Source organism: Callithrix jacchus, chromosome 19, assembly GCF_049354715.1.
Source record: "Callithrix jacchus isolate 240 chromosome 19, calJac240_pri, whole genome shotgun sequence".
Lineage (NCBI taxonomy): Eukaryota > Metazoa > Chordata > Mammalia > Primates > Cebidae > Callithrix > Callithrix jacchus.
In genome coordinates, this window is record NC_133520.1 from 644,638 (window position 1) to 932,995 (window position 288,358).

At 42.1% G+C, this 288,358-nt stretch overlaps 1 protein-coding gene, 3 non-coding genes and 3 pseudogenes across 4 annotated transcripts; 4 read left to right on the plus strand and 3 right to left on the minus strand.

The window, feature by feature from the left end:
- The first annotated feature begins 16,518 nt into the window (after positions 1-16,518).
- Positions 16,519-16,625, plus strand: LOC128930898 (U6 spliceosomal RNA). The gene has a single exon (XR_013530036.1). It is a non-coding gene; the product is annotated as a U6 spliceosomal RNA (small nuclear RNA).
- Positions 16,626-17,829: 1,204 nt separating this feature from the next.
- Positions 17,830-17,937, plus strand: LOC128930897 (U6 spliceosomal RNA). Its single transcript, XR_008479197.2, has one exon. It is a non-coding gene; the product is annotated as a U6 spliceosomal RNA (small nuclear RNA).
- A 714-nt stretch (positions 17,938-18,651) lies between these two features.
- LOC128930899 (U6 spliceosomal RNA) lies at positions 18,652-18,758 on the plus strand. The gene has a single exon (XR_008479199.1). It is a non-coding gene; the product is annotated as a U6 spliceosomal RNA (small nuclear RNA).
- Positions 18,759-76,272: 57,514 nt separating this feature from the next.
- On the minus strand, positions 76,273-202,606 carry LOC144580306 (uncharacterized). Its single transcript, XM_078356381.1, has 10 exons — positions 202,393-202,606; positions 200,512-200,610; positions 191,661-191,715; positions 107,240-112,114; positions 105,896-106,026; positions 104,759-104,959; positions 94,139-94,291; positions 86,987-87,082; positions 85,578-85,706; positions 76,273-77,485 (listed from the first exon to the last, which is right to left on the minus strand). The coding sequence occupies exons 6-9, from the start codon at positions 104,949-104,951 to the stop codon at positions 85,696-85,698; spliced, it is 453 nt and encodes a 150-aa protein (XP_078212507.1). The 5' UTR covers positions 104,952-104,959; positions 105,896-106,026; positions 107,240-112,114; positions 191,661-191,715; positions 200,512-200,610; positions 202,393-202,606; the 3' UTR covers positions 76,273-77,485; positions 85,578-85,695.
- On the plus strand, positions 100,458-100,555 carry LOC144580479 (small nucleolar RNA U13; annotated as a pseudogene).
- Positions 202,607-223,499: 20,893 nt separating the features above from the next.
- On the minus strand, positions 223,500-224,480 carry LOC128930784 (tubulin beta-8 chain pseudogene; annotated as a pseudogene).
- Positions 224,481-233,963: 9,483 nt separating this feature from the next.
- Positions 233,964-235,367, minus strand: LOC128930794 (tRNA-dihydrouridine(16/17) synthase [NAD(P)(+)]-like pseudogene; annotated as a pseudogene).
- Between the last annotated feature and the right edge of the window lie 52,991 nt (positions 235,368-288,358).

The window sequence follows — 288,358 nt, forward strand, 5'->3', positions numbered from 1 at the left end:
CTATCATTCCTAGGGGCTCTGGTTGAATTGTTTTTGGAACCGTCTGGGAGGATGTCCTGCATTCCGAAACAATGGCCAAGGGAAATCACGAGAAAACGTTCGACTGCCTGTGCCTGTGTCCCCTGCACTTCGTCGCTTACCCTTCCATCAGGGATCCAACTTATTCCAGGATGACATTTGTTTTGGTTGTCGTTGGGTGTCACCTAGCGGCGGCCAATATTGAAAATTTAAGCAGCGCTCATGACCAGCCTGGCCAATATAATGAAAACCCGTGTCTACTAAAAATACAAAAATTAGCCAGGCGTGGGGGCAGGTGCCTGTAATCCCAGCTACTCAGGACGCTAAGGCAGGAGAATTGCTCGAACACTGGAGACAGAAGTTGCAGTGAGCCAACATGTTGCCATTTCCCTCCAGCCTGGGCAACAAAGCCTCTGTCTCAAAAAAATAAAGAATAAAAAATAGAGAAAGAGAAGAAAATTTAAGAAGCACAGAACAGAAAAAGCTCCGGTCGCCTGCACACAGCACACTCACTGCAACAGTGAACTTCTGTGCTTAAGCACTTCTCCTGCCTCAGCTTCCTGCGTTGCTGAGAATATAGGCATGTTCCACAATGCTCGGCAATTTTTTTAAGTAGTGCTAATCTCTCTCGTTGTGTTTCCCAGGTTAGTCTCAGACTCCTGGCCTCTAGCCATTCTTCCACCTTGGTCTGTAGAAGTGTTAGAATTACAGGCATGAGCCACTGTGCCCATTCCTATAATTTGATATTTTCAACAATACTTTTAGTGAAATCCATCACGAAGGCATTTAGCAAAGAAAGTTCACTATTATGATACAAAGTTTTATACATATTGTGTGCTCATGTGAGCGTTCCTCCGTGTCTGTTTTCTAAGAAATGGTATTCTTTTACCTAGGGGCATTTGTTGAAGAGCTCCCAGTGGGGAGTGTCTGGGAGGGTGCTCTTGGCCAGTAACATAATGAAAAGAAATCAGAAGACTGGCGACCCCATGTGCCTTCATATCCTTCCCCTTCATCGCTCACTCCTAAACCAGGGATCCCAATTCCTGGATGACATGTCATTCGCTTGTCATCTGGCGTCACCTACCGGTCACTTTTATTGAAAACGTAGGTGTTAAATTTGTAGGCAAAACTTCTGGCTGCCCGAAAACAATCAGGTAAAGCCGTGTTTTCTCTGGAGCCCCACCCACCCTGAACTCAGAGGCACTCCTTTCCTCCCTTCCCACGAGGCCTTGTTGTCTAGGAAACCTCCACACTGGCTGGGCTCCATTGTTCTATCGTTATTTATCTTTCTTTGTTTTGTTTCTTTTTCATTTTTTTTCTTTTCTTTTCTTTCTTTTTTTTTTTTGAGACTGGGTTTTGCTTTTGTTGCAAAAGGTTGGAGTGCAATGGTGCTGTCTGGGCTCACTATAACACCCACCTCCTGGGTTCAAGCGATTCTCCTACCTTGGCAAAGTAAATTTTCTAAAATAAGTGAGACCTGTCTCAGGTGTTCGAGGTTCACAATGATAAGTGCATTGTAGCTCCATACTTGGAGTTATCATGAACAAGAACGATCCTAAATCTCTACAGATGCAGCGAAGCCGGGTATTTGTAAACTAAATGAAACTAAATGGCACTTCCTGGAAGTAAATGAATGCATGTTGGGAAAAAACAATGAACCTCCCACCTTTTAAAAAAGCGATAACACTGAATTATTTGTCATTTCCAGAGTCAGCTTTTTCCTTGAGTCATCCCCACCCAGGTTGGAAACATTCCAGAGTGAGCTAAGGTGCCTCCAGCCTTTGCTCCTCCCCACTTTGTCCCCTGGGCCCTCCTCTCAACCTTTGCCCCAATCACATTTCAGATCCTGCAAAAGCAGATGGGAGCCCTGGAGAGAGTTCTCTTTTCTTTTTTCTCCAGTACAATGGCGTGACCTTGGCTCACTGCAACCTCCACCTCCTGGGTTCTAGGGATCTCTTACCTCAGCCTTCTGAGTAGCTGGGATTACTGGCCCTCACCATCGCGCCCGGCTTTTTTGTATTTTTAGTAAAGTGGGGTTTTGTCGTGTTTTCCAGGCTCGGATTACAGGCTTGAGCCACCGCGCCCGGTGAGTTATCTTTTTTTTTTGAAGGGCAAGGCAGACTGGAATAGATTCACCCCAGAGCAGTGCATATGCTTGGAAATCATCATGGTTAGACGTGTGAGACAGGTTAGTTTCACTGTATCTGTGCCCCATGTGTTGTTACCTATGTGTTGCCACAGTACACTAGAAACCGCAGATTCAGAGGTTTGGTGTATGTGCTTGGCTGAGTAGTAAATGGGGCAAAGCTACCCTCTGTGAGATTATTATTGATGCCTCTAAGTCAGAATTCCTCCTAGGCAGAACTATAGGGCAGCCGCAGAGCCTCAATTGGTCTCAGATAGAGGGTCTCTTTCATCTCCTCAGCGGGCCGGTCCACCACAGGCATCACTGGGACTGGGGTCCATTTCGGAGAGCCCTCCTCCTGGGAAATGAGGTGTGACCAGGAAGACGGTCATTCCATGGGCCATCACATAATGAGATTGTGGGAAGCCTGATGTTAAACTATTTTTGGATGCCCTGCTTCAGGGGTCAGCGTTTTCTTTTTTCATTTTTCTTTTTTGAGATGAGGTCTTATTCTCACTGAGTGCAGTGGCATGATCTCAGCTCACTACAACCACCACTTCCCGGGTTTAAGCAATTCTCCTGCCTCAGCCTCCTGAGTAGATGGGATTACACGCATGCACTACCATGCCTGGCTAATTTATTTATCTACTTTTCTTTTTATACGGAGTCTTCCTTTGTCACCCAGGCTGAAGTTCAGTAGGGCAAACTTAGTGCACTGTAACCTCCACCTCCCGGGTTCAAGTGATTCTCCTGCCACAGCCCACTAAGTAGCTGAGATTACAGGTGCTCACCACACCAGGCTAATTTTTGTATTGTTAGTTTCCCCATGTTTCCCAGGCTGTTTGGCTTTTGTGACTGCCGGTGATCCGTCTGCCTCGGCCTCGCAAAGTGCTGGTATTACAGGACTGAGTCACCACGATGGGCCCTGAGTCAGAATTTTCTATGGAGCAGAGCAGCTGCCTCACTGCAATCTACTGAAACTCAGCCTGAACCTGGAGATGTGGCATGATCAGTGTAAGTTAGCTGTGCTGCTCTGCCTTTCATTCTCCCTCCTTTTGCCCCGGAGACATCCCTGCAAACCTGTTTACATCCACTGTACCTGGAGCCCTGGAGCATGCAGTCTGTCTCTCTTTTCAGAGCCCATCTGGGGCTATCGGGTCATTGGGAGGCTCCCATCCTCATTCTCCGGCTTTCCAAAGTGCCTTGTCGATGGTTGCTGAAGTAAAGATGGCATCTTTGCTTGGCTTTTGCCTCTTTGATTCTGCCTTATCCCTCCGCCACACTGGAAACTACTGCATGGGCTGAGAACAGATTCATCCAGTCTGGTAACAATGACTGAGGTGCACATATCAGATGGCATACTCTTACTAAAATCTGTAACTGACACCTCCGGAATCGTTGAAAATGGTGGGTGCAAGTTTTTCCTCCTTGTTACATAAAATGTGGTCACTGTTTTTTTATTTTGGTACTCTGTCGACCGTCGAAAGTTGGGGGGGGAACAGAGAAAGAACTCGGACTTTGGTAGGTTTCACGAGAGACATAGGAGACCCAGGAACGTAAGATGAGTGCTTTGCTGAATGTCCCGCTTGTTCTTCCGACTAGGCTCGTAAGAGTACAAACACGGCCGGTGCGTTGGGAGACCTCTATGTGGTCATGACTCTGCTCTTATACTTGGCGATAGTGGCGATGGCTCGGAAACGTGAGCTTTTTTGGTGCCGATTTGGCACGGTGACGACAGATTCCAAAGGGCCTGTGTCTGTTCCTGATGGTACCGTGTATCCGCTCTGGTGTTTAGAAAAAGGTGGAGCTTCCCCATACTGCACCGTTTCCTTGCATTTTTCTTTTGATGTTAATTTATTTACTTATGTGTTTGTTTATTTGAGATGAAGTCTCAGCTGGGGCTGTCAGCGTGGGCCTATAAAATGAATGAATGAATGAATGAATGAATGGACGAACGAGTCGGTTTTCGGAAATACTTACAGGCGAGGTGGGGTGCCTCAGATAACCGCAGGGTTTTGCTCTGAAATCCTCGAGGCCTCCGCTGTGAGTTGGAATGGTGGCCACCTCAAGAGGATGGTCCTGTTTATCTGCTCTGGTCTTTAGGAACGAGCGGAGCCTTCCCGTGCTCCGCCACCTCCTTGTATGTCTTCTACGACCGTCCATGCTTCCATGTACTTTTTTAGAGATGGGGTCTCCCTGTGTCGCCCAGGCCGATCGTAGGTCACTGTGACCTTGAACTGACTGGTGGGCTTAGAGAGATCCTCCCCTGCCTCAGCCTCCTGAGGAGCTGGGCCTACCGGCCCGGGCGGGTGCCAGGACGCAGCACGACACAAAATGGCCGGCTGATGATCTATCTATCTTCCTTCTTTTTAATTGTTTTCTTCTGCGACAGAGGTCCCGCTCACTCGCTCGCTCTGTCGCCCGGGCTGGAGTGCAATTGGTCCCGGACCCAGCAGGAGGGTCGGGTCGGGTCGGGTCGGGCTGCTTATTCTTGCGGCCTGATGATGAGCTGAAGACGAATTGGGAAAGGAGGGAGTTTTCATTTCTGTGACTGCTTACGGGGAAACGGAAGGCCTGGAAAATATCGCCAGACCGACTCAAAACCACAGAGAGGAGGTCAGAGCCTGTGTACCTTCCGAGCTCTCTGTGTACGTGTCACGGTGCGTGGTCACCTAAAGAGGGAAGCGAATCCCCCCCACCACCCCCCCGCCCCCGGAGTCTCGCTCTGTCGCCCAGGCTGAAGTGCGGTCGGTGGTGAGATCTTGGCTCACTGCGACCTCCACCTCCCGAGTTCCAGCGATTCTCCTGCCCCTGCCCGGCCTTTCGAGGGCCTGGAGGCGGGGGTTTCGCCATGTTGACGGGGATGGTTTGGAACTCCTGACCCCGGGTGACCCGCCCGCCTCTGCCTCTGACTACCGGCGTGCTGGGGTGAGGGGCGTGGGCCGCCGGGCCTCGGCCTGCTTTTTCTTTTGTTACTAGAGAAGAAAATGGCGTGGGCCCTCTCGCTATCACGGTATACACTCTGCTATTCTGTGGGATACGCCGTGCGTGTGAGTGCGTGCGTGGGTACGTCCGTGCATGCGTGCGTGCGTGCGTACGTACGTACCTACGCACGTACGTAGGTGCGTGTGTTTCTGCGCGTATTGCCGAGTCACGGTGCTTCCTTCCCCCTCAGGGTCTCCGCTCCATTAGTTGTGGGGGAAATGCCTGGGAGGGTGCTGGGCTGACACTTGCATATGTTGTCATCGGGCGTCACCTAGCGGTCACCGGTTCTCCGAAGTCTAGGCGGCGTGACGGGACGCTCTGGCCGCCCGCCCACCGTCAGGAGAGATTGTGGCTTCTCTCTGCCACCCGCCCCCCACCTCCCCCCACTTAGAGGCCCGCCCTCCCTTAGTCCATTCGTCCCCCACCCCCACCCCCACCCCCGACTCCCTCGTTGCCCAGACGCCCCCTGGAGACCCTGGCCGGGCCCGATTGTTCTTCTCTTTGATCCGTTGTTTCCCTTTCTTTCTTGGTGTCTTTCTTAACCCATATGGACCCTTCTGCCTGGGTTTTGTGGATGACAGCTCCACTTTAGGCCTTGTCGTTAGTGGGGACTTTCCCGATTCTCCCCAGATGTAGTGAAAGCAGGTAGATGTCCAGAGTGTGCTCGTAAATGTCGTTTCCCAGAAATCATCGAATGAGTGTGGAGGAAGAAACATGCGGTGCCCCCCTTTCAAGGCAGCGATGCCAGCAATCATGAATTAGGTGTCATTGCTGGAGTCGGCTTGTTTCCTGAGTTGCCCTCCGTGCCCACCCCCACCCCAGTCTTGAATACATTTTAGAATAACCTACTGTGCCTCCGTCTTTTCTCCTTCCTCTTTCTGTCCCCTCCTGCTCCCCTTGGTTTCTCTCCTTCCACTCAGGCACATTCCCCTCCCCCCTCTTTCTCTCTCTCCCCCCTCCCCCCCACTTACCACCCCTCCTTCCTTCCCTAGGTAAACTCACTCAACCACCCTGGCCCGGGCCCTCATAGTCTTTTTTTTTTTTTTTGAGACAGAGTCTCACTCTGTCACTGAGGCTGGAGTGCAATGGCGAGATCTCGGCTCACCGCAACCTCCGCCTCCCGGGTTCAAGCGATTCTCCTGCCTCAGCCTCCTGAGTGTCCGGGATTACAGGCGCCTGCCACCGCGCCCAGCTAATTTTTGTACCTTTAGTAGAGACAGGGTTTCAACATTTTTGCCAGGCTGGTCTAGAACTCCTGACCCTGAGATCCACACAACTTGGCCTCCCAAAGTGCTGGGATGACAGGCATGAGCCACCTTGCCCGGCCTCTCTCTTTCTTTCTTTTTCTCTCTCTCTTTCTCACTCTTTCTTTTTTTCTTTCTGTCTTTCTTTCTCTTTTGCTCTTTCATTCTCTCTGTCTCTCTGTCTTTCTTTCTAGACGGAGCCTTGTTCTGTTGCCAGGCCAAATTACGTTGAGTACAGAGTTTTATTTTCTCTATTTTCTGTCGTTTTGTTCCTTCCTTTTCTTTTTTTTTCTTTTTACCCGGATACAGGTGGGCTAACACCAAAAAGAACATTAGCCTCTTCTTTCTTTCTTCTCGTATCTTTTTCTTTCCTTCCTTCCTCCCTTCCTTCCTTCTTTCCTTTTTTCTTTCTTTCTTTGTCTTTTATACTATCTTTTTTCCTCTCTTTCGCCCTTCTTTCCTTCATCTCTTTCCTCATTTCTTCTCTTTTTCATCTTTCTTCATTTTCCACCTCTCTTGCATCATATATTTTCTCCAGGTTTTAAAAATTCTGTCTCTCTGTTTTCTCCATCTCCTTCCTCCACCTTCCCTGCTTTCTTTCTTCCCTCCCTCCTTCCTCCATGTGTCTTTTTTCTATCCCCTCCCTCCCTCCATTCCCCTACCTTGTGGATTGTGAAAGTGTCCTCATTCTGTGTCTCTCTGTCACCTGAATGACTCGCGACCGAGTCCTGTGTGTTCTTTCTCCCTCCGAGATGCCTGTCTAAACACCCACACATCATTGGCTTGTCTTTTGAGCCTGTCTCAGTCTACGCAGAGACACGTTTGGAGGACGGTTTCTGTGGAGTTGGGGTGGAGGGCTGCATTTTCGGCCGTGGGAAGACTTTCGGTTTTGCCGTCCGCCAGCTGCCTTGCCATCCGGATCTATCTTTGTGACAGGTTTGGAAATGGTTGTCACCGATTGTTGGTCTCCAACTGGCAGCCACTTTTATATAGTTCTCTTGGCTTCTGGACCTTCGTTGGCAGCTGCCGAGGGAGGGGACCATTCCCGCTGTGAGCTAGGCAGTGCTCCAGAAAGCCTGCGGTCATCAGGAGTGCTGTCCCTCTGGCACCAGAGCTCTGGCGAGTCACTTGAGAGTCAGAGCTTGGGTGTGCAGGCTATTACAGGGGCAGGCTTTTGCTGAGTTTCCAGGCCTGAGAGCTGTGTGAGGGCTGCCCAGGCTGTTCGACCAGCATGCAGTAGCTCCCGAGGCTCCACCCGCGACCCGCGGCGACCCTCTGGGCATGGCGCTAGTAACCGGGGATCCCTTCCCCGGCGCTATCACGGGCCTGTGTGGGCCCTGGCCACCTAAGGCACCCACCAAATTTCTTTTCCAAGTCCCCACGGGGAGTCAGTGGCTATCCTGCTCCATCCTCTCAGGGTTCTGCGCCCGGCAGTGGTCCCTCTGCTGTGACACTTTTCTTCCAAGTCCGCGTTCGTAGTCAGAGAGTGGTCCCTGAGTACCTTGAGCCTCTTGTGTTCCCCTCGCGTGTTAGGGGACGGACGAAAGAGTCTTGCTCTGGAGGCACGGGCTGGTCCCTGCATGGCACCAGTGGCCCGGAGGGCATCCCTGGCACCACGGATGCTCCAGTGTGTCTTGGGGTTGACCAGACACCCCTGGATGCTTCGTGTCTGGCTGCGATGGTGGACTTTTTGGGGACGGATGTCTGGGTCGCACATTTCTGAGTCAGTGATGTGGCAAGTGACTCAAACCCCTGCCCCCTGGGTGGGGTATATCTTTCACTCTGAGTTGGCATTTTGGGCCACCGGGTTATTGCTGACACACTGTCCTCTGGCGACCTGTCGCTGGAGAAGTTGGGCGTCTAAATGCCTGGGGGGGGTCTCTGGTCTACTGGTAACCTGGGTAACCCACCCTGCTCTCGCTTGAGCCGCCAGTTGGGGCCCGTGTGCCTAGCCTCCTGTGCGTCTGCCTGAGTGTTCTGACTCCCTGGGGGCACCCTGGGCTGGGGTCTTCTCTGACCCAACTAGGTGTGGCAGGGAAAGGTCGAGGCTGGCGGGCTCCCCACTGCTTGTGTGTGCGCTCCCTGCTGCGGGCACCCAGGGCAGTGGTGACAACCCCACCCTGTTGGCTCTGTGCCATGTGTGTCAGGCGTTCTCCTCTCCCCTGGGGTTGTTCACCGTCTCTTCCGCAGAGTGGGGCTGGCCAACTGCAGGCTGGTCAGCTCGGTGGTTTTGGTGAGGCTGACCCCCATTGCTCTGCTCTGGGTCTTTTTTCGATCGATGTGGTGATGTCATGCTCTCCTGGGCCGCAAACGATTCATGGTGGGCCAGTGACGGATATTCACAGGGGATGGTACTGTTCTTGTCCTGCCTGTGGGGGCCCCTTGCTTCTTCTCTCCCCTCCTTTGGGGATTGTGTCAGGAGGTGTCGGGGTACGGGATCTGGCCCGACTTCGCTGTGCTATCCCACCCTCTACCTGGTGAAGGCAGCGGAGTTCTCTGATGCAGAAGGCATCCCTCGCTGTCGCTTCCTGTGATTGTTGCCCTGCATCAGTGGCCCCTCTCCACGGCGATGGAGGCTTACCTGCTGGCGTGTCATGTTGCCCTTGTTGGGGTTGTGCGAGTGTTGGCTCCTCTTGGGCTTTTGAGGTTCTCCAGGAGCGCTCTGGGTTGTCCCTCAGGTGTCCCAGGTGGAGCGGTGTTGTCCCCGCAACCGGGGCCTGCTCCTTTGGTTGCTGCATCGGGGTCTGCCTGTGGGTCCTAAGGAAAAGCTCAGCTTATCAGGGGGTGTCATGGAGGTGGTTGAGAGGGGTGCACCCCTCCCACGTGTGGTCAAATTTGCCTCGGGTTTTCCCCCTCTCACCGTAGACTGCACCTCTCCCTTCACCAGGTGTCCCTGAGTGCTTTCGTGGGCGGCCCAATAAGGGGAGACTGATGGGTAGGGGAGTGTGACCCGCACTCGGTGAAAAAGTCTTTTCTAGCAATCCGAGAGGTGTGCCTTGGGATACCAAACTCCCCCTTGCCTGCTGCTTCTGTTGTGGTAGCGCTACCATAGTGATTGGATTCATTTATGTGAAGCAGAGTTCCCTCTTGGTGACTGGGAGTAGAAGGGTGTGCTGGTCCCTGTGCTCAGGACCGAGCGCTGCTCATCTCCTATTGTGGCCCGCACCGTTCCCCTCTGGGTGGGGGGAGGGTCCCAACAGGCCTGGCCCTGCGTCCTAGCTGTTAGGGAGGTCGTCGCTTGAACGCTGGGTGCACGTGGTGCTCCATCTGGCTCGTGACCCACTTCCACTGCGAGCCGGCCCTCTGCTTCCTCCCGTGCCTAGCCGTGGCCAGTGCCAATGACTGTGATGTGTGCAGGGCAACAGGTCGGGCCGCCTGGGCCCAGGGAAATGTCCCCATTGTGGGGTGTGTCAGTCACCCAAAGTGAGACCGAGTCAGGGATAGATAAGATTCTGGGCATGTTGCCCTGGTGTAGGGTTTGTGGCTGGAGTCTCTTCGGGGCCCCCAGTGGTGGGCTCAGGGTCCCATGAGGAAGCTCTGCAGTGTTGCCAAGGGCCGGCCGGCATTCCCGGCAAAAGAACGTGGGACCGCCATTGTGTCTTTGGCAGTGGGATGCTGCGGTCGTATTTTCTAGGTGACCCAGCTGTGCCAGAGATTTCTGCCTGAGCTCTTGGCTGAGATGCGTGCCCCTGCCCTGGTGAGCACTGGCCTTGCATGTGTGCTCCTTCCCCGCTGCCACCTGCAGATCCTTCCCATGTGAAATGCTCTTTGGCCATGCTGGCGAGGCCCAGTATCGAACCCAAGCAGGCTCAGCCTTGTGGGGTGTCAACCCCAGCAACCATAAACTAATGTCCGCATACCAGTAGTGTGTGCCTTGGCTTCGTGACCGGTGGTGGTCGGCCCCGTGCGGGTCTGGTTGATGTCAGAGTGGTCAGGTATGCCTGGCCTGTGTGCAAAAAGACGGTTCTCAAGCGATGGCTGCAGCAGCAGTAGCAATAGGTGGAGCCCTGAGATCCGAAGAGGTGTGAAAGGGTCGCTGAACAACCCAGGAGACAGGTGTTGCACTCCAGCCTAAGTGACGAGAGGGAGACTGACTGTACGTCATAATGAAAGGCGTGGCAGGGGGTGGAGTCACCCGACTCCTCGTTTTCTTACAATTGTACACGCTGCTGTGTTGGACTACTTTTCGTTTTCTGTTTCTCCTTTTTTCAGTGAGGTGGGTTTTCACCGGGCTGCCCAGGCTCACCTCGAACTCGTGACTTCAGGTGACCCACCCACCTCGGCCTCCCAAAGGGCTGGGATAGCTGGCATGAGTCACAGCACCCAGCTCAGTTACTTGGACACCTTTTCTGACCATAAAGTCGGCGGGCCAGGCACAAAGGCTTTTGGGAACCTGTCCTCCAGGCGTTTCAAAGACCAAGGCGGGCGGATCACGTGAGGATGAGGGTTCGAGACCGGCCCGACCATCATGGTGAAATCCCGTCTTTAAAATGTATACGAAGCTTGGGTTGGGCTTGGCGGCAGCTAACGCCTGTGATCTTAGCACTTTGGAATGCCGAGGTGGTCCGATCGTGAGGACACAAGTCCGAGACTGGCCTCAAACAAGATGGCTCAGCCCATGCCCTATAAATAAATGTAAAAAAAAAAAAAAAACGAAAATTAAAACGCTGAGCCGGAAATGGCATGTGCTCGCTTCAGCAGAACCTACACTAAAATTGGGACTCCATGCAGAAGGCCGCCATGGCGACGGCCCTACGATGATACTCAAATATGTGCAGCGGTTTGTACATTTTCCTTTTTTTCTTGCCATTGTGGCCGTTCTGGAGAAATAACATAGAGGGAGATTTTAGGTACAAAAACGAAAGAAAAATAGAAACTTAGCTGGACGTGGTATTGTGAACACCTGCAATCCCAGCTACTGGGGAGGCGTTATCAGGACAATAGCTTTAACCCAGGAGGGAGGTGTTACAAGAAGCCAAGATCGCAGGGTTGCACTCCAGCCAGGGTACAAGAGGGAGACTGTGACTGTACGTCATAAAGAAAGGCGGGGTGGGCGGTGGAGTCACCTGACCCCTTGTTTAGTTACAATTGTACACGCTGCTGTGTCAGACTACATTTCTTTTTCTTTTTCTCCTGTTTTAAGTGAGGTGGGTTTACACCAGGCTGCCCAGGCTCACCACGAACGCGTGACCTCAGGTGACCCGCCCGCCTCGGCCTCCCAAAGGGCTGGGATTGCTGGCATGAGTCACAGCACCCGGCCCAGTTCTTCAGATTTCTTTTCTAACCATAAAGTCCGCAGGCCGGGCACAAAGGCTTTCGGGAGCCCGTCCTCCAGGCACTTCGAAGACCAAGGCGGGTGGATCACACGAGGTTGCAGGTTCAAGACCGGTCCGACCGTCATGGGGAAGCCCCGTCTGTAAAAGGAAAACAAAGCTTGGGTCGGACTCGGCGGAGGCTCACTCCTATGATTCCAGCACTTTGGAATGCCGAGGTGGGTCGATCGTGAGGTCACAGGTTCGAGACTGGCCTCGAACGACACAGCGCAGCCCTCTCTATATAAAATAACGTTTAAAAAAAAACGAACGAAAATTAAAAAGCTTAGCTGGGCATGGCATGCGCTTGCTTTGGCAGCACCTACACTAAAATCGAAATGCCATGCAGAAGGCCGCCGTGGCCGCGGCCCAACGATGACACGGAAAGGTGCAGTGCTCTGTATATTTTCTTTGTTTGCCATGGTGGCAATTCTGTAGAAATAACATAAAGGGAGATTTGAGGTACAAAAACGAAAAAAAGAATAGAAAGTTTGCTGGACGTGGTGGTGTGGACACCTGCAACTCCAGCTACTGGGGAGGCCTTATCAGGACAATAGCTTGAACTTAGGAGGTTGGTGTTGCACTCCAGCCTGGGTGACAAAAGGGAGACTTACGGTACGTCATAAAGAAAGGTGGGGCGGGGGACGGAGTCACCTGACACCTCCTTTTCTTACAATTGTACACGCTGCTGTGTCGGACTATTCGTTTTTTTTTTCCTTTTGTTTAAGTGAGGTGAATTTTCACCAGGCTGCCCAGGCTAAACTCGAACTCGTGACCTCAGGTGGCCCGCCCGCCTCGGCCTCCCAAAGGGCTGGGATTGCTGGCGTGAGTAAAAGCTCCCGGCCGAGTCCCTCGGATTCATTTTCTGACCATAAAGTCGGTGGGCTGGGCACGGAGACTCATGGAAGCCTGTCCTCCAGTCACTTCGAAGACCAAGGTGGGTGGATCACGCGAGGTTGCGGGTTCGAGCCCGGCCTGACCATCATGGTGAAACTGTGTCTTTAAAATGAAAACAAAGCTTGGATCGGGCTTTGCAGCAGCTCACGCCTGTAATCCCAGCACTTTGGAATGCCGAGGCGGACCTATCATTAGGTCACAGGTTCGAGACTTGCCTCGAATGACAGCGCAGCCCACTCCCTATAAAAAAAATGTAAAAAAAAAAAAAAAACAGAACGAAAATTAAAAAGCTCAGTTGGGCATGGCGTGCATTCACTTCGGCAGCACCTACAATAAATTGGGACGCCATGCAGAAGGCCGCCGTGGCCGCAGCCTAACGCTGACACAAAAAGGTGTGCAGCGGTCCGTACATTTTCTTTTTTTTCCTTCTTGCCGTTGTGGACATTCTGTAGAAATAACACAGGGAGATTTGAGGTACAAAAAAGAAAGGGAAATAGAAAGTTAGCTGGACGTGGTGGTGTGGACACCTGCAACCCCAGCTACTTGGGTGGCGTTATCAGGACAATAGCTTGAAACCAGGAAGGAGGTGTTGCAGGAAGCCAAGATCGCACTGTTGCACTCCAGCCTGGGTGACAAGAGGAAAACTGTACGTCATAAAGGAAGGCGGGGCAAGGGGTGAGTCACCCGACACCTCGTTTTGTTACAATTTTACATGTTGCTGTGTCAGACTACTTTTCCTTTTCTTTTTCTCCTTTTTTAAGTGAGGTGGGTTTTCACTGCCCAGGCTGACCTCGAACTCGTGACCTCAGGTGCCCCTCCCGCCTCGGCCTCCCAAAGGGCTGGGATTGCTGGCGTGAGTCACAGCGCCTGGCCCAGTCTCTCGGATTTATTCTTTGACAATTAAGTCGGCGGGCCAAGCACAGAGGCTCACAGGAGCCTGTCATGAGGTGCTTCGAAGACCAAGGTGGGCGAATCATGCGAGGTTGTGTGTTCGAGACCGGCCTGACCAACATGATTAAACCCCGTCTTTAAAACAAAAACAAAACTTTGGTTGGGCTCGGCAGCTCATGCCTGTACTTCAGCACTTTAGTATGCTGAGGCGGGCCTATCATTAGGTCACAGGTTCGAGACTGGCCCGGAACGACACAGTGCAACCCACTCCCTATTAAACATTAAAACAGAAAAAAATTAAAAAGCTGAGCCGGGTATGGCATGTGCTCACTTCGTCAGCACCTACACCAAAATTGGGATGCTACACAGAATGCCGTCGTGGCCACAGCCCAACGATGACACGCAAAGGTGTGCAGCGGTCTGTATTTTTTTTTTTTTTTTTTTTTTTTGCCATTGCGGCTGTTTTATAAAAATAAAATACAGGTAGATTTGAGGTATAAAAAAAAATAGAAAGCTGGGCATGGTGGTGTGGACACCTGCAACACCAACTACTTGGGTGGCAATATCAGGAAAATAGCTTCAACCCAGGAGGGAGGTGTTGCAATAAGCCAAGATCGCACTGTTGCACTCCAGCCTGGGTGACAAGAGGGAAACTGTACGTCATAAAGGAAGACGGGGCAAGGGGTGGAGTCACTCGACACCTCGTTTTGTTGCAATTGTACACACAGATGTGTCAAACTACTTTGTTTTCTTTTTCTTTTTTTTAAGTGAGGTGGGTTATCACTGGGCTACCCAGGCTGACCTCGAACTTGTGACCTCAGCTGACCCGCCCACCTCGGCCTCCCAAAGTGCTGGGATTGCTGGCGTTTGTCACAGCACCCCGCCCAGTCTCTCCGATTCCTTTTTTTACAATAATGTCGGCGGGCCAGGCATGGTGGCTCACAAGAGCCTGTCATTCTGGCGCTTCGAAGACCAGGGCAGGCAGAACACGCAAGGTTGCAGGTTCGAGACCAGCCCGATCGACATGGTGAAACCCTGTCTTTAAAACAAAAACAAAACTTGGGTTGGGCTCAGCAGCTCAAGCCTGTAATCCCAGCACTTTGAAATTCCAAGGGAGGCTGATCGTGAGGTCACAGGTTCAAGACTGGCCTCAAACGACACAGCACAACCTGCTTTCTATAAAAAAAAAAACAAAAAAATTAAAACCTAAGCTGGGCATGCATGTGCTTGTTTCGGCAGCACCTACACTGAAATTGGGACTCTACATAGAAGGCCACCGTGGCCACAGCCCAACGATGACATGCAAAGGTGTGCAAGTGGTTCGTATTTTTTGTTGTTGTTGCCATTGTGGCTGTTTTGTAGAAATAAAATACAGGTAGATTTGAGGTGCAAAAAAAAAAAGAAAAATTGAAATTTAGCTGGACGTGGTGGTGTGGACATCTGCAACCTCAGCTACTTGGGAGGCATTATCAGGACAATAGTTTGAACCCAGGAGGGAGTTGTTGCAATAAGCCAAGATCGTACTGTTGCATTCCAGCCTGGATGACAAAAGGGAAACTGTAGGTCATAAAGAAAGGCGGGGCGGGGCTTGGAGTCACCCGACACCTCGTTTTGTTACAATTGTACACATTGATGTTTCGGACTATAAGTTTTCTTTTTCTCCTTTGTTAAGAGTGGTGGGTTTTCACCAGGCTGCCCAGGCTGACCTCGAACTCGTGTCCTCAGGTGACACATCAACCTCGGCCTCCCAAAGTGCTGGGATTGCTGGCGTCAGTCTCAGTGCCTGGCCCAGTCTCTTATTTTTTCTCTTGACAATAAAGTCGGCAGGCCAGGCACAGAGGCCCACAGGAACCTATCATCCAGGTGCTTCGAAAACCAAGGGGGGTGGATAACGCAAGGTTGCCAGTTCGACACAGGCCCTACTGAAATGGTGAATCCTCCTCTTTAAAAAAATAAAATAAAATTTGGGTTGGGCTCAGCGGCTCACGCCTGTAATTCCAGCACTTTAAAATGCCGAGGCGGGCCGATCGTGAGGTCACAGGGTGGAGACTGGCCTCGAACGACACAGCGCAACCCGCTCCCTATGAAAAAAAACAACATTAAAACAGAAAAAAATAAAAAAGCTGAGTTGGGCATGGCATGTGCTCGCTTCAGCAGCACCTACACAAAAATTGGGATGCTACACAGAAGGAAGCCATGGCTGTAGCCCAACGATGACAGCAAAGGTGTGCAGTGGTGCGTAATTTTTTTTTGCCGTTGTGGCTTGTTTGTAGAAATAAAATACAGGTAGATTTGAGGTACAAAAAAAAGAAGAATATAGAAAGTTAGCTGGACATGGTGGTGAGGACACCTGCAACCCCAGCTACTTGGGAGTAATCATCAGGAAAATAGTTTGAACTCGGGGGGAGGTGTTGCAATAAGCCAAGATCGCACTGTTGCACTCCAGCCTGGGTGACAAGAGGGAAACTATACGTCATAAAGAAAGGCGGGGCAGGGGGTGGAGTCACTCGACCCCTCGTATTGTTACAATCATACACACTGATGTTTTGGACTACTTTAAGTTTTCTTTTTCTCCTTTTTTAAGAGTGGCGGGTTTTCACCGGGCTGCCCAGGCTGACCTCGAACTCGTGACCTCAAGTGACCCGCCCATCTTGGCCTCCCAATGTCTGGGACTGCTAGCGTGAGTCACAGTGCCTGGCACAGTTTCTCAGATTTCTTTTTTTGACAATAAAGTTGGCAGACCGGGCACGGTGGCTCAAGGGAGACAGTCATCCAGGCGCTTCGAAGACCAAGCTGGGCGGATCATGCGAGGTTGCGGGTTCGAGACCAGCCCGACTGACATGGTGAAACCCCGTCTTTAAAATAAAAATAAACTTGGGTTGGGCTCAGCGGCTCACGCCTGCAATCCCAGCACTTTGGAATGCCAAGGCGGGCCGATTGTAAGGTCACAGGTTCGAGACTGGCCTCGAATGACACAGCGCAACCCGCTCCCTATAAAAAAACATAAAAACAGAAAAAAATAAAAAACCTGAGCCTGGCATGGCATGTGCTCACTTTGGCAGCACCCACACTAAAATTGGGACGCTACGCAGAAGGTCACCATGGCCGCAGCACAAGGATGACACATGAAGGAGTGAAGCGTTCTGTATTTTTTTTTTTTTTTTTGCCATTGTGTCTGTTTTGTAGAAATCAAATACAGATAGATTTGAGGTGCAAAAAAAACGAAGTTAGCTGGACGTGGTGCTGCGGACACTTGCAACCCCAGCTACTTGGGAGGCATTGGCAGGACAATTCCTTGAATGCAGGAGGCAGGTGTTGCAATAAGCCAAGATCACACTGTGTCACTCCAGCCGGTGACCAGAGGGGAACAGTACATCTTAAAGAAAGTTGGGGCGGGGGGTGGAGTCACCTGACACCTCCTGTTGTTTTGACTGTGCACACTAATCTGTCTGATTTCTTTTTCTTTTTCTCCTTTTTCAAGTGAGGTTGGTTTTTACCGAAATGCCCAGGCTGACCTCGAACTCTTGACCTCAGGTGACCCATCCACCTTGGCCTCCCAAAGTGCTGGGATTCATTGCATGAGTCACAGTGCCTTACTGTATCAAATACAGATAGATTGGAGGTACAAAGAAAAAACAGAAAGTTAGGTGGATGTGGTGGTGTGGACACTTGCACCCCCAACTACTTGGGAGGCTGCCCCAGGACAATCACTTAAACCCAGGAGGCAGGCATTGCAATAAGCCAACATCACACCATTGTACTCCAGCCTGGGTGACAAAAGGGAAACAATACATCATAAAGAAAGGCGAGGAGTGTGGTGGAGTCACATGGTACCTCGTTTTGTTACAATTGTACACACTGATGAGTCTCATTTTTTTTTCTTTTTCTCCTTTATTAAGTGGGGTGGGTTTTCATTGGGATGTCCAGGCTGACCTCGAACTTGTGACCTCAGGTGAGCCACCCACTTCGGCCTCCCAAAGTGCTAAAATTGCTGGAGTGAGTCACACCGTCCGGCCCAATCTCTCGGATTTTTTTTTAACAGTAAAATCGGCCAGCCAGGCATGGTGGCTCATGGGAGCCTGTCATCAAGGCACTACGAAGACCAAGGTGGGCAGATTATGCCAGGTTGCAGGTTCTAGACTGGCCCGACCAACATGGTGAAACCCCATCTTAAAAAAGAAAAGAAAACTTGGGTTGGGCTCGGTGGCTCACGTCTGTAATTTCAGCACTTTGGAAGGCCAAGATGAGCCAATCCTGGGGTCCCAGGTTCGAGACAGGCCTAGAATGACACAGTGCAACTTGCTTCGTATAAAAAACAGTAAAACAAAAAATAAGAAAGCTGAGCCGGGCATGGCATGTGCTCACTTCGGCAGCACCTACACTGAAATTTGGATGCTACAAAGAATGCCAGCGTGGCCACAGCCCAAGGATGACACGCAAAATGTGCAGCGTTCTGTAATTTTTTTTTTTTTTGCTGTTGTGGCTGTTTTGTAGAAATCAAATATAAATAGATTAGAGGTACAAAAAAAAAAAACCTGCCCGGCAGTCAGGTGTTGCAATAAGCCAAGATCGCAGCATTGCGCTCCAGCCTGGGTGACAAGAGGGAAACAGTATGGCATAAAGAAAGGCAGGGGGTTGAGTCATCCAGCACCTCGTTTTTTTTTTTTACAATTGTACACACTGATGTGTCAGATTTCTTTTTTTTTCTTTTTTTAAATGAGGTGGATTTTCACTGGGATTCGCAGGCTGATCTCGAACTTGTGACATAAGGTGACCCGCTCACCTGGGCTTCCCAAAGTGCTAGGATTGCTGGAGTGAGTCACAGCGCTCAGCCCAGTCTCTCTGACTTCTTTTTTAACAATAAAGTCAGCCGGCTGGCCACGGTGGCTCACGTGAGCCTGTCATCCAGGAGCTGCGAAGACCAAGGCGGGCAGATCACACGAGGTTGTGGGTTCGAGACTGTCCCAACCAATGTGGTGAAACCCTGTCTTTAAAACAAAAACAAAACTTGGGTTGAGCTCGGTGGCTCATGCTTGTAATTTCAGCTCTTTGGAGGGCCAAGATGGGCCAATCCTAAGGTCACAGTTTCGAGACTGGCCTCGAACGACACAGAGCAATTTGCTCCTTACAAAAAACATAAAAATAGAAAAAAATTAAAAAACTGAGCTGGGCATGGCATGTGCTCACTTCGGTAGCACCTACCCTAAAATTGGGATGCTACACAGAAGGCCGGCATGGCCGCAGCGGAAGGATGACATGCAAAGGTGTGCAGTGTTCTGTAATTTTTTTTTTTGCCATTGTGGCTGTTTTCTAGAAATGAAATACAGATAGATTGGATATACAAATAAAAACACAGAAAGTTAACTGGACCTGGTGGTGTGGACACTTGCAATTCCAGCTACTAGAGAGGCTGTGGCAGGACAATCGCTTGTACCCAGGAGGCAGGTGCTACAATAAGCCAAGATAGCACCATTGCACTCCAGCCTAGGTGACAAGATGGAAAGAGTACATCATAAAGAAAGGCGGGGAGAGGGGTGGATTTCTCTGGCACCTTGTTTTTTTTTTTAGAATTGTACATACTGCTCTGTCTGATTTCTTTTCTTTTTCTTTTTTCTTTTTTTAAATGAGACAGGTATTCACCAGGATGCGCAGGCTGATCTCGAACTTGTGACATCAGGTGACCCGCCCACTTTGGCCTCCCAAAGTGCTTGGATTGCTGGCAAGAGTCACAGCACCCAGCACAGTCTCTTGAGACGTATAGTAAAAACAAAATTTCCCAGAATCAAAACTCATAAAATATACGGTGAAAATGCTTTTTGATATGTGGATTCAGCTCACAAAATTGAACATGTGGTTTGACTTGGAATTTTGAAAACACATTCTTTGTAGAATTCAGAAGGGATTTCAGAGCCCATTGAGTCCTATAGCTAAAAACAAAATATACCAGAATGAAAAATAAGAAATGTTCAGTGAAAATGCTTTTTGATGTGTGGATTCAGCTCACAGAACTGAACATGTGCTTTGACTTGAAATTTTGGAAACACTTCATTTATAAAATCCAGCAGAAAGAATTTCAGAGCTCATTCAGTCATATAGTTAAAAACAAAATATCCCAAAATGAAAACTAAAATTGTATGGTTAAAATGCTTTCTGATGTGCGGATTCAGCTCACAGAATTCAAAATGTGGTTTGACTTTGAATTTTGGATACAGGTGCTTTGTAAAATTCAGGAGAAAGAATTTCAGAGCCCATTGAATCTTATAGTTAAGAACAAAATATCCCCTAATGAAAAATAAAAAAATGTACGGTCAAAATGTTTTTGATGTGTGGAATCAGCTCACAGAATTTAACATGTGGTTTGACTTGGAATTTTGGAAACACTTTCTTGTAAAATTCAGGAGAAAGAATTTCAGAGCCCATTGAGTCCTATAGTTAAAAACAAAATGTCCCAGAATGAAAACTAAAAAAATGTATGTTAAAAATGCCTTTTGATGTGCGGATGCACCTCACAGAATTGAACATGTGGTTTGACTTGTAATTTTGGAAACAGTTCCTTTGTAAATTTCAGGAGAAAGAATTTTAGAGCCCATTGAGTCCTATAGTTATATACAAAATATTCCAGAATGAAAAATTTTAAAACTGTACCGTGAAAATGCTTTTTGATGTGCAGATTGAGCTCACAGAATTTTAAATGTGGTTTGACTTGGAATTTTGGAAACACTTTCTTTGAAAAATTCAGGAGAAAGAATTTCAGAGCCCAATGAGTCCTATCTTTAAAAACAAAATATCCCAGAATGAAAACCAAAAAAAAAAAAAAAAAAAAAGCACAGTGAAAATGCTTTTTGATGTGTAGATTCAGCTCACAGAATGGAAAATGTGGTTTGACTTGGAATTTTGGAAACACTTTCTTTGAGAAATTCAGCAGAAAGAATTGTAGAGCACATTGAATCCTATAGTTACAAACAAAATATCCCAGAATGAAAACTAAAAAAATCTATGGTGAAAATGGTTTTTGATGTGTGGATTCAGCTCATAGAATTGAAAATGTGGTTCGACTTGGAATTTTGGAAACACCTTCTTTGAAAAATTCAGGAGAAAGAATTTCAGAGCACTTTGATTCCTATACGTGAAAAAAAAAAAAAAAAAAATCCCAGAATGAAAGCTAAAACACTGTATGGTGAAAATGCTTTTTGATGTGCGGATTCAGCTCACAGAATTTAACATGTGGTTTGACATGGAATTTTGGGAACACTTTTCTGGTAAAATTCAAAAGAAAGAATTTCAGAGCACATTGAAACCTATAGTTAAACAAAATATCACAGAATAAAAACTAAAAAAAAGTACTGTCAAAATGCTTTTTGATGTGCAAATTCAGCTCACAGAATTTTACATGTGGTTTGAGTTGTAATTTTGAAAACACGTTCTTTGTAAATTCAGGAGAAAGAAATTCAGACCCCATTGAGTCCTGTAGTTAAAAACAAAATATCCCAGAATGAAAAATAAAAAATTTACGGTGAAAATGCTTTTTGATGTATGGATTCAGCTCACAAAATTGAACATGTGGTTTGAATTGAAATTTTGGAAACACTTTCTTATAAATTTCAGGAGAAAGAATTTCAGAGCCTATTGAGTCGTATCTTTAAAAGCAAAATGTCCCAGAACTAAAAAAAAAATAAATACCATAAAAATACTTCTTGATGTGTGGATTCAGCTCACAGAATTGAAAATGTGGTTTGACTTAAAATTTTGGAATCACTTTCCTTGTGAAATACAAGAGAAAGAATTTCAGAGAGCATTGAGTCCTATAGTTAGACACCAAATATCCCAGAAAGAAAACGAAAAAAAACGGTATGGTGAAAATGGCTTTTAATGTGTGTATTCACCTCACAGAATTGAACATGTGGTTTGACCGGGAATTATGGAAACACGTTCTTTGTATAATTCAGGAGAAATAATTCCTGAGCCCATTGAGTCCTATAGTGAAAAAAAAAATCCCAGTATGAAACCTAAAAAAAGTAAGAAAAAAATGCTTTTTGATGTGTGGATTCAGCTCACAGAATTGAACGTGTGGTTTGACTTGGAATATTGAAAAGACATTCTTTGTAAAATTTAGGAGAAAGAGTTTCAGAGCCCATTGAGTCCAATAGTTAAAAACAAAATATCCCAGAAAGAAAACGAAAAACATGTATAGTGAAAATGCTTTTTGATGTGTGGATTCAGCTCACAGAATTGAACATGTGGATTGAACTGGAATTTTTGAAACACTTTTTATGTAAAATTCAGGAGAAGGACTTTCAGAGCCCATTGAGTGCTATCATTAAAAAGAAAATATCCCAGAATGTAAACTAAAAAATGTACGGTGAATATACTTCTTCATGTGTGGATTCAGTTCACAGAATTGAACATGTGGTTTGACTTGAAATTTTGGAAACACTTTCTTTGTAAAATTCAGGAGAAAGAATTTTAGAGCCCATTGAGTCCCACAGTTAAGAACAAAATATCCCAGAATGAAAACTAAAAAAATGTACGGTCAAAATGTTCTTGATGTGCAAATTTATCTCACAGAATTGAACATGTGGTTTGACTTGGAATTTTGGAAATACTTTCTTGTAAAAATCAGGAGAAACAATTTCAGAGCCCATTGAGTCATATAATTAAAACAAAATATCGCAGAATGAAAACTAAAAAACTGTACAATGAAAATTTTTGTTGATGCGTGGATTCATCTCACAGAATTGAACATGTAATTTGACTTCACATTTTGAAAACACTTTAGTTGTAAAATGCAGGGAAAAGAATTTCAGAGCCCATTGAGTCCTATATTTAAAAGAATATAAACCAAAATGAAAATTAGAAAAATGTACGGTGAATGTTCTTGTTGATGTGTAGATTCAGCTCACAGAATTTAAAAATGTGGTTTGACGTGAAATTTTGAAAAGACCTTTTTTGTAAAATTTAGAAGAAATAATTTCAGAGGCAAATGAGTCCTATAGTTAAAATAAAATATCCCAGAATGAAAACTAAAGAACTGTACGGTGAAAATTTTTGTTGATCTGTGAATTCAGCTCCCAGAATTGAACATGTCGTTTGACTTGAAATTTTGTAAACACATTCTTTGTAAAATTCAGGAGAAAGAATTTCAGAGCCCATTGAGTTTTATAGTTAAAACAAAATAACCCAGAATTAAAATTTAAAAAATGTACGGTGAAAATACTTGCTGATATGTGGATTCAGCTCACAGAATTGAACATGTGGTTTGACTTGAAATTTTGAAAACAGTTTTATTGTATAATTTATGAACAAAGTATTTCAGAGCCCATTGATTCCTATAGCTAGAACAAAATATTTCAGAATGAATACTAAAAAAATGTACGGTGAAAATACTTGTTGATGTGTAGATTCAGCACACAGAATTGAACATGTGGTTTGACTTATAATTTTGAATACACTTTCTTTGTAAAATTTAGGAGAAAGTATTTCAGATCTCATTGAGTCCTAAAGTTTAAACAAAATATCCCAGAATAAAAACTAAAAAACAGTTTGGTGAAAATTCTTGTTGATATGTGGATTCAGCTCACAAAATTGAAAATGTGGTTTTACTTGAAATTTTGAAAACACTTTTTTTTGTAAAATCCAGGAGAAAGTATTTCAGAGCCCCTTAAGTTCTACAGTTAAAACAAAATATTCCAAAATCAAAACTAAAATAATGTACAGTGAAAATTTCTGTTGATGTGTGCATTCAGCTCTCAAAATTGACCATGTGGTTTTACTCGAAATTTTGAAAACACTTTTTTTGTAAAATTCAGGAGAAAAAATTTCAGAGATCATTGAGTCTTACAGATAAAACAAAATATTTCAGGATGAAAACTAAAAAAAACATATAATAAAAATCCTTGTTGATGTTTGGATTCAGCTCTCAGAATTGAACATGTGGTTTGACTGGAAATTTTGAACAGATTTTCGTGTAAAATTCAGGAGAAATCATGTCAGATCCCATTGAGTTGTATAGTTAAAACAATATATTCCAGAATGAAAACTAAAAATTTTCGGTGAAAATTCTTGTTGATGTGTGGATTCAGCTCATAGAATTGAACATGTGGTTTGACTTCAAATTTTTTTTTTTTAATTTTTTATTGGATTTTAGGTTTTGGGGTACATGAGCAGAGCGTGCAAGACCATACGCACATGGCAGTGTGCTTTGCTTTTCTTCTCCCCTTCACCCACATTTGGCATTTCTCCCCAGGCTATCCCTCCCCACCTCCCCTTCCCACTGGCCCTCCGCTTTTCCCCGCAATAGACCCCAGTGTTTAGTACTCCCCTTTCTGTGTCCATGTGTTCTCATTTTTCATCACCTGCCTATAAGTGAGAATATGTGGTGTTTCATTTTCTGTTCTTGTGTCAGTTTGCTGAGGATGACGTTCTCCAGATTCATCCATGTCCCTACAAACGACACGAACTCGTCATTTCTGATTGCTGCATAATATTCCATGGTGTATATGTGCCACATTTTTCCAATCCAGTCTATTATCAGTGGGCATTTGGGTTGATTCCAGGTCTTTGCTATTGCAAACAGTGCTGCAATGAACATTCGTGTGCATGTGTCCTTATAGTAGAATGATTTATAGTCTTTTGGATATATACCCAGTAATGGGATTGCTGGTCCAATGGAATTTCTATTTCTAAGGCCTTGAGGAATCGCCACACTGTCTTCCACAATGGTTGAACTAATTTACACTCCCACCAACAGTGTAAAAGTGTTCCTTTTTCTCCACATCCTCTCCAGCATCTGTTGTCTCCAGATTTTTTAATGATCGCCATTCTAACTGGCATGAGATGGTATCTCAGTGTGGTTTTGATTTGCATCTCTCTGATGACCAGTGACGATGAGCATTTTTTCATATGATTGTTGGCCTCATATATGTCTTCTTTCATAAAGTATCTGATTATATCCTTTGCCCACTTTTGAATGGGCTTGATTGTTTTTTTTCTGTAAATCTGTTTGAGTTCTTTGTAAATTCTGGATATCAGCCCTTTGTCAGATGGGTAAACTGAAAAAATTTTTTCCCATTCTGTTGGTTGCCGATCCACTCTAGTGACTGTTTCTTTTGCCGTGCAGAAGCTGTGGAGTTTCATTAGGTCCCATTTGTCTATTTTGGCTTTTGTTGCCAATGCTTTTGGTGTTTTGTTCATGAAGTCCTTGCCTACTCCTATGTCCTGGATAGTTTTGCCTAGATTACCTTCTAGGGTTTTTATGGTGCCAGGTCTTATGTTTAAGTCTTTAATCCATCTCGAGTTAATTTTAGTGTAAGGTGTCAGGAAGGGGTCCAGTTTCTCCTTTCTGCACATGGCTAGCCAGTTTTCCCAACACCATTTGTTAAACAGGGAATTCTTTCCCCATTGCTGGTTTTTCTCAGGTTTATCAAAGATTGTATAGTTGTAGATATGTTGTGTTGCCTCCGGTGTCTCCGTTTTATTCCATTGGTCTATTTCTCTGTTTTGGTACCAGTACCATGCTGTTTTGATTACTGTAACCTTGTAGTATAGTTTGAAATCCGGTAGTGTGATGCCCCCCCGCTGTGTTCTTTTTGCTTAGAATTGACTTGGCTATGCGGGCTCTCTTTTGGTTCCATATGAAGTTCATGGTGGTTTTTTCCAGTTCTGTGAAGAAACTCAATGGTAGCTTGATGGGGATAGCGTTGATTCTGTAAATTAATTTGGGCAGTATAGCCATTTTCACGATATTAATTCTTCCTAACCATGAACATGGAATGTTTCTCCATCTGTTTGTGTCCCCTCTGATTTCGTTGAGCATTGGTTTGTAGTTCTCCTTGAAGAGGTCCCTTACGTTCCTTGTGAGTTGTATTCCTAGGTATTTTATTCTTTTTGTAGCAATTGTGAATGGCAGTTCGTTCTTGATTTGGCTTTCTTTAAGTCTGTTATTGGTGTAGACGAATGCTTGTGATTTCTGCACATTGATTTTATATCCTGAGACTTTGCTGAAGCTGCTTATCAGTTTCAGGAGTTTTTGGGCTGAGGCGATGGGGTCTTCTAGGTATACTATCATGTCGTCTGCAAATAGAGACAATTTGGCTTCCACCTTTCCTATTTGAATACACTTTATTTCTTTTTCTTGCCTGATTGCTCTGGCTAGAACTTCCAGTACTATATTGAATAGGAGTGGTGAAAGAGGGCATCCTTGTCTAGTGCCGGATTTCAAAGGGAATGCTTCCAGTTTTTGCCCATTCAGTATGATATTGGCTGTTGGTTTGTCATAAATAGCTTTTATTACTTTGAGATACGTTCCATCGATACCGAGTTTATTGAGGGTTTTTAGCATAAAGGGCTGTGGAATTTTGTCAAATGCCTTCTCTGCGTCAATTGAGATAATCATGTGGTTTTTGTTTTTGGTTCTGTTTATGTGGTGAATTACACTGATAGACTTGCGTATGTTGAACCAGCCTTGCATCCCTGGGATGAATCCTACTTGATCATGATGAATAAGTTTTTTGATTTGCTCTTGCAATCGGCTTGCCAATATTTTATTTAAGACTTTTGCATCTATGTTCATCATGGATATTGGCCTGAAGTTTTCTTTTCTTGTTGGGTCTCTGCCGGGTTTTGGTATCAGAATGATGTTGGTCTCGTAAAATGATTTGGGAAGTCTTCCCTCTTTTTGGATTGTTTGAAATAGTTTTAGAAGGAATGGTACCAGCTCCTCTTTGTGTGACTGGTAGAATTCGGCTGTGAATCCGTCTGGACCTGGGCTTTTTTTGAGTGGTAGGCTCTTAATTGCTGCCTCGACTTCTGACCTTGTTATTGGTCTATTCATAGTTTCAGCTTCCTCCTGGTTTAGGCTTGGAAGGACACAGGAGTCCAGGAATTTATCCATTTATTCCAGGTTTACTAGTTTATGTGCATAGAGTTGTTTGTAATATTCTCTGATGATGGTTTGAATTTCTCTGGAGTCTGTGATGATTTCCCCTTTATCATTTTTTATTGCATCTATTTGGTTGTTCTCTCTTTTCTTTTTAATCAATCTGGCTAGTGGTCTGTCTATTTTGTTGATCTTTTCAAAAAACCAGCTCTTGGATTTATTGATTTTTTGAAGGGTTTTTCGTGTCTCAATCTCCTTCAGTTCAGCTCTGATCTTAGTTATTTCTTGTCTTCTGCTGGGTTTTGAGTTTTTTTGATTTTGCTCCTCTAGCTCTTTCAATTTTGACAATAGGGTGTCAATTTTGGATCTCTCCATTCTCCTCATATGGGCACTTATTGCTATACACTTTCCTCTAGAGACTGCTTTATATGTGTCCCAGAGGTTCTGGCATGTTGTGTCTTCGTTCTCATTGGTTTCGAAGAACTTCTTTATTTCTGCCTTCATTTCGTTGTTTACCCAGTCAACATTCAAGAGCCAGTTGTTCAGTTTCCATGAAGCTGTGCGGTTCTGGGTCGGTTTCTGTATTCTGAGTTCTAACTTGATTGCACTATGATCTGAGAGGCTGTTTGTTATGATTTCAGTTGTTTTGCATTTGTTGAGCAGTGGTTTACTTCCAATTATGTGGTCAATTTTAGAGTAGGTGTGATGTTGTGCTGAGAAGAATGTGTATTCTGTGGATTTGGGGTGGAGAGTTCTGTAAATGTCTATCAGGTTTGCTTGCTCCAGGTCTGAGTTCAAGCCCTGGATATCCTTGTTAATTTTCTGTCTGGTTGATCTGTCTAATATTGACAATGGAGTGTTAAAGTCTCCCACTATTATTGTGTGGGAGTCTGAGTCTCTTTGTAAGTTATTAAGAACTTGCCTTATGTATCTGGGTGCTCCTGTATTGGGTCGATATATGTTTAGGATCGTTAGCTCTTCTTGTTGTATCAATCCTTTTACCATTATGTAATGGCCTTCTTTGTCTCTTTTGATCTTTGTTGCTTTAAAGGCTATTTCATCAGAGATGAGAATTGCAACTTCTGCTTTTTTTTGCTCTCCATTTGCTTGGTAAATATTCCTCCATCCCTTTATTTTGAGCCTTTGTTTATCCTTGCATGTGAGATGGGTTTCCTGGATACAGCACACTGATGGGTTTTGGATTTTTATCCAATTTGCCAGTCTGTGTCTTTTGATTGGTGCATTTAGTCCATTTACATTTAGGGTTAATATTGTTATGTGTGAATTTGATACTGCCATTTTGATGCTAAGTGGCTGTTTTGCCTGTTAGTTGTTGTAGATTCTTCATTATGTTGATGCTCTTTAGCATTCAGTGTGATTTTGGAATGGCTGATACTGGTTGTTTTTTTCTATGTGTAATGCCTCTTTTAGGAGCTCTTTTAGAGCAGGCCTGGTGGTGACAAAATCTCTGAGTACTTGCTTGTTCGCAAAGGATTTTATTCTTCCTTCACTTCTGAAGCTCAGTTTGGCTGGATATGAAATTCTGGGTTGAAAGTTCTTTTCTTTAAGAATGTTGAATATTGGCCCCCACTCTCTTCTGGCTTGTAGTGTTTCTGCCGAGAGATCTGCTGTGAGTCTGATGGGCTTCCCTTTGTGGGTGACCCGACCTTTCTCTCTGGCTGCCCTTAGTATTTTCTTCTTTATTTCAACCTTGTTGAATCTGACGATTATGTGCCTTGGGGTTGCTCTTCTTGTGGAATATCTTTGTGGTGTTCTCTGTATTTTCTGCATTTGAGGGTTGGCCTGTCTTGCATGGTGGGGGAAATTTTCCTGGATGATGTCCTGAAGAGTATTTTCCAGCTTGGTTTCATTCTCTTCGTCCTCTTCTGGTACACCTATCAAACGTAGGTTAGGTCTTTTCACATAGTCCCACATTTCTTGGAGACTTTGTTCATTCCTTTTTGCGCTTTTTTCTCTAATCTTGGTTTCTCGTTTTATTTCATTGAGTTGGTCTTCGACTTCATATATTCTTTCTTCTGCTTGGTCAATTCGGCTATTGAAACTCGTGCATGCTTCCCGAAGTTTTCGTATTGTGCTTTTCAGCTCCTTTAATTCATTCATATTCCTCTCTAAGTTATCCATTCTTGTTATCATTTCCTCATATCTTTTTTCAAGTTCCTTAGTTTCTTTGCATTGATTTAATACATGTTCTTTTAGCTCACAAAAGTTTCTCACTATCCACCTTCTGAAGTCTAATTCCGTCATTTCTTCACAGTCAGTCTCCGTCCAGCTTTGTTCTCTTGCTGGTGAGGAGTTTTGGTCCTTTCTAGGAGGCGAGGTGTTCTGGTTTCGGGTGTTTTCCTTTTTTTTTCGCTGGTTTCTTCCCATCTTTGTGGATTTATCCACTTGTCGTCTGCATAGTTGCTTACTTTTCGATTGGGTCTCTGAGTGGACACCCAGATTGTTGATGATGAGGTCTTTCTGTTACTTGGTTTTCCTTCTACCAGTCTAGCCCCTTCGCTGTATGACTGCTGAGGTCCACTCCAGGCCCTGCTTGTCTGGGGTGCACCTCTAGCAGCTGTGGCACAGTGAGGGATGCTACCAGTTACTTTTTCTGCTATCTTTGTCCCAGGATGATGCCTGCCAAATGTCAGTCTTTTGGATATACAGGGGTCATGGAGCTGCTTGAGGAGACAGTCTGTACTTTATAGGAGCTTAGTTGCTGAGCTGTGATCTCTGTTTTTCATTCAGGGCTGTTAGGCTGCTATGTTTGATTCTGCTGCAACAGAGCTCATTGAAAAAACCTTTTTTCTCAAATGCTCTGTGTTGGGGGGTTTGGGCTTTATTTTTGGATATTCGTTGAGGTGTTTTGCCCAGCTAGGAGGCAGAGTAGCCACTGTTTGCCTGCCGAGGCTCCGCCCTGCTGTTGTGAGGCTTGCCCTGTTGGGGCAGGTTCTGGTGTTCCACTGTGGTCTCCGCCACGCCCTGAGGCAGAGTCTCTCTGTTGTAGCGGGTTGCCTCGGCAATGGCAGGCTGCGTCAGCAGTGGGCGTGTATCTCAGTAGGGACGGGTTGCCTCGGCAACGGCTGGCTGCATCAGCAGTGGGCGTGTATCTCAGTTGGGGCGGGTTGCCTCAGTAGTGGTGGGCGCCCCTTCCCCACAGAGCGTCTCAGACCGACTGCACGGGGATCGCTTGAAATCGTGGTCTTGTTCGTCCCACTCGGCTAGCCCAAACGCTCTGTCCCTGCAATCCCCTGGGCAGGCCCACTGTCCAAGTCTCGCTCAGTCTCAAGTCCAGCCCTCTCAAGTCTCAGGTTGCCAGCTCAACAGGGCACCCGGACAAGCACGCCCTGTGGGGAGTGATTGGCAGGGCTGGCCGCCACCACCCCGGCTTCCAGCTTTGCCAGGCAGAGGCACTGCCAGGCATCCAGCGTCTCCCCTATACTTGGGAATCTCTCCGTTCTTTGGGCAACAAAGATCAGTCTGGAAATGGAGCTCCAACTCACCTCTCCACGGACTCAAAGAGAGCTCCAATCCTGGGTTGTTCTCACAGCGCCATTTTGAGTCCTCCCTCTGACTTCAAATTTTGAAAACGCTTTTTTGTAAAATTCAGGAGAAAAATTTTAAAGCCTATTGAGTCCTAAAATGCAAACAAAATATCCAAAATGAAAACAAAAAAAATGTATGCTGAAAATTCTTGTTGATGTGTGGATTCAGCTCTCAAAATTGACCATGTGGTTTCACTTCAAATCTTGAAAACGCTTTTTATGTAAAATTAAAAAGAAAGAATATCAGAGCCCATTGAATCCTACAGTTAAAAGAAAATATCCCAGAATGAAAACTAAAAAAAATACAGTGAAAATTCTTGTTGATGTGTGGATTCAGCTCACAGAATTAAACACGTGGTTTGACTTGAAAATTTGAAAACACTTTCTTTGAAAAATTTAGAAGAAAAAGTTTCAGAGCCCATTAAGTCCTATAGTTGAAAAAAAATCCCAGAATGAAAACTAGACATATGTACAGTGAAAATGCCTGTTGATGTGTGGATTCAGCTCACAAAATTCAACATGTCATTTGACAAATTGTAACAGCACTTTTTTTGTAATATTCAATAGAATGATTTTCAAAGCCCATTGAGTCTTATATTTACAACAAAATATTCCAGAATGAAAACTAAAAAACTGTACAATAAAAATTCTTGTTGATGTGTGGATTCAGCTCACAAATTTGAACATGTGGTTTGACCTGAAATTTTGAAAACATTTTCTTTGTAAAATTCAGGAGAAAGAATTTCAAAGCTTATTGAGTCCAAAAGATCAAAGTATCCCAGAATGAAAACGAAAAAAATGTACGATGTAAATTTTTGTTGATGTGTGGATTCAACTCTCAAAATTGACCATGTTGTTTGACTTGAAATTTTGAAAAACTGCTTTGTAAAATTCAGGAGGAACAATTTCAGAGCACATTGAATTCTACAGTTAATATAAAATATCCCAGAATGAAAACTAAAAAAATATAAGGTGAAAATTCTTGTTGATATGTGGATTTACCTCACAAAATTGAACATGTGGTTTGACTTGAAATTTTGAAAACCCTTTCTTTGTAAAATTCAGGAGAAAGAATTTAAGAGCCCATTGGGTCCTATAGTTAAAACAAAATATCTCAAAATAATAACTAAAATAATAGATGGTGAAAATTCTTGTTGATGTGTGGATTCAGCTCACGAAATTGAATATGTGGTTTGACTTCAAATTCTGAAAACACTTTCTTTGTAAAATTCAGGAGAACAAATTTCAGAGCCCATTGAGTCATATAGTTTAAACAAAATACCTCAGAATGAAAACTAAAAAGCTGTATAATAAAAACTCTTCTCTTGTTGATGTTTGGATTCAGCTCCCAAAATTGCACATGTTGTTTGACCTAAAATTTTGAAAACACTTTCTTTGTAAAACTCAGGAGAAAGAATTTCAGAGCCCATTGAGTCCTAAATTTGAAACAAAATATCCCAAAATGAAAACAAATAAATTACGTTGAAAATACTTCTTAGGTCGGGCGCGGTGGCTCAAGCATGTAATCCCAGCAGTTTGGGAGGCTGAGGCAGGTGGATCACAAGGTCAACAGATCGAGACCATCCTGGTCAACATGGTAAAACCCCCGTCTCTACTAGAAATACAAAAAATTAGCTGGGCATGGTGGTGCATGCCTGTAATCCCAGCTACTCAGAATGCCGAGGCAGGAGAATTGCCTGAACCCAGGAGGTGGAGGTCGCAGTGAGCTGAGATCACGCCATTGCACTCCAGCATGGGTAACAAGAGAGAAACTTTCAAAAAAAAAAAAGAAAGGAAATACTTCTTAATGTGTGGATTAAGCTTTCAAAATTGACCATGTGGTTTGACTTGAAATTTTGAAAACACTTTGTAAAAATCAGGAGAAAGAATTTTAGAGCCCATTGAGTCCTACAGTTAAAATAAAATATCCCTGAATAAAAACTTTTAAAAAGTATTGTGTAAATTATTTTTGATGTGTGGATTCAGCTCCCAGAACTGAACATGTGGATCGCCTTGAAATTTTGAAGACCCTTTCTTTGTAAAATTCAAAAGAAAGAATTTAAGAGCCCAGTTAGTCCTATAGTTAAAACAAAATATCTCAGAATAAAAATTTAAAAAATGTACGGTGAAAATTTTTGTTGATGTGTGGATTCATCTCACAGAATTGAACATGTGGTTTGACTTGATATTTTGAAAACACTTTCTTTGTAAAATGCAAAAGAAAGAATTTCAGAGCCCATTCTTCAATTCTATAGTTAAAACAAAATATACCATAATGAAAATTTAAAAATGGTGAATGTTCTTTTTCAGTGTGTCGATTCAGCTCACAAAATTTAACATGTAATTTGACTTGCAGTTTTGAAAACACATTTGTCATACCATAATGAAAATTAAAAATTCTTAAAAAAAATTCACGGTTTTTTTTTAGTTTCCATTCTGGGTTATTTTGTTTTATATATAGGACTCAATGGGCTCTGAATTTTTTCCTCCTGCATTTTACAAAGAAAGTGTTTTCTTTGTAAAATTACAAGTGAAACCACATGTTCAATTCTGTGAGCTGAATCCACATATCAACATGAACATTCATTGTATATTTGTTTAATTTTCATCAAAGTATATTTTGTTTTAACTATAGGACTCAATGGGCTCTTAAATTTTTTCTCCTCCATTTTACAACAAAACTGTTTTCAAAATTTCAAGACAAACCACATGTTCAATTCTGTGAGATGAATCCACACATCAACAAGAATTTTCACCATACAGTTCTTTAGTTTTCATTCTGAGATATTTTGTTTTAACTATAGGACTCAATGTGCTCTGAAATTCTTTCTCCTGAATTTTACAAAGAAAGTGTATATAAAATTTCAAGTCTAACCACATGTTCAATTCTGTAAGCTGAGTCCACACATAAACAAGAATTTTCATTGTATATTTCTTTAGTTTTCATTCTGGGATATTTTGTTTAAACTATAGAAATCAATGGGCTCTGAAATACTTTCTCCTTAATTTTACAAAGAATATGTTTTCAAAATTTCAAGTCAAACCACGTGTTCAATTCTGTAAGCTCAATTCAAACATCAGCAAGCATTTTCTCCATAATTTTTAGTTTTCATTCTGGGATATATTGTTTTAACTGTAAAACTCAATGGGCTCTGAAATACTTTCTTCTGAATTTTGCAGAGAAAATGTTTTCAAAATTTCAAGTCAAACCACATGTTAAATTCTCTGAGCTGAATCCACACATCAACAAGAATTTTCATCATAAAGCTTTTTTGTTATCATTCTGGGATATTTTGTTTAAACTATAGGACTCAATGGGCTCTGAAATACTTTCTCCTGAATTTTACAAAGAAAGTGTTTTCAAAATTTCAAGTCAAACCACATGTTCGATTCTGTGAGCTGAATCCACACATAAACTACAATATTTATTATAAATTTTTTTGAGTTTTCATCCTGAGATATTTTGTTTTAACTGTAGGACTCAATGGGCTCTTAAGTTCTTTCTCCTGAATTTTACAAAGAAAGTGTTTTCAAAATTTCAAGTCAAACCGCATGTTCAATTCTGTGAGCTGAATCCACACATCAACAAAAATTTTCACCATATTTTTTTAGTTTTCATTCTGGGATATTTTGTTTTAAATATGGGACTCAATGGGCTCTGATATTCTTTCTCCTGAATTTTACAAAGTTTTTTCAAAATTCGAAGTCAAACCACATGTTCAATTGTGTGAGCTGAATCCACACATCAACAAGAATTTTTACCATACAGTTTTTTTGTTTTCCTTCTGGGATATTTTGTTTTAACTATAGGACTCAATAAGCTCTGAAATTCTTTCTCCTGAATTTGACAAAGAAAGTGTTTTCAAAATTTCAAGTCAAACGACATGGTAAATTTTAAGAGTTGAATCCACACATCAAGACGTATTTTCACCGTACATTTTTTTAGTTTTCATTCTGGGATATATTGTTTTAACTCTAGTACTAAATGGGCTCTGAAATTCTTACTCCTGAATTTCACAAAGAAAGTGTTTTCAAAATTCCAAGTCAAATTAAATTTTAAATTCTCTGAGATGAATCCACACATCACGAAGTATTTTCATTGTAGATTTTTTTAGTTTTTATTCTTGGATATTTTGTTTTAACTTTAGGACTCAATGGGCTCTGAAATTCTTTCTCCTGAATTTTACAAAAAACGTTTCAAAATTTCAAGCCAAACTACATGTTTAATTTCGGAAGCTGAATCCACACATCAACAAGAATTTTTACAATACATTATTTTAGTTTTCATTCTGCGATATTTTGTCAACTTTAGGACTCAATAGGCTTTGAAATTTTTCTCCTGAATTTTACAAAGAAAGTTTTTTCAAAATTTCAACTTAAACCACATGTTCAATTCTGTGAGCTGAATCCCCACATCAAGAATAATTTTCACCGTACAGTTTTTTAGATTTCATTCTGAAATAGTTTGTTTAAACTCTAGGACTCAATGGGCTCTGAAATCCTTTCTCCTGAGTTTTACAAAGCAAGTATTTTCAAAATTTGAAGTCAAACCAAATATTCAATTTTGTGACCTGAATCCACACATCAACAAGAATTTTCACCCTATTTTTTTAGTTTTCCTTCTGGGATATTTTGTTTTAACTACAGGACTCAATGCACACTGAAATTCTTTCTCCTGAATTTTGTAAAGAAAGTGTTTATAAAGTTTCAAGCCAAACTACATGTTCAATTCTGGGAGATGAATACACACATCAACAAGAATTTTCACCATACTTTTTTATAGTTTTCATTCTGGGATATTTTAAGTGTAGGACTCAATGGCCTCTGAAATTCTATCTCCTGAATTGTACAAAGAAAGTGTTTCCAAAATTTCAAGTGAAACAACATAGTCAATTTTGAGAGCTGAATCCACACATCAACAAAAATTTTCAACATACATTTTTTTTAGTTTTCATTCTGGGATATTTCTTTTGAACTTTAGGACTCAGTAGGTTTTGAAATTTTTCTCCTCAATTCCACAAAGTTTTTTCAAAATTTCAAGTTAAACCACATGTTCAATTCTGTGAGCTGAATCCACAGATCAACAAGAATTTTCACCGTACAGTTTTTTAGATTTTATTCTGAAATTTTTTTGTTTTAACTATAGGACTCAATGAGCTCTGAAATTCTTTCTCCTGAATTTTACAAAGAAAGTGTTTTCGAAATTTCAAGGCAAAGCATATGTTTAATTCTGGGAGCTGAATCCACACATCAACAAGAATTATCACCATATATTTTTTTAATTTTCATTCTGGAATATTTTGTTTTAACTGTAGGACTGAATGGGTTCTGAAATTCTATCTTCTGAATTTTACAAAGAAAGTGTTTTCAAAATTTCCAGTCAAACCACATGGTCAATTTTGAGAGCTAAATCCACACATCAACAAGAATGCATACCTAATGTGTGCAATAGGTACTCATGTATTGTGCACATATATAATGATTGGGATAACACCATATGTACACGTGTGCAAATATGTGCCCACTAAACTATGTACACATGTAGATATAGGTGCAAACTATGTACCTATGGAGAGCATGCTATCACCAGAGCCCCCCTTTTAGCAGCCCCCAAGTCCACCCTGGCTGCTTAAGGACAACCTGGCTAGGGGGCTTTACTCACAGCTTTTACCAGAGGGCCTGTAAGAGCTCCTAGGACAACCCTGGCTTTTTACAGATTTGCTGGTTAGAAAGCTGTGCCCACAGCCCCAGCAGAAGTCCTGCAGCGGCCCCCAGGCCCAACCTGGCTGCTTAAAAACACCCTGGCTAGGGAGCTGTGCCCACAGCCCTTGCCAGAAAGCCTGTAAAAGCTCCCAGGCCCACTGTGAATTTTTAAAAACCTCCTGGCTATAAAGCTGTGCCCACAGCCTTGCCAAAGGTCCCATAGCAAGTGCCAGGCCCACCCTGGTGTCTTAGACACCCCCTGGCTAGGGGCTTCGTCCAAGGCCCTGCCAGAGGGCATGTAGCAGCCCCCAGACCCACCCTGCTGCTTAGGGACACCCTGACTAGGTGACTGTGCCCACAGCCACCCCCAGAAAGCCTATAGTAGACCCCAGTCTTACCATGGCTGCTTAGAAACACCCTGGCTATGTGGCAGTACCCACAGCCAGTGCCAGACTGCCTGTAGCAGCTCAAAGGCCCACCATGGCTGCTTAGGGACCCCAAGGCAAGTGCACTGTGCCCACAGACCCCATTAAAGGGCCCGTAGCAGGCACCAGGCATATAGTGGTTGCTTAGGGACCCCCTCACTTGGCCGCTATGCCCACAGCTTCTGGGGACCAGCTATTTTGAAAATGTGGTGCAATATGATACTGGTGACCATATCATACAGAAATGAAAATTTTTTTTTATATATTAGGCAATAGCTCTAGTCACATCTCTGCCATATTGACAAAAATGTCACCCTCACTCCCCTTATATTAGAATTGAGAGCATAGGGGGGTTTCACCCCTTGCAATGTTTAATTCAATATAACTGTTTTCTTGTTTACATTAGTGACCATATCAGAGCATGGTGTACACCTCTTGCCATATTCAGAATATTCCCTATAGGTGGTAACATTTTCCTCTCCTTCTCTGGATATTAGAAACAATATCCCAAGACCAGCGTTCAGCCCCAGTCATGTCGTGAGTAATGTCATCTCTAATCCCCTGGTTATTAGGAACAACATCATGGGGGGTTTGTGCACTTTCTAAGATATTTGGAGTAATATCTTTAAGTTGTTAAATATTAGAAACAATACTACAGTGGTGGTGTACACTTTCTGCAATATTCAGTCTATAGTCATCCTTTGTCCCCAGGATATTAACTGCATCACAGAAGTGTTTTACTTTGACTGTGATATTGAAATAATCTCATAGTGTACACTTGCTATCACAATGACAGTAATACCTACTTAAAATATGATGCATAATATCAAAAAATGGACAAACATGTGGGTATACCAACTTTGATATCGAAAGTCATTTTTATCTAATATATTAGAAATCATATCCCAGAATATACTCGATATGTACACTTATTGGAATATTACAAACAATGCACAGAATACGTACCATATGTACATTGACTGTTGGGCATATGTGTACAGAATACAAATGTACAATAAATGTACATAATCTGTACAATATGTACAATTATATGTACACAATGTATACACAATAGGTATATACATAATGTGTACAATATATTCATTTATTGTAACACTGCAATGATATAATCACAACAGCTTATAACATCACAATACACTAATAATATATAATATAAACATATTGCACACATTATGTACATTTACATTTATTGTGATATTCTGATACATACACATTTACATCATGTACCCATTACATATGGATGTACAATATATGCACATGTATATATGTGTACAAAGTATGTACATATGCACACTATGTCCATATACATACATGTAATATAGATATATACCTTCTGTGCCTAAGTACATACTATGTACACACATGCGTGTACACCCACTTGGGTAATCGAAGTAATTTCTATCTAATATGCTAAAAGAAATATCCCAGAATGTACTCATGTGTACATGTATTGGCATATAGCAATAAATGTATATAAGATACAGTCTGTACATTTAGTCTGCTATATATATGTGCACACAACACAAAAGTTAAAAAAATGTACATAATCTGTAAAATATGTTTTATATTTTTATAATGTGTACACAATTCATAGGTACAAAATGTGTACAATATGCATATTTATTGTAATATCACAATGATATATCACAACAGCATATATAATCACAATAAACATGTAATACATATTAATATAAATGTACATATTGCAAACATTATGTACATTAACATTTACTGTTAAATGATGATGTGTATCCATGTACATCATGTACCCATTATGTACAGATGTAGAATATATGCACGTGTACATGTGTGCACAGTATGTACATATAGACACTATGTACACATATGTACATATAATGTAGACATGTACATTCTGTACACAAATACATAATATGCATAATCTGTACAAGTATAAAACATGTACACACCTGGGTGTACACCCACCTTGGTAGCGAAGTAATTTCTATCTAATATGCAAAACATTTTATCCCAGAATATACTAATAATGTGTACATTTATTGGCATATCACAAGAAATGTATAAAATAGGTACAGTCTGTACATTTGCTCTGGTGTACATATGTGTACACAATAAAAATGTGCAATAAATGTACATAATCTGTACATTATGTATATTATATGTTCATGATGTGTACACAATAGGTATGTACATAATATGTACAATAGGTCCATTTATTTTATATCACAATGATATCATATAATCACAACAGCATATAAAATCACAATGCACATGTAATACATAATATCAATATAAATGTACAGATTGCAAACATTATGTACATTCACTTATTGTAATATTATATGTACACATGAGCATTATGTACACATTTTCACATGAACACCATGTACCCAGTACGTACACATGTACATCATGTACCCATTATGTACACATGTACAATATATGCACACGTATATATGTGTGCACAGTATGTACATATGTACACTATGTAAAAATACCTACATATAATGTAGATATGTACTTTCTGTACACGAGTACATAATATGCACAGTATGTACATGTATAAACTATGTACACACATGCGTGTACACCCACGTTGCTAGCGGAAGTAATTTCTATCTAGTATGCTAAAACAAATATTTCAGAATGTACTCATAATGTTTACATTTACTGGCATATCACAATAAATGTATAAAATAGGTACAGTCTGTACATTTACTCTGCTGTATATATATGCACCCGATATGCAAGTTGAAAAAATGTACATAATCTGTAAAATGTTTCTTTATATTTCTATAATGTGTACACAATGCATAGGTACATAATCTGTACAATATGTACATTTATTCTAATATCATAATATCATCACAACAGCATATATAATCACAATAAACGTGTAACACATATCAATATAAACATACATATTGCAAACATGTACATTTACACTTAGTTAAATGATGATGTGTATGCATGTACATCATGTACTCATTATGTACAGATGTACAATATATGGGCGTGTAAATATGTGTGCACAGTATGTACATATGTACACATAATGTAAATATATAGTAGACATGTACATTGTGTACATGAGTATATTATATGCACAACATGTAAACATATAAACCATGTACACACCTAAGTGTACACCCATTTTGGTCATTGGAGTAATTTCTATCTAATATGCAAAAAATTATATTTCAGAATGGACCCATAATGTGTACTTTTATTGGCATATCGCAAGAAATGTATAAAAGAGGTACAGTCTGTACATTTACTCTGGTGTACATATGTGTACACAATACAGATGTACAATAAATGTACATAATCTGTACAACATGTACATTTATTATAAGTAAATAATGTGTACACAATAGGTATGTACATAATGTGTACAATAGGTCCATTTATTGTAATATCACAATATCATATAATCACAAAAGCATATAAAGTCACAATGAACATGTAATACATAATATCAAAATAAAGGTACAGATGGCAAACATTATGTACATTTACATTTATTGTAATATTACGATATGTACACATGAACATCATGTAACCAGTATGTACACCTGTTCATCATGTACCCAGTACGTACACATGTACATCATGTACCCATTACCTACAAATGTGCATCATGTGCCCATGATGTACAGATGTACAATATATGCACATGTACCTATGTGTGCAGTATGTACATATGTACACTACATACACATATGTACATATAATGTACATGTGTACATTCTGCACGAGTATATAATATTCACAATATGTACACTTACAAAATATGTACACACATGGGTGTAAACCCACTTTGGTAACGAGAAGAATTTCTAATATGCTAAAAATATCCCAGACTGTACTCATAATGTGTACATTTATTTTCATATCACAATAAATATATAAAATAGGTAAATTCTTTACATTTACTCTGCTGTACACATGTGTACACAATGCACATGTACAAAAAATGTACATAATCTGTAAAATATGTACCTATATATTTCTATAATGTATACACAATGCATAGGTACATGTGTGCACTATGCAAATTTACTAGAATATGAGTGATAAAATATAATCACAATAAGATATATAACAGTAATATATACATATCGTGTAGTATCACAAAGAGTACATATTGCACATATTAGGTATGCATTAGGTACACATGTATTGTGCACACATTATGTACATATATAATGATTGTGATAACACCATATGTACACGTGTACAAATATGTGCCCACTATTTAAACTATGTACACATGTAGAAATAGGTGCAAACTATGTGCCTATGCAGAGCACGCTATTACCACAGCCCCCCTCGTAGCAGCCCCCAGGTCCACCCTGGCTGCTTAAAAACACTCTGGCTAAAGGGATTTTCCCACAGCCCTTACCAGAGGGCTTGTAACAGCTCTCAGTCCCACCCTGGCTTATTATGGACCGGCTGGCTATAAAGCTGTGCCCACAGCCCCACCAGAGGTCTTATAGCAGCCTCCAGGCCCACCCTGGCCATGGGGCTATGTCCAAGGCTCTGCAAGAGGGCAAGTAGCTGCCCTTAGGCCCACTCTGCTGCTTAGGGACACCCTGACTAGGTGACTGTGCCCACAGTCACCCCCAGAAAGCCCATAGTATACCCCAGGCCCACCATGGCTGCTTAGGGACACCCTGTCTATGTGGCAGTACCCACAGCCACCACCAGACTGCGTGTAGCAGCCCAAAGGCTCACCATGGTGGCTTAAAGATTTTCTGGCTAGGGTGCTGTGCCCACAGCCCCCACCAAAGTGCCCACAGCAGGACCCAGGAATACAGTGGTTGCTTAGGGATTCCCTCACTTGCCTGCTATGCCTACAGCTGCTGGGGCCCAGATATTTTTAAAATGTGGTTTAATATGATACTGGCGACCATATCATACGGAAATGATAATGTTACTCCATTTTTTTATATATTAGGCAATAGCTCTAGTTACACTTCTGCCATATTGACAAAAATGTCATCCTCATTCCCTTGACATTAGAATTGAAAGCATAGGGGGGTTTCACCCCTTTCAATGTTTAATTCAGTATAATTGTTTTCTTGTTTACATTAGTGACCATATCAGAGCATGGTGTACACCTCTTGCCGTATTCAGAGTATTTCCCTATGGGCAGCAACATTTTCCTCTCCTTCTCCTGATATTAGAAACAATATCCCAGGACCGGCATACAGCCCCAGTCACATCGTGAGTAATGTCATCTGTAATCCCCTGGTTATTAGGAACAATATCACCAGGGGCTTGTGCACTTTCTAAGATTTTTGGAATTCTATCCTTTAAGTTTTTGAATTTTAGAAACAATACTACAGTGGTGGTGTACACTTCCTGCGATATTCAGGCTATGGTCATTCTTTGTCCCCAGGATATTATTAACTGCCATCACAGAAGCATTTTACTTTGCCTGTGATATTAGAACAATCACAGAGTGTACTGTTGCTTTCACAATGAGAGTAATACCTACTTAGGATACGAGGCATAATATCATGAAATGGACACACATTTGTGTATACCCACTTTGATATTGGAAGTCATTTTTATCTAATATACTAAAAATCATATCCCAGAACATAATCATGATGTGTACACTTATTGGGATATTACAAACAATTCACAGAATATGTACCATATGTACATTGACTGAGATGGACATATGTGTACACAATAGAGATGTACAATAAATGTACATAATCTGTACAATATGTACAATTATTCTTCACAGAACTGGAAAAAAACCACCATGAACTTCATATGGAACCAAAAGAGAGCCCGCATAGCCAAGTCAATTCTACGCAAAGAGAACACAGTGGGGGGCATCACACTACCGGATTTCAAACTATACTACAAGGCTACAGTAATTGAAACAGCATGGTACTGGTACCAAAACAGAGATATAGACCAATGGAACAAAACAGAGGCATTGGAGGTAACACAACATATCTGCAACCATACAATCTTTGATAAACCTGACAAAAACCAGCAATGGGGAAATGATTCCCTGTTTAATAAATGGTGTTGGGAAAACTGGCTACCCATGTGCAGAAAGCAGAAACTGGACCCCTTCCTGACACCTTACACTAAAATTAACTCCAGATGGATTAAAGACTTAAACATAAGACCTGGCACCATCAAAATCCTAGAAGAAAATCTAGGCAAAACCATTCAGGACATAGGAGTAGGCAAGGACTTCATGAACAAAACACCAAAAGCATTGGCAACAAAAGCCAAAATAGACAAATGGGACCTAATGAAACTCCACAGCTTCTGCACGGCAAAAGAAACAGTCACTAGAGTGGATCGGCAACCAACAGAATGGGAAAAAATTTTCGCAGTCTACCCATCTGACAAAGGGCTGATATCCAGAATTTACAAAGAACTCAAACAGATTTACAGGAAAAAAACAAACAAGCCCATTCAAAAATGGGCAAAGGATATGAACAGACACTTTATGAAAGAAGACATATGAGGCCAACAATCATATGAAAAAATGCTCATCATCACTGGTCATCAGAGAGATGCAAATCAAAACCACATTGAGATACCATCTCACGCCAGTTAGAATGGCGATCATTAAAAAATCTGGAGACAACAGATGCTGGAGAGTATGTGGAGAAAAAAGAAAACTTTTACACTGTCGGTGGGAGTGTAAATTAGTTCAACCATTGTGGAAGACAGTGTGGCGATTCCTCAAGGCCTTAGAAATAGAAATTCCATTTGACCCAGCAATTCCATTACTGGGTATATATCCAAAGGACTATAAATCGTTCTACTATAAGGACACATGTACACGAATGTTCATTGCAGCACTGTTTACAATAGCAAAGACCTGGAATCAACCCAAATGCCCATTGATGATAGACTGGATTGGAAAAATGTGGCACATATACATCATGGAATATTATGCAGCAATCAGAAATGATGAGTTCGTGTCATTTGTAGGGACATGGATGAATCTGGAGAACATCATCCTCAGCAAACTGACACAAGAACAGAAAATGAAACACCGCATATTCTCACTCATAGGAGGGTGATGAAAAATGAGAACACATGGACACAGGGAGGGGAGTACTGAACACTGGGGTCTATTGGGGGAAATGGGGAGGGCCAGCGGGGGGGGAGGTGGGGAGGAATAGCCTGGGGAAAAATGACAAATGTGGCTGAATGGGAGAAAGGAAGCAAAACACACTGCCATGTGTGTACCTATGCAACTGTCTTGCACGTTCTGCACATGTACCCCAAAACCTAAAATGCAATAAAAAAAATATGTACAATTATATGTAAACAATGTGTACACAGTAGGTATGTACATGTGTACAATATGTACATTTATTGTAATGCCACAATATCATACAATCACAACAGCCTATTAAATCACAATACATAGGCAATACGTAATATTAATGTACATATTGCACACATTTTATACATTTACATTTATTGTGATATTATATGTACACATGTACATCATGTACCCATTATGTACGGATATACAATATATAAACGTGAATATATGTGGGCACAGTATGTACATATGTACACTATGTACACATACGTATATATAATGTAGACATGTATCCTATGTACACAAGTACATAATATGCACAGTATGTACATGTATAAACTATGTACACATGCATGTACCCCCACTTAATTAAAGTAATTTCTATCTAATATGCTAAAATATTTCAGAATGTATTCATGTGTACATTTATTGGCATATCACAATAAATGCATAAAATAGGTACAGTTTGTACGTTTACTCTTCTGTACATAAGTGCACCCAATACGCAAGTAGAAAACATGTACATAATCTGTAAAATATGTTTTATTATATTTCCGTAATATGTACACAATGCATAGGTACATAATGTGTACAATATGTACATTTATTGTAATATCACAATATCTTATCACAACAGCATATATAATCAACAATAAACATGTAATACATAATAACAATATAAATGTATTGCAAAGCTTATGTACATTTACATTTACTGTGATATGATGTGTACACATGTACATCATGTACCCATTATGTACAGATGTACAATATATGCACGTGTACATATGTGTGCACAGTATGTACATCTGTACACATGTACATACAATGTCGACATGTACATTGTGTACATGAGTACATTATATGCACAATATGTTCCCGTATAAACCATTTACTCACCTAAATGTACACCCACTTTGGTCACCGGAGTAATTACTAGCTAATATGCAAAAAATTATATCCCAGAATGTACTCATAATGTGTACATTTATTGGCATATTGAAATAAATGTATAAAATAGGTATAGTCTGTACATTTACTCTGCTGTACATATGTGTACACAATACAGATGTACAATAAATGTACATAATATGTACAATATGTATATTATATGTACATAATATGTAAACAATAGGTATGTACATGTGTACAATATGTCCATTTATTGTAATATCACATTATCATATAACCACAACAGCATATAAAATCACAATGCACATGTAATACATATCAATATAAATGTACAGATTGCAAACATTATGTACATTTACATTTATTGTAACATTACCATATATAAACATGAACACATACACATTATGTTCACATGTACACCATGTATCCAGTACGTACACATGTACCCATGTTGTACAGATGTACAATATATGCACGTGTACATATGCACACACCATGCACACATATGTACATATAATGTAGACATGTACATTCTGTACACGAGTACATAATATGCACAATATGTACATGTATAAACCATGTACACACCTGGGTGTACACCCTCTTTGGTAACCGAAGGAATTTGTAATATGCTAAAAATAATATCCCAGATTTTACTCATAATGTGCACATTTATTGGCATATCACAATAAATGTATTAAATACGTAAGGTCTGAAAATTTACTCTGCTGTACCTATGTGTACACAATGCACATGTACAAAAAAATGTAATCTGTAAAATATGTAACTATTTCTATAATATGTGCACAATGCATAGGTACATAATATGTGCACTATGCACATTTTAAAAAATACCAATGATAAAATATATTTAATCACAATAAGATGTATAATCACAGTAATATATACATGCCATGTAGTATCACAAAGAATACATATTGCACACATTAGGTATGCATTAGGTACATATGTATTGTGCACGTATTATGTACATGTACATTTATCGTGATAACACCATATGTAGATGTGTACAAATATGTGCTCACTATTTAAACTATGTACACATGTAGAAATAGGTGAAAACTATGTACCTATGCACAGCACGCTATTACCACAGCCCCTTTTTAGCAGCCCGCAGGCCCACTTTGGCTGCTAAAGGACACCCTGGCTAGGGGGCTGTGCCCACAGCTCCTGCCAGAGGGCCGGTAACAGCTCCCAGGCCCACCCTGGCTTCTTACGGAGCCCCCGGTTATAAAGCTGTGCCCACAGCTTTGCCAGAGGTTCTGTAGCAGCCCCCAGGCCCACCCTGGTGTCTTTGGGACCCCTGGCTATGGGGCTGTGTCCAAGGCCCTGACAGAGGGCAAGTAGCTGCCCTTAGGTTCACCCTGCTACTTAGGAACACCCTGACTAGGTGACTGTACCCACAGCCACCCCCAGAGGGCTTGTAGTACACCCCAGGCCCACCACAGCTGCTTAGGAACCCCCTGGCTATGGCACTGTGCCCACAGCCCCCACCAAAGGTCCTGTAGCAGGCCACAGGCAGGCAGTGGTTGCCTAGGGACCCCCTCACTTGGCCGCTATGCCCACAGCTGCTGGGGACCAGCTATTTTGAAAATGTGGTGTAATATGATACTGGAGACCATATCATATAGAAATGATAATGTTATTCTGTTTTTTCATATATTAGGCAATAGCTCTAGTTACACCTCTGTCATATTGACAAAAATGTCATCCTCACCCCCTTGACATTAGAAGTGAAAGCACAGGGGGGTTTCACCCCTTGCAATGTTTAATTCAGTATACTTGTTTTTTTGTTTGCATTAGTGACCATATCGGAGCATGGTGTACATGTCTTGCTGTATTCAGAGTATTTCCCCAAGAGCTGCAACAGGGGTCCCCATAGCCAGGGGTCCCAAAGACTCCAGGGTGGGCCTGGGGGCTGCTATGGGACCTCTTGCAGGGCTGTGGGCACAGCTTTCTATCCAGGGGGTTTGTAAGAAGCCAGGGTGGGCCTGGGAGCTGTTATGGGCCCTCTGGCAGGGGCTGTGGGCACAGCCCCCTAGCCAGGATGTCCTTAAGTAGCCAGGGTGGACCTGGGGGCTGCTACGAGAAGGGCTGTGGTAACAGCATGCTCTGCATAGGTACATAGTTTGCACCTATTTCTACATGTGTACATAGTTTAAATAGTGGGCACATATTTGTACACGTGTACATATGGTGTTATCACAATCATTATATATGTACATAGTATGTGCACAATACATGTGTACCTAATGCATACCAAATGTGTGCAACATGTACTCTTTGTGATATAAGATATGTATATATTACTGTGATTATATATCTTACTGTGATTATATTTTATCACAGATATTCTAAGAAATTTGCATAGTGCACACATTATGTACCTATGCATTTTGTACACATAGAAATCTATAGGTACATATTTTACAGATTATGTAGATTTTTTTCTACTTGTGTATTGGGTGCACATATGTACAGTAGAGCAAATATACAGACTATACCTATATTATGCATTTATTGTTATATGCCAATAAATGTACACATTATGAATACATTCTGGGATATTACTTTTAACATATTAGATAGAAATTACTTTGGTTACCCAAGTGGGTGTACACGCATGTGTGTACATTGCTTATACATGTACATACTTTGCATATTATGCACTTGTGTACAGAAGGTACATATGTACGTTATATGTATGTATGTGTACATAGCATACATATATACAAACTGTGCACACATATATACACATGCATATATTGTACATTCGTGCATTATGGGTACATGATGTACATGTGTACATACTGGGTACAGGGTGTACATGTGAACATAATGTATACATGTTCATGTGTACATATCGTAATATTACAATAAATGTAAATGTACATAATGTTTGCAATCTGTACATTTATATTGATATTATGTATTACATGTGCATTGTGATTTTATATGCTGTTGTGATTATATATCATTGTGATATTACAATAAATGGACATATTGTACACATTATGCACATACATATTGTGTACACATTATGTACATATAATATACATATTGTACAGATTATGTACATTTATTGTACATCTGTATTGTGTACACATATGTACATCAGAGTAAATGTACAGACTGTACCTATTATATACATTTCTTGCAATATGCCATTACATGTATATATTATGAGTACATTCTGGGATATATTTTTTGCATATTAGATAGAAATTACTACAGTGACCAAAGTGGATGTACACCCAGGTGTTTACATGGTTTACACGTGTACATACTGTGCATATTATGTACTCTTGTACACAATGTACATGTCTACACTGTATGTACATATCTGTACATATGTACATACCATGCACACATATGTACATGTACATATATTGTACATCTCTACATAATGGGTACATTATGTACATGCATACACATCATCATTTAACAATAAATGTAAATACATAATGTTTGCATATGTACAATTATATTGTTATGTGTTACACATTTATTGTGATTATATATGCTGTTGGGATATGATATTATTGTGATATTGCAGTAGATGTACATATAGCAAACATGTACCTATACATTGTGTACACATGATAGAAATATAAAGGAACATATTTTACAGATTTTGTACATTTTTCAACTTGCATATTGGGTGCACACATGTACAGCAGAATAAATATACAGACTGTACCTATTTCATACATTTATTTTGATATGCCAGTAAATGTACACATTATGAGTATATTCTTTGATATTTCTTTTAGCATATTAGAAATTACTTCAGTTACCCAAGTGGGTGTACACGCATGTGTGTACATAGTTTATACATGAACATACTGTGCATAATATGTACTCATGTACAAAATATACATATCTACATTATATGTACATGTGTGCATAGTGTCCATATGTACATACTGTGCACAATATATACGTGCATATATTATACATCTCTACATAATGGGTACATGATGTACATGTGTACATATCACAATAAATGTAAATGTACATAATGTGTGCAATATGTATATTTATATGTATTACCTGTGTATTGGGATTGTATAAGCTTTTGTGATTATATGATATCATTGTGGTATTATAATAAATGTACATATTGTACACATTATTTACATACCTATTGTGTACATATTGTGTATATATAATTCTACATATTTTACAGATTATGTACATTTAATGTACATCTCTTTTGTGTACACATACGCCCATCACAGTCAATATATATATGGTACATATTCTGTGCATTGTTTGTAATATCCCAATAAGTGCACACATCCTGAGTATATTCTGGGATATGATTTTTAATATATTAGATAAAAATGACTTCTAAAATCAAAGTGGGTATACACACATGTGTGTCCATTTCGTGATATTATGCATCGTATCCTAAGTAGGCATTACTCTCATTGTGAAAGCACGTGTACACTTTGTGATTGTTCCAATATCACAGGCAAATTAAAACACTTCTGTGGTGCAGTTAACAATATCTTGGGGACAAAGGATGACCATAGCCTGAATATCGCAGGAAGCGTACACCACTACTGTAGTGTTGTTGGTAATATTCAAAAAGTTAAAGGATATTACTCCAAATATCTTAGAAATCACACAAGCCCCGGTGATACTGTTCCTAATAACTAGGGGATTACAGATGACATTACTTACGATGTGACTGGGACTGGTCGACCGTCCTGAAATATTGCTCCTAATATCCAGAGAAGGAGAGGAAAATGTTGCGGCCCATAGGGAAATACTCGGAATATGGCAAGAGGTGTACACCATGCTCTGATATGGTCACTAATGTAAACCAGATAACAATTATACTGAATTAAATATTGCAAGGGGTGAAACCCCCTATGCTTTCAATTCTAATGTCAAGGGTGTGAGGATGACATTTTTGTTAATATGGCAGAGGTGTAACTAGAGCTATTGCCTAATGTATAAAAAAACAGAATAACATTATTATTTCCATAGATAAGCTACAGTTTGGGAAAAACTTTTACAAACCAACTATCAGATGAAGGACTCATCTCCAGAGACTCATTTCTAGAATACATAATGAACTCAAAGCTCAAATGTAGGCCACACTTGTATTCCTAGCACTTTGGGAGGCTGAGGAAAGATGGCTTGAATATGGGTGGTCAAGGCTGCAGTGAACCATGACTACACTTCTGGCTGCATGATGGAGTAAGAGCTTGTCTCACAAAACAAAACCTGCAAAGTAAAAATGGGAAATAAACACATCAACCATGTTTGCACTCCCAGCCATAGAGAAACAAGGTAGTGCTACACACCTGAGCTCCAGTGAGTTCTGGCACGGGTTGGTGAGTTGCAGGGACTGTGTCATAAAGCATTAGTTGAACATCCAAATGACCGGGTTGTGGTCTCAGCATCCACCGATGAACGCACTATAAAAAACGCACTGTTCTAGTACCAAAAAGGTGGTGGCTGCTAAGAATAAACCTACGGATAGAAGCAGGAACCAAGGTCACGGTCTGCCAACCAGATCCTCTTGGGAAAGACCACTGGACTCATGAAGTGCCAAGACAGGAGGTGGTGTGACTCCATGGGAAGGTTGGAGAATCTGGGAATCAAACAGAAGCACTCAATGTTCTGACCATGTAAATACAAAACTTTCAGCGACTACAGCCATCAACAGAACATCTGAGACGACAGGCATCTCAGAAGATATATAGCCACAGGGTAACAATGGAGTACTATCTGCAGTTAAGGTCCTCTGTCTTCCTCTTAGGGTGGGTGGGTGGGTTTGATTGATTGATTGATTTCTTTATTTAGATGGAGTCTTGCTCAGTCGCCCAGGCTGAAGTGAAGTGGAGCATTCTCAGCTCACTGCAACCTTCTCCTCCTGGGTTCCAGCAATTCTCCTGCCTCAATCTTCTGAGGAGCTTGGATTATAGGCATGTGCCACCATGCCCCGCTAGTTTTTTTGTGTTTTTAGTGGAGATGGGGGTGCACCATGTTGGCCAGGATGGTCTCAAACATCGGATCTCATGATCTGTCTGCTTCGGCCTCCTACAGTGCTGGGATTACAGGTGTGAGCCACCGTGTCTGGCCGGGTTTATTTATTTTAAATCAAGGGCTAAATTCTTTTTCTCTCTTGAATGCCAGTGAAGTATTTAAGAAAAACAGTCACCAGTTAGAGTTAACACTTGAAGGACAAATTTAAAGGTGATTGTAAGTTACAAAATAAAGGCATCTTATGAACTCTCATAAAAAAAAAAAAGAAATATTAAGACACTTTTTATTATCTTTTTGAGATACGATCTTGCTCTGTCCTTCAGGCTGGAGTACAGTGGTGCAGCCTCCCAAGTAGTTGGGATTACAGGCGTCCACCACCATGTTTTTGTATTTTTAGTAGAGACAGGGTTTCACCATGTTGGCCAGGCTGGTCTCGAACTCCTGACTTCATGTCATCCTTCCCCCTAGCACCTGACCAGAGAAATTAACACATAATTTGTTTCAATTAGTACAAAAAAAGCATTTCATGAAGTTTAATATCCTTTCATTATTAAAAACAAATTGACTAGAAATCAAAACAACCTCAACGTAATAAAGGTCATATGAACAACATCCAGCTAGTATCGTTCTCAATGATGAGACAAAGTTTTCCAAGATGAGTAATAAAACAATGATGCATGCTTTCATAATACTGGAAATCCTAGCCAGAGCTATTAAGAAAGAAAGGAAAAAGAAAAGGCATCGAAATTGGAAAGGAAGAAGTAAAATTTTATCTGTTAACAAACTACATGATCTTCTTTGTAGAAAATCTTGAAGACTGCACAAAATAAACTGTTAGAACTAATAATTTGTCCAAGTTTTAGGATTATGAAATCAATATACAGAAGTCAGTTGCATTTCTACGCACTAACAGTCAACAATCCCAGAAGGAAATTAAGAAAATAGTTTCTTCTGGCTTGGTTGTGGATGCCTATATTCCCAGCTACTTGGGAGGCTGAGGTAGGAGAATCACTTGAGCCTGGCAGGTCAATGCTGTCAGTTTTTATAATAATTATGCCTGTAAATAGCCAGTGTACCCCAGCCTGGGCAACATAGTGAGACACTATCTGGGAAAAAAAAAACTCAGTTTACAATGGCATCAAAAAGAATAAAACAGGAATAAACTCAACCAGGAGGCAGACTCTCACAGGGTTTTCAGTTCCAGAGACCGACTGTGTAACAAATGTAAAGGCATCTCATATTTATGTATTAAAAGGCTTAGTTTCATTAGGATGTCAATACGACTCAAAGTGATCTACAGGTTTAGTTTAATTGCTCTCAAAATCTCAGTGACATTTTTTCTTCAATTACAGAAAAATCTATCCTTATAAATTGTGTAAAGTTTATATGCAATTTCAAGAGATTCCAAATGGCCAAAGCAATCTTGAAAAAGTAACAAAGCTGGAAGTGTTTTACTTCTCAGTTTCAAAATGTATTATTGAAAGCCACAGAGGGCTGGGCATGGTGGCTCAAGCCTGTAATCCCAGCACTTTGGGAGGCTGAGGTGGGCAGATCATGAGGTCAAGAGATCAAGACCATCTTGGCCCACATGATGAAACCTCATCTCTACTAAAAATACAAAAATTAGCCAGGTGTGGTGGCACACGCCTGTGGTCCAAGCTACTCGGGAGGCTGAGGCAGAAGAATCCCTTGAGCCCAGGAGGCAGAGGTTGCAGTGAGCCGAGATTGTGCCACTGCACTCCAGCCAGGTAACAGAGCAAGACTCTATCTTTAAAAAAAAAAAAGCTACAGTGGTCAAAAGTGTGGTATGGCAATAAAGACATATAGAGAGACCAGTGGAATGGAATACAGAGTGCAGAATAAAACTCTTACACATATGGTCAAATGAGTTCAATAAGGATGCCAAGACTTCAATCAGGGAAGGGACAGTCTTTCAACAAATGGCGTTGGAAAACTAGATGTCCACAGGCAAAAGAATAAAGTTAAAGCCTTACCTTATATCATGTTTTTTTTTTTTTTTTAAAAAAAAACCCTCAATAATGAATCAAAGAACCAAGTGTAAGATCTGAAGCCATACAACTCATTTTTTTTTTTTTTGAGACAGACTCTCACTCTGACACTGAGGCTGGAGTGCAGTGACGTGATCTCGACTCACTGCCACCTCCGACTCCCAGGTTCAAGCAACTCTCTGCCTCAGCCTCCCAAGTAGCTGGGATTACAGGAGCCCATCACCACGCCTAGCTAATTTTTGTATGTTTAGTAGAGACAGGGCATCTTGGTCAGGCTGGTCTTGAACTCCTGACCTCATGATTCACCCACTTCGGCCTCCCAATGTGCTGGGATTATAGGTAGGAGCCACTGTTCCCAGCTGACAACTTCTAAAACATAGAAGGATAGCTTCCTTTGGCCATGATTTCTTAGATATGACACCAAAGGCCCAAACAACAAAAGGAAAAGTAGACAGATTGGATTACATCGAAGGATACTATTAACAGACTGAAAAGGAAACCTACGGAATGACAGATGTACAAATTACATGTCAAAGAGTTCCCATCTAGAACAGATAAAGCACTCTCACAATGCAACAACAAAAACCCCACTAACGTGGTTCAGAAATGTGCAAAGGATGTGAATAGACAGTCTACCAAATAAGAGGTGCAAATGGCCAATCAGCACATAAAAAGATGCTCACCATCACTATTAGGGAAACCAAAACCACAGAGAAGCTGGACTTACTGGCTCACGCCTGGAGTCCCAGCACTCTGAAAGGCCGAGATGGGCGGATCACTTGAGGTCAGGAGTTTGAGACCAGCTTGGCTGATGAATTCCCAGATGCTCAGGAGGCTGAGGCAGGAGAATTGCTTGAACCTGGGAGGGGGAGATTGCAGTGAGCCAAGATTGCACCACTGTACAGTAGCCGGGGTGACAGAGTGAGACTCCATCTCAAAAAAAGAAGACCTACATGGAGAGGCCACCTCAGACTCATTAGGATGGCTGTAATCCATACAGAAAATAAAGTCTTAGAGAGAATGCTGAGCAGCTGGAAGCCGTGCGTACTCTTACTGGGAATATAAAATGGAGCTTAACTATGGAAAACAGTGTTTAAACTTTTCATCAAAAAGTGTAAAACAGGCCAGGCATGGTGGCACAAACTGGTAATCCCGGCACTTTGTGAGGCCGTGACAGGTGAATCACTTGAGGCTAGGAGGTCAAGACCAGTCTGGCCAACGTGGTGAAATCCATCTCTACTAAAAACACAAAAACGAGCCACGCGTGGCGGTGCAGGCCTGTAATCCCAGCTACTTGGGAGGCTGAGGGTTAAGAATTGCTTGAACCCAGGAGGCAGAGGTTGCAGTCAGCCAGGATTGCACCACTGCATTCCAGCCTGGGTGACAGAGCGATACTCTGTCTCCACACAAGGATTACCATATAATCCAGCATTTCTGCTTCTGGGTGTGTACTCTCTACAATTCAAAGGGCCTCACACATTTATACACTGATGCTCATAGCAGCGTTGTTGAGTGAGAAATTATATTGTTTGCTGAGAAATCCTATTGAGAGAGGTGGCAAGGGAAACTTAGTCAGCCTCCCAAAGCGGAAAACTGCCCCAAAGCAGCAAACTGCTCAGAGCACTATAAACAGTATTCAATATAATTGTGTCTCACGCCAGATGAATCAGTTCTTTGAGCACAGGATGGGTAACCCTTTCTTTGTTCCCTTGTAAAGAGCGCTTTCTAGTTTGTCTTTAACTTGTAGTAAACACACACTAGCTGCCTGGTAAGTTTACCTTTAACCAATGAAAGAACACAGAGCATCTTCTAGTAAAACTTGTCACTGGAACGTAAAGAATAAATACATAGGTTAGAGTCTGCTCTGGACTCTCAGCTGGAAGTGCTGTGAGACCCCTGGTGCCCCACTCTGAACCCACCTTTTGCTATGTCGGTGTCTGTTTCTTAATTCCTTCACTGCCGCATGAGTTGCGGTCTCTGAGGCTGAGCTGGTCTCGGCACAGCATTGTTCATAGGAGCTGAAAAATAGCTGCAATCCAAGTGCCCGCCGAGAGATAAACAAATGTGGTCTCTCCATACAGTCAAACATAATTCAGCCTTAAAAAGGAAGGAAATTCCGACACATGCTAAGACATGGATCAACCTTTAGGACGTTATGCAAAGTGAAATAAGGCAGTCACAAAAAGAGAAATGCTGTATGATTCCACTGATGGGAAGGACCTAGCATAATCAGATTCACAGAGACAGAAAGTAGAGTGGTGGCAACCAGGAGCTGGGAGAGCCAGTAAGGACTTATTGAATGGGGACAGAGTTTCAGTTTGGCAGGATTTAGTGAGTTCCAGTGTTTGTTTGGCTGCACAAAAATATAATTGTACTTACACTGAAGTGGGTACTTTAAATGGTCGTTGTAAATTTTTTGTGTTTTACCACACTGAATATTTTTGACACTGGAAATGTATATTTATTGAGCACCTCCGTGCTGGGCATGATGATACGATTATCAACACCGTAGTAATAAAAAGCACACTTAGGGAGGTACAATTCTCAGTGTAAAAACTAGCACAGACAGACAATAATAGACAGACCCACAAGACTCAGATAGTAGGCTCATTAGACAGAGATCATAGATTTCAGCAGGAAACCAGAAATTATTTAAATTACTAATCACTAAATTTATAGTTTAGTAATTTAGCCAATCAGCTAATTTACTAATTACTGAAAACTACATACTGAAAAAGAACCAGAATGTAGTAGAGAGAGATGGAAGAAAGGCCACCTAAAGCCCATCTTTTAGACATTGCTCTTAGCAGATGAGGGACAGAAGGGCACTTCCTAGCCAGGCGTGGTGGCTCATGCCTATAGTCCCAGCTCCTCAGGAGGCTGAGGCAGGGGAGTCACATGAACCCAGCAGGCAGAGGTTGCAGTGAGCTGATACTGTGCCACTCCACTTTAGCCTGGGCAACAGAGCAAGACTCCATCTCAAAAAAAATAAATAGCAGGGTGTGGTGGCTCATGCCTGTAATCCCAGCACTTTGGGAGGCTGAGGCAGGTGGATCACTGAGGTCAAGAGTTGAGACCAGCCTGACTATACCCCATATTCTAATAAAAACAGAAAAATTAACTGGGTGTGGTGTCAGGCATCTGTAATCTCAGCTGCTCAGGAGGCTGAGGCAGAATTGCTTGATCCTGGGAGGCAGAGGTTGCAGTGAGCCACTGTACTCCAGCCTGGGTGAGAGGGCTAGACTCCATCTCAAAGACGTTAGATAACGCCCATCTTTTAAACCATTCTCCTAGCAGATGAGGGTTACAAGAGCGCTTCCTTACCCTGGTAGCCCTGAGTGTCCAGTCTGTGCCCTTGACCACCACACTTGATAGGGAAACAGTTGAGCAGCCTCCACTGCAAACTGTACTCAAGATCCTACCCACACAGTGAGAGTTCCCTTTAGCTTGCACTTTGGGTTAGATGCATCCTGAGCTCTCAATGCATTGTGGGCTAAGGTTACGCCCTCCCCTGGGCTGGGAAGTATGTCTTGGTCTTCTGTCTTTAGGGTGCTGGTGGCAGAGCCTGACATGGAGTGAGGGCTCCATAGATGCTTGTTCAATTTTCCAGGAACGCAGCAGGCTGGGCCTAACACCACTGCCTGCAAAGGCCTGGCTGGTGTCAGGACTCATCGACCCATCCCTGATGCTCTTACCGAAAGGGGAGAGGGAGATGGGTGGGAGTGGATGGAGAGCTGTCCTTTCGATAAGGAGGGCCAGGGGCTGTACTAGGGGCCTCGGCATAATTTATTTCAGAAAACAGCTGGGCCCCCTCTCCTCTGGGGCCCATAGTCTGGCCTTACTTCTCTCTTCTCTCTTCTTTTCAGTTTGAGATTTCATCTAAGCTAGCACTAGGCTGCCAAAGACTTCAAACTCCTCCACCTTCTACTCTAATTCCAGCTCCTTGACAAGGGCAAGATTCTTGGCTGCGACAGACTAACCAGCATGGAATGCTGGGAAACTCAGAACCATACATGCTTCAAATGCAGAGAAGATGAGCTGTTTGCCATTGCATTCAAAATACTTGTGAGGACATGAAACTCTCCCACTGGTCTGGTTAATTCTCCCCCTTCCTCCACACCTCCACTGTAAACCAAGAGACAGCGTAGCCAGCGAGTCCTGGCCCTGCAGAGAGAGCTCTACCAGCTCCTATTCATGCCCAAGGTATTTATTAACTTATTCAACAGCCATGTGGGAAGCCACCACTTCAGAACGCTGACTGTGCACAGGAGGACATGAAGTCAGCTTCTCAGCTGCCCAGTCCTGGCTTTCCCTGCCTGATCCGGGGATCTCTTGAGGCAGGAGCTTCTTTGAGGGGAACTGATAGCTCTTCAGAAGCCCAATAGAGAGCTGCTCTCTGGGGTAGACACACGGGGACAGAAGGCTTTCGAAGGCCTCTGTTTTGGTAGGGGCACCTGTGAATTGAGCCTCCCAGGCTAGAGCATTCGAAGTTTTTTTTACTTTCTTTTGGAACATAACATTTTCCTTTGAGTTTTCAACTGAAGAATAAACCTAGCAGAATCCAAGAATGTGTCTCTGGATTGCTGGGGCTGATCATCAGCTCAGGAGATGGGGAGACGTGGGCAGGTATGCATTCTTCTCACTGATAGGGGGCGTCCTCTTTGGGCTGAGCATTTGGTAGTAGATTGTAGGGTCCAGATTCCAGAGCAAAGGGCCAGGTGTCAGCCACAGGGACTGAAGTAAGCTGAAGGCCAGATGCCAGACTTGGCTGTCCCTGTCCTCCTCACCCATGAATTCCTGGTGCACAGCAGGTACTAGATGAAGTTCAAAAGAAACAACTCCAGGGTAAATGGAAATGAGAAGGTTGGTTCTCCACATCCCCACACTGGAGGGAAGAGAAGCGAGGGTGGTGGGGATCTGAGTGTTTGCTATGGTTACAGCCTAAAGACCCAGAGCCCAGCACTGCTCCGAGTGCCTTGAAAGACGTTTGATCTTAAGCCTTAAAATAGTCCAATGAGGAATGGATGATCTCCTTAATGAGGGAAGAAACAAAGACTCAGAGAGTTGAGGGGATTCCCCTAAGGTCATATAACCTACAAATGGCCAGGACGGTGCTGATGCCGGTCTGTCTGCCTCCCAATGCTGCCCAAGCTCAATCACCCCTCACCACTTCTGCTTTTGCAATAGCCTTATGCCACATACTCTACCAGTTACTTTATGAAAGTAAGTCAAGTAAACTTTAGCCCTAGCCCAAGCCATAACAGGTAGCACCTGTTCAAAACACCCTATAAGTCAGGTCATGCAAGATCAGATATGCACCCACAACTGTTACAGGTGCTGTGCTAGCCACTGTTTGGGGAACTCATCCTAGGAATATGAGTGAAGAGATAACTCACAAAGAAAAGCAAGTCACTGGCATGCAGGGGGCCCTCAGCAATTCAGAGTCAGAGGCAACTAGAGTGTGCAGCCACCTGACCTGCTAATTTCCCAATATGCTTAATGGATTCATGATGTCAGGTCCACAAAGGAAATGCAGAAGCCTTCCCTTCCTGCCTCCCAAACTCTGTGGGTCAAGTATTTACCAAAAACACAGCAGTGGACTGAACACCAGCAGAGATACAAAGAGGGAAAAACAGTTCTCCCTTTCCAAGGCAGGTTGGACAACATCAGTATTTTTCAGTTAGGATGTGCAGGTGGAGTGTGTGTGCATGCCCAGAATTTAAAGACAAACAGATGGGAGAGGGAATGATTCCAGCAGAAAGACCAGTAAATGTTCACATCTACAGTGTACACTGAACTGCCGCTCAGACAACATAGCAAGGCTCTGTCTCTAAAAAATTTAAAAATTAAGCCAGGTGTGGTGGCACGTGCCTGTAATATCAGCTACCCAGGAGGCTGAGGCAGGAGGATCACTTTAGCCCAGGAGTTTAAAATTACAGTAAAGTGTGATCACATCACTGCACTCCAGCCTGGGCATCAGAGCAAAGCCATATCTCTAAAACAAACAAGAAAAGACAGTTACATAAAAATCAACGTATGAAAATCCAAAATAATATATTAGCAAATAAACCCCACTGGGGCTGAAAAAAAACTTACCTAAACCAAGGGAGACTTGTACAGTGTGAAAGAATGGCTCGAAATTAGAACATCTTCTCTTTTCATTTATATTAGTATGTTGAAAATTATACTCACCATAGATGTTCAAAAGGCATTTGACTACAAAATTTATAAAAGAAACTTATCAAATTAAGAAAAGGAATACTTCCTTAGATTACACACAATAAAGGAAATTACACCCAGACATACACCCATCAAAGCAAAGCCCAGCATCATTTGTAAGGGATTGAAGCAATAGAAGCTTCCATCAACTTTTGGAACAAAAGAATGCCCTCTGTTACCACTATTATTTTGGAAGCCCTACCTGATGCAACTAGGCAAGGAGCAAAGTAAGATATTAAAGAAAAAGGCAGAAGGTGAAATAGTCATATTTACTCTGAAAAATGAGGCAGACAGATTCTGCTAAAGAGTTAGGTACAAAAGGAACATACTAAACAGCCTTTCTTTTTCTTAGTTGTTAAACTACAGAGATGAGGCTGGGCACAGCTCATGCCTGTAATCCCAGCACTTTGGGAGACCAAGGCAGGCAGATTGCTTGAGGCCAGGAGTTTCATACCAGACTGGCCAACATGGCAAAACCCTGACTCTACTAATAATACAAAAATTAGCCAGGTGTGGTAAAACACTCCTGTCATACCAGGTAGTCAGGAGGCTGAGGCATGAGAATTGCTTGAACCTGGGAGGTGGAGGCTGCAGTGAGCTGGAACTGCACTACTGCACTCCAGCCTGGGTGACAGAGCAAGACCCTGTCTCAGAAAAATAAATAAATAGAGATGGGGTCATCTTAGGTTGCCCAGGCTGGTCTCAAACTCCTTGGCTCAAGCAATCCGTCTGCCTCAGTCTCCTAAAGTGCTAGGATTACAGGCCTCAGCCACCAAGCCTGGCCTCAGACAATCTTCCTATGTACAAACAAGCAGTTAGAAAAAAGAAGAAAACATCCCATTTGCAATAGCACACCCCAAAAAAACAAAACTCTCAGAAATAAACATGCAAAAATATGCACACACAATCCATATCAAGAAATTGTTCAATGAAACACTTTGAATGCAAAGAAAGCCACGCAGCACATGTTATCAAGAAAGGTTCAACCTTAAAAAGATGTCACGGCCAGATGTGGTGGCTCACACCTGTAATCCCAGCACTTTGGAAGCCCAAGGTGGGTGGATCACAAGGTCAGGACTTCGAAACCAGCCTGAACAGCATAGTGAAACCCTGTCTCTACTAAAAATACAAAAAAATTAGCCGGGCATGGTGACCTGCATCTGGAGTTCCAGCTACTCAAGAGCTGAGGAAGGAGAATTGTTTGATCCCGCAAGCAGAGATTGCAGTGAGCTGAGACTGCGTGACTGCACTTCAGCCTGGATGACAGAGTGAGGCTCCATCTCAAAAAACAAACAAAAAGATGTCACTATCAATATCAAGTGGGGGTGTGTGGAAATGGAGCCTTCACACATGCTGGGGGAACATAAGACAACATGGCCACTCCAAAAGACAGTTTGCCAGTTTCTTAAAAGGTAAATATAAATTGACCTTACGGAGTCGGATGTAGTGGCTCAGGCCTGTAATCCCAGCATTTTAGGAGGCCAAGGCAGGTAGATCACCTGAAGTCAGGAGTTTGAGACCAAACTTGGCCAATATGGTGAAGCCCTGTCTTTTCTAAAAAAATACGAAAAAGTAGCCCAATGTGGTGTCAGGCGCCTTTAACCCCAGCTACATGGGAGGCTGAGGCAGAAGAATCGCTTGAAACTGGAAGGCAGAGGTTGCAGTGAGCTGAGATTATGTCACTGCACTGCAGCCTCAATGACAGAGCACAAACTCTGTCTCAAAATAACAAAAAACAGTTAGGTGCAGTGGCACATGCCTGTAATCCCAGCTACTCAGGTGGCTGAGGCAGAAGAATCACTTGAACTTGGGAGGTGTAGGTTGTAGTGAGTCAAGATCATGCCACAGGACTCCACCTTGAGCAACTCAGTGAGACTGTCTTCAAACAAATAAATATAAATAAAGTGTCAATATCAGTGGCTCTTTGCATACTCACAGAATGGTGCATCCATCACCACCATCGATTTTATAACATTTTTATTTCCCCAACAAGGAATCCTGTTATCTTTCTTCATCACCCCTTTCAATTCTTCCTTCCACCCCCAGCACTAGGTAACCAGTTATCTGCTCCCTGTCTCTCTGGGCATTTTATATAAATGGGATGATACAGTATGTGGCCCTTGGTGACTAGCTGCTTGGACTTGGCATAAAGTGTCAGGCTCACCCACATGTGGCCCATGTCTGTGCTTCATTCCTTTTCACTGCCTTATTGCCCAAGTGGTGTCATAAGCTCTGCAGGTAGCCTGTGAAAAGTCAGGGTGTGTGTTGTAATCCCTAGAACAGTTGCTAAAGAAAGCATCTATAGCTAAAAACAGAGCAACAAGACAACCAAGAAGCCACTAGAGATGAAAGGATATGTGAAGAATCACTCCATTTATCCAAAAGAAGGCAGGAAAGGAGGAACAAAAAACAAAAGAGAAATAGGCCAGGCATGCTGGTTCACTACTACAAATACCAAAAAAAATAAATAAATAACGAGGCACAATGGCACACACCCATAATCCCAGCCACTCGGGAGGCCGAGGTGGGAGAATCACTTGAATCTGGGAGGCGGAGATTGTAGTGAGCTGAGACATGTCTCAAATCCCTCCCAAAGTGCTCTTCAGTCTGAGTGACAAAGCAATACTGTCTCAAACACACACACACACACACACACATACATACACAAATGGCATAGGTTAGAAATTCCATTGAACTGTAAGTGAACTAAACACTCCAAATGAAACAGATAGTGAGACTGAATTTTAAGAAACATAAATAAAAACAAGACCCACCTATCTAATGTGTAGAAGAGGCACACTTTAATTACAAAAACACAGCTAAGATGAAAACAACAGGATGAAAAAAGATATCTACAGAGACATTAGTTATAAGAAAGCTCATTAACATTAGATAAATAGATAATATGCGGGCTTCCTATTTCTTTGGTGAAACAATTAATAACTGAGAACATAAGGTTGGTGCAGTGGCTCAGGCCTGCAATCCCAGCACTTTGGGAGGCCAAGGTGGGCAGATCACCTGAGGTCTGGAGTTAGAGACCAGCCTGGTCAACATGGTGAAACCTTGTCTCTACTAAAAATACAAAAATCAGCCAGGCATGATGGAGAGTGCCTTTAACCCCAGCTACTCGAGAGCCTACGTGGGAGAATGCCTTGAATCTGGGAGGCACAGGTTGCAGTGAACCGAGATTACACCATATACTTCAGCCTGGGTGGTAGAGCAAGACGTCATCTCAAAAACAAATAAATACTGGAGAACGGTACACTTTAAATTGCTGCATGTTCTGGTATGTGAATTACATGTCAATTTCTTAAATGACTGGTAGGAAAAGGAAGGCACTGAAAATTATATTTTGTTTTGTAATTAAACAAGAGATTTCTTCCTCTCTCTCCAAAAAAAAAGTCCTCTTTCAGTTTCTGCAAACTTCCTTCTTCCCACCCCTATCCATCCACCCAGAGGAACTTTTATCTGTTCCCACCCAAGAAGATTAGAAATCTTTGTCTTTTAATTTGAGGCCCGGTAGGGAAATTAGAGGTCCAAGAAAGAAAGGCTTCCCAGAGCCCCGTTCCATCTGAGCCTCCCACAACCCATGACTCCCTTTACCCCGTAACACACTTCCTTTTCGGTTTACCATCTAGAAGAAAGAATAAACTTATTTCTCTTATTCACCAATAATTTATATAAACCAAAGATTACAAACAAGCGTGTTTTTAGCAACCTGATCTCATTCTCTTCAAACACCAATTGCTCTCCAGTAAAGGGATTGTCTTTCCAGACAACATCAATTCACTTGGAAATCTCACTTAAAACAGAAAAGTTAAAGTCTTCAAAGGTTTGCCATGGACAAAACATTTGCAGGAATGCATGGGGCTGAAGGTCAAAGAAAACAAGGCATAAATTACTTTGCCCTCATTTCTTTTGTCGTTGTGCGCCCATGGTTAGTGATTAGTGCAGTGACAAAAATCTGCCTTTGAAGGTTTTTTTTTTTTTTTGAAGACAGAGTCTTGTTCTGTAGCCCAGGCAAAAGTGCAGTGGCACAATCTCAGCTCACTGCAATCTCCATCTCATGGGTTCAAGAGATTCTCCTGCTTCAGCCTCCTGAGTAGCTGGGATTAGAAATTACAGACACCCATCACCATGCCTGGCTAATTTGTGTTTTTAGTACAGGCGGGGTTTTGCCATGTTGTCCAAACTACTCTCAGACTCTCACAGGAGACACGCCATGTGGCCCACCCACCTCAACCTCCCAAAGTGCTGAGATTACAGGCATGAGCCACCTCACCAGGCCAGGTTAATTTTCTCTAATAAGAGTAACAAAATAGGTATAATCAAAAAGTCACAGATAGATAAAAAATTTTAAAACAGTGTTGGAGGCCAGGGGCAGTGGCTCATAAGTATAATCCCAACACCTTGGGAAGCCAAGGCAGGAGGATCACTTGAGACCAAGAGTTCAAGACCATCCTGGCCAACACAGCGAAACCTCTTATCTATAAAACATTTTTTAATGATACTGGAAAATGCTAACTTGGGTAGTGACAGCTTCAATGCATCATTGCCTGGTCTTCTGGGTTTCGCTCTGAACCTCGTGAAAGATAATTAAGTCATGTGTCCAAGATCAAGGACTTCCTGTTGCACACAGATGATGCTCCCTGGAGCACCCTGCTCCAATCCCCCTCCCTTCAACTTGTCCCAGTGTATCACATTCAACCCAGACCTGGGCAAGTCCCGCTCATGTCATCAGCCCTGCCCAGGCCAGCAGCCTAGAAAAGGTCCCCATCAACCCCCACAAAGGGGAGGGTGACTCAGTTCACCCACATGGTGCAGGCCAGCTCCATGCCTTGCACTCTCTCCAGACCTGGGCCGTTGTACAAACTACACAGCCAGGGTCCTTTGCTAAGAAGGGTCCCTAATGTTTGCCTGAATGCTCTGCTGCTTGCATCTTTATTTTTTTGAGACATAGTCTTACACTGTCACCCAGGCTGGAGTGCAATGGCATGATCTTGCCTCACTAAAACCTCCACCTCCCGGGTTCAAGTGATTCTCCTGCCTCCGTCTCCTGAGTAGCTGAGATTACAGGTGGCCCCTACCATGCCCAGCTAAGTTTTTTATTTTTAGTAGAGACAGGGTTTCACCATGTTGGCCAGGCTGGTCTCGAACTCCTGACCTCATGATCTGCCTGCCTCGGGCTCCCAAAGTGCTGGGATTACAGGTGTGAGCCACTATGCCCAACCCACTTGAATCTTAATTTCTGAAAATTATTGATTTTTGTTTTGTGCAAATCCATGCAAATTAAGTAGCAGTTCCTACTTCAGAGCCACTTAATAAAGATTCTCGGGTGGCTGGAGTAGGCCGGGATTTAAAGTAAGGGGTTGGCCAGGCACAGAGCCCCACCAACAGGGAGACCTTTCCCTTGTTCTAAAATAAACCTCTCAGAGCCATTTTTTAATAGAGCCTGAAATAGCCTGGTGACCTGCCCTCAACTGTTTTAATCACTTGCTGTCCCCCTCTTCAAGAGCGGGTGCATTCCACATAAGTGCATAATTAATACTAACAAGAGGGGCTGTGCCCATGGGCTGGGGTCCTGTCATGGGCATTCTGTGTTCGGGGTCCCTGGGAGGCACAGGACCAAGATCTGTCCTTATAATATGACAACAGATCACTCTACAGTGCCCTGTCCTGAGCAGGACAAGACATAGCAACCCTTTCACTCAATGCTGAAATGTCTCCTAGGCATGAGCAATGGTGGCATTTACAGGATGGTTGGCAGCACTTGGCAGTGGGCCAGCGGTGCCTCAGTGGCTTTGGCGGTTCAAACCCACAATTCAGCCAACTAACCCTGGGCTCCAACCAGCCTGGCTAACTGGGAACAGCCATTCCCAGCTGCACTCAGGCATCTGAAAGACCCTTCCTTTCCTGCAAAGCCTCTTGCAGAGTTTCAGGGAGGAAGGGGAAACCCCAAACCCATATAACTCTAACAGCATCACCTCTTGGCTCATGGGTGTGGGGGGAGGGTGATTGCTGTGTTGAATTTCAACCTGACGCCAGCCTGGTGGGGGTAGGAGCAATGCCATTTGCTCCATCTCACAAACAACATCGCATCAGCACCCCCAAGAGACAAAGCCAGAAATTGAGACTGGCTAGCAAAACCAGGACTGGAACCGACTGGGCCTTTCTGACTTAAGAGCCTTAGGGCAAGCTGTTGGTGTTAGCAGATCCCACCCTAGTGTAGTCTGTGTCAGCCAGGGCTGAGGTTCTCTCTGCTGACAAAGCTTTCCCTCTTAAGGACACTAGTGGGGCCGTGGCCCCATCAGATCATCTGTCCCTGGGAACACTCTTTTCCAGAGAACTCTCTTCCAATGAGGAAAAGAAAGTGGGTTCACTGACTTCCGTGTCTCTCAAAATAACTTTGTATTAGTACATAAGGACCCAACACTGCACTTATAATCAGACTGTTTGGGATCCTCCGCTCTGAGAGCATCCACATTGGCCATCTCCTTCTCCTGTTTGGGTCTCAAACTCTGCCTCTGGAACCTCCTTTTCAAGGCTAAGTTTCCAGCCAGAACAAGTGCCCACACTCTTCTCTTCCAACACATGCCCCTGCCATAGGCAGGAAGGCTGAGGACAGACAGGGTCTTTGCTCCCCTAGACAGAGCTGACCATGACTGAAGGACCCTCAGATGCAAGCAGAATGCTCTGTCCTTTTTTGTCACTGTGTTGACCACCTTGGGAGCTGATTATGTTCCTTAAACTTTCTAGTAACACTTAAGGCCCCCAGCACTGCAAAAAGGATTAAGTCAACTGAGATGAGACATGTTTTTCCAATTAGTTATAAAGCACCCTTGTTGGAATTTTTATAAAACTGGCTGGTTGCTCATTTCCAAGATTCCTCATTCGTTCTTTCCGCATAAATAATTTCACAAGGTTTTCAAGTAAATTTCGACTAAAGGCCCATGACCATGGAATAAGCAGGACACTCACAGTGAAATTGTAAAGCCAAAGTCTTCTCTTCCATGTGCCATGCTATGAGAAAGGAGTTGGCAAGTAACTTCCACCTATGAAACTTTCCTACCTCAGGCTTAAGACACACATCAACAGGTGCAACGAAGTTTGTGTTAGGATATGCACTTTACTACATACGTGTATCTTTAAGAAGACTTTTCCCGGCAGGGCACAGTGGCTCACACCTGTGATCCCAGCACTTTGGGAGGCCGAGACAGGTGCATCTTTTGAGGTCAGGAATTTCAGATCAGCTTGGCCAACATGGCAAAAACCCTCCTCTACTAAAAACAGAAAAATTAGCTGGGCATGGTGGCGCATGCCTGTAATCCCAGCTACTTGGGAGGCTGAGGCAGAAGAATTGCTTAAAATGGGGAGGTGGAGACTGCAGTGAACCCAAGATTGCACCACTGCACTGCAGCCTAGGGGATCAGGAAGGGGAGTGAACCCGTCTCATAAATAAATAAGCAAGCAAGCAAATAAATAAATTAATTAATTAATAAAATACAGTAGGCTAGACACCGTGGCCTCATGCTTGTAATTCCAGCACTTTGGGAGGCAGAGGCGGGTGAATCAGGAGCTCAGGAGTTCAAGAACAGCCTGGCCAAGATGGTGAAATCCCCATGTCTACTAAAAATATTAAAAATTAGCCAGGTGTGGTGGTGGGTACCTGTAATCCCAGCTACTTGGGAGGCTGCGGGAGAGAATTACTTGAACCCAGGAGACAGAAGTTGCAGTTAGCTAGATTGCACCACTGTACTCCAGCCTGGGCAACAGGGCTAGACTCCATCTCAAAATAAAATTAGATGGAGAGGCTGTGTGTGTGTGGTGGCCCATACCTGTAATCCCAGCACTTTGGGAGGCTTAGGTGGGAGGAGTTTGAGGCCAGCCTGGGCAACATAGGGAGACCCTGTTTCTACCCCTCCCCTGTCACATACACACAAATTAAAAATGTAGCCAAGTGTAGCGATGCCTACCTACTTGGGAGGCTGAGACGGGAGGATTGCTTGAGCCCAGGAACTTAAGACAGACTGAAACCATGTCTCACAAAGGAAAACCTGAAAGGGTACATGGCAAGCAAACTGGGTCAGAGCAGCAGATTCCACTCCAACTGATCTCCACAACCACTGAAGGAGCTGCTTTCCCTCCCACTTTTGATTTCTGTGGATTTTTACACTACAAAACAAAGAGTAATTACTCAGAAGCATTCTAGGACAACATATATGTAGAATTTTATAAAAGTTTTTGCAATAACCTCTTTTCAACATTGTCACCCTTCAGATAAAGAAAATGACTTCAGGCCTCACTCCAGATACCAAATCAAAATTTTGGGAGGAATAGGTCCAAAAGTATATATTAAAAAGTAAAACACAGATTCGCATAACCCTCAATGTGTTAGAACCACTGTGTTGGACAGTAACGGAAAGGGCATTCTAATGAAGGAAGCACTTGGCCATGATAGTGCAAATGAGCACTGTGGGAAGGGATCTTGGAAGATGAGGCTGGAAGGTGCATGGTTCAGAAGTGAGGGGATTTGTATGCCACACTAAAGCATTTGAGTGCATAAGGATGACAAAAGCATTGAAGATTTTTAAAATAAGAAAGTGTTGTGACTGGCCCTCTGCTTCCACAGGGGAAAAAACAGGACACTGAATGTTCAAAGGCAGCAGGTCAGGAGGCTGCTGTTCCAGTCCCCTTGAGAAAAGAAGGCAGCAAACCACATCACCATGTGTGTACCTATGCAGCAATCCTGCATGTTTTGCACATGTACCCCAGAACCTAAAGTGCAATAAAATACTTTTTTAAAAAAGGAGGAGGCCTGGAGCTGCTAGAAAATGGAAGAGAGGACCAATTCAAAGAGTACTTGGAACTGGATCTGTCAGGACTGGTCACCAGATGAGGGGGATTAAGAAATGGAAATGTTCATAGATAATGGCAACACTAATCAAGATTGGGAAGTGCAGGGGGAGAGAGGAGTTCCAGGGGAGGAATGAATTCCCCCTTGGCTATGCCTAGTTTGAGTGCACCCAGGGACACGTGTGCACACTCCACATGCATTTTGGAAAGACTGGTCTGGAGCCACCAAGACAGATGTGAATCTGGAAGTAATGAGCACAGCTGAAGGAGAGCTATGGAAAGACGAGATGTAGGGCGGAATCCTAAAGACCTGCAAAGGACACATCCAAGGCCAAGTACCAAGAGCAACAGAGGATCAATCTTCTAAGAAGTGTAACAAATGAGCAGAACTGGGGGGTGGGAGGTCAAGAAGCAGAGGTTGCTGTCTCATGTCATAGGACCGAAAGTCCAAAGTCAGTCATCTGATTTGGCATCGCAACTTTATTGATGACCTTAGTGACAGCCAAGAGGTATAAAGCAGCATTTTATAGACTGACAGACTAAGTCTCAGTGCTTAAGTGACCCATCTAAAGTCATGAAGCTTAAGACATACATTTATCCAGTAACTACCCAATAACTGTACAGGAGATATGACTATGTGGTTATAAAATAACAAGGGGAGGAAGTCACAGACACAAAACTGGAGTACAACTTATTAAATGTTAGCTAAGGCAAAGACCCAGGAGCAACCCAGAGGAAAAGCAGCTAATTCCCTAACAGGAAGCGAGTTGGTGGTGGGGAGGGGGGGAGGGAGGCCTCCCAAAAGCATACCTGGAAGTGGGCTTTATAACTGAGCTATGAAGGATAAGGACAGTCAGACCATGGCAGAGGCTCTAGGAAGTGGGAGCAGCATCAATCATATCAGCAAAAAATTCTGTAAGTAATTCAAATGGGGAAGTCAAAACTGTGACATCACCAGAAAAGATGGGAAGATATACACACCCAGACATTCAAATAACTGTTCTGAAAGGTCGTCAATGCGAAACCTTCCCAAACAAAAGTATCTTAATAATTGTTTTATGGGTGGGGAACGCCTGGGGAGGCAAATGCACACAGGAGAGAGAGAAACAGTGAGAAAGAACACAGGAGTGTGCCTCTAAAAATTGAAAGGGAAGTTTTTTGCCCTGAAGACTAACACAAAAGTACGGCTTTTGTGTGTGTGTGTGTGTGTGTGTGTGTGTGTGTGTGTGTATGTATGTGTGTGTGTGTGTATGTATAAATTTATAATAAACAACTGTTATTACATTTCACGAAATCTAAGTTACCCTCAATGCTCATGTGAGATCAGCCTCTGGGCTCTCCATCTTACAGAGTTTTCCTTTTAGCTCCAAAGTTTAACCTGACCTAACCATTTTCTTATTTCTACTAAGAGTGCTTACACTTTAAAGTGTGGCTGAGAAAATGTAAAAATGTTACAAATTCACATGCTGTCTCTACAATAAATTGTATATTTTCTCTGCATTTTTATGCTTAATCTCTCTCACAGGAACATGAGAAGGGAATTTCTGGAACATTCAAAATCCCTATCAAACCATACACTTATAGAAAATTGAGCCATTTTTTGACCATATTGAAAGTATATGAATGTTCAATATGATAGCCTCTAGCCACAGGCCCAACAACTGTCACATATGACCAACAAGAGCTTGTAAATTACCTCTACGTCAGAATGAAGCATTCTACAAGAGGCCAAAAATTAATGTAATTTAAACCAGAAAAGCTTTAAGTTTCAAGATAGCTCAAAGTGATTACAGTCTTCAACAAATCAATAAAAGCAGCCAAAAAAAAATCCATTGTTATATCCACATCTCTACCGATGGAATATGAAATATGTTCTAATATTATCTTTTTAATAATATAAATGGATTTTGGATAACCTACTTACACTTTTAACTACTCTCTCCCAAGATGAATTGTGAATGGCCAGTCTTTGTGAGGCCCTGCTTTGATGGGAAGAGAGTGGGGAGGCATGAACCTAATCCCAAAGATCAAATTGCATATCAAAGTTTAAAATGCATACCATACTATACACTCTGATTGTTAAGCAATTTTCTAAACAGATCTGCACTGTTCAATATAAGAGCCACTAGCCATTTGGGGCCATGAGCACTTGTATGTGACTATAACCAATACAGGTGTGTTTTAAATGCTAAATACAAAATAGACTTGGAAAAAATAGTATAGTCACACAGAACAACCTTCAGTTTCAAGGACCCTGTGCTGGAATCTATCTAAGTATAGCTGTGTAATAATCACTCAGACAGCTTGTTAGAAATAGATTCTTGGATACTAGCTCCAAAACTTTTTATTCTCCAAGTTTGAAATGGGAGTTGGGATTCTTTGTAAATTTCCCAGGCAAAACTCTGTGTAGCTATGTTTAGAAAACAAGTGTCCTAATCAACAAAGCTCTTGGCCACAAACCAACCTCAAAGTCAACTAGAGAGGAAAGGGCCCAAAGGCAAAGGAAAGAACCATTTTAAAAATCTTTAAAATACAAATTAAACAGAAATAATAGGCTATTATACACCCACCAGATTGCCAAAATTTTTAAATCTCACAATACCAAGACAGACTATGATGTAGAGCAATGAGATTTCTCACACACAGCCAAACACTACTTTAAAGAAAACCTCAGTATTTTCTTACAGGATTGAAAATAGTCCTATCCATGACCAACCACTCCAATACCCACATGTCTAACATGGGGTATGAGTTACATGTACAAGAATATTCAACACAACGTTGTTCATCATAGCCAAATGAGAAAAAAAAATTAACAGCAAAATGGCTATATGGTTGTATATCCACACAGTAAGAAACTACACAGAAAAATGAAAATGAAAGAACTCTAACTTTTACAAAAATATGAACTGAATTCAACACAATGTTGTGCAGAAGAAACCATACATCTCTTGAATCAATTCAGAAGAATACATTATAAATCTTTTTCACAGAAGTTCCATAAAGCAAGTCATAAACCATTTGTCTAGGAATACCTACAACATTGATAAAATTATAAAGAACATGAAAGTAATTACCATGGAAGTCACTAGAATATTGCCTATGAAAGGAGAGAACGGGTTACAATAGTGACAGACAGAGAACTTTTGTGGGCTGGTAATATTCTACTTTTTTGCCCAGGGTGGTCACACAGATACTGGCTTTTTAGTTTTCATTAAATATTATGTATTAGTTATAGTAACACTAGGTACTACAATAAATGGACTCAAAAAATATTTAATGGCTCTAATAAAAACAGAGGTTTACATAACTGTCCAAAGCAGATACCTCTCTCTCAAAGAGCTTCACTTGAATAAATGGAAAAGCACACCATTCTTGGATAGAAAAACTTAGAATCATACAGATGTTCATTTCTCCTTATTTTAATTATTAAATCCATGCAATAAAAATGTCAATAGGTTTTTTCAAAACAAAATTATTTTAAAAATTAATAGAGAACTATAAACATGTGAGACAGCCAAGAAATTTGCAATGCGGGTGGATTGATTGCCCTTTCAGAGACTAGAACCAATTTTTTTTTAAAAAGCTAGAATGATGAGCAGATAAACAGATCAATAAAATGTAACTGGAATTCCCAAGATAGATCCAAACACATAATGGGTATTCAGAATATGATAAACGTAGTATCTGAAGTGTTTTGAGTGTAACACAAAATTTGAAAGCAATTTTTAAAACTAGATATAATTCCATTACATCAACATAAGAATTCCCTCATGGCAAAACACGATAAGCAAAGTCAAAGGACAAGCAAACTTAAAAGCAACAGTGTAAGTCAAATCGCCAGGGGCTAATTCCCTTAATATATCTAAAGCTCCTACATATCAATAATAAAACAGTAATCATATAGCACAGAAACAGGCAGCATATAGGAACAGTGAACTCTCAGAATAAGAATTACAAATGACTCATTCACATGAAAAGATGCCCAAACTCTGTAAGAGAAATTTAAGTTAAAAATCAGAAGAAAATAACATTTTCACCAATCAGATAAACTCTAGTAGCACTCTGTACTGTTGAGTGTATAAGTTAACAGACACACTAAAACCTTGCTGGTGAAGTCAACACCGATAAAATGTTAATGGAGAACAATTTGGAAATGTGGGAGGTGATGTGTTTACATGTACTTATTATGTACTTCAGCACTGATATAATAGCAAAAGTGGTGGGGACTCTACAGCCATCACAGAGAATGAGGCAGTCCCATAAGTACCAAGATGAAGTGATCTTTTAGATACCCAGAGCAGCAGATCATTTTCCTTGTTGGCTTCTCTACTGGTAGAGTCATCTTTGGTAAAGTAAGGCAGAACATCTAACTGAAGAATATGACCTCCCATAAATACTGAAGAAGAATTCAAAGCTACCAATTGGGGAAAGAGCTTTTTATAAAACAGTGTAAAAAAATCTACAAATTGCCTAGAAAACATAAAATCCTGCAGAAAATTCTAACTGAAACCATCGAAAACTGAATTCTTCACTGCACTTGCATGCTACCCTGTCTCCTGATCATCCTACCAAATCTGCCTTTCCTCCTAGATCTCCTGTTTCACTTAATGCTGTCACTTCCACCCAGGTCCTCAAGCTACAAAGAAGAACCTTCATTCATACTTTCTGGGTTCCCAAAATTTTTCAAATAATTTCTCTAAGTGCTTATATTCAATTGTCACTGGCCTATAAGGTTGACTTTTCTTTTAGATTGTGAGCTTCTTAAGGCTTGAGACCAGCTTCATGCATCTATGCCTTTCTACCAATCCCTGAGTGGAAGACCTGGCTCCACATGTGCTTTTCATTCACTGGAAGAAAAAATGGGGAAGGGGAGAATCATGCCTCAACAGTTTGCTTAAAGTCAAGGAGAGCAGACTAATAAACAGTTTATATTTATCTTCCACCTTTCCTCTATTAATTGCTACAACTAGAAACTCTAACTACAAATGTAAAATAAATACAAGAAGCGTAAGGACATCTTATTCAACATTCAGTAAGTACTTCCTGTGTAAGTACAATGGATGAACACAAACATGGTTGTCCCTGCACTCACAAAACTTACAGGCCAGTAAAAGGACAATTAAATGAAGAATACAAATGACAGATCACTAAGTCTTACACAACACAGAGAGCAAGCATCATGAGAACACCAAGTAGAGAGATTTACATGACATTACACTCTCAGGACTATTACTTGTCCCCTGAATTGTACAGCCAACGGCACATTCTAATCCCACATAAACCAAACACACTTGGCATAGCCAGTGAGAAGCACTGTTCTGCCAGGACAGGGCTATAGCCATCAGACACAACAGCCTCTATTCCTCCACAGGCAACCCCAGAAAACAGCAGAGAAAGCCCAGATGTTCTTAAACTCCATGGTAAACTCATGATGTTGAAAATGGTCAGAGTGTGATCAACTCACAAATCCCCAAGTGTGTTCTCAGATCACCCACAGGAACCAAAAAGCAGTGAACTTTTCCAAATGCACAGAAACAGAAGCAGAAAATAAGTGATTTAATCAAGACACCACAGAGATTAAAGGTAAGCATCTTCTTACCACATGAATGAGTTTGTCTCATCTTGATCTCTGTCTTAACCAACTATACACAATTCCTATGAACTGAGAAAAGATTTATTAGACTCCCTTGTGAAATCAGAGGTACTAGATTAACTGAATCCATAACTGCTAAACTATGAAACACAACTAAAGGCTAAACTATGAAGCTTCAGTTTTATTTCAGGCAACCTCCCGACATAAACACAATCCAGATAAAAAATAAAGCTCAGCAACATACACACGTCCCCCCAAAATCACACAGAACACAGACACATAGAAAGGGTGGGCCTGCTTCCTATGCACAGCACTGTCAAGCTTGCTCTGGTAAATGAAAGCCAGGAAGCTCATCCTTGAACAGGATGAAAAGGATGAATACAAGAACAAGGAAGCCCTTCTATGAAGAGAGTTTGGAGTGTGTCTCTGTGTGTATATGCACTCACATTTTTAGTGTCTTAGGTTTGTCAAAGGAAAATAAATCTTGGGACCCCTAAATCACTAAGCTAAAGGGAAAAGCTGATCTGGGGACTGTCTAAGGACAACCTGCTTGTCACTGAGATAGATGCATAGCCGATTGCCTCCTTTGGAAAGGCTAATCAAAAACTCAAAGAATGCAAGCGCTCCTGTCTCTCACCTATCTGTGACCCAGAAGTTCCTTCCAGCTTCAAGTCTCCTTTCTGCTTTGCTTCAAGTTGTCCTACCTTTCCCAACACAAGCATTATATTTCTTACATATATTGACTAATGTCTCACATCTCCCTAAAATGTATAAAACTAAGCTGTGTCTTGACCACTCTGGGCACATGTCATCAGGACTTGCTGAGGCAGTCTCAGGAGCGTGCATTCTCAAACTTGGCAAAATAAATTTTCTAAATTAACTGAGACCTTTCTCAAATTTTTGGGTCTACAAATAATACCAGTAAATCAGAAGACCTGAAGGGAAAAATAAGGTAGTGTAACTTCATTATGACTGAAAAATGAATCTGGTATACATACAATAGAATATTACTTAGCAAATAAAATGAAATAAACTATTGACACAGAAACACCATGGATGAATCTCAAAATAATCACGTCAAATGAAAAAAGCCAGAAAAATGAGTTCCTACTGTATGATTCTATTTATATAAGTTAGAAAATGAAAACTAATATACAGTTACAAAAAGCGTATCAGTGGTTCCCTGTGGATCAGAGGCAGGAGGGAGACAGTACTGAAGGGTACAAGGAAACTGTTGGGATGACAAGTACAGTGGTGACAGCTCTATGCTAAATACCTATGTGAAAACATCTAACTTTACACTTCTAATATGTGCAGGTTGGGTGTCACTTGACTCCTCAATAAAGCTGTTTAAAATTTTTGATTAAAGTCAGTTCACATTGACCACCAATCGGGTTTAACTGAAACCTCACAAAATGAAGGAGATTATTTTCACTTTCAGAAGGATACCTGATCGCAGTTACATATCATGCTTTGTGGACAAGCAATTTCAGAATAAATACAGATTTCAAATACTTAAATGTCTGTATTTCTTCCCATTCATCCTTTCATGATTTTAAAGGACCTAAAGCATTTTACAAAAAATTCCATCGCTTCAAGTTTTTTAGAGAGACTCTGAAATTCAAGAAACATTTAACTTTTTGGAAAAGACGGGACCTTACACACCATCCTGTCCAAATTTCTTAATTTGAGGAAGTAAACTTAGCCCCTCCCCTTGTAGGGAGTTCATCCAGTCTCATGGCTTTGAAGTCAGTTCTGTGTTGCTGACACCTACCTTTGTCATTTTCATCTTGACCTCCCCACTGAACTACAGCCATTTATGCCACTTCCCACTAAACCACCTCACTTGACTATCTCGTAAGTATGCAAAACCAATCGTGGCCAAAAGGTATCTTCTGATTCCCCTCACCACCAACTTCTCCAATTTCTTTCATCTCTGTAATTGAACGATCACACATTCAGTTCTCAACTAAAACCTAGAAATCAGCTCTTGACTAGTCACCTCCTGCCTTCCACATAGAATCCACACTTAAGTTCTTAGCTCCAGCTACTATGGCTTCTTATGCAGACAACAGCTCTGAAAGGTCCCCATTTTCTCTCCTGCATCTACCAGTCAGTCACTACACAGGAGCCACAGTCATGAGGCCATCAATCCCCAGACCTAGCACACTCTACAGACTTGCTGCCATCATTAAAGTGAAATACTAACTCCTTATTCTGCCCTAAAAGATCAAGGCTCTTTCCACCTCTCCAGCCTCATCTACCACTATTTCTTCTCTGGCTACATTCCAACATTTCATACTGACTGTCTCCAACACACTAAACTCACTTCCACCCCAAAGCCAACGCTTTCCCACCTCCATACCTGAAACACACACAGATACTTTACCATTTATATCTCAACTCAAATAACATCTTCAAAAGCTTCCCACACCTCACTATCTACAGAAGAACCCTTGGTGAGAAGCTGGTGGTGAGGGGAATCAGGAGCCCTTTGGCCACAATAAGTTTAGAAATGTATTAGGTGTTCAAGTCAATATTTAATTCACGTAACATAGACCTAATTTTACTGACTTTACGGTACTTATCACTATATAAATTATCTTGTAAAGTTCTTTACTTATTATATATGCTAATAAAATTCATTCATTCATTTATTCCTGATATGCCTATCAGAAGCATTAGCCCCAATAAGAACTGTGATCCTTTCTTACTTCACTTGAAAGCATTTGTTTCCAGGTACCTTGTACCACTAGGTACAAAGTACCCACGTGCATTTTTTTAAAGTCTATTTTGAGTCTTTAGTAATTTCTAAGTGTGATGATTGGGCTTCCACACCCAAACCTGAGTGAAGCTTTTTAGAACAACACCAGTCTGATGTTTAAAAATAAAGGTCAATTTCAACTGTCCTATTCATTTTAAAAGATTCCAAATCTCCTTCCTCAAATATTTTTATCTCAGCATTTTACCTGACTGATGTTTAAATTTCAATTTCAACTGTCCTGTTAATTTTACAAGTTTTCAAATTATGCTTCTAAAGAATTGAAAATTTTTGACTGCTGACCTGCCTCATTATCATGAGATTTCTATTTGATATAATATCAACTTATCAACATACAGGAATGTTGTTGATTTTGAGATCTGACTGCCTCTCACTAAAATAGTGCCCTTTTCAATAAGAATCAGGTCAATATAAAAAGTGTTTTCTTTTAATGATTACATTGGGATATCTAATATCTTGCCTTTTGGATACTTGGCAAATAGTCACTTACATAATATACTATCTAAAAGCACCAAGTTAAACATTTTTAATTCCTTTATTTTCTTTTTTAGAATTTCAAAGCTTTCAGACACTGCTACCAAAAAAAATCACAATAGATTTTTTACCTCATTGTTACACATTATAAATGATCTCATAGTAAATCATTAATCACTGAAATGTACATTTTATAAGGACAGAGATATTTATCCAGTTGGTTCATTTTATCCCCCAGCACGTATTCCTGGCACATTATCAGCTTAAAAAAATAAATTTTGTTAAATACCTGCAAGCTCCTGTTTTCCCTTATGGAGATCACCATATTACTTCCACATTTAGAGCATACTGCTAGTATGGGTAATCTCTTCTTGCTGTTTCTCCATGCTATGAAAATATTAAGCATTATCTGAACAGCAGTTCTAAATCACAAGTTCTTGACTTTCAAGTTATACAGTGATATGTGGCAAATGGGTAGCAAGTGATCAACATAGATTTTTGCATTAGGTGTGATCAACATAGATTCTCTTACCTTGTGCTGAGGAGGCAAGACTCAATATGGAGTCTGGATACACAGACTGCTCTAGGGCTAGGGAGAAAGCTACCGATAGAAGACCGTCTGTCTGTGCATCTCTGAATATAGACTGCCAGAGTATCAAATTTTATACGGATGCCAAGGTGAATGTTAAATAGCGCTACAGGGCTGCTAATGAACGTTGCCATAAGAAAGTCATCAGAAGCAACCATTGTGAATCCTAGAAAAGCAGCTCAGTTTTTTGTGCTGCAAGTAATTTATACTAATGAAAATTCCAATAGTCAAGTTCAAGAATAATCATTCCTGAATAATCAAGGTTATTCCTAAAACATTACCCTTGCCCTCACATTTCTAAGAAAAAAGCAGCAGAGATACAACTAGTTTGCTGGGAACTACATATAACACAGTGAACAAGAGTGGGAATGTGTGTCATCTGAATGCCACCTATCATGTCAAAGTAGGCTGACACTGCAGATCAGAAGCAAGCAGCTCTCTACCACCTAATACACCCTAAATATGAATCCCTGTTCCATCTTCAACCAAGGAACCTCTGGAATTTATAACCTGTTTCTTAATATGAAAATATGAATAATCCCTGTATAGATTTGTAAATAATAAAATCTATTTTAAAAAAGAAAAGTAAACATATACTTCTAATCCTTTGATCACCATGGTCTGCCTACCTGGCTGGCTGGCTGGACTGAGGAGGAGCAAGTTCAGAACCCACTGGGAAAGCTCCTATAAAAGATAAGATGACAAGTAAACAGGCCATTATTTAACAAACAAAATGGACTTTTATAAAATATGCATTATACCACTTCACACCCACCAACATGGCTATAATCAAAAAAATAGTAACGGTTGACAAGAATGTAAAGAAACTGAAACCTTCACACATTGCTGGTGAAAATGTGAAATCATGCAGTCACTTTGGAGGACAGTTCCTCAAAATGTAAGGTATAGTTATCATATAAGCCAGCAATTCCACTCCTAGGTATTCATACAAAAGAACTAAAAACAGATCGACACAAAAGCTTCTAAGCAAGTGTTCACAGCAGCATTTTTCTTAATTGCAAAAATGTGAAAACAACCCAAATGTCCAACAGACAAATAAAATGTGGCATATATCCACATAATGGAATAATATTTAGCAATAGAAAAATGCATGATGATATGCAAAGATAGATAAACCTTGAAAACATGCTAATGAAAGAAGTCAGACACAAGACCACAAGTCATCTGATTGCACCTACATAAAATGTCTAGAATAGGCAAATCTATAGAGACAGAAAGTAGATGAGTGTTTGCTTAAGGCCGAGAAATTTGGGAAAAATAGGGAGTGACTGAATGGGTGCAAGATTTCTCTTTTTGATGGAAATGTTACAGATTAGACAGTGGTGATAGCTGTACAACTGTGACTATATTAAAACCATTGAACTGTACACTTTAAATGGGTGAGTCCTATGGTATGTGAACTATATCTTGATAATGCTATTAAAATATATTGTGCATTATCTTTAAATAATTATAGCTTTCAACCATCAAATGACATGTCTTATGAAGCATGGACATGTCACCTTAACAGCTACATTCCATGTGGCTCACAGAGTCCTCTCACAGCCCCCAGTCCCCACGACCAAGGGTATTCCCCAGGGCATTTCCACCAGAGCTCCCAGAGAAGATGCTTTCTCTTCCTAGGATCACAGGTGGAGCTGTGTTCAACTGGGGCTGCTCCTGTGACAAGAGAGAATAGGCTAACACTCTAAGAAAAGCAGAATGAGAGAGGGAGTGGGGCAGTGGGATAAAGAAAGAGGGGGAAAGAAGAAGGTGAGATAGGAGGAGACACAGAGAGGAAGAACACAGTAATTATTGTTGGAGCATCTGCATCCAGCCATGCTGGCTAGTTTTAAGTGGGTCTCTGTAATTTGCTTTTAGGAGAGTCTTAATATGTTACTTCACTACAAACTCTTTCCCTACTTAACTGATAACTTTCCAAGGATATATACACAAGTAAAACTAAATTCTGGGCATTTTTTGTTTAATACAAAGATATATGAACATTAGAAACAGCACACATAGCTCAGTGGTTAAATGCAGTCACACAGACTTAGATTCAAATGTGAGTCTGAGGCTTACATAAGTGACCTTGGGTACACACAATTTAACTTACCCCCAAACCTTAGTTGCCACTTCTGTAAAATGGGAGCCCTAGGTTTGGTTTTTTTTACAGAGAGGCCACTGTCCACATTAAATAAAATAACTCATGGCAGGGTCTCAATACAGTACCTGGCATATAAAAACACAACAGTATGATCCACCATTATTATTGGTAAACTCATGATTTATCACATGTATATTTAGAGCTTAGAAAAGTATTGTTTTAAAGCAAAGATAGCATGAATAAGACTAGTAGGTAAGAGCCAGAGAAAACTATACTGTGCTTCACAAAAAAATACTTCTTATTCATTTGGAGAGCATTATTTTTAAGATGTTAGAAACTAAACCAAGTAATGAAAAAGACAGCAGCCAGAAATGAATTTTGGTTCTTAGCTAACCTTGTCTAATACATACTTTGGTCAGAGATTTTTCTTCTTAGCCTTCAGTCTGCAATCACTTTTGGAAACCACTCCCCACTTGCAAATAGACAGCTTTAGCCAACGATTTTTTTTTCTGTTTTGCTTCTTTATTGTATTTGGATAAAGATCCACCTAAAAATTATCTGTTTTTTATTTTTCCAAAGTGTAATGTTTTCACTATTGCTGCTTCTATAGAGGGCATTGTGAGAGATACAGATGAAACATTAAATGCCACAGTGAGTAGAAATAATGACTATAAAAAGTAATAATTATTATTTGGTAATATAACTATTTGGATTGCTAAGCTTTCTGTTTTTCTACAACACTGCATGTTTACTGCATCCACATGAGAGAATTTCCTCCATTTATCTACTACCCATAGATATCACCAACTTGGCTCAGACACAAGTCCTCTCCAAAAGTGACCCTGTGATCACCCAGTTCTGAGTTCATTCATTCATTCAACAAAGACTTAGTGAGAACCTACTATGTGCAAGGTATTGTACTGGATACCAGAGAGGCAGAGAATAAAAGAGATACCTCTTCTTTGTGTTCTCATGAGGAGCTGTTGCCTCCTCATCACAACACTGACCACACTGATTACTGATTTCCTAATTACTACTCTGAAACCCCTAGAGAGACTCTAAGCAACCTGAGGTCAGGGACCATAGCAAAGCTGATTTGCACCGTATCACATTATTTTGAATAAGTCATGGAAAAAAATTGAAACAGAATGAGGTGTCAGCACAATATAGCCACAGCATAGCTATTTGCATGATCAGAGACTCATGCGGAGCAAACTCAAGAGTGTAGACACACAAACTTTACAGGTCACTGAGTCTCCCATCAGTGCTGAATATAGCCTGCCACTGTGATCTTGGCTACATCTAGAGCTCGATCCAAAGCATATGAAACAGATATAAAATTATATGAAACTGATGTAAAATATGTTTTTAATAAATATTTGTAATAGATTGTCTTTTCATTGAAAATATTTCTATATAAGGCAAGGAAGAATAAAACACATATATTAGCCAAATGGAATGTCTTAGATGAAATGCACCAATTACAGAAAAAACACAAACTACAACAACTCATTTAATATGAATTTAAATAGACCTGTAACTGCTAAGAAAACTGACTTTGTAATTTCAAATCTCATACACATCTCTAGGCCAGTGAGGTGCGGTGGCTCACACCTGTAATTCCAGCACTTTGGGAGGCTGAGGCAAGTGGATCACCTGAGGTCAGGAGTTCAAGACCACTCTGGCAAACATGGTGAAACCCATCTCTACTCAAAATACAAAATATTAGCTGGGCCTGGTGTTGGGTACCTGTAATCCCAGCTACTAAGGAGGCTGAGGTAGGAGAATCCCTGAACCCAGGAGGTGGAGGCTGCAATGAGCCAAGGTCTTGCCATTGCACACCAGCCTGGGCAACAAGAGCAAAACTCCATCCCCCAAAGCAAAAACAAACAAACAAACAAACAAACAAACAAACAACAACAACAAAAACTCAGCCCAGATGGTTTTACTAAAGAATTCTATCAAATTCTTTAAAAAGAATTAACATTGGTTTTATATAATTCCTCCCAGAAAATAGAAGAGGAACGAATACATCTCAATTCAATGAAGGGAGTGGTCTAGATGTAAGGAGACTAAAGAGAAATTAGAACCAAATGCAATCTGTAATTCCAAACTAGATCCTGTTGTTAAACAGAATATGATGAGATAACCAGTAAAACTTGAATGAAGTTGAAGATGTGATAATAGAAATGTATTAATTTTCTAATTTTGATGGTCATTTTGAAATTACGCAGAAGAATGTCCTTTTCTTAGGAAATGCCACTAAAATATTTGGAAGCAATGGGCCAACAAGTCAGCAACTTATTAGCAAATGGTTCAGGGAAAAGCAAATTTTCCTGAATTGTACTGATAACCCTCCTGTAAATGTAATCTTGTTTTAAAACAAAGAAAAAATGTTTCTTAAAAATATAAGAGGCTATCTTTATGATCTCAGGATACAGAAGAATTTCCTAAACTAGGTATAAAAACACTGCAAATATGAATGGTATAAATTCAGTCACATAAAATTAAGAAATTTAGAAATGAAACATTATTCAGCTTTTTCAAAGAGAAGAAATTCTGGCTTCTATGAGTCATATAACATATATGTGACAACACGGATGAATCCTGAAGATGTGTTAATTCAGATATGCCACTCACAAAAAGACAAACGCTGTAAGTTTCCACTTATATGAAGTATCTAGAATAGTGAAATTCATAGAAACAAAAGGCCAGCGGCTGGCCCTGGAGGAAATAGAGTCAATTAATTAATATAGAGTTTCGGTTCTGTAAAATGAAAAACTGGAGATCTAGTGCTCAGTGTTGTGAATACACTCATCACTACTGAACTACCCACTTAAAGATGGTTAAGATGGCAAATTTCATGCTTATTACCACATACATATATACACTCGTGGATAACACTTGAAGAAAGGAAACGGTTAACACAATATTGCAGAAGTCTCTCCTCTCTTGGATGTGATCTGAAAAGGGCACACAGGGAACTTAAAAAATGTTTTCTTTAAAGTCAAGTACAAGTGGTTTTTATCATCCTCTAAAAGGATAAGCTCCTGTAAATCTACTTTTTAAAATCAACTCCCCAGGAAAGGGAGGGAAGATGAGCAAGTACAAAAGCTCTAAAAATAAATAACTCAAGGACAGAAAAGGCAAAAGGAAAGAACGATGAATTTTCTCAGTATTATTAACTTTAAAGTCTGTTTTCTAAATAATAAAAGATCAATTTCTGTACAGCAACTTAAAGTTGTAAGTGGTACTGCTCAAACTAGATGTAACTTTATGTAATTACCAATTATCTTTTTAAAATATGGAGCCAAATAATATCAATCCCTCAGCCTCCCTATATTGCTCATCAAAACAGGGGGAGTCATACAGGACAGGGGCAATCTGCAGTGGTCTGAACAAGGGGAAGCAGAAAGAGGCACTGAGGGCCAGCGTTCTGCCTTGAGAAAGCAGATGCGGAGGCTACACTGTATACGGCTTGTGCAGAGGCCTCCCAGTTCTGACTGGTATCCTGCTAAGAAAAAAAAAGTAAGGCTAAAAAATATATCCACAAGGATACCTATAGGGGTGGGGGGAGAAATTAAAATGTCTAATTCTTCTCAAGAGCTTTAAAACATGCAAATCCAATTCTGAATTTTCTACTGTCTACTGGCTATATCAGCTGGGACTCAGGTCAGATACAGACAGGTCACTGATGCTAACTGAAAATCGCCTATATTTTACTCTTATTTTTATTCACAATGCTTTAAATATAAGTTTGATTAAAATTTTTCTCATCATTCTACTCAAAATACCACAGGCTCTTTGTTCTATCAAATGAAATTACTACCCTGAAAAACACAACAGAATGCTTTCAAGATAAACTGTGCAATCTCCAAGGAAAATCTTGAGTCCTGCCCTATACCCTGAACCCCAGATTCACATCTTCAATGTTCTTCACATTTCTACTTCGAAGTCTAGCCAGCATCTGAAACTTAACACAGTCAACAGGAACATCTTTCACATCCACCCTTCTCATATTCCAACAGCCATTTCTCTTCAAGGCTGGTGTCAAAGGCTGTCACACTGACCTTCCACTGAGCTGTTAACACTTACACTGTCCATGAGTGGCGAAGCTAAAAGGGCACCGATTGTAACACTCCTTCTGGGGCCTCAGGGCCTGCGCAGAGGTTTTCTTCTCCTGATGTGTGTGAGGTGGGCATGGTATGTGGGTGGTGTGTGTGCCGCATATGGGTTAAGTGTGTGGGGTGTGAGAGTTGGGCATGGTGTATAATGTAGTGTATGGTGTGTGAGGTGGGTATATGTGTGCTGTGTATGGTGTGTATGGGGTATGGGTGTGGTGTGTGTGAGGTGGGCATGGTTTGTGTGTGGTGTGTGTGTGCTGTATATGGGTTAAGTGTGTGGGGTATGTGAGGTGGGCATGATATATACGTAGTGTGTGGTGTGTGAGGTGGGTAGATATGTTGTGTATGATGTGTGGAATGTGGTGTGTGGTACAGGTGATGTAATATTTTTGTGGAGTGTGGTGTGCTGTGTACATGGTACTTATGAAATGTTTGTTTGCTGTGTATGAAATGTGTGTGGTGTGTGTGCAATGTATACGGTGTATGCATGGTATTATGTATTGAGTGTGGTGTGTGTGTTGTGCATATATAAGGTGTGTGTGGTGTATGTGTGCAGTGTGTGGTACATGTGAAGAGTGCATGATATGTAGTGTGTGTATTATGTTTGTGAAGTGGACATGATATGTGTGTGGTGTATAGGAGGCGTGTGTGGTGTCTGTGATGTGAGTTTAATGTGTGTGGTGTCTGGTGTATATAGGTTAAGTGCATGGTGTGTGTGAAGTGGGCATGGTATATATGTTGTGTGTGTGAGGGTTATATGCAAATGGTGTGTGTGGGGTATGTGTGTGGTGAGGGTGGTGTATATGGGTTCAATGTGTGTGGTGTGTGAGGTGGGCATGGTGTATATGTGGTATGAAGTGTGTGATGTATGTGAAGTGGGCATAATGTGTGTGGTGACTGGTGTATATGAGTTAAGTGCATGGTGTGTATAAGGTGGGCATGGTCTATATGAGGTGTGTGCACGGTGGTTATAATATGCATGTAGTGTGTAGGGGGTATGTGTGGGAGGTGAGTATGATACATGTATGGCCTGTGTGATGTGGGTATGATACGTGTGTGGTGTGTGTGAAGTGAGTATGATGTATGTGTTGTATATGGGTTAAGTGTGTGTTGTATATGGGTTAAGTGTGTAGTGTGTGAGGTGGGCAGGGCATATATATGGTGTGTGTGATTTGTAAAATGAATATATGTGTGTGGTGTCTGTGTGGTGTTTATAGGGTGTGTGGGGTGCGTGAGATATGATAGGTGTGTGGTGTGTATGTAGTGTATATGTGTTAAGTCCAGTGTGTGAGAGGTGGGTACGCCATGTGTGTACTGTGTATGAGTTGAGTAGAACATGGGTGTGGTATGTATAGTGTATATGGGTACGTGTGTGGTGTGTGTGAGGTGGGTATTTGTGTTGTGTGTGGCATGTATTGATATGTGTGTGAGGTGGGAATGATGTGTGTGAGGTGGGAATAATCTGTGTGTGATATATATGCATTAAATGTGTGGGGTGTGTGAGGTGGGCATGGTGTATATGTGGTGTGTGGTGTGAGGTGGTTGTGTTATGTGTATGGTGTGTAGGAGGTAGGTATGATATGCATGTGCTGTGTATGGGATGTGAGTGTGAGCTGGATGTAATATGTGTGGTGTGGATATGACATGTGTGGTGTGTGTTGTAATATGGTTAAGTGTGTGGTGTGTGTGAGGTGGGCATGGTATAGGTGTGGTATGAGGGGGTATAATATGTGTGTGGTGCATATGAGTTAAGTGTGTGCAGTGTGTGAGGTGGGTATGATATGTGTATGGTGTGCATGAGGTGGACATGTTATGCATGCTGTGTGCGGTGTCTATGGGTTAAGCATGTGGTATGTGTGAGGTAGGCATGGTATATATGTGATGTGTGAGGTGGGTATGTTTGTGGTGTGTGGCATGTATGCAGTATGCATATGAAATGGGTATGATACATGTGTGGTGTATGAGGTGGATATGATATGTGTTCTGTGTGTGGTGTCTATGGGTTAAGTGTGGTGTGTGTGTGTGAGGTGAGCATGGTATATATGTGGTATGTAAGGTGGGCATGTGTGTTGTGTGTGGCATGTATGGGGTATGTGAGGTGGGTATGATATGAGCATGTGGTTTGTGTGTGATGTGGGAATGACATGTGTGGTGTATATAGGTTAAGTGTGTGGGGTGTGTGAGTTGGGCATGGTTTATAAGTGTTATATAGTGTGTGAGGTGTCTGTATGTGTGTTATGTGTGTTGTGTGTGGTGTGCATGGTGTATGTGTGTGGTGTGAGGTGGATGTGATATGTTCCTGGTGTGTCAGATAGGTATGATATATGTGTGCTGTGTGTGAGGTGGTTACAGTTTGTGTGTGGTACATGTGGAGTATCCATACAAATTCAGTGTATGGGGTGTGTGAGGTGGAAATAGTGTATAATGTAGTGTATGGTGTGTGAGGTGGCTGTCTATGTGTTCTGTATGGTGTGTATGTGTGTGGTGGGTGTGAGGTGAGCATTGCATGTGTGAGGTACACTTACATATGTGCACACATACATACCTGTGCACTGCAGAGGATAGGCAGGCCAGAAGCCAGGGACATGCAGCAATGACCAGCTCAGCCAAAGCAGGGCTCAGGGTGGGAGTGGCCAGGCCCCTGGCAGCTCAAGATCTTGAATTCACTGAGAACCTAGGAGGAGAGAACAAGCTGTGTCACCATCTCCACCCAAGTTCATCACTAACATGAACGTATATGCTGCACTGAAACCGTTCCACATCTGATTAGAATAAGAAACACAGACGAATCCAAGATGGCTGATTAGGAGTAGCTCAGGATTGCAGCTCCCAGCAAAAGTGTGAAGTGTGAGTTGATGCCACATTTCCAGATGGATTATTATTGCCCACAGACCAGGAGATTCCCAGGCGGAGGAGCCCCATGGGTCACCAGCACAGCTGTTTTGGCCAGTGCCCCAGTGCAGCGGTTCTCCATACAAAATACACAGGTCCAGGCACCATTTAAGCTGATGATTGGAGCTCCAGGGAGACAGATTCACCCATTCATCTGATTAAAAGGGGGACTGAAACAGGGAGCCAGGCCTGGAGATTTCTGGGCAAAAAAGTGCCATGAATCTCAGTGCAGCTCTTTCAGCCAGCGCAGTGGGTCACCGCACAGGAAATCACACGGATCCCAGTGCCTTTTCAACAGTCTACTGGAACACCTGGGAGACAGTCGAATGTTCAACTAAAAAGAAAAAAAAAAAGGCTCTGAGGCAGAGAGCCAGGTGATCAGGCTAGGCTGGTCCCAATCCCCCAAAAAACAGCAACCTGAAAGATTCTGGATTGAGAGTCTCACAGCAAGCACAGCTGAACCTGGGACAGTCCAGCTCTGTGCAGGAGAGGTGTCTGCCATTACCAACACACTCCACCACTACGGAGGTGGTCTGCCATTTCTGAGGAAGCCCGCCATTACAGAGAGAGTCCACAATTACAGAGGTGAACCGCCATTGCTGAGGCAGTTCTAACTATACCTGTATAAACAGGACTGCAGGGAATTTCACATGGCAGCTGGGTGGAGCCCAGAACAGCTTAGCAAACCTCTGCAGGCAGACAGTGACTAGGCTGCCTCCTCACTGGGCTGGGCAGCCCTGAAAAAACACAGCAGCACAAGAGAAACTCATAAATAAAGCCCTAACTCCTCGGACAGAGCACCTGGGGGAAAAAAAGTGGGGCGGGGGGCGGGTTATGAGTTCTGCTGCAACAGACTTAAATGTACCTGCCCAGCAGCTCTGAATGAACAACGAAGCTCACAGCTCAGCACTTGAGCTTCTATGAAGGACACACTGTCTCCTCAAGCAGCTCCCTGACCCCTTTATATCCAAAGAGTAACCTCATAAAGGATAGCTCAGATTGACATCAGGCAGGCATTCTTCAGGGACAAAGATAGCAGAAGAAACTGGCAGCAACCCTTACTGTTCTGCAGCTGCTGCAGTTGATCCCCAGGCAAGCAGGGTCTGGAGTGGACCTCAGCATTCCTACAGCAGATGGGCCGGACTGGTAGAAGGAAAACTAAGAAACAGAAAGAAATAACTTCAACACCAACATACTGAATGTCCAATCAGAGACCCAATCTGAAAGTCAGTGACTACAAAGACAACAGGTAGGTATATCCACAAAGATGGGAAGAAACCAGTGCAAAAAGAATGAAAACACCCAAAAGCAAACACCTCTCCTCCTACAAGGGATCAAAACTCCTCACCAGCAAGGGAACGAGACTGGATGGAGAATGAGTGTGATGAATTGACAGAATCAGGCTTCAGAAGGTGGGTAATAAGAAACTTCTGTGAGCTAAAAGAATATGTTGTGACCCAATGCAAAGAAACTAAGAACCTTGAAAAAAGATTTGATGAAATGCTAATGAAAATAAATAACTTAGAAAGAAATATAAGTGAATTGATGGAGCTAGAAAACACAACATGAGAACTTTGTGAATCATACACAAGTTTCAACAGCCGAATTGACCAAGCAGAAGAAAGGATATCAGAGGTCGAAGATCAACTCTATCAAGTAAAGCGAGAAGGCTAGAATAGAGAAAAAAGGGTAAAAAGAATGAACAAAGTCTCCAAGAAATATGGGACTATGTGAAAAGACCAAATCTACGTTTGATAGGTGTACCTGAATGTGATGGAAAGAATGAAACCAAGCTGGAAAATACTCTTCAGGATATCATCCAGGAAAACTTCCCCAACCTAGCAAGCCAGGCCAATATTCATGTCCAGGAAATATAGAGAACCCCTCAATGATATTCAGCAAGAAGAGCAACCCCAAGGCCCATAATCATCAGATTCACCAGGGTTGAAATTAAGGAGAAAATGCTAAGGGCAGCCAGAGAGAAAGGTCAGGTTACCACAAAGGGAAGCCCATCAGACTCACAGCAGATCTCTCAGCAGAACCCCTACAGGCCAAAAGAGAGTGGGGGCCAATATTCAACATCCTTAAACAAAAGAATTTTCGACCCCAAATTTCATATCCAGCCAAACTAAGCTTCATAAGTCAAGGAAAAATAAATCCTTTGCGAACAAGCAAGTACTCAGAGATTTCATCACCACCAGACCTGCTTTACAAGAACTCCTGAAAGAGGCACTAAACATAGAAAGAAATAACCAGTACCAGCCACTCCAAAAACATACCAAATGCTAAAGAGCATCATCACAGTGAAGAAACTGCATTAACTAGTGGGCAAACAGATGGCTAGCATGAAAATGGCAGGATCAAATTCACACATAACAATATTAACCCTAAATGTAAATGGGCTAAATGCCCCAATCAAAAGACACAGACTAACAAATTAAATAAAAAGCCAAAACCCATCTCACATGCAAGGATACAAAAACCTCAAAATAAAGGGATGGAGGAAGATTTACCAAGCAAATGGAGAGCAAAAAAAAAAAGCAAGAGTTGCAATTCTCATCTCTGATAAGATAGACTTTAAACCAACAAAGATCAAAAAAGACAAAGAAGGACAATATGTAATGGTAAAAGGATCAATGCAACAGGAAGAGCTAAAAATCCTAAATATATATGCACCCAATACAGGAACACCCAGATACATAAGGTAAGTTCTTAATGACTTACAAAGAGACTTAGACTCCCACACAATAATAGTGGGAGAGTTTAACATCCCATTGTCAATATTAGACAGATCAACAAGACAAAAAATTAACAAGCATATCCAGGACTTGAACTCAGACCTGGAACAAGCCAACCTAATAGACATTTACAGAACTCTGCACCCCAAATCCACAGAATAGACATTCTTCTCAGCACCACATCACATCTACTCTAAAATTGATCACATAACTGGAAGTAAATCACTCCTCAGCAAATGCAAAACAACAGAAATCATAACAGACAGTCTCTCAGACCACAGTGCAATCAAATTCGAATTCAGAATTCAGAAACTAAGAACCATACAGCTTCACAGAAACTGAACAACTGGCTCTTAAATATTGACGGGATAAACAATTAAATGAATGCAGAAATAAAGATGTTTTTTGAAACTAACAAGAACGAAATCAAAATATACCAGAATCACTAGGACAAATTTAAAGCAGTCTCTAGAGAAAAATATATAGCAATAAATGCCCACACGAGAAGCAAGGAGAGATCCAAAATTGACACCCTATCATCATAATTGAAAGAGCTAGGGGAGCAAGATCAAAAAAACTCAAAACCTAGCTGAAGACAAGAAATAACTAAGATCAGAGCAGAGCCGAAGGAGATAGAGACACAAAAAACCCTTAAAAAAAAATTAATAAATCCAGGAGCTGGTGTTTAGAAAATATCAACAAAATAGACAGACCACTGGCCAGGTTAATAAAAAAGAAAAAAGTGAATAATCAAATCGATGCAATATACAATGATAAAGGGGATATCACCACAGAAATTCAAGCCATCATCAGAAATTACTACAAACAACTCTATGCACATAAACTAGTAAACCTGGAAAGAATGAATAAATTCCTGGACACCTGCATCCTCCCAGGCCTAAACCAGGAAGAAGTCAAAACCCTGAAAAGACCAACAACAAGGTCTGAAGTTGAGGCAGCAATTAAGACCCTACCACCCAAAAAAAGCCCAGGTCCAGATGGGTTCACAGCCGAATTCTACCAGACATACAAAGAGGAGCTGGTACCATTCCTTCTGAAACTATTCCAGATAATCCAAAAAGAGGGAATCCTTCCCAAATCATTTTATGAGACCAAAGTCATCCTGATACCAAAACACTGCAGAGACTCAGCAAGAAAAGACAACTTCAGGCCAATATTCATGATGAACACAGATGCAAAAATCTTCAATACAATACTGGCAAGCTGATTGCAAGAGCGCATCAAAAAGCTTATCCACCATGATCAAGTAGGATTCATCCCGGGGATGCAAGGCTGGTTCAACATACACAAGTCTATAAATGTAATTTACCACAGAAAGAGAACAAAAGACAAAAACCACATAATTATCTCAATTGATGCAGAGAAGGCCTTTGACAAAATTCAATGACTCTTTATGCTAAAAAAGCCCTCAATAAACTAGGTATTGACTAAACATATCTCAAAACAATAAACCCTATTTATGACAAACCAACAGCTAATATGATACGGAATGGGCAAAAATTAGAAGCATTCCCTTTGAAATCTGGCACTAGACAAGGATGCCCTCTCTCACCACTCGTATTCAACATAGTACTGGAAGTTCTACCCAGAGCAACCAGGCAAGAAAAAAAAAAAAATAAAGTGTAGTCAAATAGAAAAAAACGAAGTCAAATTGTCTCTATTTTCAGATGAAATAATTGTATATCTAAAAGACCCCATCGTCTCAGTCCAAAATCTCCTGAAACTGATAAACAACTTCAGCAAAGTCTCAGGATATAAAATCAATGTACAAAAATCACAAGCATTCCTATACACCAGTAACAGACTTAACAAGAGCCAAATCAAGAACGAACTGCCATTCACAATTGCTACAAAGAAAATAAAATACCTAGGAATACAACTAACAAGGAACGTAAAGGACCTCTTCAAGGAGAACTACAAGCCACTGCTCAACAAAATAAGAGAGGACACAAACAGATGGAGAAACATTCCATGTTTATGGTTAGAAAGAATCAATATCATGAAAATGGCCATACTGCCCAAAGTAATTTACAGATTTAATGCTATCTCTATCAAGCTACCAATGACCTTCTTCACAGAACTGGAAAAAAACACCTTATATAAATAAATTAAAAGGTGTTCATATGGAACAAAAAGAGAGCTCGCATAGCCAAGTCAATTCAAAGCAAAAAGAACAAAGCAGGAGGCATCACACTACTGGAGTTCAAACTATATTACAAGGCTACAGTAATCAAAACAGCATGGTACTGGTACCAAAACAGAGATATAGATCAATGGAGCAGAGCAGAGGCCTTGGAGGCAACACAACATTATCTACAACCATTCAATCTTTGAAAAACCTGACAAAACAAGCAATGGGAAAAGGAGTCTTTGTTTAGTAAATGGTGTTAAGAAAACTGGCTAGCCATGTGCAGAAAGCAGAAACTGGATCCCTTCCTGACACCTTACACTAAAATTAACTCCAGATGGATTAAAGACTTAAACATAAGACCTAACATTATAAAAACCCTTGAAGAAAACCTAGGCAAAACCATTCAGGACATACTTGTAGGCAAGGACTTCATGAACAAAACACCAAAAGCATTGACAACAAAAGCCAAAATAGACAAATGGGACCTAATCAAACTCCACAGCTTCTGCACAGCAAAAGAAACGTCATTAGAGTGAATTGGCAACCAACAGAATGGGAAAAAATTTTTGCAATCTACCCATCTGACAGAGGGCTGATACCAGACGCTACAAAGCACTAAAACAGATTTACAAGAAAAATACGAACAAGCCCATTCAAAAGTGTGCAAAGGATATGAACAGACACTTTACAAAAGAAGACACACATGAGGCCAACAAACATATAAAAAAATGCTCATCATCTCTGGTCATTAGAGAAATGCAAATCAAAGCTACATTGAGATACTGTCTCATGCCAGTTAGAATGGTGATCATTAAAAAACCTGGAGACAACAGATGCTGGAGAGAATGTGGAGAAATAGGAACACTTTTACACTGTTGCTGGGAGTGTCAATTAGTTCAACCATTGTGGAAGACAATGTGGTGATTTCTCAAGGACCTAGAAATAGAAAATCCATTTGACCCAGCAATCCCATTACTGGGTATATATCCAAAGGATTATAAATCATTTTACTATAAGGACACATGCACACGAATGTACACTGCAGCACTGTTTACAATAGCAAAGACCTGGAACCAACACAAATGCCCATCGATGATAGACTGTACAGGGAAAATGTGGCACATATACACCATGGAATACTATGCAGCCATAAAAAACGATGAGTTTATGTCCTTTGTAGGGACATAAATGAACCTAGAAACCATCATTCACAGCAAACTGACACAAGAACAGAAAATCAAACACCACATGTTCTCACTCACAGGTGGGTGTTGAACAATGAGAATACATGGACACAGGGAGGGGAACATCACCCACTGGGGTCTGTAGGGGGGAAATAGGGGAGGGCCGGGGGGGTGGGGAGTTGGGGAGAGATAGCATGGGGAGAAATGCCAGATATCGGTGATGGGGAGGAAGGCAGCACATCACACTTCCAAGTGTATACCTATGCAACAATTTTGCATGTTCTTCACATGTACCCCCAAACATAAAATACAATAAAAAAACTAAAATTATAATTAAAATAAATAAATAAAAAGAAGGTTGGGCCAGGTGCGGTGGCTCACACTTATAATCCCAGCATTTTGGGAGGCTGAGGCCAGTGGATCACGAGGTCAAGAGATCAAGACCATCCTTGCCAAAATGATGAAACCCCGTCTCTACTGAAAATACAAAAATGAGCCAGACATTGTGGTGCATGCCTGTAGTCTCAGCTACTTGGGAGGCTAAGGCAGGAGAATTGCTCAAATATGGAAGGCAGAGGTTGCAGTGAGCCAAGATTGTGCCACTGCGCTCCAGCCTGGTGACACAGCGATGCTCCATCTCAAAAAAAAAAAACACCATTTGCAGGACTGGATATGAAAAGGAAAAAAATGTACAAGATTAAATGCGTGCTGTAGAAGAACCATACCTGTTCATCTGCTGAGCACACCGTGATTCCTAACTCAGCAAAAGGCCCCCCGCTCTGGGAAAACCTGAAAGCGAACTTCTGTTTCCAAAATGCATTTTTACGGTTGGAAATCTGTGTTTCCCAAGCCCTCCTTCCAGTCCTTGGCACTGTGACAAACATTTCTCACCCCTGGGGACGTGGGGCTGGAGATGCAAAAGTGAAAGTCACCAAGGCTGAGTTTCAGCTGCCTGCATCCTTGCAGCCAGGGCCAGAGGGCCGTGAGGGATTTCCTAGCTCCCACCGTCTACGCTGGACTCACAGGGCACGGCTCTGCCGCAGTGGCCCGGCTTACCTCCATGAAGTGATTGCTCAGGGTGGGCCCTGAGTCATTCTCGAATATCTGGCTGACACGGAGATGCCTCTTGTTGCTGCTCTCATCCCAGTGCTTCCTATAGCTCACCTCCAGTTCAAGCGATTCTCCTGCCTCAGCCTCCAGAGAAGCAGGGATTACAAGTAGCCGCCACTACGCCTGGCTAATTTTTGTATTTTAATAGAGATAGGCTTTCACCATGTTGGCCAGGCTGGTCTTTAACTCCTGACCTCGTGATCCACCTGCCTCAGCCTCTGAAAGTGCTGGAATTACAAGCATGAGCCACTGCGACTGGCCTTTTTTTTTTCTTTAACTTATTTATTTTAGAGATAAGATCTCACTCTGCTGCCCAGGCTGGAGTACAGTGGCACATTCTTGGCTCATTGCAACCTCTGCCTCCTGGATGAATAGAAATAAGACTGAGGCTGAAGTGCCAGCCCTGGATTTATTCCTAAATGGCTCTGCTATTGGGAGCAAGTTCATCTCTTTGGGGTTGAGCTTGGGGTATTCAGATCACCACTTGCCAGACTCTGGCGCACTCTGGACATCCCACCTCACCTGGGAACCCACTTTGTAGCTGAAGGCCAAGATCTGTGTGCAGTGGAGCTCGTGGCCCAGCTCCAGCCTGTAGGCACCGTCTAAGCCGTTCTCTGTCTGCAGCCTCTGGCCAGTGCTGCACTGGTGTGTTGGCTGTTTTGCCTGGGCTGTGAGGATCAATCAAGGGACCCCTGCCCTCCTCTGCCAGGCAGCCCCTTTAACAGGGCTCCAAGAGGAGGAGGGCCCAGCCCAGCCTGGCCTCAGTCATGTTTCCCCCACCCTGTGGTCTGCTTCACCTGTCACTCCATTAGAACCTGTTCATAGGGAGGTCTTAAGAGATGGATAAATTCCCCTCAACAGACATTTTTTTTTTAATGAGCAGGTACTAAGTCCTACTCAGAGCCCACAGAATGGCTAATGAAAAATCCTGTGGTGACAGCATATCTTAGCTCGCAGAGCCACAGCCACAGGAACCAGGGCAGGCCCTGCCACCTCAACCTGCCCCACAGCCAGGCACACAGTGCTTTACCCAGGAGGCTGTACTGGATCCTCAGGGAGTTGGTCCACAGCTGGCCCCACTGCTGCAGCAAGCCAAGGGCACACAGCCCCACCAGCCCTGGCACGAAGAGTTTGGCACGCAGGGTGGCCACCCAGCATTCATCCTCCTTCCTTTCCAGCAGTGCTGCAGGGACAGAGAGCAGGCAGGTGAAAGCATTAGCCCCAGGGACCAAAATTCCCAGCCCCAGGCAAAGAGGGAACTCAGGAATACTCCAGGGGCCTTGGGGTTGGGGGCTCCTTGAAGAGTCAACACCTGTGCCCTGCACAACAGCCCACAGACAGGTCTAATCATGGCTCACTGCAGCCTTGACCTCCCAGGCTCAATTGATCTTCCACCTCAGCCTCCCAAGTAGCTAAAACTACAGACATGTGCCACCACATTGGCTAATTTGTGTGTGTGTGTGTGTGTGTGTGTATATATATATGTGTGTGTGTATGTACACACACACACACACACACACACATACATACATACATACATATACACATATTTTTTGTAGAAACAGGAGTCTCACTATGTTTCCCAGGCTGGTCTTGAACTCTGGGCTCAGGAAATCCTCCTGCCTTGTCTTCCCAAAATGCTGGGATTATAGGCATGGGATACCATGCTTGGTCCAAGGATAAAGTAGAATGAGGCCAGGCGCAGTGGTTCATGCCTGTAATCCCAGCACTTTGGGAGGCCAAGGCAGGCAGACTTCCTAAGGTCAGCAGTTCGAGATCAGCCTGGCCAACATAGTGAAACAGCGTCTCTACTAGAAATGCGAAAAAGAAAAGTTAACCATGTATGGCGGCAGGCACCTGTAATCCCAGTTACTCTGGAGGCAGAGGCAGGAGAATCGCTTGAACCCAGGAGGCAGAGGCTGCGGTGAGTCAAGATTGCACCATTGCATTGAGTCCCAACAACACTGTGAGACTGTCTCAAAAAAAAAAAAAAATGTACAATGAAACAAAATCAAATAGGACAGATGACAAAAGAATTAACCACACATCATGGGTCGCTGGGTATATTTCACCTTCTGAAGCTTCTTATTCTGCAACACTGAAGGTCATCCAGAACTCACAGGTGGAAATGGGCCAGCTGTTATGACTTCCAAACACCCACATGAGGTGGTCAACAGCCACCGCTCCAAGTCCCCCCAGCCCCAGCTCCTGTCCTTACCTTGGAATCTTTCAGAACACATAAGTGGCACACCCAGGTGCCACCACCTTGGCTCTGGCACAGTGCCAACATCTGCTCAGCCTGTGTGTGTGTTTTAAATGCCCCATGTATTTTAGGTCAAAATGTTACATGTGCTTCTTATCGTGGGTGAGAATAAAAACTGTCCTAAAGCTGTTATTTTAAGGTTTGTGGGGGAGGTTGGAGGTTGGGGGAGGTTCTGGGGGCTCACACTGAGCCTGCATCTGTCCTTAGATGGGATGTTGATATTAAGAGGCAGGAGTGATGAGAACCATCAGGAGGCATTTGGCCCGCACCCTAGCCTGGCCATGTAGGAGACAGGGCACAAGGGGTCTCATCGCCTACCTGTCAGGTGGGCTTGGTCATTCAGCAGATGGCTCAGCGATGCAGAGAGGCCAGCTTGCTGTGCACCTGCTGCATGAGGTTCCCTGTAAAAATGACAGGGCTGGCCCCATCACCAGTTTCATCTCCAACTGCACCTGGAACTGCTTGGCCTTGTCAACAATGGGTGGCTGCAGGTCACTATAGCCCTGAAAAGGCCTTGGTGTCACCTGGAATGGCAGGCTTGGCCAGCAAGACCAGCCATGATCATACAAGCTGGGACCAGAGAGATGGCAGGAGACAGCCAAGCTAATGGCTTTGTATGCCAATCCTTCCCAGTTTTTTATTTTTCTTAAGATGGAGTCTCATTCTGTTACCCAGGCTGGAGTGCAGTGGTGGGATCCTGGTTCAATGCAACCTTTGTCTCCTGGGTTCAGGTGATTCTCCTGCCTCAGCCTCCCAAGTAGCTGAAATGACAGGCACACACCACAGTGCCCAGCTAATTTTTCTATTTTTAGTAAAGACAGGGTTTTGCCATGTTGGCCAGTCTGGTCTCAAACTCCTGAGCCCAAGTGATTTGCCCGCCTTGGCCCCCAAAGTGCTGGAATTACAGGCGTGAGCCACTGTGCCTAGTCCTTCGTCAATTTTTTAACTGCAGATTTCTCAAATTTAGAAACCTGTGTTACAAACTCAGACATATATACAAAGGACTCCTCTTTTCTCCTTGACAACCCCCCTCATTGGATCTATCAAAAACTCAGTTGACCGTCGCTATGTGACTAGAACCAACCCCATCTCTCACCTCTGCTGCACACCAGCTCCAGCCCTGGTCATTCCAACTATCTCACTGCAACATCCTCCTGGCTCTCCCGGCTCCCATCCTGCCACTGGCAACGGATCTCCACGTGGTGACCAGACACGTCCAACCATGGCACACTAGCATTTCTTACAGTACACCCCAAAGTCCTGAGGCCAGTGAAGCCAGAACTTTGTTGGTCATTGGTGCAGACACTGGCAGGGGGGCCATGGGGACAGTTCACTACACTCCAAGGCCCCACATGGGAGATCCTCTAGAAAAGCCATGAGCAACTACAAATATCATCTTTGATGGCCCCGCCAGACGGTGAACAAACCCCACCCATCCCTCTCATAGCCACTAGCTAGTCAGTTCACCAAAAGTATGTCAAAACAATACTATTACCAGACCCTCACTACTTAACGCTGTGTTTCCCTGATCCCCACCGACATGTGTGCAGACGTGTGTATGAATGTGTGTGCATCTGTGTACAGATGTATCTGTACATGAATGTGTGTAGATGTGTATGTATACAGAAATACCAAAATACACAAATATGTGTGTATGAATGTGTGGATATGAATGTGTATGTACAGTGATGTGTACATGGTAGTGTCTATATTTAGATATGTGTATGAATGTGTGGGTATACAGACATGTGTGTGGATGTATAAAGATGTGTATATATACGGATGTGTGTATATGAATGTATGTGTACAAATATGTCTACATGTGGATGTAGATGCTCACAGATTTTCCTGCTGACAGGCATATCCTAGTGCTGGCTTTCTCCAGTGTGTATCAGAGACTGCGTGGTGGTGTCAGAGCTTCCTCAGGGTGCACGTGAACAAGAGCACAGAATTTCTCTCCCAAACCACTACATTTTGCAGATTAAAGAGAACACTAGTCACAAATGCGTCAGGTCAGCAGGCATAAACTGGGGCTCTGCAGGCAAACCAGGACCCAACCTTGACCCACACGGGGACGGGGTGCCAAACAGAACACTTCCCAGACCAACCCTAAATCCCACAAACTTTAAGGCTGAATTCAAGCCTCGAACCCCTGGGCCCAGAAATTCGAGTTTGAACCCAAGCTCTGGCACTTTGTATTCAAGAACTCATCTGCCTCAGTTTCCTTATCTTATATGGGGTTACAAAGAGGACTTGAAGAAGGGACCTCCTGCCTGCTGGAACATGCCCCAGAAAGTTAGAGTGCCAGCTGTTACTGTAATTTTGATGAGTCTGGGGCAGATGGAAGTAGAATTTCTCCAAATGCAAATAAACATTTCCAGACTTCAGACAGCTCTATAGGGAGTGGAAGGAAGGTCCAAGGGAAGGTACAGGCAATCTGTGCTTGCACATTTAGCAAATAACAAGACATTCAAGGTCCCCTGGGGGTTCTGGAAATGAGGCAGAAGTCTCAGCCATCAGACAGGTGGGGCTTTAGCAGGAAGACGGCTCTCCCCTGACATGAGTCTTCACCCAGGCTGATGGCACAGGTGGAAGTGGAGAGAGTATTTATGCAGCAAGACATCCAGCCTGGCTTCAGACTCTCCACTCCAGGCCTCTGAGAAGACACTGGAAACTGAGGCAGAATTGGGCGATCCACTGCTGAACGTGCCCAGTGGTCATGCCTGGTGGGATCAAGTCTAAAGCTGCTATTTGTACCTGGCTGGAGTACAGTGGCACGATCTCGACTCACTGCAACCTCCACTTTCCAGATTCAAGCAATTAACCTGCCTCACCCTCCTGAGAAGCTTGGCCTACAGTCGTGCACCATGCCCAGTTAAGTTTTGTATTTTTGGTAGAGACAGGGTTTCTCCTTCTTGGTCAGCCTAATCCCAAATTCCTGACTTCATGTGATCCTCCTGCCTCAGCCTCCCAACATTTGTTTACCTTTTGAAGTCACCAATCTGCGTGAAAAGGGGGTAGAAGTTTTAAATCTTCTCCCCAGGATAAAGGAGACAGACACGAAACTTCAACACAATGACAAGGGCTTCAAGTGACTTTCTAAGTTCCATCCAGATACCCTTGGGTACAATCCCTTGAAAAGCACCTACTAAGATAAAAATGAGCCTGGACAACATAGTAAGACCCATCTTCACAAAAAAGAAAATAAATAATAGAAAGGCATGGAGGCACAGGTCTTAGTCCCAGCTACGTGGGAGGCTGAGGCAAGAGGATCACTTGGGCCCAGGGGTTCAAGGCTGCAGTGATTTAGGATCATGCCATTGCATAGAAGACCTTGTAAAAGAAAGAGAAAAGTGGGGGAGAGAGAAAAGGAGGCGAAGAGAGGGGGAAAAGACATGGGGGAAAGGGAGGGAAAGAGGTACGAAGAGAAAAAGAGAGGAATAGAGAGAGGAGGGAAAGGAAAGAAGAGAAAAGGAAAGAAAAAAGAAAGGAAGAAAAGAGAAAAGAAATGAGAAAAACATATAAACTTTGTGGCCAGGGAATTCCACTGTTATGAATTTACTCTGGAGAGAGAATTGTGTTCACCACAGAATAATTATAGCAGAAAACCTGGGAAAAACTCAAGAGTACTTCATTAAGAAACTACATGAATACATTTCATTCCATGGACTGTTACACGATCATTTGCACTACACGGGAGACTCTGATTTTTTTAGGTGGATATATTAACTCCACGTGCTGATTGTGTGCATAGATTATCTTGGAAAGGAATCACCAAAAAACCCTAACAGCGATTGGCTTTGAGGAGGCGTGAGAGAGTGGCTTTAAGGCTGCACCAACACCAACCAATAGAACTTTTTTGCAATAAGGACCATATTTCTGGGCCATCTGCAGCTGTGAAGCACCTGAAATGTGGCCCACGCAAACAAAGAACCAAATCCTTCGTTTTCTTTAATGTTAATTTATTTAGATTTTTTTTCTTTTTTGAGATGGAGTCTCGCTCCGTTGCCCAGGCTGGAGTAAAGTTGCGTGATCTTGGCTAACCGCAACCTCTGTCCCCCAGGTTCAAGCAGTTCTCCTGTCTCAGCTTCCCAAGTAAATGGGATTACAGGGGCTCACCACCACATCCGGCTACTTTTTGTGTTTTTAGTAGAGATGGGGTTTCACTATGTTGGTCAGGCTGCTCTCCAACTCCTGACCTCAGGTGAGCCACCAGACTTGGCCTCCCAAAGCACTGGGATTACAGGCATGAGCCACCATATCTGGCCTCACTTAGATTTCAATAAACACATAAGCCACTGGCTGCCATATGGGAAACTCAGATCTATAGTCTTTCATAGTTTTTGAACTTTGAATCATTTAAATGCATGGCCTATTCTTTTTAGTTATAGAACTTAATAGAATAGTATTTAGATTGTATTAATTTAAATGAAATCTACCATAGAATTTAAATTGAACCAGCGAATGTGGATATATAAAAAGATTGCCAAGGTGTGTGTGTGTGTGTGAGTGTGTGTGTGTATTAAGTGTCTGTGTGTGTGTATATATGTATGTATATTTTGTTTTTTGTTTTTATCTTGAGTGAGAGTCTCGCTCTGCCACTCAGTCCGGAGTGCAGTAGTATGAAGTTGCCTCACTGCAACCTCCGCCTTTAGGGTTCAAGTGGTTCTCCTGCCTAAGCTTCCCGAGTCAACGGGGTTACAGGTACACACCACCACCTCCAGCTCATTTTTGTATTTTCAGTAGAGAAAGCGTTATACCATGTTGGCCAGGCTGGTCTTGAATTCCTGACCTCAAGTGGTCCACCTGCCTCGGGGCCTCTTAACGTGCTGAAGATTACAGGCATGAGCCAGGATGCCCAGCTGCAAAGGTGTGTTTTTGAGTAAAATGAACAACTTACAAACAAAAAAATAGGGAACAGCTGGGAGTGGTGGCTCATTCCTATAATCCTAGCACTTTGGGAGGCTGAGGTGAGAAGATCACTGGAGCCCAGGAGGTTGAGGCTGCAGTGAGCCATGATTGCACCACTGCCCTCCAGCCTGAGTAATGTGGCAAGACCCTGCCTCAAGAAAAACTAAAATTAAAAAACCAAAACCTAAACATGACGATTAAGTTTTCAGGTTGTTTTATGATATGTGCGTTCCTCAAAACTTGTTACGATATCATCACCTCACCCATCTGATGCAAAAAAGAAAAAATAAAACCCAGAGACTCAAACTAAAAATATTTGCAAATCTATAGCGTTAGGTGTTGTCCTGTGTCTCCCTGAAAGACACTGAAGCCCTACGCCGCAGGATCTGTGGATGTGACCTCATTTGGAAACAGTCTCTTCACATGTGATTGAGCTAACCTGAGGTAACGAAGGTGAATCCTAATCCCGTGTGCCTGTGTTCTTATAAAAAGGAGATGTGTGGACAAATAAACCTACAAAGGGAAGACAATGTCAAGACAGAGACAGAAGACCACCTACAAGCCGAGGAACTCTGGATGCTCTGAGAATCCATGAGCGAGACCTGGGACAGACCCTCCCTCACAGCCTTCACAGAAAAAAACAATCAATCAATAATCCCTTGATTTTAGACACCTGGCCTCCAGAACTGTGAGAATAAATCTCTGTGGTTGAAGCCACACAGTTTAGGGTACTTTGTTAAGGCAGCACTGGGAAATGAATGCAGAGTTCTTGGGGCACACATCAACACTTCTGAATAAAATTTGGGACATGGCATGCTTGAACTTACAATTTATACTTTTCTCTACTCTGAATTCTTTTTTATTTTTGAGAGACAGGGTCTCACTCTGTCACCCAGGCTGGAGTGCACTGGCACAAGCATGGCTCACTGCAGCCTCCACCTTCTGGGCTCCAGCAATTTTCTTGCCTCAGCCTCCTGAATAGCTGAGACTACAGGCACATGTCACTGTGCCTAATTTTTTAAAAATGTTTTGTAGAGATGAGGACCTGCTATGTTGCCCAGTTTACCTGGGACTCCTAGCCTCAAGTGATCTTCCCACCTTGGTCTCTCAAAGTTTTATAAGCCATTGTAACTGGCTTGCCTTTTTTTTTTTTTTTTTTTTAAAGACAGAACCTTGCTCTATTGCCCAGGCTGGAGTGCAGGGACAAGGTCTCAGCTCACTGCAACCTCCATCTCCTGAGTTCAAGCAATGCTTTTGCCTCAGCCTCACGAGTAACTCAGCTTATAGGCTTCTACCACCACACTCAGCTAATTTTTGTATTTTTATTACATGTGGGTTTCACCAGTGGGCCAGGCTGGTCCCGAACTGCTGACTTCAGGTGATCCGCCCACTTCAGCCTCTCAAAATGCTACCATTGTGGTTCAGTGCAACCTCTGCTCCTGGGTTCAAGCAATTCTCCTGCCTCAGCCTCCCAAGTAGCTGGGATTACAGGTTCCTGCCACCATTGCCAGTTTTTGTACCTTTAGCAGAGATGGTGTTTCACCATGTTGGCCAGGCTGGTCTTGAACTCTCGACCTCAGGTGATTCACCTGCCTCAGACTTCCAAAGTGCTAGGATAGCTGGCATGAGCCACTGTGCCTGGCCTACTCCTATTATTATTACATTGTAATATATAATAAAATACTTACACAACTCACCATAACGTAGAATTAGTGGGAGCCCTGAGCTTGTTTTCCTGAAACTAGATGGTCCCTTCTGGGGGTGATGGGAGACAGTGACAGATCAACAGGCATTGGATTCTCATAAGAAGCTCACTGTCCAGCTCTCTCGAATGTACTATTTACAGTAGGGTTTGCGCTCCTATGAGACTCTAACAATGCCACCGATCTGACAGGAAGTGGAGCTCAGGTGGTGATGCCAGCAATAAGGAGTGGCTGTGAACACAGATGAAACCTCCCTCGCCCACCCGCTGCTCACCTGCTGTGCTGTCTGCCCAGCTTCTAACAAGGAAGCCAGGCGCGGTGGCTCACACCTGTAATCCCAGCACTTTGGGAGACTGAGGCAGGTGGATTACCTGAGGTCGAGAGTTCGAGACCAACCTGACCAATGTAGAGACACCCTGTCTCTACTAGAAATACAAAAATTTGTATTTCTAGTAGAGAGAAAGGAGCCAGGCATGGTGGCTCATACCTGTAATCCCAGCTACTTGAGAGTCTGAGGCAGGAAAGTCACTTGAATCTGGGAGACAGAGGTTGCAGAGAGCCAAGATTACACCATTGCATTCCAGCCTGGGCAACAAAAGCAAAACTTCGTGTCAAAACAACAACAACAACAAAAAGAAGCCAGGGTGCAATGGCTCACACTTGTAATCCCAGCACTTTGGGAGAATGAGGAGGGCGAATCACCTGAAGTAAGGAGTTTGGGACCAGCCTGGCCAACGTGGTGAAACCTGTCTCTACTAAAAATACAAAAATTAGCCAGGTGTGGTGGTACATGCCTGTAATCCCAGCTACTCAGGAGGCTGAGGCAAGAGAATTGCTTGAACCTCGGAGGTGGAGGTGACATTTACCTGAGATCACACTGCTGCACAGAGTGAGACTCTGTCTCAAAAAAAAAGGAAAAAAAAAAAAGGCTACAGACTGGTACTGATCCATGGCCAGGAGGGTTGGGGACCCCAGCTGTAGACAATATGAAATGATCAAATCAGGGTAACAGACAGTCATCACCTCAAATATTTATCAAATCCTTCTCTTCTGGCTATCTTGAAATAGTCAAATAAATTCTCATTCACTGTAGTTTCCCTTGTGCGCTATGGATTACTGTAACTTATTTCTTCTATCTAGGCCTTCTGGTCTTTCATTCTGTTTTTTAAGATTATTTTCATTTATTTCTGAGACAGTCTCTCTCTTTCTGCCAGGCTACAGTGCAATGACATAATCTTGACTCACTGCAACCTCCACCTCCTGGGTGCAGGCAATTTTCCTGCCTCAGCCTCCTGAGTAGCTGGGAGTACAGGCGTGCATCACCATTCCTAGCTACCTTTTTTTTTTTTTCGTAGTGATGGGGTTTCACCATGTTGTCCAGGCAGGTCTCAAACTCCTGACCTCAGGCAATCCACCCACCTCAGCCTCCCAAAGTGCTAGGATTACAGGCATGAGCCACAGTACCCGGTCACTTATTCATTCTTACATTCATTCATTCTATGAATAACTACTGCCTGGTTATTATATACCTGGCAGAGTTCCGGGCTCTGGGGAAACAGCAATGAGCAAAACAAAGTTGCTGCTGTCTTAATGGATCCATCGTTCTAATGAGGAGGAAAGAGACAGGCAATCCATGAAGAAACCATAAACACAAACAGCACATCAGGTGAGAGCGCTGTGAAGAATAAATACTAAAGTGGGTACGGCCAGGTGCAGTGGCTCACACCTGTAGTCTCAGCACTTTGGGAGGCTGAGGTGGATGGATCCCTTGAAGTTAGGAATTCAAGACCAGCCTGGCCAACATGGTGAAATGCCATCTCTACTAATAGTACAAAAAAAAAAAAAAAAAAAAAAGACCCAAGTGTGGTGGCACCTGCCTGTAATCTTAGCAACTCAGGAGGGTGAGGTGGGAGGATTGCTTGAACTTGGGAAATGGAGGTTGCAGTGAGCCGACATTTCATCACTGCACTCCAGCCTGGGGAACAGAGCAAGACTCTGTCGTCAAAAATAAAACAGTGAAGAGAAATCAGGTGCAGGTTAGAGTGCATTCGCATGAACAAGGGTGCTCTTGTGGTGGAGAAGGTGATAGACATGAGGGCTGAGCCTGGGGACTCCTGGGGAGAGCAGCATGGGAGGGCCCTAGGTATTGGTTCCATTTGTGGTCCTTTTGTTTAGATTTGATTTGTTTTTGACACAAAGTCTTGCTCCATCGCCCAGGCTGAAGTGAAGTGGCACAATCTTGGCTCACTGCAATCTCCACTAACCGGGTTCAAGCCACCTCAGTCTCCCAAAGAGATGGGATGGCAGGTGTGAGTCACGTGCCCGGCCTATGCATCAACATGTTTAAATTCTTCTGAAAACTGTGCTTTAGAAAGAGTGTTCTGAAAGACATAGGAAATAAATGACAGAATGGCAGGGCAAGGATCACATCAGTGACAGGGTGGCTGTGGAGATTTGCTGGCCAGCAGCAGGAAAGCCACTCAGACCCTGGATTCTACCTCTGCAGCCTGTCTGCACCTGAACCCTCCTGCCCACATCAGTGGAAGCCTGGAACTCTCAGAAAAGCAGACCTCACCTGCCGCTGCCACTTTCACCAGAATGATGTGATTCATTCATTCACACAGAAGACAGCAGGAACCCTGAGAAAACAGGATCCAGAATGTGTGGGTTTTGATGGACAGTGTGGTAGGATCTGGGAGGCTCCACCTGCCTCACCTCCTGAGCCCCACACTCCTTCCCCAGTCCTGCTCGGCATAGAGATTAGTGACATTACCAGAAAGGTAGATGCTTGGAAGGACACCAGCAACACGGAGAAGAGGAGGCCAGAGGTCCACAAGGCACCCAGCTCCTGGCCTCGGATGACCAGGACTGTCCAGAAAGGCTCCCTCACAGCCAAGAAACTTGATGATCCTCAAGTTCCTGAGGATGGAGCTGGAGGGCTGGGCCCACAAGTCCTTCTGCCTCATTTGCTCTCCTGGGGTTGGAGGGAAAAGAGCGATGAACACACGGCTGGTCCAGAATTTTCCCCTGCACCCTGACAGTAACCCTGCGGTGAATCCCACTGATCCCACCAACTGCATACCAAAGCTGTCTTCCTCTCTGCATCTCTGACCCTCAGTCCTGATCCATCTACCATCATCCCGTGCCTGAACTCCTGCAGGAACTGACCTGGGACCACTGCCCTCGGGAGGCAGCTTCTGATGCCCAGAGAACAGAGGCTGCCCCTGAGCCCACCTGGGTATGGTGCCATCAGGAAGGCTACCTGGAGGTGGTGTAATGCCTGAGCTACATCTTTCTTTCTTTCTTTCAAATTGTTGGTAAAGTCAGGGGGTCTCACTATGTTTCCCATGTTGGCCTTAAGCTCTTGGGCTGAAGTGATCCTCTGGCCCTGGCCTCCTAATGTGCTGGGATTACAGACTGAGCTACACCTTAAATGACCAGGAGGTAGGTGCTGGGCAGGCAGAGGATGAGGAGATGGGGCCAGGAAGAGGGAGGGAAGGGTTTGAGAAAGGGGGCAGAGAAAACCCAGGCACAGGGAGCAGCATGACTCAGGACACTCCGTGTGGCCAGAGGAGTGCGTGGGCAGGGTCACTCGGCACTTTAGGGTCAGGCAGGAGTCCGGCATCTCCCGTGCTTCACCAGGTAAGGGGGGCATTATCAGAAGGCAGCTGCCAGGAGAAGGTTTATTTTTTGTTTTTTTGAGGGAGTCTTGCTCTGTTACCAGGCTGGAGTGCAGTGGTGCGATCTCAACTCACTGTAACCTCTGCCTCCCGTGTTCAAATGATTCTCCTGCCTGAGATTCTAGAGTACCTAGGATTATAGTTGCCTGCCACCATACTCAGCTAATCTTTGTGTTTTTAATAGAGAGATCATTTTGCCATTTTGGCCAGGCTGGTTTTGAACATCTTACCTCAGGAGATTCGCCTGCCTCGATCTCCCAAAGTGCTGGGATTATAGGTGTGAGCCACCATGCCCGGAGGCAGCCATGCCGGAGGCTGGAGAAACAGTCCAAGTGACAGATGGACATTGGGACAGCTGGGCCTAGAGAGGAAATAAGTTCCTTTCCTCCATCCCCCTTCCCTCCCTCTCCCCCACCTTTCTTTCTTTTCTTCCCTACTTCTTTCTTCTGCTTTCCTGCCTTTCTTTCTGCCCTCTTTTTTCCCCCTCTCCTTCATTCTTCCTTCCTTCCTCATTCCTTCTCTTCCTCTTTCAACTCTTTCCTTCCCTCCATCTGTCCTCCCCTTTCCTATCTTTCCTTCCCTCCATTTCACCCCTCCCCTCCTTCCTTTCTTCCCATCCCTCCCTTCTTCCCTCCTCCCTCTCTTCTTCAGTAGTTCTCGAACACTGGTCCAGCAACTTCTGCATGCCGAGCACTAACTAGATACTGAGTCTGCCACAGGGAGTGGCCCGTGCTGCTGTGGAGCTTGCAGTCTAAGGAGAGCAATGCCATCAGCCCCTGCCAGGAGCTTTTTGCAGGGCCCTTTAGGAAGTGGGAAGTGTTGGGGAAAAGCAAAAACAAACCCAGAATAGGCCAAGGAAGGGAGCTGCTTGGAGGAGAGAGATGGGTGGGCCATGTCCTTGCTGGACGATGGTGAGGGAGGTGGCCCTGACTGCAGGGGGTGCTGGAGGGGTCAAGGTCTTCTGGAGTGAGGGTGGTCCAGGTGGAGGGAACAGCTAAAGCAGATGCCTGGATAGATGTGTGAACATCAGGCAGGTGTGAGGATGGGGAAGGGGGTAGGTGGGAAAGGGAGGGAGATGGATGGAAGGTGAGGCTGGAGGCAATGAGGCAGTTCAGGGCAGGCCAGGTGGGCCACAGTGGGGCCTTTGGCTCAGACTGAGGAAAACAGGGGCATTGTGGGTCTGAGCAGAGGAGGGTACAATGGATTCAGCTCACACAGGTCTCCTGTGGCTGGAAGTAGAGAAAGGCTGGGGCAGAAGTAAGGAGTGAGCCAGGGCCTTGCTGCTGGATGCATTTTCAAGATGACTCCAAGCAAATCTGCTGACTGATGGGGTGCAGGAGAAAAAGGCATTAATCTGACCCAGGGCCTGGGATCTGAACACTGGAGGGTTGAGCCACCATCCAATGTGATGGGGAAGGAGCGGGGCAGGTCTGCACAATGGGAAACTCACAGAGACAAGAACAAAGCCAGACCCGCTGGCTCCCACTCAGCTCTGCCCTCTTCATCACCCACACCAGAGCCTGTGTCTTTCTCCCCACTTCCTGCGTGGTCCGTCTTTTTCCCAAAAGCCAAACCTGACAGTGAATCCTCTTCTTGGTGATGAAGAAACTCAGAGGCAGGCGGCTCAGGAAGAGAGCGATGGTGGAGAGATCCAGGAGCTGGGGACAGAGGGGACAGAACATCAGGAGATCCCGAGGAGCCCAGCTGTTAGAGGCCTGTGAACCACAGCAGCTCCGTCTTGAATAGGAGCTGGGTAAAAGGAGGCTGAGACCTACTGGGCTGCATTTCCAGGCGGTGAAGGCATTCTGAGTCACAGGATGAGACAGCAGGGCAGCACAGAATACAGGTCACAAAGACCTTGCCAGTAAAACAGGCTGCAGTAAAGAAGCCAGCCCAAAACCCACCAAAACAAAGATGGCGACCAGAGTGACCTCTGCTCGTCCTCACTGCTACATTGTCACCAGCACCATGATGGTTTACAAATGCCATGGCAACATCAGAAAATTTTCCTATATGATCTGAAAAGGGGGAGTCATGAATAATCTACCCCTCGTTCAGCATGTCATGAAGAAATGGCCCTAAAGATGGGCACCAGTGTCTTCTGGGCTGCTCTATGGAGTAGCCATTCTATCTTTTCTTTCCTAAAAAACTTTTTTTTTAGGAAATAATAAACTTGCTCTGTGGCTCACACCTGTAATCCCAGCACTTTGGGAGGCTGAGGCAGGTGGATCACCTGAGGTCAAGAGTTTGAGATCAGCCTGGCCAACATGGTGAAACCCCGTCTCTACTAGAAGTATAAAAATTAGCCAGGTGTGATGACATGCACTTGTAATTTCAGCTACTCAGGAGGCTGAAGCAGGAAAATCACTTGAACCCGGGAGGCGTAGGTCGTACTGAGCCAAGATCACACCACTACCCTCTATCTAGCCTAGGCAACAGAGTGAGACTTCATCTCAAAAACAAAACAAAATAGCAAAACAAGCAAACAAATTTTCATTTTACCCTCATGAGGGTTGTCAGACTTAGCAAATCATCATACAGATACCCAGTTACCTTTGAAGACAGAGTGAGGTTTTAGTTTAAGTCTCGTGCATTATTTGAAACATACACTGAGAGTTCGAAACTCTCACTTCACTGGATGTCCTGTTTTCTCTGGCAACCCTGCTCCCTACCAACGTGGTGCTTTTAAGATACTTATCTCTCCCCTCTCAGCTTTGGTTCCTATATTTGGAAAATGTGGAAGTGGGAGGTAGAATAAATAATTTTTTTAAGTTGCTCTGACTTTCTGAGAGTCATTCACAGGTTACTTGAACCCATTCTCTCACCAAGTCCCACCCCAACTCCAGTCTGCATGCCTCAGTTTCCCCTCTCAGTCCTTAGGAACACTATTTTTTTTTTTTTTGAGATGGAGTCTCGCTCTGTTACCCAGGCTGGAGTGCAGAGTCGCAATCTTGGCTCACTGCAACCTCTGCTTCCCAACCAATTCTGCTGTCTCAGCCTCCCGAGTAGCTAGGATGACAGATGTGCATCACTATGCCTGGCTAATTTTTGTATTTTTAGTACAGACAGGGTTTCACCATGTTGCCAGGCTGGTCTCGAACTCCTGGCCTCAAGTGAACTCACTTCAGCCTCCCTAAGTGCTGGGATTACAGGTTTGACTCACTCTACCCAGCTCAAAGCAAGTACAACAATATTTTCTAAGGTTGGATCCGTTTGTTTCATTTATGCAGCAATGGCGTCACCTGGTGGCTTCATGGAGAAGTGCCCTAAGGGTAAACCACCTACAGCAGGGTTTAAAAAAACACTCAAAGGAATCTGACAGAAGATGAGCCTTTTGGCCAGGGCGGTGGCTTGTGCCTGTAATCCCAGCACTTTGGGAGGCTGAGGCGGGTGGATCACGAGGTCAAGATCAAGAGTTCGAGATCATCCTGGTCAACATGGAGAAACTCCGTCTTTACTAAAGATACAAAAATTAGCTGGGAATGGTGGCGTACACCTGTAGTCCCAGCTACTTGGTAGGCTGAGGCAGGAGAATTGCTTGAACCCAGGAGGTGGAGGTTGCGGTGAGCCAAGATCATGCCATTGCACTCCAGCCTGGGCAACAAGAGCGAATCTCCATCTCAAAAAAAAAAATAAATAAAAAAATAAAGAAGATGAGCATCTCTCTCTGGAGGAAAAATGTTCATTAAACTAGCAACCTCAGTATTCACCCCTCCTTCACCAGGATCTCATGGTGATGTTAGAAGCTGTCTACCAAGAGGCAGGAAAAGTGCACAGGGAAAGTGACACAGTGCATTATCTGCAGATATCTTGGTCTTCTCTGAATTTTTTTTGAGGGTGAGTTGCTCTGTCCCTCAGGCTGGGTTACAGTGGTGTAATCTCGTCTAGCATCAACTTATTCCTCTTGCGTTCAAGTGATTCTCCTGCCTCAGCCTCCTTAGTAGCTGGGATTACAGGCACATTCAACCATGCCCGGTTCATTTTTGTATTTTTAGCAGAGACAAGGTTTCATCATGTTAGCCAAGCTTATCTTGAACTCTCGACCTTAATTGATCTGTCCACCTCAGCCTCCCAAAGTGCTGGGATTACAGGCATGCACCCTCATATCTGGCAGAAGGATCAGGTTTTCTCATTTTATTTTTATTTTTTAGACAGTGTCTTACTCTGTCACCCAGGCTGGAGTACAATGGTGTGGTCTTGGCTCACTACAACCTCCACTTCCCAGTATTCTCTGGCCTCAGCCTCTCGAGTTGCTGGGACTACAGGCATATGCCACCACACCTGGCTAATTTTTGTATTTTTGGTAGAGATGGGGTTTTACTATGTGGGTCATGATGGCCTCAAACTCCTGACCTTTGGTGATCCTCCCACCTCGGCCTCCTAAAGTGCTGGGATTAGAGGCGTGAGCCACCATGCCTGGCCATGGGTTTTCATAAACCAAAGCATATTTCTTATCGTGTTTAACGGAATTGTGCCCCAGCCCTGAACTTTCCTTGATTCATCCTCCTTTAAATAGCGAACTTCTCAAAAGGTGTAATGAACATGGAAGAGCCACTGGCTGGGTGGGCTGGGTGGTAGCAGGGGGGCTGGGGTCTCAGCAGTTGGCATCCCCTTTCCCAGGATGTACTCATGGCCTCATGTAGCTATTTTTTTTATCTCCTAGGTCAGCTTGTCGACACCGTCCGGGTGAAAAAAGGAGACCAGATCTTGTTTTCATCTATGTTCGAAGCCAATATCACCACCCACAACATTGCTGTCATTGTGTGCAAAAGCCTAGAAATACTTAGACCTGGTTTATTAACCATACACCTGCCAGACCCAACCCAGCCAAAACATGAAATCCGCCAGGTGCAGTGACCCAAATCTGTAATCCCAGCACTTTGGGAGGCCAAGGTGGGTGGATCTCCTGAGGTCAGGAGTTTGAGACCAGACTGGCTAACATAGTGAAACCCCACCTCTACTAAAAATATAAAAATGAGCTGGGTTTGCTGGTGCACGCCTGTAATCCCAGCTACTCGAGAGGCTGAGGTTGGGGAATCACTTCAATAGAGGAGGTGGAGGTTGCAGTGAGCCGAGATTGAACCACTGTACTCCAGCCTGGGCAGAGCGCGAGACTCCATCTCAAAAAACCACAGTAACAACAACAAAAACACAAAATCAAACCCCCATCCTTTTTTTTTTTTTTTTTTTTTTTTTTTTTAGAGATAGAGAGGGATTTCCTGTGTTGTCCAGGTTACAGTACAGTGGTACAAACATAGCTCACTGCAGCCTCTTACTCCCAGGCTCAAGCAGTCCTCCTACCTCAGCCTCCTGAGTAGCTGGGATTACAGGTGCATGCCACCATGCCCAGCTAATATTTATGTGTGTGTGTGTGTGTGTGTGTGTGGAGATGGGGTCTCACTATGTTGGCCAGGCTGGCCTCAAACTCTGGGCTTCAAGTGATCCTCCCATCTCCACCTTCCAAAGTGCTGGGATTACAGGCATGAGCCTCTGTTCCTGGCCAAAATCCAACTACACATTCATGAACGACCAAAGGCATGAGCTTCTGTGTTTTAACAATGAAATGGATTATTCCTTGGGTATAACTTTGCTGGGGATGCTGTACAAAGTGCCACAAACAAAGTAGCTTAGAACAAGACAAATTTGTTGTTTCAGGCCAGATGCCATGGCTCATGTATGTAATCCCGATAGGATGACACCCTGTCTCTACTGAAAAAAATACAAGGCCGGGAGTGGTGGCTCACACCTATAACACTAGCACTTTTGGAGGCTGAGGTAGGCAAATCATGAGGTCAGGACTTCAAGACCAGCATGACCAACATGGTGAAACCCTGTCTCTACCAAAAGTACAAACATCAGCTGGGTGTGGTGGCACACATCTGTAATCCTAGCTACTCAGGAGGCTGAGGCAGGAGAACTGTTGAACCCAGAAGGTGAAGGTTGCAGTAAGCTGAAATCACACCACTTTATTCCAGACTGGGGGACAGATCAAGAATCTATCTCAGAAAAAAAAATTAGCCAGGCATGGTTGCATGTGTCTGTGTTCCCAAGCTACTCAGGAGACTGAGGTGGAAGGATTTCTTGAGCCAGGGAGAATGAGGCTGCAGTGAGCTGAGATCATGCCACTGCACTCTAGCCTGGGTGGCAGAGCGAGACCCTGTCTCAATAAATTAATAAATAGAATAAAATGTTGTCTCCCAGTTGGGAGGCCGGAAGTGTAAAGTCAGGTGTCTGCAGCCGGGCTCTCCCTGGAAGCTCTAAGGAAAAATCTGTCCCAGCCTCTCTCCTGGCTCAGGCATCCCTTGACTTACAGTGGCCATTGTCCTTCTATGCATGTCTGTCTCTGTGTGCAAACTTACCTTTGGGCAGTCACGGTGGCTCACACCTATAATCCCAGCACTTTGGGAGGCCAAGGCAGGATTGCTTGAGCCCAGAAGTTCAAGTCCAACCTGGGAAACATAGTGAGATACCATCTCTACATAAAATACAGAAAATTAGCTGGGCATGGTGGAACACAACTGTAGTCTCAGCTACTCAGGAAGCGGAGGTGGGAGGATCAGTTGAACCCAGGAGTTTGAGGCTGCATTGAGCTATGATCACACCACTACACTCCAGCCTGGGTGACAGAACAAGACTGTCTCAAGAAAAAATATTTTATTCTTTCTTTTTCTTTTACTGGCAACAAATTTCCCTTTTAGTAAGGACACCAGTTATGTGGAATCAGGGCCCCACCTTCATGACCCATTTTAACTTGATGACCTCTGTAACAACCCGGTCTCCAGATAAGGTCATGCCTGTAATCCCAGCATTTTGGAAGGCTGAGGTGGGAGGATCACTTGAGGCCAGGAGTTCAAGACCAGTCTGAGCAACATAGTGAGATTTCACCTCTACAAAAACCATAGTAAAAATAGCTGAATGTAGGGGTGTGTACTTGTAGTCCCAGCTCCTTGGGAGGCAGGAGCACAGAGCGAGCCCAGGAGGTCGAGGCTGCAGTCATCTGTGATTGTGCCACTGCACACCAGCTGGGCAACAGCAAGACCCAGTCTGTCTCAAGAGAAGAAAAAAGGTTTGCTGATCAAATGTGGGGCAATTTTTTAAAACTTTAACTCTGCATTTTGTCATATTGCTTAGCTTTTCCACATGAACTCTGTGATTATAACAAGAAAATAACAGTCACATTACTTTTTTTTGAGAAGGAGTTCTGATCTTGTTTCCCAGGCTGGAGTGCAGTGGCATGATCTCTGCTCACTGCAACCTCTGCCTCCTGGGTTGAGCAATTCTCCTGCCTCCACCTCCTGAGTAGGCAAAAATTCTCAATAAACTAGGTATTGATGGAACATATCTCAAAATAATAAAATATATTTACGACAAACCCACAGCCAGTATCACAATGAATGGGCAAAAGCTGGAAGGATTCCCTTCAAAATCTGGTGCTAGACAAGGATGGCCTCTCTCCCCACTCCTACTCAACATAGTATAGGTCCCCAACAACTGAGGGATCTGTGGGGATCGCTCGTATAGGAAGTTCTAGCCAGAGCAATCAGGCAAGAGAAAGAAATAAAGGGTATTCAATTAGCAAACGGGGAAGTCAAATTGTCTCTATTTGCAGATGACATGATTGTATATTTAGAAGACCCCATCATCTCAGCCCAAAATCTCCTGAGATCAGGAGTTTGAGGACAGCCAGACCAACAAGCTGAAACACCAGCTATATTAAAAGTACAAAAATTAGCTGGGCATGGTGCCATGTGCCTTTAATCTCAGCTACTTGAAAGGATGAGGTAGAAGAATGGCTTGAACCCAGGAGGTGAAGGTTGCAGTGAGCTGAGATTACACCACTGCACTGAAGCCTGGGTGGAGTTAAAAAAAAAAAAAAAAAGAAAGAAAATTGGGTTTTGTAGAGACAGGACTCTTCCTGTGTTGTCCAGGCTGGCCTCAAACCTCTGAACTGAAATGATCTTACCACATCAAAATTACAGGTGTGAGCACTCACCCAGCCAACAAACTTGGAGATTGAAAGAGGCTTAAAAGACATAACAATGCTGGGGAACAGTTATGGGCTAAAGATGCATACTAGGACGGCTCTACTCTAAAGAAACAGATGGAGGCCAGGTGTGGTGTCTCACATCTGTAATACCAAACACTTTGGGAGGCCGAAAAGAGAAAAACGCTTGTGCCCAGGAGTTTGGGACCAGCCTGGAAACATAGCCAGGGTGGGCCTGGGGGCTGCTACAGGCCCTCCAGCAAGGGCTGTGGACAGAGTCCCCTAGCCGGAGGGGGGGTCCCTAAGCAGCCAGGGTCTGCCTGGGGGCTGCGGCCTAAGCTTCCAAGCCAGGGTGTCCCTAAGCAGCCAGGGCGGGCCTGGGGGCTGCTATGGGTACTCTGACAGGGGCTGTGGGCACAGCCCAATAGCCAAGGGATCCCTAAGCAGCCAGGGTGAGCCTGGGGGCTGCTATGGGCCCTCTGGCTGGGGCTGTGGGCTAGCGCTGTGGGCTAGCACTCTGTGCATAGGTACACAGTTTTTCCCTATTTCTACATGTCTGCATAATTTACATAGTGGGCACATATTTGTATAGGTGTACATATGGTGTTATCACAATAACTATATATGTACATAATATGTACACAACACATATGTATTTTATTTGTACATTATGTACTTTTATTGTGATATTATGTATTATATGTATATTATTGTGATTATATATATATCACTGATATTTCAAGAAATGCATATAGTGTACACATTATGTACCTACGCATTGTGTACACATGTATAGGTACATATTTTACAGATTATGTACATTTTTTCTACATGTGTATTGTATACATATATGTACATCAGAGTAAATGTACATACTGTACCTATTACATACATTTATTGCAATATGCCAATAAATGTACACATTATGAGTACATTCTAGGATATTATTTTTACTATATTAAATAGAAATTACTCCTGCTATCAAAGTGGGTATACACCCATGTGTGTACATATTTTACATGTGTACATTTTGTGCATATTATGTACTCATGTACAGATATATATTTACATATGTAAATATATGTGCACATGTACAGTGTACATATCTACATACTGTGCAGTTATGTGCACATGTATATATTGTACATCTGTACACAATGTGTACATGATGCACATGTGTACATATTGTAATATCACAATCAATGTATATGTACATGTGTACATTTATATTGATATGTATTACATAAGTATTGTGATTATACCTGCTGTTGTGATTATATAATGTGATATTACAATAAATGTACATATTGTACACATTATGTACATACCTATTGTGTACACATTATGTGCATATAAATGTACATATTGTACAGATTATGTACATTTATTGTACATATGTATTGCGTACACATATGTACATCACAGTCAATGTACATATGGTACATATTATATACATTTATTGTGATATCCCAATAAGTGTACACATCATGAATATATTCTGGGATATGATTTTTAGTATTTAGATAAAAATTACTTCCAATATCAAAATGGGTATACATTCATGTGTGTCTATTTTGTGATATTATCCATCATATTTTAAGTAGGTGTTACTCTCATTGTGAAAGCAAGTGTACACTCTGATTGTTCCAATATGACAGGCAAAGTACAACGCTTCTGTGATGTAGTTCCTAATAACCTGGGGACAGAGGATGATTATACCCTGAATGTCACAGAAAGTGTGCACCACCACCGTAGTATTGTTTCTAATATCCAAAAACGGAGAGGATATTACTCCAAATACCTCAGAGAGTGCAATCCCCCCGTGATATTGTTCCTAATAACTAGGGGATTATAGATGACATTACTCACGATGTGACTGGGGCTGTACACCGGTCCTGTGACATTGTTCCTAATATCCAGAGAAGGAAAGGAGAATGTTACTGCCCATAGGGAAATACTCTGAATATAGCAAGAGGTGTACACCATGCTCTGATATGGTCACTAATGTCCACAAGAAAACAATTATGTTGAATTAAACATTGCAAGGAGTGAAACCTCCCTGTGCTTTCAATTCGAATGTCAAGGGGGGTGAGGATGACATTTGTCAATATGGCAGAGGTGTAACTAGAGTAGTGCCTAATATAAAAAAAAAAAACAGAATAACATTATCATCTCGCTATGATATTGTTCCCAGTATCATATTATACCACCTTTTCAAAATAGTCCCTAGCAGCCAGGGTGGTCCTGGGGGCTGCTATGGGCCCTCTGGCGGGGGCTGTGGGCACAGCCCAGTGCACACACCTCACAAGAACACACACCGCTCACCACACATTTCACACCCCAAAGTACACACACGTCAGACACACACCACGCACCACACACATTCCCCACACATTGCACAGTGCACACACCTCAGACACACACCACGCACCACACACATTCCCCACACATTGCACAGTGCACACACCTCAGACACACACCACTCCTCACACACACTCCACAGTGCGCACACCTCACACAGACTCACAATGTTTACCACACACTCTTCAAGCACACACTCCACAGTGCACACACCTCGCAGAGACATGCCACAATCCTCACACCTACTCCACAGTGTACACAAGTCACACAAACACACGCCACTCACTGCACACAAACTTCACAGCGTGCACACCTCAGACACACCACACAACACACACTCCACAGTGCACACACTTCACACAGAAACACATTACGCACCACAAGCATATTCAACAGTTCACACATCTCACACACACTCCAGAGTGCACACACCTCACACACACACCACTCACCACTCACACTCCACAGTGCCCGCACTTCACAGACACATCATTCACCACACACACAATCCAGTTTACACCCCTCAGGTGCACACCATGCACCACACACCCTACACACACACCCCCAACAGTACACACATCTCAGACACAAACCACAAACCACACACATTCTACAATGCATACACCTCAGACACCACTCAACACACACTCCACACACACACCCAACAGTACACAAATCTCAGACACAAACCACACACACTCTATGGTGCACACACCTCACTCAGACACACAACACTCAACACACACACTCCACAGTGCACCCACCTCACATAGACACACACCATTCAACACACACTCATACTCCACTGTGCGCACACCTCACACACACATACACCACTCACCACACACTTTGCAGCTCACACGCCTGACACAAAAACACACAACGCACCACACACATTCAAACACACACTCCACAATACACATTGCTCACACAGACACACAAAACTCACCACACACACTCACCACAGTGCACAAACCTCACAAAGCCAGACACCACGCACCACACACACACTCCACAGTGCACACAGCTGAAACTGACACACATCACACACCACACACACACTTCACAGGGCACACACCTCACACAGACACACACCACTCACCACACAAACTCACTCTGCTGTGCAAGCACCTCAGAGACACACCTGTCACCACACACACACTCCACAGTGCACATACCTCACACAGAAAAACACCATGCACCACACACACACTTCACACACTCAACAATACACACCCCCACACAGACACACCACACTCATCACACACACACCACAGTGCATAACTCACACAGATGATACAACACACACCCTCCAGACACACTCCATAATGCACACACCTCACAAGGAGACACCACTCAACACACACACACTCCACAGTGCACACACCTGAAACTGGCACACATCACTCATCACACACACACTCCACAGGGCACACACCACACACAGACACCACTCACCACACACAAACTGCACACACCTCACGCAGACACATACCACTAATCACACACACACTACACAGAATAGACATTTTATTCAGATACACACCAGTTACCACACACACACCACAGTACATACACCTCACACAGCACCACTCACAACACACCCACTCCACAGTGCACACACCTCAGTCACATACCACTCACCCACCACACACACACTCCCCATGCACACACCTCATACAGAGACATACCACTCCTTACGCACACTCCACAGTGCACACACCTCATATAAAAACACACAACTCACCACATTCACACTGCAGAGTACACACACCTCACACACACGAGTCACATCACAGTCCACAGTGGACACACCTCAGTCACACCACTCACGACATACGCACACTCCCCATGCACACACCTCACACAGACATGCACCACTCCCCACGCACACACTCCACAGTGCACACACCTCACACAGAAACGCATCACTTACCACACACACACTACACAGTGCATACATCTAACACTGACACACACCACTCACCTCATACACACATCCCACACTGAAAAAACCTCAGACACACACCAGGTACCACATGCACTCCACACACACACACTGCATAGTGCACACACCTCAGTCACACACCACTCATTACTCACACACTCCCCATGCACACACCTCACACAGACACAAACCAGTCTCCACACACAAGTACATAGTGCACACACCTCACACAGACACACACCACTCACCACACATACAGTGCACAGTGCACGCACCTCACAGAGACACACCACGCACCCCATACACTCCACACAAACACTGCATAGTGCACACACTGCACACACACCAGTAACCACACACACACTGCAGTGCACAAACCTCACACAGACACACACCACTAACAATACACACTTCACAGGGCACACCCCTCACACAGAAATACATTGCACACCAAAAAACTCCACACACACTTCACAGTGCATACACCTCACACAGACACACACCACTCACCAATCACACACTCCACTATACACAAACCTCACAGAGACACCAATAACCACACACTCCACATGCACACACCTCAAACACACACAACTCATCCGACACACATTTCAGAGTGCACACACCTTACAGACACACACTACACACCACACACTTTCCACGCACACTCCACCATGCAAAACTTTCAGACACACACCACTCACCACACACACACTACAGTGCACACACCTCACAGACACACACCATTCATCACACTCAACAATGCACACGCCTCACACAGACACATTGCTCAACACACAAACACTCCACAGTGCACGCACTTCACACACACACCACTCACAACACACACCCAAAGTGCACACACCTCACCAAGACACATGCCAGTTACCAGATGCACACACTCCAAAAGGCACACACCTCACATTCACATGCCACACAACACACACACACTCCAGAGAGCACATCCCTCACATTCACACATCACACAACACACACACACTCCACAGAGCACACCCCTCACACAGACAACACCACTCACCACAACACATACCCCACAGTGCACACACCTCACAAAGACACAAAACACACACACTCCACAGGGCACACACCTCATAGACTCACACCACGCACCACACACACATTCCACAGTGCACACGTCTCACAGACTACACAAAACACACATTCCATGCACACTCCACAGTGCACACACCTCAAACACCACTTACCAAACACACTTTACAATGCACACACCTCACATTCACCACTTATCACACACTGCAAAGTGCACACACCTCACAGATGCACACCAGTCACACCAACAAACTCCATAGTACACACACTTCACACAGACACACACCATTCACCTCACGCGTGCACTCCACAGTGACAACACCTCAGAAAGACACACACCATGTACCACGCACACTCCACCCACACTGTCCACAGGGCACACAGCTCACACAGACACAATGACTCACAACACACACACAATCTACAGGGCACACACTTCAGACTCACACTGCTCACCACACACACACTCCACAGTGCACACACCTCACACAGACACCACTCACCACACACACTCCACAGTTCACTCACCTCATGAAGAGAAACACCACTTACCGCACATACACTCCAGTGCACAACCTCACACACACATCACTCACCGCAGCTCACAATTCACACCTTTTGAAGACACACACCACTCACCACACACTCCACAGTACACACATCTTAGACACACACCATGCACCACACACTTCACACGCACACACCCAACAGTGCAAACACCTCAGAAACAAACCACAGTTCTCACCCCACTCACACACTACACACACACCCAACAGTGCACACCTCAGAAACAAACCACATACCACACACACTCCACAGTGAACACGCTTCAGACACACATACTCAACACACTCCCAGTGCCTACATCTCACAGACACCACTCACCACACACACAGTGCAGCTCACACACTTGACACAGAAACACACAATGCACCACACACACTTCACTCACACACTCCACACTACACACCCCACACACACAACACTCACATGTACACTCCGACAGTGCACGAACCTCACATAGACACACACCATATACCACACACACTCGAGTGCACACAGCTGAAACTAACACAGATCACTCACCCACACACACTCCAAAATGCACACATCTCACACAGACACACAAAACTCACCTCACACACTCACTCCACAGTGCACACACCTCAGTCACATACCTCTCACCATGAACACTCCTCAGCACACACTTCTCACAGAAACACACCATGCACCACACACACTTTACACACACACTCCACAATACACACCCCTCATACAGACACACCACACTCACCACACACACACCACAGTGCACAAAATTTAGACACACATGATGCTCCACTTGCAGTCCACATACACACTCCATAGTGCACACACCTCACAAAGAGACACCACTCAACACTCACACACTCCACAGTGCACACACCTGAAACTGACACACATCACTCACCACACACACTCCACAGTGCACACACCACAGACACACAACTCACCACACCCACACCACAGTGCACACACCTCATGCAAACACACACCACTAACCATACACACTACACAGTGCACACACCTCCCAGACACACCACTCACCACACACACACTTTACATTAAACACACCTGACACAGCACAGACCACTCACAACACACACCCACTCCACAGTGCACACACCTCACACAAACACCACTCACCACACACACAGACTCCAAAATTGACACATCTTACACACACACCAGTCGTCACCCCCACAAATACAACAGGGCACACACCTCACACAGACACTCACCACTCACCTCACACACACACATCACAGTGCACACACCTCACAGACACACAGCACTCAGCAAACACACTCCACAGAGCACACAAATCACACAGACAAGCACCACATACTACATACTCCACAGTGCACACACCTCACACAGACACATGTCACTCACCACACACACACTCCACAGTACACACACCTCACACGGACACACACCACTCACTCCACACACACACTCCACATGCACACACCTAACACAGACACATGCCACTCCTCACACACACAGTGCACACACCTCACACACACACCACTCACCACACACTCTCCACAGTGCACACACCTCACACAGACACGCATCTCACCACACACTTTACAGTGCATACACCTTACACAGACACACACCATTCACCACTCCAGTGCAGGCACCTCAGACACACCACTCACCACACACACACTTCACAGTGTACACACCTCACAAAGTCACACACCACTCACCACACACACCACAGTGCACACACAACGCAGCCATGCACCACTCACCACACACACTCTACAAAGACATACCACTCAACACACATTCCACAGTGCACAAACCTTACAGTCACACACCTGAAACACACACCACTCAGTGCACACCCACTTCACAGTGCACACACCTCACACACACAACTCACCACACAGACTCCAAAATGGACACACCTTACACAGACACACACCAGTCACCATCCCCAAACAGGGCACACACTTCACACAGACACACACCACTCACCTCACACACACACTTCACAGTACACACACTTCACAGTACACACCTCACACACACAAAGCACCACACATACTCTACAGTGCCCACACCTCACAGAGACCCAGAGCACTCAGCACACACACACTCCACAGTGCACACAAATCACAGACAAGGACTGCATACCACACACACACTCCACAGTGCACACACCTCACACAGACACATGCCACTCACACACACACTCCACAGTGCACACACCTTACACGGACACACCACTCCACACACACTCCACAATGCACACACCTCAGACCACACTTTTCACACACACACTTCACAGTGCACACATTTCACACAGAAACACACCAGTCACCACACACTTCACACACACATTCTGCAGTGCACATATCTTACACAGACACACACCACTTACCGCACACACTCCACAGTGCACACACATCAGAGAACCACACCCCCACTACACATTACACACACCTCACACACTACTCACAACGCACCCCCCACAGTGCACACACCTCACACAAACACCACTCACCACACACAAAGTTCACATGGCTAACACCTTAGACACACATCATGCACCACACACAGTCCACACACATACACAGTGCACACACCTCTGACACCCATTACTCATCAGACACACACACTTCATAGTGCACACACCTCACACAGACACACACCGCTCACCGCACACATTCCACACAGTGCACTCACATCACAGAGACACACAGAACTCACCACACACACATTTCAGGGTCTGGGTGTAGACTCAACAGACGTCAGCACATTGGCAGGTTGCTTACAGTCTGCAAATTTGTAGCTCACACCTTTGTCCAAGTGCCCGCTTCCTCACATTAGATACATCATATGACCTCGGAAAAAATGGGCATCACACCACATATTCTCAGGCCCTGGAGGAGAGAGATCTGTGGTGTGCGGGTGATGCCCTTCAGCTGCAGTGCCTCCCTGGATGTCTCCTGGGGCGGTCATGAGAAACCCCCCTTTTGCCGCCACCCCACAGTTTTCGCCACAGGCCGTCCACCTTGGTGCCCTGCTTTCCCCCTGGGCTTAGGTATAATCATAGCCCTAGGGTGTGGGCAACTGGGATGAAGTAGTGAAGGCAGCTGGCACTCGGGTGAGTTGTCCTGTGCCAAGGAGCAGCAGTTTGCCAGAGTTAACGTGAGCAGTTCCCCTGGGAAGGGAAGGAAAGAGCACCGTCTGCCAAGCTCCTGCTCGCCCCCTCGTGTGTCTGCCTGTGTGTGCTATGCATGTGCACGTGTGCATGCAGACGTGCCAGAGTGTGAGTGCGCGTACATCGAGGCGCTCCTCAGGTTGTGCAGCTGGAAACCGAAGAGTCATAAGAGATGCAAAGGGTGGTAGTGGGGCTTCCCCAACCCTGGGAGGAGCCAGGGTGCAGGAGACCGAGGTGAGCCCGGAAGCCTGGCTCTTGAACTCATTCACCAGCAGAGCTGGGATGGTGCTGCGGATGGCTGCAAGGCCTCCGGGGACTGCCGAAGAGGAGCTGAGAAGGAGGCCGGAACTGAAGGGAGTTTCTAGGGAGCACAACTCCTGGGCGCCTCAGCCACTGTGCTCCAGGGTACAAGGAGACAGCCGGGTACTGGGCCTGAGCCCACCTGGCCAGCTGGAGCCAGAGTGGTAGAGAAGCACGGTGCAAGGGGTGAGAGTCATGTCCCCACATGGAAGCAGAGGACAAGGACAGGGAGGCATGCATCCACGCATCCAGACCATGCTCAGAATCAATGAGGGAGCTCATGCCGGCCCACCCTCCGGGCCTTTGAGATAGCCTCCCACGCGGTGGGGAGGTGACTTGGCTGCGGACCCCGGCCCAGCTGGAGGTGAGTGCCGCCACCCGCTCTCGGTCTCACCTGAAAGCTCCCTCTTTGCTCTTCTTCCCTCAGTCCTTGCCCCTCTCCAGGTGGCCCAAATCCCCTGGCATTCGCGGGTCCCATGTTCGGAGTAGGAGAGTGATCGGCAGACAACGCCTATAGTACCTGTTGGATCCAGCACCGGACACCCACCTGGCGGGCTGGGGGCCGCCCCAGCCACCTTGCCCTCCATGGAGCTGGCTTGTGGCCGGCTGCCTAGTGGGGTGGGGTTAGGGAAGGGCTGAGGCTCACTTGGGTGTCCTGGCACAGTGCGGGCTGGAGACTGGGAGCCTATTTTCCATCCCACAGGTGCCAGCACCTGTTTAAAATGCTTGATTTGAATGAAGAGACCCCCCCCAAACAGGCTTTGTGTGAGCAACATGACTGGATTTACCTGGGTGCAGGTGGTCTAATGCCAAAAAGGGTGTTCGGATAGGAGTTGGTGTAGGAAGCAGTAGCCATTTGGCTATCTTAAAGGTGATGATAAGCAGTCTTGTGGCCTTGTTATCTCTCCACATCCTGCCCCACTTATCTCTTCTCCACTTTCTTCTTAATCACGAGGCCAGTCTGTGCCTCATCTCCATGGTTACTCTCTGACTCGATTACCCCAAGTTTTCCCGCCTTTGCTTGCTTATAAGCTGCTGCTTTGTGCCTAATAAATGAGACTTGATCAGATCCCTTGACTTGTCTCCATTCGACTTGTCTCCATTCTTCACGTCTCCTGTCTGTCCCATAATCCCCACTTCCTCCCTAGGGTCCGCGTTGCTCGTCCCGCGGGTCGGGACAAACTGGCACCCAACGTGAGAGCTCGAGTACGAGGAATACAGTGAGGGACGCCGTCAGGATCGGCCGGCACAGGAGAACTAAGAAACCCGGAGGAAAGAGCGTCGTGGGAGCCTGCCACGGACTCGCGCTCCGGTAGGTGGACGGCGAATATGGGACAGGAAATCAGCCAGCATGAGTTGTTTATAGAGAGTTTAAGCAAGGCTTTAAAGGCGCGAGGAGTAAAGGTGAAAATAAAACAATTGTGTAAATATTTTGACTATATTCAGGATGTCTGCCCTTGGTTCCCTCAGGAAGGAACTATAGACCAAAAACGGTGGAAAAGGGTAGGAGATGCTTTGAAAGATTACTACAGTACTTTTGGGCCCGAAAAGGTGCCGGTCACAGCTTTTTCTTATTGGAATTTGATAGATGAGATTTTAACTCAAAAACACTGTGATCCCCTCATTGCTAATGTAATTTCTCAGGGAGAGTCTCTCCTGAAAGAAGGACTTGATAAGAGCCACTCCGGCAGTACAAAGGATCTTAATGACTCCAAGCCGCTGCCTGTAAATAAAAAGGCACAGTCACCACTAGTTAACAAAGATGAGGATTTGATGTCCTTTGATAGTGACTCCGAGAAAGGACCACCCGGAGGGACTCAGTGCCCCTCCGAGAACCAGAATCCACCTTTAGAAAAAATCAAAAAGGGAACTAGAAAACAGACTCAAAGGCCTGGCAAGCCTGATAAGCCTAAAATTGAACCCTCGAACCAGACTAAGGTAATTGACTGGACTATAGATAAGGAAACTTCTGGGTCAAATATAGACTGGGGTGATTTGGAGGACGAGGCATTCGATATAATAACCAAGACTGGTCCACTTATGGACCGCAGCCTCCACCCTATAGAACGGGACCCTCGGCACCTCCAATAGCGTGTCCCGTTGTTGACCCCCAAAAAGAATTACAAGAAAAAATCAATTCCCTGAAAGAACAAATTAGGCTTGAAGTAGAACATCAGGAGCTAATTGAACAGCTTGAGAAAATAAAGATAGGTAAAGCCAGAAACGAGGCTAAGCCTCAAAACGCCCAAAACACTGCCCCTCCCCGACGAGGAGCAGCACCGAGGCAACCCATCCAAAATAATTCTTTGCTAGACCTTGATGATCCGAAAGCATTTCCCGTAACAGAAACCACCGATGATAGGGGAGTTGCTTGGAGACACCATGCTGGTCTCGATTTCAAAATAATTAAGGAATTGAAAACTGCGGTAGCACAATATGGAGCTACTGCTCCCTATACTACTGCTATCTTAGAGTCTGTGGCTGAAAATTGGCTGACCCCCGGGGATTGGCAGTCGATAGCCCGAGCCACCCTCTCGGGAGGTGATTATTTATTGTGGAAATCTGAGTATTATGAATGCTGTAAGGAAACTGCCCGCCGTAACGCGCAGGCTAATAATAATTGGAATTTTGACATGCTAGCTGGTGAAGGCAATTACGCTACCAGCGACGCACAAATGCAGTATGATGCAGGTCTTTATGCCCAAATTCAAGCTGCAGGTACAAGAGCCTGGCGGAAGTTGCCCACTAAAGGAGACGTCGGTGCTTCCCTCACCGGCATAAAACAAGGACCGGATGAGCCCTTTTCAGAATTTGTGCACCACCTTCTTACAGCTGCTGGCAGAATTTTTGGCAGTGCAGATGCGGGAACAGATTTTGTTAGACAGCTAGCATTTGAAAACGCCAATGCCGCCTGCCAAGCGGCCATCCGCCCTTACAAAAAGAACACAGACCTCTCAGGGTATATACGCCTGTGCTCAGCTTATCAACAGGGACTAGCCATGGCTGCAGCCCTACAGGGCTACACTGTGAAACAGTTTTTATCTAATCAATCAAAGAACAAATGTTTTCAATGCGGTGCTAACGGCCATTTTGCCAAAGATTGCAAGTCTGATAAAAAACCCTCTCTTAATGCTAAGGTTCCCGGCTTGTGCCCACGATGCAAAAGAGGGAAACACTGGGCTAATGAATGTAAATCAAAACGAGATGCCCAAGGACAGCCACTCTCCCCGCACCAGGGAAACGGGGTGAGGGGCCAGCCCCAGGCCCCCAAACAAAGACAGATCTTTGGGGCAGTCAGTTCTGTTCCTCCAGCCAACAATCCGTTTCAAGCCTCTGCCGAACCACAGCAGGAAGCGCAGGATTGGACCTCTGTTCCACCTCCCATACAGTACTAACACCTGAAATGGGGGTTCAGGCATTGCCTACAGGCATCTTTGGACCTCTGCCTGAAGGTTCTTTTGGACTTATTCTAGGGCGAAGCGGCCTCACACTACAAGGTTTGCAAGTTCTCCCTGGAATAATAGATAATGATTACACGGGAGAAATTAAAGTTATGGCAGCTTCTCCTAAAGTCATAAGTACTATCTCCCCTGGACAGAGATTTGCTCAACTTTTACTGTTGCCTCTATGTAAAACTAATAATAAGATTGTCAAAAACAATAGAGGTGACTCAGGCTTTGGTTCCTCTGATGTCTACTGGGCAGAAGTGATATCTCCAAAAAAGCCCATGATGACATTGTGGTTAGATGGAAAGGAGTTCACAGGGTTGGTGGATACCGGAGCCGATGTGACTATAATTAGTATAAAACAATGGCCTGCCACATGGCTGGTGAGCGCTACTATTACTCATCTCACTGGTATTGGACAGAGTAAAAATCCAGAAAAAAGTATAAAAATACTTAAATGGGAGGACAAAAAGGGAAATCAAGGCCAAATCCAACCCTATATTGTTGCAGGCCTGCCTTTTAACCTTTGGGGAAGAGACTTGCTAGCACAAATAGGCATGGTCATAGGCAGCCCCAATGAGATTGTCACCGCCCAGATGCTCAAACATGAATACGTGCCAGGTACTGGGCTGTGAAAAAACCAAACTGGAATTTTGAGTCCTATAGAGGCCAAATTACAAACAGATAGGAAAGGGATAGGGTATTTTCAGTAGGGGCCACGGTCTGTCCTGTAGCCCATGCAGACAAAATTACTTGGTTGTCAGATAACCCCATATGGGTTGACCAATGGCCCCTTTCTTCAGAGAAATTAGCTGCCGCTCAACAACTGATACAGGAACAGTTGCAAGCGGGGCATATAGAACCTAGCAATTCTCCCTGGAACACACCAATTTTTGTCATAAAGAAAAAGTCAGGAAAATGGCGATTATTACAGGACCTTAGGGAAGTCAATAAGTCCATGGTCCTCATGGGGGCCCTACAGCCTGGACTCCCTTCCCCTGTTGCCATCCCTTGAACTATTACAAGATTGTTATTGACCTAAAAGACTGTTTCTTTACTATTCCGTTACATCCAGAGGATCAAAAGCGTTTTGCTTTTAGTGTGCCTTCTACCAATTTTAAAGAGCCTATGAAAAGATATCACTGGAAAGTACTACCTCCATGTTAGGGCATGGCTAACAGTCCAACCTTGTGCCAATCTTTTGTTGCTTTGGCCATTCAACCTGTTAGAGACACCTGGAAAGAAATTTATATTATCCATTATATGGATGATATACTTTTAGCAGGAAGAGTTGGACAAGATGTCTTTTCTTGTTTTAAAGCTTTACAGACATCTCTTACTCAGCATGGTCTGTTAATAGCTCCTGAAAAAGTGCAACTCGCAGACCCTTACACATATTTAGGCTTCCAGCTAAAAGGGAGCCAAATTACCACACAAAAGGTGCAGCTTAGGCTAGATAAACTGAAGACATTTAATGACTTTCAGAAATTGTTAGGAGATATCAATTGGCTACTACCTCATTTAAAACTCTGCAAAGCAGATCTTAAACCGCTCTATGATATTCTAAATGGGGACCCAAACCCCACCTCACCTCGTGAGTTAACCTCTGAAGGCATTCAGGCTATCCAAACTGTAGACATGCCATTAATCGCCAAACCATCACCTTCATGGACTATAGCAAGCCACTTCAATTCATCATTTGCCAGACTTCTTTATCTCCCACCGCTGTGTTCTGGCAGACTGCTCCACTCATGTGGGTACGCCTTCCTAATATGCCAAAAAGGGGTCCTTGAACCATATTACCTTATGGTAACAAGTCTAATTATCCAAGGTCGAACAATGGGCAAGGAATATTTTGGTCAGGAGCCTTCCTTGATTGTTCAGCTGTACAGTAAAGAACAAGTTCAATGGCTTATGCAAATTACTGAAGCTTGGCCTGTGGCGTTAGCTTCCTTTTCAGGACAATTAGACAATCACTATCCTCCTCACAAATTGATTACCTTTGCCAGTAGGCATGAGTTTGTCTTTCCTAAAATTACAAAACTTGAACCTATACCTGATGGACTCATCGTATTTACTGATGGCTCATCTACAGGTATAGCTGCCTATGTCACTCAAGGCCACACTGTACAATTTCAGACTCAATCCTCTTCTGCTCAACTTACTGAGTTGCAAGCAGTAGCAGCAGTATTCTCTGCTTTTCCCAATCAATCTTTAAACGTCTATACTGACAGTGCATACATTGCTCAGTCTATACCTAACTTAGAGACAGCCCCCATTATCAAACATACCTCCTCAGCTGCAAAATTATTCAAACAATTGCAACAGTCCATTATCAGCAGAACTCATCCTTTCTTTATTGGGCACTTGCGGGCTCATTCAGGATTGCCTGGACCACTATCACAAGGCAATCAACAAGCTGACCTGGCCACCCGCAGCCTCCATACTTATGCCATTGAAACTGAAACTCCATTATCTCAAGCTCAACATACGCACAGCCTGCACCACCTTAATGCTCACTCTCTCAGGCTGCTACACCACATTACCAGGGAACAAGCTAGACAAATAGTTAAGGAATGCACACAATGTGCCACCCATTTACCTGTGCCCCATTTAGGTGTCAATCCTAGGGGCCTAGTCCCAAATGCACTCTGGCAGATGGATGTAACCCATAACCCAGAATTTGGTAATCTTAAATATGTTCATGTGTGCGTTGATACCTGTAGTGGATATGTGTTTGCTACACTTCAAACATGAGAAGCCACTAAACAGGTCATTGGACACTTACTGTCTGCTTTTGCCACCCTTGGCTGCCCACAAAAAATCAAGACTGATAACGGGCCAGGATATACTAGTTCAGCCTTTGCCCGATTTTGTTCTAAATTAAACATATAGCATGTAACTGGCATCCCCTATAATCCTCAAGGCCAAGGAATAGTTGAGAGAACTCATCTTACCTTAAAACTGACCCTCCAGAAAATTAAAAAGGGGGAATGGTACCCCATCAAGGGGTCCCCCAGAAACCTCATAGCACATTCACTATTTATACTCAATTTTTTAACTTTAGACAAAGATGGACACTCCGCTGCAGAACGCCATTGGCAATCAGAAACTCAAACGCAATTTGCATCCGTAATGTGGAAGGACCCTATGACAGGCTCCTGGCATGGCCCTGACCCCGTATTAATTTGGGGCAGGGGATCAGTTTGTGTGTATGCTAAAGAAGTAGATTCTGCCAGATGGCTACCTGAAAGACTAGTGAAACAAATAGACTGTAAAGGAATGTCAGAACGGGAAAATAATAACCCATCCCAGGGAATAACCTAGACCCTGAGGATTATCTCTTTCTCCCCTTTCCTTTTCAGACAATCATGTGGCTCTTACTAGTGATAATCCTAACACCTATACCTATGACTGACAGTGGATTTGGACAACAGTATGACTTAGGGATCAGCTTGATTCCTTGGCTGAAGTAGTCCTGCAAAACCGCCGAGGCCTGGATCTACTCACCGCAGAAAAGGGAGGACTGTGTCTAGCACTAGAGGAGAAGTGCTGTTTCTATGCCAACCGCTCTGGCATTGTTAGAGATAAGATAAAAACCCTTCAAGAAGATTTAGCCGCAAGAAGAAAGGCACTCCTCGACAATCCACTGTGGGGAGGGTTGAATGGGTTCCTTCCTTATCTCCTTCCCCTCCTCGGCCCTTTTATTGGATTCCTTCTACTCCTAGCTGTGGGGCCCCTCATATTTAACGAGGTCATGGCTTTTGTTAAACAACAAATTGATGCATTAAAAATGCAACCCCCACAGATCCATTACCATAAGCTGGAAATGGCTGATCGAGAGTTAGAGATGGATTTAGGCTATGGTAGTGCCAACCACCTCTAATATTGCTTGGTGATATGGGCCAGTTAGCCAATGACGGGCAACCTGAGAGCCTAACAGTAAGATGCTCCCACCTAAGACGGGGTCGGAACATGATTCCCGCTCACCCTATGACGGGTAAGGGTAAAAGGCATCACTGTAGGTGTGTCTCTCGACCTAAGACAGGCATGGCCCCCGCAAGTATTCAGCCATTTAAATAAAATTAAAAAGGGGGACCCGTAGGAAGCAGTAGCCATTTGGCTATCTTAAAGGTGATGATAAGCAGTCTTGTGGCCTTGTTATCTCTCCACATCCTGCCCCACTTATCTCTTCTCCACTTTCTTCTTAATCACGAGGCCAGTCTGTGCCTCATCTCCATGGTTACTCTCTGACTCGATTACCCCAAGTTTTCCCGCCTTTGCTTGCTTATAAGCTGTTGCTTTGTGCCTAATAAATGAGACTTGATCAGATCCCTTGACTTGTCTCCATTCTTCGCGTCTCCTGTCTCTCCCATAATCCCCACTTCCTCCCTAGGGTCCGCGTTGCTCGTCCCGCGGGTCGGGACAAGTTGGTTTTATAAGTTGGAGTAAATATTTTGGGGAGGGGGCAGGGGTGTTACAGGATATAATCAGTTACAGTGGTGGGGGTAGGGGAAAGGAGTATATATTACCATAAGTTCAGTTACAATGGCAGGTGGGGTAATACTTGGGCATAGTTAAGATGGCAAAGTGGGGTGAGGAGTATTCACATTATCATAACAACAGTTAAGATGGGAGGGTGGAGTGACGGGAACCCTATCTCCAGGGGAAGCTCCACTGGGCGACCAGGAATAATGGCGAATGCAGGTGGGGGTTGGGGGTGACCAGCTGAGGCAGGCAGGCCTTTAGACTTTCTGGGTTCTAACAGTGGCCAGCAATCTTTGTGCCCCTGGCCACAGTCTCCCGGGTGGTGGGGAGGGAGGTCACAAACCCGAAGCCACACAGCAGCCTCGATGACAGTGCCTGGAGGTCACCAGGTATCTTGGAAAGCCAGAGACCTGGCGATTGGGGGAGGTGGGAGGCAGGGCTTTCTCCACCTCTGGCCTTAGAGCAGAATGCTCCCCTTTCTGGGTGCATGCTCGTCCCTGCCACCCACTGCAGGTCCGGGGGTCCCTGAGCTGCAAGGGGTGACCAGAGGAGCCTCTGCAGTCAGGCTGGGGGCTAGTTCCTGAGCTCCAAGCAGCCGGATGGATCTGGAACCTAGGGAGGTGTAGGCTCTGTCTTCCCCAGTCAGTCTGGGTTTACCGAGGTGCCCAGTCTCCCTGAACTAGCACAATGCAGAGTTAAGGTCCCAAGACTTGTCCGAGGGTGCCTAGGCAGCAGCAGGTAGTTCTGGGCTGGCCTCGGGGAGAGGGCAAGCAGGGGAGAACTGGCTGGGGGCATCCAGGGCATCAGTTTGGGTCCTAGCCTTGGGCCACTTGCATCCGAGCCACCACCCCACCATCGTTTCCCACTGCTCTTTTTCCCTGGATGAAGCTTGTGTGAGGAAGGCAGCTTTCTTCCATTTGTATCGAAGCCCTTAGCTCCTGGGTTTTGGAGCATATAAATATATCAACATACGTAAAGAAAAGTTTAGAAAACAAACAGACAAATATGACAATAGTAGAGGACCTTGTTACTCTACTTAATAGATTATTCAGGCAGAAAGCTAGAAAGAAAATGACATGTTTGCATAGCACTACAGAGTAATTGCACCTATAGGACCATATATAGAATATTTCATGTAACAGTATGAGAAGACACATTCCTACCAAGCACAAATGGAACATTATCCATAATAGATTGTATGTTGGGCCAAAACAAAACAAAGTCTTTTCAAATTTAAAAATATTAAAATGATATCAACTTGTTTCTGTTTTGGTTTAGAGATGGAATCTCACTCTATCACCCAGGCTAGAGTGTAATGGTGAGATCTTAGCTCAGTTCAACCTCCACCTCCCGGGTTGAAGCAATTCTCCTGCCTCAGCCTCCCAAGTAGCTAAAAGTACCACCACACCTAGGTAATTTTGTATTTTTAGTAAAAATGAGGTTTCAACATGTTGGTCAGGCTGGTCTAAGACTCTTGAACACAGGTAATCCACCTGCCTCAGCCTCCCAAAGTACTGGGATTACAGTCATGAGCTACCATGCCCTGATGTTTCACCTTTTAAAATTACAATTTAAGAAAACTACAAATCAATAGCCAAAGAAAAATTTGAAGCTCACAAATATGTGAACAGTAAACAAAATGTTCCTGAACATCCAGTGAGTCAAAGAGAAAAAGCAAAGGAAAATCAGAAAGTATATTGAGAGGGAAAAAATAGAAACACAACATACAGTAACTTCTGGGATTCAAAAAAACCCACAAAACAGTTCTAAAATAGAATTTTATAGTGCTATATTTCTATATTAAAAAAATAAAAATATGTTAAAAATCCTGAGTTTAATCCACAAAGTATTTCAAAAAGGACAACTAAATCATCTCAATGTTTGAATAATAAAGAAAATAATATGCTGGGCACTGTGGCTCAGGCCTGTAATCTCAGCACTTTGGGAGGCCAATGTGGGCGGATCACCTGAAGTTACGAGTTCAAGAACAGACTGGCCAACACTGTGAAACTCGGTCTCTACTAAAAATACAATAATTAGCCGGGTGTGGTGGCAGGGGCCTGCAATTGTAGTTACTGAAGAGTCTGAGAATGAAACATCCCTTGAAACTGAGAAGCGAAGGTTGTAGTGAGTTAATATCGCACCACGGCACTCCATCCTGGGCGATAAAAGTTCAACTGCATCTCAAAAGACAGAGAGAGAGAGAGAGAGAAATATAAAAGAATAAGAAATAAAAATTAGAGCAGAAATAGATTTCATAGATACTTAGACAGAAAGTAGAGAAACAATTTACATACAAAAGGTATATAAATTAACTTTTTTAAGAAGAAGAGTAAATTTGGTTTTTTATTTTTTATTTGATTAAGAGTTTCATTTTTATTTTGTATTTCTGCTTACAATAAGTAGGTCGAAATAATTTACCCATACCTCATGGACATTGGGTTTTCAGTAGGGTTGGTATTTAGGCACCAGACATGTGGCTTTGGGATTGTGAAAGAGCATTTATGGAAAAGAAAAAGAATAAGAGAACATGCTATCAAAAGCCTATAGGGTCGGGCACGGTGGCTCACTCCAGTAATACCAGCACTTTGTGGAGGCCGAGGTGGGTGGATCACCTGAGGCTGAGCTAGAGACCTGCCTGGCTATCATGGTGAAACCCTGTCTCCAGTAAAAATATAAAAATTAGCTGTGAGTGGTGGCATGCGCCTGTAATCTCAGCTAGTCAGGAGGCTGAGGCAAGAGAATATCTTGAACCCGGTAGGCAGAGGTTGCCATGAGTTGAGATCCCACCACTGAATTCCAGCCTGGGTGACAAGAGTGTAAGTTAGTCTCAAAAAAAAAAAAAAAAAATAGAAAGAAAGAAAGAAAAGAAAAGAGAAAAAAGGGAAAAAACCTATGGGTAGGGAACAGTACACAGTTGGTGAAAAGACTGGTTAGTGCTGCAGTTACTGGTCGAGGGAGGTGGGGTAGCTCTGACTTATAAATTCGTGCAATGCAGGCAGATGCAAGGGATGGATGACCTGGAAGCCTACACTAGTGGAGAGAACAGGTCACTGCTGCAGATTCAAGATCTGGGGATAAAAGTAAGCCATGAGTCATCTGGGCACTTACTTATATAGCCTATTGGCAGAAAACTCTAGAAACACAAGTTGTCTCAGCACAATTTCTGAGGGTGAAGCCTTGTCATGGGAGTAGGGAAGCTGCATTACTGTCCAGTGTGCATGAGTATTGAGTGCTCAGGAATCACTTCATAACTGCAGGGTGGGGAGCAGCGACTTACCTCAGGACTTCTTTTCTGTGAGTTATCAGCTTCCTATACACCCAGATGAGACTGGGAATCACAGGACAATTCACAGTGCAACAGCGTGTTTGCAGAATAGTCTCTATTCCCCAAAAGACCCACAGTCTCCCTCCAGCCAAGGCTGCTGTGATGTTTTTGTTCTCACACTAAATACATGATGTTTGCTGAACACCAGCCAACTCTTCAACACCAACTGGGTGTTCAAGAACTCAATTCTCACACAATCCAGAGTCACCATAGACCCGACCACTACAGGACTCAGTTCCTCAATACAGTAACCACCGCACATGCCAGTGAGAAGCACCGGAGGCCCCTCTATTCCTCTCAGACACTGTCTACACATCATGGGCTTTTATAAACTTCTCCCTGAAGTTCAATAATTTGATAAAACTAATTACAGAATATGGCAAAATGCTCCACCTATGTTTCTCAGCTTACTTCCTCCTCCATATGAATAATAGCCCTTTTCAGTCTACCTTTTGAGACATTTTCACATACTACATTTAGTGCTTGCAACACTACTTTACTTTTTTGAGACAGAGTCTCAATCTGTCACCCAGGCTGAAGTGCAGTTGTGTGATCTAAGCTCACTGCAACCTTTGCCTTCTGGCTTCAAGCAGTTCTCCTGTCCCTGCCTCCTAAGTAGCTTGGACCTGCCATCACACCCAGTTACTTTTTGTATTCCTGGTACAGACAGGGTTTCACCATGTTGACCAAGCTGGTCTTAAACTCCTGACCTCAAGTGATCCACCCTCCTTGGCCTCCCAAAGTGCTATGATTACAGGTGTGAGCCACCAGGCCAGGCCACATTACTTGAGAATAAAGTTACATTTTATCACATCTAAATTTATTTTATTTGACACTATGTAAAAACAGCACCCAAACAATAACAATTACATCCTGATAGAGGACATCACAACCCTCCTCCCATCTCAACTCTCACTGCATCTGCCCATGGATCCCCACAGTTGAGATGGTGACACATACTTTGACCCAGGTGTAGACACTACAAAACTTTTTACACATAGGCCAGCCAAAGAGAAAAATTTTGACTCTCCCCTGGAAGTCTCCACTTGTTCCCCTGAATTAAAAACAAAACAAAACAACAAATCAAACAAACAAACAAGGTTTAGAAGTGTTGGTTTCAGAGTTGGTTTTAGAGGAAGACATGTTGCCAAGCAGGAATATCTTGCTTTCTCACTCCCCCTGAAGCAGCTGTGTGGAATTAGATCTATTTCAACATGCCCAGAATAAATAATATGCTCACACATTTTCCTAGTTGACAGTTTTCAACTCTGTCTACAGAAAAAAAAAAGTGTTTTTAATTAGCCAGGAAAGGTGGTGCACGCCTATACTCCTGGCTACTCAGGAGGCTGAGGGGAAATGATCACCTGAGCCCAAGGTCAAGGCTGCAGTGAGCCAGAATCACACCACTGCACTCCACAGCCTTGGTGGCTGAGCAAGAACCTGCCTCCAAAAAAAGAGAGGAACAGAAAGCAGCAATTACTGTGAATGTCAGGGTTGGGAAATACTTCTGGAGAGAAGGGAGGGGCTGGCATTGTGCCCATCTGCAGCCCCTTCTGGAAGTAGAGTCTAGTGGGGAAGACAGCAGCACAACTGGAGATTCAGGCTGTAGCACCAGGAAGTTCCCTTCCACCTTCCGGTCTCCTCACCCTCCCCTTTGGGAAACAGGAGCATGATTTTCTTTCTTCTTTGCCTTTCTAACTAGATAGCGTTTCTGATGGGAGAATTCATATGCAGGATGAATAGCATCAACATGAACAGCCAGCTGGAATTGATGGCTTTGTGGATGCCCCAGCCAGGCACAGCCCGATTCCTCTGCTAAGTAGATCTGGATGTTGCTGCTGTCCAGGACTCTCAGCCGCATGCTCGGTGCCCACTCCAAGATTCTGGAAATCCCCTGAAATTGCCCCCAAAAGGAGCTACACTCACTCACAATTCTGCATAGAAATGGTCTCTATGTGTCTTTTTTTTTTTTTTGAGACAGAGTCACTTTGTTGATCAGACTGTAGTCCGATGGTGTGATCTCAGCTCACTGCAACCTCTACCTCCGAGGCTCAAGCAGTTCTTTTGCCTCAGCCTCCCAAGTAGCTGGAGTTGCAGGCACCTGCAACCACGGTTGGCTAATTTTGTATTTTTAGTGGAGACGGGGTTTTACTATATTGGTCAGGCTGGTCTTGAACTCCTGGTCTCAAGTGATCCGCTCACCTAGGCCTCCTAAAATGCTGGAGTTATAGGCATGAGCCACCATGCCTACCCATTTCTGTGTCACCCCCTAGGCCAGCCTCTGCATGTTTGGGCTTGATGAGGCTATGGCTGTCCAGCTGGCTGCCTGTCATCTTTAGTCTCTGTGTCTCCTCGATCCTTCTCAGCTGCCCCTAAATTTCTTTTTTTTTTCTTTCTTTTGATTTTTTCTTGGGATGAAGTTTTGCTCTGTCACCCAGGCTGGAGTGCAGTGGCATGATCTTGGCTCCTTGCAATCTCTGCCTCCCATATTCGAGCAATATTCCTGTCTCAACCTCCAAAGTAGCTGGGACTACAAACACGTGTCACCATGCCTGGCTAATTTTTGTATTTTTAGGAAGGTAGGGTTTTATCATGTTGGTCAGGCTGGTTAGTCTCAAACCCCTGACCTCAGTTGATCCACCCACCTCGACCTTCCAAAGTGCTGGGATTATAGGCATAAGCCACAGTGCCCGGCCTCAGTTTTTAGCCTCAGCCTGAGTGGGCTTCTCTTGCTAGCAGCTAAGATCTCTGACACCTACGGCCTTCTCCCACCTAGCAGGAAGTGTTTGCATGTTTCTGGATCTAAAATCAAAGTGTCTAAACCTACCAGTAGTTGCAAGTGCAGATGGTCATACAATTTTTTGACTTTACAATGGCACAAAAAAGGTCACATTCAGTAGAAAATGTGCTTCCAGTACCTCTACCACCTTTCTGTTTTAAATTGTTAGTATAGTATTCAAGAAATTGCATGAGGGCCTGGTGCAGTGGCTCATGTCCTCAATCCCAGGACTTCAGGAGGCTGAGGTGGGAAGATTGCTGGAACCCAGGAGTTTGAGACCAGCCTGGAAACAGTGACACCCTCTCTCTATAAAAAAAGTAAAAATTAGCCATGTGCAATTGTGTGCACCTGTAGTCCCATCTACTTGGGAGGCCAAGGCAGGAGGAATCACTTGAGCCCAGGAGATTAAGGCTGCAGTGAGCTATAATCATGTCACTGCACTCCAGCCTGGGTAACAGAGCAGGATCTCATTTTTTAACAAAAAATTTAGGCCGGGCATGGTGGCTTATACCTGTAATCCCAGCACTTTGGGAGGCTGAGGTGGGTGGATCACGACGAGGTCAGGAGTTCAAGACCAGCATGAGCAACACGGTGAAACCCCGTCTCTACTAAAAATACAAAAGTTAGCTGGGTTTGGTGGCATCTGCCTGTAATCCCAACTCAGGAGGCTGAGGCAGGAGAATTGCTTAGAACCTGGGAGGTGGAAGTGGCAGTGAGCTGAGATTGCACTATTGTACTCTAGCCTAAGAGACAGCACAACTCGGTCTCAGGATAAACAAATAAGTAAATAAAAATTTAAAAGTAGCTAAACTATTGCTTCATGAGGACAGCATTTCTGTTTTGGATGATGAGAAATTTAGAAACAGATGGTGGCACTGGTTCCACAATATTGTGAATTGAATTGTACACGTAAGCATGGGTACATTTATCCAAGTTTATTATGTATTTCTACAAACATTCACGAAGGCTGGACCCCTGAAACGTCAAAGTCATGATCCAAGGTGGGGAAGGGTGAGTGGGTTTTGTTCTCCTTTTACTACTGCTTGGTTTGTTCTCTACCTAAAGTCGGCTGGGCTAACCTCCAATGCTTTGTAGGGTAGGTGTATTACATGCATTTGTGGGCCGGGTATGGTGGCTCACACATGTAATTCCTGCACTTTGGGAGGCTGAGGTGGGCAGATTGCCTAAGCTCAGGAGTTCAAGACCAGCCTGGGCAACATGGTGAAACCCTGTCTCTACTAAAAATACAAAAATTGGCTGGGTGTGGTAGGGTGCTTGTAGTTCCAGCTACCCAATAGGCTGAGGCAGGAGAATCGCTCAGACAAAACAGACAGAGGTTGCAGGCAATGAGCCAGGAGGGGATCAAAGCACTGCAGCCTGGGCAACAGATCCAGACTCCACCTCCAAAAATAAAAATAAATAGGCCAGGTATGGTGGCTCACACCTGTAATCCCAGCACTTTAGGAGACTGATTTAGGCAGATTACCTGAGGTTGAGTGTTCTCGACCAGCCTTGCCAACATGGTAAAACCCAATCTCTACTAAAAATACAAAATTTACCCAGTGCTCATGCCTGTAATGCCAGCCACTCCGGAGGCTGAGGCAGGAGAATCACTGGAACCTGATAGGCAGAGGTTGCTGTGAGCCAAGATTGCACCACTGCACTCCAGCCTGGATGACAGCGTGAGACTCCATCTCAAAAAATAAATAAATGCATTTTCAACTTAGTATATTTTCACATTTTTCTTTTTTTTTTTTTCATAGAGACAGGATCTCTCTGTTGCCCAGGCTGGCCTTGAACTCCTGGGATCAAGCAATCTTCCCACATTGACCTCCCAAAGTGCTGGGATTACAGACGTGAGCTACTGCACTTGGCTGCTATTACAAACTTATAATAGATTTATGGGGACATGACCCCATCATGAGTCAAGGAGCATCTGTAATCATTCTGAAAATAGAGGTGGCTTGCGTGAGAATATGGGGGAGTGTCACAAAACACAAGGGGACCAGGGCCTGCAGGGGGATACCACAGGCTGCCTCTGGCTCAAGCCCAGGGCTCCCTCCTCTGTGTCTTCTGCTGCGGGACAGATCCCAGGCTCACAGCTTTGCAAATCCATGCTGTCTGCACTGCAGGACTTTGAATCCACAGCTAGGGGTTGTGGGTGATGTTGGAGCAGGAGCAGGGCAGGAAGAACACATCAGGGGCTGCACCTGCAGCCACACTGGCAGCGCGAGTTCGTTTTCTTTTTGAGATGGAGTTTCACTCTTGTTTTCCAGGTTGGAGTGCAATGGCATGATCTCAGCTTACCACAACCTCAGCGTCCCATATTCAAGCAATTTTCCTGTATCACCCTGCTGAGTAGCCAGGATTACAGGCATACACTAGCATGCCTGCATAATTTTGTATTTTTAGGAGAGACGGGGTTTCACCATGTTGGCCAGCTGGTCTCAAACTCCTGACCTCAAATGGTCCACCTGCCTCAGCCTCTCAGACTGCTGGAATTACAGGCCTTAGCCACCGCACCTGGCCCTGGTTGCCCTGTCCTTCCTGCTGGCTCTGTAAAGCCTCAGCTTCTTTTCCCCCACCCCTAGCTGATAGAGAGAAACTTCCACTCCCTGCAGTTCTAGGCCACCTTCCATGAGAGGGGTTACAAGTTACATGGGAATACCAAGTACAATCTGGTGAGCTATGTCCCCACCAAACATCACCGCATGTCCCCCGAGGGCCCCCTCTTTCTTCTTCCCTTACCAGCATAAAGAGCTGAGAAATTTTTAGACAACATAGCCCCTAGCCCTCCCCTGTGGTGGGGAGATAATCACGCAGCCATCACCTACACACCTGACTTCATTGAAGTGTCACACGAGTCAGGCACAGTGTGAGCTGGTAATCCCAGCACTTTGGGAGGCTGACACAAATGGATCACAAGGTCAAGATTTTGTGACCCAGCTGACCAACATGGAGAAAACCCATCTCTACTAAAAATACAAAAATTAGCAGGCCGTGGTGGCATGTGCCTATAATTCCAGCTACTCAGTAGGCTGAGGTAGGAGAATCACTTGGATCCTGGAGGCAGAGGTTGCAGTAAGCTGAGATTGTATTACTGCACTCCAGCCTGAATGATAGAGGAAGATCCCATCTCAATAAATAAATAAACAAAGTATCACAGAGGAGATTCCCACATGGTATGACAGGGAGGAGCCTAACCGAGCTTGGGGCAGGGTTGGAGGTCCGAGTTAGCTGAGGAATAAAGATGTAGTGGGGGCAATTTCTACAGGGCAGGGGCCTGACCAGCTGCAAGTCAGCAACAGCAAACTTCTTTGACCAGGCTCATCACATCTAGATGCCTGAGGAAAACAATCACTCCTCACTGTGCGTCCCCAGAACTCCGGGAGCAAGGGACTGGGAGCAACCACACTGGGGCCATTGTTTCTGTGAGCTCCCAGAAGCCTTTCACAGGTGGTGGGATTAGAACGGAGCAGGGCTTGGCTGAGCGTGGTGGCTCATGCCTGGAATCCCAGCACTTTGGGAGGGCGAGGTGGGTGGATCGCCCAGGGTCAAAAATTGGAGACCAGCCTGGCCAACATGGTGAAACCCCAGCTCTACTAAAAGTGCAAAAATTAGCCAGGTGTGGTAGCACTCACCTATATTCCCAGCTACTCAGGTGGATGAGGCAGGAGAATCTCTCAAACCTGGGAAGCAGAGGTTGCAGTGAGCAAAGATTGCATCACTGCATTCCAGGCCTGGGTGACAGAACAAGACTCCATCTCAAAAAAATAAAAATAAAAAGTCGAGCCAGGGAACAGAGTGGGGCTAAGCAGCTTCCAGGTTTACCTCTCCTCCAACACCCTATCTCTCCCACAGTCCTGAGTTGGTGGATGCCCATGGTGTTCCATAGGTGCACTTGGGATTTTTTCTCCTCACCCCACAGGATATTTAACAGAAGCAGCACTGAGGCAGGACCAACCCAACTTCACTTCCAAGTATGCTGTCTCCTGGACAGAGGCGGGGACTGGGCTCCCTCGGGAAGTCCCTTAGCAGGAACACAGAGAAGCAGGGCTGAGATCATAAATCTAGCTGAAGAACAGTAAAACAGGATGATTTAAACACTTTACAAGAGCCATGTGAGGTGGCTCACACCTGTAATCCCAGCACTCTGAGAGGCCGAGGTGGATGGATCACCTGAGGCCAGGAGTTCGAGACCACCGTGGCCAACATTGTGAAACTCACTCTCTACTAAAAATACAAAAATGAGCCAGGTGTGGTGGCAGGTGCCTGCAATCTCAGCTACTCAGGAGGCCCAGGCATGAGAATGGCTTGAACCTGGGACGAGAAGGTTGCAGTGAGGCCAGATCATGCCACTGCACTCCAGCCTGGGTGACACAGTGAGACTCCATCTCAACGACAACAACAACAAAACACTTACACACAGCATTACCATTTGCTCTAACAAAACCACTGCCATCCATTCCAAAAGAATAGAAAGCAGGAACTCCGAGAGGTATTTGCATACCTGTGCTCACAGCAGTGCAATTCACAACAGCCAAAAGGCAAAATCAACCAACGGGTCCACCATCAGATGAAAAGATAAGCAGAGTATGATCCATATGCACAGCAGAATATGACTCAGACTTAAGAAGGAAGGGAGGCCGAATGAGGTGGCTCACACCTGTAATCCCAGCACTCTAGGTCATGGTGGGTGGAGACTCTGTCTTGAAAAAATACATACATACAAATAAAGAGAAATAACAAAGGAAGTGAGAATACATCGTGAGTGACTCTAATAAGTAAGGACTGAAAGGGTTCTCAGCTGATGATAGCATTACTACCAACCAGTTCAGTTTTGTTTCTTTTCCCGGCTGAGAAGACCTGCACTTGTCCCCTGGGCTCACCTTTCCATACACCAGGCCAGTGATGGCAGACTACAGCCTTATCTGTAGCACTTTGAGCCGGTACATTTTCTGCTGCTTAAACAGCATTTGCAGGCAGGCCGAGAGGAACATCAGCACTGTGAGGAGGTAGCCCTTCCAGGCCGGAGACTTGGGATCACCAATAAACTCCAGAAAAAGGCTTGCAGGGGAAGGAGGGAGAAGGTACAGCTGGTGAGAGTAGGTGCCCCTGTGTGTTGCCTTTGCGCAAACCAGGCCAGGTGTGGAGGATCAGTTGGCGTGATTGCCTTTTTCGCAATCATGATCTCAGTTATTTTTCCCACTGTCCATGCTTCTTTTCAATCTTACTGCAGCTCCTCGAGATCAAGAGATGCTGTTTTTCTCCCCCCTTGTTGTGGGCTAAATTGTGTCCTCACAAAAGTTGTATGTTGAAGCCCCAACCCCTAGTACCTCTGAATGTGACTGTATTTAGAAACAGGGCCTTAAAAGAGGCAATAAAGTTAAAATGAAGTCATTAGGCTGGGCCCTCACCCAGTCTGGAGTCCTGATAAAAGGAGAAAATGTAGACACACAGGGAGACACCAGAGTGGACACAGAGGAAAGACCATATGAGGACACAGGGAGGAGCTGGCCAACTGCACACCAGAGGCAGAGGTCTCAGATGGAACCAACTTGCAAATACCTGATCTGGAACTTCCAGCCACCAGAAACATGAGGAAAATATATGTCTATTGTTGAAGTTACTTAGTCTGAGATGCTCTGTTATGGCAGCTGAGCAGACTCCATTGGACCTGGACTGGCCACAAAACCACCTTTGACAAACAGAGTAGACTGGAGGTAAAGCTATACCAGCTGTGGCCTCAGGAGAAAATGTGGCTTTTGGCCCATTGCTTAGAACCTTCTTCAGCAGCCACATGAACAAGTCCGAGATAGGTTTTTAGAGGATGGGAACCCACGTGGAAAAAAAAGCCATCCCAGCTTCAGACACACAACTGCAGGCACATGAGAAAACCCAGCCAAGAAAAGAAGAACCACCCAGCTGAGCCCAGCCCACGTTACTGACACACATGACCATAAAATAAATAAATGAATGCTTATAATTTTAAGCCACTCACTTTTGAAGTATTTTACAACAAAAGCTAATTTATACAGTCAGGTAAGAGCTTGCTTATTTGCCCCTGTGGGGGACTGTCACTTTCTCATTAATCATTTCCCTTTTTCAGTATCCTTTTCACCCACCCTCCAGTGTTCTTAGCACCAGATCTATAGGCAGAGGCATGAGAGCTAAAGCCCCCTGGCCCTGGAGGGATGCCATTAAGAGACCACCAGACTTAGCAGAGCTCCTGAAGTCTGGACTCACCTAAGCAGCTTGGGGGCAGTGAAGCTGAAGACATCACTGATGAAGAGGCTGTGAGTCCCATAAGAAAAATAGAATGGAACACCTGCCAGATGGCCCTCAGCAGTGGGCCCCACTGCCTCCCTTTGTGCCATAGGAATGGCTCGGTCTCTGGAGCCTCCATGCCACTGCCTTCTTTCCTTTTAAACACTGTTGCCTTGGTGTGTCTTAGAGGAAGGAAGAGGCTGGCTCTGGGTCCCATTTTATACTCTCAGCCACCAGCAGCAGGGCCAGGCATTAAAAGCTTGTTTTCCTAACAATGAACATGGGTGGGTGTGGATCCAGCCTGGCTCCCTCTCCTGTGCCTCCTTATCAATCTGAGTACCCATTTAAGAGGCAGTCACAGGGGGTGTGGGGAAAGGGCAGGAGGGCAGCCCTGAGGACTCATGGATGGCCATGGGAAAGCACACACGTTGCACCTACTACATGCCAGACACTCCCCAGTCATCCTAAGACCCCCGGCAAGCCAGATGTTGTTCCCATTTCATAGATGAGAAAACTGAAGCTCAGAGAAGTGAACTTGTCCAAGGGCACACAGCTGGGAAGTAAAAGCTGGGCTTCAATTCCATCTCTCTGCCTCCAGAGCCCATGTACTTTTCTTTTCTTTTTTTTTTTTTTTTTCTATTTTTGAGATGAAGTCTCACTCTGTCACCCAGGCTGCAGTCCAGTGGTGATATCTGGGCTTATGGCAACCTCTGTTTCCTGTATTCAAGTGATTCTCTCACCACAGCCTCCTGAGTAGCTGGAATTACAGGCAAATGTCACCACACCCAGCTAACTTTTGTATGTTTAGGAGATGGGGTTTCACCATGTTGGCCAGGCTGATTTTGAACTCCTACCTCAGGTGATCTACTGGCCTCAGCCTCCAAAAGTGCTGAAATTACAGGCCTGATCCACTGCACCCAGACCCCCATGTATTTTTTAATCTATCATGTTGTCAACCTGGAAGAAGAACAGCATGCCCTCTTCCACACACACAACCAGCCAGCCCTTAGGTGGTTTTGAATTGGTGGAGAATCACAGCTGATGTGCATGGGGCCTGGTGCTCTGGCTCTGGGTGAAAGTACAGAGGCTCAGGCTGCCTCAAACTCATAAGATCCCCAGTCTTTGGCCATAAACAGGGGCACAGAGAAGAGCTAAAGTGAGGAAGGGAAGGGAGGTGGTAAGGGCAGGCCCAAGGGCATCACCAGGGAAGGTCAGATGCTCTGAGCCATAATGGAGAGGCTGGGGCTATGCGGCTGCTGACAGCTAGTTGCTGTGTGTCTAGGGTAAGTAGACTGCTCCCCTCTCCATGTGTGAGAGAATAAGTGTGGTCCCCCTTCTAAGTCCCTTGTGTGCCTCCAACAATCTGTAAGGTTATCAGTAATTGCTTGCTTGCTTTTTTGAGACAAAGTTTCACTCTTCTTGCTGAGGCTAAAGTGCAGCAGCATGATCTCAGCTCTCTGCAACCTCCATCTCTTAGGTTCCAGCGATTCTCCCATCTCAACCTCCCCAGAAGCTGGGATACGCACCCATGTCTGACTATCATGCACAAAGTAGGAGCTCAATAAATACATGTCAATTAAATCGGAAAAGCAGACTGAGTAATATGTGTAAAAGGACCTAACAAGAGTGCCCAGCGTATACTTTTATAAACATTTATAGAAGGAAGGATGGAGCCTGGCTGGGTTGACAGAACTTGGCTTTGGAGCCAGGAGACTATGGTTTCAATGCCTGCTCTGTCTCTCTCCTCTGAGCCTTAGTGTTTCAATCTGTAAAATGGGGTTCGAAAAAAGTTGCCTCGGAAGTTTTCTTTTTGGCTGGAGATTTTACTCAGTTCGAATCTAGCTGTTTGCACAAAGAGTGACTGTGTTCAGCCTGCAGGCTCCATAGCAGGCATTTTCCTCTCTGGGGGTCTCACCTTCCACACACAAAGAGGACCAGATTGCTGTCTGATGTCTGGTCTCTGGATTGAATGCCATTTAGTGCAGGACTCACAAATGACTGTGGAATAAGGCAGGGGTATGCATGAGTGGCATGGGCAATGTGTGAGTTGGGAGATACAAAAGGAAGTGATGAGGGCCGGGTGCAGTGGCTCACACCTGTAATCCCAGCACTTTGGGAGGCTTAGGTGGGCAGATAACTTTATATCAGGAGTTCAAGACCAGCCTGATAACCTGAGCAACATGGAGAAACCCAGCCTCTAATAGAAAATACAAAAATTAACCAGATATGGTGGTGGGTGCTTGTGGCCCCACCTACTTGGGAGGCTAAGGAAAGAGAATCATTTGAACCTGGGATGTGGAGCTTGCAATGAGGCAAGATGGTGCCACTGCATTCCAGCTGGGGTGACAGAAGCAGAAAGGAGGGAGGGAGGGAGGGAGGAAAGAGGGAAGGAAGGAAAGATGGGTGGGAGGGAGGAAGAAAGAAAAAAGAAAAAGAGAGAAAGAGAAACAAAGAAAGGAAGAGATTAAGAAAGAGAGAAAGAAAGGAAGAAAGATGAGAGAGAGAAGAAATAAAGAAAAGAAAGAGAAGAGAAAGAAAAAAGAGAGAAAGAAAGAGAAAAAGGAAAAGAGAGAAAAGAGAAAAAAGAGAGGAAGAAAGAAAACAAGGAAAGAAGAAAGATAAAAGATAAAAGAAAAAGATACATGCACGCATATGTTCATTGCGGCATGATTCCCAATAGCAAAGACATGAAACCAACTAAATGCCCATCGATGGTAGACTGATAAAGAAAATGTGGTACATATACACCATGGAATATGATGGAGCCATAACACAAAGAGGTCATGTCTTTCGCAGCAACATCGATAAAGGTAAAAGCCATTATCTTACATTTACGAACAGAGGAACAGAAAACCACATACTACATGTTCTCAGAAGTAGAAGCTCAACATTGAGTACACATGGACACAAGAGACACTGGGGCTTATTTCAAGATGAAGGAGAAAGAATGGTCAGGACTGAAGAACTACCTATGAGGTACAGTTTCTACCACATAGGTGACTAATCCGTACAGCAATCCCCAGTGACACTTATATAATAAACCTGCACAGGTACCTCTGAACCTAAAAGTTTAAAAAAAAAAAAAAACTGATAAACTAAATCAAAAGAAAGCATTAGGAAAGAAAAATGTGAGATAAAAACAGAAAAATAGTATATATAATAAATACTTTGGTATCTTAAAAAAACGGAAATAGACAAATTAATAAGAAGGAAAATAAGCATAAAAGCAAAAAAAAGACAAGAAAAAAATTATAAGTTAACTCAAATTATAAGGGACTATTTTGTACAACACTGTGCAAATACATTTGAAACCTGCAATTATTACTATCTAATCCAATTCTGAATCATAAAAATGTTCTACATCTGCACCGTTCAATATGTAGCCACTAGCTACGTATGTTGAGTGAATACCTGTACAATTAAATGTGGCTCATGTGACTGAGAAACTAGTTTTTTTAATTATTAATTTATTTAATTTCTAATTATAATTATTAGAATTATAATATATAATTATATTCTGCTAGTGGCTATTGTATCAGAAAGCACAGAAGAAGATGAAATTAAAATTTTATTAAGACTGTGTTATTTATCAAAGTTAAATCCAAAGAGAATTTTAAAAACAAAAAGCTTAAAGAGACCAAATCTATAAAAGAAATAAAGTTATTAAAGATTCTCATTCTCTCCCTCTGACACACACACACACACACACACACACACACACACACACACACACACGAAAAGGAAAGCTCTTCTTTGTAACACAGAACAGGTCTTTGACGAACTACTACTCATGGCCCAAATCCTGCTGCAGACCATTTTCCTGCAGTCCATGAGCTAATAATATTTACACAGCTAAAGAAGAAATCGAATATGTAACAGAGACCATATGTGGGCCACAAAGCCTAAAACACTTAGAATGTGGCTCTTTACTGGAAAGATCTAATGGCCCCTGATCTAGAAAAATGCCTGAAATTTAAAATCACAGTTTTGCAAATACCAACAAGGTAATGTGAGATTCTGACATGCAATTACTCCTAACACTATACACTAACATATTGTTAGAAAAAAGACTTTCATACATCTCTATTATCCAGCAAATGTTCATTAAGTACAGAATTTAAAATGAAGAGATGAAACTTAGCTTTACAAATATTGAAATAAAGTGACATAAACTTTCCGATGTGATGCAATGGGAAACCCCTAAACATTTTGTCTAATTCAGAAGAAGAGTTAGATGAATCCAGTTTGCGAAACATTCTATGAGACAATTAGTCTGGACTCTTCAAAAATGTCAAGGTTGTAAAAGATGAGGAAAAAGGGTGGAGGGGAAGTAATATTCTAGAGTGATAAAAATAAGAAACATGACAAAATTCCAATATAAGATCCTGACTAATACAAAGAATATTTGAGAGCAAGTGGAGACATTTAGACTGTATATTACATAATATTGATTATCAGTAGCAAATGTCTTGTGATTGTTACTGTAGTAAGATAAAAGAATGTGCTAATTTTGGAAAAACTCCCTTAAGTATTTTTATATAATATTGATGTCTGCAATTTGCTTTCAAGCAGTTCAGAGCTCCCAATATGTGAGTGTGTGCATGTATATGTATGTGTGTGTAAGAGAGAGAAAATGAGTGTGTATGTGAAGAGGAAAAGAGACATAGAAACACAAAAAGCCAATCCCAGAAAATGTTCATTTGTGAATCTAAATAAAGAGCACATGTGTCTTTACAGGACTTCTTCAACTTTTCTGTTTGAAGTTAAAAGTTGGAAGAATTTTTTTAAAGGCACTTGCTTATTCAGGGTGAACATAATCTTCAAATGTCTTTGCTAGATGTTGGTTTTCTGTAGTTGTTAATACGTTTGTGCCACCTGATTGCCTTATGACAAAATAAACTTAGCTGGGAAAGAAAAAGTGTCTGTGTTGCCATAAAGCCGAACAATTGCTTCACTGAATAGGAAAAGAAAGTGTGATGTTTATTGCAAGTAATATTGTTATGAACTGTTATTCTCCTAGTACAGTATAACCAATTAATACCTTGTAATGTTACTCAGCATGTACCAATAAGGAGAGAGGAACAGGCAGTATTTATACACAACTACACTGGGACCGAATCCTTATAGCCTAAAAAACAATACGGCAAACATTAAGGGTAGGTACAGCAGGTGTTTTTTCATGATTTACAGGACAAGAAATCACACTATCTTCTTCTACTAGATGATTAACTATTCTGGGAAACATATATTTAGGTTTATAGTTATTATAGACAAGGATACAAGGTGCATAAGCAACCCTGTCATCTTTCATTATTACAATCTTGCCAATCTGGAGTGAAGAAAAAATGACACAAGTAGATAGGGGCATTGGCCTAAGAGGAAGAAGACCAGAGTTATGGCTTCAGCTCTGCTTCCAAATAGCCCCAATAGTTTTTGGTAAATCACTTCCCTTCTCTGAGCTTGTTTCCTCATCTAGCAAATGTAGCAGCTGAACTGAGTTAAGATTGTTGGATCTGCAAGATCAAGGGCTATTTATTCTGCAAGGACTGGGAGACAAGATGGCAATTTAGAACAATTTAATAAGAAATAAAAATTTAATGTGTTGTGAATATTATTCATTAGAATTCAACAGGACACAGGGAGAGGAGACCAAGAGATAGCTAACAATTATGATCAGCTTCAGGGAGTCACTCCCTTCTAAGACATAGGGACTGCACTTGGTGGGGAAAGACACTTCACCAGAGGCCCAGAACGTTTTGGATGAAGAATGGCCACAAGAGGAAGGTGGAAATTACACTGGGCCAAGAAGATTTCCATTGACTCCTTGTGTGATACGACTTTTCTTTCCAAACCCACCAAAATCTTTATATTTTTGCTGGATTATACTTTTTAAATGAATTCTAGAAGGAAGTAATATTTGGAAACCAGGTAACAGCAGAAATTGAAAAGTCCCTCAGAACTAGGAGAGGAAACTCTGAGGAAGTAAATCTAGAAATACCCCAAAACTAAGAAATTTGGGTGTATAGAGCAACCCTTCATTAAACTCCATCTTAGAAAAGTACTGCATTTTATATTTCATATGGGACTTTGCCAACAAGGATAGTTTGCTTAACAAACAAATAAAAATGTAAAGATTGCATCCAAGCAGGTAACGACGTAACAAGCACACTCTTCCATACTCTTCCATTGTAGGTTCTCACCAGAGGAATCTGTGACTATGTACATAAATATATATACACACACACACATATGTGTATATATATATGTGTGTGTATATATATATACACACATACATATACATATACATATATAAAGGCAGATATTTACATATATACATATATGTAAAGGCAGACGTTCAGCTTCTCCAAACAGCTGCCTTAATTAACCCAGTCTTGCAGTCAGCCATAATGAGCACCTGGCATGCACCTCTAAAGGCTCTTCCACATCAAAGACTCCTCCGGAGCCCAAGGGACCAGACCAGAATCCTTTCTTCTTCTTCACTCGCACTGAGGCTTGCTCATTTACCCTTTCTCCTATCTCTTTCTCTATTCTTCTATTGAGTTCTTCTTCAATAGAACTTCAATAGAAGTCTGACATGTGGAAAGACACACACATGTGTGAACCAGGATACTTCTAACCTTGCACTGCTGATGACATGGGGCTTTGAGAAAAAATTGCCTAAACTACTGAGGACATAGATGCCACCAAGTGAGGTATGAGTTTAATCAAGCAGAGTAAGACCATAGGTGAGTAGAATGCTTTGGAAATTGATTATTGGATTAACTCTAAGTTCATTTGAAACACTTGTCAGTCTATTCAGTTGTGTGTGTGTGTGATTTTTTAAGTACATAGGCAAATTTTCTTTCCTAAATAGGCAAAGTCTCCAGAACATTACTGAATCTTTGATCATTTTACATTTTATAATGTTTCTGAGTCATTATTTTAAACATCATCACCTCTGCATAGGGATAGTAAATATGGGATGCAAACATTGAATTGAATCTGTATAGCACCCATGCATCCCTGGAAGGTGATTTTTGGAGGGACATAAATCTCAAGTGTGAACTAGTTTCTCCTCTTTGCCTCCTTCTCATGAAATATGAGTATAGCAGCAACAACAAGAAGAATTAAGTTGACAATTCTGGTTAGTTTGGGTTCATAAATTTATCAAATTTTTACCCTATTTTGCTTTAAATCAAAGTGAATGAAATTAAATCTATATCCCCTGGTCTAATTCCCTTTAGTAAGACTGCATTCTTTCTACAGTAATTAGAGAAACTTTTTTTGCCCACACATATTCAAAGAAGGTTTTGGAGCTTACAACACACAGGCCATCACTTAAACTATGAGAATTCAGAAACAGAAATTCTACTCACAATTGAACTTCACTGAGTTGGGTGACATGGTGTTTTAAATTCTAATTCTACTATAGAGCAAACACAGATTGAAAAGCTGAGGACAAGTCATATGTATTATTTGTACTGAGAAGCTGCATTATTAGCAGAGTCTTTGATACACAACGGCAAGTTCTGTTTAAGATGTTTATGCTCCCGGGAGTTTTTCCTAACGTTCTTCCATGAGACGATATGTACACCGAGCAGTGTTCACAAACTCTGAGTGGCATTGACATTAGTTCCTAATAATGTTTAGAAACATTAGTAAAATTTCTGAACATTATTAGAAATTAACAATGGTTCACCATCCTCCAGTATACAATGTGCATGCTAAATCACTGACCATCGTTTGATGTACTATCCCCCAAAGAAAAAATATATGGGCCTCAGAATGAAGGCATGGAAGCCACAATGGCTCCTGTTACTATCATCCCCAGTAACCCACTTTGGGAATGGGTGCTTCCCATTTCCACAATTCTGGGCACCACAGGTGTAGAGAACTCTTCCACCAGCAAATATAAAATACAGCTGCCACTTCAACATTTTGGGCACTTGTGTCCAGGGCCAACAACAAGAACAAACAGAATAGGGATAATTGCCATCCTGGAAAAGGCACATGGCCTAGTCAGGAGAAAAGCTGCTATTACACATTTGAGAAGTGAGCAATCAGCTTAACATCAAGGTGGCTGGTACACATTAGTATTCCATCATCTAATTTTAATCATAAACCCATAATTGCCATAGCCTTAGCCTAAGAAAATTAAACATGAACTTGGTCCCCACAGAAATGAAGTTGTGGGCTACCCACAAAGTTAGCATCCTTCTACCATTGTAAGAACTAAGGTAAAGGGCTCTAGAATGAATCAGAGAGTTTAGCCTAGAGCTGTGCCTCCTCAGTAGCAGCTGGGGTTGCAATTTGTCCTACTAACCTTTTTCTCTTATAACCTTACAAGTTTCTCCAAAGAGAATGTCCCACCAGAGTCCTAAAGGAGCCACCCTGAGAAATTATATCAGACAAACGGCCACAGAAATATGAAGGAATTGTCATGAAAACTGCAGTGCCCAGATCTCTCTGCCCTATTCCCTTCAAGACTCAAAAACATATACCTCGAGCTGGGTATGACTGCACTGAAAGAGATTACCTCTTCTCCAGTGGATCCCTACCCAAGTACTGGGGATAAACAATCAGCTCCTCTACCCAAAGATAAACAACACTGTGAGGCTACCCAAGCTTCAGGATTCCCTTTGGAGTCAGCTGCATCCCTGTTGTGGTGCTTCCCAACCCCAATTCTTCCTATGCCCAACCCTAATTCTTTCCTTTCCCCACACCCCAAGTGCTGAGCCCAAGTCCACTCCCTAAGAAACATCCTTCACACTTATTTCCATCTGAGTCTGTTTTCTGCGGTAGTCAAACTACAATAAAGTTTAAGTATCCCTGGCACACTAACAGCAGAAAGTTAATATTGCTATTTTACTTGTGCCATAATTTTTTTTTATAATTTTGCAGTATTTTTTCTGTTAGTGTCATCTAAGAGCAAAGAAAATTCCTCAAATATCTTTATACCCTAACAAGAGCTGTAGTATACAAAATTATTTTAAATATATATGACATCTTTGATTCCTTCAATGTGATACATGTTTAACATAGACAAACAATGTTAAGACAAACAGAAAAAAAGAAAACTTGATTATGGAATGAAATATTTGGGTATTTGAAGCAAAGAAATGGCTAAAATGTTAATTGAACTTAATTGGCATATAACCTGAGACTGATCCAATATATCAGAAATCAAGTGACTTCTACACGCTGATCAGATTGTAATACCATTTACTAGGCTTTCTTTCTTGTTTTCTTCTCCCTTTTGTGCTCATATCTTTATCTCTGGAATCTGTTTTTAAGCCTGAAATTCCAGTAGCTGCCCACTGTTCTTTGTCTCTGAAACCTGTCTGCCATCCTGGACGTGCCTGCCTCTTTATTAGCTATCTGCTGACACGAGGCATTGACTGCCTAGTCCTGAAGTGTCTAGCAGTGTCCAGTATCTGCCTTAGACCCCTTGACCTGGGTAAATTTTATTTCTTCTTAATGGAGAATGCAATGGAGTCACAGCTTACTCCTGGGTTAGGTACTAACATTAGCCTATTAGGTGAAGAGAAAAATATAGATCACTGATAATACTCTTGCAAATATTATCAGATAAGAAAAAAGAAAACGCCTCTCAAAAATGCCTCATTGCTATTTTTTTCTCTAGCATTTGAATCAATCACTATGATATGTTTGGTTTTCATGTGAGGTAATACATTATTCAAATCAGTGCTGTGTTTAAATACAAAACTTCCACTTAGCTTAGCAAGATGCTGACACTTTAAAAGGCATGAGGGAAAGGCCATTCCTGTTTATTGAAGGAACTCACTGGAAGATTCCCCTGCATGATTTAAAGGATTGCTTTTCCTTGATCTTTTATTGTTGTTGGTTATTATACTTAATTCTTTGTAATTTATTTACCAACAATATTTGTATATTTTTATGGCATACATGTGATAGTTTGACACATTCGTGGAATGTATAATGATCAAATCAGGTTATTGATCAGGTATTTAGGATGTTCTTCACCTCAAATATTTATTATTTATTTGTGTTGGAAACATTTCAAATCTACGTATTTTGAAATACATATTGTTAATTATAGTCACACTACTGTGCTATCGAACACAGGTATTTATCTTTTCTAACTAATGTTTGCAACCATTGACTAACCTCTCTTTATCCCCTCCAACACACAGAAACCCATCCCAGTCTCTAGTAACCATCATTCTACACTCTACCTTCATGAGGTCAGCATTCTTTAGCTCTCACTCAACATGTGAGTGAGAACATGTGTTACTTGTCAGGGTCTGCCTTATTTCTCTTACTTTAATGGCCTCCAGTTTCATCCACGTTGCTGCAAATGAAAATATTTTTATTCTCTCTTATGGCCGAATAGAATTCCCTGTGTATATATACCACGTTTTCTTTACCATTCATCTGTTGATGGACACGCAGGTTGACTCGATACTCTAGCGATTGTGAACAGAGCTGCAGTAAACATGGGGTTACAGGTCTCCCTTTGATATACTGATTCCTTTTTCTTTAAAGAAATACCCAGGAGTGAGATTTCTGGATCATATGGTAGTTCCACTTTTAGTTGTTTGAGAACTCTCTGTACTGTTTACCTTCATGGCTGTACTAAATTACACTCTCATCAACAGTATGTAAGGGTTCCCTTTCCTCAGCATCCTTGCAAGCATTTATTGTCTTTTTCATAATAGCTCTCCTAACTGGGGAATATGACAACCATGATTATTCGTGAAGCTGAGCATTTTTTTCACAGACCTGTTGGCCATTTATACTTTAATTCTTATGAATTAAAAACACACGTACAATATAACCCAGTCAGTTAGGCATGGATATGGTAACTGTGAGATCGACTGACCCTGGGAAGTGGCAGGACATGACCTATGCAAATGCCGCATCTTCCTGAACGCTTCCTCCAGAACTACTTTCATGTGACTAACTCTGTTTCCGCTCTTTCATACTGTTTACATATTTCCCCCACTTTCATGTTCCCAACCACTCCATTTAAATCTCAGTGCACGACTGACTTTCAGCTTTGCTATTCTATGTGAGCACTGACCCCAAAAGGGACTTCCAACCTGTTTAGCTACTAGATGATAATACAGAATAGAGAAATAAATATAACATTAAATTCATATAACTGTATTAGCCTTTTACAAATCAGATCAACCATGGAAATGAGCTCTCACCATCTATCTTTTGGTTCATTAATAGTATCAGCAAATCTATTCCTCTGGGCAGACATTAAACATGAGAGAAATTAACAAAGGTGCACTAATACAATCACAATGCCAATAATTTATAATCTGAGAAAAGGAACTGATAAACCACATTTTAATTATACAGGTTCATCATGACACATGACTTATGTGACATTTTAAAATTTGCTCACGGCCGGGCGCGGTGGCTCACGCCTATAATCCCAGCACTTTAAGAGGCCGAGGTGGGTGGATCATGAGGTCAGGAAATCGAGACCATCCTGGTCAACATGGTGAAACCCTGTCTCTACTAAAAATACAAAAATTAGCTGGGCATGGTGGTGCATGCCTGTAGTCCCAGCTACTCAGGAGGCTGGGGCAAGAGAACTGCTTGAACCCAGGAGGTGGAGGTTGCGGTGAGCTGAGATCATGCCATTGCACTCCAGTCTGGGTAACAACAGTGAGACTCCGTCTCAAAAAAAAATTAAAAAATAAAATGAAATAAAATAAAATTTGTTCACACAGTAATTAATCCAGACAAGAAAGTTGTAATAAATCATAACCAAATAAATTATACCAGCATATTTTTCTGTCACTGTATTTCTTCCTAGCCTACTGGACATTTGTAAGAATATTTCTGGGGTCAGATATATTCATACTCAATCACTTACCAAGCTGTACAAGTATTTTTAAATATATTACTGTAATATGTTACCAATGAGAGAACAAGTTAGTCAGGTAACAAAGAAATAGCTGAAAATATTACTGTGTATTCATGGATTTCATATTTGCTTCCAGGTTGCAATACATGGAAAGGTAGAGAGTAACTTAGAAATTTAAATTTGTTAAATTTAGAAACATGCTGGATAATTTTAAAAGTTGGAACAGCTATAAAGATGTAAAACCATGTTTCATTTGGGAAAAATAAAAGTTCCTAATAAGAACACTTAAAATGTGAAGATGAATTTCTATCACTTGTGTTTTGACAGATCTTAAATTCATTATTGTCAATGTGCTTTTTTTGGCAACAGTTCTAGTGATGAATCTAGTTTAAAATCACATAAGACATGCTCAACCCTTTGACATTCTGGTCATGATGTTTATTTACCAAGTCGGGCATTTGAGAAGAAATGCTATTTAACCAGTTGTCTATGTTTAAAATAAAAAGTAAGCAAATTTTTAAAAATGCCCATTAAAAAGTACTCCCACATGCATTAGCATGCATTAGCATATCTGACCATCTAAAGACAATTTATTTGAGACAGATATTATCCCAATTTATAGTTGAAGATACTAGTATCAGAGAGGTTTGGATTTTGCCATGGTCGCATAGTTTTAATTTTGAAAAGCTTCCAATATTATGTTTAGCATTTATATCACCAAACAACTGCTACAATTGGAGCAAATCCACTTTGTTTACACTGGTATCACTAAGCCATGGAGCAGTGTCTCACACCGAGTAGTTTAATTAATCTTTTGTAAATGGACGACCAGAGAAATGACTGAATGTCTGAGTCACTGTTGGGTTCTGTAAGAGAGATGATTTAGCTACTCTTTGTCAGGAAATGAATCCTTACAGCTCATTACAGTGGCAGTTACAGCTCTAGAGATCTCCTAAATTTTGAAGATTCCTAAAACATAAACACCTGAACTCCCAGTTGTACGCTTCATTTAGAAATTTTCACCTGTTTTATGTGAGTCAAGTTAAGTTGGATATAACTATGAGATGTTTCACATAAGCCTCATGGTAACCCCAAGGCAAACATCTATAGTAAATACAAAATAGAGGAAAAAAATAATCAAAGCACACTACTACAGAAAGTTACATAATTACAAAGAAAGACTGCAAGAAAGAAAGAAAGAAAGGAATAATCAACAAAATATCCAGACAACAATAAATAAAATATCTATAGTAAATCTTTACTGATCGATAATTACTTTAAATGTAAATGATCTAAAATTAATAAAATATACAGAGAAGCTACATAAATTTAAAACAGACCAAACTACATGCTGCCTAAAAGAGACTCATTTCCCTTGTAAAGAAACACCTAGACTGAAAATGAAATGATGAAAATAGATATCCCATACAAATGGAAATCAAAATAGAGGAGTAGCTGTTTGCCAGATAAAATAGGCTTTATATTCAAAACTGTAAAAAAAGAAGGCATAACAATTCCCATACAAATGGAAATCAAAATAGAGCAAGAGTAGCTATTTCTTAGATACAATAGCCTTTATATTCAAAACTGTAAAAAAAAAAAGAAAATATAACAATTATAAATACATATGCACCACCCAACATCAATGCACCTAAATGTATAAAGCAAATATTAACAGATATGAAGGAAGAGATAGACAGCTATACAATAATTAAGGGATATTTCAGTATCACACTTTCAGCAATAGGAAGATGATCCAGAAAATAATGAATAAGAAAATGTTGCACTTCACCTATACTTTTTTGCTCACCTATACCTTCAATCAAATGGACCTAAGAGATATATGTAGAACATTTACAGGATACATATTCTCCTCAAGCCCACATGAAACATTCTCCAGGATAGATCATAAGTTAGATCATAAAACAAGATTAACAAATTTAAGATTTAAAAATATATAAAAATTGAGGCATGGCACGGTGGCTCAAGTCTGTAATCCCAGCAGTTTGGGAGGCCGAGGGCGGTGGATCACGAGGTCAAGAGGTCGAGACCATGCTGGTCAACATGGTGAAACCCCGTCTCTACTAAAAATACAAAAAATTAGCTGGGAATGGTGGTGCGTGCCTGTAATCCCAGCTACTCAGGAGGCTGAGGCAGGAGAATTGCCTGAACCCAGGAGGCGGAGGTTGCGGTGAGCCGAGATCAAACCATTGCACTCCAGCCTGGGTAACAAGGGCGATACTCCATCTCAAAAATAATAATAATATTAATAGCACATATATATATGTATATATATATCAAAATCTTTTCTGACTATAATGGTATAAAAGTAGAAATTAGTAACAGGAAAAAAGACCTGGAATATTCTCAAATATAAGAAATCAGAAACCATGCATCTGAATAGCCAATGTGCAAAAAAAATAAGAAATTATAAAAAACATTTATAAATATATAAAGATAAAAGTGAAAACAAAGCATCTAAAACTTTTAGGACACAGCAGAAGCAGCTGTAAAAGCAAAGTATTGTTTATAGCAATAAACATGCACACCTAAAAGAACAAAGATCGCAAATAAATGCCTCAACATTACACCAAAAGGAACTAGAAAAAAAGAATAAACTAAGCCAAAATGTAGCAGAAGGAAGAAAACAATAAGGATCAGTGCAGAAATATATCAAATGAGAATAGAAAAAGTATGGGGAAAATATCAATAAAACAAAGAGGTGTTTTTGTTTTTTGCAAAAATAAACAAAAGTGGATTTAGGGGAGGAGGACTCAAGATGGCGCTGTGAGAACAACCCAGGATTGGAGCTCTTCTCGTTGAATCCGCAAACGCCAGCCGTTGCTGAGGCAACCCGCCCCAACTGAGATACACGCCCTCTGCTGACGCAGCCAGCCGTTGCCGAGGCAACCCGCCCCAACGGAGATACACGCCCATTGCTGACGCAGCCAGCCATTGTCGAGGCAACCCGTCCCTACTGAGATACACGCCCACTGCTGACGCAGCATGCCGTGGCTGAGGCAACACGCTACAATGAAGAGACTCCGCCGCAGGGCGTGGCGGAGACCACAGCAGAGCCGGCAGGAACAGCGCGAATCACACAACAGCAGGGCGGAGCCTCGACAGCCAAACAGTGGCTAGTCTGCCTTCTAGCTGAGCAGGACACCTGATCGGACATCCAAAAATAAAGCCCAAACCCCTCAACACAGAGCATTTGACAAAAAAAAAAAAAAAAGCGTTTTTTAATGAGCTCTGTTGCAGCAGAATAAAACATAGCAGCCTAACAGCCCTGAATGAACAACAGAGTGCACAGCTCAGCAATTAAACCCCTATAAAGTACAAACTGTCTCCTCAAGCAGCTCCCTGACCCCTCTATATCCAAAAGACTGACATTAGGCAGGCATCATCCTGGGACAAAGAGAGCAGAAAAAGAAACTGGTAGCATCCCTCGCTGTGCCACAGCTACTAGAGGTGCACCCCAGACAAGCAGGGTCTGGAGCGGACCTCAGCAGTCATACAGCGAAGGGGCTAGACTGGTAGAAGGAAAACCAAGCAACAGAAATACTTCATCATCAACATTCTGGGTGTCCACTCAGAGACCCAAATGAAAAGTCAGCAACTACGCAGATGACCAGCGGACAAATCCACAAAGATGGGAAGAAACCAGCGCAAAAAGGAGGAAAACACCCGAAACCAGAACACCTCGCCTCCTAGAAAGGACCAAAACTCCTCACCAGCAAGGGAGCAAAGCTGGACGGAGAATGACTGTGACGAAATGACGGAATTAGACTTCAGAAGATGGATAATGAGAAACTTTTGTGAGCTAAGAGATCATGTATTAAATCAATGCAAAGAAACTAAGAACCTTGAAAAAAGATTTGAAAAAAGATTCGAGGAAATGATAACAAGAATGGATACCTTAGAGAGGAATATGAATGAATTAAAGGAGCTGAAAAACACAATACGAGAACTTCGCGAAGCAAACACAAGTTTCAATAGCCGAATTGAACAAGCAGAAGAAAGAATATCTGAAGTCGAAGACCAACTCAATGAAATAAAACGAGAAACCAAGATCAGAGAAAAAAGCGCAAAAAAGAATGAACAAAGTCTCCAAGAAATGTGGGACTATGTGAAAAGACCTAACCTACGTTTGATAGGTGTACCAGAAGGGGACGAAGAGAATGAATCCAAGCTGGAAAATACTCTTCAGGACATCATCCAGAAAAATTTCCCCCACCTAGCAAGACAAGCCAACACTCAATTGCAGGAAATACAGAGAACACCACAAAGATATTCCGCAAGAAGAGCAACCCCAAGGCACATAATCGTCAGATTCAACAAGGTTGAAATAAAGGAGAGAATACTAAGGGCAGCCAGAGAGAAAGGTCGGGTCACCCACAAAGGGAAGCCCATCAGACTCACAGCAGATCTCTCGGCAGAAACACTACAAGCCAGAAGAGAGTGGGGGCCAATATTCAACATTCTTAAAGAAAAGAACTTTCAACCCAGAATTTCATATCCAGCCAAACTGAGCTTCAGAAGTGAAGGAAGAATAAAATCCTTTGCGAACAAGCAAGTACTCAGAGATTTTGTCACCACCAGGCCTGCTTTACAAGAGCTCCTAAAAGAGGCACTACACATAAAAAGGATCAATCAGTACCAGCCATTCAAAAATTACACTGAATGCTAAAGAGCTTCAACATAATGAAGAATCTACAACAACTAACAGGCAAAACAGCCACTTAGCATCAAAATGGCAGTATCAAATTCACACATAACAATATTAACCCTAAATGTAAATGGACTAAATGCACCAATCAAAAGACACAGACTGGCAAATTGGATAAAAATCCAAAACCCATCAGTGTGCTGTATCCAGGAAACCCATCTCACATGCAAGGATACACAAAGGCTCAAAACAAAGGGATGGAGGAAGATTTACCAAGCTAATGGAAAGCAAAAAAAAGCAGGAGTTGCAATTCTCATCTCTGATAAAATAGACTTTAAAGCAACAAAGATCAAAAGAGACAAACAAGGCCATTACATAATGGTAAAAGGATCGATACAACAAGAAGAGCTAACGATCCTAAACATATATGGACCCAACGCAGGAGCACCCAGATAAATAAGGCAAGTTCTTAATGACTTACAAAAGGGCTTAGACTCCCACACAATAATAGTGGGAGACTTTAACACTCCACTGTCAATACTAGACAGATCAACCAGACAGAAAATCAACAAGGATATCCAGGGCTTGAACTCAGACCTGGAGCAAGCAAACCTGGTGGACATTTACAGAACTCTCCACCCCAAATCCACAGAATACACATTCTTCTCAGCACCACATCACACCTACTCTAAAATTGACCACATAATTGGAAGTAAAGCAGTGCTCAACAAATGCAAAACAACTGAAATCATAACCAACAGCCTCTCAGACCATAGTGCAATCAAGTTACAACTCAGAATTCAGAAACCGACCCAGAACCGCACAGCTTCATGGAAACTGAACAACTGGCTCTTGAATGTTGACTGGGTAAACAACGAAATGAAGGCAGAAATAAAGAACTTCTTCGAAACCAATGAGAACGAAGACACAACGTGCCAGAACCTCTGGGACACATTTAAAGCAGTCTCTAGAGGAAAGTATATAGCAGTAAGTGCCCATATGAGGAGAATGGAGAGATCCAAAATTGACACCCTATCGTCAAAATTGAAAGAGCTAGAGGAGCAAGATCAAAAAAACTCAAAACCCAGCAGAAGACAAGAAATTACTAAGATCAGAGCTGAGCTGAAGGAGATTGAGACACGAAAATCCCTTCAAAAAATCAATAAATCCAAGAGCTTGTTTTTTGAAAAGATCAACAAAATAGACAGACCACTAGCCAGATTGATTAAAAAGAAAAGAGAGAACAACCAAATAGATGCAATAAAAAATGATAAAGGGGAAATCACCACAGATTCCACAGAAATTCAAACCATCATCAGAGAATATTACAAACAACTATATGCGCATAAACTAGTAATCCTGGAAGAAATGGATAAATTCCTGGACTCCTGTGTCCTCCCAAGCCTAAACCAGGAGGAAGCTGAAACTATGAATAGACCAATAACAAGGTCTGAAGTTGAGGCAGCAATTAAGAGCCTACCTCACAAAAAAAGCCCAGGTCCAGACGGGTTCACAGCCGAATTCTACCAGACACACAAGGAGGAGCTGGTACCATTCCTTCTAAAACTATTTCAAACAATCCAAAAAGAAGGAATCCTTCCCAAATCATTTTATGAGACCAACATCATCCTGATACCAAAACCCGGCAGAGACTCAACAAGAAAAGAAAACTTCAGGCCAATATCCATGATGAACATAGATGCAAAAATCTTCAATAAAATATTGGCAAGCCGATTGCAACAGCAAATCAAAAAACTTATTCATCATGATCAAGTAGGATTCATCCCGGGGATGCAAGGCTCGTTCAACATACGCAAGTCTATCAACGTAATTCACCACATAAACAGAACCAAAAACAAAAACCACATGATTATCTCAATTGAGGCAGAGAAGGCATTTGACAAAATTCAACAGCCCTTTATGCTAAAAACCCTCAATAAACTCGGTATCGATGGAACGTATCTCAAAGTAATAAAAGCTATTTATGACAAACCAACAGCCAATATCATACTGAATGGGCAAAAACTGGAAGCATTCCCTTTGAAATCTGGCACTAGACAAGAATGCTCTCTCTCACCACTCCTATTCAATATAGTACTGAAAGTTCTAGCCACAGCAATCAGGCAAGAAAAAGAAATAAAGGGTATTCAAATAGGAAAGGTGGAAGCCAAATTGTCGCTATTTGCAGATGACATGATAGTATACCTAGAAGACCCCATTGCCTCAGCCCAAAAACTCCTGAAACTGATAAACAACTTCAGCGAAGTCTCAGGATATAAAATCAATGTGAAACAATCACAAGCATTCGTCTACACCAATAACAGACTTAAAGAAAGCCAAATCAAGAGCGAACTGCCATTTGCAATTGCTACAAAAAGAATAAAATACCTTGGAATACAACTCACAAGGAACGTAAGGGACCTCTTCAAGGAGAACTACAAACCACTGCTCAACGAAATCAGAGAGGACACAAACAGATGGAGAAACATTCCATGTTCATGGTTAGGAAGAATTAATATCGTGAAAATGGCTATACTGCCCAAAGTAATTTACAGAATCAACGCTATCCCCATCAAGCTACCATTGACTTTCTTCACAGAACTGGAAAAAACCACCATGAACTTCATATGGAACCAAAAGAGAGCCCGCATAGCCAAGTCAATTCTAAGCAAAAAGAACACAGCGGGGGGCATCACACTACCGGAATTCAAACTATACTACAAGGCTACAGTAATCAAAACAGCATGGTACTGGTACCAAAACAGAGATATAGACCAATGGAACAAACAGAGGCACCGGAGGCAACACAACATACATACAACTATACAATCTTTGATAAACCTGACAAAAACAAGCAATGGGGCAAGGATTCCATGTTTAACAAATGGTGTTGGGAAAACTGGCTAGCCATGTGCAGAAAGCAGAAACTGGACCCCTTCCTGACACCTTACACTAAAATTAACTCCAGATGGATTAAAGACTTAAACATAAGACCTGGCACCATAAAAACCCTAGAAGGAAATCTAGGCAAAACTATCCAGGACATAGGAGTAGGCAAGGACTTCATGAACAAAACACCAAAAGCATTGGCAACAAAAGCCAAAATAGACAAATGGGACCTAATGAAACTCCACAGCTTCTGCACGGCAAAAGAAACAGTCACTAGAGTGGATCGGCAACCAACAGAATGGGAAAAAATTTTCGCAGTCTACCCATCTGACAAAGGGCTGATATCCAGAATTTACAAAGAACTCAAGCAGATTTACAGGAAAAAAACAAACAAGCCCATTCAAAAGTGGGCAAAGGATATGAACAGATACTTTACGAAAGAAGACATATATGAGGCCAACAATCATATGAAAAAATGCTCATCGTCACTGGTCATCAGAGAGATGCAAATCAAAACCACATTGAGATACCATCTCACGCCAGTTAGAATGGCGATCATTAAAAAATCTGGAGACAACAGATGCTGGAGAGGATGTGGAGAAAAAGGAACACTTTTACACTGTTGGTGGGAGTGTAAATTAGTTCAACCATTGTGGAAGACAGTGTGGCGATTTCTCAAGGCCTTAGAAATAGAAATTCCATTTGACCCAGCAATCCCATTACTGGGTATATATCCAAAAGACTATAAATCGTTCTACTATAAGGACACATGTACACGAATGTTCATTGCAGCACTGTTTACAATAGCAAAGACCTGGAATCAACCCAAATGCCCATTGATAATAGACTGGATTGGAAAAATGTGGCACATATACACCATGGAATATTATGCAGCAATCAGAAATGATGAGTTCGTGTCGTTTGTAGGGACATGGATGAATCTGGAGAACGTCATCCTCAGCAAACTGACACAAGAACAGAAAATGAAACACCGCATATTCTCACTCATAGGTGGGTGATGAAAAATGAGAACACATGGACACAGAAAGGGGAGTACTAAACACTGGGGTTTATTGGGGGGAAAAGGGGAGGGCCAGTGGGAGGGGGAGGTGGGGAGGGATAGCCTGGGGAGAAATGCCAAATATGGGTGAAGGGGAGAAGAAAAGCAAAGCACACTACCATGTGTGTACCTACGCAACTGTCTTGCATGCTCTGCTCATGGACCCCAAAACCTATAATCCAATAAAAAATTTTTAAAAATAAATAAATAAATAAACAAAAGTGAAAAATCCTTAGCTACACCAACTAAGGCAGACAGAAGATTCAAATAAATGAAATCACAGGCCAGGCACTGTCGCTTACGCCTGTAATCTCAGCACTTTGGGAGGCGGAAGTGAGCGGTAATGAGGTCAGGAGATCAAGACCATTCTGGCTAACATGACAAAACCCCAACTCTACTAAAAACAAAAAAAAAATAGCCAGGTGTAGTGGCGCACTTCTGTAATCCAACTACTCAAGATGGTGAGGCAGAGAATTGCTGAACCTGGGAGGTGGAGGTCGCAGTGAGCCGAGATGGCACCACTGCACTCCAACTTGGGCAACAAAGCGAGACTGTCACAGAAAAAGAAAAGAAAGAAATCACAGATTAGAGATGAGACCTTACAACAGATGCCTCAGAAATGAAAAGGATCATAAGGGACTATTATAAAGAGTCGTATGCCAACATTAAATAACCTAGAGAAAACACGTAAGTTTCTAGCAACACACAACCTAGTAAGATCGAATCAAGAAGTTAACAAAAAGGTTCAACAAACCATTAACAAACAAAGTTGAAGTAGCAACCATTTACTGATTAGGAGATCCTTTTCCCCCTTGCTTGTTTTTGTCAGGGTTGTCAAAGATCAGATAGTCGTAGATGTGTGGTGTTATTTCTGAGGCCTCTCTTCTCCATTAGTCAGTGGGCTTATTCTGGCAAGAGTACCATGCTGTTTTGGTTACTGTAGCCTTGCAGTACAGTGTGAAGTCAGGTAGCATGATGCCTCCAGCTATGTTCTTTTTGCTTAAGATTATCTTGACTATACAGGATCTTCTTTGATTCCATATGAAATTTAAAAGTTTTTTTTTCTAATTCTGTGAAAAATGTCTATGGTAGTTTGATGGGAATAACATTGAATCTAAAAATTACTTTGGGCAGTATGGCATTTCCATGATATTGCTTTCTCCTATCCATGAGGATGGAATGCTTCTTTGTTGGTGTCCTCTCTTATTTCCTTGAGCAGCCATTTGTAGTTGTCCTTGAAGATGTCCTTCACATCCCTAGTGAGCTGTATTCCTAGGTATTCTCTTTGTAGCAATTATGAATGGGCATTCATTCATGATTTGGTTCTCTGTTTGCCTATCATTTGTATAAAGGAAAACTTTTGATTTTTGTACAGATTTGTATCCTGAGACTTTGCTGAAGTTGTTTATCAGATCAAGAAGTTATGCAGTTGAGACAATGGAGTTTTCTAAATATAAAATTATGTCATCTGCAAACAGAGAAAACCTGACTTCCTCTCTTCCTATTTAAATACTCTTTATTTCTTCTTCTTCCATGATTATGTTCCATGCAAAGACACACAAAGATTCTAAATTTTCCTCCAAGGGAGGGAGGAAAATTTACAAAGCAGATAGAAAGCCAAAAAAAAAAAAAAAAAAAAAAAAAGTAGGGGTTGCAATTCCTCGTCTCTGACTAAACAGACTTGACACACAGATCAAAAAGACGAAGAAGGGCATTACATAATGCTAAAGGAAACAATTCAACAAGAATAGCTAAGTATTCTGAATATATATGCACCCAAAACAGAAGCACCTAGTTTCATAAAACAAACTCTTGAGCCTAAGACCTACACAGACACTTAGGCTCCTGTAGAATAAAAATGGGAGACTTCAACACCCCACTGTCAAAATTGGACAGATCAATGAGAGAGAAAATTAACAAGGATATTCAGGACTAAGCTCAGCTCTGGATCACATGGACCTAGTAGATGCCTACAGAACTCTCTACCCCAAATCAACAGAATATACATTCTTTTCAGTGCCACATGACACTTATTCTAAGATCAACCACATATTTGAATTAAACCACTCCTCAGGAAATGCAAAAGAACTGAAATCATAACAGTCTCTCAGACCACAGTGCCATCAAATTAGAACTTAGGATTAAAAAACTCACTTAAAGCCACACAATTTCATGGAAATTGAACAACTTGTTCCAGAACGACTCCTGGGTAAATGATGAAATTAAGGCAGAAATAAAAAAGTTCTTTGAAACCAACAAGAACAAAAAAACAACATACCAGAATCTCTGAGATACAGCTCAAGTAGTGTTAAGAGGGAAATTTATAGCACTAAATGCGCACATAAGAAAGTTAGAAAGATCTCAAATCGACAACCTAACATTACAACTAAAAGAACTAGAGAGGCAAGAGCAAACTAATCCAAAAGCTAGCAGGAGACAAGAAATAACTAAGATCAGAATTGAAGGAGATAGACACATAAAAATGCTCCAAAAAAATTTAATGAATCCAGGAGCTTGTTTTTTTGAAAAAAAAAAAATAAATAAATAACAAAATAGGTAATATAGAAGAAAAGAGAGGAGAAGAATCAAGCAGACACAGTAAAACGTTATTAGAGGAGATATCAACACTGACCCCACAGAAATATAAACTTAGAGAATACTATATTACCTCTATGCCAATAAACTAGAAAGTCTAGAAAAAAATGGATAAATTCCTGGACACGTACACCCTCCCAAGAATAAACCAGGGAAAAAGTCAAATCTCTGAATAGACTAATAACAAGTTCTGAAATGGAGGCAGTAGTTAATAGCCTACCAAACAAAAAAGAAAAACCCAGGACCAGACAGATTCACAGACCAATTCTACCAGAGGTACAAAGAGGAGCCTGTACCATTCCTTCTGAAACTATTCTGAACAACTGAAAAGGAGAGACTTCTTTCTAACTATTTCTATCAGGCCAACATCATCCTGATTCCAAAACGTGGCAGACACACAACAAAAAATACAAAACTTCAGAACAATGAACATCAATGTGAAAATCCTCAATAAAATATTGGCAACCTGAGTCCAGCAGCACATCAAAAAGCTTATCCACCACGATCAAGTTGGTTTCATCCCTGGGATGCAAGGCTGGTTCAACATATGCAAATCAATAAACATACCATATAAACAGAACCGAGGGAAAAAACGACATGATTATCTCAATACATGCAGAAAAAGCCTTTGATAAAATTTAACATCCCTTCATGTTAAAAGCGCACAATGAACTAGATATTCATAAAACATATCTCAAATTCTTCTTAAACTTTTCTAAAGTTTAGAACCAGAGGGAATACCATCAAACCCATTTTTGGGACCAGCATCATTCCTGTGTCAAAGTCAGACACAATAAGAAAACTACAGACCACTATCTAAGATGAATATAGATGGAAAAATCATCACTAGAACACCAGCAAAATGAACTCAAGAACACATAAAAAACATTACATAATGACCAATTTGGATTTATCCCTATCTCAACACTGTTTTTATCATGAAACAATGGTAAAGAGGCTAAAGAGACAACTTAAATACTGAGAATAGATTTAGCAAACATAGTCTCTCCTAAAAGGTTAATACCTAAAATATGTAAGGAATTCAAACAACCCAATAGCAAAACAAACAAACAAACAAACAAACAAAAACCTGATTAAAAAATAGGTAAAGGACCTGAACAAACTTATCTCCAAAGAAGACATAAAAATGGCCAAAAGGTACCTGAAAATGTGCTCAACTTCACTGTTATTAGGGGAAATACACATCAAAACCACAATGATTTATCCCCTACCATCTGTTGGGATGCTTGTTATGAAAAAGTCAAGAGATAAGTAGTGGTGAGGGTGCAGAGAATAGGAAACACTTGTAACCTGTTGATAGGAATGCAGATTTATGTAGCCACTTTGGAAAACTTCACAGAGCTTCCTAAAAGAAATTCAATGTAGAACTACCATATGACCTAGTGATCCCTCTTCTGGATATATCCCCCCAAAAAATGATATCACCACCTTATAAGGGTATCTGCATGTCCATGCTTTTTGTAGAATTATTCTCAATAGTCAAGGTAGGGAAACAACCTAAGTGTCTACTGATAGAGGAATTGATAAAGAAACCACGCTATATATATACAACAGAATACTAGCTGGCCTCACAAAAGGAGATCCTGCCATTTTCAGCAACATGGATGACCCTAGATGACATTATGTTCAATAAAATAAGACAGATATAGAAAGACAAATACAACATGAACTCACTTATATGCAGAATCCTAAAAACATAATAATAAACACAAAGCAGCAGAGTAGAATGGTAGTTGGGAAAGGTACAGAAGAAATGAGAGATGTAGACCAAAGGGTATGAATCTTATTTACACAGGATGAATACATGTAGAGGACTAGCATACAGCGTAAGCACCAGAGTTGATGATATTGCATTGTATACACTGGAAATTTGGTAAAACAATAAATTTTAGGTTCTCTTACCACACATGCACACACACATACATGTCAAAAGGAAAGGTGACTGGAAGATAATGTAGTAATTTATTAAAGTACTTGACTGTTATAAGCACTTCACCATGCAGATGTATATAGAAACATGTTGTACATCTTATGTTTATACAATAGAAATATTACTCATCATTACTGAAAAATAATTTTTCATACAAAATATAAATTAAGATAACTGTATACATAGTTTAAGCATTTCTCAGTATTAATTTTTAACATGGGGAATATTAATAGAACCCACATAAATAATTACTAAAAATAAAAATGTCTGCCCCATTCTACTGAGAGATCTTCAGGGAAAATATTCTAGTAGTCCAGGTTAATTTTTTTAACTCTATATTTTGTGGACCAAATTATGAAATCAAAAAAGAATTTGCCTATGAATCATCGGTTATTTCAGTGTCCTAGGCATCTCTTAAAATAAGCTGCCAGACAACCTGAACCTGGAAAAGAATTGAAAATGTCCCCAGTTGGATGTATTCTTTTTGTTCACTGGTAACTCTAGGAATTTTTAGAAATCAAGTCGCATTCTAGATGTTCACTGCATTCAATAGCATTGATGTCATGAAAACGTTCCCTTATTTATTTGTATGCCTAATCACTAAACTGCAGTATGAAGTAAATACTCAGTAATTCACTTGAGATGCTCCTCTCTAGTTACTGCAGATTTGAGTGTGATTATTTAAATATCACCCAATGAGGCAGAGTAGAATGATTACCAACCAGCTGCCCATCTGATATATTCCTCTTGAAAGGCGTCAAAACTCATGTGCTTGCAGGTAAGAAGCATAATATAATTATTTCATTTTACTTTAATAAATCATACTTCAGTTTACTACTGTGAGCCAGGAAGGATTGAAAAGAAAGTGGAATGGACTAAAAACTCTAAGAAATAAAGCACAGCTAAGGAGAGAGCCAGAGACGTTGTAGTTCTGAAATTGGCTGCTTTCTCTCAAACACTAAGAAACCTTCTTTCTCATAGAAATTAGCTTATTTTTCTCACAAAGGTGGAAGGGGACATTTGGAAATTTTTTTAAACATCACACACTGCCGTATAGAAAGAAAAATTTAACAATACAGTGAGACACCCAGATCTCTAACACTGACATGAACTAAAACATAAGGCATGTCTATCCTGACAAAGACCAAATACACAATTATATAAGCCAATATTCATCATGTTTCTCAACACCATCATCCACTGAATGTTTACTGTGTGCCAACAAGTTAAGTGCTTTCGAGGCAACCTCACAAAACCTTTATGAGCCAGGTACTTTTATAAGCCCTTATTTCAAATGAAATAATTAAAGTCTACAGAAGGTGTAAATAACTGGTCTGAAGTGGCTAAGCTACTAAAGATCCTCTCATTCCAAAGTCCCAGTCTTCAAAGAGAGCAAAGAAGAGATTAACGTGGCTCTAGAATAAAAACACTCTGTAGTATTTGGATAAGACAATGAGCACTACAGGAAGGAGAAAGCACGCAGGATGAGAAGAGAAGAAAACAAGTTATGTTTGTGGTATAACTAAAAGACTGACTGAGTTGGTGGAGGATTTGTACTGAGAAATGGTAGGAAGCAAGCTAGAATAGAACACTGGGGGCCGGGCGCGGTGGCTCATGCCTGTAATCCCAGCACTTTGGAAGGCCGAGGCATGTAGATCACTAGGTCAAGAGATCGAGACCATGCTGGTCAACATAATGAAACCCCGTCTCTACTAAAAATACAAAAATTAGCTGGGCATGGTGGCACACGCCTGTCATCCCAGCTACTCAGGAGGCTGAGGCAGGAGAATTGCCTGAACCCAGGAGGCGGAGGTCGCGGTGAGCCGAAATCGCGCCATTGCACTCCAGCCTGGGTAACAAGAGAGAAACTCCATCTCAAAAAAAAAAAAAAAAAAAAGAACAGAATTAAAAAAAAAGACGACTGGGGGCAAATTAGTCAAATAGATTTAAATGTCAGTCTAAAACCCAGGGAAATTGGAAGCTATTGCACATTTTTTAATCAGAGTCCAATACTTGAATGATCCTGTGCTTGTTTTAGAAAATCACACAAGATCATCAGAATTTACATGTAAAATTAATTTTTTGGCGATCTGATTAAATACCTTTAATTTAGAGATTAGACACTGAGATTTATGTTCAGGATCCCTACTCTTTCCTACTTAAAAGTCAAGGTAAGTGAACATTACATTTAGCTGAGAAAAGAAATATCCAGTAACTGCCTTTTGAATATGAACATTTTAGTCACTGTTATATTGTTTTGTTCCTTGAGAATCTGTGATCTTCTAAAGAAAACAGATTCCTATTTTTATGGTAGAAATTTTATGAATGTAGACAGTTATGAAGAAGTAATATAAGTGGTACCAAACACAGAAAATGGATTTAGGAGAAGTAAGTGACATGAATTGGAGGAAGGTCATAGGCCCATTATAGCCATGTTCCCCAAGATCCCCAGAACGCCCTTCACCCATAACTACTCACTGACATGGTGGCTTTCAGGTGATTGCCAAGGAGATTGCTGAGCAAGGAGCATGGAGAAGACCAATCAGAAAATGCCTTGAGTCACTTGCCTATGTAAAATATCTCCCCTTTCAGGCTCTTTGCATTCTGCACTTTCTCAATATTCAACCACATCAGATCCTCTTCTTGTTTCATTTCATTCATTTTTTTTAAGATAGGGTCTCACTGTATTGTCCAGAATTGGCTGAAATCATCAGGCTTGCCTCAACTTCCAGGGCTAAAGCCATTCTCCCACCTCAAGCCTTCTGAGTAGCTGGGACTACAGGCTCATGACACTGCATCTGGCTCTTTCTCTTAATGCTGACCACTAACTTCTAGAATTTCCTGCTATGTGACACTGTAATGTGAGTTTATATGTGTTTATAGAGGCTGCCAAGAAATAGTCCCAGAAGTGCTGTGTTGGAAATCTGAAAACAGAACTTTGGTTTACTTCATGTATTGTTGAATTTTTAGGCTAGGGTAAATATAGAATTACTACATAAGCAAATAATCCACTCCTTGATACATACCCAACAAAATTATAAACAAGGACTCAAGTAGTTGCTTGCATGCCAGTGTTCCTAATGGCATTATGCACAATAGCCAAAAGTAGAAATATCACATGTTCATCAACAGGTAAATCAATAAGCAAAATGCACTATATATGGAGTATTATTGAGCCATCAAAAAAATTAAGTTCTGACATATGCAGCAATATGGATGAACCCTGAAAACATTATGCCAATGACATTTTGGTTTTGTAATTAAACAATAGATTTCTTCCTCTCTCTCCAAAAACGTCATCTTTCAGTTTCTACAAACTTCCTCCTTCCCACCCCTATCCATCCACCCAGAGGAACTTTTATCTGTTCCCACCCAAGAAGATTAGAAGCCTTTGCCTTTTAATTTGAGGCCCAGTAGGAAAATTAGAGGTCCAATGTCAAGAAAGAAAGGCTTCCCAGAGCCCTGTTCCATCTGAGCCTCCCACAACCCATGACTCCCTTTACCCCGTAACACACTTCCCTTCAGGTTTACCATCTGGAAGAAAGAATAAACTTATTCCTCTTATTCACCAATAAGATCTCATTCTCTTCAAACACCAATTGCTCTCCAGTAAAGGGATTGTCTTTCCAGACAACATCAATTCACTTGGAAATCTCACTTAAAACAGAAAAGTTAAGGTCTTCAAAGGTTTGCCAGGGGCAAAACATTTGCAGGAATGCATGGGGCTGAAGGTCAAAGGCAAAGAAAACAAGGCATAAATTACTTTGCCCTCATTTCCTTTGTCCTTGTACGCCCATGGTTAGTGATTGGTGCAGTGACAAAAATCTGCTTTTGAAGGTTTTTTTTTTTTTTTTTTTTTTTTTTGGAGACAGAGTCTTGTTCTGTAGCCCAGGCAGAAGTGCAGTGGCACAATCTCAGCTCACTGCAATCTCCATCTCATGGGTTCAAGAGATTCTCCTGCTTCAGCCTCCTGAGTAGCTAGGATTAGGGATTACAGACACCCATCACCATGCCTGGCTAATTTGTGTTTTTAGTACAGGCGGGGTTTTGCCATTTGTCCAAACTGGTCTCAAACTCTCACAGGAGAATTGCCATATGACCTGCCCACCTCAACCTCCCAAAGTGCTGGGATTACAGACGTGAGCCACCTCACCAGGCCAGGTCAATTTTCTCCAATGGAAGTAACAAAACAGGTATAATCCAAAATTCACAGATGTATCAAAAATTTTAAAACAGTGTTGGAGGCCAGGGGCAGTGGCTCGTGAGTATAATCTCAACACCTTGGGAGGCCAAGGCAGGAGGATCACTCAAGACCAACAGTTTGAGACCATTCTGACCAACACAGCGAGACCTCTTATCTATAAAACATTTTTTAATGATACTGGAAAATGCTAACTTGGGTAGGGACAGTTTCAATGCATCATTGCCTGGCGTTCTGGGTTTTGCTCTGAACCTCATGAGAAATGATTAAGTCATGTGTCCAAGCTCAGGGACTCCCTGTTGTACACAGATGATGCTCACTGAAGCACCCTGCTCCAGTCTCCCTCTTTTCAACTTGTCCCAGTGTATCATTTTCAGCCCAGACCAGGACAAGCCCCGCTCATGTGTCAGCCCTGCCCAGGCCAGCAGCCTAGAAAAAGATCCCCATCAACTCCTGCAAAGGGAAGGGTGACTCAGTTCACCCACATGGTTCAGGCCAGCTGCATGCCTTGCACTCTCTCCAGACCTGGGCCAGTGTACAAACTCCACCACCAGGGCCCCGTGCTCAGAAGGGTCCCTAACGCTTGCTTGAAGGCTCTGCTGCTTGAATCATTTTTCATTTTATTAAGACATAATTTTGTACTGTCACCCAGGCTGGAGGGCAATGGCATGATCTTGGCTCACTCCAACCTCCACCTCCCAGGTTCAAGCAATTCTCCTGCCTCAGCCTCTCATGTAGCTGGGATTACAGGCACCCACCACCGTGCCCAGCTAAGTTTTTTATTTTTAGTAGAGACAGGGATTGACCATGTTGTCCATGCTGGTCTCGACCTTTTGACCTTGTGATCTGCCTGCCGTGGCCTCCCAAAGTGCTGGTATTACAGGTGTGAGCCACTGCGCCCAGCCCACTTTAATCTTAATTTCTGAAAATTACTGATTTTCATTTTGCACTGATCCCTGCAAATTAAGTAGCAGTTCCTACTTCAGAGCCGTCTTGGATGGCTGAAGCAGGCCAGGATTTAAAGTAAGGGACTGGCCAGGCACAGAGCCCCTCCAACAGGAAGACCTTTCCCTTGCTCTAAAACAACCGTCTCAGAGCCATTTCCTAATGGAGTCTGAAGGAGCCTGGTGACCTGCCCTCAACTGTTTTAATCACTGGCTGTCTCCCTCTTCAAGTGCGGGTGCATTTCACATTAGTGCATAATTAATACTAACAAGAGGGGCTGTGCCGATGGGCTGGGGTTCTGTCAAGGGCTTTCTGTGTTTGGGGTCCCTGGGAGGCAAAGGACCCAGATCTGTCCTTAGAGTATGACAATACATCACTCTTCAGTGCCCTGTCCTGAGCAGGACAAGACATAGCAACCCTTTCAGTCAATGCTGAAACGTCTCCCAGGCATGAGCAATGGATTTACAGGATGGCTGACAGCACTTGGCAGTGGCCAGCTGTGCCTCAGTGGCTCTGGTGGTTCAAACCCACAACCCAGCCAACTCAACCTGGACTCCAACCAGCCTGGCTAACTGGGAACAGCCATTCCCAGCCGCACTCAGGCATCTGAAAGACACTTCCTTTCCCATGAATCCTCTTGCAGGGTTTCAGGAAGGAAATGGAAACAGTAAGAGGAAACCCCAAACCCATATAACTCTAATAGCATCACCTCTTGGTTCATGGGGGTAGGGGGAGGGTGCTTCCTGTGTTTAATTTCCTCCTGATGCCAGCCTGGTGGGGGTAGGAGCAATGCCATTTGCTCCATCTCACAAACAACATCGCATCAGCCCCCCCAAGAGATGAAGCCAGAAACTGAGACTGGCTAGCAATACCAGGACTGGAAATGACTGGGCCTTTCTGATTTGGGAGCCTTAGGGCAGGCTGTTGGTGTCTGCAGATCCTGGCCTACTGTAGCCTATGTGATCAGCCGGGGCTGCTGTTCTCTCTGCTGACAGAGCTTTCCCTCTTAAGGACACTGGTGGGGCTGTGGCCCCGTCAGATCATCTGTCTCTGGGAACACTCTTTTCTAGATAACTCCAATGAGGAAAAGAATGTGGGTCCACTTACTGCCGTGTCTCTCAAAATACCCTTATAAAAGTACATAAGGACCCAACACTGCGCTTATCATCAGACAGTTCGGGATCCTCCGCTCTAAGAGCATCAACATTGGCCATCTCCTTCTCCTGTTTGGTCTCAAACACTGCCTCTGGAACCTTCTTTTCAAGGCTAAGTTTCCAGCCAGAACAAGTGCCCGCGCTCTGCTCTCCCAACCCATGCCCCTTCCATAGCCAGGAAGGCTGAGGACAGACAGGGTCTTTGCTCCCCTAGACAGAGCTGACCATGACTGAAGGACCTCAGGTGCAGGCAGAGCCCTTTGTCCTTTTTTGTTACTGTGCTGGCCACCTTGGGAGCTGATTCTGCTCCTTAAACCTTCTGGGAACACTTAAGGTGCCCAGCACCTCAGAAAGGATGAACTCAACTGAGATGAGACATGTTTTTCCAATTAGTTGTAAACCACCCATGTTGGAGGTTTTCCAAAACTGGCCAGTTGCTTCCCCATTACTCGAGATTCCTCATTCTTTCTGCATAAATAATTTCACAAGGTTTTCAAGTAAATTTGGTATAGTAAGGCCCATGGCCATGGAATAAACATTATGCCCACAGTGAAATGCTAAAGCCAAAATCTTCTCTTCAATGTGCCATGCTATGAGAAAGGAGATGGAAAGTAACTTCCACCTACCAAACTTCCCTACCTTAGGCTTAAGACACACATCAACAGGTGCAACGACGTTTGTGTGGGACATGCATCTTACTATATGCGTACATCTTTAAAAAGAATTTTTCTAGCCAAGGAAATGTCTTTCTAAAGATGCACGTATATAGTAAAATGCCTGTAATCCCAGCACTTTAAGAGGCTGAGTCGGGCAGATTACAAGGTCAATAGATCAATGCCCTCCTGGCCAACATGGTGAAACCCCATCTCTATTAAAAAATACAAAAATTAGCTGGGCGTGGTGGCACATGCCTGTAGTCCCAGCTACTCAGGAAGCTGAGGCAGGAGAATCACTTCAACCTTGAAGGCAGAAGTTGCAGTGAGCTGGGATTGTGTCATTGCACTCCAGCCTGGAAACAGAGCAAGACTCCATCTCAAAAAAAAGGAAAGATTTTCCCACTGACATTTATTTCTCATGCCAAGTCGGGGACCTGCTGCTGCCAACTGGGGAGGCCAAGATCCCACAGCAAATGTGCTCACTCTCCTTAAAGGGGTGTGAAACCAGCCAGAGGTGGACAATGTGGTAAAGGCAGGGAAAACACTGTCTCACACTTAAGAAGACAGAAGAGGTCTCGCAATGGGCAGCACAGCTCTGGGAGTGGGTGACTCATAATAGCAGGAATAAATATTACAGCAAATGCATTAACACATGGGAGGAATTTAACATTCCTTTTGTGTGATGGAGTCTTGCTTTGTCACCCAGGCTGAAAGGCAGTGGTGTGATATTGGCTCACTGCAACCTCTGCCTCCTAGGTTCAAGCGATTTTTTTTCCTCAGCCTCCTAATTAGCTGGGATTATAGGCATGCACCACTGCACCTGGCTAAATTTTTGTAATTTTAGTAAAGACAGGATTTCTCCATGTTGGTCAGGCTGGTCTGGAACTCCCAACCTCAGGTGATCCGCCTGCCTTGGCCTCCCAAAGTGCTGGGATTACAGGTGTGAGCCACTGCATTCAGCCAATACATTTGTTTTTTTAAGCTCCTAAGTTTGTGGAAATTCATTACACAGCATTACCAGCTCTGACCAGAGATCTCAAGCACCAACCCCAGCTGTCACACCTGTGGAAAATGCCAAGTCCTCACATGACTCTCTAGGCCTCCAGGAGACCTCCTGTGGTCCCATCAGGCTCCTAGAGACCCCTTAGGGCACTGTCACTACTCTCTGCAGGAGCCACGTGAGGGCAGTGAGAAGACGAGTGGCTGTGGAATTTGAAGCTTCTAAGTCCTGACCCCCTAGGGCCTCAGGTGTCTTACCCAGGTGTGCTGTTAATGTGGTGTATCACTTGAGGTTAACCCCGGCTGGCTGGCTGGCTGGCTGGCTGGCTGGGGCAGTCTGTCAGGTTTTGCCACTGTAAAGTTACTCTTCTCCCCCTTTCCATTCTGGAAGAAAGTCACTGTGCACAGCCCACACTGATGGAGGAGGCATCCTCAACTTTTATTTACTGAGTTTGGCAAACCTGCCTGTCACACCAGCACATTTCAAGTACTCCATAGATCCATGAGGCTGCTGACAATCACATTAGACAGTGCAACCCTACTCTAGAACATCAAGGAAAAGCAAGTACCCACACATCTGTCTCTTAGGTACCACTGTACTATTGTTTACTTAATAGTTTTCTGTAAAAGGGGTCACTTTTCTTTTTGAGATAAAATCTCACTCTGACACCCAGGCTGGAGTGCAATGGCGTGATCTCAGCTCACTACAACCTATGCCTTCTGGGTTCAAGTGACTTTCCTGCCTCAGCCTCCCGAGTAGCTGGGAATATAGGCATACACGACCACATCTGGTTAATTTTTATATTTTTAGTAGAGACAGGGTTTTGCCATGTTGGCCAAGCTGGTCTCGAACATTTGACCTCAGGTGATCCACCCACTTTGGCCTCCTAAAGTGCTGAGATTACAGGTGTGAGCCACTGCACCCAGTCACAGGGCTTTTTAAAAAGGGAACTTGATATCACTACCTTACAACAGCCCAGTATCAAGGATGGCCCTGGACATCCAGAAGGTAGAGAAGCTCTATTCCTAAACATGGGCTTTTCCAGCCTTCCTTTCTTCTCCTCCTCAGAAGCCTGGGGCAGGCAGGGACCCCTTGGTCCTGGTCCCCTGGGCTCCAGGGTCCCCACACGAGGGAGCCTTCACCAGTTCACAAGAAGTGTCATGGGCAGCTCTGACCCCTCCTGTGCCCCAGGTGTCTCTGGACCAGAAAGCTGTAGATCTGTGTCTGCCAAACCTGGTTGATAATGAGAGTCACTGGAGAGCTTTCTAAAAGCTTAGACTTTCTTGAGCCCAAAGCACGTGGCTCCTAATTGAAGATATGGGTAGGGACCAGGTAAAAACAGCCCAGGTGGAGCTGATAATTAGCGACATGCCAGAGTCCTACAAGCAGGACAACCGGGCTTAGCTGTGCTCTGGGAAAATTTTCACCTGCAAGTAATGCACAGCTGTCCGATGGAAGACCCCAGGGCAGGTTCTGACTCCAACTCTTCTTTCCTTGAGACAGAGTCTCACTCTGTGGCCCAAGCTGGAGTGCAGAGTCATGATCTTGGCTCACTGCAACCTCTGACTCCTAGGTTCAAGCGATTCTCCTGCTTCAGTCTCAGCAGTAGCTGGGACCACAGGAGCATACCACAATGCCTCGCTAATTTTTGTATTTTTAGTAGTGACAGGGTTTTGCCATGTTGGGCAGGCTGGTCATGAACCCTGTCACTACTAAAAATACAAAAATTAGCGAGGCATTGTGGTATGCTCCTGTGGTCCCAGCTACTGCTGAGACTGAAGCAGGAGAATCGCTTGAACCTAGGAGTCAGAGGTTGCAGTGAGCCAAGATCAGGTGCTGTGGCTCACATCTGTCACCCCAACATATCTGCCTGTCTTGGCCACCCAAAATGTTGGGGTGACAGATGTGAGCCACAGCACCTGACTTGACTCACTTTCTAAAATAAGCAGTACCCGCTGAAGGAAAGCTCAGCCTTATCCCAAGCTCACAGGACGTGGAATGAGGTGCTGACAGACACTTTGGAGAAACTCCTTTCCCTGTCCTCTGTGACCAGGAGGAAAGGAGGCTTACTGGTCTGGTATTTCTGGGTGCACAGCCTCTTTGTTTCTTCCTTTTCTTGTCCATATAACATATCAGGTCACTTTGATCAGGGACAGAACTAGATTGTACCCCTCTGGGTGGCTGCTCACTACACTTTAGGGCCAGGTAACTGGTTTACTGAGTTCCGGGAACCTCCCCCATGCCAGATTGAGGTGATTTAGGTGACGAGATTTAGAGCAGATTTTGGACTCCTGAGTAGATGTTATAATGGGATGAGGCCTTGGGGCAGGGTGGATGTACTTTGTATTTGGGATAAACACACATCTTCAGGGTCTAGAGAGCTGACTAGATAGGCAGACTGTCCCTCCCCACACAATGATATCCATGTCCTAATCCCGAGAACCTCTGAATATGTCACTTTATATAGAAAAAAGGGACTTTGCAGGTGGGATTAGTAAGGGGTTTGAGACAGGAAGATTGGCCTGAATACACAGGTGAGCCCAATCTAACCACACACATTCTTAAAAGCACAGTACTTTCTCTGGCTTAAACAGGAATGATAAGGAGGAATGGGAGGACTGAGAAGTCACCATGCTGAACAGGGAGCAACCATGAGTCTCGTTCACCTCGTGTATCCCCAGAGCCTGGAACCCAACCGGTGTTTGGCCACAGAAAGGCCAATAAAGTGAACTTTTGTGGTTTCTTTTTGTTTTTTGAGATGGAGTTTTGCTCTTGTTGCCCAAGCTGCAGTGCAATGGTGCAGTCTTAGCTCACTGCAACCTCTGCCTCCCAGGTTCAGGCAATTCTCCTGTCTCAGCCTCTCGAGTAGCATGTGCCACCACGCCCGGATAATTTTCTGTATTTTTCGTAGAAATGGGGTTTCACCATGTTAGCCAGGCTGGTCTCAAACTCCTGAGCTCAGCTGATCCGCCCGCCTCAGCCTCCCAAAGTGCTGGGATTACAGGCATTAGCCACTAAAGTGAACGTTTAAGCACTGCATTCCAGCTAGCAGCCGTGAATTACTTAACCTCTCTGACCCGCTGTCATCCCGTTTCTATGGATATCAGAAGGGCAGTGAAATAACCCACCCAACGTTATCCAATGAATGAACAGTGGTGCTGGCCCCACTGCAAGCCCTTCAGAACCCTTCTGGTTGACAAATCTGGCAGCCCCCCACCCCCACCTCGGCCTGGCCAAAATGGGCAGAACTCCTGGGTAAACAGGAGTGAAGCTTCTTATGGCCCCATTTTGTTTCTTTGCTTCATTCTGTGCCTTTGCTTTCTGGTGACTGGTTGTCATTCTATTTCTTGAGCACAGACCAGCAGAGGGTGCCAGTGCCGGTACAGAGAACTTCAGCTCCCAGAGCTGCCCTGGGGAAGAGCTGCTGTAGGGAAGGGCCTGCTCCTGACCACCCACAACAAGTGTCCTTAATGATGAGAAGCACCTACAGGTTTATAACCTGGCTCTGTGGCTGGAGAGAGCCCCTGGACAAAGGACTTCATCTCCATGGCTGCAGTTTTCACAGCTGTGAAAGGGGACAGGGTAAATGCACCTCCTAGGGGTACTGAGACAGTAAAATGAAGCAACTTATGAGACGGCTTCTCACACAGTCCCTGGCACTTCATTCTTTGTTGAACTTCCATTCTTTTTGTTTTGTTTTGTTTTGAGACAGAGATTTGCTCTGTTGCACAGGCTGGAGGACAGTGGCGCAGTCTCCGCTCATTGCAACCTCTGCCTCCTGGGTTCAAGGGATTCTTCTGTGTCTGCCTCCTGAGTAGCTGGGAGTACTGGCACACACCCCCACACACACACCACGTCTGGCTAATTTTTGCATTTTTAGTAGAGATGTGTAATCGCCATGTTGGCCAGGCTGGTCTTGAACTCCTGACTCCAGGCGATCTGCCCGCCTTAGCCTCCCAAAGTGCTGGGGTTACAGGTGTGAGCCACTGAGCCCAGCTGAATTTGCATTCTTTATCAAGAGTCAAGCTCGAAGGCCTCTCATTTCAGATTGTGCTCCAACCACATGAATCATTTTTTGGACTCAGCTGGCTATCTCCTTTTCCTCCATGCTTTTATGTCTTTACCAAGTCTTCCCTCTGTACTTAAAGAGCACTCCCCAACGGTGTAGCCATCACCCTCAGGTTCACTATAAACTATACAGGAGGCCCAATTCAAAAGGCCCTTCTAAGCAGGGAGCTCCTTTCATTTGAATACTGCTGCAGGCCACGTGTAAATTCAAGACACTGCCTTTGCTTGTATATTTCCAGTCTTCCAGCCTAAAACCCAGCCAGTCCTAACACTGACTGACTGTCCATGTATATTATGTAAGACCCCATGCTGTGCAGGGATTCTGAGTTAAGTAAGACACAATCACTGTAAGCACCTCCAACAGAGACAGAGATAGCAACAGATGATTTCAGAACAGCATATGTGCCTGTCTACAGAGACCCACTCTTAGGAGGGGAACATTAATTCAGTTCCCAAGAACCTACCAGGTACCACCCTTCAGAGGAAGAGAGGTCTCCACTTCACAGACAGACTTTCAAGGCCAAATTCAAAAAGGAACCAACAGGACCAAGACCGGACCCCAGGTTTGGCTGACATCACTATCTTTCTTTTCACAAGGAGGCAGAGGCCCCTTGAAGACGTCCTTTTGCACAAGCTCCAAAGTATCTACTAAATGGAGATCATTATGGCTGAAAATGCATTTTCTCCTTGTCCTTGCAGCTGCTCTGTAAGTTTGGGCTATAGCCTGATGTTCATCTGCCCCAGCCCTAGCCAACTGCTAGCCAACAGATCACAGGGTTGTGACCCTTGGAATTAGAAGCCATTCTACACACAGTGTCTCTTCTAGGTGCTTTTTTTCATCAATGATTAAACCACAAACAGGCCAAGTGACAAAGCATTCAGTTCCTTCACACGGTCATTCCTTCCCCCTCTCGCTTCACCTGATGCAGAAGCATTTGTCAGTCAAACTTGAGCATTACAAGAATATGCAACAGAAAGAATTAGAGAACTCAGTAATCCAAAAGCTGCTAAATGAGGGTTTTCTGCATTTTTAAGGGTAAATGTAAAGGAGTCCCAAGAAAAGTGAAGTCACAGCCTCTGCAGCTTATTTTCAGTTCTTAGAAAAGAGCCAGTGTCAAAGGGAAAGCAGCTCTGGCCCAGAACACAGACTCCGTTGTCTGGCAGGGGTGTTTGCTGATAAACCAGCTTGGATTTGGCACCAGAAACTAAAAATTCTGACTTCTGTTTTCAGTTGGTGATATCAAGGAGGAAACACAAGCCAAAGCAGTGAAAGTTATTAACATTCAGAGAAACCACACAGCTCAGCTAACGTGCTGGGGTGACACCCTTCTATCACCAAGCCACCAGCAGTTTTGAGGTGACTGTCAGAAAAAACACAGTGGCCTCTTTTTTCTACCCCATGATGCCACACATTCCTGAGATGTGTTATCACTCAGGGCACCATGTAGGCCCAACCAGCATTTTTCAATGGACATTATTTACCAGAAGTTGGGGGAGGACAAATGGAACAGGATAGGGTACAGGGGGTTTTCGGCAGCTTGGGTCTGCTTTCTGGCATACAAGCAGGTTTTGCCACAGACTTTAAGATTTTGGGAGTTGGCTGGGCGCGATGGCTCAAGCCTGTAATCCCAGCACTTTGGGAGGCCGAGGCAGGTGGATCACGAGGTCAAGAAATCAAGACCATCCTGGTCAACATGGTGAAACCCCGTCTCTACTAAAAATACAAAAAAATTAGCTGAGCATGGTGGCACGTGCCTGTAATCACAGCTACTCAGGAAGCTGAGGCAGGAGAATTGCCTGAACCCAGGAGGCAGAGGTTGCGGTGAGCCGAGATTGTGCCACTGCACTCCAGCCTGGGCAACAAGAGTGAAACTCTGTCTCAAAAAAAAAAAAAGATCTCGGGTGTCTACTACACATCCAGCTCAGGGACTACTACCAGGTGCCCTATAATAATTTTGTGAATAAGGTTTGCCTTTTATTATTATTATTATTTTTTTGAGACAGAATCTGGCTTCATCTTCCAGGCTGGGGTACAGTCGCACAATCTCAGCTCACTAAAACCTCCGCCTCCTGAGTTTAAGAAATTCTCGTGCCTCAGCCTCCAGAGTAGCTGAGATTACAGATGTGTGCCACCATGCCTGGCAAACATTTTTCTATTTTTAGTAGAGATAGGGTCTCACTATGTTGCCCAAGCTGGTCTCAAACTCCTGGCCTCCAGTGATCTGTCTGACTCGACCTCCCAAAGTGTTGGGATTACAGACATGAGTCACTGCACCCAGCCATTATGACTAAATTTTAGCCTAAGAATTCTGTAACAGAGATCTCATTGTCTGCACCAAAATTTAATTTAAATGTAATCAAAAGAAACTGATCGAGTGACCTAGCCAGGGAGTGTGCCTAAAGAGAAATGATGATGAGATGGAATGTGGTGTCCTGGATGAGACACTGGAACAGGAAAGGACATTAGGAATAACCCCAAGAAGTCTGAATTAAGTAGAGATGGGTTATTAAAAGCATCTCAATATTTGTTTATTAATTTTAACAAATTCACCATACTAATGTAAGATGTTAATAATAGGGGAAGTTGGGTACAGGTACATGGGAACTCTTTGTATAACCTCTGCAATCTCTCTCTCTCTCTCTCTCTCTCTGTGTGTGTGTGTGTGTGTGTGTGTGTGTAGACAAGCAAGAATATACTGATACTCCCAGCAATTATGATTTGGTGCCTACTAAGTGTCACATACCATGTAAAAGTGAGCTACACATATCTTCATTTATTCCTCACACTAGTGCTATGAGCTGGGCATAATCTGCATTTTACAGATAAAGAAATTGAAGAAGAGATGGTAGGTACCTTACTCATAATCACATGGCAAGGTTAGTGGCAGATAAAGGGCTCAAATACAGGTTGACAGGACAGCTCAGCAATACTGCCTCAAATATCCCCAACTGTGAACATTAAACAGTTCCAAACAAGCTGCATGAGGACCATGAAAACAAGGCACACTTTCCAATCTGCCCCACATTAGAAAGAAAAGAGTTTAGAAGCAGAGCACATGCCAGGCACAGTGGCTCATGCCTGTAATCCCAGCACTTTGGGAGGCCAATGCAGTTTGATCACGAGGTCAAAACATTGACACTATCCTGGCCAACATGGTGAAACCCCATCTCTACTAAAAATACTTTTTTAAAAAATTAGCTGGGAATGGTGGCATGTGCCTGTAGTCCCAGCTACTCAGGAGGTTGAGGCAGGAGAATCTCTTGAACCTGGGATGTGAAGGTTGCAGAGACAAGATCATGCCACTGCACTCCAGCCTGGCAACAGAGTGAGATTCTGTCTCAAAAAAACAAACAAACCAAAAGCACAGCACAGCCAAGACACAACACTCAATGCTGGAGAGGATGTCTGTAAGTCCACCAATATCACCATACATTCTGTGCAATCAAGAAATTTACTTGGATGGGGGTGGGGTGGGCTCCTGTGTGTAATTCCAGCACTTTTGGAGGCCAACGCCAGTGGATAACCTGAGGTCAGGGGTCTGAGATCAGCCTGGTCAACATGGCAAAACCCCATTTCTATCAAAAATACAAACCTAGCCTGGTGTGGTGGCACACTCCTTCAATTCCAGCTACTCAAAAGGCTGAGCTGGAGAAATGCGTTAACCTGGGAGGGGGAGTTTGAAGTGAGCTGAGATTTTGCCACTGCACTCCAGCCTGGGAGTAAAACTCCCTCTCAAAAAATAAAAAAAATGAAAGGAGGAGGGCCATGTTCGGTGACTCATACCTGTAATCTCAGTACTTTGGGAGGCCTAAGTGGGTGGATCACCTGAAGTCAGGAGTTTGAGACCAGCCTAGCCAACATGAAAAAACCTAGTTTCTACTAAAAATACAAATAAATATATGCATATATATAGATATGTACATACATACATATATACATACATACATACATACATACATATATATATATTAGCCAGGCAGTGGCACCGCTACCTCATTCATCACCAATGTTTGTTTATGTCTCTTCCTCTCTCTTTTCCTTGGAGATGGAGTCTCACTCTGTGGAGCCTCCTAGGCTGGAGTGCCATGGTGTGATCTCGGCTCACTGCAACCTCCACCTCCTGGGTTTAAGTGATTCTTCTGCCTCAACCTCCCAAGTATCTGGGACTACAGGCATGCACCACCACACCTGGCTAATTTTTGTATTTTTAGTAGGGATGGGGTTTCACCATGTTGGCCAGGATGGTCTCGAACTCCTGACCTCCACTGATCCACCTGCCTTGGGCTCCCAAAGTGCTAGGATTACAGGCATGAGCCATCATGCCTGGCTTTTTTTTTTTTGAGTTGGGGTATCCCTATGCTTTCTAGGTAGGCCCTCAAGCGATCCTCCCACCTCAACCTCCTGAGTTCCTGAGATTACAGGTGAGTGTCACCTTGCCTGCCATGATATTGTCACCACAGACCCCTCTCATTCCCTTTCATAGGAAGTCACTGAGAACCAGAAAAGCTTGAGCCAAAAACTAGGTAAACTGATAGTTGAACTCATTTCTGCTGGGTGCCAAACTTCTCTGTGCCTCCTTCTGTGAAAAGTGGAGGTGGCAAGATCCAGTGGCTCACACATATAATCCCAGCATTTGGGAGGCCTAGTGGGTGGATCACCTGAGGCCACTGCACACCAGTCTGGACAACAAGAGTGAAACTCTATATTGAAAAAAACAAGAGAGAGTAAGAAAGAAAGAAAGAAGAGAGGAAGAGAGAGAATGAGAAAGAGAGAAGAAAAAGAGAGAGAAAGAAAGAAAGGAAGGAAGGAAGAAAATCAGAGGCTTTGGTCCCTTAATCTGCCACACTCTGGAGTAATTCTGTCCTTGCTTGAATGTGATCTCCTTGAGGCAAAGTCTGGGTCTCCTTTCTCTTGCATGCCCACCCTGGCCTGTCTGTCTCACACTACCTGTTCAATGATGGCTGGCCCATGTAGAGTATGGGTTTGAGGCATCCCAAGACTTGGAGATGTAGAAGATGTGAGTGAGAAGCCTTGGAATGTTCTGCCTATCAGGAAATGTGTCTATCCCAGAGTTCAGCCGAGAAGCTGTTCTCCCTCCGACGCCAGTGCTCAGAGCTCCCTTACACAGGGTGGAACCTTGGATGGCCAAGTATATTGGCTCAATATTTGCCTTGAGTAGCTGGGTGCAGTGGCTCCAGCCACTGCTGGATCTGTAATTCTAGCACTTTGAGAGGCTGAGGCGGGTATTCAGAATATGATAAACGTAATATCTGCAATGTTTTGAGTGTAACACAAAATTTGAAAGAAATTTTTTAAATGAGATGTAATTTCATTACATCAGTATAAAAAATTCCCTCATGGCAAAACACGGTAAGCAAAGTCAAAGGACAAACAACAAACTTAAAAGCAACAATGTAAGTCATATTGCCAGAAGCTAATTCCCTTCATATATCTAAAGCTCCTACATATCAATAATAAAACAGTAACCATATAATAGAAAAACAGGTAGCAATATATAAACAGTGAGCTCTCAGAAAAAGAATTACAAAGGACTCATTCACATGAAAAGATGCCCAAACTCCATTAAAAGAGATATATAAGTTAAAAATTAGAAGAAAATAACATTTTCACCAATCAGATAAACTCTAGTAGCACTCTGTACTGTTGAGTCTATAAAGAAACAGACACACTAAAACCTTGTTGGTGTAAGTATATACCGATAAAATGTTAATGGAGAACAATTTGGAAATGTGGGAGATGATGTATTTACATGTAAGTATTGTGTACTTCAGCATAGATATAACCAGAAAAGTGGCGGGGACAACTAAAGCATGTTACATTCAGTCGATGGAGTGAATGCTCTACAGCCATTACAGAGAATGAGGCAGTCCCGTAAATACCAAGATGAAGTGATCTTTTAGACACCCAGAGCAGCAGATCTTTCTTCTCATTGGCTTCACTACTGGTAGGGTCATCTTTGGTAAGGTGATGCAGAACATCTAATTCAATAATATAACTTCCCATAAATACTTAAGAAGAATTCAAAGCTACCAATTGGGAAAAGAGCTTTTTATAAAGTAGTGCAAAAATCTACAAATTACTTAGAAAACAGAACATCATGCAGAAAACTCTAACTAAAAACATCCAAAATGGAATTCTTTACTACACTTACATGCTAACCTGTCTCATCATTCTACCATATCTGCTTCTTTTCATCCTCAGACAACCCCAGTTAACAGTACAGAGAGCCCAGACATCCTTAAACTCCATGTAAGCTCATGATGTTAAAAACAGCCAGAGGGTGACTAACTCATGAATCCCCAAGTGTGTTCTCGGATTATCCACAGGAACCAGAAAGCAGTGAACTTTTCCAAATGCACAGAAACAGAAGCAGAAAGCAAGTGATTTAATCAAGACACCACAGAGATTAAAGGTAAGCATCTACTTACCACGTGAATGAGTGTTTGTCTCATCTTGATCTCTGACTTAACCAACTATACAAAATTCCTATGAACTGAGAAAAGGTTTATTAGACTCCCTTGTGAAATCAAAGGCTAAACTATGAAGCTTCAGTTTTATTTCAGGCAACCTCCCGACATAAACACAATCTAGATATAAAAAAAAAAAAGCTCAACATACACACATCCCCCAAAAATTACACAGAACACAAACACACAGAAAGGGTGGGCCTGCTTCCTATGCACAGCACTGTCAAGCTTGCTCTGGTAAATGAAAGCCAGGAAGCTCATCCCTGAACAGGATGAAGGGGATGAATACAAGAGCAAGGAAGCCCTTCTATGAAGAGAGTTTGGAGTGTGTCTCTGTGTGTATATGTACTCACATTTTTAGTGTCTTTGGTGTGTGAAAGGAAAATAAATCTTGGGGCCCCTAAATCACTAAGCTAAAGGGAAAAGCCAAGCTGGGAACTGCTTAGGGACAACCTGCCTGTCACTGAGATAGATGCATAGCCTATTGCCTCCTTTGGAAAGGCTAATCAGAAACTCAAAGAATGCAAGCACTCCTGTGTCCCACCTCTCTGTGACCCAGAAGCTCCTTCCAGCTTCAAGTCTCCTTCCTGTCTTTGCTTCAAGTTGTCCTGCCTTTCCGGACACAACCATTGTACTTCTTACATATGTTGGCTGATGTCTCACTTCTCCCTAAAATGTATAAAACTAAGCTGTGTCCCGACCACCCTGGGCACATGTCATCAGGACTTCCTGAGGCTGTCTCAGGAGGGTGCATCCTCAAACTTGGCCAAATAAACTTTCTAAATTAACTGAGACTTGTCTCAAATTTTCAGGGTTACAAATAATACCAGCAAATCCGGAGACCCGCTGAAGGGAAAAAGAAGGTAGTCTAACTTCATTATGACTGCAAAAATGCATCTGGTATATCCATACAATAAGATATTACTTAGCAAATAGAAGGAAAAGGACTACTGACACAAAAAACACGATGTATGAATCTCAAAATAATCACGTTGAATTAAAAAAGCCAGAAAAAAAGAATACCTACTGTATGATTCTATTTATACAATATATAAGTTAGAAAATGGAAACTAATCTACAGTTACAAAAGCTTATCAATCGTTCCCTGTGTATCAGAGGCAGGAGGAAGACAGTACTGAAGGGAACAAGGAAACTGTTGGGATAACAAGTACGTCTATTATCTCTAGTGGTGAAAGCTCTATGGCTGAATACCTATGTGAAAACATCTAACTTTACACTTCTAATATGTGCAGCTTGGGTGTCACTTGACTCCTCAATAAAGCTGTTTAAAATGTTTTGATAAAAATAAGTTCACATTGACCACTAATCGGGTTTAACTGAAACCTTACAAAATGAAGGAGATTATTTTCACTTTCAGAAGGATACCTGATCGCAGTTACATATCATGCTTTGTGGACAAGCAATTTCAGAATAAATACAGATTTCAAATACTTAAATGTCTGTATTTCTTTCCATTCATCCTTTTTATTATTTAAAAGAAGCTAGGCTGGGCACGGTGGCTCACGCCTGTAATCCAAACACTTTGAAGACAAAGGTGGGCAGGTCACCCAAGGTTGTGGGTTTGAGACCAGCTTGACCAATATAGTGAAAACCCCATCTTTAAAAAAAAACGAAAACAAAAATTAGATTGGGCTCAGCGGCTCACGCCTGTAATCCTAAAGAAGCTAAAGCATTTTACAAAAAACCTTTCATCACTTCAAGTTTCTTACAGAGACTCTCTGAAATTCAATAAACATTTAACTTTTTGGAAAAGACAGGACCTTACACACCATCCTGTCCAACTTTCTCAATTTAAGAAAGTAAACTTAGCCCCTCCCCTTGTAGGGAGTTCATCCAGTCTCATAGCTTTGAAGTCAGTTCTGTGTTGCTGACACCTACCATTGTCATTTTCATCTTGACCTCCCCACTGAACTACAGACATTTATGCCACTGCCCACTAAACCACCTCACTTGACTATCTAATAAGTACCTAAAACCAATTGTGGCCAAAAGGTATCTTCTGATTCCCCTCACCACCAACTTCTCCTCCAATTTCTTTCATCTCTGTAATTGAACAATCACATATTCAGTTCTCAACTAAAACCTAGAAATCAGCTCATGACTAGTCATCTCCTGCCTTCCACATAGAATCCACACTTAAGTTCTTAGCTCTGTCTGCAAAGTAGATTGCCAAAGCTGGCCCAGGCTCCATCTACCCAGCTACTATGGCTTCTTATGCAGACAACAGCTATGAAAGGTCCCCATTTTCTCTCCTGCCTCTACCAGTCAGTCACTACACAGGAGCCACAGTTATGAGGCCATCAATCCTCAGACCTAGAATACTCTACATTGCTGCCATCATTAAAGTGACATCCTAACTCCTTATTCTTCCCTAAAGTATCAAGGCCCTTTCCACCTCTCTAGCCTCATCTACCACTATTTCTTCTCTGGATACATTCCAACATTTCATACTGACTGTCTCAAACACAGTAAACTCATTCCCACCCCAAAGCCAATGCTTTTCCACCTCCATACCTGGAATGCACACAGATACTTCACCATTCATATCTCAACTCAAATAACATCTTGAAAAGCTTCCCAGACCTCACAATCTACAGAAGTATCCCCTGGTGAGAAGCAGCTGGTGAGGGGAATCAGGAGCCCTTTGGCCACAATAAGTTTAGAAATGTATTAGGTGTTCAAGTGAATATTTAATTCACTTATCATAGATCCCATTTTACTGATGTTACAGTACTTATCACTATCTAAAATTATTTTGTAAAGTTCTTTACTTATATATTATATATGCTAATAAAATTCATTCATTCATTTATTCATTCATTCATTCCTGCTATGCCTATCAGAAGCACTAGCCCAAATAAGAACTGTGATCTTTTCTTATTTCACTTGAAAGCATTTATTTCTGGGTGCCTGGTACTACTGGTTAAAAAGTGCCCATGTGCATTTTTTTTACACCTATTTTAGTTCTTTTTTAATTCCCAAGTATGACGATTGGGTTTCCACACTCAAACCTGAGTGTGAGCCTTTTGACAACATCAGCATATTACCAGTCTGACGTTTAAAAATAAAGGTCACTTTCAACTGTCCTATTAATTTTACAAGATTCCAAATCTCCTTCCTTAAACCTTTTTACATCATTACCTGCCTGATGTTTAAAAATAAATTTCAATTTCAACTGTCCTATTAATATTACAAGTCTTCAAATTATGCTTCTAAAAACCTGAAAAATTCAACGACTGGCCTGCCTCATTATCATGAGATTTCTATTTGATATAATATCAACGTATCAATTTACATGAATGTTGTTGATTTTGAGACTGCATGGCCTGTCACTATAATAGTACACTTTTTGATTAGGATAAGATCAATATAAAAAGTATTTACTTTTTTTTTTTTTTTTTAATTTTTTATTGGATTATAGGTTTTGGGGTACATGAGCAGAGCATGCAAGACAGTTGAAAAAGTATTTACTTTTAATGATTAAATTGCGATCTCTAATATCTTACCTTTGGGATACTTAGCAAACAGACACTTACAATATATACTATCTAAATGCACCAATTTAAACATTTTTAATTCCTTTATTTTCTTTTTTAGAATTTCAAAGCTTTCAGACACTGCTACCAAAAAATCCACAGTAGATTTTTTTAACTGGTTGTTACACATTATAAATGGTCTCATAGTAAATCATTAATCACTGGGATGTACATTTTATGAGGACAGAGATGTTTATCCAGTTTGTTCATTCTATTCCTCAGCACCTATTCCTGGCATATTATCAGCATAAAATAATATATGTTGTTAAATACCTGCAAGCTCCTGTTTTCCCTTATGGAGATCACCATATTACTTGCACATTTAGAGCATACTGCTAATATGTGTAATCTCTTCTTGCTATTGCTTGATGCCATAAAAATATTAAGCATGATCCGAACAGAAATTCTAAATCACAAGTTCTTGACTTTCAAGTTATACAGTGATATGTGGCAAATGGGTGGCAAGTGATCAACACAGATTTTTGCATAAAGTGTGATCAACATAGATTCTCTTACCTTGTGCTGAGGAGGCAAGACTCAATATGGAGTCTGGATACACAGACTGCTCTAGGGCTAGGGAGAAAGCCACCGATAGAAGACCGTCTGTCTGTGCATCTCTGAATATAGACTGCCAGAGTATCAAGTTTTATACGGATGCCAAGGTGAATGTTAAATAGCGCTACAGGGCTGCTAATGAACGTTGCCATAAGAAAGTCATCAGAAGCAACCATTGTGAATCCTAGAAAAGCAGCTCAGTTTTTTGTGCTGCAAGTAATTTATACTAATGAAAATTCCAATAGTCAAGTTCAAGAATAATCATTCATGAATAATCAAGGTTATTCCTAAAACATTACCCTTGCCCTCACATTTCTAAGAAAAAAGCAGCAGAGATACAACTAGTTTGCTGGGAACTACATATAACACAGTGAACAAGAGTGGGAATGTGTGTCATCTGAATGCCACCTATCATGTCAAAGTAGGCTGACACTGCAGATCAGAAGCAAGCAGCTCTCTGCCACCTAATACACCCTAAATATGAATCCTTGTTCCATCTTCAACCAAGTAACCACTGGCATTTATAACCTGTTTCTTAATATGAAAATATGAATAATCCCTGTATAGATTTGTAAATAATAAAATCTATTTTAAAAAAGAAAAGTAAACATATACTTCTAATCCTTTGATCACCATGGTCTGCCTACCTGGCTGGCTGGCTGGACTGAGGAGGAGCAGGTTCAGAACCCACTGGGAAAGCTCCTATAAAAGATAAGATGACAAGTAAACAGGCCATTATTTAACAAACAAAACGGACTTTTATAAAATATGCATTATACCACTTCACAACCACCAAGATGCCTATAATCAAAAAAATAGCAATGGTTGACAAGAATGTAAAGAAACTGGAACCCTCACACATTGCTGGTGAAAATGTAAAATCATGCAGTCACTTTGGAAGACAGTTCCTCAAAATGTTAGGTATAGTTATCATATGAACCAGTAATTCCACTCTTAGGTATACACGCAGAAGAAGTAAAAACAGATCTACACAAAAGCTTCTACACAAATGTTCATGGCAGCATTATTCATACTTGCAAAAAACATGAAAACAACCCAAATGTCCATCAACAACAGACAGACAAATAAAATGTGCTATATCCATATAATGGAATAATATATGGAAATTAATAAAAAATGCATGATGATATACAAAGATAGATAAACCTTGAAAACATGCTAATGAAAGAAGTCAGACACAAGACCACAAGTCATCTGATTGCACCTACATAAAATGTCTAGAATAGGCAAATCTATAGAGACAGAAAGTAGATGAGTGGTTGCTTAAGGCCGAGAAATTTGGGAAAAATAGGGAGTGACTGAATGGGTGCAAGATTTCTCTTTTTGATGGAAATGTTACAGATTAGACAGTGGTGATAGCTGTACAACTGTGACTATATTAAAACCATTGAATTGTACACTCACTTTAAATGGGTGAGTCCTATGGTATGTGAACTATATCTTGATAATGCTATTAAAATATATTGTGTATTATCTTTAAATAATTATAGCTTTCAACCATCAAATGACATGTCTTATCAAGATAAAGTATGGACATGTTGTCACCCCAACAGCTACATTCCATATGGCTCACAAAGTCCTCTCACAGCCCCCAGTCCCCATGACCAAGAGTATTCCCCAGGGCATTTCTGCCAGAGCTCCCAGAGAAGATGCTTTCTCTTCCTAGAATCACAGGTGGAGCTGGTTTCAACTGGGGTTCCTTCTGTGACAAGAGAGAATAGGCTAACACTCTAAGAAAAGCAGAATGAGAGAGGGAGTGGGGCAGTGGGATAAAGAAAGAGGGGGAAAGAAGAAGGTAAGATAGGAGGAGACACAGAGAGAAAGAGCACAGTAATTATTGTTGAAGCATCTGCATCCAGCCATGCTGGCTAGTTTTAAGTGGGTCTCTGTAATTTGCTTTTAGGAGAGTCTTAATATGTTACTTCACTACAAACTCTTTCCCTACTTAACTGATAACTTTCCAAGGATATATACACAAGTAAAACTAAATCCTGGGCACTTTTTGTTTAACACAAAGATATATGAACATTAGAAACAGCACACATAGCTCAGTGGTTAAATGAAGTCACACAGACTTAGATTCAAATGCGAGTCTGAGGCTTACATAAGTGACCTTGGGAACACCCTAGGTTTGGTTTTCTTACAGACAGGCCACTGTCCACATTAAATGAAATAACTCATGGCAGTGTCTCAATACAGTACCTGGCATATGAGAACACAACGATATGACCCACCATTATTAGTGGTAAACTCATGATTTATCACAGATATATTTAGAGCATAAAAAAGTATTGTTTTAAAGCAAAGATAGTATGAATAAGACTAGTAGGTAAGAGCCAGAGAAAACTGTATCATGCTTTACAAAAAATACTTCTTATTTATCTGTAGAGCATTATTTTTAAGACATGTTAGAAACTAAACCTAGTAATGGTAAAGACAACAGCCAGAACCAAAAATGTTAATTCATAAAAATCAATTCTGGTTCTTAGCTAACCTTGCCCAATACATACTTTGGTCAGAGTTATTTCTTATTAGCCTTCAGTCTGCAATCACTTTTGGAAACCACTCCCCACTTGCAAATAGACAGCTTTAGACAACTATTTAGATTGCTAAGCTTTCTGTCCTTCTACAACACTGCATATTATTGCATCCACATGACAGAATTCCCTCCACTTATCTACTTCCCATAGATATCACTAACTTGGCTCAGACACAAGTTCTCTCCAAAAGTGACATTGTGATTACCCAGTTCTTAGTTCATTCATTCATTCAACAAAGACTTAATGAGAACCTACTATGTGCAAGGTACTGTACTGGATACCAGAGATGCAGAGAATAAAAGAGATACCTCTTCTTTGTGTTCTCATGAGGACCTGTTGCCTCCTCATCACAACACTGACCACACTGATTACTGATTTTCTAACTCCTTCTCTGCAACCCCTACAGAGAATCTAAGCAACCTGAGGTCAGGGACCATAGCAAAGCTGATTTGCACTGTATCACATTATTTTGAATAAGTCATGAAAAAAACTGAAACAGAATGAGGTGTCAGCACAATAGAGCCTCAGCATAGCTATTTGCATGGTCAGAGACTCATGCAGAGCATGAGTAAAGTGAGGTGTGTAGACACACAAACTTTACAGATGAAATGCACCAATTCCAGAAAAAACACAAACTACAACAACTCATCCAATATGAATTTAAATAACTCTATAACTATTAAGAAAACTGGCTTTGCAATTTAAAATCCCATAAACATCTCTAGGCCAGTGAGGTGCGATGGCTCACACCTGTAATTCCAGCACTTTGGGAGGCCCAGGTGGGTGGATCACCTGAGGGCAGGAATTCAAGATTACTCTGGCAAACACGGTGAAACCCTTCTCTACTCAAAATACAAAATATTAGCTGGGCGTGGTAGTGGGTGCCTGTAATCCCAGCTACTCAGGAGTCTGAGGCAGAAGAATCCTTGAACCCAGGAGGTGGAGGCTGCAATGAACCAAGGTCATGCCATTGCACACCAGCCTGGGCAACAAGAGAAAAATTTCATCCCCCACCTTCCCACCAAAAACAACAACAACAACAACAACAAAAAACAGCCCAGATGGCTTTACTAAAGAATTCTATCAAATTTTTTAGAAAGAATTAACACTGGTTTTATACAATCTCTCCCAGAAAATAGAAGAGAAAGGAATATGTCTGAATTCAATAAAGGGAGTGGTCTAAGGAGAGTTTAGAACCAAATGCAATCTGTAGTTCCAAACTAGATCGTGTTGTTAAACAGAATTTGATCGGATAACCAGTAAAGCTTGAATAACGTTGAAGATGTGAAGATAGAAATGTATTAATTTTCTAATTTTGATGGTCATTTTGATACTACACAGAAGAATGGCCTTAGGAAATGCCACTAAAATATTTGGAAGCAATGGGTCATCAAGTCAGCAACTTATTAGCAAATGGTTCAGGGAAAAGCAAATGTTATCTGAATTGTACTGATAACCCTCCTGTAAATGTAATCTTGTTTTAAAACAAAGAAAAAATATTTCTTAAACATATAGGAGGCTATCTTTATGATCTCAGGATACAGAAGAATTTCCTCAACTAGGTATAAAAACACTGCAAATATGAATGTTATAAATTCAGCCACATGAAGATTAAGAACTTTATAAATGGAACATTATTCAGCTTTTCAAAAGAAAAGAAATTCTGGCTTTTATGAGTCATATAACATGTGACAACACGAATGAACCCTGAATACATGCTAACTCAGATATGCCACTCACAAAAAGACAGATGCTGTAAGTTTCCACTTATATAAAGTATCTAGAATAGTGAAATTCATAGAAACAAAAGGCCAGCGGCTGGCCCTGGAGGAAATAGAGTCGATTAATTAATATAGAGTTTCAGTTCTGTAAAATGAAAAACTGGAGATCTAGTGCTCAGTGTTGTGAATACACTCATCACTACTGAACTACCCACTTAAAGATGGTTAAGATGGCAAATTTCATGCTTATTACCACATACATATATACACTTGTGGATAACACTTGAAGAAAGAAAGGAAATGGTTAACACAATATTGCAGAAGTCTCTCCTCTCTGGGATGTGATCTGAAAAGGGCACACAGGGAACTTAAAAAAAAATTTCCTTGAGTTCAAGTACAAGTGGTTTTCATCATCCTCAAAAGGATAAGCTCCTGCAAATCTAATTTTTAAAATAAACTCCCTAGGAAAGGGAAGATGAGCCAGTACAAAAGCTCTGAAAATAAATAAAAAACTACAGGACAGGGAAGGCAAAGGATAGAATCATGAATTCTCTCAGTATTATTAACTTTAAATTATATTCTCTAAATAATAAAGGATCAATTTCTGTACAACAATTTAAAGTTATAAGTGGTACTGCTCAAACTAGATGTACTTTATGTAACTACCAAATATCTTTCTAAAATATGAAGCCAAATAATATCAACCCCTCAGCCTTTCTATATTGCCCACCACAACAGAAGGAGTCAGACAGGACAGGGGCAGTCCTCAGTGGTCTGAACAAGGAGAAGCACAAAGAGGCACTGAGGGCCAGCGTTCTGCCTCGAGAAAGCAGAAGCTGGTGGCTACACAGTATACAATTTGTTCAGAGGCCTCTCACTTCTGACTGGTTTTCCGCTAAGAAAAAAAGGGTAAGGGTCAAAAATATACCCACATGGTTCCTTATGGGGTGGGGGGAGAAATTAAAATGTCTAATTCTTCTTCTCAATAGCTTTAAAACATGCAAATCAAATTCTAAATTTTCTACTGTCAACTGGCTATATCAGCTGGGACTCAGGTCAGATACAGACAGGTCACGGAGGCTGACTGAAAATCACCTATATTTCACTCTTATTTTTATTCACAATGCTTTCAGGAAAAACTTTTTTGATTAAAAATTTTCTCATCATTCTACTCAAAGTACCATAGGTTCTTTATTCTATCAAATGAGATTCTCACTCTGAAAAATACAATGGAATTCTTTAAATATAAAATGTGCAACCTCCAAATAGAATCTTGAGTCCTGCCCTATTCCCTGAACTTCAGATTCACATCTTCAATGTCCTTCACATTTCTACTTCAAAGTCTAGCCAGCATCTGAGACTTAACACTGCCGAAAGGAGTATCATTCAGATCCACCCCTTCTCATATTCCAACAGCCCTTTCTCTTCCAGGCTGGTGTCAAAGGCTGTCACACTGACCTTCCACTGAGCTGTTAACACTTAAACTGTCCATGGGCAGGGAAGCTAAAAGAGCACCGATTGTAACACTCCTTCTGGGGCCTCAGGGCCTGCACAGAGTTTTGCTCCTCCCAGCACCCAAAAGCACTCACCCCAGCTCCTGCACACGCTTACCTGCATGTTCCCTCCCATGATGGGTTGAGCACAGGGTGTTCTAGTGAGTGGAGTCTGCCCCTGCCAGCACCTAAGTGCTACTTTCAGCATCCATGCCCCAGTTCCCACCAGCAAAGCGTTCAGGGAAATTATCCTGCTTCGTTATCTCAGTCAGGTGACCAAATCAACATCAACAGTGAGCAGTCACATTGAAAGTACACATTCTTTCCTTTGTACGGACAGAATCTTTTCGGTCTTCCTCCCAGGCATCCATAAACCCAGATGTATTATGAGAAACACATGTGATAAATCCCATTTGAGGGACATTCTACAAAATATATGAAAAGTAGTTTTCAAACCTGACAAGGTCACCAAAAAGAAAGGAAAGTCTGAGAAACTGCCACAGACTAAAGGAAGCTAAGGAGACACAAAGGCTAAATGTAATATGGTAAACTGCGTAAGATCCAGGAACACAAAAAGGACCTTGTTATAAACTGAATGTTTGTGTCCTGCCCAGAATCCTCATATGCTGAAGCTTTAACCTCAAATGTAATAGTATCTGGAGCTAGGGCGTTTGGGAGGTAATCAGCATTAGATGAAGTCATGAGGGCAGGGCCCTGGTCTAATGGAATTAGTGCTCTTATGAAGAGACACAGAGAGCTTGTTCTTTCTTCTGGTGAAAACACACCTAGGAAAGGGGACTGTGCCATGTGCAAATGAGGAAGACTCCTCACAGGAACCCAACCATCCTGGCACCCAATCTCAGACTTTTCACCTCCAGATCTTTGAAAACAAATTTCTTTTGTTTAATCCTCTCAGTCTATGGAATTTTGTTATGGCTGCTAACTGATACAGACCTTAAGTAAAAACTAAACAAATCAATCATGTATAGAATTTAATCAATAATAATGTATCAATATTACTTCACTAAATGTAACAAATAACCACACTAATGTAACAGTTTAACAATATGAAAACTGGATGAAAGTTATTTGAAAACTCTACTATTTTCACAACTTTCTGTAAATTTAAAACTCTTCTAAAACACATAGTGTATTTCTAAAAATTCGATGGCTTCCTATACTTTTCTTAAACCAAAGGCCTCCCAACCTCTTTTACTCATCATCTAATACTTACACCTTGTTTACTCTGGTGTACCATGTTCACCTTTACAAGAGTTACACAGTATGAGTTACATACATGTACACGTTTGTCAAAATTGATTAAACTGCACACTTAAGATCTATGCATTTCTCTATATATGTTATACTTCAATTACAACTGTTTTGAAATATATGATTGCCTCATCATGAGACAGAGTTTTACTCCTGTTGCCCAGGCTGGAATGCAATTCGCTCACTGCAACCTTTGCCTCCTGGGTTCAGGCAATTCTCCTGCCTCAGCCTCCTGAGTAGCTTGGATTACAGGCATGCACCACCATGCCCGGCTAACTTTTGTATTTCTAGTAAAGATGGGGTTTCACCATTTTGGTCAGGCTGATGTTAAACTCCTGACCTCAGGTAATTCACCTCCCCCAGCCTCCCAAAGTGCTGGGATACAGGCATGAGCCACCTCACCCAGCCCACCTTATTTTTTAGGTTACAGATGAACTGAACATCAGTGCACATCAGAAACTAACAAAGAACACAAATATGCTCAATGATATCTGATGTCTTTTAAATCACACATCTGACCCTTTTCATGGCACAGCTCTCCCTTAGTCCAATTCCTTCCTCAAAACCTTCTCTCCATATTTTTCTTTAATCAAAATCACCTACTAAACTTTAACCTAGACATAAAATCATCTGGAAAGCAAGGCCTACAAAGGCAAACCTCAGATGCTTAGATACTTTCAATCTTACAGCATGGTGTCACCTCACTTGATAATAGATATTCTACTAAGATTTAAGACCTACCGAACAAATACTATGTCTAACTCAAGGTCACTCTGGAATTCTCAGTAATGATTAAACAACACAGGAGGAGTCAATGGCAAGATCTTTTGATCCTTTTCCTTCCCTGGCCTCAGCCTTATTGCAAAACACTCCCTCCCTTCTGCTACCTGGCCCCACAAGGCATGTTCTTACATTCCATGTGGACAAATAATTTCTATCATCTCATAAATTCTATACTTACTCTAATAAAAAGTTAATTGTTCTTGTTACACTAAAGTCCTTTTCTTCATCTGACATTAAACAACTACTTCTATAATTTTCTAATTTTTCAAAACACTGTTAATTTGCACACACCAAATCAACATACTGCTACATTGTATTTTTGCACTTTTCATTTCCTGATTTGCCTTTTTCCTGCCGACTCACACTATTTGATCACAACAAATTTCTAAGCTTTTTCTCAACCTGGACTATTTACATTATAAAATGTCCCATGTTATCTAAAATGCTCAATTTAAAATAATAGCTAAATGATTTTATTCATCCAATTTTACAATATGAGTTTTTAATTATTTCAAGAACTTTATCAACAAGCAAGTTGATTCTTAGGTGCTTCAAAGAAACAACTGTCAGTATGAAAAGTTAAGGCTTATGCGGTATTAATCAAATATTCTCAAGACTTGCTCAAATAGAAAACAACTGTAAATATACTCACGTGTTGCTTAATAATGGGGGTACATTCTTAAAAATGCATCATTATGCAATTCACTGTGGACATCACAGTGGACTTATGCAAACCTAGACAGTCTAGCCTACTACACATGCACCTAGATGATACAGTCTATTACTCCTAGGTTGCAGACCTATATAGCAGCTTACTGTAATGAATACTATAGTATGTGTGTATCTAAACATAGAAAAGGTACTGTGAAAATACAGCATAAAAGATAGAAAATGGAGGCCTGGCGCGATGGCTCATGCCTGTAATCCCAGAACTTTGAGAGGCCGAGGTGGGTGGATCACGAGGTCAAGAGATCGAGACCATCCTGGTCGACATGGTGAAATCCCGTCTCTACTAAACATACAAAAAATTAGCTGGGCAAGGTGGTGCATGCCTGTAATCCCAGCTACTCAGGAGGCTGAGGCAGGAGAATTGCCTGAACCCAGGAGGCGGAGGTTGCGGTGAGCCGAGAGTGTGCCATTGCACTCCAGTCTGGGTAACAAGAGTGAAACTCCGTCTCAAAAAAAAAAAGATAGAAAATGGTATACTTATATATTTATATAGGGCACTCCCCATGAATGGAGACTGCAGGACTAAAAGTTGTTGTGGGGAAGTGGGGGGTGAATGAATGTTAAGGTCTCAGACATTGCTGTACACCACTATTGACTTTATAAAGACTTTACACTTAGGCTACACGGAAAAGTTCTTCTTTCTTCAGTTAACCTTGGCTTACCGTAACTTTTTTATTTTACAAACTTTTAAACTCTTCTATAATTGCACTTAGCTTAAAACACACATTGTACATGTGTACAAAATATTCTTTCCTTATATCCTAATTCTATAAGCTTTGTTCTGTTTTTAATTTTAAAACTTTTTCTTAAAAACTAAGACACAAACACCCACTAGCTTGGGCCTACACTGGGTCCAGATCATGCACATCACTGTCTCCCACCTCGAATCTCGTCGCACTGAAAGGTTTTCAGGGGCAAGAACACACATGTAGCTCTCACCTGCTATTATGACGGTGCCTTCTTCTGGAATATTTCCCGAAAGACCCACCTCAGGCTGTTCTGTAGTTAACTTTTCTTTTTAATCAACAGAAGTACACACTAAAACAATGATAAAATGACAAACCAATAATATATTTAACGTTATCAAATATTATGTACTGTACATAACTGCATATGCTACACTTCTACAGGGACTGGCTGCACAGGAAGTTTGTTTACACCAGCATCACCACAAAAACATGAGCAACTAAGAAATTATGAATACTACAGCTTCACTAGGCAATGGAAATTTCTCAGCTCCCTTGTAATCCGTGGGACCAAAATCATATATGAGCTCCGATGACCTCATTGGCACTATGCAGTACATAACTGTACTACACAAATTAGGGATACACGTGGCTGTACAAATGTATAGCAGTCCCAAGATACAAACTCAAGACCTTCAGCTAAACAAAGAAAGACATGTCAAAAAGTTTTAAGTCCTGTCTCCTTCCCCGGATTCTCCTGATTATTTCAGTACTGAAAAGAACTTTCTCTGGTTGCTGAGATGTTTAAATGAGTTCATTACTATGAAAAAGGTATTATTAGTGTGACATGGTAAAAGCCCCATAAAACTGCATACCTCAACCATACCTCGGCTTTCTATTGAAACTGCTCTCTGCGACTCAAATGTGGCAGTCCACACCCATGCCATCTTGGCCCCTGTGACTTGTAACAAGTAATTAAGGACTGTAATTTCCACCCTACGCAGACAATGTGTAAACAAATGCTAATCTTGGCTTTTGTGAACCACTTAAGTAACAATCAGAATGTCAAAAGTCACCTGGCCCTGGGATTGTCCAGAGCCCCTCACCCTCCTTTTCACCTAGGAACCCACTGGAATGTCCAGAGCCACTCACGCTCATCTCCGCCCAGGAGGTGATTCATAGAATCCACTAGCCCTCAGAACGTCAGAAGCCCCTCACCCTCACTCCCGAGGTGGTTTTATGGTTATAAAAGGTCTTGACACCCTCCTTTTGGGCCACGGGTTGGAGAGACGCGAGTCCTCCGTGGCCGCCGGCAATAAAGACCCTGCAATTTGGCATACTTTTGTCTTGGTGTTGACTTTCTACGCTCAAGCCAGTACAACATTAGCATAAGAAAGGAAATATTTCGGTGTGGGAGGGAGGGGTAAGCCTATGACAGACAGCGGTTCAGAGAAAGGAAAGGGGGAAGAGAAAGAGAATGTAAACACAGGCCAGTCTCCCTAAAAGAAATGTAAATGTATATGGCTATCTCCCTTGCTCCTCATCAGCAATATGTTTTTTTACAGACACCTACCCTGCATTTGCTGATACACTGGCAGCAACCTGTTTAAATCAGGAGTGTGACATGCTACACTGCATGTCAGGGTGGAAAACAGCGATGATGCACCGTTCACACCTAGACCCACGCCTCAGCCTTTCCGGGGGTCCTTCAGAGCCACCCGCTGGGCAGGCACCACCACGCCAGAGCACAGCCTTCCGCTAAGTCTACATCCCAGCCTGTGCATCCGAAGGGACCCAACGGCTGAGTCCCAGCCCCGCTGTGGCAGAGGGAAGGGACCAGCACGCACACCCTCAAGTCTACATGAAGACCCTTTCCGGGGCTGTCGCCGACACCGACGCCCGGACCACGCCGGCCCTGGGCGGCAGATAGGGTTCTGAGGCGCACGCCGCGGAGGCAGGAAGGAGGCCGGCGGGAGCGAAAGGTCACCGGGACAGGCTTGTCTCCCCCTCACTTCCAGCAGCGGCGGGCCCCAGTCCCTCCCCTCACGCAGACCCCCGGTCTGGTGGCACCACAGCCACAAAGGGTGGCGAGGGCGCATGTCCGATGTCTGGGTGCCTCAGTACCTGAACCCACCTGGTCGAGTGGCAGCTGCACCGCATCGCCGAGCGGCCGCGGCAGGGTGGAGTCCGTGGTACTGGCGGTGCCGGAGGGCGACAGAAAGGCTTAAACTAAAGACTGCTCTCTACTTTGCACCCAGCCGCCGCCCGCCTTTGACTTCCAGCAACTCCCAACGCCAGTTTTCCACTTTGCACACGCAGGTGCCGATGGCCGCCCACGGCACAATCGCGGCGTGGAACCGTGACGCGGTCACCAATCAGAGAGCGCCGGCAGCACAGCGCCCCTCCCCCGTGCCGAGGGGCGGGGCGAAGGGAGGAGGCTCGCCGAAGGCTGTAGCCTGAGGGTGCCTCGCGGGCGGGGTGGGATGCCTTTTCGGGGTGAAACTTTAGAATGGCGTATTTGCCTCCTCACTCCTCCCTTTGTTCTCCCTGGAATGTCACGGCCATCCACCTCTCTCTAGGAGGGACAGCAGGCAACCTAGGGGTGGGCAGTTGCCCCCCAAAAAAGGAGCGGAGTGAGGGACGTTCCAAGCATTGCTGGGGACATTGGGGACCAAGCTTGGGCCTGGGAGGAGGGGGACGATGAGCCAAACCTAGCTGAAAAGCCCCTTTGTCTTTGAAACTGCTGTGTAAAAGCCCAAAGTTGAGAACAATCCCGTGGTCTGACCCTTTCAGTCCCCCTCCAGCTGCACCTGGGCCTTCCAGGTGGAGCAAGGTGTTCCTGCGTTGGATGCCTGTGGTCGCAGGGAGACCGACTCACCTTTGTTGCGTTAAAGTTTAGTTCTTTGGTCGCCAGCTGCTCTTATTGAACGTCCTGCCTTCCTCCTCAAAGAGGCGGTTTCTAAGCATCTCTTCACCCCCCGAGCACAGTCACCCTCAGACTTTTGAATTCTGCGTGTCCACATACCTTCTGGGTGTTGACGGAGGGTCATGTATATGTGTAATTCATTTGCCCTGAACTTCATAAAAGTAATCCATTTGAGCTCTTTGAAAATGCAACATCAACTTTTGTTCAGCAGGCTTTTAGAAGAGGAATGCCACAGGCGGGTTCCTAATTCCCCTTGGGAGCTCAAGACTTAAGGGTTTGGCCGTTTGTGATTCGGGTAAAAATAGTGTTTACTGGAAGTTTAATCACATGTTTTAATACTTTTGGTAGAATAGCTCAATAATCCTCACAATTACGCTGTGAGATAGATACTATTATACACCATCTTTCAAATAAATTGAGGCACAGAAAAGTTATGTAATTTGCCCAAGAGCACACAACTAAGTAGATTGGAATCCAAGTAACCTACCTCCAGAGCTGACCTTGCCACTAGACCTTTGTCTTTCTCACACCTAAACCCATTCCAGAAGTTCCCATCAGCTACCATTTGCTTTATGACTAGTTCGGGATCTTGAACAATAGGACAGCACAGATAAGAAGAATACACCCACTTTGGTAAATCGATCCGTGGGCTTTAGTTTCTTTGAAAATGAGGCAGTTGAACTAATCAATGCAGTCCCTTTCTGCCTACAATTGAGTGGTCAATGTAATCTTAGTTTAGTAGATTCTCAACTGAAACTGAATAGAGGATGGAAGGAAGAATAAGAAAAAACCTGGCCCTTCAGTCAACCTGGGGAAGTGTTCCAGTGGGAATTGTAATCAATTAGAGGGCAATCTATTGAGTTAGGTTCTTATTAAAGAATATTAATCCAAAAATACAGATTTCTCTATTACTACAGTATTAGAAAAAAAGATTTTTTCATTTTCTTCACTTTGGAAACATGCAGAGGAAGCATACAGCTGGCAGAGCATACAAACTGGAAAAAAAATTAAAATCCCATTTTAAACCATTAAAGATGTGTGGGGAACGTACTGCAACCTAGAGTAGGCAGCACGGAGACGGTCTGTGCACCACGCCCAGCTAACTTTTGTACTTTTTGTAGTGCCAATAATGTCTGCAACAGGAGTTTCCTTAGGCTGAGTTTTTGTTTTAGTCATACATGACAGAACATAGCCTATATTTAAGCTTACTTCACCTAAAAGCCTTAACAGAGTTTTGTGTTTACAGAAGTAAATAGGGTAACAACTAGTTTTGATCTATTTTGAGCTTTTACAAACTACACAGTAGGAAAGGATTTCAAAAGAACAAGCAGTAATTATATAAAGATTTTCATGGATGAAAGTTAAGCAAATGAATGTATAACCTCTTTGGATTATGGTATTACTTTGTGGCACATTTAAAATTATTACTCTGATTGATGATTTTGAAAATTCCAGGCACCGTTAGACTCCATCCTTCTGTACAGTATTTCTCTAATTCTATACATATTTATCTTTTTTAGGTTAGCGTCCACCTGTTAATCAATTAAACAATACTACACTATTCTAGGACAGGAGCCAGGAACTTTGGTCTTATGGCATAAAACTACTCTATTACTTTTGTGTAGAATATATTTCACTACTGGTTCCTAGATACTTATGTCAGAGAGTACTTAAAATTGTTCTCTGCAGTTGCTTGAGTGTCATTGAAAAACAAAAACAAAAATCAACTCATGTATATCTGATACAACCCAATAAGAAAGAGAGAATGGGTCTCCGTGGGGTTCCAAGACCATCTTTATTGGAATCACTCAGGATGCTTATTGAAAACTCAGATTCCTGGGCAATAGTCAACAAATAAAACAATCAGAATGTGCTATGTCTGAGCCCTACAATCTGCCTTTTATCAGTGTTCATGGGTAATCCCTAAGTACACGGTGAAGTTTAAGAACCATTGCCGTGGGCCTTTAATACCTCTCATTTTGTTAAGAACTTCGTTATAATTTGGCAAATGCAAAAATAATTCGCATATGCTGATTCTTACACCAGGACAAGTAATTTAATTAGGATTTATTCTGTGTTTCTAATTTACAAATAATGAATCCAAACTTTTCCTATGCTAAATGTGAAGTAAATTCACTAACATTAAATCAGCACTAGTAACTATGACAACTAACTAGACTCATTTTATCATTGAAATAAAATAAAAATCAAATGCCCAGGGCCCTTATTGATTGTATATGTATAAGAAAGATATAAATACTCCTGTATATATCTGAGTAACCATAGTTTCTTACAAATTATAATTTGTAAGATCTGTGTCCTAGTCAGCACAGATCTAAGCCAGCAGAAAGTTATTTGCCCCCTCCTTCAGAAAAATCAGGCGGAATGCTTTAAACACCTGGCATTTGAAATTGTGTCATGTATTTGTGTCTGTTTACTAATTTTCTATCTGCATCCTGGCCCACAAAGTGAGAACTGTATGAGTGCAGGGACTCTGTCTACCACTGAAGCACCAGCACCTAAAATAGTACCTAGTGGATACAGGTACTTAACAAATACTTATTAAATAAACAAAAAGAAAGGGAATCGTCCCACATTAAGACAGTGCATAATATGAAAACTTCACCCTAAATCATCAACAAATCTTTGAAACCACAATGTTTATTTTCAGTAGTCATTTAAATGTGTCGGTTTGTTTTATTAGCCAAAGTTCGTAGTATCATACTGCCCTTTTATGCTGTTTGGTGCCTGGAAAATATGCAGTAGAGGCTTTTCTTTCCTTCTTGTTCCCTAACATTTCTGGGGCTTAGGGGGGAGACAGGAAGGGAACAATGTTCATGAGTCTTCACTGCTGTATGGCTCTGATAGCTCAAAGGCTACGTTAGAATCATCACATCCTTCCTGAAATATGTTGCCAGCCTGTCCTTGGAAGCAGAGCTCTGATAACTTTGTCTTAAAGAGTGTCTAATGCACTAGACATTTATTTAAGATCACTAATGTGCTAATAATCAGACATTCAACACAGTGCCAAATTCCCTATATTTAAACTTATCTGTTAGGTCACCTTTACAACAAAACATTTCTTTTTTTTTTTTTCTTTGAGACGGAGTTTCGCTTTTGTCACCCAGGCTGGAGTGCAATGGCGTGATCTTGGCTCACCGCAATCTCTGCCTCCTGGGTTTAAGCAATTCTCCTGCCTCAGCCTCCCGAGTAGCTGGGACTACAGGCGCACGCCACCATGTCCAGCTAAGTTTTTTAGTAGAGACGGGGTTTCACCTTGTTGACCAGGATGGTCTCGATTTCTTGGCCTCGTGATCCACCAACCTCGGCCTCCCAAAGTGCTGGGATTATAGGCATGAGCCACCGCGCCCAGCCACAACAAAATATTTCTATTGTTTTCCTTTAATGCTTATTTTCCTAATAAACTGTGGAAAAACTCAGAAAGAAAATTTAAAACGTTTTAAGACTGCAAAAGTGTAGTTAACCTTTTGAAAATGTTGCAATGTCAAGCAATGCATTAACAAAGCAATGCTGACATTTTTAAAACAGATAACATTCAAGTTAATTTCATTATATTATCTCTAAGATCTTAGTTTTTTATTTTTATTTTATTTTATTTTATTTTGAGATGGTGTTTCACTCTTCTTGCCCAGGCTAGAGGGCAATGGTGCGATCTCAGCTAACCACAACCTCTGCCTCCCAGGTTTAAGTGATTCTCCTGCCTTAGCCTCCCAAGTAGCTGGGATTCCAGGCATGTGCCACCATGCCTGGCTAGTTTCATATTTTCAGTAGAGGCAGGATTTCTTCATGTAGGTCAGGCTAGTCTTGAACTACTGGCCTCAGGTTATCCGCCTTTCTCTGCCCCCACAAAGTGCTGGGGTTATTTATATTGCAAATGTCAAACACATTGGGCCGACTCTTTCAAAGCAGGAACAAAATGAGCTTTCAACGTAATGAGCACCATGGTTACACATTTATTATATCTCTGCACAAATATCAATGCTGCTTATTATTTCTTCAGTTTTGCTCAAATATATAATAAAGTCAGTAGTCTATCACACATGAACAGCATTTTTGCACATGGAAAAATTACACATACTCTACAGATACAAATAAGCTGAATAAGAATGACAAGTGTAGAAAGAGGGAAATATACAGCCTTTTCAATCTTGTATTTGTAAGATACATAGTCGCTGTTTTTCTAAATGATAATTCTTAATGTGTATGACATGGCTAGACATTAGAAGAAAAACAAGAGATGTCAGCAAGTACCTTCCTTTTTACATTGCCATTAACAGCCCGTGCCCCACTTTGAGCTCGCAAGGCCCTACCTGTCCCTGTAACGCACCCTCGTGGTCTCTGCCTTCTCCGACACTACAGAAACTGACCCAGCACCCTTGCCTGTCTCTCCAGAGAAGATGCTTCCACTTATCTGAGCTCACTGATGGAGGCCAGGAGCCTCCACCTCCTCAGTTCACAGAAACATTTTCATCTTGGTTCTATTGCTGCCTATTAATCCCCATTTTGCCCATTACACTGTGCTCCCTTATTTCACTTCAGTTCATCCACCTGGATTTAGCTGTCAGAAAAGATAAGGGCCAAGGCAAGAGTGATGGCTGATAAATATTCCTCAAGGGAGAACACCTGCATGCGCACCGGCATATGTTGGAGGAGTCTATGAAAATATTTTCTTTTCAGCATAATATTTAAATTTAGGCATCACATGGTCTTACTCATACACAGGAACTCACAAAGCAAATCTCATGGGGATGGAGTGAAATGTGTTACCAGAGTCTGGGAAGGGAAGAGGGGGATGAAAAAAAGTTGGTTAAGGGGCGCCGGGAGTGGTGGCTCACACCTATAATCCCAGCACTTTGGGAGGCCGAGGCGGGTGGATCACGAGGTCAAGAGATTGAGACCATCCTGCTCAACATGGTGAAACCCCATCTCTACTAAAAACACAAAAAATTAGCTGGGCATGGTGATGCGTGCCTGTAGTCCCAGCTACTCAGGAGGCTGAGGCAGGAGAATTGCCTGAACCCAGGAGGTGGAGGTTGCGGTGAGCCGAGATCACGCCATTGCACTCGAGCCTCGGTAACAAGAGTGAAACTCCATCTAAAAAAAAAAAAAGAAGTTGGTTAAGAGACACAGAAATACAGAAGGAATAAGTTTTAGTATTTAATAGTATTTAATAGGAAAATTGTAGTGAACAATAATTATTGTGCATTTCAAAATAGCTAGAAAGGAATTGTAATATTAATATTCCACACGAGCATAAAAAGACAAATGTTTGAGATGATGGATATTCCAGTTACCCTGATTGCTTCATTACACCTTCTATACAGCTATCAAAATACCACATGTAGCCATAAAATATGCACAGCCAAAAATCTATATAGCAATGGATTTTTAAAAAATTAAATTTAGGTGTCATAAATAAATTTGAGTCTAACCACGGATTCTTAAGAAACACATAAATTTACTAGCTATAAATATATAGTTAAATAATATTTTACTAAATTTTCTATAACTACCTCTGTTTTAATGGCAGTGATTTAAGAGTTAGAAATAGTAACCAGAACTCTTATCACACATATCTGCGTTCTACCATAGTATCTACCCTAAACAACATATAATGAGAAAGAATACCATCTATCTGGAAGCGTATAACTAGTAAATATTAGTTAAGAATATTTTAGTAAAGTCTTTCTCTATTTTGAGAATAGTTGAGTTTGATCTCTCTTAGACCAATGCCAATTAGTTTTATAACCCAATTTTATTGCCAGAGAAATGGCTCCATCTTCTTGAATATTTAAAGTGAAAAATGATGACCATTGAAACAAACAGATTATGTAAATGTATTCATACCCTGAAAAAGAATTTTCTAAACTCCTCTTATAGCTTTCAAAAAAAATGAAAGTGTGATACTATATGCTAAAGGAACCCCTTTTTTGCCTCCTACTATGTCATATGGTAAAAATATGACTAATTGTATTAATAAGCAACATCTGTTTAAATAAACTTTATACCTGAAGCAACGCTGTTATATGTAAACTGCGTATACTAAGAGAATCTGAGATGTCACTAGCTTTAAAGAGTGCTCTAACTTAGCTGAACTTCAAATGTCTATTTATATATACAAATAAAAGAATAACATAATTATATCAGTAAATTTAGTTACCAGTGTTTGAAAAATACTTACTAGATAATTGACTTTTGCTGAAGACATCTTAATTAAAATTAATTTAAATTTTACCACTAAAAATAAACGACTCACTTGCTGTAATGATTTGCACTTACAGATAATATATATTTTCTTATTTCGATGCCCATTTTGGACCTATTTAAACATAAAGGTATTTGTTCAGGCCGGGCGCGGTGGCTCACACCTGTAATCCCAGCACTTACGGGAGGCCAAGGCGGGTGGATCACGTGGTCAAGAGATCAAGACCATTCTGGCCAACATGGTGAAACCCCTTCTCTACTATAAATACAAAAATTAGCTGGGCATGGTGGCACACGACTGTAGTCTCAGCTACTTAAAAGGCTGAGGCAGGAGAATTACCTGAACCCGGGAGGCAAAGGTTGCAGTGAGCTGAGATGGCTCCACTGCACTCCAGCCTGGCACAACTCTGTCTTAAAAAAAAAAAGTATTTGTTGCCCTTTGAAAGGAACTAGATGATAATGACCACAGGGTCTGCATATGTAGAGAGCATTGAATGTCATACATTTAGGCTCTCATCAGCAGATTTGTATGCACATCCAGAGACAGTGATGTTTGTTCCAAGATCTGCTTATACCAGTTATGCTTTTGATAATAATTATGTAAATTTTAAAATTAGCACACAATCCATAAATTATGAGAATAAAGAGAGAGATGTTTCTAATAAAACTGAATGCATTGGGAAGACTGAATGAATACAAGACTTTAAAAAAATGTTCATTTGTTGTGGATGAGACCATTCTGAAAGTTTGAAAAACCAAAAACACCCTTCCAAACTCAGGTTATTTGAAATCATTTAGCTAGTTATTTATCTTAAAAAAAAATGCAGATTGGAAATCATAGAATTTAGTTGTAGAATAGAGAGCTCTAAGCCACTACAAAAAGATGATGGGGAATGAAAATCTGCTTAATCTAAGTAATGGCTGTGGCTATGCATCCCAGAATTGTAATAACTTTCCATATATAAAATTAAAATAAAATGTTGAAGGTATATGTATGTGTTTATCTTTAATTCTTCACTTTAGCCTGATTTTTCTATTAATTCACTAACTATCCACGCTTAACACACAGTTTCCACCGTAACATAAACATGCATACAGTTTGATAATGAAATACCACATTTATGGGGTTTTTCTCATCACCATACCACAGGAGAATAATAGTACACCATACCATCCCCATACCATCTCATACCACAGGAGAGTAATAGTACAGGTCTTATTCTGCAAAAGAGAGAGAAAAAGGCCTATCAGAGAGATAATATGATGTGCAGAAATAGGATGTGCATGTTGCTCTTAGGTAGCTATGGATTGTGAAATGTGGTTAGAATAAATATGTGAAAAGCTACAGGAGAAGAAATTCTATGAGCGAATAAGAGCTTTATTATATAGAATTTGATTGTTGGCAAAGAGATTTTTTGTAAACAAAATAAGCAACTAATTATTTTTTGAGTATTTGGCTAAGAGGAAGACGGATTGGAGAAAGAGCTGTAAAGCTGTACTACGTACAAATCATGGATTGGGAAGTTGGAATGACAGTGGAAATTAAAATGTAGTGGAACATAGGTATTGAAGTGAAGCAGATCAGTTAAGAAGATATTTCAGTGAATGGTCAGCATGAGGTGAGGTTGGTGGTAGGAGTAACAATGCTGCTGAGAAGGCAAGAAAAAGGAAGACCGAGTAGTACCCATTGACCTTACTGCAGCGATCAGGAAACCAAGAACGGGTACTCATTGACTGAATAGAGATCATTGCAGGGAATGGATAATAACAGAGAGTTAGATTTTGAGAAGGAAAAAAAAGTCAAGCTTTGCTGAATTGCTGGATGTTGAGACTTTGAGGACAAAAATTATTGTCAAATATTTGTGATTAGAGAATCAGGATGCCATGGAAGATCAAGACAGGTTTGGCAAGAAAGCCTAAGCGGTAGGAAAACTGATGTTGGGCTTGGATGCTAAGAGGTCAAATAACATGAGGACTCAAAATCACCCTTTGCTTTGGTAATGTGAAAATATGGATTGAAGAGTGAATGAAATCAGAGGAAATGGAAAAAGCAAGTGTCAACAACCCACTTTAAACGTTTGGCTATAAAGGAAGTAGAGAGATACACCAGTAAGTGGAGAGAAATGTGGGGTCCAGGAAGAATTTTACGTCATATCAGAGCATGTCAGATGATTATAGAAAAACTCAAGTTAAGAACAATAAAGTAAGGTACAAACTAGAAAGAATTACAGATGAATGAAGCCCCTGAGAGTTGATGGAATGGAACTCAGAGCTCATGTGGAACAACTGGCCTTCTATGGAAAAAAGGATATTTTCTGCATTATCAGGAGGGTAGAAGGAGGGAAGATGGATGTAGGTTTGTTGATGTGTCAGCGAAAACTGAGGGGAATGCCATATGAAAGCTTCTGTTCTCTCGAAGTAAAGAATATTGCTATCTCTGAAGAGTAGTGGGAAGTATTGGAGATTTGAAGAAAGTAGGAAGGATTTGCATATACTAAAACCTAGGGCTGTAAGAGTGAGATCCCAGATGGTGCCGGTGAACACAAATTTTTAATACTACCAAGATGACTGGAAGATTTTCTCCAGCAATCCTCTGCTCCTTGAATACAGGTAATAGAATATGTGTTTGAGTGCATTCAAGATTAGAGTTTTATGGGTAGGTGGGGTAAAAGGTAGAGAAAGTCAACAGAGGTGATATTTGCAAAAGGGTGATCACAATAAAGAATTATAGAAAGTAAGCCAGACAATGAATAATAACAAGGGGTAGGGGCTAGAAGATAGAACATTGTGGGGTTAATGGATTAGAATTCATAATGAGGTTGAAAAACTGTTGCTGCAACAGTACCCAACATGTGAACCAAAATGATAGGAAGCCATGATTTTAATCGTTTTGAAATCCTAGTTTCGTTTGTTTGTTTGTTTTGAGACAAAGTTTTTCTCTTGTTATCCAGGCTGGAGTTCAATGGCACAATCTCAGCTCACCGCAACCTCCGCATCCTGGGTTCAAGCAATTCTCCTGCCTCAGCCTCCCGAGTAGCTGGGACTACAGGCCTGCGCCACCATGCCAAGCTAATTTTTTTGTTGTATTTTTGGTAGAGACGTGGTTTCACCATATCGACCAGGATGGTCTCGATCTCTTGACCTCATGATCCACCCGCCTCGGCCTCCCAGAGTGCTAAGATTATAGGCGTGAGCCACCGCGCCCGGCCCAAATCCTGGTTTTTAAATGGTTTTAAGTGAGAATTTTAGAGATCATTTTTTAATGGTTTAATAATAGATTTTTAATGGGTTTAATTCAGGTTTTCAGGCATGGCACCATTTCTAGTGATGACAGCCCAATACTTGACTATTGGAGATGGGTGTTTACAGTACTGTTGTAAAGAGAAAATTGAAAATGAGGTATTCTAGGAATGGAGAGGCTAAAATGTGAAGGCATCTTCATGGTTTTTGTAGTCATATGAGATAATGGAAATAGTTTGGGTGGGAAAAAAAGGCTGCCATCTGAGGGTACCCAGATTGACGTCAAAAGGATCAATGAATAAGGTACGTCCACAGAATTTTGATTGTTAAAAGGGAGAAGAAGCTTATACAAATAAATGTGTAAGTCTCACTAAAGAGGGGCTTATTTTGTTTTTTAAATTCAACTCAGTTTTTTGTTTGTTTGTTTCAAGAAAAATGAAATACCTAGTATCTGACAATGACAGTTGGGAATGAGAACTTGGGGAGGGGGCAACATCGAAGGCAAGTGGGATATGAGAAAAAGAACACAAGCCAATTTTGAGAAGACCTCTGGGGAAATGTTCTTATAAATGAGCTGGCTTTCAGGCAAGTGGATGGTGAGAGGTTTCATTGAAGAAAAAGAAGATGCTGAAGCTTTTAAGATATAGGAACGTTTACTAGTTGAAGAGTGAGAGTTACTTGCTCAAGATGAGAGAGCTAGTCAGGAGATGGATAAATCAGAATTTTAACTCAAGTGTGTGTGACTCCCATGCTGGAGCATGCTGCTTATCAGAGAGAGAAAATTTACCCACATCAGTGAATTGAATATTAAATATGAGAAAACACATTTTCAAAATCATTTCATTCATCTCTTTTATTTTTGACAATTGCAAGAATATTAGGACTATTATATTGGCATTCGATCAGAAAATGTAACAGAGACCTGAGAACAGCTATGCAGTTTTAGAAAATAGTTTTTAGAAGCTGCACTTGGCTCCAAAAATCCAATATAAATATAATTTTTATTGTAGAGCTGTCAGAAACGTTGTATCTTTTGAGACTGCAATGCTATTTTAGGGTTTATGAAGCACTTTTGCCAGCAGATATAAATCCTGTTACCCTCTAATTCATAATCTACTTTTCTTAGTGATCCACATTATCTTTGTTTTTCTAAGATAACATCTAAGAAAAGCATTTCCCCCAGCTTTCCAAGCATGTGGCTGCCTACTGTTTTATCTGCTCCATACCTTATTGGCATTGTCTTGAAACTCCACTGCTCCCTTGCACCTCCTAATCATATAAGGTATGAAGCAGAAAGAGCCACAGGAAAATGCGACCCTGGCCACCTTTTATTGATTCAGGGCTGGACACCTGACCTAAGTCAAACCAGTCAGAGCCCTCCAGGATTTCAGAACTGCTTGGATGCTGGATCTAATATGTAAAGCTTGAACACTGTCACTACCGTATTTTCTGCCATAAGAGACAAAAGAAGTGAAGGAAGGTGATCTGCAGAACAAGAAAGGAGAAAAAGTGAACATAAATGTGTTTCAGTGCTGCTGCTTTTAGAAAGCAAAGATAAACATGTGGAATAAATAGTTATGTCTTCCTATGTCAATTGTTCCTAACATCCATCTGGATTCCAGAGAGTTCTGGGACACACTCCAGTATCTTTGTATCTTTATACAATCCTGTCTTCCTAATTTGCCACAAAAATGCCTTGGAATTTTCTCTCCAAGCAAACAAACAGAATACTAGGTAGTCAAGAAGTTGTTACAGCTGTAAGTTATCTAACGAGCACTAGTGAATAATATTATGCTGAAAGCATCTGTATTTCTGTCTGAACAGATACTGTGAAAGTACCTGTCCCAACTGCTACCTTTTGAGTAATAATCAAAATCATAGTGATTTTTGTGAGTTATTGAAGTTCTAAGCACTAGGCTCTGTGTATTACAGGCATTGCATTCAGTCTTCATACAGTATTTATAAGAAAACTGAAGCTCACAGAAGTCAAGTGGGATGGACAGCTATTTCCCCCCTGGGTCCACTGTGAGAAAAGGACTCACGCGGCTTCAGAGGGAACTTGTCAGTGAGCAATGTTCAGCTGTGGGTCTCTTCAGAAATTAGCCTCATGTGAAGGCCAGGCATGGTGGCTCACACCTGTAATCCCAGCACTGTGGGAGGCCAAGACGGGTGAATCACTTGAGGTCAGGAGTTCAAGGCCAGCCTGACAAACCTGGTGAAGCCCCGTGTCTATTAAAAACACAAAAATTACCAGATGTGGGCACCTGCAATCCCAGCTACTCAAAAGGCTGAGGCATGAGAATCACCTGAACCCAGAAGGTGGAGGTTGCATTGAGCTGAAATTGTATGACTGTACTCCAGACTGGGTGACAGAGGGAGACCCTGTCTCAAAAAGAAAGAAAGAGAGAAAAAAAAAGAGAAGAAAGAGAGGAAGGAATAGAGGGAGGGAGGGAAGGAGGAAGAAATGGAAGAAAGGAAGGAAAGAAAAGGAAGGAAGGAAGAAAGGAAAGGAAGGAAGGAAGGAAAGGAAGGAGGGAGAGAGGAAGGAGGAAAGAAGGAAAGAAACAAAGAAAGAAAGAGAGACAGACAGACTAAGATGCAAATATTTGTCTTCCTGAGGTCACACCCTCCCAGTTTGTATCCTGCACCCAGTGACAGAGTAAGAGGTATAAAGGTCCAACGAAGGAGAAATCTGCAGGAACATTCTCACTCCGGAGCTACAGTGGGGTAGTTGAGGCTATCAGGTACATCTCAGCTCAACTGCTCCTTTGCCCAATCCTCCTTCATTCCTCTCCCTTTCACAGCTGCTCATCCCGAAGTGCTCCCTAAAAAACACCTGAACACCAACATCTGTCTTAGAATCTGTGTCCTGGGAACAATTCCTACAATACCAAGTGAATTATTCAAGTTCCTCCAGCCAACAAGGACAAAATTGAAACATAGATTCATCTTTCTGACCCTAGGCAAATATACATTTTCTACGCTGTGCCAGCCATAGTATATATAACACGTGTAAAAAGTTACTGAGATACTGAGTCATAGCTACTTCAGTCACGATATCGTAATGCTTGATCTGTCAATAAAAATGCCAGCCGGGCACGGTGGCTCAAGCCTGTAATCCCAGCACTTTGGGAGGCCGAGGCGGGTGGATCACGAGGTCAACAGATCGAGACCATCCTGGTCAACATGGTGAAACCCTGTCTCTACTAAAAATACAAAAAATTAGCTGGGCATGGTGGCACGTGCCTGTAATCCCAACTACTCAGGAGGCTGAGGCAGGAGAATTGCCTGAACCCAGGAGGCGGAGGTTGCGGTGAGCCGAGATCGCGCCATTGCACTTCAGCCTGGGTAACAAGAGCGAAACTCCGTCTCAAAAAAAAAAAAAAAAAGAAAGAAAAAGAAAAAAAAATGCCATCTTTTTCTCAGTTATCTCAGAGAGTGAGTTCTTTAAGATTTGTAAAAAGCAAAACTTTTTTTTAACTGAAAATACTCTTCTAAGTATATAAAATCCAAAACTGGAAAATGAAGGGCCTATTCAGCAGTAATTCCCATGGACTGTAAAGACGGAATAATTGATTTGTGAAAAGAAATGGTGTTCCGCATTTTCATTACTGCCACATAATGCAGCTCTATGTGATACAGCACATTTTAGTCTCAACTCCAAAGAAAAATTATACTAACACGTCCACAAATTATTGCTTTACTAAAGCTGAAAAATTCAGCCCCTGAAACTGATAGAAAAGAAGCAGGAAAGCATATGAAATGTCAACATTTTCCACTCAGAATCTTAATTTTGTTCCCCTAGACACTAGTTTGATAGGGAACTAGTGTTCAGCGTTTTCGAGTGAGTAACTCATAAGCCACCTACCCAGAACATCTACAACCCGAGGGCTTACTTAGAAATGACCTCTTTGTGTACAAACATTACAGAAACCCCCTCCCCTTTTTTTTTTGAGATGGAGATTCGCTCTTGTTACCCAGACTGGAGTGCAATGGTGCGATCTCGGCTCACCGCAACCTCCGCCTCCTGGGTTCAGGCAATTCTCCTGCCTCAGCCTCCCGAGTAGCTGGGATTACAGGCACGCGCCACCACGCCCAGCTAATTTTTTGTATTTTTAGTAGAGGCGGGGTTTCACCATGTTGACCAGGATGGTCTTGTTCTCTTGACCTCGTGATCCACTCACCTCGTCCTCTCAAAGTACTTGGATTACAGGCGTGAACCACCGCGTTCAGCCAGAAAACCCTTTACCAAGAATTTCGCCTGGCTAGAAAATGAAATGATGTGAAGAAGTCTTCTGGAACTCTTTCCACAAAGTGATGGACATTAAAGAGTTAATAGATAGGATACTTTTAATAAATCCTTTTTTTAAATTCTCCAATTGACCTGTAGGGAATGGAAGGCTGGTAGAAGAACCAAGGTGAATGAGCCCTGCTCTGAGTAAGGAAGTCATCCCTCACTGTGGAGGTGGCCGGTCAGGGCAGATTTCATCTTAATTAAGAAAAGGTTTTCCTTCTTTCAGTGGATTAGTCCGCACTTTCCGCTGAGAAGCACTGCCTGTCTTTAGATATGGGCGTGTTGTTTAATTGATGTGTACCTCCCGGGTGACCTGAAGAATAAAGAGATGCATCTTCAAAGGAACCTGAACTGGATGGTTAAATCCTCCCAGGAGGTTTGCTCTGACAGAACTGTGTTGCTGAAGCCCACTTGGAAGCATTCTGCTGATAGGCCTTCCCTTCTCACTCCCCACCAAGCACCACTCTAAGCTAGTTTCTCATTTCTTCCTCTCCCCACAGGGGCCCCTGAATTCGATCTTGTCAGAATAGACCCAGACATGGGGAAATGCACAGCTGGATTCTCACCTCCCTTTGCCTGCTGAGGGAGGGGTAGGAGCAGGGGAAATGGGGTCTATGGGAGAAAAGAGAGAGGCTTCAGGGAGCGGGAGTCACATCATCGAGTTCTGGAAGAGGGGACCCACTGACAATACAGCAGGCGAAACCGCAGGGCCATTCCATGGCACATTTCACCATCTCGTATTTGCTCTTTGAACTATGAAGGCATTCATACAAATATTTACTTTATAAAAACATGTATGTAAATATATCGTTCATAAAAATAACAAAATCTTTCTAAATTCTAATCCCTTTAGTCCATCACCTCTCTCCAGTACAATCGGGTGCCTTGTACCTGGGTGGTAACAATGAGGAAAGTCAAGGAAGAGAAGGTGAGGGACGGTGGCCTCACAGAGGCTGCAGCATCCTCTCAAGGTGTCTGATAGCCAGCATTTCTGGACAGTGGTTCCTTGACAAATAAGGATAGAGTTAGAAGATAAACAGCCGGAAACACCTCAAAGCAGGTATGAGAGCATCTTCCTATCACAGATGAGAAGCTGACCCTTCAAGGTGAGGAAGTTGGCTGCTCCTCATGGCTCTCTTTTGGGATGACTGTTCAGCACCTGGGCCAACATGTCAAACGTTGAACTCCTGTTCGATTTTACTTCATGGCTGGGATATTGTGTTTTGTCATCAGTTTGTATGTTTCAAAATTATGATTAGTTGTTGATAGTGGAAAATCATGAGATTTCAATGGAAATAGAGATTTCTAACTTTTATAAACCTATGAATGTAAATACCAAGGCCAATTCTAGAATAACAACACTCAGTCAGACACCAGTAGCCACAGCTGGTGTTGTGAAGGGATCACCCTTCACAGTCCTATCTGGCCCTTCTGACATGTGCATACCCCCAGCCCAGATGAAACATGGGAGGGGGGCCCCCTGCTCTGCACATAGCCCCTGCCCAGATGAAGCATGGGAGGGGGACCCACTGCTCTGTGTATAACCCCTGCCCAGATAAAGCATGGGAGGGGGGCACCCTGCTCTGTGCACACCCCCTGCCCAGATGAAGCATGGGAGTGGGACCTCTTGCTTCGCCACCTGAGGGAAAAGTGTTTCATGCCAACTGTTTCATTTTTGCATTTTGTTTTTTTCTATTTCTGTGATTTCAGGGAAAGGACTTTGCAATGTGACTAAATGAGAACTATGTCTGGCTTTCAGCTAAGACCATAGATTTCAAACACTGACTCCTAAATAAACACCCTCCCCCCCACACACACACACAAACACACACACACACCTCACACACAGTTTACAATGTAATCTAATGCAACTTTTGAGTTGCTATATTGGCAAAAGCAATGAGAAATTGGGAATGCAATTTCTAAAACAATGAACATGGGGGGAGTCCAAGGGCTTTGGGGTCCCTCAAGTCACAAATTACTTATTTATTAACATGGGCAGAGAAAAAGAAAAAAACTATTCCCTGGCATAAGTCTCCTACATATTGCTTTTCTGTTTGAGGCAAGGTATCAGCAAGTTTAGTATGCAATCTAGAACAGATCTGTCTCATCTTGCCGGACTAACTTTTCTTAGTACTTTGGGGATATACGTAGTAACAAATTGAAATAAAATTGTATGACACATGTCCCCATGAACTACAGAACACAAACTGTACAAATCCACTGTTTACATTCCTTGGCTATAACATATTTACAAAAATATGTATGCTTTTTAAAAATCTATAAACAGATTTTTAAAAAGTATCTTCATAGAGTATTTTCTTTTTTTTTTTTAAGACGGAGTTTCGCTCTTGTGACCCAGGCTGGAGTGCAATGGCGCAATCTCGGCTCACCGCAATCTCCGCCTCCTGGGTTCAGGCAATTCTCCTGCCTCAGCCTCCCGAGTAGCTGGTATTACAGGCACGCGCCACCATGCCCAGCTAATTTTTTGTATCTTTAGTGGAGACGGGGTCTCACCATGTTGACCAAGATGGTCTCGATCTCTTGACCTCATGATCCACCCGCCTTGGCCTCCCAAAGTGCTGGGATTACAGGAGTGAGCCACCGCGCCCGGCCCATAGAGTATTTTCTAAACTTTTTGTTTCAAATGGTTTCAAACGGACATTTTTTTCTGTCCCCACTTCTTTTGATAACATGTGTAATGAGTTGCATTTTTATTGTGTTGCTCTTTTCAGTGACATCACGTAGAAGTAAGTACGTAAGTAAATCATTGTTATTTGATGAATACTATATAATAAAAACAAGCACGTATATGCTGATATTTTTATTTTCTAGTCGATTGGGAACTTTCCTTAACTATTTCACTCTCACAATCTAGAAGCTCAGCAAACAAATTCAGAAGGGGGAGTTGGTAGGGTGGATGACCCCAGACTAAGGGGTTAGCCTAGCTCTGTTTTGCAGTCAAGGGTCACCATACATATGCTGCTAGCATATGACATAATTAGAAACAAAAAGCAGCCAGGCCAACCTCTAAAAAAAGTGACTCAAATACATGCTAAAGAGACAACCAGCAAAATCACCTGCCCACTGTGTCATCCCTAGTCCCTGTCCCCCAGCCCAAGCACGGGACCCTTCATTTCACTTTCTGCTTTTCCGGAAACAGCAATTTTCAGAGTCAGAACACTGAATTTTTTTTTTTTTTTGAGACAGAGTTTCGCTCTTGTTACCCAGGCTGGAGTGCAATGGTGTGATCTCGGCTCACTGCAACCTCCGCCTCCTGGGTTTAGGCAATGTTCCTGCCTCAGCCTCCTGAGTAGCTGGGATTATAGGCACATGCCACCATGCCCAGCTAATTTTTTGTATTTTTAGTAGAGACAAGGTTTCACCATGTTGACCAGGATGGTCTCGATCTCTTGACCTCGTGATCCACCCACCTTGGCCTCCCAAAGTGCTGGGATTACAGGCTTGAGCCACCGTGCCCGGCCTAGAACACTGAATTTTAATTCAGATCTACCACCTCTTCTATGACTTGGCCTATTTTTGCAGTCATTGGTTTTGCTGTCTATTCAATGAGGATAAAAATAATAATGCTGAAACTTTTTGTAATAATCTATTTGTTCTCTCCACAGATACTGAATTCTTACTGAGTGCCAAGAACTGTTCCAGGCGCTGGAAATACAGCAATGAGGAAAAAACTAAGTTTGTGTGCTGCTGTTCCTTATTTTTCTAGAGAAGAGATCATAGTAACGTAACATAATGTAATGTTGTACACGAAATGTAATAAGGTAGAGACAACAAATAGGAAGAAAAAGATAAAGCAGAGGGAAAGAATAGAGGTTGGCAAACAGGTGACTTTTAGAGAAGATGATTGTTCAAAGATAAAAGTGCATGTATGAGAAGAGAGTGCCAGGAGCTCAGCTGTGAGCCTGATGCTGAGGAGGCTTGCTGCATGAAAAGTAATACTTCTATGTGTGGCTGACAGTACGATTAAAAGGAAAAGCCTCACTAAGTTACAGGGACTTAGTTAGAAGGACTCAGACTCTTCACTGAAGCTTCAAAAAAGTCACACAATAAGGACAAGTTCACTATTTTATAGCTATAGTTCAAATACATAATAGAAAACACCAGGCTAATTCTCAATTACAAAGATATAGAATTAACCTAAGTGCCCATCAAACAAAGAGTCAATAAAGAAATGTGGTAATGTGGTATATATACACCATGGAGTACTACTCAGCCACAAAAAAGAATGTTATAATGTCTTTTGTAGCAACTTGAATGGAGCTGGAACCATTATTCCAAGTAAGGTAACTCAGGAATGGCAAACCAAGTGTCATATGTTCTCACTTGTAAGTAGGAGCTAAGGTAAGAGGATGCAAAGGCATAAGAATGATATAACAGACATTAGGGACTCAGGGAGGAAGGCTGGAAGAGGATTGAGGGAAGGATAAAAGACCACAGATTGAGAACAGTGTACACTGCTTGGGTGATGGCTGCCCTAAAATCTCAGAAATCACCACCAAAGAACTTATCCATGTGACCAAAACCACCTGTACAAACAATTTAGATTTAAATTTTTAAAAATCCTTCAAATCTAGAAAACAAACAAACAAACAAACAAAAAATGCTTGTTCTAGTTAAGACCAAAACCTTAAAACTCAGGACAAAACTGGAATACGCTCACTTTAGAAGAGCTTAAAACAAACTTCCACACAATGAAAGTAATGTGCCAGGAATCACAAAGATTCCACCTCTTTTTTATTTTATTCATTTTTTTTTTGCCATAAAGATGTTTTATTAGGCCAAACTACACACTATAAAGGTCTCACCCATTTTTTGCCATAAGAGTATTAGGCAAAACTACACACTATAAAAATGCCTTAAAATGTAGCAGAAGGAGATGGAAAGACTCAAAAAGTACAAAGGAGTAACAAGTATTTTTGCAAGGTCATCTCAGGGTGTGCACCTGGGCTGGGCTGGGCAAGGACACCTTTCAGAGAATGAGAGCCACTGAGGAGCACTGTCAGAGAGGCCCATTTTCCTGCTCAAGAACAGCTTGGGGGAGTCTGAGGGACCTTTTCCACCTCTGCTGCTTCCAGGAGCCACTTCTTTCAAGAAGAGGCACTGTCCTCCTTGCCAGTTCTCCTTTGCCCCCAATGGCCCATTGTCAACACTCAGAAACAGAGGAGCATCACTTGTTTTCCCTGACACATCTGAGGCCAGTGGGTATGCCCAGGGAAACTGGGGTGGAACATGTACATCTGCCCGCCCCCAGGCTATGCTTGCTTTGTCTTGTCTGTGTGATATGGGGGAGGGGAATTACCAAGAGGTCATCACATAGGCCATGGACAAGTTCTACAAGAGCCAGGTAGAAGAGCATTGTCCTGGCATGCTGCCCAGCACCCAGCTCACACACACATCTCTTATTTAACAGCTTCCCTGAAGCAGCCCTTGAAGTCCAGGCTCCCTAACAAGCCTCCGGAGGAGACTCTGCCAGGCTAGGGTCCTGGGCTAAAAGACCCATCCCCAAGGGTGTCACCCTCACCAGTCTCATCCTGACAATCTTAGATTATTTTTACCCTGAGGTTTTGGAGTGGGAGTCAGGCAGACAGGAGACAGTGCCCATTAGCCAACTTTCCAGAGAACATCAGTCCTCCAGACAGGGACAGATTAGACCCCCACTAGGTCATTCTCACTGGTTGCCAGTTGAGGGAAACAGCACTTGTGAGCACCTGCCTGTCTCCCCAGGTTCTGTTCAGAAACCCCATCTGTGCCTTTGGACCGAGACTACCCCAAGCATGCAGGCCAGCAACTTTATCTATGGCCTTCACAACTGAATCCCCTTATTTATGGGGTTCACTGCATGTGAGTATATGGTGGGCTCAATTCCTGCCTACCAACTCCTGCCAGATACCCATGCCCACCTCATTAAGAGAGTGAGGCCATACAGACACATCCAGGCCATTATAGTATGGGGTGGCTGGGGCCCTGCTTGCCTACCCTTTATTGCTGGTTCAGGGCCAACTGTCCAAGCACATTCCTACCCTGAGTTGATACACTGGGGACATTATACACCGGGGTCACTGAACACTTATAAAATTCCACAAACAGGCCCAGCTGGTCTCCTGGAAGTTTCGTAAATAGGATAAACGGAGGCTTCCATTCAGAAACAGGTATCCCACCAAGTAGCTGCCCAAGGCCCAGGCCAGCCCCAAGTTTGTGTGAAGCCTGCCTGCCATGTCCACAGCCCATGCCGACCCCTCCAGGAGCCACTGGACTGCTTGTTTCTGGGATGTGACAAGCCCAAGACAGCTGCAGCCTTGCAGGACCACTATGCCCATCTGGAAGCAGTATCCAGGGGCCTATAGAAAGAAGTGGAGGTGAAACCAAGTGTCATAAAAATACTTTATTAGGCCAAACTACACACTATAAAAATGCTTTAAAATGTAGCAGGAGGAGATGTAAAGAGTCAAAGAGGTACAAAGAAGTAACAATGGCTGTCAAAATACACTAAAGAATCCACACTACTTCTCCCTTTACCTGGAAAAGGAAGCTTCTAGGCTACCTCCTCCTGACCTCACGCCTTAAACAATTCCTCCTTAGCCATGGCATCTTGGTATTACTGATATTCTGACACCAGGTCATTAAGGTTGCTCTCGGCCTCGGTGAACTCCATCTCACCCTTGCCCTCACTCGTGTACCAGTGCAGGAAGGCCTTGTGCCTGAACATAGCTGTAAACTGTTCGGCATCACGTTTGAAGAGCTCCTGGACCGCTGTGTTGTTACCGATGAGGGCGGCCGACATTTTTAGTTCCTGGGGTGGAATGTCACAGATGGCTCTTTTCTTTTTGTGAGGGAGCAAAGTAGCTGCTGTTCTTGTCCTGGATATTGAGCATTTGCTTATTCACCTCCCTCATGGACATGTGACCTCTGAAAATGGCAGCCATGGTTAGGTAGCAGCCACGTCGGGGGTCACAGGTGGCCATCATATTCTTAGCCTCGAACAGCTGCTGAGTGAGCTCAGCCACGGTCAGGGCCCAGTACTGCTGGCTGGTCAGTGAGGCAAAGCCAGGCATAAAGAAGTGAAGCCCAGGAAATGGAAGCATGTTCGCATTCAGCTGGCCCGGGAAGTGCAAGTACGTGGTGACCCCACTCATGGTAGCAGACACCAGGTGATTCAGGCCACCGTAGGTGGATGTGGTCAGTTTTAAGGTTCTGGGACAGATGTTATGGAGCACTTCATTATCGATGCAGAACGTCTCATCTGCATTTTTTTGAGCTGGTTGATGGAAAGGGTGGCATTGTAGGGCTCCACCATGGGTTCTGACAACCCGGGCGAGGACAGGACACTGAATGTGTTTATGATTCCATCTGGGTACTCCTCCCAAATTTCACCCATGAGAAGTGTACCCATCCCAGACCCAGTCCCCCCACCCAGGGAGTGGGTCAGCTAGAAACCGTGTAGGCAATCACAGCTCTCAGCCTCTCTTCTCACAGCATCCACCACCGACTCCATCAGCTCCAAGCCTTCCAATGTAGTACCCATTGGCCCAGTTGTTACCAGCCCCACACTGACCTGTAAGGTAGTACTGCCAGTCACTTGATGGCCAGGTAAATGGTGGTCACCACCACAATGTATAAAGGTCCAAGTGTCACATGTGAGGTAAAATCACGATTCACCCTGCATGTGGAGCAAATAAAATCCCCTCCTCCTAAGTTACAGGACAGCAGCCTTGCTTGTTAGAATATAGATCAGGAGCCAATCCCAAGACAGCTAACAGCAGACTCACTGCAGGTGGCTCCTGCCCATTCCCAGGCAATAAGAAGGCTGTAGTCATGGCCCCATATCAGCTCCTTGCAGGAAGATTACATCAGCTCCTCAAGTTGAGAAGACAGCTGGGCCTTCCTCCGGCAAAGCCCATTTAGGAAAGGGAGACTGAGTGACTCAGAGGATGGGAGGGTGTTCAGGGGCCTTGGTTCCACAGTTCCCACAGAGATAACCTTGAGGCCCTCATTGACTTTGAACTGCCCTGGCTAAGGAGCCACATCCCAGTCCTCATCCACAGCTCACCTGAGATAAAGTTGTCTGGCCTAAAGATCTGCCTGAAGGACCCCGAGGTCATGGAGTCCATGGTTCCTGGCTCCAGATCCACGAGCACAGCGTGAGCCACGTACCTGCCACCTGAAGGGAATGGGAAGGCATTCGTTCCCAGGAGAGCTATTGGGGCAAGACTGGAGTCTCACCACTGGCCTTGTTGTGGTACACATTGATGCGCTCCAGCTGCAGGTCACTCTCCCCACAGTAGGTGTCAGTGGAGGTGATGCCATGTTCATCAGATATCACCTCCCAGAACTGCAAGAGATGCGACAGGCCAGACAGGCCAGGGCTAAGTCACAGAGCTTGGGGAGTTGGAGATGCTCTAGTCCCTCTCCCACTTCCACCCCCACCCTCAGGCCACTAAGTCCCTTGAGGTTTGACCTGGCAGTCTTGCCAGCCACACAGCTCCACCGCATCCTGGGCAGGAAGCCCAGGGACCGCAATGCAGAGGGGCCACCCCTTCCACTGCCAACATCTTCATCGGCCACCCCGCAGACCCTAGCTGTGCCCTTAGATTAGACCCCTGGCTGCCAACCTTTGTGCCAATATGGTTCTTGCAGTGTCCGGGTTGGGTGAGCATGAATTCCCTTATGGCCAAGTCGGGATTATGGACAGAAGAAGAAACGTGAAAAGGAGAAGCAGTCACACAATGATTCAGCCTGCAGTCCACCAATGCTTAGGGCCCGCAGTCCTGCGCCCACCTCCTGCAGCCTTGGATTGGGCTCTCAGAATAAGAAACAGCTTTACTTTTCCAAAGGTGAATCCCTTGGGGTTTAACATCTATTGGAGAGATCAGGTGGCCTTGCTGCGGTTCTTTCCAAATTGGGGAAAGCTGGTAAACTGGAGAACTTCTTCCCATGTCTTCAGTAAGACCAAATCCCTAGCTGAGCTAAAACTGAATTTTCTTCCCGTGGGAGAGGGGAAGCCTTTTGTTTCCATATTCGCAGAGTGCCTTTCCACTTGTCCTAGATTGATGACATATTTTTGTGATTGATGAGATGAGTTTTTTCATCTCTTAGGAGATCTGTGGTTAGGAAAGTCTTTCTGTATGCCAACTCAACAGGACTTAAGTATAAGTTTTCCTTTGGAGCAGCTCAAACCCATGGTAAGCTATGGGTGTTAGGGGTAGTCAGCCCTCTGATTTTGTTAGAGACTTCTTTAGAGTATGTTTAGTTCTTCCATGTTTCCAGAGGACTACAGTCTCCACACAGAGCAAAAATGATATTTGATTCCTAAAGCTGAGGATACGTGTTGGGATATGCCTGATGTAAAAGATGGGTCATTGTCACTTTGCAGACTTTTAGATGATCCAAACTGAGGAATAATATCTTCTGGTGAACATTATTCAGATAGCATGGGGAACACCTTGATCTAACCAGTGAAGGTATCAGTAAGTATTAGCAAATACTTGAATGTCCTACACAAAGGCATCTGAGTAAATTAGAGTTCTTAGTCCTCACCTGGAGAGGACTCTCAATGTCAGACATGTTAAACTAGAGGAGAAAATTGCTGGCTGTTTGGGTTATTTCAGGCACAGAGCTCAGGGCAGGGTCACCTGTTTCAGTGTCTTGAAAAGATTTATTGTCATAAACCAATGAGACATTAACTGAAACAATCCTTTCTAGGGTGAAAAAAATCATGTAAGTGCTTAATTATTTTCTTATGATTGGTACCTGGCATTAGTAATGTATTACCACGAGTCAGCCAGCCAGAGGAGTGTTGGGCTAAACTGCATTCCTTGGCCCATTTTTCTTCTTCTTTGAAGCATTCTGGCTCAGCTCTGGATATGCTGACCAGCATGCCCATCAGCTTCATTGGCCCTTTTAGTGCAGTGACTTGGCTACCCCATCTGCAAGGGCATTTTCTTTAACACGGTCAATCTCTCTTTTGACATCCTCTGCAATGAATTATATTCACTTTTCTTTGGCAGCCAAGCAGCATTCTAACAAGCTCAAAATCTGGGTGATGTTGTATGGAAAACCCTCTGTGGTCAGGAGTCCCTACCCATTCCAAATTGCAGCATAAGCATGAAGCACCACAAAAATCATACTTAGAATCAGTGTAAATGTTAACTTTTAATACTTTCTCAACTGCAGGGCTCTGGAAAGTTTAATTAACTCAGCTTCTTGAGCTGAGGTAGAGGCCAGTAGGGCTTGTGACTTGATTAACTTGTGCTGACTAATAAGAGTATGTCTAGCCCTCCTGTTTTCCTGATGCACAAAACAACTTGCATCTGTTAACCACTCTTCCTTGGGATGGTCAAGGAGCTCATCTCAAGTCTGGCCAGCAAGAATAAATTTGTTTCATAACCTGTGACATGGTTTCGCTGTGTCTCCAGTCAAATCTTAAATTGTAGCTGTCATAATTTCCATGTGTCTTCGGAGGGACCCATTGGGAGGTAACTGAATTGGGTGGGGGCTTCCCATGTTGTTCTTGTGACACTGAATAAGCCTCATGAGATCTGATGATTTCACTTTAATTTTTTTTGCTTTTTTTTTTAGACATAGTCTTGCTCGGTTGCCCAGGCTGGAGTGCAGTGGCACGATGCCGGCTTTGCCTGGTTAATTTTCTTATTTAAAGTAGAGATGTGATTTCACCATATTGGTCAGGCTGGTCTCAAACTCCTGACTTCAGGTGATCCATCCAGCTCGGCAACCCAAAATGCTGGGATTACTCCCCTTTATAAAGTGGAGTTTTTCTACGCAAGCTCTTTTGCCTGCTGCCATGTAGGAGATGTGACTTTGCTCCTCCTTTACCTTCTGCTGTGATTGTGAGGCCTCCCCAGCCATGTGGAACTGTGAGTCAATTAAACCTCTTTTCTTTTTTTTTTTTTTGAGACGGAGTTTCGCTCTCGTTATTCAGGCTGGAGTGCAATGGCACGATCTTGGCTCACCGCTACCTCCGCCTCCTGGGTTCAGGCAATTCTCCTGCCTCAGCCTTTTGAGTAGCTAGAATTACAGGCATGCGCCACCATGCCCAGCTAATTTTTTTGTATTTTTGGTAGAGACGGGGTTTCACCATGTTGACCAGGATGGTCTCGATTTCTTGACCTCGTGATCCACCCACCTCAGCCTCCCAAAGTTCTGGGAGTACAGGAATGAGCCATCGCGCCCAGCCTTAAACCTCTTTTCTTTATAAATTACCCAGCCTCAGATATGTCTTTACTAGCACCATGAGAACAGACTAATACAACATGTATGCTGGAAATGCTGGAAGCACCTATGTACTCTAGCAGATAAGTAGCTCAGTTTATGGTTTGACAGACTTCAAAAGTTATGTCTGAAGTGTCTAGTACTAAGGCCTGATACTTTAATAAATTTTCCCTATAATCCACTGGTACCCTTTAGTTTCTAGGACCACCTTCCCTTGGTGTGGGGCCAAAAAACCTTTAGGTGCTGTCCTAGTGTTTGCTGATTAGCCTTGCCTACTAGAGAAGTTGTAGCAGCAACAGTGCCAAGAAATCTAAGACACCCAGAGACCACCTAGTCTGTCTGCTCAGAAAAGTAGGCTACTGGCCTTCAATTGTTCCCCATGATTTTTTTCATGTGGGGCTGTTAAATAAATTTCAACTTCTAATTATAATGATGGAGAGGTTCTTGCTGATGTTTTCTAATAATCAAGGTAAAAAAAATACTAGGTTCCAAGACATCTATTTTTTAAAGTGTCACTTGGACCAGTGGCAAATTAAACAAGCAATCAGCTGAAAGTCAGAAAATCATTGAGGAAAGTAAAAGCTAAATTGTTTGAGGTTTGCTTCCTGTGGTAGCCTCCAGGCTGCTACAAAACAGAGGCAGTGAGCAGAAAGGTGACAAGATGCAGAGCCTTCAGGTGAGGGACAGAGAGCACAAGGTAGGCAGTCCAAAAAGAGAAAGTGGCAAACATCATGTTTAGCAAAATTCATTCTTTTCAATAAACCCCAGGGCCTCTAACTCTGTGAGCTTGGCTTATAATCTGAGTATGACACCCCAAGCCCTTTAACTTCTGTGGCTGAGTCTCTCACTCTAGCACTATACTGTAGGGCCTCTCACTTAAGTGATAGTAGATAATCATTCTTACCCACTGGAATGGCTTTATGACTCTAAAAGATACTCCACTTGCTCAATGTCAGCTAACTGATTCTGTATGGATTGTTTTCCTTGGAGTCGGGGTCTTATCTTGGTGTCCCTTCATGATGTTACTGAAAGATGTTGCTTGAAAAGAGGGTTCTGATACAGACCACAAAGGATTCTTAGGTTGTGTAGAAGAAAAAAATCTGAGGTAAGTCAGAGAGCACAGTGAAAAAAGCAAGTTTATTAGCAATGACTCCAGTACAGAGTTGGGTATCCTCAGAAAACAAGAGCAGGAGTGCACTGTCTTTTCTTAGTCTCTCAACTTAGAAGAAACTATAAAGAGAAAGAGTTACAATTAAACTTAAAAATGCACACATACTCACTAAAGGCAGGTACTATTGGTTTTAACAATGGCCATTAAACTTTTGACCTAAGCTAGATCATTAATACTATCTTTAAGAAAATATGCTGCACTCCTGGGACATTTACACATTTTTCAGGCTTGGTGGAAGATGTCTTGTATGGCCATACATATTCTGCAATTGTAATTGGTGGCCAGCTAAAATATGCGGCTATATTCTGACCATAAGTGTTAATCTTTTAACTGTCTTGTGAGTACCTATCTACCAATATTAAGATAGAGTATTCTAGTCATGTTTATTAAATTAGAGCTTGGTAACCATGAGTTCCTCTAACACAACAAGTCTACTCCTCAAGGAGAAAATGTATTTCTCAGGAATTTTGTGCATTATGTTTGATGGAATTTGGTATGTTTACCAAAATGGTAGAAAACAGTGAAATTAGTCCTCAAAAGTCCTCAGAATTATGTATCAAGTAAACAAAATAATTATAGAGAATATGCAAGTTGATGTAGTTGATACTCAAAAGAAATTTTGTTTGAAACACAATGAGGCTTTTCTATTATTATTTATTATCATTAATCATTATTATTATTATTTTGGGACTGAGTCTTGCTCTGTTGCCTAGGTTGGAGTGCAGTGGCACCATCGTGGATCACTGCAACCTCTGCCTCCCAGGTTCAAACAATTCTTCTGCCTCAGCCTCCTAAGTAGCTGGGATTACAGGCATGCAACACCACATACAGCTAATTTTTGTGTTTTTAGTAGGGATGGGGTTTTACTATGTTGGCCAGACTGGTCTCAAACCCCTGACCAAAAGTGATCTGCCGACCTTGGCCTCCCAAATTGCTTAGATTACAGACATGAGCCACACATGTGATTAGATTAATTACAATTTAAACCAAATCAGATTCAACAAGGTAGTACCTCTTAGTTTGAAGATGTTTTCTGTCATTTTAAAATGTGACATTCTTCAGTGGAAAGGAAAAATAGTGTTTATCTCCACAGTCAAGAACAAGGTTCCCTGCAGGGATTGGTTGACTGAGAGCTATGGCTCAGGATTAAAAATCCTTCTTTCTTCCACTTGTAAACCAAAAATAAATTCCTAAGCCTCTATTGTCTAAATGGAACCCTCTTCTTGGATAAGGACATTTCAAAGTTAACCTGAAAAGTTAGTTCAGGCCATGGATCACACATGCCTCATTATACTCTCCCCCCATTTTTTTTAAATTTTAATTTTTAAATTTATTTTTGTGGATACATAATTTGTGTATATATTTATGGGGGTACATGACATATTTTGATACAGGCATTCAATGAGTAATACATATTGAAAATTGGGGTATCCATCCACTCATTCATTGACTGCTTGTGTTATAAACAATCCAATTATACTCTTTTAGTCATTATAAAATGTATAAATTATTTTTGACTATAATCACCCTGTTGTGCTGTTAAATATTGTCTTATTCAGTTTTCTAACAGTGTTTTCTACCCATATAACATTCCCACTATCCTTCTGTTCCCCCACTGCCCTTCCCAGCCTCCAGTAGCCATCGTTATACTCTGTATCTATGAGATCAATTGTTTAGAATTTTAGCATCCACAAATAAATAAAAACATATCCTGGCCGGGCGTGGTGGCTCACGCCTATAATACCAGCACTTTGGGAGGCCGAGGTGAGTGGATCACGAGGTCAAGAGATTGAGACCATCCTGGTCAGCAAGGTGAAACCCCATCTCTACTAAAAATACAAAAATTACCTGGGCATGGTGGTGCGTGCCTGTAGTCCCAGCTACTCGGGAGGCTGAGGCAGGAGAATTGCCTGAACCCAGTAGGTAGAGGTTGTGGTGAGCTGAGATCGTGCCATTGCACTCCAGCCTGGGTAACAACAGTGAAACACCGTCTCAAAAACATAAAATAAAATAAGAACATATGACATTTGTCTTTCTGTGTCTCACTTATCTCACTTAACATAAAGACTTTCAGTTCCATTTATGCCATTGCAAATGACAGACTCTGATTCTCTCTTATAGCTGGATAGTGTATATGTACCACATTTTCTCTATCCAGTCATCTCTTAATAGACATTTAGATTCTTTACAAATCTTGGCTATCATAAACCCTTCTGTAGCAAACATGGGAGTACTGATATGTCTTTGATTTGCCAATTTTATTTGTTTTAGGTATATACTGAGCAGTAAAATTCCTGGACCATATTGTAGTTCTATTTTTAGTTATATCGGAAACATTAAAACTGTTCCCAACAACAGGGTATGGGGGTAAAATAATATCTCATTGTAAGTTTGATTTGCATTTCTATAATAATCAGTAATATGAAGCATCTTTTCATTTGTCTGTTTGCCAATTGTATGTCTTCTTTTCATAAATGTTTATTTAAATTTTTTGCTTACTCTTTATGTTATTACTTTTTTTCCATAGAATGTTTAAAACTCTTAATCTATTGCACTGTGTTAGTCTACTTCTGCACTGCAATTAAAAAATACATGAGACTCGTAATTTATAAAGAAAATCAGTTTAATTGACTCACAGTTTCACACAGCTGGGAAGGCCTCAGGAAACTTACAATCATGCCAGATAGGGAAGCAGGCATCTCTTACATGGCAGTAGGAAAGAGAGCAGCTATGTAAAGCAAAGTGGGTAGGTACCCTTACAGAAGCATCAGATGTCATGAGAACTGATTCACTATCACAAGAAAAGCATGGGGAAAACCACCCCCATGATCCAATCACTTTCTACCAGGTCTCTCTCTCAACAATTGGGGAGTAAAATTTAATATGAGATTTGGGTGAAGACACAAATCCTAACCATATTATGTAGCTATTAATCCTTTTTCAGATGGCTAATTTACAAATATTTGCTCCCATTCTATGCGTTTTCTCTTCACTTTGTTGATTGTCTCCTTCACTGTAAAAAACTCTCTAACTTGCTGTAATCCCATTGTCCATGTTTGCTTTGTTTGTCTGTGCTTATGGGGCATTATTTAAGAAATTTTTGCTCAAACCAATGCCCTAGAGAGTTTCCCCAATGTTTTCTTGTAAAAGATTGATAGTTTGAGATGTTAGGCTTAAGTCTTTAACTCATTTTAATTTGGTTTCTGTATGTGGCCAGAAATACGGTTCTAGTTTTATTTTTATGACTATGACGTGTCAATTTTCCCAGCTCTATTTATTGAAGAAATTGTCTTATTTTTTATTGTATGTTCTTGGCAATTTCATTAAAAATAAGTTTGCTCTAGGTTTATGAGTTTGTTTCTGGGTTCTCTATTCTGTTCCATATCTGTGTTTATGCTAGGACCATGCTGTTTTAATTACTATAGCTTGGTAGTATAATTTGAAGCCAGGTAATGGGATTTCTCCTGTTTTGTTTTATATACTCAGCATAGCTTTGATTATTATAGTATTTTGTGGTTCCATATAATTTTCAGAATTCTTATTCTATTTCTTTGAAGAATGTCATTATAATTTTGGTAGAAATGGCATAAAATCTATAGATTGCTTTGGATTGTGGGAACATTTAAAAAATACTGAGTCTCCAAATCTGTGAACATAGAAATATTTTTCTATGTTTTGTGTCCTCTTTCCTTTCTTTTACTGGTGTTTTATAGTTTTAATTGTTGAGAACTTTTATTTCTTTGGTTAATTTCTACACTTTTTTTTATTTGTGGCTATTGCAGATAGTATTATTTTTTAAAATTCTTTTTCAGTTTGTTGACTGTTGGCTTATAGAAATTCTACTGATTTGTATATATCGATTTTGTATTCTGCAAATTTAATTAATTTGTTAGTTCTAACAGTTTTATAGTGGACATATAGGCAATTCTTACATTGCTATAAAGAAGTAATCTGAGACTGGGTAATTTATAAAGAAAAGAGGTTTAATTGGCTCATGGTTCTACAGGCTGTACAGAAAGCATAGCACTGGGTTCTGCTTCTGGAAAAGCCTCTGACAGCTGACACTCAAGGTAAAAGATAAATCTAGTGCTTGTACATCACATTGTAAATGCGAGGGTGTCTGTGGGGGGAAGTGCTACATACTTTTAAACAACCAGCTCTCATTAAAGCTTACTATGTGAGAATAAGAAAATGATATCAAAATGTTCATGGAAATTCTGCCCTCATGATTGAATCACCTCCCCAGTAGGCCCACCACCGACATTGAGGATTACATTTCAATATGGGATTTTGGTGGGGACACACACTCAAACTACATTAGTTTGCCCTTGGCTATTCCAAATCTTATATCCTTCTCATATTTTATTTTTCTTTGAAATGACTTATTGTTTGCTTTTGCACACACATGCTGAGGACAGGGCAGGTCCAGCCTGGGGCCTGCTCCCCACTGCAGCATTCCAGGCACCCAGTGCAGGCCAAGGGGGACAGGGAGCATCTCTCCATGTTAAGTAAGGGGAGATTCCCTGAGTAAAAGATGTTTCCTTAAGTAGGACATGTCCAGGCTTCAGGAGCGGTCCTGGGGGTGGAGGTTCTGGGCCTTCAGGCCAGAGCACTACTCATGACTTCTGAGAAGTCACCTGGTGTGCGGGGCGTGGCAGTCAGAGGCGGCTGCAGCTCAGGCTGGGTCCCTTTCCAGGCCAAAAACTTCTCCAATTTGGTTTTAAAAAGCAATCCATGACCTGGGCAGTCCGTGGTCTCTTTGGCAGCTCACCTCTTGCAGCAGCCGTGGCACAGGCTGAACACACATCTGTTGCCCTTTGGGTTGCCACACTGGTCACATATTGCATATTTTAACTTCAGAGAGGGGTCAGAGGTCTTGTGGGGGTTCTTCAGCTGCCTCTTCTGCTTGTTCTTGGACAGGACTTTCATGCCACACTCCTCCTCCTCCAGGGCCCACTTGCTGCACCCACCTGCCTTCTCCTTGCTCCCCTCCCTGGGCCCCAGCCAGACATAGGGCTGGCAGATCCAGAGGAAGGGCAAGTCGCTGGTGGGCTTCACTCCCTCCTGCCTGGATATCTCCTCCTGACACCGCATCTTCAGCTTCTGGCTCACAGCAGCAATGCCCTCCAGGGATTTTGCCTTGGCCAGCTCCTCTCACAGCTGCTGATGCACCTTCAGCATGTGGTGCCACAGCTTGAAGAGGTAGGCCCGGACGTAGGACAGTGGACAGGGGAGCTCCCACATGATGTCCAGGTATTCACTGGCCAGTTTCCACACGGCAGGGCTCTGGCCCTCAAACAGGGCAGGGTTGTGCAGGTTGCCTTCTGCGCTCATGACACCCTGTACACCCGTGTCCTGGATGCAGCGCTCCACATCCTGTAGGCTCTGGATGTTCCCATTGGTGAAAACAGGGATGGCCACAGCTTTCTGCACAGCCTTAATGTTCTTTCAGGACGCTGCACCCGACCGGGGCCCCTTCTGCTCCTTTGCACTTATGAACGGTCAGCAACTGGCAGTCGGCCTTCTCCAGCATCTGGGCATACCTCACAGTCTTGTCAATCTCTGGGAAGACACAGATTTTGCACATGACGGGAACAGAGAGTTTCTTGTGGGCCAGCAAAATTATTTTTTGGAGCAGGTTCCACTCGTCCTGCAGGAAGGCGTCATAGTGACCTCTCTTGGCTATCATCTGTGGGCAGCCCAGGTTCAGGTCGATGGCATCACAGTAATTCTGAGCCATGAGAGCTGCCTGAACAAACACCTACAGGTCATTGGCACAGAACTGCACCATGAGGGGCCGGTCCTTGGGGCACAACTCACAGTACAGGTTCTCCTTCCAGTAATTAGCATGGCAGACGAAGACTTGGGTGTGCAGCATGGGCGTGTAGCAGAGCTGTGCCCTGTGGCGCTGACTCAGCAGCCTCCAGGCCAGCTCGCTCTGGTCTACCATGGGGGCCACGACGTGGCGGGCCCCCAGAACTCGAAGCCCTGCAGCTTTCGCATTGTCTCCAGGCCTTGCCATGTCCGTCGCGTGCCTTTGGCTCCGAAGGCGCCGGCTGCCTGTGTCCCGGGCCCACCTCGCTCCGGCCTCGCCAACGCCCGGGGCCCATGCCACGCTCAGGCCTCTGGGAATGCCAGCACCGCGCTGGGGCCGCAGCCAGGCCCAGGGCTCCGTGCCGCCACCGGCCCTTCTCATATTTTAAAATGCAATCATGACTTCCCAATAATCCCAAAAGTCTTAGCTTATTTTAGCCTTGACTCAAAAGTCAAAAGTTTCATCTAAGGCAAAGCTAGTTTCTTCCTTCCATATGCCTGTTTAAAAAAAAGTTAGTTAGGTACTTCCAAGATACAAAAGGGTTATAGGCATTGGGTAAATACTCATATTCTAAAAGGAAGAAATCAGCCCAAAAAAGGGGACCACAAGACCCATGCAAGTATGAAACCCAGAAGGGCAGTTATTAATTTATAAGAATCCAAAATAATTATTTTTTACTCTCTGTCCCATTTCCTAGACATATTAATGCTTTGGGAAAGTCTGACCTTGTGGCCTTTCATGGTTGAGCCCCTACAGCTGCTCTCATGGGCTGGTATTTTTTGCCTCTGACTTTTCCAGGTGCAAAGCTCGAGCTGTAGCTGGATCTACCATTCTGGGGTCTGGAGGACAATGATCCTCTCCTCATAGACCTACTAGGCCATGCCCCAGTAGGGTGCCTATATGGGGACTGTAATCCCATATTTCTTCTCTGCATTGTTTTAATAGAAATTCTCCATGAGGGCTCCACCACTGCAGCATGTTTTCTGCCTGAACTCCCAGGCTTTTGCATAATTTTTTGAAATAAAGGTGGAGGCTTTCAAGTCTCAACTTTTGCATTTTGTAATAGGCTTAACAGCACATGGAAGCTACCAAGGCTTATGACTTACACCATTTGAAGAAGTGACTGGAGTTGTAACTGGGCCAATCTGAGATACTCCTGGAGCTTGAGCGGTGGCCAGGATGCAGGAAGCCATGTTCCAAGGCCTCTCAAGAGAGTATGGTCCTCAGCCTGATCCCAGAAACTATTGTCTTCTTTTAGACCTCCGGGCCTGTGATGGAAGGCTGCCTCTTAGATTTCTAAAATGCCTTCAAGTCCTCCTTCTCATTGCCTTGGCTATCAATACTTTTTTTTATGTTATGCAAATATCTCTAACATTGGGTGCCTCACAGCCTACTTGAATTTCTCTCTTATAAAAGCTCTTTATTTTTCTGCCACATGGTTAGCCTGCAAAGTTTTCAAAATTTTACACCATGCTTCTCTTGTATATAGAAGTTACAACTTATTTTTTGGCTCCAGCATTTAAGTATAAGTTGTTAGAAGCATCCAGGCCATATCTCGAATGCTTTGCTCCTTAGACATTACTTCCAACAGAAATCCTAAATTGTCACACTCTCAAATTCAAACGTTTATATATCTCTAGGGCATGAACCCAACTTAGCAAACCACTTTGCTGAGACATAACATGCATGACCTTTGCTTTCATCCCAGTAAGTTCCTAATTTTCATGTGAGACCTCCTCAGTCCAGTCTTCACTGTCCAGATTACTATCAGCATTTTGGTCACAGCCATTCAACCAGTCTTTAAGAAAATCTCAATGTTCCCTCATTTTCTGTCTTCTTCTGAGTTCTACAAACTCTTCCAACCTCTGCCTGTGTACCCAATTACAAGGCTTATTCCACATTTTTAGGTATTCTTACAACAATTTTCCCTTTTTGGTGCCAATTTTTTGTATTAAACCATTTTTGCATTACTATGAATGCCTGAGACTGGGTAATTTATTTTTAAAAAGGAAGTTTAACTGGCTCATAATTCTACAGGTTGTACAGAAGACATAGCACTGGCATATGCTTCTGGGGAGGCCTCTGGAATTCTACAATCATGGCAGAAGGTGAAGCAGAATCTTGCACATCACAGGACAAAAAGCAGGAACAAAAAACAAAGGAGTAAGTTGTTACACACTTTTAAATAACCAGAACTTGTGGGAACTCACTCACTATCATGAGGATAGTACCAAATGGGATGGTGCTAAGCCATTCATGAGTAATCTACCCTGATGGCTAAATCACCTTTCACCAGGCCCACTTCCAACATTGAGAATTATATTTCAATATGATATTTGGAAGGTGACATACATTTAAACCCTATCAGAGGAGTCTTTATTTTGTTCCAAATATAAGATTATATCATCAGCAAAAAGAAAATAGTTTGAATTCTTTTCCAGTTGGGATGCACTTTATTGCTTTCACTTATCTGATCGCTCCAGCTAGTACTTTCAGAATTATGTTGAATAACTGTGGTAAAAGTGGACATTCTTGTCATCTTCCAGATTTCAGAGAAAAGCTTTTAGTTTTCCCTCACTCTGTATGATACTAGCTGTGTGTCTGTCATATATGGCTTTTATTATGTTGAAGTATGTTCATTCCATACCAAGTTTTCAAAGGGTTTTTTATTATAAAAGAATATTAAATTTTGGCTGGGCTCAGTGGCTCACACCTGCAATCTTAGCACATTGGGAGGCTGAGATGGGTGATCACAAGGTAAAGAGATGGAGAGTGTTCTGGCCAACATGGTCAAACCCTACCTTTACTAAAAATACAGAAAAAATAGCTGAGCGTGGTGGTGCACATTTGTAGTCCCCACTACTTGGAAGGCTGAGGCAGAATAATCCCTTGAACCTGGAGGCAGAGGTTGCAGTGAGCCAAGCTCATGCCACTGCACTCCAGCCTGGTGACAGAGTGAGACTCTGTTTAACAAAAAAAAATATTAAATTTTATCATATAATTTTTTAGCATAATTGAAATGATCACATGGATTTTGTCCTTTATTCAGTTTATATGATATATCACATTGATTTTCATGTTGAACCATCTTTACATCCTTGGGATAAATCCCACTTGATCATTATGAGTTACCTATTTATGTATTCTTTCATTCAGTTTGCCAGGTGTTTTGGACATTTTTTGCATCAATATTCTCAGATATGGGCCTGTAGTTTGCTTTTTCAATGTTTCTTCGTCTGGTTTTGATATCGGGTAATACCGGCCGCAAAGAATGAGTTTGGAAATGTCCCCCTCTTCTCTAATTTCAGTCTGGTCCTACAGCCTTTTATATTCAGGTTTTAATTTCTTTCTTTTTGTAAATTGCATTTTAGGTTTTAAGGTACATGTGCAGAACATGCAAGATAGTTGCATAGCGACACACATGGCAGTGTGTTTTGCTGGCTTCCTCCCCTTCACCCACATTTGGCATTTCTCCCCAGGCTATTCCTCCCCAGCTCCACCCTCACTGTCCCTCGTCTATTCCCCTCAATAGACACCAGTGTGTAGTACACCCTTCCCTGTGTCTATGTGTTCTCATTTTTCATCTCCTGCCTATGAGTGAGAATATGTGGTATTTCATTTTCTGTTTTTGTGTCAGTTTGCTGAGAATAATGTTCTCCAGATTCATCCATGTCCCTACAAAGAAGATGAACTCATCATTTTTGATTGCTGCATAATATTCCATGGTGTATATGTGCCACATTTTCCCAATCCAGTCTATCATCAATGGGCATTTGGGTTGGTTCCAGGTCTTTGCTATTGTAAACAGTGCTGCAATGAACATTCGTGTGCATGTCTCCTTATAGTAGAACGATTTATAGTCCTTTGGATATATACCCAGTAATGGGATTGCTGGGTCAAATGGAATTTCTATTTCTAAGGCCTTGAGGAATCGCCACACTGTCTTCCCCAATGGCTGAACTAATTTACAATTTCACCAACAGTGTAAAAGTGTTCCTATTTCTCCACATCCTCTCCAGCATCTGTTGTCTCCAGATTTTTTAATGATCGCCATTCTAACTGGCATGAGATGGTATCTCAATGTGGTTTTGATTTGCATCTCTCTAATGACCAGTGATGATGAGCATTTTTTCATGTTTTTTGGCCTCATGTATGTCTTCTTTTGTAAAGTGTCTGTTCATATCCTTTGCCCATTTTTGAATGGGCTTGTTTGTTTTTTTTCTTGTAAATCTGTTTGAGTTCTTTGTAAATTTTGAATATCAGCCCTTTGTCAGATGGGTAAACTCCAAATCTGCTTGTTTTTTCCCATTCTGTTTGTTGCCAATTCACTCTAGTGACTATTTATTTTGCCATGCAGAAACTGTGGAGTTTGATTAGGTCCCATTTGTCCATTTTGGCTTTTGTTGCCAATGCTTTTTTTGTTTTGTTCATGAAGTCCTTGCCTACTCCTATGTCCTGAATGGTTTTGCCTAGAGTTTCTTCAAGGGTTTTAATGGTGCCAGGTCTTATGTTTAAGTCTTTAATCCATCTGGAGTTAATTTTAGTGTAAGGTGTCAGGAAGGGGTCCAGTTTCTGCTTTCTGCACATGGCTAGCCAGTTTTCCCAACACCGTTTATTAAACAGGGAATCCTTTCCCCATTGCTTGTTTTTGTCAGGTTTATCAAAGATTGTATGGTTGTAGATGTTTTGTGTTGCCTCCAATGCCTCTGTTCTGTTCCATTGGTCTATATCTCTGTTTTGGTACCAGTACCATGCTGTTTTGATTACTGTAGCCTTGTAGTATAGTTTGAAGTCCGGTAGTGTGATGCCCCCCGCTGTATTTTCTTTGCTTAAAATTGACTTGGCTGTGTGGGCTCTCTTTTGGTTCCATATGAAGTTCATGGTGGTTTTTTTCCAGTTCTGTGAAGAAATTCAATGGTAGCTTGAAGGGGATAGCATTGATTCTGTAAATTACTTTGGGCAGTATAGCCATTTTCATAATATTAGTTCTTTCTAACCATGAACATGGAATGTTTCTCTATCTGTTTGTGTCCTCTCTTATTTCGTTGAGCAGTGGTTTGTAGTTATTCTTGAAGAGGTCCCTTAATTTCCTTGTAAGTTGTATTCCTAGGTATTTTATTCTTTTTGTAGCAATTGTGAATGGCAGTTCGTTCTTGATTTGGCTCTCTTTAAGTCTGTTATTGGTGTATAGAAATGCTCGTGTTTTTTGCACATTGATTTTATATCCTGAGACATTGCTGAAGTTGCTTATCAGTTTCAGGAGTTTTTGGGCTGAGGCGCTGGGGTATTCTAGGTATACTATCATGTCGTCTGCAAATAGAGACAATTTGGCTTCCCCCTTTTCTATTTGAATACCCTTTATTTCTTTTTGTTGCCTGATTGCTCTGGCTAGAATTTCCAGCACTATATTAAATAGGAGTGGTGAGAGAGAACATCCTTGCCTAGTGCTGGATTTCAAATGGAATGCTTTTAGTTTTTGACCATTCAGTATGATATTGGCTGTTGGTTTGTCATGGATAGCTTTTATTACTTTGAGATACGTTCGATCGATACCGAGTTTATTGAGGGTTTTTAGCATAAAGGGCTGTTGAATTTTGTCAAATGCCTTCTCTTCATCAATTGAGCTCATCATGTGGTTTTTGTTTTTGGTTCTGTTTATGTGGTGAATTACGTTTATAGACTTGTGTATGTTGAACCAGCCTTGCATTTCTGGGATGAATCCTACTTGATCATGATGGATAAGTTTTTTGATGTGTTGTTGCAGTCGACTTGCCGGTATTTTATTGAAGATTTTTGCATCTATATTCATCATGGATATTGGCCTGAAGTTTTCTTTTCTTGTTGGGTCTCTGCCGGGTTTTGGTATCAGGATAATGTTGGTCTCATATAATGATTTGGGAAGGATTTTCTCTTTTTGGATTATTTGGAATAGTTTCAGAAAAAATGGTATCAGCTCCTCTTTGTGTGTCTGGTAGAATTTGGCTGTGAACCCATCTGGACCTGGAATTTTTTTGTGTGGTAGGCTCTTAATTTCTGCCTCGACTTCAGACCTTGTTATTGGTCTATTAATAGTTTCAGCTTCCTCCTGGTTTAGGATTTGGAGGACACAGGTGTCCAGAAATTTATCCATTTCTTCCAGGTTTACTAGTTTTTGTGTATAGAGTTGTTTGTAATATTCTCTGATGATGGTTTGAATTTCTGTGGAATCTGTGGTGATTTCCCCTTTATCATTTTTTATCGCATCTATTTGGTTGTTCTCTTTTCTTTTTTATCAATCTGGCTAGGGGTTTATTTTGTTGATCTTTTCAAAAAATCAGCTCTTGGATTTATTGATTTTTTGAAGGGTTTTTCATGTCTCTATCTCCTTCAGTTCAGCTTTGATCTTAGTTATATTTTGTCTTCTGCTAGGTTTTAAATTTTTTTGATCTTGCTCCTCTAGCTCTTTCAATTTTGATGATAGGGTGTCTATTTTGGATCTCTCCACTCTTCTCATATGGGCACTTACTGTTATATTATTTTTCTGGAGACTGCTTTAAATGTGTCCCAGAAATTCTGGTATGTTGTGTCTTTATTCTCATTGGTTTCAAAGAACTTCTTTATTTCTGCCTTCATTTCATTGTTTATCCAGTCAACATTCAAGAGCCACTTGTTCCGTTTCCATGAAGCTGTGCGGTTCTGAGTTAGTTTCTGAATTCTGAGTTCTAACTTGATTGCACTATAGTCTGAGAGACTGTTTGTTATGATTTCAGTTGTTTTGCATTTGCTGAGGAGTGCTTTACTTCCAATTATGTGGTCAATTTTAGAGTAGGTGTGATGTGGTGCTGAGAAGAATGTATATTCTGTGGATTTGGGGTGGGGAGTTCTGTAAATGTCTATCAAGTTTGCTTGTTCCAGGTCTGAGTTCAAGCTCTGGATATCCTTGTTAATTTTCTGCCTGGTTGATCTGTCTAATATTGACAGTGGAGTGTTAAAGTCTCCCACTATTATTGTGTGGGAGTCTAAGTCTCTGTAGGTCGTTAAGAACTTACCTTATGTATCTCGGTGCTCTTGTATTGGGTCCATATATATTTAGGATCGTTAGCTCTTCTTGTTTTATCAATCCTTTTACCATTATGTAATGACCTTCTTTGTCTCTTTTGATCTTTGTTGCTTTAAAGTCTATTTTATCAGAGATGAGAATTGCAACTCCTGCTTTTTTTTTTTCTCTCCATTTGCTTGGTAAGTCTTCCTCCATCCCTTTATTTTGAGTCTTTGTGTATCCTTGCATCTGAGATGTGTTCCCTGGATACAGCACACTGATGGGTTTTGGTTTTTTATCCAATTTGCCAGTCTGTGTCTTTTGATTGGTGCATTTAGCCCATTTATATTTAGGGTTAATATTGTTACGTGTGAATTTGATACTGCCATTTTGATGCTAGCTGGCTGTTTTGCCCATTAGTTGATGCAGATTCTTCATTTTGTTGATGCTCTTTAGCATTTGGTATATTTTTGGAATGGCTTGTACTGGTTGTTCCTTTCTATGTGTAGTGCCTATTTCAGGAGCTCTTGTAAAGCAGGCATGATGGTGACAAAATCTCTGAGTACTTGCTTGTTTGCAAAGAAATTTATTTTTCCTTCACTTATGAAGCTCAGTTTGGCTGGATATAAAATTGTGGGTTGAAAGTTCTTTTCTTTAAGGATGTTGAATATTGGTCCCCACTCTCTTCTGGCTTGTAGCGTTTCTGCCAAGAGATCTTCTGTGAGTCTGATGGGCTTTTCTTTGTGGGTGATCCAACCTTTCTCTCTGGCTGCCCTTAGTATTTTCTTTTTCATTTCAACCCTGGTGAATCTGAGGATTATGTGCCTTGGGGTTGCTCTTCTTGCAGAGTATCTTTGTGGTATTCTGTGTATTTCCTGGACTTGAATATTGACCTGTCTTGCTAGGTTGGAGAAATTTTCCTGGAAAATATTTTGAAGAGTATTTTCCAGCTTGGATTCATTCTCTTCGTCACATTCTGGTACACCCATCAAACATAGGTTAGGTCTCTTTAAATAGTACCACATTTCTTGGAGACCTTGTTCATTCCTTTTTGCGTTTTTCTCTCTAATCTTGGTTTCTCATTTTATTTCATTGAGTTGATCTTCGACTTCTGATATTCTTTCTTCTGCTTGGTCAGTTTGGCTGTTGAAACTTGTGCATGCTTCATGAAGTTCTCGTGTTGTGTTTTTCAGCTCTTTCAATTCATTCATATTCCTCTCTAAGTTATCCATTCTTGTTATCATTCCCTTGAATCTTTTTTCAAATCTTTTTTTAAGGTTCTTAGTTTCTTTGCATTGATTTAGAACATGTTCATTTAGCTCACAGAAGTTTCTCATTACCCACCTTCTGAAATCTGATTCCATTATCTTGTCACACTCATTCTCCATCCAGCTTTGTTCCCTTGCTGGTGAGGAGTTTTGGTCCTTCGTAGGAGGTGAGGTGTTTTGGTTTCGGATGTTTTCCTCCTTTTTGTGCTGTTTTCTTTTCATCTTTGTGGATTTATCCACCTGTCATCTGATTAGTTGCTGACTTTTTGATTGGGTCTCTGAGTGGACGCCCTGATTGTTGATGATGAAGTATTTCTGCTACTTGGTTTTTTTTTCTACCAGTCAATCCCCTTTGCTGTATGACTGCTGAGGTCCACTCCAGGCCCTGTTTGTCTGGGTTACACCTATAGCAGCTGCAGAACAGTGAAGGATGCTACCAGTTTCTTCTTCTGCTATCTTTGTCCCAGAATGATGCCTGCCAAAGGTTAGTCTGATTAGTCCTTTTTGAGGTGACTCTTTGGATATACAGGGGTCAGGGAACTGCTTGAGAAGATGGTCTGTACCTTGTAGGAGCTCAAGTGCTGAGCTGTGATCTCCGTTGTTCATTCAGGGCTGTTAGGCTGATACATTTAAGTCTGCTGCAGCAGAACTCATAGAACCTCTTTTTTCCCTTAGATGCTCTTTCTCGGGGAGTTAGGGCTTTCTTTATGTGTATTTGTTGCACTTTCCTGTCCAGCTAGGAGGCAGTCTAGTCACTATTTGCCTACTAAGGTTCCATCCTGCTGGTATGGGGTCTGCCCTGTTGCCATGGGCTTCACCCTGCCGCAGAGTCTCTCTGTTGTGACGGGTTGCCTTGGCAATGGCAGGCTGCATCAGCAATGGGAGTGTACCTCAGTAGGGGCCCATTGCCTCAGAAATGACAGACGCCCCTCCCCCACTGAGCTACACCATCCTGGGTTCAGCTGTGCCAGCAGTGAAACTCTCAACCCTGAGCATTTTGAATTGCCATTTTGTTTTTCCCTGTGTGGGTGAAACCCGCTGAGCCTGATCACCTGGCTCCCTGCCTCTGAGCACTTTTTTTTTTAAGTTGAACGGTTGACTCTTTCCCAGGTGTTTCAGTCTCCTGCTGAAAGGGCACCAGAATCTGTGTGATTTCCTGTGAAGCGACCCACTGCTCTGGCTCAAATGCCGCTTCCCAGGAATGTCCTGGTCTGGCTCACTGTCCAAGTCCCTTTTAGTCAGATGGATATTCTAATCTGCTCTCCCAAATCTCAGATTTCCAGTTTAACAGGGCACCTGGACCAGTGCATTTTGTGTGGTGTGTAGAGAGTGCTGCTGCCCTGTGGTGCCAGTTGAAGTGGCCCCACAAGCTGAAACAGCTGTGCTGGCGTCCTGTGTCTCTCCTACACCTGGGAATTGCCCCGTTCTGTGGGCAACAAAGATCCGTCTGGAAATACAGCTTTGACTTACCCTCTGTGCCTTTACTGAGAGCTGCAATCCTGAGTTGTTCTTACTGCACCATCTTGAATCCTAGACCTCAATTAAATTTCCAAACCATTTAGCAAATAAAATCCTGGCCGGGTGCGGTGGCTCAAGCCTGTAATCCCAGCACTTTGCAAGGCTTAGGCAGGTGGATCACAAGGTCAACAGTTCCAGACCAACCCCGCCTCGACTAAAAATACAAAAAATTTGCTGGAAATGGTGGCGTGTGCCTGTATTCCCAGCTACTCAGGAGGCTGAGGCAGGAGAATTGCCTGAACCCAGAAGGTGGAGGTTGCAGTCAGCCAAGATCGTGCCATTGTACCCCAGCCTGAATAATAAGAGCAAAACTCCATCTCAAAAAAAAATAAAAGAGAAAAGAAAATAAAATTCCACACAACAAATAGGTGTCTAGAGATTCTAATTTGTCAAGAAAAGAGAGAGAGCAACAGAGACCAGAGATGACACAACTCTTTGTTAAAACATGATTTTGCACTAAGGGACACAAACTGCCCTCCTAGATTACATAGAAGTGAACTTTGATCACCAGGTTTTAATTTCTTTACATGTTATTCATCTGTTTAGGTTTTGGATTTTTGTCCTCGTTTAATCTCGGTAAGTTCTGTGTGTCAAAGAATTAATTTCCGCTAACGTTTCTACTATGTTGTCATGCAATTGCTGATAGTAGCCACTAATGATTGTTCGATTTTCTGAAGTATTACTTTTAATGTCTCCTTTCTCACCTCTGATTTTATTGATTCATGTCTTCTCTGCTTTTTATTTGGCCTATTTGTCAATTATTTTACTTTTCAAAAATTCAAGTTTTTGTCTCATTATCTTTTGTATTTTTTCCCCACTCTAATCTTTATTATTTCTTTGCTTCTAATTTTGGGTTTGGTTTGGTCTTTTTATTCTGGTTAACTAAGATGTATTGTTAAATTATTTATTTGAAGTTTTTCTGTTTTTTATGTAGTTACTTAAAGTTACTTATTTTTCTTTTATAATAGTACCTTATTTGATACATTACACAGGCTTTGCTATACTATGTTTCCATTATCATTTGTTTCAACAAATTGTTTTATTTTTTCTTAACTTTTCTATTGACCTACTGATTATTCAGGAGCATGTTGTTTAATGTCCATGTGTTTGTACAGTTTCTGATATTCATTTTTAAAAATTGATTTCCAGTTTTATTTCATTGCAGTCAGAGAAAATGCTTGATATTACTTTAGTTTTTTGAATGTTCATAGACGTGTTTTGTTACCTAATATATTGGCTATTCTTGAAAATAACCCATGTGCTAAGGGAAAGAATGTGTATTCTGTGGTTAGTGGATGAAATTTTTGGTAAATTTTAATTAGGTTTATTTGTTCTATAGTGCAGATTAAATCTGATATTTCTTTGCAGGTTTTCTGACCGGAAGGTCTATCCAGTGACTTAAGTGGGTTGTGGAAGTGGCCAGCCATTATTATATTGAAGTCTATTTCTTTAGCTCTTATAATATTTGCTTCATTTATCTTGGTGCTTTAGTGTTGGGTGCATATATGTTCTGATTATTATATTTTCTTGATAAATGTATCTTATTATTATATAATAAGATATATTTATCTCTTCCTACAGTCTTTTCTTGAAATCTATTTTTGTCTGGAATAAGTATAGCTATTTCTACTTTTTTTGGTTTCTAGTGGCATGGAATACCTTTTTCCATCCTTTTATTTTAAGTCTAAATGTATCTTTATAGGTAAAGTATTTTTTGTAGGCTACAGATTATTGTCTTGCTTCTCTATCCATTCTTCCACTATTTGCCTTTTGACTGGATTATTTATTTACATTCAATGTTATTATTGACAAGTAAGCACTTACTCCTGCTATTTTGTTATTTGTTGTCTGATTGATTTTTGTCCTCTCTTCCTTCTTTCCTTTCTGCCAGTCTTCCTTTTAGTGAAGGTATTTCTCTTGTAATATAATCTAATTTCTTGTTTTTTTTTCTGTACATCTGTGGTATGCACTTTTATTTAAAATTACCATGAAGCTTGAAAATAATGTCTTATAACCCATCAGTTTAAACCATAGACAATTTAACACTGAGTGCATAAACAAACAAGCAAAATAACTAATAAAAACTTGACACTTTAACTTCATTGCCATTCTTCTAAACTTTTTGTTGTTTCTCTTTATTCCCTATTTTACTAACTATGTTTTGGAAAGGTGTAATTTTTTTATAGGTTTATTATTTACAGTTTCTGAATTTTTGTGCACCATAATTACCATATTCTGTGTTATTCTGTGTGCTATTACTAGTGAGTTTTGTACCTTCAGGTGATTTCTTATTGTTCAATAACATTATTTTTTCTTTCAGATTAAGAACTCCCTTTAGCATTTCTTATAGGACAGGTCTTTGTTAATAAAATTTCTCAGTATTTGTTTGTCGGGAAAAGTTCTTATTTTTTCTTGAAGTTTAAAGGAAGTTTTTGCCAGATATATTATTCTAAAGTAAAAGTCTTTTTCTTTCTTCAGCTCTTTAACTATGTCATGCTGCTCTCTCAGCCTGTATATTTTCCACTAAAAATTCTGCTGTCAAATGTATTGGAGTTCCACTGAGTGTTATTTGTTTCTCTTCTCTTGCTGCTTTTGGAATTATTTCTTTATCTTTTATCTTTGAGAGTTTAGTTAAGGGACTTGAGGTGGTCTTCTCTGGGTTAAATCTGCTTGGTGTTCTGTAACCTTCTTGTACTCAAATGTTGATATCGAATGTTGGGGGATTGTTCAATAGTATTTAATATAATTTTTTTGAATAAATGTTTAACTCTTTCCTCTTTCTCTACCTCCTCTTTAAGGCCAATAACTGTCAGCTTTGCTATTTTGAGGCATTTTTTTTTGGATTCTGTAGGCATGCTTTATTTTTTATTCATTGTTGTCTCCTCTGACTTTGTATTTTCAAGTACTCTGACTTCAAGTCTACTAAATCTATCTTTTCCTTGATTAATTCTTTTAAGTAATTCTGATGCATTCTTCAGTATGCCAATTGCATTTTAACTTCAGAATTTCTGCTTTTATTCTTTTTTTAATCTTATGGTTAAATTTATCTGATAGAATTTTGACTTCCTTCTCTGTGTTGTATTGCATTTCTTTGAATTACCTCAAGCTACTATTTTTGATTTCCTGTATAAAAGGTGACATATTCCTTTTATTCAAGGATTTGTCCCTGGTGCCTTATTTAGCTTGTTTGGTGGTGCCTTGTTTTCCTCGATGGTTTTGATACGTGTAGATGTTCGTCTGGATGTGGGCATTGAAGAGTTCAGTCTTTATTGTAGTCTTTAGTCTGGGCTTGTTTGTGTTTATTATTTTTGGGAAAACTTTCCAGGTATTTAAAGAGACCTGGGCCCCAAATCCAATAACACAGTAATTTATGCAAACAAATAGAGGTATTGCCTTGGTGGTCTTGATTTATCATGTAGAGACTCTTGACCTCTTCCCTTACTTTCTCTCAAACAAACAGAGTCTCTTTTTCTGTTCTGAGGCATGTGGAGCTAGGATTGGGTAAGATAAGCACCCCTGTGACTATCTCCACTGGGACTGTGCTGGTTCACACCTGAAGTAGGCATGGACCTGGGTCTTACTCAAGGCCCACTGTAACCACTACTTGGCCACCATATAAATTTATTCAAAGTCCTAGGGCTCTATGACTAATAGGGGCAAAGCCAGCCAGGTTTTTGTTTCTCCCTCCAGGGTGGCAAGTTATCCTAGCCATGAGTAAGTAAGTCCATAGACGTTATCTGGGAGCTAGAGATTGAAGTATATATCTTTAATATTTACCTGATCTTCTATTTTACTGTAGCTAACCTGGCACTTAGGCCATAAGACAAAAAATTTTCTACTTTGTCTTCCCTCATCTGCAGAGATAGAAGCCTCTTCTGTGGCTGCCAAAACCACTGGCCCATGGAGGAGGTTCTGCCAGATCATCATCAATTTCTCACTTAGAGCCTGAGGACTCTTCAGTAAGCTTGTGATACATTCTGCAATGACTGGGACTCAACCTTTGGCCCAGGATGTGTGCAGAAATGCTGACCAAGACCCTAGGCCTGGACTAAGAAACTCTAAGATTCTGCTTGGTGCTCTTCCCCACCATGGCTGAGCTTGTATATGAGGTGCAATACAGAGCTTTCTTTACTTTTCCCCCTGCTTTCCTCAAACAGAAGTATTTCACCATAGCTACCACAGCTGGAAATATGCTGGCTCACACCTGAAGTTAGTACTTCTCAGAGACCAATGCCTATGGTGTATGACCTGGGTGTTGCTGTTTTTAATTCTGAGTACAGAGGTGCTTTGGTCAGCAGGTGATGAATTCTGCCAGATCTTTACTGACATGGCAGCATTGAGGTTAATGTGAAGTCCTCCAGTCACTGTGCTCTCCCTCTCCCAAAGTCACAGGTTACTCTGGGTTACATGGCTGCTTCTGGGTGGGGTTCGGTGAGTGGTGTTGTGAGCACTCCCTTAGCTGCTCTGGCTGGTGTCTCAGTAGGCCACATTCTCCCACCCCTACCCCCACATTCCACTGGTCCCAAGCCCAGCTTGGTAGCATGATTTGCCTAATAATTGATGTCCTGTGGGCTAGATGGCTCCTTAAGTTTTCTTAGGGTTCAATGGCACTTTAACTCCTGATGGCAAGTCTTGTGAAGACTCAAGTTCCCAACATTGAAGTGGGAGATTTTCCTTTTGCTAGGGCCAATTCTAATGTTTCCTTAATTGTCAGATGTCAGCTGATTACAGCCTGGTTCTGCTTTTCACTGTGACAGGGAAGTACTGAGTTTATTCCAAGGCCTCACAATCTGTGCTCTCCCTCTCCCAAACATAAAATTTCTGCATCGTGGGGCCACTACTGATGGTTTAAAAAGGGGTGGCATTGGTGCTTTTAGACTCATTTGTTTTGTCTTCTCCAATGTCTCTTTCAGTGATATAAAATTAATACTAGGTACTGTGATTGCTCACCTAATTTTTGGTCCCTTTGACAGTGCTTCCTGAATGTAGTGAGTTGAAAAAATTTGTGTTTTTGTATGGGGGATGAGTGGTGTAGGATTCTTTTCTGCCTTCTAACTCTGTCCCTGCCTTAAACTTTTAGATTATGCAGTTTGTTACCTGGATATATTGTGTGATGCTGTGATATGTGAAATATCATTGATCCCATCACCACATTAGTGACCATATATTATGGGATATGATTGATCCCATCACTAAGGTAGTGAGCATAGCACCAGTAGTTTCTCACCTCTGCCCTCCTCCTTTCCTTCTTCAGCTAGTAATCCTCAGTGTCTATTGTTGACATCTTTATATTCATGAATACCCTATGTTTAGAACCAACTTATAGGCAAGAGCATGTGGTATTTGATTTTCTGTTTCTGTGTTTATATCCTTAGGATAATAACCTCCAGATGCATTGACGTTGCTGCACAGTATTTCATGGTGTATATGCAGTATTTCATGGTGTATATAAAGCATATATTTCTATTCAATTCATTGATTTACACACAAGTTAATTCCATGCATTCCCTATTGTGAATAGTAATATGATGAACATACAAGTGCATGTGGGTTTTCTTTTTTTTGTAGAATTTTAAATTTTCTTTTGGATATATACTCAGTAATGAAATTGCTGATGGAATAATACTTCTGTTTTAAATTTTTTGAAAATTTTCCAAATTGCTTTGCATAGTGCCTGACATTTTGGGGGGCTAGAGAATGACAGTGGCAACTGATTTGATTCAGTGATATACTAATTCTAATATTAGCTGTATTGGAGGGTCATCGCAGAGTGAATTGCTGCTGTATTCACAAGAATATAAGTATAAAACTCTCAGGATAGCACCTAATTTTTGTATTTTTAATAGAGATGGGATTTCACCATGTTGGCCAGGCTGGTCTCAAATTCCTGACCTCAAGTGATCCACCTGCCTTGGCCTCCCAAAGTGCTGGAATTACAATTGAGCCACAGCACCCAGCCAGCACTATTTCTTTAAGCCTACACATTTTGCCCTTGTTGAAAGTATTTGAACATACAATTATCAAGCTTATTTTGTTTATGTATGCTTAAATCTTGTATAAGCTTAAATATTTTTTCCAATCTAAGCTTTATTTTATCTTCTTTCTTATATATTTGTATAACTTTAGGTGGCTATTTTCATTGAAAATTTGTTCTCAGAAGCCTTAAAATAGAACATAGTTCTGGCAGCAACTTGAAAGTCATTTGAGGAGAAGGGGAGATTTATAATGATAATTCAAATGAAGCAAACTAAAAATTAATGAACCAAGACAGAGGAAAAAGCAACATTTACCTGAGCACATCCCAAAAGAATAAAATTTCAAATGTAACTACAAAAAAGTATGCTGAAGATCACATTACAGAAATAATTATTAATACTCAAAATAGCTCTAAAGTCCTGCTCACTTTTTGAATGCTGGAAATTAACAAGGAGGGGCCTGTAACTCTAAGATGGTTTCTTCAGTAATGACTATTTTCTTTTACAAGACATGAGTATTCTCTACCTTCTAAGAGACCAGCATTGCTCATAAATGCTGAGCAATGGAAAGTTAAGGTGTTCAGTTTTGGTAAGTTCTTAGTGAAATCCATAACCTTTTTCTTCATATTCTGGACTCCCAATGTGACTGATGAAAGTTACAACATGCTCTGCAGGGGGAAATGCTTTAGCGTGTATTACTACATTATAATCTCATCTTTGTAGAGCCAGAAGCATTTTGAAAGTCACATTGTAACATTGCTTAAACATAGTTTGTTTTTACCAAAGCATAGGACATTGTATCATCTCATATTAATTAGTTAGTTGAGTCAAAATTACTGCTCATTACTTAGTGGTTTCACGACTTATCTTAGTGTTAAAACCTTCTTTATTTCAGAACTCTTTCACCTCTCAGTTTTTGTTTTGCAGTGTGTCACTGCCTGCCAGCTTCTAATCTGCTAATACCCAGTGGATCATGTGTCCTGTGAAGGGACTGAAGGAGATATTAGTGTAAAATTATGTTGATGATTCATATTTTGAATAAATAGAACATTAAGTTTGTATACATTTTGAAAATAGCATTTTAATATTCAACTGTGTCATAGTCATAATGATTGGATATATGTTGAATTATATGCATATTAAGTTGTTACATGTATATGTTCTTTTTTTTTATGTTTTTTTTTTAATTTTTTATTGGATTTTAGGTTTTGGGGTACATGAGCAGATCATGCAAGACAGTTGTGCAGGAACACACATGGCAGTGTGCTTTTCTTTCCTTCTCCACTTCACCCACATTTGGCATTTCTCCCCAGGCTATCCCTCCCCACCTCCCCCTCCCACTGGCCCTCCCCTTTTCCCCCCAATAGACCCCAGTGTTTAGTACTCCCCTTTCTGTGTCCATATGTTCTCATTTTTCTTCACCCGCCTATGAGTGAGAATATGCGGTGTTTCATTTTCTGTTCTTGTGTCAGTTTTCTGAGGATGATGTTCTCCAGATTCATCCATGTCCCTACAAACGACACAAACTCATCATTTCTGATTGCTGCATAATATTCCATGGTGTATATGTGCCACATTTTTCCAATCCAGTCTATTATCAATGGGCATTTTGGTTGGTTCCAGGTCTTTGCTATTGTAAACAGTGCTGCAATGAACATTCGTGTACATGTGTCTTTATAGTAGAACAATTTATAGTCTTTTGGATATATACCCAGTAATGGGATTGCTGGGTCCAAAACATGTATATGTTCTTTAGCATTCTAACTTGCAACTGTATATCTGTAAAGACTTTTTCTTTTTTTTTTTCAAGAAGATCAAACTGACTTATTGAGCCATCTGATTGATGTTAAGTTGGGTGGCCCAGGCTCTGTGTAGGGGTAAGGTTGAAGCAGGAAGAACGGTGGTGAGGGGCAAGCGTGCCAGACAGGCCGATTCTCTATCATGTTCACAGAGAAATTTTTTTTTCTCCAGGGCCTGGGGAGCAGCCAGGTTCCATGAGTTAAATGTAGATCTGAACCATATCAAGCTGGGATTGTGGTACACACTTTCCTCTTTTGAAGAGTAGCTAGGGATTCCAACTTGGTGAGAGGGAGACTGTGGCAGAGCCAGACTAGACAAGGACTAATCACCTGAAAAAGGCTGCCATCAAAGGACTTGATGAGTGCTGGGTGCCGTGGCTCAAGCCTGTAATCCCAGCATTTTGGAAGGCTGAGTTGAATGGATCACTTGAGGCCAGGAGTTCGAGTCCAGCCTGGGCAACATAACAGAATCCTGTCTATACTAAAAATACAAAAATTAGGCATGCTATCCTTCTGTAATCCCAGCTACTTGGGAGGCTGAGGCAGGAGAATCGTTTTAACTGAGGAGACAGAGGTCAAAGTGAGCTGAGATCATGCCACTGCATTCCAGTCTGGGAGACAGAGTAAACCTGTGTCTCAGAAAAAGAAAAAGAAAATGGCCTTGGCAGAGTGGCTGGCTTGACAATGCCTTCCCTTGGGTTTCTCCTTGGTAGGGTTCTGTCATGAGGAGGTGCTTTTTTCTCCCTGTTCATGGCCTGAATCCAAGAAATTTCTTTTTCCAGTGGTTGGGTGGTGGACAGAACTGGAAACCTTCTTTAGGTGATTTTATGTTGTTGGTGGTGTTTTTTTTTTTTTTTTTTTTGAGATGAAATCTCATTGTGTCACCTAGGCTGGAGTGAAGTGGCTCAATCTTGGCTCACTGCAATCTCCTCCGTTCTAATTTCAAGTGATTCCTATGTCTCCGCCTCCTAAGTAGCTGAGATTACATGCATGTGCTACTGCATCGGCTAATTTTTGTATTTTCTATAGAGATGGGTTTTCAAACTCCTGACCTCAAGTGATCTGCCCATCTTGGCCTCCCAAAGTACTGGGAATATACAGGCATGAGCCACCATACCCGGCCCCTTCAGGTGGGTTTTGAGGCTTCACTACAATACTAATTTTCTGTTGCTGCTGCAACAAATTACTGCACACTAAGTGGCTTGAGACAAAACAGATGTATGCCCTTACAGTTCTGAAGGCCAGAATTCTAAAGTCAGTCTTACAGAGTCAAGGGGGGAGCAGGGCCGGTGCCTTCTGAGGCTCTGCAGGAGAATCCCTTTCCTGGCCCTGGAGATGGCCTGCAATTCTCAGTTTGTGCTGCCCTTTTTGAATGACTTAAGTTTCCTGCTTCCATTACTACACCTCCCACCACTCTCCATCACCTGTTCAGCCCTTCTAAGAATCCAAGTGAGTACACCAACCCAGCCGGGACAGGCTGGGATAATCTTCCCAGCCAAAGATTGTTAACTTTGTTAAGGCAAAGCCCCTTTTTTCATACCAGGTCATGTTCACTGGTTCTTGCGATTAGGATATGGGTACCTTGGGGGTTTTCTATCAGCCTACTACAGCAAGGCTGCAAAATTATTACACCTTTTTGGTGTTTTAATGATTGAGAGAAAAAGGGTTGGGATTTTTTTGGGGGGCTAGGTTCCCCTTAATTGTGTATCTTTAAAGTCTGGGGTCCGTCTTAACCTTGTTTCTTTTCTTTTTCTTTCTTTCTCTCTCTCTCTTTTATTTTATTTACTTTTTTGATACGGAGCCTTGCTCTGTTGCCCAGGCTGGCAGCGGCAAGATCTCAGCTCACTGCAATGTCTGCCATCTGAGCTCAGGGATTTCTCCTGCCTCAACCTCCTGAGTAGCTGTGACTACAGGTGCCTGCCACCACACCTGACTAAGTTTTGTATTCTTACTAGAGAAGTGGGTGGAGGGTGGTGGTGGGGGGGATGAGGGTTTCCAGTCTGTTTCCCTGAGCCAAAGGGATCTGGCTGCCTCTGCTCCCAAAGTACTGGGATTACAGCCCTGCACCACTGCACCTGGCTGCTGTAAAGTCTTATTTCCACACAGCTGAGACATATTTTTGGAAGTTTGCTAAAGGGCCCCTGGAGACCTCCTCATTGTGGTTTTCCTGTTGTTGTGTTTAATTTGATTGATCTTTTCTGCTTTCCAGAAATTAAAAGGCTAACATGAAGTACTAAACTTTAAAAGTTCTCTTTTCATTTATTTATTTATTTTTTGAGATGGAGTCTTACTTTGTCACCCAGGCTGGAGGGCAGTGGCATGACCTAGGCTCACTGCAACTTTCGCCTTTTGGATTCAAGTGATTCTCTTGCCTCAGCATCCCAAGTAGCTGGGATTACTGAAGCACACCACTACACCTGTTTTTTTATATTTATGGTAGAGATAAGGTTTCATTATGTTGGCCAGACTGATCTCAAGTGATTCACTTGCCTCAATCTCCCAAAGTGCTGGGATTATAGGTGTTCACCACTGCACCTGCCCTAAAACTTCTCTTGTATTCTCTTGTATTAAACTTATTCTAAGAACCACCAAAACAGAAAATTTTTTTTTGAAAGCAGTAAAATGATATGAACGGTTAGAATGTAAAATACAGAAAATAAGTCATTATATTTTAGTGCTGCTCTGACATAGGGATGTATTATTGAGAATCAACTTTTGCTCAGTTTTCAGAGAATGAAATAATTCTATCACTGATCTAGGAAAAGTTGAAGAGCTGTTTGAAAGAAAATGTAGTATGTCTAAATTGGAAAAGTCCAGTAATGCTTTGTTCATGAGCATTTATACAATGCAGTTACTGTTCACCATGGGAGTACTGTGGACAAGCCCAGGGCTGCTGGTCAACTGTGCCATTTTTATACATTTTTGCTTGTAATGCACTTTGTAGTGTCTGTCTAAATATTAGAAAAATTATTTGTTTCTACATTACTGCAAAGCTAAGGAAATATATTTCTTTAATCTGTTTTGTTACATGCAGTATTTGGTGGGGTGTGGTGGCTCATGCCTGTAATTCCAGCATTTTTGGGGGCTGAAGTAGGCAGACCACCTGAGTTCGGGAGTTTGAGACCAGCCTGACCAACATGGAGAAACCTTGTCTCTACTAAACCTACAAAATTAGCCGTGTGTGGTTGCGCATGCCTATAATCTTAGCTACTCCGGTGGCTGAGGCAGGAGAATCACTTCAACCCAGGAGGTGAAGGTTGTAGTGAGCTGAGATCCTGCCATTGCACTCCAACCTGGGCAACAAGAGCAAAACTCTTTCTCAAAAAAAAAAAAGGTATTTACCAAGATGCCCCTGTTGTCTCTACTTTTATCTTGATGCATCGCTGACTTGATGTTAGATTTCAAATTCTTCTTTACCCTTACAATATTCTGTCCTGAAGCTACCTTTACATCATAATGAAAGAAGTTAGCAATTTGTTATTGTCATCTATCTGTTGGCATATATCAAATGGTCACCTAAAAATAGCAACAACCAGTAGAAACATTATGATTTTGCTGTTTCTATTTGGATGACTATTTACTTTGCAACATTACTAGCAAGCTATAAAATTGTATAGTATGCAGAACTTTAACTAATTTGCTGTAAGTGAACACTTAAACATGATAAACTATATTGAAGTTATTTATGTTAATATAATTGAACATTTTGTCTTCAATATAAATAATATAACCTACCTCTCAATGAAAATGAAACCTAGAATTAGAGTAAATTTGCTAATGAGCTCAATAACTTTTCCACAATATTTTTAGTTATGTGCTTAAGGTTCTCTTAGTGTTTCTTGCACTTTATAATAGTTTAATCCTTTTTTTTTCTGGTTTTTGTAGGTTCTTGTTTGTTTGTTTGTTTTGAGACAGAGTTCAGCTCTGTCACCAGGCTGCAGTGCAGTGGCTCAGTGTCGGCTCACTGCAACCTCCACCTCCCAGGATCAAGTGACTCTCCTGCCTCAGCTTCCTGAGTAGCTGGGATTACAGGTGTGTGCCACCACACCCAGGTAATTTTTGAAATTTTAGCAGAGACTGGGTTTTACCATGTCAGCCAGGATGGTCTTGATTTCTTGACCTTGATTTCTTGCCTTGGCCCCAAAAGTGCTGAGATTACAGGCATGCACCTGGCCTTTGTTGGTTCATTTAAAAAAAAACCCTCATAACATGTGCTACCAGGAAGCATGGACAGTGAGGATTTCTTTACATATTTATTGTGAAGGCCTGCATCTTAGGAATTCATCTGAATGTTTTTTTAAACAAATTATTTTCTTAATCTTATCTGAAAGCATAGGCTTTGGGGACACACTGGGGCCACATCTTTTATCCTATCTGAACCTTAGTATCATCCTCTTCTGTGGTCATGAGAACTAAAGACCTACCTTAAAGATCTGATAAGGTAGTAAAGTGCTTCACATAATGCCTGGCATATAAATACATAATAAATGCTTCCTCCTCTTGTCTTTATTTGTTTGTTTTTCAGACAGAATTTTGCTCTGTCACCCAAGCTGGAGTGCAGGGGAATGAACTTGGCTCACTGCAACTTCTGTCTTTTAGATTCAAGCAGTTCTGCCACCTCAGCCTCTCAAGAAGCTGGGATTATCGGCATGCACTACCACACCCAGCTAATTTTTGTGTTTTTAGTAGAGACAGGGTTTCACTATGTTGGCCAGGCTGGTGTTGAAGTCTTGACCTCAAGTCATTTACCTGCCTCGGTCTGCCAAAGTGCTGGGATTACAGATATGAGCCACCACAGTTGGCATATGTTTTTAAATCAGTACTATTGCGAGTAAAAATAGCTGGCTATTACTGTTTTATAAATTGGCTAAGACAGTCTTATAAATGTCAGTGTTTTTATAAGGTGAAACAGATTATGTTGTGGGGCTTTTGTTTTGATGGTGATTTATTAGATTATTTTGTTTAAAGACAATAATGTTCAGTTACTGTGAAACTATAAAAACAATATTCACATTTCATAATTCTAAAGCAGTCTTAAAGGTGACTGCCTTAAGGAAAGATATTTTTGTTTTGATATGTACATGTGATATTCAAGTTTAGTGTACAGCAGAGGACATTAAACCTAAGTCAGCGCTAATGTGCACTTGAAACTTCAGTGCAAATACCAATGTGTAGAAAATAGACTTTAACATATAATGATTGCCAAAAAATGGAGCTGTTCTGATGGGAGACCATTGGTTATGCTTGAGTTTAATACTCCCCATGCTCTTGACTCTTTATTTTTCTTTGTTACCTAGGCTGCAGTGCAGTGGCACAATCTTAGCTCACTGCAACCTCTGCCTCTCAGATTCAGGCCATCTTCCCTAGGGACTGGAGGTGAGTGCCACCACACCTGGCTAATTTTTGTATTTTTAGCAGAGGTGGGGTCTCCAGCTTCAGACCTAAAGTGATCTACCTGCCATGGCCTCCAAAAATTCTGAGGTTACAGGTGTGAGCCACCGTGTCTGGTTAGCTCTTGACTTTTGGTAGCTGTTGTTTTATTTTAATCTTTAGTAAATAAATGCTATTTGAAGTGTATAGTTCAGAAAAATCTGCTTCTGTTATTTAAAAAATATGTTTTTTAAGTCCAATAATGTTACACTGATGTTTGTTTTAAAATTATTACCTCTTCTATTTAGTACTGTATGTATTAAATAATATTAGCTAGTATGTTTTTCTGGCTTTATAATGTGGTTCAGATTTCTATAAAAAGTTTAGCTGTTTCTATATTGCCTTAAAGTCATGAAACATTTCTATTTTTTCCTTTTTCCTTCCTTTACTTCCTTCCTTCCTTTTTTCCTTCCTTCCTTCTTTCTTTCTTTCTTTCTTTCTTTCTTTCTTTCTTTCTTTCTTTCTTTCTTTTTTTCTTTCTTTCTTTCTTCTTTTGAACTGGAATTTCTCTCTTGTTGCCCATGCACTAGCATGATCTCAGCTCACTGCTTAGAAGGTGATTCACTCAGAGAAGGTGAACCCACTGTTAGTAAAATATGTCTAGTATCAGATGATTTTGATCTCCTGATGACCCATCAAACTGCAGGTCTTTTGGCTGTGTCATATATTCAGTTCCACATTTATTCATTTAAGAATTGAAGACTTTTTATATCCCCATTATGTGCCAAGCACTGGGTGGAACACTAGGTAACAGAGACGAACAAGCCCTCTTCCCAGGATTTCACAGTGGATGTTAGAATTTACTGCCATTTAGCTTCAGTTAATTCTGCAGTAGTTCCAGGATTTTCCAAGATGATCCTGTCTTCAAATGTCCAGTTGATTCAACTTCAGAAGCGGTCTCTCTTTACACCTTACTACTGCCCCTCTGCCATTATCTCTTACCTGGATTATCTCAGTAGTCTTCTAACTGGCTTTTTTGTTTCCATGTTTGCCTTCTTCAGTCTACTCTCTTTCTCTTTTTCTTTTTTCAGATGGAGTCTTGCTTTGTCACCAAGTCTGGAGTGCAATGCTATGATCCAGGCTCACTGTAACTTCTGCCTCCTGAGTTCCAGCAACTCTCCTGCCTCAGCCTTCCTAGTAGCTGGGATTACCAGCATGAGCCACCATGCTCGGCTAATTTTTTGTATTTTTAGTAGAGACAGGGTTTCATCACGTTGGCCAGGCTTGTCTTGAACTCTTGTTCTCAAGTGATCCACCTGCCTTGGCCTCCCAAAGTGTTGGGATTACAGGAGTGAGCCACCGTGCCTGGCCACTCTACTCTCACTACAACAGCTAGTACAATCCTTTCACAGTGGAATCAAGATCACAATTACTTCTCTGTTCAGACTCTCCAGTGGCTTTGTTTTGTACATGACCTGGCCCCTGCTACCTGTCTCACTGTTCTTCCTGTTACTCTCCTGCTCTTACTCCTCTTTATAAACACTGAGCTCATGTTGTTTCCTTTAGCATGCTAGACAGGCTTGATCCTGTTCTGGGCCGTGCTGTTTCCTCTGCCTGGAACATTCTTCCCCTACTCTCTGCATTGCTCACTCTCTCACTGCTCTGGATTGTGGTTCAAAAGTCACTTTATCAAGGGCTTCCAGGCTGCACTGAGACTTTGCCCACTACCCGTGGAGCTCTGTCCTGCAGACCTTGTCTGAGCAACGGATGAATGAAGTACTCTTACTTACAGAATACAGTGCAAGAGTTGGGCTAAGGGGTCCTCAGCTGCTTTAGAGGGTGATTGCAGCTAATTGACTACAACTCCTTGTTTCTTCTTGCATTTATTCAGTATAGATTTAATAACAGGTTTTAAGTCAACATGGTTGTGAATAATTAACATGGATAATAGAGTGGATTCATGAATCATATAAACCTCTGGTTCTGAGGCCCAGAGTTAACACCATTAACTAGTAATTGTTTTCAACCTCCCCCGGGAGGGCCATCTAGCACAAAGTTTATATGAGTAAACAGAGTAGAGACAAAGGAGTGTGGGGTAAACAGATTTAACTGAGGAAGCTTTTATTATCTTAATTTCTATCTTGTGACTTAAAGCTCTAAGATAAAAACTGGCTGTCTTCAACCCGGCCCATTAAATCATTTTGGCTTTCCAAAAAGGTTGATACTATAATCTATAACTTCCCTAATATTTCCCTTAATATTTTGACAGCCACCTTGAGTGAATTCCAACACTGCTCTGCATAAAATATATCCTTAATTTATATTTTCTATTTGATGTCTGACTCCCCCTTGTCCTTCACTAAAATGTAAACTCCATGAGGGAAGGGATTTTGTCTGTTTTGTTTTGTTGTATCCCTAAATACCTAGAAGGTGCTTAGTAAATACTTGTTGGTTGAATAAATAAATCAGCCTATTATTGAATCAGTCAATGTCTTCTGTAGAAGGGACTTTTCCTACCAGTGGTGCATAGCGGTATGATAGCTGGAATAGGGAGGGATGTAGTCAGAATGGCTCTGTCTGTGTGGGCTAGTTTTGCCTAGCATGATCCCAGCAGGCTCCTATTGGAGCTAAGCCACAATTTCAGTCATATTAGTATCATTCTTTAATCATAAAGCCAGAGGATGTTAAGATTGAAATTGATCTGGAAGACAATTTGGTCTACATTTCTGGTGATTTATATGAGAATAACAGAGCCTAGAGAAAGTAAGTTAATTACTCACAATTGTAAAGCCGTAGAGGTCTACCTGAAATTAGGCTTGTGACATCAGATTCTGTAGTCTTTCCTACATGTGTTCCCCCCTGGCTGAGACAGTTCGTGGGCTTTCAGATTTGACAATTTTCTCACCAGTCCCTAAACAGGAGCTTTTATCTGCACAGTATAGGTTAGCATAGATGAATCATGACCCTAAAATGTGTAGGAAAATCCCAAAGGTTGAACACTGTGAATGGGAACTACCCCAAATGTGTCAGGAGCACCACAGGCATGCTCACTTCTTCACTGGCTGGAGCTGGGTAAGATGGAAAGAAAACCCAAATCAAGACACTTGGCTGCTTCAGTTCTTTTATTGCATGTCAAAGTCCAATGTGTCTCCATTTAAATTCAGATATTTTGATGAATGGTCACACCAGCTTCAGGCCCTTCGGGTCAGAAGTTTTGATATCACCAATTGTTCATTTTCTAGATGGACTTCCATACGTCAGGCATTTGTGTGTAGCTGGTCAATTGTGAAGTTCTCAGAGTGGTGTAGAACCCTCTCTTTTTGGGACAGTTGGTTCTACTTGTGCAGCATGTTCTGAACCTGGCCTATCTCTATCTGCTTTCTAAATGTGTGAGGTCTTTTTTTAGGCAGCATAAAGCAAGAGAGGACTCCTAAAGAGGGAGAAAAACTCCTCCAACATTTGCTGAAACATGTTTGTAACCTGACCAAGATGTAATTGGAATAGCATAAAAAGACTAAAATTTATTTAATTTCTTGCCATCTGGCTTGTGATATATAGTGCCTTCAATTGAGTTTAGAAGTAACTTTGATCATAGGTCAAGAGATGAGATATGTGTGTGTGTGTGTGTGTGTATATATATATATATATATATATATATACCTATGATCTCTCTCTCTCTCTCTCTCTATATATATATATATATAGAGAGAGAGATATGAAGTTTTGCTCTATTTTCTAGTCTGAAGTGTAGTGGTGCAATCTCAGCTCACTGCAACCTTGGCTTTTCAGGTTCAAGTGATTCTCCTGCCTCACCTCCCAAGTAGCTGGGATCACAGGCATGCACCATCACATCCAGATAATTTATGTATTTTTAGTAGAGACCAGGTTTTATCAAGTTGGTCAGGCTTGTCTCAAACTCCTGACCACATATGACCCACCCATCTTGGCCTCCCAAAGTGCTGGGATTATAGGTGTGAGCCACCACACCTGGTCAGATAATTGAGTTTCTTATTATATCTGGGTTTCTGCAGAATTTTAGTGACCAAGGAAAGTACACTATTGTTAATTTTGTTTTTCTTTATGAAAGAAGTAATTTACTTTTTATATAATTACTTGTCAGTCACGGGAAGGAAAAGTCCGAGTTTTTGTCCACAATGATAGAAATTATTGTTACATTACAGGATGACTCTGTGAATGCCTTTAGGAAAAATCCCTAGTCATATCTTGACCATTTTACTAGCTGTGAGACCGCCATTGTACTGGTTACTGTAACATTTCTTGGTTTTCTTTCTAGACCTCAACTAGTTGCTACTGTCCTCCTGGAATGTCTAGTAAAATAAACACTAAAGGTAAGAGATTACATATACTTCTTATTATATTTCACTACATTAAGACATTATTTATCAGCATTCCTGAAATCATACAAAATCATTGTCCAATGTCATTGTGGGAATTGCAGTTAGTTTCTTGGCTTTTTAAGGTATTTTATTTAATGAACCTTTTTCCCCTTTTTCTTTCTTTCTTTTTTTTAATTTACTAAAAATGTCACATGTGCAATCCACTTTATTTATGTTTCCAAGGTTTTGTTGAGCCCCTTATGTAGGATTACACTACAAGTTTAATTCTGCAGGTTTCTTTGAAAATCGCCAAACCGTATGAGTTTTATACTCTGCTCTTATAAAGCCTCTTCCTCTGTATTTTTTCTATAATATACTAAAGTAATTCTGTGCTTATTCTACAGCTTTGCAGTCCTCTCAAAGACCATGAAGCCCTGAGAGTAATGTACAGATTCCTGAAGTTGAGAGTTAGGGTAACAGGGAGGAAGACACATGGCCTGTTCTTGGACCTGGAATGTGAACTCTGTAACATAGACTGCCTCTCATAAGGCCCTTTTCAGCTCAAACAGCAAGGCTCAGACAGCTTGCTCTTGTGCCTAACAGACAGCCTTCTGTCTGAAGACTGGAGAAAGAGCTCCAGTGAGATTTTCTGTGAGGTACTGGTTCAAATAACTGTGAAAGCTGTAAATTCCCACAGCCTTGCATCTGCAAGATGAAGATCCAGGAAAGCCCATGGCATCGTTCAAAGGCCTGAGAGCCAGAAGGTCAAGGGCAAGAGAAAACTGGTGTTCCAGTCCCATTTTCGGACAGAGAGGGAATTCAATCTTCCTCCACCTGTTGCTCTCTTCTGGCCTGCAGAGCATTGGACAAGGCCAGCCCATGATCCTCACTCAGTCCACTGATTCAAACGCTCATCTCCTCCAGAAACATCCTCATAGACACACCCAGTATTATGCTTTAACAGCCACCTGAGCCTCTCATGGCCCAGTGAAGTCGACACATTAAAATTATCACATAAGAACAAACCTTCAAATTCAGGTTGTTTTTGAATGCCTAAGTATGATGTTCTAAAAAGCCTGTACCTATGAGGTATTAGAATGAATACATCCTTGTTTAATTTCCATAATAAAATATACAAAGTAATATTTTATTTGTCTTTAATATAAATATACCTATTATGTTCCATCATTTTATAGTATTTTGTGGTTTTAATTCAGTCCAACCTAATGTAACTATAAAAAGGATATTGAAAAGTTACAGGAAAGGAAAACTAAGACAGATGGAGCCTTGACTTGAAAGAGTTTACAAATTAGGAAGAAATACATGTGCACAGAAGGCCTTGATATAGACAATGTTTGTCAGAGTATTCTAAAAAAGGTCTTTCCAAAACAGCTCTGATTATTAAAAATGTCCAAGTTCTCCACATTGTCTGCAAGAGAAGACTTAACCCCATAGACTTTCCTACAGAGACATTTGCCATCAGAATTCATTTTCCCTCTTTGTCTTCTGTTTTCTCCTAACCTGCATTCGGGACCCTTTAGCTTTTAGTCATACTCACCCACTCAGATTTCTCAAAAATCATGTTCTTCCATGTGTCCTTGTATGTTTAATGTGATTTCTTTACCCTAGAATTCTTGTTTACTTTTTTACCCTGAGCATTCATCAAAACTTATTTAAATGTCAACTCCCTGCTCAGCATCCCCCACTTCTCCAGGCAGGGTTTGTCTTTTGCTCTCTGGCACTTCATGGACACACTGTGTGTACCTATTACAGATTTTCAATACAAAATTACAATAATTCATGTACTCATCTGCTTTGCTTGACTGAGAAATCCTTGGGCCCGGCCCCTCTACTCACCTGAAGTTCCCTGAGGAGCCTGGGTGCACCCTAAAGATGCGAGGTGGAAAAGTGGGGTGAGCACACGGGTGAAGGGGCCTCAGGAGTAACCTTATTTCTTTCTCTTTGATATTACAAGTAATATTTCTCCCTAAGATATTACAAATAATATTACAAAGTGTTCAAACATACTCTACATCGGCTAAGACGTTAGGAGTAGTATCTTTTTAAAATATACACCCATATCAACCCAACGGTGATATTCGGAGTAATATCTCTTTAAAATGTACACCCACATTAACCACCCGCCATAGGGAGAGTAGTGTCACCCGGGTTCCCCCTGAATATTACGAACCATATCACAGAGGAGTGACCATAGCTGTGACTCGTAGTATCTCTCCCTAAGATATGAATAATATCACAGGATGTACACAAATACTTTACACACACTTTGATATTACGAGTAATGACATGCTGAATATCACAAACAAGATAAAAAAGTGTTGAAACATACTCTACAACAACTAAGATATTAGGAGTAATATCTCTTTAAAACATACAACCACACCCACGCAACGTCGATATTAGACGACATATCTATTCAAAGTATACACCCAGAGCAAGCTGCCGCCAGAGGGTGAGTTATATTCCTCCAGCCTCCCGTGGATATTATAAATCCTCTGGCTAAGGGGCCATGCCCACAACCCCGTCAGAGGGAGAGTAATATTCTTCCAGCCCCCCTGGATATTATGAACCCGCTGGCTAGGGGGCTGTACACACAGCCCCCACCGGAGGGCGAGTAATATCACCACGGCCCCCATTGTATACTACAAACCCTCTGGCTAGGGGACTGTGTCCACAGCCCCCACCACAGGGCGAGTAGCAGCACCCGGCCCCCTCCCCCGGCTGCTACAAATCGGCTATTTAGAGAAATTGGAGTAATATAATACTGGGAACCATATCATAGGGAGAAGATAATGTTAATTTGATTTTCTTTTATATTGGGCACAATAACATTAGTTCTAGTTACACCTCTGCAATATTGACAAAAATATCATCCTCGCCCCTATACAATAGAATTGAAATCACAGGGGGGTTTCACTCCTTGCAATATTTAATTCAATATAATTATTTTTTCTGTGGACATTAGTTACCATATAAGAGAATGGTGTACACCTCTTTCCATATTGAGAGTATTATTATATGGGCAGTAACATCATCCTCTCCTTTCCTGGATATTAAGAACAATATCACAGTACAGGTGAACAGCCGCAGCCACATTGTAAGTGATATCATCTCTCATTCCCTAGATATAAGAAACAGTATCACTGGGGGTTTGTGCACTTCCTGAGATATTTGGAGTAATATCCTCTCCGTTTTTGGATATTAGAAACGATATTACAGTGGTGTACACTTCCTGCGATATTCAGTGTATCCCCTCTTCCCAGGATATTAGAAACTATATCACAGAAGCGTTTAAATATCACCGCCTGTGATATTGGAACAATGACAGAGTGTACACTTGCCTTCACAATGAGAGTAATATCTACTTAGGACATGATAAATAATATAACAAAATGTACAGACATGGGTGTATACCCACTTTGATATTAGGAGTAATTTTCATGTAATATACTAAAAATAATATCCCAGAATATACTCGTGAAATGTACATTTATTGGGATACAACAAAAAATGTATATAACATCTACCATATGTACATTTACTATGATGTACTTATGTGTACAAAATACATATGTACAATAAATGTTAATAATGTGTGCAATATGGACATAAAATGTCAATAATATATACACACACGTACATAATGTGTACAATATGTACATTTGTTGTAATATCACAATATCATATATAATCAAAATAACACATATAATCACAGTATATATAATACATATCACGTTAAATGTACATATTGTACACATTATGTACATATACATTTATTGCAATACTACAATATGACAAAGTGTACATAACGTGCACACATCATGTATACTTGTACTATATGTACACGTGTAAATATGTGTGCACATTGTGTACATTACGTACACGTGGTTCACAGTATGTAGATATGTACATCAAGTACACGTGTACATATATGTACTCATTGTGTAGATATGTGCCATCTGTAAACAAGTACATCATACGCACAATATGTACATGGGTACAATATGTACACACATGGGTGTATAAACATTTCGATAATAGGAGTAATTTTTATCTAATATACTAAAAATAATATCCCAGAATGTACTCAAAATGTGTACATTTATTGGTATATTGCAATAAACGTACATGTCCACAATATGTACATTTACTGTGATGTACATATGTGCACACAATACATATGTAGATGAAATCTAGATAATCTGTAAAATATGTAAATTTATATTTATATAATGTGTACACAATACATAGGTACATAACACGTACAATATGTACATTTATTGAGATAGTGATATATATATAATCACAATAACATATAACCACAAAAATATATGCATAATACATAATATCACAAGAAACATACATATGTATACATTATATACATATGTGTGTGTACATATTATGTACATATACAGTTATTGTGATAACACCATATGTCCACGTGTACACAATGTACACACTATGTACATACATACTATATGTACACGAGTATATATAGGTGCACATTATGTAAATTATGTACACATGTAGAAATAGGTGAAAACCATGTACATATGCAGTGCACATAGCAGCCCCCCAGCCCACACTGTCTGCTAGAAACTCCTGGCTAAGGAGCAGTAACCACAGTCCCTGACAGAGGTCCCCAGCCCACCCTGGCTGCTAGGGAACAGCTATTTTGAAAATGTAGTGTAATATAATACGGGGAATCATATGATAGGGAGATGTTAATCTTATTCTGGTTTTTATTTATATTAGGCACAATAATACTAGCTCTAGTTACACCTTGGTGATATTGACAAAAATGTCATCCTCACCAACCTTCACATTAAAATTGAAAGCACAGAAGGGTTTCACCCCTTGCAGTGTTTAATTCAATAAAATTGTTTTTATTGTGGACATTAGAGACCGTATCAGAGCGTGGTGTACACCTCTTGCCATATTCAGAGTATTTCCACAAGGGCAGTAACATTATCCTCTCCTTCCCTAGATATTAGGAACAATATCACAGGACCACTGTAGAGCCCTAGTCACATTGTGAGTAATATCATCTGTAATTTCCTAGTTATTAGGAACAATATCACTGGGGGCTTGTATGCTTCCTGACATATTTGGAGTAATATCCTCTCTGTTTTTGGGTATTAGAAACAACACTACATTGGTGGTGTACATTTCCTCCGATATTCAGGGTAGGATTATCCTCTACTATCCTCTAATATCCCCAGGATATTAGAAACGACATCACAGAAGCGATGTACATTGCCTGTGATATTGGAACAATCACAGAGCATACACTTCCTTTCACAATGAGAGTAATACCTACTTAGTATATGATGAATAATATCACAAAATGAACACAAATGGATGTAAATCCACTTTAATATTGGAAGAAATTTTTATCTCATATACTAAAAATAATAACCCAGAATACATTCATAATGTGTATACTTACTGGGATATTACAATAAATGTATACAATATGTACCATATGTACATTGACTGTAATGTACATAAGTGTATAAAATACAGATGTACAATAAATGTACACAATCTGTACAATATGTACATTTATATGTACATAATGTGTACACAATAGGTATGTACATAATGTGTACAATATGTACATTTATTGTAATATCACAGTGATAAATATATTATCACAACAGCATATATAATCACAAAACATATGTAATACATATTATCAAAGTAAATGTACATATTGTACACATTATGTACATATACATTTTTTGTGATATTACAGTTTGTACAGATGTACAATACATACACGTGTACATAAGTGTGCACAGTACGTAGATATGTACACTATGTACACATGTAAAGAAATGTACATAATACGTAGATATGTTCCATCTGTACATGAGTACATAATATGCACAATATGTACACGTGTAAAATACGTGCACACAGGGGTGCATACCAACTCTAATAACAGGAGTAATTTCTATCTAATATACCAAAAAAAAATCCCAGAATGTACTCATAATATGTACATTTACTGGCATATTGCAATAAATGTATATAATAGGTACAATCTGTACATTTACTCTGTGTACATATGTGTACACAATACAAATGTAGAAAAAAATACATAATCCGTAAAATATGTACCTTTATATTTATGTGTACACAATGCATAGGTACATAATGTGTACACTATGCACATTTCTTGAAATATCAGTGATGTATATATAGTCACAATAACATATATAATCACAATAATAATATTGTATATAACATGTAATATCACAAAAAAGTACATGTTGTACACATTAGGTGCATATGTATAGTGCACATATTATGTACATATATATTTTTCATAACACCATATGTACACGTGCACAAATATGTGCCCACTATGTAAACTATGTACACATGTAGAAATAGGTGCAAACTATGTACCTCTGCACAGCACGCTATCCCAAAGCCCCCGCCGGAGGGCCTGTAGCAGCCCCCAGGCCCACCCTGGCTGCTAGGGATGAGCTATTTTGAAAATGTGGTGTAATATGATACTGGCAATCATATCATTGGGAAATAATAAAGTTATTCTGTTTTATTTCATATTAAGCACTAGCTCTAGTTACACCTCTGCCATATTGACAGAAACGTCATCCTCACTCCTCTTGACAATAGAATTGAAATCATAGAAAAGTTTCACCCCTTGCAGTGTTTAATTTTATATAACTGTTTTCTTGTGGACATTAGTGACCATATCAGAGCATGGTGTACACCTCTTGCCGTATTCAGAGTATTTCAATGCGGACAGTAACATTCCACTCTCCTTCTCTGGACATTAGGAACAATATCACAGGACCGGTGTACAGCGCCAGTCACACCGTGAGCAGTATAATCTGTAATCCCCTAGTTATTAGAAACAATATCACTGGGGGCTTGTGCACTTTCTGAGATATTTGCAGTAATATCCTCTCCGTTTCTGGATATTAGAAACAATACTACAGTGGTGGTGTACATTTCCTGTGACATTCAGGTTATAATCATCCTCTGTCCCCAGGATATTAGGAACTACATCACAGAAGCCTTGTACATTGCCTGTAATATTGGAATAATCACAGAGTGTATACTTGCTTTCACAATAAGAGTAATACCTACTTAGGATATGATGGATAATATAACAAAATATACACAGATGGGTGTATACCCACTTTGATATTGAAAGTAATTTTTATCCAATATACTAAAAATCATATCCCAGAATATACTCATAATGTGTACACTTATTGGAATATTACAATAAATCTATAGAATATGTACCATATGTACATTGACTGTGATGTACATATGTGTACACAATACAGAAGTACAATAAATATACATAATCTGTACAATATGTACATTTATATGTATATAATGTGTACATAATAGGTATGTTCATAATGTGTACAATATGTAAATTTATTGTAATATTACAATAATATAGAATCACAACAGCATATATAATTACAATACACATGTAATACATAATATCAATATAAATGTACATATTGTACACATTATGTACGTATACATTTATTGTGATATTACAATATGTACACATGTACAATATGTACACAATTATGTACCGATGTACAGTATATATACGTGTACATAAGTGTGCACAGTATGTACATATGTACACCATGTACAAATATGTACATATGTAGATATGTACCTTCTGTACACGAGTACATAATATACACAATATGTACACGTGTAAACTATGTACACACATGGGTGTAAACCCACTTTGGTAACCGGAGTAATTTCTATCTAATATACTAAAAATAATATCCCAGAATATACTCATAATGTGTACATTTATTGGCATATTGCAATAAATGTATAAAATAGGTACAATCTGTACATTTACCCTGATGTACCTATGTGTACACAGTACACCTGTAGAAGAAATGTACATAATCTGTAAAATATGTACTTTTATATTTCTATAATGTGTACACAATGCATAGGTACATAATGTGTACACTATGCACATTTTTTGAAACATCAGTGATATATATATAATCACAATAAGATATATAATCACAATTATATATATAAAATGCATATCACAAAAAAGTACATATAGTACACATTATGTACATATGTATTGTGCACATATTATGCACATATATATTTTGATAACACCATATGTACACGTGTACAAATGTGTGCCCACTATGTAAACTATGTACACATGTAGAAATAGGTGCAAACTGGCTGAGTGCGGTGGCTCACGCCTATAATTTCAGCACTTTGGGAGGCCGAGGCGGGTGGATCACGACGTCAAGAGATCAAGACCATCCTGGTCAACAAGGTGAAACCCGCTCTCTACTAAAAATACAAAAATTAGCTGGGCATGGTGGTGCGCTCCTGTAGTCCCAGCTACTCGGGAGGCTGAGGCAGGAGAATTGCTTGAACCCACAAGGCGGAGGTTGCAGTGAGCCGAGATTGTGCCATTTCACTCAAGTCTGGGTATCAACAGTGAAACCCTGTCTCAAAAAAAACAAACAAACAAAGAAAGAAAGAAATAGGTGCAAACTACGTATCTATGCACAGCACCCTATTCCATAGCCCCCACCAGAGGGCCAGTAGAAGTCCCCAGGTCCACCGAGGCTGCTTAGGGAGCCCCCTGGCTAAAGAGCTGTACCCACAGACCCCGCTGGAGGTACCATAGCAGCCTCCAGGCCCACCCTGGCTGCTTAGGAACCCCCTGCATAAAGGGCTGTGCCCACAGCCCCAGACAGAGGGCCCATAGCAGCCCCCAGGCCCACAGTGTCTGCTTATGGACCCCCTGGCTAGGGGACTGTGCCCACAGCCCCTGCTGCAAAGCCCGTAGCAGCCCCCAGGCCCACCCTTGCTGCTTAGGGACCCCCTGGCTAGAGGGCTGTGCGCACCATCTCCACTGGAGGGCCCATAGCAGCCCCCAGTCCCATAGTGGCTGCTTAGAAACTCCCTGGCTAGGAGGCTGTGCCCACGGCCACCATTGGAGGGCCCATAGCAGCCCCGAGGCCCACCCTGGCTGCTTAGGGACTTTCTGGCTAGGGGGCTGTGCCCACTCCCCGCGCCCGCCGAGGCCGGTAGCAGCACCCAGGCCCACCCTGGCTGCTTAGGGAGCCCCTGGCAATGGGGATGTGCCCACAGCCCCCGCCAGAGGGCCCATAGCAGCCACCAGGCCCATCCTGAATGCTTAGAGACCCCCTGGCTTGGGGGCTGTACCCACGACCCCGCCGGAGGGCTCATAGAAGCCCCCAGGCCCACCCTGGCTGCTTAGGGAGCCCCTGGCAAGGGGCTGTTCACAAGGCTCCCACCGGAGAGCATGTAGCAGCCCCCAGGCCCACCCTGGCTACTTAGGGACCCCCTGCCTAGAGGGCTGTGCCCACCGCCTCTGCCAGAGGGCCTGTGGCATCCCCCAGGCCCACCCTGGTTGCTTAGGGACTCCCTGGCTAGGGGGCTGTGTCCACAGCTGCTGGAAACCGGCTATTTTGAAAATGTGGTGTAATATGTTACTGGCAACAATATAATAGAAAGATGATAATTTTATTCTGTTTTTTTTTTTGTTGTTTGTTTGTTTTAGGCACTAGCTCTAGTTACACCTCTGCCATATTGACAAAAATGTCATCTTCACCCCCCTTGACATTAGAATTGAAAGCACAGTGGGATTTCACCCCTTGCAATGTTTAATTCAATATATTTGTTTTCTTGCTTACATTAGTGATTATATCAGAGCTTGGTGTACACCTTTGCCATATTCAGAGTATTTCCCTATAAACAGCAACATTCTGCTCTCCTTCTCTGGATATTAGGAGCCATATCACAGGACCGGTGTACAGCCCCAGTCACATCGTGAGTAATATCATCTGTAATCCTCTATTTATTGGGAACAATATCACTGGGGGCTTGTGTGCTTTCCAGGATATTTGGAGTAATATCCTCTCCGTTTTTGGATATTAGAAACAATTCTCCAGTGGTGGTGTACACTTCCTGCGATATTCAGGGTATAAACATCCTCTGTCCCCAGGATATTAGGAACTATATCACAGAAGCCTTGTACATTGCCTGTGATATTGGAACAATCACAGAGTGTATACTTGCTTTCACAATGAGAGTAATACCTACTTAGGATATGATGGATAATATCACAAAATGTACACAAAATGGGTGTATACCCACTTTGATATTGAAAGTAATTTTTATCCAATATACTAAAAATCATATCCCAGAATATACTCATAATGTGTACACTTATTGGGATATTACAATCAGTGTACAGAATGTGTACCATATGTACATTGACTGTGCTGTACATGTGTACACAATAAAAATGTACAATAAATGTACATAATCTGTAAATGTACATAATCTGTACTATATGTACATTTATAGTACATAATGTATACACAATAGGTATGTACTTAATGTGTACAATATGTACATTTATTATAATATCACGATGATATCATAGAATCACAACAGCATATGTAATCACAATACACATGTAATATATAATATCAATATAAATGTACATATTGTACATATTATGTACATATACATTTATTGTGATATGACATGTATACATGTATATCATGTACACATTAGGTACAGAGGTATAATATAGGCACGTGTACATAAGTGTGCACAGTATGTACATATGTACACTATGTACACATATATACATATTATGTAGATATGTACCTTCTGTACACGAGTACATAATATGCACAATATGTACACATGTAAACTATGTTCACACATGGGTGTACACCCACTTTGGTAACCGGAGTAATTTCTATCTAATATACTGAAAATAATATCCCATAATGTACTCATAATGTGTACATTTATTGGCATATTGCAATAAATGTATAAAACAGGTACAATCTGTACATTTACCCTAGTGTACATATGTGTACACAATACACATGTAGAAAAAATGTACATAATCTGTAAAATACGTATTTTTATATTTCTGTAATGTGTACACAATCCATAGGTACATAATGTGTACACTATGCACTTTTTTTGAAATATCAGTGATATTATATAATCACAATAAGATATATAATCACAATAATATGTATATAACACAATATCACAAAAAAGTACATATTGTACACATTAGGTACGTATGTATTCTGCACATATTATGTACATATATTTATGCACATATATTTATTGTAATAACACCATATGTACACGTGTACAAATATGTGCCCAGTATGTAAAGTATGTACACATGTAGAAATAGGTGCAAACTATGTAGCTTTGCACAGCACGCTATCCCACAGCCCCCACAGTTCCACCCTGGCTGCTTAGGGACCCCCTGGCTTGGGGGTTGTGCCAGCTGTGCTCACACCCCTCACCAGAGGGCCTGTAGCAGTCCCCAGCCTTACACCAATTTGTTTGTGACACTTTCATGCATGTTGTTAAGTACAGCTAATTGCCACCCAAATTCCATTGTTCCATGAATACATCATTATTTGATCTGTGCAATATTCATTAACAGTATTTTTCCAGTTATTTGCCCTCAGGGGTCACATATCAATAAATATCATTTTACATATAGAGTTTCACATATGTGCAACGATATTCATTAGGCAAATCTTTATACTTTGAGCTTCTTGATCAAGTGTATTTTTAATTTTGAAAGGTAGTGCTAAATCACTCTCCATAGAGATTGCACTGAAGTCATGAGGTGGAAGGAGCAAAGGGTGTTATGATACGTATCAATGTGCAGCAGACCCTTTCGTTGCTGTTCTTCCCATCCTTGATGTCCATCTCTGGTCTCAGCTCTGGCTATGCTGGATAGCACAACTACCTAACACTTGAATTGATGAATTCTGCATTTTACTTCTCATGCACTGAGAGCCTCTTTGAGCTTCTTTTTAAAAAATTATTATACCTTAAGTTCTAGGGTACATGTGCAGAACGTGCACGTTTGTTACATAGGTATATACGTGCCATGGTGGTTTGCTGCATCCATCATGCTGTCATCTATATTAGGCATTTCTCCTAATGCTATCCTTCCCCCATCCCTCCCTAACCCTCCTCCCACTGCCGACAGGCCCCGGTGTGTGATGTTCCCCTCCTGTGTCCATGTGTTCTCATTGTTCCACTACCACTAATGAGCGAGAACATGCGGTGTTTGGTTTTCTGTTCGTGTGTTAGTTTGCTGAGAATGATGGTTTCCAGCTTCATCTGTGTCCCTTGCTTTCTGCAGCAACTTTGAAAATGTGCCCTCTACTGGCCTTTCCTCTTTCCTGTCTCACTCTGTTCCTTCACTCCTGCACACAGTCACAGCCTCCTAAATTCCTCACTCAGGTTCTGTTTGCGGGGAAATACAAAATAAGGCAGAATGTGAGGTGCTAACCTCTTGGCCACATGCAACAATGATAGGTATTATTAGGTTTAAAATTTAAAAGTAATGCTGGACGGATAAGCTAAACAATTGACAAATCCATTCTGTTGCCTGTACTTTGAATGCTGCCTTTGTGTGCTCCTACAACCTAGGGCCTTTTTTGTCATTAACCAACATTCACAATTCCATGTAGAAAATGTTAATTTTGGAGATAAAAGAGCCATTGGAAGGAAGAATTCATCTTTTATTTACTAAATCTCCTCAGTTAATTCTTCACTTCCATTTTCTCTCAGGAATGCCTACGTATCTCCACAGACTCTAAGCTCTGGGGCTGATCCTTTCTTTTCATTGTGGGAGTAAACCACATAGACTGGGCAACTGAGACCTCTTCAGAACAATAATAAAATTTGAGACACGTCAAATGCACATTTCCTTTTGGACATTCTGCTATGGGAAGTTCTGGAGCTAGCTAGAGGCTGTTTCCTCCATTACAGGAACATACTATAATATATAGGATTAAGATTCACATATTCTATAGCAATTCCTTGGGAAGAAAATGAATGATAGGTTAAAAAGAATTTCAAATCAAAATTAATGGCAGAAGAGGAAGATAACAAGTTGAATATACTCTTCAAAGAAGTTCCTGGGATAAGGATTTAGGATTCAAAACTCTCTTCCTCTGGTGTTTTTCAAAATAGTAGACTTCCTTTTCTTAAATTATTATTTGTTTTTCTTTCTTAAATTATTTCACCATTTTTTTTCTCTAAAAGATAAGAATGGAAAAGGGTGGAAAGAAAAGAGTCAAGAATAAGGAGAGTATGTCAAATTGCATGCCTGTATCAAAACATCTCATGTACTCCATAATACATATATCTACTAGGGACCCACAGAAATGAAAGTAAAATAAAATATAAAGGAAAAAGAAAGAGTGGAAGCAGAGCTAAAACAAGAGGGAGAAATTAATTACAAACTTGGGAGACAACAGAAACTTGTGTAGAAGCAAGTTTTATGTTTGCCTTCCTTGGTTTTCTTCTACGAAAACAAGACCCATGTTGGAAAGTTTCCAGAGAATTCACCCTGGAAATGATCATTTCCACTATCTCTGAAAATGTACCTACAAATGGAGTTTTTAACGTTTATTTTTATTATACTTTAAGTTCTGGGGTACATGTGTAGAATGTGCAGGTTTTTTACATAAGTATACGCGTGCAATGATGTTTTGCTGCATCCATCACACTGTCATCTACATTAACTATTTCTCCTAATGCTAACCCTCCCCTAGTCCCCTACCTCCTGAAAGGCCCTGATAAGTAATGTTTCCCTCCTGGTGTCTATGGTTCTCATTGTTCAACTCCCACTTATGAGTGAGAACATGCGGTGTTTGATTTTCTGTTCTTGTGTCAGTTTGCTGAGAATGATGGCTTCCAGCTTCATCCATGTCCCTGCAAAGGACATGAACGCATCCATTTTATGGCTGCATAGTATTCCATAGTGTATATGTGCTACATTTTCTTTATCCAGTCTCTTTTGCAACTTTTGCCTAAAAATGTGGAGATTAGTAATCCCAGAGGCAAGATCACATTAGCAATGGAAGAGTGGGGGAAGTTCCAGTGTTTAAAAGTCCTTCTCTTATATCAATAACCCTTCAGTCCATTCTGAACTTTGCTTTTGCTTTGTCGATGAGGCTTCGGTACCATGACCATAGGTAAATGTCTCCTTCGACCCCTTGCCTTCTGTTTGTAACATTTGTCCTTCTGCTGTTAGTGACAGAACTTGTTTTAATAGAAAGCAAAGAATAGGACAGAAATTTGTCATCACACTGACGGTGCATATATCTTGTGTGCAAGTGTGCAGAAGCATGTGCTTTGTTTGCTTTTCAGATTTTTGAGGGTGAGCCTGTGATCAAAAGCCAGACATAAAAGTGTGAAGAAGCTGGGCACAGTGGCTCACGCCTATAATCCCAGCACTTTGGGAGGGTGAGGCGGGTGGATTACGAGGTCAAGAGGTTAAGACCATCCTGGTAAACATGGTGAAATTTTGTCTCTACTAAAAATACAAAAATTAGGTGGGTATGGTGGTGCAGCCTATAGTCCCAGCTACTTGGGAGGCTGAGGCAGAATAATTCTTGAACCCGGGAGGCAAAGGTTGTGGCAAGCCGTGATCGCGCCATTGCACTCCAACCTAGATAACAAGAGCGAAACTCTGTCTCAAAAAGAAAAAAGTGTGAAGCGAGTTGCCTATAATTTTGAGATGTCTTCATGTCAGCTTTCCTTTCTCAAGGTACTAAAAGAAGGTTTCCTTACTGTCTAAAGGATTTACGATTGGGCATGAAGGGGTGAACTAACTCATCAGGTTTGTCTTCAAACGGCCTCATTGCCAGTGGAAAGAGAAGAAACAGGAAAAACACCCTGCAGAAAGCAAGTGCTCTGATGATTCATGCATTACTTGCATTAAAAAAAAAAAAAAAAACTAAACTAAAAACTAAACACTGCTTGAGCCTTAGAATTTCTCTAGGGGAAAGGATAAAGAATTATTTCCCTCTAAGGACAACAGCAAATATTTGCACAGCACGGGAAAGTAATTTTCAAAAGCATTATTTTGTTTGCCCATTTTTATTCTCAGGCTGAATTAAGCCTCAGTTTTCATGTTTGATTGAATCTGTCTTTGCTGACAAAAGTTTTCTGGGCAACCCAGAAAGTCTGCAATATGAGATAATGTGACAGAGGATACAGTGAATCAATAATGTCTCTGCTGGAATTGCTTTCTGGAGACTTTGAGATGTCAGAGTTGAAATGTTATACAAGAAGTCACTGGGCTGGGAGATAACTGGAGATGTGACTCCATGAAGGCATTGCTCATCCCTGTTCCAAGCATATCTGGCTGCTTTTGAGAGGAAAATAGGGATGGATGAAAAGGGGGAGTTTTAGCCCCGAATTTGTACCCTGGTTCTGCCACTTGCCAGCTCTGCTGCTCTTGCTAGGGAGATCACGTAACATACTAACTCCAGTAATAATCACTGAAGGTCATGAGTCCTCTAAAGTAAATAGCATTTGCCCCATTTTACAGAAGAGGATGCAGCATCAGAAAAGCTAGTTACTTTTCCTAAGTTCCCTGGGCACATTTATTACCTGAATGCAAACTCAGGCTTTGTGATACAATGTCCTGTGAGGATTCCTTTACATTGTCACTGGCCATAACTGGAAGCAGGAGAGACCCATTGCTAAGGAATGATAGCCACATCAAGAAGTGGTTAAAACTCCCAATATGCTGCCCACAAGTAAAGATCACATGTATTCTGTTGAGTGGTTTGTATAACTAGAAAATGCTGGGGGTGATAGTGCTTTGATGTTGGCAAATAAGAAGACTCTTTTGTCTTGTATTCTCGCTCAAATTCTGTGCTCTGATGAGCGGCTGAATCTCTTGTTTCTACCAAATGATTCAATTCACGTCAACAAGTATATTTGTTTGTAGCACTGCCTATGCCTATGAAAACTTATGGAAGTAACATCACTCCGATTCTTGGTAAAAAAGGGAGAACAGAGCCATCTTCCATAAGATTATTGGAGAGATGACTGTGACAATGCATTTATAGTGCTTAACACAGTGCCTGGGAAAGAATAGCACCTGTTATCAGTCAGACCATTATTAGTGCAGTTTTAAACTAGCTGTACTTGCAAGTACATCAATTGGTATCAAACTTTCACAACTAGCTCCCAATGTGTCTGCAGCAACACCCAGCTCCAATATGCACAATTTCTAAAGTGTCTGACATCAAGGTTTTGGATGTGAGGATTGCTCACTTTATTCTTTCAGAATTGATCTCTGCGTTCTTTTTCCATGACTACTGGTGTTTTTAAGATAAACTAATTAGAAAATACAAAGCACTCTTGCCTCAAAGGTACTGTAAGTATAAAATAATAATGCCAGACTCATCTTGGCAACCTTACCATACCCTCTCTAAAGCCGAATATCTGCTTGTTCAGGTCCAATTGTCCATTGAGAGGTAATGCGAGTTAAGCCCCACGCCCATGTCTCCGAGCCTGTTGAATCTTAGAAGAGAACCTCCTCCCTGTGATTCCCAGGGAAGACAGTGGTGAATTAATTATATTGAACATGGAACAGTCAGCCCCTGCTTGTCTCTGAGATGTGGCCCAGGGAGTTAATCTCCCATCTCCTAGTTAATCACTTTCATCCTCAAGCTGTATTAAGCCTCAATTTTTATTTTTTTGATTGAATCTGTCTTTGCTGACAGAAGTTTTCTGGGCAACCCAGAAAGTACTCCGTATGAAAGAATATGATGGAGGAAGCAGTGAATCCATAACGTCTTTTCTTCACTTTCTGGAGACTTTGAGATATCAAGACATTTGAAATGTCACACGAAGTCACTGGGCAGGGAGATAACTGAAGAAATGGAACAGAAATGGCTTATCTCTGTTCCAATTATATCTGGCTCCTTTTGAGAGGTAAATAAGAATGGAGGAAGATGAGGAGAGTTAGTCCTGAATTTGTGCCCTGGCTCTGCCACTTATCAGCTCTGCTGCTCTTGCTAGGGAGATCATGTTAGCACATTAATACCAATAATAATCACTGAGAGTTATGAGTGTTTTATATCCTCACTATCCAAAATGTGGTCTTTAGGCCAGCAGCATTAGCATTTCCTGGATGCTTGCAAGATATGTAGACTCTCAGGCCAAACCCCAAATTACCTAGCGATTCTGATTGAATGAACAAGAATATTCATCTAATCAAATTCTCTGAGTAATTTGTATGCTCTGGAAAGTTTTAGAAGCACTTGCAATTATTTCATTTCTCCCTCGTAATGATGCTAAAGATACTCATTTTGTAAAGTCTGTCTTCTGGTATTACTAACTACTACCCTGCTTTACATGGAAGGAAACTGAGGCTCAGAGAGGTCAAATGGCTTTCTCAATATTACACCACCGAGAGAGGGTTTGAAGTTAGGCGCCTGTCAAAGCAGATGCTCTTAACCCTATGCATTTGGGAGACTTAATAAGATTCTAAGTATCCATCACTCAGCAGAGTACCAGACCCACCATAGCTGGATGATACATGTTGGTGACCTTCTCTGTTTCTTCTATTCTCTTTCTCTGTTCTGGTTATTTTCAGACTTCCTGATGCTCCCTTGTCATGGCATTTATGTTGGTCCACCCGACATAGGCTGGGTCTTTCCTAAATTCTTGGTTCCCCCTTGACTAGGTCAGTGGTTCAGAGGGAGTACTGTCTGTTTTCCCGTGGCATCCTAGAGGGTCTCCTGGATGGTGTTGCCAGCCCCTCTTCTCCATCCCCACTGCAAAGAACTTGATGATGTTTGCTGCTGACCATAAAGCTGGGATGGAAAGCAATCCCCTGACAGGCTGGCTAGCATCTTGTTCCCTTCCTCTAGACAGGTATCATGGATTTTCCTAGGGAAGACATGGGATGAGTTCAGGATTTTTACCTGTTATTCCTTTTGGTCCTGTGAGTTGCATAAATAAACTAGTCTTTAGCAGGGGTGGGGCTTGTGGTTTCACAGTTTACTTTTTTTGGAAAAATAAAGGATTCTGATTTATAGATACATTATTTCTATAAAGGATGAGCACATTTATAGTTAATCAGTTTCTATGGCTTTGGTTTCTCAGTAATAAGGGTGTTTAAATCATACAGGACAGGAGAATGGTAGAAGGCTTGAAAGAGAGAAACATGGAATCTGAGTTAAATAAACAAGAGTATAATTGAGTTACCTGATCCCATCATTTCTAGATCCAATTTTTCAACCAGGTGTAGCTCAGATCTTATTAGATGTTTCTTAGCAGATCTAGAGCCTGTGATAGTCACACCACTAGTCAACCTTATCTCAGGCTTTCAACATGAGTATAAAATGAGGAAATGCTTTGGGACAAAATGGAAAACTCCTGGGGCAGCTGGGTGAAGACCATAGTGAATCAGATCATTGAAGTACCTTCTTTCATTTGATTAATATCCTGGACAATGAGTTTAGGAAACTGATGAAAAGTGGATTTGTGATTGTTTTGGGGAAAGAAGCCTGAAATCAGAAGAAAAAAGGAGAATATGCATACACTTTGGAGAGCCTAGTGGCTGTAACAGAAAATATGTGAGTTACTTATTATTGCATAACAAATATTTTCAAAAACTAAGTGACTTAAACAGCAAGGAATGCTTATTATGACACAGCTTCTGTGTGTCTGGAATCAGGAGTGATTTAGCCTGGCAGTTCTGGCTCAGGGTCTGCCATAAAGTTATAGTCAAGAGATTGGCAAGGACTGCAATATCTGAAGGTTTAAACAGGATTGTTAATGAAACCAGAGGATTCATTGCTGATTCAAATAGGTGGAAAGGTGGTACTGTCTCTTGGCAAGATGTCCTTGCTCCCTGGACGCTTAGAAGCCCTATAAGTGTCTTGAGTGTCTTCACAACCTTGTATCTACCTTCCTGCGGAGCACATATTTCAAGAGAGCAAGACCACAGCCACAATGTTTTTTATGACCTAGCCTCAGAAGCCGCACATTGCCATTGCCGCTATATCCTGTTGGTTATGCAAGTCAGCCCTCTTCAGTGTGAGAAAAAATTATACAAGAGTGTGAATAGTAGGTGGGGAATCACTGGGGGCATCTTTGAGGCTGGATATTACAAAAGATAATATACAATCATCTAGAGGCAAGGGGGGCATTCTGGGTTTCTAAAACTCTCCTTAATTGTGTGATCTTAGATCATTTGGAATCTCTTGGTCTCAGCTTCTTAACCTCTAAAGACATTAGAATGATTTCAACGACTCTAATGCTATGGGCTTTTGGTCTGATGGAAAGGTAGAAAACTTGTCACCTGAGGACCTCAGTTTGAAGTCCAACTCTCTCTCACTTGCTAGAAGGTCTAAGGCAAGTCACTCCCAGTTCTGAAGAATAGATTTCCAATGTGCAAAGTGGGGATGGTCCTGAGGATTAAAAGCGATAATGGATGTGGAAGTCTTTTAAAAATCTATGTCCATGCGCTTGTAAGATGTTTTATTTCCTCATAAAAAAGCTGAAGTAGAGGGAGCGGGAAGGCAGTATCATTATCGCGAAAATAAAATTACCTTTTACTCTCCGATGTATTATGAGCCCTGAAAACAGCCTCTTCTATCTGTCAGGCTAGGCTGTGATCTTTTCAGCTATGACAGGTGGTTATTATAATAGAAACTAAAAGCCATATTATTTCACAAGTAGGCTTTAAAACTTATAAAGAGCTTTTACTGACATTATGTAATTTAGACCTCATTTTTTTTTTTTGCCAATGTAAAATTCCTTGTTTTAAACTAGTATTTTTTGGAAATGCGAATGTATGGTCTTAGAAAATTCATGCTGATTGTCATATTTAGGATTACTTACCACACTCATTCATGAAGTGGTTAAAGTCAGTCAAGTAGGACTCCTCCTTATATTTTAACACACGAGAAATTTGCGTCTTAGAGAAGTTAAGTGGCTTATCGAAGACTCAGAGACACGCAGGATGAATCTGTAAAGGCAAATATTATGTCTATGGCTATTTTTTATTTTGAAAACTGTGCTTTAAACCACTGAGATGAAAATGACAATCAAACTAATCAAATCTATTATTATTATTAAACTCTATGAACCCATCTATGTTTTTCCTGATGCCAAGTACTGGAGTCATGAAGATGAAGAAAATGTGGTTTCTAACATTGTGTAACTCATTTGTGGGTGGAGACGGTGGGTCAGGCTAGACATGCAGGTGAATAGTTTCAAGGTAGCATTATATCTCACTGTAGAAGTTTATTAAAAATATGTGCTCTGGGGAAAAACCGGTGAACAAAACATGATCTTCTGATTGAGGTCGTAGGAAAGCGGAGGGGCTCTTAAGCTGTAGGTGAAGATGAACGGCATGGCACAGTATGGTGAGCTGAGCTTCAGGAGGCTTGTTCCACAAGTGACAGGCAGGCAGGGGCCAGGTGTGAATGCCCTGGTATACTTGTCACAACTACTGTGGCTTTCTTCTGTGAATGACAGAAAATCATTGGTTTATTAAAAATACATTTTTCCCCTGATTATGAAAATACAGTCATCCCTCAGTACCTGTGGGGGATTGATTCCAAGGCATCCCCTGAAAGTCAAAATTCATGAATGCTCAAATCCCTGATATCAACAACACAGTATCTGCATGTAACCTATGTGTATCCCCCATGTACTTTAAATCATCTCTATATTGCTTATCATACCTAATACAGTGTAAATGCTATTCAAATAGTTGTCATACTGTATTGTTTAGGAAATAATGACAAGAAAACTATACCTGTTGTGTATACAAGCAATATTTTTTAATATTTTCTATTCATAGTTGGTTAAATCCACAGTGCAGAACACATAGATATGGAGGGCCAACTGTATTTAGAAGGCTTTTGAATGGGGAGATGGCGTGGAGACAGTTACAAATACATTTAGAAAACAGGCAGGAATGAGGCATTAAGTTTGTAAGAGGCTAAGAAGGAGGGTCAGGCCGGAATGAAAGGGAGTTTTGTGTTGTCTCACACTGGGGGGTAAGTGGACATGTAGCCTCTGCCTAGTAATGTGCTGTAGCTCAGGGGCCAGCAAATGTTTTCTGTAAGAGAATAGATGGTAAAAGTTCTAGACTTTGTGGCTCACATGGTCTCTGTAGCAATTACCTAACTCTGCTGTTGTAGCAATGTATTAACAAATGAGTGGGGCTGTGTGCCACTAAATCTTTACATATATTACATTTTGATGTTATATAATTTTCACATATCAAGAAATGTTATTCTTCTTTTGAATTTTTCAATTATCTAATAATGGTCAAATCATTTTTAGTTCGTGAGCCTTTCCAAAACAGACGTGGAACATATTTGACCCACAGACCATAATTTTGCAACCCCTCTGGTAGCTTCTGGAAATCCAATTGCCATGTCTACCTGATGAACTTGGCAAATTAACTCACACTAGTTGTAGTAAATGGAAACGTTACAGAGCAGTCTCCTGCTACACAGCATTTTTTTTCCAGGTCACATGTGGAGTTGAAACATACTCCTAAATAACAAAAGTTAAGTGTGAACAAGGGGAGGCAGGTGTGCCTGCTCAGGTCATTTTCCATAGCTGGCTGCTGAGATTCTGTGGGCAGGTTGGGACCTTGCTGAATTCCTGAACAAGACTGTTACCCTGTGTCTCCGTGCTGGTGGTTCAAGGCTGGCTGTGCTGTGACTGCTGTCAGGCCAATAGTTGAAACAACTTGTCTCCAAATGAAGACAAACGTGTGTGCTTCTTGGATGAATCTGGCACCATACTTAGCTGAGCTGTTTAAAGTCTAATCTTTTAAAAGACATATCTGGGACTCTTGTCTGTGCATGTTAATGGATATTCACAGGAACATAGAGAGTACTTGCATAATGTAATCACAAAACTCATTGAAAATACTCGTACCCTTGGTTGGGCACGGTGACTCACCCTTGTAATCCCAGAACTTTGGGAGGCCAAGGAGGGTTGGTCACCTGAGATCCGGAGTTCAAGACCAGTCTGGCCAACATGATGAAAGCCCATATCTACTAAAAATACAAAAATATTAGCTGGGTCCGGTTGTGTGCACCTGTAATGACAGCTACCAAGGAGGCTCAAGCAGAGGAATCGCTTGAATCTAGGAGGCGGAGATTGCAGTGAGCCGAGTTCGTGCCACTGCACTCCAGCCTGGGTGACAGAGTGAGACTTCATCTCAAACAACAACAACTCAGCCTTATTTCATAGGTGAGAGGAAGGGTTCCATTTACAATCCCACAATTAATGGATGGAAAAAGTTGGGGCTCACATACAGATTGTTTGACTTCATTTATCTTTTTCCCACCGGGCCTAGCTCTGTATATGGTACATTTTGAATGGGTTGGGTAGGCCTAGGTAGAGAAGGAAATAAAAGGAGCTTCCGGGAGACTGCCTCTTCCAGAGGAGCATGGCACAGATATATTTATTCAGTCTCCTAAGAAGCGAAACCAGATTTCTTAATATAGTTTTATTTGACCACCTGGTGCCCTTGCCTTTTCTCTCCATCTCTCTTGCTACCTTCTGCCAGCAGGTGGAAGAAATTATTGCTATGCCCAGGCCAAAATACCTGAAAGCAAACAATATCTCAGCAAGTGGGATTTTTGAACACAATAATCCAAGTGTTTGAATCTCAGCAAACATGCAGCTGATACAGATTCTCTTTTGTATCAGTTCTAGTTTTGGCAAAAAGCGAAGGACAGAACTAAGGAAATTACATGATTCTCCAGCATGCCATAAGGAAATCCCTGGTTTGCTTATGATCAGGATGGTGAAAGCCACTAAGAATAGTCATGAAAATTCGCCCGTTCTAACTCTGTCATCTCCTTTCTCAATCATCCATGTTCCTCCAACGGTTGTCACGGAGTGTGTACCTGTGTCATTCTCTTCTAGGCATTGGGGCAGGTTGGCTGGCCAGCTTTATGAATGAACAATATATGTCTACTATATAAGCCAGTTATACTAAGAATGGTATCCTGGAAACCAAAACTGTTTTTTGGATTTTCTCAGATCGTGCAGAATTGGGTGATTTTCTCTTCCACTCCCTCTTTTTGCCTTTAGCCACACCTAATAAATACAATATAATTCCATAAATACAACCTAATTCCATAAATGCAACCTAATTCCATAAAACCTCTCCTCTTTCTCACCCAACATACAGCATGGGGCCCATTGCTTTCCTCTGAGATGCCTAGATGGAGTCTGCCCTTGTATGCACTGTTTTCCCCCTTATCATGTTTATACAGGGGTTAGCTCTTTTTTATAGTTTGTAGACACATAGGCATTTGTATGTAGTCCAGATTTTTATAATAATTCCAAAGATATAAGGGAGAGGGAGTTTACATTGTGTGTGGGGAGCAAATTTCTCAAATCCCTTTGAACATATTCTCCCTCTCCCCTGCCCTTCTTTCTTCTCACTTCTGAATCATCCTCAGGTCTCTTGATGTCTCATCCCTTTCTGAGGAGCAGTTTAGCTTCTGTCCACTTCTACTTTCAGAATTCTTCAGCTACCAAGACCCACCTCCTCAGAGAGTTGCTGGAGATTTTAGTAACAAAAATTTTCCCTGTCACATTTAGGAGATGTGCTTTCTTATCTTTGTTCTATCAAGCTGGGTGAAATTACACAAAACACTTTCTATCTTAGAACCAGTTTCCTCTTTGTAGAATGTAGCTAACCTCTATTCTGTGGTCACAAGGATCATCAAAATAAAAAATAATCATAGTTAATATGTGTGGTTTACTAACCATGTTCTAGAAACCATGTCAAGTGCTTTCTGCAGATGGTTCCTCTTTTATTATAGTATTGGAACTATTGTCACCCCCACCTCATAGACTACTAAATTGAGTGCTAAGTCACCTCTCCAAGGGTATTCAGCCAGTAAGTAATAGAATGATGATCAGCATTTGAGATAAGAATATTTTACACAAAATGTATTGTTACAGAGAAACTAGAGTGGTATTGTTCCAGATAAGCATTCATGCCTGTTTGCTTATCAAATGGGCAGAATACATTAAATGCTTTCAGGAGAATGGGAGACATTGTTTAAATTTTCCCCCAAACCCAGAAGAACTCAAAAGTACTCATCATCTTGGCCTTATTGGTATTTGACCATGAATACAATAGATCCCACAGAAGCAAGTCTAGTAGAGTGGCCTTGGAAAAAGGCTAGGATTTAGGAGCTGGTTTAGGCAACTCAAGCCTTCTCGGCTTCCATTTTCTTATCTGTACTTTAATAATTCTCGTTTTTAAAAGCACCTTTGTTGAAAGTAAAGTTTCAGTGAAACAGCACAGATGAAGTGTTTCATATTTGGTCTGGCAGGTAGTAGTTGCTCAACATGTCTTGTCTATTAATGACAACCACAATGATAATAGTGGACTAATAATGAATTGATAAAATATGATTGTGAAAGTTCAAATGAGTTTTGATCTTGCCCCTCTCCTCTGCTTCAGAGGCTGCATGGTTTTCGTGTTCTACATTGTATGGTTTAATGTTGGCAGGTGGGGGAATTTGATAGACATATGATAAAATCAGAAGCCCCAAGACTTGTATTTTCATTATAGAAATGTATTACTTCCTTGTATTGTGACCTGGAGCAAGTTACTTTGTCTTAGTTAACTGTACTTGTAAAAATAATCATGAATATACCTGCCTTTTCTCCTCCCCTCAGCCTCTCCACAGTCAGTGTGAAGTACCATTGGTATAGTGTATATGAAGAGGCTTTGCAAGCTCTGGCATCCTGTATATATGCTATTTTTGCATCTTCAATTGTGAGTGGTGTTTTTTCATTCTCCTTAAATGACGCAGCACTACCCTCTTGGTAAAATAAATGCATTTGTGCATAAACATTTGGCAAGTAATGGGAGGTGCATTTGCAAGATTTTTCCCTTGAACAGCCAAGTGAGTGACTATGAGCTGCACTGTAGCAGTGACATTTACAATAATTTGTTCAGAAGAGCAATTGCCAACTTGCCTATTTGACTAGTATGGGGTACTATACGTTGTTTAAGGTGATTAGATCAGTAAACAAGCAATTCGGTAGAGCCATCAGAGAAGAGGATGAAAAGAAATGAATATCTGAGATCCTGAGTTTCCAATCAGATCAAGAAAAAGAAGCCTATAAGAATAGGTCCCATTTATTTGCGGGAGAACCATATACCACTTTGTACAGAGGCTTTATTTTCTAGGAATATTTTCTAATGCTTTCAAAAACATTTTGATATAGGTAGGACTATTCCCATTTTACAGATGAGAAAACTGAGGCTCAGAGCTTTAAGTCACCAGTCTGCTCCTTCTTACATTCTGGTTTTTAGAAAATGGTGCCACCACATATGCAGACACACAAGCCAAAGTCCTATGAGTGAGCTCTGGTTTATCCCTTTCTCTCTCACTTCTCATATCCAACTTACCATTCAGGCCTGCTGATTTTAGTTCTTAAATATCCCTTAGCTTCTGTTGTTTCTTTCCATTGAAATTCTCATTGCAGCCCTTCTGTGGATTACCTCCTGGCCTTCCACCTGTGTGTCTGTGTCCATGTTGTCTCCAGTCTGTCCTCCACGTAAGTCAGACCATGCCCCATACCTCCCAGTCCTCCTTAGAATGAGGAAAAGCCTCCTCACCATGGCCACAGGCTCCTTTCCATTTCTCTGACCTCACGGCATGCCCCTCCTCTCTGCTCTGCACTGCAAAGACTCCACGTGTTTTACTAGCCAAGGTCAAGGTCCCCTTGCATCACATATTTGCCTGGGATGCCAGATTCTTTTTACTTTGCCCACTTACTGCCCACTCATTCTTCTGATTTCAGTCCCTCCCTAGGGGAAACCTTTCCTGACCTTTGTAACTAAAGCAAAGACTTCTCTTGGGTGCTCTCATTGTTCCAGGGACCTGCTTGCACAGCACTTGTACCAGTTAATCCTTCACATTAACTTGAGTGACAGATATGTTAGTGTCTGCTG

What these genes read in the sequence shown, in the direction of transcription:
- LOC144580306 (XM_078356381.1), bottom strand. Translation starts at nt 104,951, where the DNA reads ATGAGGCAGAAGGACTTGTGGGCCCAGCCCTCCAGCTCCATCCTCAGG. An exon ending in TCCAAGCATCTACCTTTCTG is followed by an intron (nt 94,292 to 104,758) that starts GTAATGTCACTA and finishes CTGTCCCTGCAG; the next exon opens with CACTGCTGGAAAGGAAGGAG. An exon ending in GATCCAGTACAGCCTCCTGG is followed by an intron (nt 87,083 to 94,138) that starts GTAAAGCACTGT and finishes TCTGTTTCTTAG; the next exon opens with TTTTCCTTCTACCAGTCCGG.